Source organism: Lissotriton helveticus, chromosome 7 (genome assembly GCF_964261635.1).
Source record: "Lissotriton helveticus chromosome 7, aLisHel1.1, whole genome shotgun sequence".
NCBI lineage: Eukaryota > Metazoa > Chordata > Amphibia > Caudata > Salamandridae > Lissotriton > Lissotriton helveticus.
The window spans coordinates 1,063,359,223-1,063,647,580 of NC_136068.1; the positions used below are offsets into that span (position 1 = coordinate 1,063,359,223).

The 288,358-nt window shown below is 46.6% G+C and overlaps 1 protein-coding gene and 1 long non-coding RNA gene across 3 annotated transcripts; one reads left to right on the forward strand and one right to left on the reverse strand.

The window, feature by feature from the left end:
- Positions 1–1,940: 1,940 nt before the first annotated feature.
- TIMP2 (TIMP metallopeptidase inhibitor 2) lies at positions 1,941–219,743 on the reverse strand. 2 transcript variants are annotated; one of them, XM_078653956.1, is made up of 5 exons: positions 218,781–219,743; positions 92,702–92,802; positions 68,809–68,917; positions 53,316–53,440; positions 1,941–6,441 (listed from the first exon to the last, which is right to left on the reverse strand). In XM_078653956.1, the coding sequence occupies exons 1-5, from the start codon at positions 218,911–218,913 to the stop codon at positions 6,244–6,246; spliced, it is 666 nt and encodes a 221-aa protein (XP_078510082.1). In that variant the 5' UTR covers positions 218,914–219,743; the 3' UTR covers positions 1,941–6,243. The 2 variants fall into 2 exon arrangements, with proteins under 2 accessions (XP_078510082.1, XP_078510083.1); XM_078653957.1 differs by lacking the exon at positions 218,781–219,743 and adding an exon at positions 206,849–206,948.
- On the forward strand, positions 55,680–95,069 carry LOC144769772 (uncharacterized). Its single transcript, XR_013598752.1, has 3 exons — positions 55,680–55,844; positions 61,561–61,683; positions 94,983–95,069. It is a non-coding gene; the product is annotated as an uncharacterized LOC144769772 (long non-coding RNA).
- Positions 219,744–288,358: the final 68,615 nt, after the last annotated feature.

The following is a 288,358-nucleotide window of genomic DNA, read 5'->3' on the forward strand; positions in this document are numbered from 1 at the left end:
TTTATTGATATTTTATCAGCACATGACTACTATCTGACCATGATATTGAACTATATATTGTACCCAATATTATGTTGCGTCACCCTCCTGCTATCCTCACCCTTATTCCTGTAAAGCGCTCTGATATCTGTAAAGATCTTGTGCGCGCTATATAAAACTCTGAATAAATAAATAAATAAATAAATACGTGCTAAAACCACTGGAACAAGCCATTCAGAGCTTTCAATGGGCTCAATCATGACAAGGCTATGCAATTCATCAAGTTCCTTATGCAGGTCATTCTTGAAAGATAAAGGCATCTTGCGTACTTTGTGTTTGACAGGAATTGAACCCGATTTTTAAATTATTTTATGCTTAAACCCTTACAGTTTTCCAAGGTATTTGGTGAAAACTTTGGGAAATTTAGCAGTCCACTCACAAGAAACAGACACATTCAAACACGTTGGATTCAAATCCGACCTAGACCTCACTCTTTTTGTCTCTCCATATTGTCTCTTCCCCTATCCTCCCTTTCTCACCTCCCCTGCCCCCTCCACTACCTCTCTCTCTCCTTTCTCCCCTCTCCTAATTGTATTGCCTATTCTTTTTTTTTGGGGTGTGGGGGGGGATTTATTGTGTAATTGTTGAACTTTTTCTGTTACATTGTTGATTCTCATGTAAAGCGCTCTGATACCTCAGGGTCTAGCCAGCGCTATATAAAGCTCTTTAAATAAATAAAAGAATTATATCTAATTCACCTTGGTCATGCCATCCCAGTAAAGTTGAACCTTCCTTGGCCACAAAAACGATCCCTTGTGCAGTCTTACCCTCAAACTCATGAAGACCATCAAATTGACCTTCCACTTCAATCTTCTTAACACCATGGGCACACATTTTCACTTTGGATGGTTGAAGCTCTTGAGGCTTGAACATCGCAGAAAATTTCAGGACCGATTCATGTGAAAGGTGACCCCGAATCAGCCATGAGATACACATCGACATCATTAATCCGTACATTCCAAAATTGAGGTTTCCTGTGAACAAGATTTAACTCACCAACCATCAATCATCCTCACCCCTAAAACACTCACCCGAAACACATGTGCTACAGTCATCAGACACTATATTTAGAATCTACAGGGTGTTACAGGACTTGGTGGCGAGGTGGGAGAATGAGCATCGTCCAGTGCTGCACGGCGGATGCATGGTATTTGTGCGAGGGTGAGGCGGGTGGTGTGGAGGTTCTAAGATCTGCCTCATTAAATGAATAAGTTCTTCAGGTATATGCACCACATACATTCATATGCATACACAGACAACACAAATACTGTATGCAGTACCACTAAACAGCACACCATAGCCAAGATGCAACACCTGTTCGTACCTCAGCATGATTCCCATATCTGTGCTGCAAAAACTGAGTGGTATCGTGGGCTCACCCAGGTACACCCATAGAACACACTTTCTGACATAATGTTACGCAAAACGCTATTTGTGTTACCTAAAGACTACTTTCCAGTGCAAATAAAGTTTTGCACTTTGTGTCACCTTTTTTTAAAAGTTTCATAGGTGCGTAGTATTAATAAATCTGCCCCATTATCTTCTATCTCCCATGCGCTGTACTGTTATTATCCATATTTTTGTTACACATCTGTTATTGTTGTATGTCCTCTACATGTTCGTTTTGTCTTATAACTCTAACACACGGTTTTATTGTTATTACCTTTATCTTTCTTACACATCTACTATTGTTGCATCTCCCACACTTGCAAATATTGTCGTGTATCTCGCATACACTACTCTAGTTACACCAAAAGCTTTTTTTATTTTCAGATTCCGCACTGTTGCGGGTCCCTGATATGCACTCACAGGTGCGCGCGCGCACACACACACACACAAACACACACGTTCTCGCACATATGCATAAATGTAGCTTGAAATAACACTCACTATAGACATAATTTCCTTTTGGTGATAATACTGTTTATTTTCCACGAATGGACGTCACATAGATGGACTTTAAAGCTCCAAAGGCATGCACTCACTGCTCCGATGGCAATTATTCAATTACTTTCATGTGTTCCCAGCACAAGAAGGTTCAGACTTTAATTCCCAGCAAAAAAATCCACAAAGCTTTAAATTACTGCCAACGGAATGTTACAGATATATAGTTGTAATACTTATTAAGCGAAGATGTTTCTTAAAAAGAACTATTGTGTAAACTTTTTTAAACTGACTTGGCTGCACAGATGATGAACAATTGTGAGATCCTTAAAACATTAAACAATAATGACTCCTAAATCATCTGGAAGTAAAAAAAAAAGCGAACATTATTTGCAAACTTTCATTCAAAAGATATTCCTATTATTCCTATCTGGCAAGTTCATGTCAGACAACCGTATGGACGTCGGCCACCACTTCCCTTTGTTGGTGCAGATAGAGTAACTAATGGCATCTGTGAACGTGTGGTGCTCAGTTTTCGAGGGTAGTCGCAGGTGTAATGACACTAGTAATGTTTTTGGAGTTGTGCTGGTGGTATACTTGGATTTGTGTTGTTGGTGGATGTGGATGTTATGCCGAATACTTTTTATGTGTTTTTGTAAAGTACGTGTAGACAGAGTTGAATTAATAGCAGAGGTGGAATAAAGATGATGGTGTTCTTGAAGTTGTGGTTAATGTGTGCACTGGTAGTGTAGTTTGAATTTAGCGGGTGGTGTGCAAGGAATTGGGTGACAGATAATTTGGGAGCTAATGTGTAGGTTTGGATGGGATTGTGATGAGGGTATCCTTGGAGTTGTAAACTCGATTGATAGCGTGATTGGAGTTATGCACAATGTATGCATGGAGATTTGTTGAAAGTGCATGGCTTTCCATTGAAGGTATTCTTTGAGTTATGTCCCATTGAGTAGTGTTGCATAAAGTTGTGTCAGCTTTGTGTTTCGAGGTTTACTTTTCTAATCAAAGTTGTCAAATGAGAATATTGAATTGGTCATCACCATTTTATTAGCTGGTCACTAGTACCGTCGGGCTTTTTTTCACTAAAATGCCATTAGTAGCAAATGTGACTTCACACACCCTAATTAGCATCTTATTTGCTGCTGAAAAAGTAGAAGAAAGGGGTGGAGTGAATATAAAGGGCTTTTAGAGACTTTTTAATTTACTTTCCGTTCCTGCTGCTGCCTTTGCAACCCTTTAGTACACGGTTATCAGTGGCAGTGCCTGGGGAGTCCAGGGTAGCAGCAGCTACTAACACCGACTAACCCTACTTGATATCTCTTATGTATCAAATTATATATATATATATATATATATATATGTATATATATGTATATATATATATGTGTATGTGTGTGAGTGTGTGTGTGTGGGGGGGGGCAGCGTTGGATCTGGGAGGTGTGTAGGCAAAAGATGATGCCATCTCTATGCACTGCCTCTAGCCCAGTAGCCGGAGAACCCAACACTCAAGTTGTTCATTATGCTAACTACCAAGCTCTAGGGAGCACCTCAGGATTGGCCAGAACAGAGGGGTTTCCCTTCCCTGAAATTAGGAAATATACAAGAAAAACAGAGAAATGGCCTACTTTAGTATGCAGGTTAAAGCTTTTATTTTCAAAGAGAAGACAGGATTAACAGAGAAGGTGAACACTTCCAAGATCAGTATGAACAGCAAGTGCGCAGGGCTCAAAGGTATGTTGCTCTAGGAATGGGGTGTATTTTAAACACACTGTCTCAACAAATGTTTCATGGATTGAGATGCTTTATTGTCCTTCTAAATCTTAAAGTGTTTGCAACACCGTTCACTTTACAAACGGTGACAAAAACAACAGCAATGACCAAAAATAAAAAAAGAAGCAGGCACTGGCTGTTCGCTGAAGCAAGACCATATTGCCAGAATAAAACAAACAGAAGGGTAACTAGACGGTAGACATGAAGGGAATGGCAGAGACAATAGTATATTGATCTGGAATCTATATAGGGCCTCAATAGAAAACGACAGGTGAGACATGCAGTCAAATTCGAGACGTTTTTATGAAATACCCTGGAATAGTTCAATCTGGTCCTATGTGACATATTATTAGGAACAGTGGCACTAACCAACAGCATGACAATTTCCTCCAGTGTTTATCCAGGGCTGTGTTTGTAATCTTGAATGGGTGTGCTGATAGTGTGGGGTTAAATGTGTGATTTGTTTGATTGTCTTTTTTGTGTTTGTGGGTTTCGAAGTGCAATTGCTGAGGTTGTAGGAGTGTTTATGTGGCTACGTTCATGGTTTGCATGATTGTCTAGATACCTGTGTGTGATGTAAAGTGTATCATCTTTCTGATTGTCTACTTGTCAGTTTATGGTGTCGAGTGTCATTTATTTGATTGTCAACTTATTTGGCAAGAGGGCTGTATGAATGTGATTGTTCTGATGACTGTGTGTTTGAAAGGCTGGGTTGTGGGCTGTTTGATTGTCTCGGTTTGGTCGTATGATCTATCTTAGGATAAGTATGTGATCTTTCCTGTTGTCTGTGCATGTGGAGAAGAGCATGATTCTTCTAACTGTTCCGTCTGTTGGTGTTTTTGTGACTTGATCACACATTACCACAAACCGAACCCGAATCTTATCAGCAAGAAACCTTGAACTGTTTGGAAAGTCATACTGAATGTGCTGTGAAGCCGTAACAATGGTAGATTGTGCGCTATATAAATGTAAAATAATAAGATGAGTGTGTGGGCTGACAAATGGAGTGGATTGTGTGTTCAAGCAGCTGAATGTGTGATCCACCTGTTTGTATAACAGGCTGGTGTGGTCTCTTTCAAAGTGCTGCAGCTCTAATATCTCATGAATGAAGTCAATCTTTCACCACTACAGCCCTAATACTTCATACAGGAAGTCCCGCCTCCAGGATAATTATGGTTTCTGTTTATCATGGATAAAGAAACAAAGAGAGGATATGAGAAGGTTGAGTAAAGGGGCAGGGGATTACTGCAGAGAAACAATGGGGATACAGTTCCTCTTTACGTTGGAGAAATCTTGGAAGGTTGGGTCTACAATCTGAGGGCAGGATGCCATTGATTCCCTGGCAAGTAATCAAAAGGAATGGTTGTTACTTTTGTGCCCTAAGGAAAAGAATACTCCCAATCCATTTATGTAAGGGGTAGTGACACCGCCATGTCCGAAATTTGTGGGCTCATGTCCATGGAAACATAACACCCATCTCTGTGCTCAGTATTTGCACATGAAGTCAGATGAGATGAAGGGTCAATGCAGGTGTTTTACATTGCCCAAAGGATGTATCACACAGTCACTCTACAACGGTGCCTACGCCACAAGGAATGAAAACGTTGGGCCTGTCATTGATTGTAACAAGAGTCTCTTTGTAAGGGTTGTCAAAAGCAAGAATAACAACAAGCACAAACCAAAGGTTTAAAAAGGGGCTAAATACAAAAGCGCATGCGCTCTGCCCATTTCTAAAAAAGCGACACCAAGAGCCACTGGCTTCTACCTCAACGAAAGAGCACAGACACAGTTGAAGACTATGTAGCGTTTATGGCATTTCAGCAGGGAGGGAAAATGGGTAGGGTAATTCGGAATAGTGTTTTTTTAATCTCATTATTATCTATGTTTCGTTGTTCAAACGTAGTTCATTTATTTTGACTCTATAACTTTTTGAGCCTTACTTTGAAAGCAACACATAACACTGTCTGTACAAGTCATTATAAGATCCAGCTCAGAGGCCAAACCGCACAGACAGGGAAAAGCGAGAAAATTGACGCAGAAAGGGTGAGTTTGTAACCAATGCCAAGGCGGGATGGTGTGAAGTCAAGGAGGAGGTCTGAGGACACATGAAACTTGCGCTATTTGTGAGGACCCAGGTAGACCAGCTACGCAGAACTCAGTGAATACAAATTCCCTACAAGTCTCAGTGACTTTATATTCTAACACTCCAAAACAGTTTACATTATTCCCATAGGTAGCCCCCTACATTTTCAAATTTCATGTTGGTGGGCTGGTGACATAGGGTAAGGGAAACTAACCTTCAGCTGTGACATAAAGACATAGAAGGTCCCCATATACCTTCCCCATTAAAATAAAGATTTGGAAAAAACAGCTTTAATTTGTTTCAGCCACAACCCTTTTCACATGAGGGCAAGGTGCCGAGTGTTCGGTGCATCTGTCTGCGCGGAATGGGCCTCTCCAGGAAGTGATGTTGGAACAGGATCAGTCTAGTTTCACACAGGTTCCTCTAGGGGGCACTAAAGAGCAAGTTCCAGCCATTTATGGGTCTTCAATGTCAAGGAACTCCTGCTTGGGTGGAGCAGCGCCGCGGTACCACGCACATGAGCCATCGCTTCGCTTGATGCAGGCGTAGTGCTTGGCTTGAACCCCATTCTTGTTCTTCTCAATGACAACGTCGGTCCACAGGCACTCGTCCGGTGAGGAGACATAACAGGGAGTGGAAGTGCAACGGGAGATCTGCAGAGGCAAGAAGAAAGGAGGAAAGCCATTAACAAAAGAAGAGCCGAGGATGGGACAGCAGAAGGGGGTCCTAGTTATAATAAAATTAGGAGCGTAACAACATAGAGCCGAATCAAATACAATAGCTATGATCGCCTTTCACAAATGTAAGTTCTTATCCAAAATTTCACCATCACCAATAGGCTTTGGCGTAATCCTTGTGGCCGTAAAAGCGGCCTTACCTTCACTCAAATTAGCAACCGAACCAGACAAAGGACACATTTTCACCTACCCTGACAAAGCTGAATCATTCACAGGAAGTCAGCACAAACTGTACAAAGTCAACCACACACTATACAATCCTTTTTTTTTAATATATATAATATTTTTTATTTTCATTTTACCTGGTACAATACATTAAATCCGTAAATTCTTAAAGGAATCAATCATGGAATATCATTGTGATATAGCTTACAAATCGTAGAAAAACAAAATATACAGTTCTCAACTAGTCAGAATTAGCATGGGGATATAGGATAGGGATAGAAGACAGGAAATAGAGGGCAAAAGATGAGAAATAGGTACCTTAGGCTTTGGGGAAGAAATTCATACCTATACATAAACACGAAAATGACCTTTCAAGGCGTTTGTCTCCACAAAGCAAGTGGAGCCCAGACGCAGAGCCCCCATTCCCTCATCTTTTTCCCCCTGTTTTTATAGAGAGCGGCTTCGATGTTATGGATGCCTAGCAATCTAGTAAGCCACATTTGAAAAGTAGGTGCAGTGTTATCCTTCCATCCTGCTGCCACCAGGATCCGAAGGACTGCTAAGCATATAAATAAGAAAGCCTCCTTATCCCATTCTAACTCAGGATTGTTACCAATACCATATATCATAAGGGTAGGGGATAGGTTTACCTGGATATCTAGCAGCCCCAGAAACCGCTCAATCTCTGCACAGATTCCCCTCATTTTTTTACATTGCGCGAACATGTGGATTTGGTCGGCAGGTCCCTCCTGGCATCTTGGACACTTATCGTCCTCCCTTTTACCCCATTTAAAGAGCTTGGCCGGGGTAAAATATAGATCAAAGAGGACGTTATATTGTTGCGCCCTTAGGTTGGTAGAACGGAACACTTTATTTGCGAGCTGAAGAGCGTAATCTAGGTCAAAGTCGGGGTCCCTCAATTTCGTCATCCATGATGTTTCTACTTTATGCATATCGTCTAATATTGAGTCGGTTAGGGATTTGTATATAAATTTAATTTTAATCTGGGCTACGCCTCCGAGCATATGCTTGATTATTTTAATTCGCCCTCCTGGATAAATGCACAGCCTTGTCCCGTGTATTATTTGGTGGATCTGAAGTATGGGTGGGGGGATGCCAAATTTAGTTTGGATATCAGTAAAAGTGAGTAGTTCCCCCTGAGCCCTTATCCAGAATGCCCCCCATTCTTCTGATTCCTTGTTCTTTCCAAATAGCCCCCATCCTATCATTACGTAATTAAGGGAAGATTTTAGAATCCCATAGTGGTGTATAATAATTTATTTTAGGAATTAGTAATGTTTTCTGGATAGCTTTCCACATTTTCCATATGCCATCCATAATTTTGTATTTTGTTCTATTGTAATACCCTCTTTCTGTTTGGCGTAACAGTAGCCCTTGAGCATCTTCACCCACTAGTAGTTCGAAGATAGAGAGAGGATCGATTGGCTGAGTGTGGTTAGGAGAGATATCCAACAATATACTCATTTTATTCATAAGGCATGCCCATTGGTAGAATCTGATATTAGGTGCTGCCAAGCCGCACCTCTCTTGCGGAAGTGATAGATATGTAAGGGAACTTCTGATTTTGCCATAGGACCATAAAAAATTTGAGAATACCGCTTCTATACTTTTTATCCATCCCTCACCAGCCAGAAGCGGAATTGATCGGAAGAGGTAAAGAATTTTTGGTAACATAGTCATTTTTAGAACATTTACTTGCCCTATTAGGGAAAGATCAATAGTATCTATTCTTTTTAATTCCTGCGTAATGGAGGCAACCAATGGAGCAAAATTATCTTCAATTATGGTATTAACTGCCGGGGTTATCCTGATCCCTAGATAGACTGCCGAGTCGACCCATCCTAGTATCCTGTCTTACCATATTGTCGGTGCATATAACTTGAGTCTTGAGTCTTGTTTTCATTAAGACGGTATCTAGAGTAATTACCAAAATCCCTATCTGTGAGAGCTATTATAGCCGTGTCCGGATTTGGAGTTAACACAGCCAAATCATCGGCATATGCCAAGATTTTTGTTTCATAGCGCCTACATACTACTATACACACTATACAATCCATTAATGAACCAAAACGTGACGGTAACCACTAGCTCTGGTGTCTCGCTATAAAAGCATTTACTTTTCAGCATATAATAATAGTGAGATCTTAATTGCAAGTGGCACCATAAGAGGCGAATTGAGAGGCAACACAGGTCTTTCATGTATGCACACATACTTATACGTTGTTCAAGTTGTTTTCTGTGTGTGAGCGTAGTTTGTAGTGCTGCTTTCCAGTCTATGGCTGACCTGTGTGTAAAAGAAGTCTGCAGTGCTTCTTGCCAGGTTGTGGTTGGTCCGGAATTCCTTAAACACCATATAAATGGTATGGAAGCCTACGCTGCCCCGGATCTCAAAAACTCAAGAAATAGATCCAGGAAACCAACTGGGGAGGCCGGACTTTTATCATCTCTACAGCCAAGAAATCAGAATGCACTTCCTCTTTTCTTTAGAACAATCCCAGATCTTTTTCAGTTTAGGAAGAATCTCAAAACATTACTGTTGCCATAACGTATTACATCTCGATCTCTCCTTTTGGTCCACATCGCTTTGACACCTCTGGGCAATGTTTGCACTGAATAAATCCCTTTAACATAACATAACAATGATGGTGCCATGTTTTAGCCATTCTATGCAAGGTACACATACAACCACTGTGCACTGGGCATAAGATCATACAATTTATACCTCGTCAACAAAAGCAGTGAAGCGATGAAAAGTAGTCTGCCTCTTAAAATAATACAGTCATTGAAAATGAAAGCTTGAAACCCCTTTGACCCAGAGATGACTAGATTTACTATCCATATGTATCCCTAGTATAATAATGAAGAAACAATTTGGATTTAAGTGCTTACTTGTGAATTTGTTGACCCTCTAGTGAGGATGAGATCTGATAGCAGTACCCCTACACGTCGCTAGGTGGCATCGGTCGGCTCTGCATTTGTCGTCGGTGTTGTGCGAAATGGAAATTATGTTGCAGGACCCTCATAGATGCTGCCCGGGCACGCTGATGTCAGTTCTTACTATTTTCTGCGCTAGCCTAAGCGCAGATCCGGAGAGAGCTACCCCTTAGCCAATTTTTGTCTACCCTTTTTTTTACTTTTATCTACGTTTTTCTCAGAGTCTTGGATTCCTGGTGACATCGAGATGTCCCAACGTAGGACCGGATTCAAGCCCTGCGGATCCTGTCATCGGATGATGTCTGTGACAGATCCGCGCTTTGTGCGCCTCTGGTGCTTTGAGTGCGGCCATGACCTGAAGTCGTTCTCGGAGTGCCTGGCCATAAATCCGAAAGCTTTGCAGGAGCAGCCCCGAAAGCTGTTGGAGGCCCAGTGCTCGGCTCCACGTCTCTCCCATTCTTGATCGTAAGGAAGGGCAGGAGAACGGTTGCGAAGCCCGCAGTCCATATCCCATTCAAAATCTTCGAGACGTTCAGGTATTCACAAGAAGTCGAAGAAGCATAGGCGTTCTTTGACTTCACCCGGTCCGTCGGCCGATGCGACACGTGACACAGAGTGTCGTCACTCTAGACTTCCGTGTCCGGAGCCTCTTTCTGATATGCATCCACGCCTCCCCACTTTGCCGGGAGCCGGAACATCTCCTGCTCAATTGAAACAATGTTATTAGGCATTCAGGCCCCACGGAGTTGGTTGAGGCCATCAAACCTTCGATGCCGGCAGCACCAGCCTTGCCCCCGTGGATCTGTTATCGAATCCAGACTGACGTGGGTAGTACGCCCCCTACGTCGACCATGCTCCCAGCCGGCGTCGACTCCATCCTCATCCCTGACTTGAAAACAGACCGGACCGGCGTCGATCAACGTCGATTCCGACGCTGGAAGGGACTTTTGTCTCTGTGTTCATTACCGAAGTTGATTTTGTACCGGGAAGTGGTGAAGAGGACTGGGAAGGGCCGCTGGACCCTTTAACGGACCAGCTTGAAGACCTCATGGAGGAGGAGGAATCCTAAGCAATGGTGGTGAGAAGGGCAGCCAAGGTCCTTGACCTCAAGCTCCCTTCGGTGGCAATCAGGACCAACCTCCTGAGAGAGGTGCTTCAGCCTGCAGCTTCTACCTCTGCCTTTTACCAAAGCCCTCACTGAGGTCCTTCTGGGGACTTGATCCAAGCCTAACACAGGGGCTCCTGTGGACATTACAATTGCCCTACACCATCACCCCACTCCTAGTTACCTAGCGTTCCTTACGCAAGATCCTTCCGCTGAGAGCTCGGTTGTCTAAGCCTCATCTTCCAAAGGCGCATTCCCTTCTGCTCCTACCGATAGGGAACCCAAGAAGCTGGCCCATATTGGGCAGAGGATGCTTTCTTCTTCCAGCTTGGCATTGCGGTCAGTGAATACCGGTTGCCTTTTGGGCTGATACTCCCATACCATCGGGGATATGGTTGCGCAGGTACTGCCATAGTGCCCGAAGGAGGGCTGGGCCATTCTCTCCCAGGCAGTTGCAGATGGCAGCGAAATTCACCATTCATTGTGGACTGGACACCACCAACTCATTGGGCAGAAGGGTTGCCTCATCGGTAACATTATGGCTCTATGCCTGGTTGAGGACTTCTGGTTTTTCTGGGGATGTACAATCTATTCTGATGGACATGCCCTTTGATGGCACTCGCCTCTTCAGCGAGAAAGCAGACTCCGCGCTTGAGCACTTCAAGGAATCTCGGGCTACAGCCAGATCCTTGGGTCTCATGGCTCCAACCAGTCCCCCTCAGTCTGCCTTTTGTCCCTTTCATGGCCACGGAAGGGGCACCCAGCAACGTCCTGTCCAGCCCAGCAACCAAGTCATGCAAGCTGTCCACCCTCTGCCTGGAAACGGACGTGGCACCCAGCATCCTCAGGAGTGGGGGAACCAACGGTTGGGCCAGTCCACCCTTTACCTCTCTGCCACTGCCTCCAAACCCTCCTAGTCTGACGTTTCAGGGCCATCATTGACCAGTCGGAGGCAGAATTCGCCATCACCTCCTCCACTGTCAGTCCATCACTTCGGACAGGTGGGTTCTGCCGATGGTCCAAAGTGGTACTTCCTCCACTTCGAGATTACACCTCCCTCCATGCCACCCTCCTACATCCGTATGTCAGAGGATCATGTGGCGCTTCTCTGCGAGGAAGTTACGGCTATCTTGGCCAAGTGGGCCATGGAGAGGGTCCCTGTGCCAGAATTAGGACATGGTTGTTATTCCTGCTACTTTCTGGTGCCCAAAAAGGATAAAGGACTGCATCCTATTGTAGACCTCCAGACCCTCAACTTATTCCTTCGAAAGCAGAAGTTCAAAATGCTCACTTTGGCCCAGGTCCTTTCTGCCCTAGGCCCAGGAGACTGGAGGTTAGCGTTGGACTTGCAGGACGCTTATTTCCATATCCCCGTCCTGCCTGCCCACAGAAATTACTTACGGTGGGCCATGAGCACTTTCAGTTCACCATGCTCCTCTTTGGCCTTACCAGTGCAACTCAGGTGTTCAAGAAAGTGATGGCGGTTGTCGCAGATCATCCACGCAGATCAGTGTTACCAGTCTTCTCCTAAAATAGTATATGCCTGTAGATGATTGAACAAATTTGTGGCATGGGGCACAGCAAAAGGCTCTTGGTCCCCTGTCTGCCCTATTGTACATTCTTTCTTGGGCCCAGAAAGGTTCTGCTTTGGGAACCCTTAAGGGTTATCTTTCGGCTATCTCTGCCTTTCTCAGACTTCTAGATCAGCCTTCTTTGTTCAACTCTCCCATTCTCATTAGGATTCTTAAGGGTCTTACTCACTTGTTTCCTCTGTTTCCTTTCATAATGCCCAAATGGATTTTAAATTAGTTTTTGACTTTTCTTATGTGTGCTCCCTTCAAGCCTCTTCATAATTGCCCTCTCAGGCTTCTAGCCCTTAAGACTGCTTTCCTAATTGCCATCACCTCTTCTCTCAGAGTTAGCGAGCTCCTGGCCCTATCATCCAAGCCTCCATATTTGTCTGTCCATCTAGATAAAGTGATGCTTCAAGCAAAAGCTTTGTTCCCCCCTAAAGTGGCCACGTCCTTTCAGGTGGGATAATCCATTACCCTGCTCACCTTTCACCCGCACGCATCCCTCCAAGAAAGAGGAAAGACTCCACCGCCTGAACCCAAACCATTTGTTTTCTTGCTATCCTGATCGTACCAAAGACATCTGGTTGGACAATCAACTCTTCATTGACTATGTGGGTGCCAAGAAAGGTCGAGCAGTACAGAAAAGGACCATTTCATGATGGGTTGTCCTATGCATTAAATTGTGCTATGCACTGCCAAAGAAGGAACCTTTTGTGGGTTTGGAGCTTACTCTATTAGAGCAACAGTGGCATCCACTGCATTAGCACGCCGAGTCCCAATCCTGGATATCTGTCAGGCGGCAACATGAGCATCTCTGCATGTGTTTACCAGACACTACTTCCAGGACAGCCAAGTCCAGAGGGACAGGTACTTTGCCAGTTCGGTCCACCAGGATTTCCTTGTGTGATCCTATTTAGCAGATCCTGCTCCGGGGTTGGTATTGCTGGGATATCTATTCTAAGATAAGGAATCTACGACTAGAAGTCTCTATCAGATGAGTAAATGTATCTGGTAGAAACATATTCTAGTTGTAGATTCCTTACCGCCCCACCCATCCTTCCTGCTCTGCAAACAGATTTCTAGGGATAGGGACTCCCATAAAAGGCCATAGTTTTGACGCACCAGTTGTCAGAGTATTTCGTGGCTCTGCGCTTCTGGCATGGAAAGTCATGTTGAGAACCGCAACGTCATTTCCAGCGCGCATGGCGCCGATGATGGAGGCAGAGACGACCGACATCACCTAGCGAAGTGCAGGAGTACTGCCACTGATAAATCTCTGAATCCAGACTGACGCCTGGGGGAAATTTAACATAATGAATCTACACTAGACTATGTTTCGACCAGATACATCTTTACCAAAGGAAAGTAACTTACTCGCCAGGTGTTTAAGAGGGTGATTCCATGAAAATCAATGTCGAACCAACAGCGGTTCAAGATTAAATTATTGTGAAAAGAGGATGACCTCATTGAAGTCAATGGAGGCATTTTTTTCCAAAGGGTAAATTTGACTGAAAAGAGGGTGAAATCAAGCTAAGTTGACAGACACTGAATAAATAGGCTAAACCATGCAAAGACATAGTTGGTGAAGACTGAATATACTGCCTGGGTTTCTTTGGCAGAGAAAAGTTAAATAGGCTGCTCTGTCTTTTATAAAGTGTTGGCGGGACATAAAATACAAAATTAATATTAACGATGTGGAACATACTCAGGAAATGCAAATGCCAGCTATGCACCCAAAATATGAAGCATTCATTTTAAACTCTGCTGAAATTCACTTTGGTCTTGATGTGGGAGATCCTGTCCTTAGAGAACATTGCACTGACAAGTGCGGAACATCATTCTAACTACTTTTTAAAACAAAAATCTTTTTATTCACTTTTCCAGAACATTACAGGTCATGTGATACGTTCAATAAAAAATATAAGGCACGTGAAGAACAGTATCTCAATAAGAACCACTTAATACATGTAAACAATAACTGTAAAGAAAACAAAAGTAAAAATACAAAAAACTAAACAAAAGCACAGCATCAATAATAATGCATGCACACATTACGTGTAGAGGATCAACAGGAATGTGTCAAACTTCCCGGGGCGGAGACAAGAGGGGGACAGAATCATTCAAACACAATCACTTATGTATTGCAGGGGTGGCGATGTGTCTCTATTGCCCCTTAGGCGACCCGCTTTCAGTAGGAGACATAGGAGAGCGTGGGGGGGTTAGATCCACCAGTCTGCGAAACTCTTCCAATAACAAAGTTCCCGTTTAGAAATAGATCCCCCGCCCTCTCACAAACCCCCTCTAGCCTATCCCAAGAAGTCCATGGAGTTCCATATGTGTATGAATGGATGCAGCAGCCCCCATATCAGGAGGAGCTTAGCATATGGCCACCACCTGCGCAACATCCCTCTCCCATGCCTGGGTCACTTGTGTGAAGATGATGGGAGTACCTGCGGGAAGTCTACAGCTGCAAATAAGTAACTTTAGAAGCTAATCGATCACAGTGGAGCCAGATAGTAATTTCTTTTCCCAAATAGGTTTGTCGTCGGCGTCGCACCATTGTGCGGCATACTGCAATAGGCCTGCCAGGTATTATAGTTTAAGATCCGGGAAACCAAGGCTACCCTGGCAAAGATCGAATTTTAAGATCGCAAGGCAGACCCTGCTCCTCTTCCCCACCCACACTAGGGACACCAGCAACCCATCAAGCTGCAGGCGCAATCAAGATGGTAACATACAGAACGAGTTCTGCTCTGCGTAAAGGCAGCTGGGTAGGAGAACCATTATGTTCAAAGCAACTCTGCCCATAACTGACAGTGGCAATATGGTCCAGAACCTAACAGAGGCTATAAGACCATCTATCACACTTCCCCTATTTTCTTCATACTCTGGGAGGCAGTCGTGTGTCACCTGCATTCCCAGATTTCAGAAACTTTGGGTTTCCCAAAGCAATCCCACCGTAGGGAGATTGAGTACATCCCTCTCAGCTAGTGCCGCCAGGTGGAACACACCATCTTATGGCGAGTGGCACACAGCCCTGACACTTCTCCGAAACCACCCAATAGCCACAGGAGGAGAGGCACTGAGTGCGCCATTTGCATATATTAGTGTGCCATCGGCGTACATAGACCCGACATGCGTCATACCACCCACCCGCATGCCCCACTCTCGCAGTTCAGTTCTAAAATGTATCTCCAATTTCTCCATAGCTAGTGCAAATAGGAGCAGTGACAGAGGGCAGCCCTATTGTATACCCCTTTCAATGCAAAATTCATCTGGCACCTGCCATTCGGTGGGCCTACTTGCACTTGGTGCTGTGTATAGAAGTTGCACCCATGATAGGAATCCCTCACCCAAGCCCATCTGCCAGAGGACTTCCCAAAGGTACATCCAGGTACTAGGTGTCATACGCCTTCTACATATCTAAGGCTTCAGTGCTGCTCGCACATCTGTGTCTCGAGTTTCGTGTATTTCATGGGAGAGTCTTCACAGATTCATATGGGTACCTCTTCCTGGCATGAAACTACATTGATCATCCTGGACCAAATGTGTAATCACTCACCTTAACTACAGAGTTACTACTTTAGCAAATAGTTTAACATCTACATTGAGCATAGAGAGTGGCCTGTAAGATCCAGGGTCTACGGGGTATTTGCCTGGCTCTGGGAGCATAATTATAATGGCTTTCCTCATACGGAGAAAGCAGTCCAACCGACTATGGGCCCCATGTGTGGGGGTGTACCAAGAGAATTCCATGGTCGTGGGATGAAGATTCCTTCATATGTCGACTAGCTTTAATCTGAACATGGGTTCCCGCAGTCTCGCCACCATACTGGGGCTATGTACTCATCCTACCTTCTAGAACACAATTAAAATCACCTGCCCAAATGATAGGGAGTACGACATAGGGTGGAAGTTCAGACAACAGAGCCCCTAAGAACTCCTCATCATCAGTGTTAGGTGCATATACATTAGGATACATTATTTCTGCCCATCCAACATACCATGTAGAATCACATATTGTCCGGCCACATCAGCAACCTGACCGCGTAGCTGGAACAGGACCCTGGGGACTACCCTTGTAGACACCTCTCTGACATAGGAGGAGTATGTGGACAAATAGAGTTGTCCTTTCCATTTTTTATGCAATTACTGGGATCGCAATGTGCATTCCCACCCTAAGATAAGTGTGGGTCCTTTCACAAACGAATGAATTCCTCTCACATTCCATGTGAGCAGACGCACTGAATCATTCATCACATAGTCACACCCCTCACAAAACTTCGGCCACTGTCCACCTGACCCCTCCATCCCCACCTCCTCCCGAGCCCCCACAGCAAAAAGACACAGCAGACATTCCCATACTTCCCTCCCCAGGTTAACACCTCTAAAACCAACTAGTGTCTTCCCAATCATTATACCACATCCACCCACCATATTAACAATACCAATAGAACTTCAGTGTGTGTGAGTTCCCACTGTTGGGCGTCTAACTAGAATTAAAACAAAGAGGCAAAAAGCGGCTGGGAAGAACTCTGAGAAACCTTTTCTGCTGTTCTACTCCAGTGAGCCCAGTGAACCTCACACTCCACTCCACTCAGCCAAAAACACCACATTAAGAGGGTGAGGGAGCGAAAGAGAGGCGGGGGAAAGGATAGGCAGAAGAAAGATAAGCAGGGGTTAACCAAACAATCAAGTGTTCAGGTCCCTCTTCTGATGCAGCCCCAGGGCTCCGCGGTACCCCATTTAGGAGAAGCGTATTACTGACTTGGTGACCATAGGATCCTCAAGGGGCTGAGTCTCAGTTCCAATTCCACATGTCGAAAACCAGTGGGTGTACACAGTACCTGATCAGCCGATCACCCACTGTGTTAAGTCTCTGCATCTCTGCCAGGAAACTGCTGTGTGTCCTCCCCTGCTGGATCTCAGTAGTATCTCTGCCTATTATCAGATGTCATCCACCAAATTTGAATCAGTGCAAGAGGACGCAGTAGAGGTGACTGTCTCTACTAGTGCTCTGGCCCGGTCTTGCTTCTGCTGCTGTATCTCCAGATTCATGTCTGCTTCTCTTCCTAGATGTGATTGCTGGACCTCCCCTTCGCCTGACACCATCTCGGATTCATTGTTAATGTTTGTGCTGCATTTTTAATTGGAATTTTACCTTTTGCCTATTGCTGTATGTGCAATCTCCCACCAGCCCCGTTCCACCGCGGCTCTCGTGCCGTTTGATATGGAGGGCAGGGTAGGGCGCCATATTGCCTGAGGGCCGGATCCCGCCGTCAACAGAGTTAGCGCTCTAGCGGGGGCAGGGACTTCTAACATAAATAGTGATGGCTGCTCGGCCGCGCAGCGGACGCGCGCAGCGGACGCGACGTCTGCGCGCCGAAGGAGCGCCAAAGGAGGGCCCGTATGTGCCCGTCCGTGTCCCGGACGGGCCCAGGGCCAGATTCCCTGCCAGTCTGCATAGGAAGCATCAGACTACTAGATTAAGGTACTCTCATGAGGACCTTTTTGCATTGAATGTTCTCAGATGTGGAGAAGGACATTTCTGGGGGGTGGCTGATAACTTATCTCGGGTATTCTCCGCGTGTAATTTCCATTTTCATCCCACACTGAACGGCCCGGAACAAGTAAGCACTGACCCTATGCGGATTAGGGCGGGGTTAATCAATGCTAGGTCGTTGGTAAAACAAGCCGCCGACATTTTTGAAATTTTGGCGGAGGACCAATTTGATCTTTTTTTTATTACTGAGACCTGGCTTAATGATACGTGTGCACCGGTGGTAGAGTTAGCTATTCCGCTGGGTTTTAAGATCACGAGGGCGGACCGCCCGCTTGGCAGGGGTGGCGGAGTTGCTGTGATCTATAGGGACATATGGGCCTTCTCCTGTGAACCCCAGGACGAGCTGGTGGATGCGTAGATGCTCCACATTTCCCTTGTGCTGACCCCACACTTTACCTCAGGAGGTACCCTGGTGTATCGTCCTCCGGGTAATGTTGGAAATTTTATTGGGGCACTGGAGGAGGCTATAGTGCCGCGTGCCCTTAGATTTTCTAGGTTTCTCCTTTTGGGGGATTTTAATATTCATGTTGATGCTCTGGACTCCACTGAGTCTAACCGCCTAGGAGAAGCCTTGACCATGGCCAACCTCAAACAGTGGGCCGATGCTCCAACTCATGTGGGTGGCCACCTCTTAGATTTGGTTTGTTCCGATTTTGATCTTGTAATGACCTGTCCTGAGAGCGTGACATGGTCGGACCATGAGCTGATCAGGTTCTCCTGGTCCTTGGACAGAGCCAGGCGGGTGGAGGGTACCCCCCCACTTGCGCACTCCCAGAGGATCAACTTAGTCACCCTGTCGGAATCTCTATCCCAAAATCGTCCGATTTTGACCTCGGAGATTGGTGCGGCAGTTAGTACCTTTAACACATGGATGGAACAGGGGTCAGCGGCCTCCATTAACAATGGCTGTATTCGCAGGCTACGGTCTACCCCTTCCAAACCATGGTTTTCCCACACCCTACGGGAACTGAAACTTGGATGTAAGAAACTCGAACGGGTGTGGAGACAAGCCTACCTGCCCAAGGCAAAGAGTCATTTGCGCGCTGCCCAAAAGGACTTTTATGCTGCGATTAGATCAGCCAAGAGTAGCTATTATGCAGGGAGAATTGAAAAAGCAAACAACAATAGTAAAGACATTTTTTCTATTGTTCAGAGCTTTGTATCACCAGGTGCGGTGCAACCTATGCTGCCCTCATCGGATCACTGGTGTGAAGAGCTCTCCTCTTTCTTTACTGATAAAATTGCTAAGATTCAAGAGGACTTGCGAGTTGTCTGTGACGGATCCAAGTCCTCTTTAGCACTACCCCCTCTTTCTGGGCCTAAGCCAGCTGAGCAGTTTGCTGTCTTCTCCCCCTCCACTGAGTCTGACATCCTAGCAGTACTGGAGGCCCTGAAGTCGGGGTTCCCTTTTGACCCGTGCCCAGCGAGGGTCCTTGGGGGGGTGGCGGATACGGTATGTAAAGAGGTCACCCAGATTGTTAATCTCTCCTTCTCCTCTGCAACTGTCCCATCATGCTGGAAGCAAGCCAAACTTCTGCCGCTACTAAAAAAGACTGGATTGGATCCGGCCGCTCCATCCAGCTATCGGCCTATCTCACTGTTGCCAGCTTTGGCTAAAGTCTGTGAAAAGATTGCCTTCAGACAGTTAGACCGTTTTATTGAGTCATCTCAGGCTCAGCACCCGGCTCAATCAGGGTTCCGAGCTGCCTATAGCACCGAAACGGCGCTGGTTGAGATGTCGGAGGCGATTCGGGAGTGCCTAGATGGAGGTGGCAGAGCGGTTCTGATTTTACTAGACCTCTCTGCCACCTTCGATACGGTGCCCCATACCCTCCTCCTCACCAGATTGGCTGCCATTGGCATCCCTGGATTAGCTCTTGATTGGCTGACGTCATTCCTGGATGACAGGACGCAACAGGTCTGGATGCCACCCCATGCCTCCTTGCCTAAGAAACTTCCTACAGGTGTCCCACAGGGGTCTACTTTGAGCCCCCTACTTTTCAATGTGTATTTGACGCATTTGATTCATTTGGCCGAACAGTTGGGGCTAAAATAATGGCTTACGCCGACGACACCCAGCTCTTGTTCACCTGGCCAAAGGATAACTTGGACACGTCGACTGTTCGGCTTTGCCTTTCATCTGTCTTTCGCTGGCTAGCACTTGCCCAGCTCAAGTGCAACAAAGACAAATCCGAGGTTCTCTTTTATGGTTCCTTTCCGGATAATTTTAGAAACCTCCTATGGCCACCAGATCTGCCTTGCCCCAATTCCATGGGCGGCCCTGCTAAGAACCTGGGGGTCTGGTTTGGGAGTGATCTCAAGTTTGAGGACCACATCAAAAAACTCACGGGTGTGTGTTTTGCTACTCTCAAAGCCTTACGTAGGTTCTTTCCGAGAGAGGCCAAAGAGACTGTGTCGCGTGCTGTAATCCTTTCTAGGCTTGACTACGCGAATGCCCTGTTTAGCGGCTTACCTGCGTATTTGATCCAACGGCTTCAGGTTATTCAAAATGCGGCTGCGCGACTCCCGTTTAAACTGCCCAGGAGGTCTAGCGTCCGCCCTCACTTACACAGCCTCCATTGGCTTCCGGTGGCGCACCGGATTATGTTTAAAACGTTGGTGCTCTCTTTCCGAGCGATCCATCAGCTCGGACCTGTGTACTTGAGGAAACGGTTTCCCTGTATGTTCCGAAGCGTTGTCTCCGCTCGGCTAATCAGTGCCAAATGACCGTGCCTAGATTTAAGCTCTCCAGAGTTGGAGGCCAGTCCATTTCAGTCAGGGCTGCCAGGGCCTGGAACGCTCTTCCATTACATCTTAAGGCTGCCCAGACCACTGCCGCCTTTAAGAAAGGGCTGAAAACCCATCTGTTTAATATGAACCTGTAACTGCCCGCCCCCCCTCGTTATTTCTGCCACCTCTCTCTCCGCGCCAGGATACTTTTTAGTAACAGAGCGCGTTACAAAAGTCTTTATAACATAACATAACATAACATCCTGAGGGCGCCGCCAGGATTAGATTGCTTCCTCGGATCTCCAACCAGTCCCAAGTCTCTTACGGTGTCATAAAGAAATATGAGAAACCGTCCTGTAATTCCTTCAGCTTGGCAGGGTAAAGCAACATATATGTCAGTCCAATCGCTTTCAGTTTTTGCTTGACAATGCTAAAGGATTGTCTCTTCAGCTGTAAAGCTCTAGAATAATCAGGAAAGATGTGAATGGTGTGATTTTCAAACATGGGATATCCGTGTCTGCGGACCCCCTGCAGGATTGTGTCGCGATCACTGTAATTGAGAAACTTTGCTATAACAGTCCTGAGTAGGGCTCCCGGCTTCGGCGGCGGAGCCAACGACCTGTGCTCCCTTTCCACCAAAAAGAAACTCGTCAGGATTGAATTTGGGAGTGCTGACTTGATCCACTTCTCCAGGAAAGACTACCTGATTATTGTCCTCGGCACCCTCAGGAAATCCCACAAACCTTAGGTTGCATCTGCGGGACCGTCCTTCTGAATCTTCCACTCCTGCCTCCATTTTACTTGAGTGGACCTCGAGTGCGACCACCGTGGGCTTTGGTGTGGAGTCCTCCTTCTGCATCTATTTATTTATTTTATTTATTCAATTTATATAGCGCGTTATCACCAATAGGTCTCTAAGCGCTTGTACTTGGAAAGACCAAACATTACAGAAAGCAGGCAACCAGATTATATCAAACCCCACGCATCTCGGAAGAGTACCGTTTTTAACATTCGCCTGAAAGGAAGTAGATTAGGTTCCTTCCGAAGGGAGAGTGGTAATTTGTTCCAAGCTGCCGGTAGGGTAGTCGAGAAAGCACGTCCACCAAGGGTAGACATGCGGTAGCGAGGGCTAACCAGAAGAGTGTCCTCAGACGAGCGCAGAGTCCTCCTAGGAATGTACTGCACCAGTCTAGCTTTAATGTAACTAGGTGCATTGCCATAGACTGCCTTGTGCGCGATGCATAGGCCTTTGAATAAAATCCTCTGCCTAATGGGGAGCCAGTGTAGTTGGCACAGGAGAGGAGAGGCATGCGATCTCAGTGACCTGTTGCTCCATTTCCACATACATCTCTGCCACCATGCACAGATCTATCCTTAGCAGATTTAAATCTAGTGCCATTGCCTTGATCCTTGCTTGGACTGACAAGCCGCAAGCCAAAATAGCGGCCAGGATCTGGGAACCCGATGGCTAACTCGTGCCCTGCAGTCTTTTGTCATTGTCTGTCTGCGGGCCTCCACTGGCACTCGGGGCAGCGAATGGTGCATTTTTGTTTGTTGGATGCCCCTAGTTGGTCTATCTTTGTTTGAGGGAGTCCCAGCCGGTCGTTTTTGGCGCAGGCGCAACTTCTGTCTGCGCACAAGGCTCATTTGATTACACATCTGTGGAGCCCCTCATAGCTGTTGTAGGTTTCAGCTTACTTCCCAGCCTCCTCCAGCATAGCCAGATGCTTACATCAATCTAGCTTCAGTACGGTTGCAAAGAAGTTCAACACAGCAGGAGAGTTAACCTTCATTGGTAGTATCCAAGATTTGACCGCCGGAAACTAATATACTAGTTGCTTTCTGAAGCATTATGAGCGCCGATACATTATCCTATTGACAAACAGTGATATTGATATCCATCAGACATCTACTGCAAATATAAAATCCTGTAAACACGTTTTCAACATCTGTAGGCCTTTCAAAGCAAAAATAGGTATCTTTGAAACAAACAGTGCTCTCATACATGCGTGTTAAAGGATCCTAAATTATTGAAGGAATAAAAGAAAGTCAGGGGGTCTCAAACCCACAAACTGCAAGTGAGTGATGAAAGATGTAGTGCAGACCTATCAATCAAGGTTACATCTTGAAATGTAAGACTTTGCTCCATGAGTAGTAATGTAAAGAAGAATAAACACTTATTTTCTTTTTTATGACTTTATGAAGGATTCTATTTGCAGTCTGCTACTCGAAATCCTCAAAAACACTTGTGAAGATTGCATACCCAGTAAAGTACGTTTGGACGTACAGTGCCGCATTGAAATTGATTTTGGCTTGCATGTCTGACTACGTCAGTGCTTAACTGTAGTAATCGAATCTAGAAGTTTAGCTATTTAGATGCCATTGTACCAACAAAACGTATTATTTAACGTGGCATAAAGACGTGTGAAACCTAAGCAGATTTAAGGTGCTCAAAGGGCTGCAATTGCGGTTCCACGAGTGCAAACAAATGCAGATGTAGAAACACATTCACATAAATGACACAATTGGAAGCAAATAATAGAAAAAATAAGAAAAACAAATACCGAGACACAAACAATGAAACTTGAACCAGTGACCAACAGATTTAGAGAAACTCACAGGGATGCCTCGCGCTCTTCTAACTCAGCTAGAAGGTTCTGGCATTTACTGACTTCCACCTGCGCTGTCTCATCAATCTTTTTAGGGACTATTATTTTAAAAATGAGCAGAACATAATTGTATCGAAAAATAACGGCACAGCATTAATAGCATAGTTGAAGGGCAAGGCTATAAGACATTTAACAATTTACCTGTTTGGGTTGGATATGCAAGGATAATATTTAGAAAATATACTACAGTAAATGTTGGGGATCAAACCTGGGTCCTAATATGTGCAAACCAAGGGTCCTTCATTTAAACTATGTTGCTTAATTGAAAAGCCCTAAAGTCAAGGGTATGTTAAAGACAAGCACACCGTGGCTGGATTCACTTTGTTACTATATACAGAAGACCTTCTAGAACATGTTCCTGTCCTTTTGAATTTTTAGAGATAACATAATTCTGAGATGTTCAATTCTTTGTAAGTTTTGTTTTAAAGCTTCCGTCCTGAAAAATTGAAATACACATATCTACCAGTACTGGTAATGAGCATCAAAGGTTGAGGGGCCAGGGCTCAGCTCCTATGTTGCTGTCTCCTCTGCCAGCTAGTTCTAGTTGCAGGAATTTTAATTAGAAATAAATTAGAAAAATGTCCCACTGCACACACTTTACAGATTGATCAATAACTAGCAGCCCGTCCCGACGTTGTCCGGGTATGAAATAGAATGTGTGTAATGTGTGTATTTGGCAAGGGCAATTTATTTTAAAATCTCGCGGTAGACAACATTTTTAGTTTCATTAGAATAGGGACGGAGAAGGCCCAGCTGCAGCCCTAGTTGATGTTAGCAGGCGCGTGTAATTGGTGTAGTGATCCGCCGCCTGAGCCCGGCTACAGCCCTGGTTGATGTTAGCAGGTGCGTGTAATGTCGTTGAATGAGAGAGTTATCAGCCGCGGGTAAATCCGTTTAATGAGAGAGTTGAGTGACAGCGAGTAGGAGAGGCTGCAGTAATTGCCCCGGCTTACACGCTCATTTGCGTGTTCCCCCGCTTGAGGCCCAGATGCAGGCCTGTTTGATGTTAGCAGGCGCGTGTTCCCCCGCTTGAGGCCCAGCTGCAGCCCTGGTTGATGTTATCAGGCGCGTGTAATTAGTGTACTGATCCGCCGCCTGAGCCCGGCTAGAGCCCTGGTTGATGGTAGCAGGCGCGTGTAATTTCGTTGAATGAGAGAGTTCAGTAACAGCGCGCAGGAGAGGCTGCAGTAACGGTACTTACCAGGCCTCCAGGATAACGCGTTTGTCACGCCCCCAGCACACGGCCACAGCAGACGATCCTCTGATTAATGTATGACCCACATGGCATGAAGGGCAGAACGTTGCACACGCTCCCAGCGTTTCTCACGCCCCCAGCGTGCCCCTTGATGCGGTGCAATTGCGTTCACATGGCATGAAGGCCGGACACACGCCCCCAGCGTTTGTCAAGCCCCCAGCGTTTGTCACGCCTCCAGCACACGCCCACAGCCCACGATGTGATGGCCATACCACACGCCCCCAGCGTTAGTCACACCCACAGCACAACGCAGACACGCCCACAAGAGACAACTTTGCTGGCACGGTTCTTTTACCTTTTAAATGTATAGAGGAGTTGGCCTAACGGCTAAGGCGCTCGACCTCGGATCTGGGATTGAGTCTTGGTAACGACGCCAAACATCCTGTGATTCTGGGCAAATCACTTAATCTCCCCGTGCCTAACAAAAATGAATGTGTGTCCTCATGTAACGTAACTGGTGCTATGTAAAGCGCTCTGATACCTGATTCAGTTCGGGTCAAGTTCGCGCTATATAAAACTCTGCAAAAAAAATATATATATGGTGGCCATCTGCATAGTCTATGTCCTTCTGCTGCAACTGGCCTTTCCAAAGCTGTATTGGGTGTTCTGATTGGTGCTGTGGTTACTGAGATTACCCGCCTCAAAGGTTTGGGCTCTCTCTTTATAATATTAGTATGGATATGGTGGCCAGCTGTATAGCCTATATCCATCTGCTGCAACTGTCCTTTCCAATGCTGTATTGGGTGTTGTGATTGGTGCTGTGATTCCTGAGATTACCCGCCTCAAAGGTTTGGGCTCTCTCTTTATTATATTAGTATGGATATATATATATATATTCATACCCCTCGGTTTCTTTCCGCCAGAATTTGCAGTGCTCTGTCGCCGGTTCGTAAATCCCCGCGGCAGAACCACACCGCATTTAAATCCACAACCAATTCCCCCAGCTGGGAGAAAAACGGGACGAACTCGCGTTTGTCTTCAATTATGTGCTTTTTTATTTAATCCTCACAGCATGGAGTTTCTCAAGCAGGCAGGCACAAATCTACGCGTTTCGGGATACCATATCCCTTGTTCACGATCAATTTCGCTCCAGGCTCTCAGTCTCAATATAGTGAGTCACATTATTACATCAATTCCTGTTTGATGTTATCTTGGCCCTCGTCCTTCTGGATGATGTAGTTTTTTGCAATTTTTTTATACATTTTTTTATCCGTCTGCATAGCCTATGTCCTTCTGCTGCAACTGCCCTTTCCAATGCTGTATTGGGTGTTGTGATTGGTGCTGTGGTTACTGAGATTACCCGCCTCAAAGGTTTGGGCTCTCTCTTTATAATATTAGTACGGATATGGATATATATATATATATATATATATATATATATATATATATATATATATATATATATATATATATATATATATATATATATATATATATATTGATACCCCTCGGTTCCTTTCGCCAGAATTTGCAGCGCTCTCTCGCCGGTTCGTAAATCCCAGTGGCAGAACCACACCGCATTTAAATCCACAACCAATTCCCCCAGCTGGGAGAAAAACGGGACGAACTCGCGTTTGTCTTCACTTATGTGCTTTTTTATGTAATCCTCACAGCATGGAGTTTCTCAAGCAGGCAGGCAAAAATCTACGCGTTTCGGGATAGCATATCCCTTGTTCACGATCAATTTGGCTCCAGGCTCTCAGTCTCAATATAGTGAGTCATATTATTACATCCTTTCCTGTTTGATGTTATTTTGGCCCTCTGCCTTCTGGATGATGTAGTTTTTTGCTATTTTTTAATTATTTGTTTTATCCATCTGCATAGTCTATGTCCTTCTGCTGCAACTGCCCTTTCCAACGCTGTATTGGGTGTTGTGATTGGTGCTGTGGTTACTGAGATTACCTGCCTCAAAGGTTTGGGCTCTCTCTTTATAATATTAGTATGGACTGAACCTAAATTTAAGCAAAGAAAGGGGCATACTCTATTGCACCACTATGCTTCTCACATACTACTGCACAGTAAATGAGCAACTGGAGCTGAATGGGTGCACAACTAACCCAGATATTTGTTATTTTATTGCCCAATTCCAAGTGAAGGAAATTGTAACCTCTGTAAGAAATTAGGTACCAGCATTGAAGGAGAGATGTCAGCAGGGCAGGAACTGCTGCAAATTTCCCCTCTGTTTTCCATAATTTTGTCTTTTTTTCAATTTTGTTCAGGCACCGCAGTGACCAACACTTAAGCCACTCTAAAATCTAGTTCCTTGCTAAACGGTCTTTGTTATGTAATGTAAATAATTTGTAAAGCGTCAAATGCTACTCAGCATCTTGGAGCTAGTGTCAAGCATGAACTTTAAAGAAGAAGGTTGCAGAAGGAGCGATTAAGTGGTGATGGGGGAAAGACAGGTTTTCGGTTGTTTTCTGAATTTATAGGAGGTTTGGCTGTGCTCTGTGGTGGCCAAGCATTACATTCTACCATTTGCAAGTGGATAGGAGAAACTTCTTCCTTCCTGACTACCTGTTCCGCCACGCTAGACCATAGGGTACAAGTAGGTATATACCATTTGAAGATCTTTTGAAAGAAGAGAGGGCCTTCCTTGTGCTGGTGAGCCCAATACAGGGCTTTACACTTGATTTGGTCCCTGATTGGTAACCAATGCAGGTCGTTAATGGTTTGAGAGATTGGAGAGAATTTAGGGAGACTCATCAACACACTGGCTGCAATTTATTTTGTAGGCAAATTTCAAAGCCTACATTTAATAGTCTAGTTTTTCAATTACCAAAGCAATTATAACTGGTTTTTCTTAATTCTATTGGAAGAAAGGGAAGAATTTTTTTCAGGATTTTTAAAGTTAGACAATAGGAAGAGGTCACCTGCTTAATGCGGTCTGTAGATACTAACTTGGTGTCACAAATAAAGCCTAAGTTCTTTGCTTTTCAGGACCGACAGTGGGAGCAACCCCAGATTGGGGGGCCACCAGGTGGTATTCCGGAAAGAAGTGTCATTGTCAAAAAGGAATACTTCAGTCTTTTCATAATTCACTTTCAAACAATTCTTCTGCATCCAATCAGCAACGTTACCCATGCAGATATTGAATTACTTGGCTGCTTTTTCTAGTTTAGAAGAGACTGACACTACCATATGAGTGTCGTCAGCATAAGAGAATACTGAAAAGTCACATGATTGAATGAGTGTGATCAGAGGAGCAGCATATGCATTAAAAAGAGTGGGACTTAGCGAGGATCCCTGAGGGACCCTGCATTGAAGTGTAAAAGGGTCTGAAGTAAAGTCCTCAAGAGCGACCACCTATTCTCTGTTGGACAAAAAGGAGCATATCAGTTTTAGTGCCGGACCCTTGATGCCAATAATGTCAAGACGGTTTACCAAAAGAGACTGATCAAACATATTGAACGCGGTCGAAAGATCAAGCAGAATCCTGGCTGCCTTAACACCATTGTCTAAAATAGATCTAATTTCTTCAGCGGCAGCCACTAAGGCAGATCATGTACAGTGGTTGGATCTAAACCCATGTTGTGATGGATCAAGGAGGTTGGTGGTTTCAAGAAAGCTCATGATCTCTTGGTTCATGGCATTTTGTAGAACCTTGGCTGGTAGAGGAAGAGGAGAAATCGGCAAGTAATTCTTTACCTTGAGGGGACCAATTCGTTTTTTTTTAAGAAGTGGCAGTATAGATGCTTTTTTCCACATTGATAGAAAGCCACCAGAGATTAGTATCATATTCAAGAGCATAAATAGATGGACTGAGATTATCTTTGACACAGGATGAAGTACCTGCAGAGGGCAGAATTCCGAAGGGGCACCTGATTTGGAGTTTTCAATTAATATTGCTACCTTCTCTTCTGTAAGAGGGGTGAAGGTGGAGACGATTGGAGGGTCATGTTTAGTGCTGGAGGAGATGGTTTCCTCATACGTCTCCTTCATTACGGGAGTCTCCATATTATTAGGGTGAAGAGTGAATTGCATATAGCTAGCTCCAAATCGAGGTGGCATGGTGTGCAATATAAAAATGGACTGCAATGTTACCCGAGTTACTACCAGTGGTTGAGCTTAATTCAAGCTTTCCATCTATCACTTTTTATATTCTGTAGTATGTTGCCCTAAGTGAGATGGGTATGCCCAGACTTGGGTACCCTGCACACTGTGTCACTGGAACCAAGCTATACCTGGCTGATCAGCCAATATTAAGGGCGAACCCGATCCTAGGTTGCTTGTGTTCCAGTTCAGGGAGGACCTGGCTTGGCAGTTTGGGCAGGACTGTTCTCATTGGGGCAGGGTCATTTGCTTATAGCCGGTCCACACCGAGATGGCATGGTGTGCAAAATAACAATGGACCGGGATGTGGCCTGATTTATAACCAGTGGCTGAGATGAATTCATGCATTCTGTCCATCACTTTTTGTATACTTCAGTATATCACTCTAAGTGGGACGGATTTGACCAGATGTGGGTCCTGTGCACACTGTGTCACTGGAACTAAGCTATAACAGGATGCTGAGCCATAACAAGGGAGACACCAGTCCTGGGATACTTGTGCTCTGGTTCCGAGAGTACCTGGTTTGGCAGTTCCGGCTGGACTGTTACCATTGGAGCAGAGTCAGACGTATTTGCATACACCTGGGTCCAAACTCTGAGGTGGCATGGTGTGCAAAATAGCAATGGAGTGGGATGCAACCCCAAGTTATTACCAATGGCCAAGATGAACCCAAGCATTCTATCTGTCACTTTTCATATACATTAGTATGTTGCCCTAAGACGTGGGTCCCATGCACACTGTGTCAGTAGAACCAAGCTATACATGGCTGATGAGCCCATAACAAGGGTGAACTGGTCTTGGGTTGCTTGCATTGTGATTCAGGGAGGACCAGGCTAGGAAGTTCAGGCTGGACTGTTCCCTTTAGAGCAGGGTCAAGACTGATTTGTATATAGCTGGGTCCAAACGGAGATGGCATGGTGTGCAAAATAACGATGGACTGGGAAGCTGCCCGAGTTATTACCAGTGGCTAAGATTAATTCAAATATTCTATCCATCACTTTTTGTATACTTTAGTATAATGTCTGATTAAGACAGTAGCCTTTCACCACTATGATGGTAAGGCTTTGGGTGTCTCTCTCAGTCCAAAAAGACTGCAATCCGTGCGACCGGCCAATATCATGGTGCACACGGATGGTCTGTTTTCGCCCATGACAACAAAAATCAGTACCAAGAATACAGACATCCTTACAGTTAGGGCACTCAGGGCCTGGGTGCACATCCATCATCATGCAAGGAACTTTTCTGTCCCAATACACGCACACTATATTTTGAGAATAGAAGCTGATATGAGTTCCCTTGTTTCTGAAAAAGCTATCCTTTACTTGTATGGCTCTTTTAAAAAAAATGTTTTGCTTACAATTTTAATGGATTCCTAAAGGAATCCCAAGACTTACTTTGTCAAGGTACTGATGTCTTCAATTTGGGTACTCTCCTCTACTCCCTAAAGTTTTAGGTGCAGGAAACCGCTGTCTTTTTAAAGCCAATACTGCAGAGCAAGAGCTATGGTTTGCTGTGTATCACTGATTTGCATGTGAGATCAGTCTGAAATCTACATTGATGTGAATGTTCTTTCTCTATCTTATTTGTTACCTTAACAGGAAAATTAATCAACAGTCAGGCATACGAGTATTTCATGCATGTTTTTTATGTTTTGCCTGTCTGCCTACACATATACAGTCTTGAGTATCATAATAAAGTGAGAAAGGACCAGCACATGCATCTTCTCAGTCCTGACAAAGGCCTACTGACTCATAAATGGTAACTGAATAAACTGAAATGTTGACTGAATAAAGGATCAGAAGTTAATCAAGTCCCATACCCATTTGCCTTTTTTTAAAGTTTTGAGCTTGTCAAAATGGCACCAATAAATTAATTATTATTTTTTATAAAAAAATGTATTTTACCCCATTTCAAGTTAGATCTCTATACAAATAGAGCTTCCAATGTTTTGGTAAAAGCCCAACCCGACAGACTAATGTCATGATGGAAAATAGTCTCAATAATAAAGCATGCCACAAAATGTTAGTGGCGGATTTTATCTTAACCAAAAGAGATTCTGATATATTTTAAAAAAAGGAGAATTAGAATAATCTAAACTTACTTTACCTTGTGTAAGTTAAGAGTCTTGGTATTACACATAATACATTATAATCTTGAACTCTGCCATTTGCAATATATAACATTCACCCTTATATTCCTGTATTCTATAGGCCTTCACTGCAGCTGTAAGCACCTTTTGAATATTCCACATTTTAGATAAAATTACTATGGGAGGGAGACCCCTTTAGCTTGTATCTCCTTCACTTTGGACTTCCCACCCAGATCAGTTTACGGTACCAACCAATCTATTAGGATTTCGTACATTTGTAAAAGAAATTATCTTATTGGTCAAAAGTCCTCTGACTTTTTTTAGTTTTTTCCCGAATGAACTATACAATTTTACAAGCCCATTGATTATTCAAAAGTATCAGACCCTCTAATTTGTCCAGACTGGTCGACAGAGGGTATTAAAAAACTGGTCTCTTCGTCCAGTGGGTTGTCAACATTTCTCTCAATATTTATGAAAGCCACACCTCAGAGTGCCCAAGGTAACCATGGTCCAAGAGTGGGATCTGTGAGTAATACCACTACCACTATTCTGCTGCACTAAACCGACTGACCAGTTTAAAGAGTGGTTTTCTGACTGACCTTCATGTGGAGGAGACCTGCCTCTCCGAGGAAGGAGTTATTCATCAGCTTTCGAGAAAAGTCCCACCAGCAGCAAGGAACAGAGTCCAGCTGTCTAGGAAGATCTTTGGGAGTCAGCCATGAGATACTCAAGAGTAGAAGTACACCATAGCAACTGTTTAGAACAAGTAACATTGCCGCACAGCAACACGAGGAGCCCAGGGGAAGCTAACCCAAGACATTCCAAAGACATTGCCACCAGAATGGTTTACCTATATCACAGGAAAAACATACTTTCGAGGTTTATTCTTGTGTCAGTTCTGATGGAGTTACAAGCCCATAAATAATAAATAAAATAAAAAAACAGCAACAAAAAAAACAAGCCACCTGTTTTATCATCACAGTGTTTCAAGGTGTAGTGGCACCTAGACTAGCAAATATCCTTATGGCTAGGCCTTATGAACAAAGAAATGTTTCCTCATTTTAAAGGAGCTGCCCTCTCTTCACAGGAGAGGATTCTGTGAAAAGAACCCCTCCGAGCACATCCACGAAGGTAGCGCACAAGAGGAGACGTTTACAGTTTCCTGAGTATGATTTATTTAGTTCAGTGCTTGCAGCCACTTTTTCTGGTAATTCACAGGATACGCATGCCTCTAGACACTATAGAGGCGATCAACCTATGGTGAAGAAGAAGAGATCTTTCAAAGACTTACCTTTAACAGTATCATCGACAAAGTCTTCTACACCGTTTTGACAATGAGACCTTTGTTGACGAGACTATCAATGACGACCATCCCTCTGATGGCGACCATCTCATCAACGTCAACTATTCCGTGGACGACAACCCTTCATCAACAATGACTCTTTCATCGATAAGGACAACCATTCCGTTCTCGACAACTGTGATGCTGTTGACAGCAAAATCACCGCAGAAGATACCGTCGATGACTACTCTGTCAACAGTGAATTTAAGAGGAGAGGTTTTCTCACCGTTAAAGGTCATAAGTATTATTTCCAGTTCAAATCCTGCAATCAGACCAAGAAGAGAAGGCTAGTGATTATGCTACCATGACATCTTCCAGCGCAACACAATTGGTTGTAGGATTTGTCACAGATTTTGGAAAAGAGATGGAGGATGATGAGTTTGACAACAAATTTGATAATCAGCATGATTATAAGTCTCACACTACTCAAATTGATATAAGAGGGAAACCACCAAGATATTATGAGGAACCAGACATGGTTCAAGTGCCAATGACCATTTTATCAATGTTGCAACAGATGCTAGGTAATTTCAATCAGGATTCAATCAATCAGGATTTATAAAGTTCAGCTTATCACCCAATAGGTAGCCAGGCGCTTGCAGGTCTGGAAGCTTATTGAAACAGCCAGGTGTTAAAGGCCATTCGGAATTACAGAAGTGAGGTGATGGTTCGGAGTTGTTGGGGAGGCTGTTCCAGGTCTTTGTTGTGAGTGGGACAGGGAGCGTTCTCCACTTCGACTTCAATAGATATGGGAGTATGTGCAAGTGAGAGGGAGGCAGAATGCAGTCTTCTCGACTTTTGGTGGAAGTTCAGGCGGTAGTTAATGTAGGAGGGTCCTTTGTTGCGTAGAGCCTTGTGTGCGTGGGTTAGCAGCTTAAATTGGCATCTCTTCTGTACAGGGAGTAAGTGGAGTTCCCTCAGGTGGAGGGTGATGTGGATCCTTCGGGGAAGGCAGAGGATGAGTCTACCGTGTGGCGTACTGTATGGTCTAAAGTCTCTGTAGGAGGTGTGCAGCGATACCTACATTCAGGGCATTGATGTTGTCTATTCGGCTGTTGATGAGAGCTAGTTTGATTGTGCATTTCATGTGCAGCGGTAGCCACTTGAAGATCTCATGTAGCATGTGCAGAGTGAGGAAGCAGGTGGAGGAGACAGCATTGATCTGGGATTTGGTGGTGAGCGTGTTGTCAATGATGATTCCAAGGTGGCCACTAGGAGTTGTTCCATGTCTTACTGCTGTTGCCGAAGATCAGTACTTCCGTCTTGTCTGTGTTCAGCTGCAGGCAGTTGTACTTCATCCAGTCATGCATCTGTAGAAGTTGGTTCTGGTGGTGGGGTAGTCCGTGAGTGAGAGGATGAGCTGGGTATCGTCTGCATAGGAAATTATGTTGAGACCATGGGATCTGATGATATTGGCCACCTGGCTAATATATGCATTGGAGAGCGTAGGGCTGAGGGATGAGCCCTGGAGGACACCACACGTGATCACCTTGAGTTCAGAGGTGAAAGGTGGGAGGTGGATCCTCTGAGTTCTTCCGGTAAGGAAGGAGGCAATTCAGCTGAGCGCGTCCCCTTGGATGCCGATGTGGTGGAGTCTTTCAAACAGTGTGTGGGAAAATATGGTGTGAGGCTGCTGAGAGGTCGAGGATGATCAAAGCTGATGTTTCTCCGCCATCAAGGAGGCTTCGAATGTTTTAGGTGGCTGCGATATGGGGTTGTTTGGTGCTGTGATTGCTGCGGAAGCTGGATTGGGAGGCATTGAGTAGCTGGTTCTGCTCAAGGTGTGTCACGAGTTGCTTGTTGATGACCTTTTCCAGTACCTTCACTGGGAATGGGAGCAGGGAGATTGTCCGGTAGTGTTTGAGTTTGCTGGCATCAGCGTAGGGATTTTTGAGTAGTAGTCTGATTGGTGTGTTTCCAGGTGTCGAGAAATGTTGCGGTTGTGATAGAGGTGTTGAGAAGGGTGGTGAATTCCTGGCCGATCCTTTCTGATTTTCACTGTTGAAAATGTGGTGCGATCATGAGTCTGGTGGAGCTATGGAGTGGATGGATTTCATGGTGGACTTTATGTCCTGGGTGGAGAGGAGGTTCCAGGTTCTCAGTCTGTGATTCGTACAGTTGTGGTTGTGGCGCATCCATCGAGGAAGTCCATAGGTGTGGTTTGGGACTCAAAAAGTTTCTGTATATGGTTATGATCTTATCATGGAAGAAGTCAGCGAAGTTGTTGCCCATCTCCTGTGAGGGTGCGATGTTGTTTTCACTTGCAGCCGGGTTGGAGAATTCTTTAACGATGTTGCAAAGTTCCTTGGTGTTGTTGGCGCTCATTTCCACGCATGCAGCTAGAGCTGTCTTCTTTGCTGTCCTCAGAAGGTGGAGGTAAAAGTTGAGGGAGGTCTTGAAGGCTGCCCTGTCTGACGTGTCCTTGCTGGCATGCCATCTTCTCTCCAGCTGTTTGCTGTCTTGTTTCGATTTTCTGTGTTCTTGGGTGTGCCAGCTGGCCAGTGGAGGATTTTCTATGGCTGTTGCTATTGATGGATATGATACGCAAATGGTGATCCAGGCATTAAAGTTCTTCACTCCCTATTCGAGGTTGGTGTTGGTAATGGCAGTGGGGTCGGAGGTGTTCAGGCCATCTTTCCAGCTGGTCTATTAGATTTTGTTCCACCTCCGTGGGGGGCACTGGTCATCTTAAGGGTGGCAGGGTGGGGCCTGGATATGCTGATGTGGACGATGTAGTGATCAATCCATGAGGGTTCTGTGACATGGCTGTATTTGACACAGTTGCTGGAGGTGAAATTGGGATCCAGCGTGTGTTCTGCAGTGCGTGTAGGGTCATGAAATATTTTTGTCAATCCGAGGCTGCTCATACTGTTGAGGAGGTGTCTAGTGTTATTGTTGCTGGGGTCGTCGATGTGGGAATTTAGGTCGCAGAGGACTATGTAGTCCTTGGTGTCTAACGGGGGGGCACAATGAAGTCTGCCATGGTGTTGCAGATGCTGGAGCACAGGCCTGGAGGTCAGTATGTGATGGTGCCGCTGATGGTTGTCTAGTTGTCTGTGTGGAGCTTGTAGGCGAGATGTTCTATGTGGTTGGTGGTGGTGAACTGTATGGTCTCTTTGTGGGTGATGGCTGATCCTCCTCCGGCGTGGTCTTGGAGAGTGATATTATATCTGTTGGTGATCACTGTAGCAATGTAAGGGTTGGACGTGTGTTTGAGCCAGGTCTCAGTGAGGAAAACGATGTTGGGTGTGAGGGTGGCGATGAGGTCCCATAATTCGGTGGAATGCTTGCATAGTGAGCGTATGTTGAGAAGGGCACATGTGAGTTGGTGTTTATGTTCAGGTGGTGTCTGATGTGTGTTCTGGGTTGGGCTGGCTGGTGGGCTGGTGTGTGTGCTATGGCAGGTGAAGAGGCACTGGGTGCAGGTGAAAGGTCCTACCGTGGAGCGTGCGTTGGCACAGTGGCAGTGTTTATTGCGGTGTTTGGGCTCGAGGCAGGGTATAGAGCTCGGCGATGGTGTATCTTTAGGAGGCTGGAGGGGCAGGTGTTGTGGTGCTTGGCGCAATTCAGGCAAGGATGGGCTCAGACCGACTTGCCTTTGGTGTGCCAGTGACACATCCGCTGTGCGGATGCTCTGCAGGCGCCTGTATTAAGTAGGTCCTGGGGTAGATAGCGCTTCTGTTGCCGGGAAGAATGGCGAGTGAGAAAACTGGGGCGGAAAAGTCCCTGCAGGAAAACCCCGGCAGCGGTGGTGTCACTGGATCAGTCTGGAACATGCACGAACTGGAGGCGACAGGCATGTGGCAGGCTAGGTATCCAGGTGCATACATTCACTAAGTCATTGCCAACACAACCAATCTCAAATGAATGGGAGCTTACCTCTTCCTTCATTATTGTCGCAGCAATGGATGTTTTTTACACAGGTTTTCGCCAACTTGCAAAAGGTACTGTTCTAAGAAGACAAGGCTGGTTAAAGTCTACAGCCTTCCATACTGACATCCACTCTAAGATTCTGAATATGCCTTTTGATGACCTCACTTTTTTTGGCAAGCATGTAGATGAGGCTTTGCATGGTCTTAAAACGGTCTCAGGTGATGCAAAGGCATTAGAACATTTGCAGTATTGTAGATTTGAGATCTCTAATTAATTTTCGTGTCTCAAAAAGTTCACAAAAATTCAGGAGGATTCAATCAATAAGGAGGTCAGTCAGTTAATAAAAGCACACACAAAAAGACATTGTAATAGCACAAAGATAAAACCAGGATTATAAAACAAAACTTTCCTAATATGATTTACTGTAAAAACAAAACCTAAAAAATATACTGGCTGCCCAAACTTAATCGAGACAACAAAAACCTCAATTAAGGGCCTGCTATGTTAAACGGTAAAGCATTGAGGGCACGTTCATATTACCCTCTAAGACATTCTGTATACGATCAAGGGCACTCATTCAATTGGAACCAAAGGTAGTCTTACGGGAGACCTTCAGGAAGTAAGAGAGGTTCTTTCCAAGAATGAAAGAAAGAGCCTGACTCCCACCTTGTACCCCCTCTTCTATCTGGTTCTCAGAAGTTGGGGGGGGAGAATTTTCCTTTTTGCTTGTGCATGGAAGAATGTAGCATCAGACTAATGGGTGATACAAATTGTCCAATCAGGCCATATGTTGGAGTTTATCCAGAGACCCCCCCCAATTTGACAACCAAGAAAGGAAGGAACCTCATCATCATTTCAAAGAGCTTCAAATGGAAATTCTTTTGCTTCTCTTCAAAGGAGTCATAAAATTTGTCTCCAAATCACAAAGGAACCAAGAAATTGTATTTCAGATTCTTCCTAATCAAAAAGAAAACAGGTTAATGTAGACCAATACTGGATCTGAGACAGCTGAGCAAGTTACTAAAGAAACAATAATGTTGGATGATTACAAGAAGTCCTCATGATAAAGCAAGAATGACTGTTTTTGACCACATTGGACCTTCGGGATGCATACTTTTACATATACAGTAATCGAAAACAGTACCTTCGATTCTCAGAACCGGGGCAACAGTACCAGTTCAAGGCGCTTCCTTTTAGACTAAAATCAGCGCTGAAATTTGTCCCAAATGTCTTTCCCCAGTTCCATACCTGGAAGTCCGGCTAGTCAAAGCGCCATCCAGGAGAGGAGGAAGAGCTTCTACGAATGCCTGCATCAATTTCTTCAGGAGACCTGCATCAATTTCTTCAGGAGAATGGGTCTCACTTTGAACAGACATACATACAGTGTTCAAATCCCAGAAAAAGATAAAAATGTTGGCGCAATACTCAACACACAGTTGGGAAACAGTTTTTCCATCTGCAGAAAGAGTGAGAAAGTAGCAGACAGTGGCAAAGACTATTGCTGGAAAACAATCAATCAAAGTGAGACAACAGAAGTCCCAGCTGGGCCCGATGGCATCATTTATAGGCCTTACTCTATTTTGCAGGCTCCATATGAGTCCTGTGCAGGAGGAACCGGATTTACAACTCAACACCATACAACAAAGTTTACTAGCCTTCCTCCCAGGGCCCAGATTGTCTGGTCTACCAGTCCTAACCAGAAGCAAGAAAACAACATTCATATTCTACATAGCCAAGGAAGGAGTAACACGATCCAAACTCCTTTCAAAAGAGGCTGAGCTGCTGTGAAACTGGACTGTATCGCACAGGATAGAAGACATCTTTGTTAAACATCTGCCACACTGCCAGAACGATCAGGGGGATGCACTCAGTCAGCAAATAATGAATTGTAATGGGTGGGAACTAGCACAGAAGCAGGTAGATTATACTTTCACTCAGTTCGGGCAATGCACAATTGGTTGGTTTGCCACTCTGAACAAAAGGAAATGCCTGTGCTTCGCAAGCAGGTTCTGACATCCAGGGATGTAGGGCAATGCTATTTCAATCAGTTGGTCCAAGATATTTGCCTATGCCTTTTCTCCTTTTCCCTTAATTCCCAGGGTGTTAAAGAGGGCGAAGATAGATCACTGCTCTGGCGTGGCCTCACCAGTGTTGGTACAGTAAGCTACTGCAGTTATCAGCACGTAAGGCCATTCCTCTGAAGGTGCATCCCAGGATACTTTACAGACATCCTGGACAGATTCTCCACCATGATCCCAAGTCACTGAAATTGACAGCATGTTACCTGACAACCTAGAATTTGGCCATTTAGATTGTCTGCAGGCATATATTCGGGAACCAGCTCAAGCTCCAGTAACACATAAGACTTACAGTGCTAAACTGAAGCATTTCTGCATCTGGTGCAGAAATCATGGTCATCATACACTAAGTAAAATCTATTCAGATCCTTCCATATTTGTTAAATGTGGCCAAGAGTGGACTCAAATATTCTTCAGTCAGGATATTTACAAAAATATAGAGGTAAGTAGCCAAGGTGTTCAACAATAAGTACAATCAATATCAATATCGAGGAACAAAGAAGTCCTTCCTTGATTCGAGACACACTTCAATATGTCATGTTTGCCATGGCCGTACACGGCCTCAGATGTAAGGTTATACTTTCGCTCATTTAAAAGTTGAGCAGCTGGCTTGAAGGGTTACGAATATTATGCACAACTTATTAAGACCTTGACCAGAAGCGAATGGGATTTTGTACCGAGAGAAGATACCTGCCATGTGAAGGGATTATCCAGGTTAATTACGCCCTGAAGAAGCCTGTATTGTGGGTGAAACATGTTGGCTGTGCCAAACTGTGTACACTGACACAGAATAAATAAAGAAGCAAAAAAAAATTAAAAAGAGCACAAGGCCTCTCGTATCGTACTTCTTTGTTCCTCGATATTGATATTGATTGTACTCATTGTGAAAACCTTGTCTACTTGCCTCTCTATTTTGGTAAATAGATTGATTAATGAAAGGTCCAATGTTGGTGGCTGGCCTTTAGAGGTGGGCAAGAATCAAGGATTCTAAAAAGGGATTTAAAACTTGAATCTATATAACACATGTAGTGGTGCGGCATAGAGTTCCCTTGCTGCCATTGTCTATCCAGTTTTCATTCTTCAGTCAGGGTCCATATTACTGCGATCTTGAGATCTAGAAGGACTGATTCATGAGCGTCTACTCTGTTTTCCCAAAGTATTATTAAACAATTTAGGAAAGGGATCGTCAGAGCTTTTCCACCTCTCCTGCATCCTCCAGTTCCATGGGACCTTAATACAGTTCTCAGTCAGCTGATGTTGCCTCCTTATGAGCCTACACAGAAAGCAGGTTTAAAACTTGTTTCTTGGAAAACAGCACTTGTCTTAGTTCTAACATCTGCCAGGAGAGTGGGAGAAATTCAAGCATTTTCATCAGAGAGCATTTTTTCCAGTTGATGAAAGTCTGGGTAATTCTCATAACCAACCTTACATTCATTCCAAAGGTAACAACTGACTTTCCCTTTCTTGCCAAACCCATCTTCAACAGATGTACTTTATGCATACCAGCGTATATTTTAGGTTTAAACATTTGGAGTATATTTACCTAACTCTTGGCGTATAAGTAATCATCAGAGATCGAGATTTACAATCTCAGGATGCAAGAAAACGCCATATATCATATGTAGAATTATATGTGACATCTTTCCTACCAGATGGATTAGTGCCACCATAAGGTACATATGGCACTGTGTGTTGTCTAAGAGAATAAAAAATGGCGCTGTTAAATTAATAACAGCGTCCCCAACCGGCACTCCTGTGTGACGATGTCCCTTTTATTAATCTGTTCAATGAACTGTAAACAACTTTGTAGATTCAAACCTTTTGTATTTTAATTCTTCTTCATTGTTGCATCACAATGTTTTCATCAAAAGTAATATTTCACCAATGTTCCTTATCACTTTAAGTTTATTCACATCCATGCGTTGGTACATCTGAAATTCATATATGACTTGTGGATAGCAATTTCCTATGCATTTCGGGACTGGGCCCTTCATCAGGGGAAGTCTTTCAATCTGTAAAACACAAAATTTGACGTGTACTCCAAGGGGCTCCGTGCCTCCACTAGGTAACATACGGGTAAAATGTGCATAAATGACGGATTTAAAAGTTCATGGGCCGTTCAGTGTTTGAAGACGAGTTGACAACCGTGCTGTTAAGGATTATCAATTAATATGCGCGTGTTCGAAAAAATAACCGTTTGTGTATTGTTTGTGTACATTGCGCAAGGGGCAGAAGTGCTCTCGAGTGTTAACGTGAAACAATAAATAACTTGAGTGCAATCCAACTGGCATCGTCGTGTTAAGCTGTCATGCTGGTCCGTCCGAAATAAGCAATGTCCGAAAAAAGCAATGATGGTGCTTTCAGGTGTTGACGTAAATAATAAACGTCAAGTGTGTTAAAACAGCGTAGTCATGTTAACATCCTGTGCTGTTCTATCGAAACCAATGCGGGCACCAACCCATGTGAGTAGGAATAAAAACGTTGTGAAACACTCTCATTGAAGCTACACTAAACAAAAAAACGTGCACTCCCGGTAAATCCATTCTTACCGCATTCCAAAAAAAGTTGCTCATGTAGCCATCAGCCTTCGTGAATGGCAGTGGTGCGTGTTATTGTTTATGTTTATTTAATAAAAGAAATGCAGAGTTGTGAGCGGAAGTGAAAGTCCCAATAGAAATTAGAGGGACTAGTATTCATTCGTGTGTCGGCCATCTTACAATTGTTACTCGGGGAGGAAAACTACCAGTGAACTCCCGGTTGACATGGTGTTTCAAACGTATGTGTTTGTACTGAAGGGTGAAGACACTGGACATTTAAACGTAAACACGGTGGTGTGGCATTAAAAGGAAAGAAAAAAGCAGTATGGTGCATGGATGTACAAGTCTCTATGACAAACTGAAAAGGGTCATGATAGTGTGAATGATGGGGGCGGCCGTGGACTGTAGGTAATGTTACATACAAACAAAAGTACAATCAAGGTGGTTGGTTGCCCAACACTGATAAAGACAACTTAAGCAACTATAGCATAAAGAAATTGCATATAGACTAAAAATTACACCAACATAAACCTTGTATGTTACCCCTAAAATTGGTGAGTGAAACTGGTGCGGTTTAATCATGAAACTCATAGGTTAAAGTATGGTTACAAGAAACAACTGCATTCCAAACGTTCATTGAGGTCCTTTGGTGGCAAGAATCCAGTTTTTTTATCCAATACATTTTGCGCCGTAGTAGTTTTTTCTTGTTGTCAACACCCTATTTTATGGGAACAATCTCCAAGACCAAAAATCTCAACTGACTGACATTGTGTTTGTGGGTGGAGAAATGGGCTGCCATGGGTGCTCTCACTACGTGGTTTCTTATCGTGCTTTTGTTTTCTGTCAATCGCGTTTTTATTTTTTGCTCAGTTTTTCCTACATAGGGAAGCCCACATGGGCATTTCAGCAGGTACACTAGATGTTTTGTGTCGCAGGTGGCATTGGTGAGCAGTTTTATGATTGTGCCTTTGATGGGATGGCTTATGTTGGTGCCCCGGATGATATTGTTGCAGTGACCGCAATTTGAACATGGTATTGTGCCTTTGTATGTGACTCTTTTTGGATGAGGTGTGGCTTCTGGTAAATCTTTAATGTTCCTTGGGCGTTGATACGCAAACAGCGGTGTATAGTTGAAAATGCCATTAAAGTCAGGTTCGTTCTTGATCATTGTCCAATTCTTCAATACGATTTTTTTATCTGGTAGATTCTGGTTGAAATTTTTGATACGAAAACTGGTCTGTTGCTGGTAGCTTCTCTTTGTGAGTCATCAATAGATCTTTACGATTGAGAGCTTCTACTCTTGTAAATGCAGTTTCAAGAATTTGACTTGGATATTTTCTTTCTTTGAACCTTGTGAGCATTCTGTCCTGATTACCCATATATGAGATGGATTGCGTAGAAATTCTTTTCATCCTTAGTAACTGTGAGTATGGTAAGTGTCTTTTTAAGGACATAGGGTGGCAACTGTCAAAATGTAAGGTGTTGTTTCTGTCTGTGGTTTTGGTGTATACATCCGTTTCAATCAAGATTGCCTTGACAGGTAACCAAAACGTCACGAAATGCAATACTGTCCGTATTTACAGAGTGGGTGAATTGAATGTGGTCGTCTATGCTGTTAATGAAGTCAATAAATTCTTTTACTTCTTCGGGGGGACCCTTCCAGATGAGGAAGATATCGTCTATATAGCACCAGTACTTGAAGATCTTGTTGAGCCACCTGGGATTGGTTAAAATGTTGTCTAGTTCTAGGCGGTACATAAAAAGGTTTGCGGAGCTGGGAGCTGCGCAATTGCCCATAGACGTACCCGCCATTTGTAGGAAGAATTCATCGTTCCATTTTAAGTAGCTGTGGTACAGGGTGTATTGGAGCAGTTCAAGCAGAAAAACTTTAAAATCTTGTTTGATGTCGTGATTAATCAAAAATGACTCAATAGCCTCAATTCCTCTATTGTAGGGAATAGATGTATAAAGTGCACATACATCAATGGTGCACAGGTGATCTCCATGCCTGGATCCAGAGTCCTGAAAAAGGTGGCTGAGCAATATACTGCTCACCGAAACGTTCTCCAACATTGATATTTTGTATATATTGACAAGCGACCCTCCCTCTTCCCCAATTAGAGTGTTGTGTAGTTCCTATAAATCTGTATAGGATCTGCATGTTTAGACAACATAAACTGTGGGACTGGTGTTCAGACTGATTCCTGACTACCCCATCGGATATGTTTGCCTGTATACCTGCTATCTCACAGTGCCACTATGGACTCCTCTTACCAAGGAGAGAATAGTTTTTTCCAACTATCGAACATGACAACCCTGACCCCTCAGGGATCGTGGAAACAGAACAGAGCTTTTTGCTCAGTCAATCATGCTCATTTTGTCTCAGAGAGATACACAGAATAAACAATGGGGGACGTTTTCATAGAGTATTTATTGAACCAGCGTCATTCTAGTGTAAAATATGTTTGCAGCAACAACCATATGACAGAAACATGTATATTGGCACAAGCACCTACAGAGTAAATAGATTGTAGAATTCTACCATAGTGCTAAAACAATGAATATATGCAGGCATATAAAGACAGTAATAATGAGTAGTCCTACAATGAAAACCCTAACTAGATGCACCTAAATGTACCTCGCATGTACGTAGCTGTACAGCCAAGAATTACCCTAGGATAAAGCCAGCCCCATTACCTGATGTGAGAGAACAAAGGACCCTGTCTTGGTCTCAAGATGGACACCCTGCCAGCGATGTCAGACCACTGCACGCTGGAGCAAAGATATGGTGCTTATATACCCAAAAGGTACCCTCAGGGGTTCTATCTTGCTGTGTCATGCCGGCCAAGAATGACGATAGGGATGACCCTTATACATAGTTATTATGCAGAAGATGGTAATCCTACTGTGATTCTGAGAAACCTCATGCATAATAAATGAAGCTAATTTTCGGAGAAAACCAGGCAACATTTATGCAGCACCTAACAAGGTAAAAGGTCAGCACAAAAACCTGTTATGTAGTACAATGGTAGGGTAAAAGTAGGTAAAAGGTTAGGTGACTACCCAGGCCTATATTGGGCTATATTGCGAATCATAACAAGAGGCTCATTGTATTTTATTCTCACACTTATGCTTTGAAATCTGAGCCATGATGGACTCTAAAGGGAGTAGGAGAACTTAAGCTTCCACCTCATTGGCTGAAGTTTTGGTTCTTTCAAATGAGTTGGATGTGCTACTAAAGATACTATGTTTCAGGTTGATGGCCTTTTTGCATTGTATACTGTATGCTATATATTTTTTACACTTTTTACTTCTATATTACAGTGACAGGAATTCCCAGCCTGATGACAGGGAATGATTAAAGCATGTGAATATATAAAAGCTATCAATTTTGGAGAAGTGGAGTTACAGGTAAGTAACTAATTCCTTGCATAGCAGGTACACCATCAATATTACTGTGGTTGAATTTTGCCATTTAATAGAAACACTGTCACTAGCGACTGAAATCATATCAAAGCAATGTAAACCTTGATACTGTTACTTAGCATTGACAGGTAGCACTGTGGAACGCTGTCTACAGACTTCAGTGTTGGCTGTATTTATAGCGCTTAGACGCAATATTACTGTTTGGGCTCATATCGCTGACTCAGTCAGTCAGAATATCTTTATTCGACTTATTAAAAGCCATACAAAGAAGAGAAAAAGTTAAAAGAACATTTCATACAAAGTTTTCCTTCCTTTTTCTTCAAAAAAAACAATAATATAAATAGACAGTTTAAAAAAGTATTACAAACGGTTAAAATGATATTACATTCATAAAATGAGTAGAAGTAGTAAAACATTTACTTTAGGGCGAATTTGGGCAGACAGCTTTCACCCTTGAGGCGGCTACCAGAAAATTTGCTATGTAAAAAGTAATGTGGGGATTAGGCAATAATTGTAGAAAGAGCAGGGCCGGTCTCACTTGAGTGAAGCCAGCCTCTTTAAGAATAGGGAACAGATATTTTTTCCTTTGCTCTAAATACAACCCACAAAACATGACAAAATGCATTGTGTCTTGCACAGAGAACTGGTCGCAGCTACAGGGAGGGGCTAATTCCGGCTTCTGCCAACTTTTAAAAGAGCCTAAATAAAAATGTAACAAATTAAATCTAAACTTGGTTAAAAGAAACCTGTGAAAGGGGATTGTAACAAAACTGAGGTAAGGTGCAAGTGAAGATGAGCTAACAAGTAGGCAATGTTCCCTTACTGATGGTTTCGCCAATTCACGTTCCTCACGGCATGCTTCCTTCCTTTCCATAAAAGACTTTTTTACAAAATCGATGTCATGTGCCTTAATGTTCTCAGGGGAGGAAAAAAGCTCCGGACGTCCCAGATCTGAAAATGCCTTAGCCAGATAGGCCAACCATGGGATCTTGTTAAATTTGTCCAGAGACAGAACGTCAGACATAATTTAATGGTTTAAAGGAAGTTCTTCATTCATCCACATTTTCAACCAAAAGATCAGAGGGGCCATGCTCAACGTATCTTACAAAAAATGTAGTCCCACTTCTTTGTGGATTGAATAGGTTGGGGTCGACTGTGGTACAGAAAGCAGGGTTCTAATGAATCTATTCTCTGCTCTCTGGATTAATTCCAAATTGACATGCCCCCACAGAGCGGACCCATATAGAGCAATGGCCACAGATTTGCTCTTATAGATTTTTAACAGAGCTTCCATAGGCCTAGCCCCTAGCCTACCAGCAAAGCCAAGGAGTGCTGATGATGATCTAATTACAGCCAGCCTCTTTGCTCTTACCTGTGGGCCCCAGGTCCCTTTCTGGTCAAACAGTACACCTAAGTAGGGGAATGTAGATACCCTGGAAACGATATCCCCCCTGCAGGTAAATGTTTTATTTCTCTTCTTACTGCACTCTCGCCCCATCACCATTGTATGTGACTTAGTTACGTTTACCTTAAGATCCAATCGCTCCATAAATGAACCGAAGGCATCCAAAAGGTGCTGAAGGCCAACACCCGTGCGAGCGATCAGTACGGCGTCATCCGCATACAGAAGCGCCGGGATTTTGTCAGCTCCTGCATGCGGGACGTCGGCTTCCTGCTCCCCTAGGTGTGCGCCCAGGCCATTGATATAAATGGTGAAGAGCAAGGGGGCTAAATACAGCCTTGCCGTACCCCCTTTAAAGATTTTAAAAGGGGGGTACGTCTTCCACCATTCGTTACACGTACAGCTGCAAAGAGCTCCTGGTGCAGAGTGGCCATGAACGAGACCAAAGCCTCATCAATGCCCATCTCGAGCAAGATGACCCACAACTTTGACCTATTAACCAAGTCAAAAGCCGAGGAGAGATCCATGAATGCAAGAAACACGGACCCCTCCTTGGCCACGGTATATTTGGAGATAAGCAAGTACAAGTTAACGCACTGTTCAATGGTCCCTTTTCTTTCTCTAAAACCATATTGTATCTCGGACAACCCGCCACAGCTCTCAACATTTTCCCTCAATCTAGATAGGAGGACTCTACCTAAGATTTTTACAGATGAGTCCAAGAGGGATATAGGCCTATAACAGGCGGGATCATCCCGCTGGCCTTTATTTTTAAAAATAGGGACGATGGTAGATGTAGCCCATGAGGCAGGTGCTGGGTTGCCATTAACTGTGTTAAACACGTTTGCCAATACCTCTGCCCACAGTTTTGGTGAATACATGAAAAAGTCAGCAGGGACGCCGTCAGGACCGGGTGCCTTGTGCTTTGTAGTAGCCAGGATTGCTTTTTCCACTTCTTGGTGGTTGAAAAGAATAGGACGGGCGGCTGCAGTAACCAACGGGGCACCTTTAATTGCTTCGTCATTATCCCCATAAACATTTTTAAAATGAAACAACCATTTTTCATCGGGGATAACGCAGTCCATGGGTTCATTATTATCGTCTGAGAAGAAGGGCTGTTTAATAATCTCCCAAAATTTCCTACTGTCCTTCAGCACTGCCGCTGAGAGGAGATTTTCCCACGCTTCACGTTTGATGGTGTCCTTTCGTTTCTTTATGGCTAGCTTATAGATTTTCCTTAGTCTTGTAATCTCATCTTTTACCCTAGGAGTATTTTTAGAGCTGCCAGCAATGATCTGTGAGCATTAGAACATGCTGAGTCAAACCAGCGCTTGTTTCCTGGGGTTCCTTTTTTTGACTTAGCTAAAAGATAATTCAATTCAATTCAATTCAATTCAATTAATTTATATAGCGCGCTACATACCCAGAGGGTCTCAAGGCGCTTGAAGAAGGGTGGGGGATTACTTGTCGAATATCCAGGTTTTAAGTTGCTTTCTGAATGCTAGGTGGTTCTGAGTGAGGCGAAGGTGAGTGGGAAGTGAGTTCCAGGTTTTAGCCGCCAGGTAGGAGAAGGATCTTCCTCCCATGGTGGTTTTGTTGATGCGAGGTACAGCAGCAAGGGCTTGGTTGGGGGAGCGTAGCTGGCGGGAGGGGGTGTAGAAGGAAAGTCGTGTGTTGAGGCATTCGGGTCCAAGTTCGTAAAGTGCTTTGTGTGCGTGGGTTAGGAGGCGGAATGTTATCCTCTTATGGACGGGGAGCCAGTGGAGGTTTTTCAGGTGGCCAGAAATGTGGTCTTTACGCGGGATGTCTAGTATGAGTCTGGCTGATGCGTTCTGGATGCGTTGGAGTTTTTTCTGAAGTTTTGCGGTGGTACCGGCGTATAGGGTGTTTCCGTAGTCCAGGCGGCTTGTAACCAGTGCGTGGGTGACCGTTTTCTAGTTTCGGTGGGGATCCAGCGAAATGTTTTTTTGAGCATGCGAAGAATGTTGAAGCAAGATGATGAAACGGCGTTGACTTGTCTAGTCATTGAGAGTGAGGAGTCCAGGATGACGCCCAGGTTCCGTGCGTGGTCCGTCGGGATGGGTGCTTTTCCAAGGGCCTCTGGCCACCAAGAGTCGTCCCAGGCGGAGGGGGAGGTACCTAAGATAAGGACTTCTGTTTTGTCTGAATTCAAGTCAAGTCAAGTCAATTAATTTATATAGCGCGCTACATACCCTGAGGGTCTCAAGGCGCTTGAAGAAGGGTGGGGAATTACATGTCGAATATCCAGGTTTTAAGTTGCTTTCTGAATGTTAGGTGGTTCTGAGTGAGGCGAAGGTGAATGGGAAGTGAGTTCCAGGTGTTAGCCGCCAGGTAGGAGAAGGATCTTCCTCCCATGGTGGTTTTGTTGATGCGAGGTACAGCAGCAAGGGCTTGGTTGGAAGAGCGAAGCTGGCGGGAGGGGGTGTAGAAGGAAAGTCGTGTGTTGAGGCATTCGGGTCCAAGTTCGTAAAGTGCTTTGTGTGCGTGGGTTAGGAGGCGGAATGTTATCCTCTTATTGACGGGGAGCCAGTGGAGGTTTTTCAGGTGACCCGAAATGTGGTCTTTATGCGGGATGTCTAGTATGAGTCTGGCTGATGCGTTCTGGATGCGTTGGAGTTTTTTCTGAAGTTTTGCGGTGGTACCGGCGTATAGGGTGTTTCCGTAGTCCAGGCGGCTTGTAACCAGTGCGTGGGTGACCGTTTTCCTAGTTTCGGTGGGGATCCAGCGAAACGTTTTTTTGAGCATGCGAAGAATGTTGAAGCAAGATGATGAAACGGCGTTGACTTGTCTGGTCATCGAGAGTGAGGAGTCCAGGATGACGCCCAGGTTCCGTGCTTGGTTCGTCGGGATGGGTGCTTTTCCAAGGACACCTGGCCACATATTACCTCAAATGCCTCTACAATTTCTTGGCCCTGCGCACAAGGATTTTTACAGATCTCGACCCGGTCCTTAATCTTAAAAAAATTTCTGCATAAAATTTTTCCGGGATCACTTTAGCCCATTTCACTCGCCTATCTTGGTCAGTAGTCCTCAGGGGGTGAACGAGCTTTACTATTATTGGGGATGTTCCCATATGGGCTCCCCAAACCACTTCGAGTACTACCGGGTTATGATCACTAAGGTGTGTTTGTACTATACGATAGTCCATAACCCGGTTTAAAATACCTTGGGAAACAAAAATATAATCTATTATTGTACCTTGGTGGGCACCAATAAAAGTTGGCAGTTTAGGGCCGCCATCTGGTTCGTGCAAGTCGAAGTTAGCGAGAAATTCTTCTAACTCCTCCCCCTCAGTAGTATGTTCAAAGTGGGGTCCCTCTAGTCCTTCAGCCCCGTCATCACTACCTCCCCTACAGGCTAGGTTACATGGGTGGATATTAAAATCGCCCAATAAAATATACTCTAAGTCACACTTGATATTCTGGCTTACTGATTTTAAAATACTATCTAGATTGGTGACGTTACAACCTCTATGGACACTGTTCCCTGAGTTGTAAAAGTTTATATATATAGTCCTGCTAGTGTTGTTAATCACTCTTTCTACCATTAAGATATTATGGGAATCGGTGCTAATCTGCCTACAACTTCCCTTCAAGTCTAGGGAGAACAGGATTAAAAGGCCTCCCTTAGCTCTCCCCATACGGCTGGGAACAGCTGCTTTAGTAAAGCTAGTAAACCCATCCCACCAAAGGTTGGCGGATGTGTCCCAGGTTTCCTGGAGAGCGATAATATGGTGGCCTAAAACAAAACTTGACCATGCCTTATCCTGTCGTTTGGCATTTAGACCCGCTATGTTCCAGCTTATCATCTTGCAAGAATCTATAGATTTCTTAGGTTCTGGGTACCGCACCGATGCCCCTTCAGCTGCTCGTAACAATTGGGTCCCCTCATTAATTCCCACTTTCAAAAGGTTCTGCGAGTTATCACTGACAAGGCTCTGATTTGCACAGTGCTCGAGCAGATTTGGTTTGGGAAGATGTTCGTATTTTGATATAACTTGGCCTTCTTGCACTGTCTGATAGGTGGACTCACTGGGATCTAAGCCATTGATATATTGTCTGCTCTTGGCTGATGGCAAGTTCAAAGCATCTTTTACCAATTCAATGTCCTCCGTGTGTCAGTCGCAGTCATTTAAATTGGATAAAACTCCATACCTATTTCCCATTCCAAGTCCCCAGTCAAAAGGGGTAGCCACCTGGACCCATCCACTAGCTGTCGTATTCCACATGGGTCGTGGGGTATTTGGACGCATCAGGGGCTGTTCATTTCCTATCCGAGGTATAAACCCATTTCCCTGACCTCTGTGATCATATCCCGGGGTGCTTAGTCCCCATCCATTTATAATGGGCCCGTTTAACATTGGTGTTCTGGCTGTTGGCTCAATCGAATAGTTACATTTTCCTGCCCCAAGACTAATCATAGGGTGAAAACGGTCATTATTATATCTGGGTCTAGTGTCCCCTCCCCAGCTAGTGGCTTTTATATATCTCCTAGGTCTAGGGATATTGGGGAAGGTAGCGATCTGGGTCTCACTATAGAAAAATTTCAGGGTAAGGGGGATTTTAGAGCCACTTCGTCGTTGAGGGGGAAAGATGTTGGACAGGATGTTTGGGAGTACATCTGCGTTGGCAAAATTTAATATTACGCAGTCCTCCTTAACCTTTTTTGGCTTGTTCCCAATCCATGGTACCCTCCTTGTCATTACAATCTCCCCTGCTAGTTGGTCAAACCCTTGGTATGCCATACGCATATTATTAGTGAGCCAGTATAAAGCTTTATCCTTTAGACCCTGATTAGATTCTATTTTATCATGTGATAGAACAGGGACGTTTGCCAATACAAGTACTACTGGTGAGGCTTCCATAATGAATTGTGATGAGTCATCCCCTTGTTGTACTGGTGCTGACACGACAGATGGTACAGTGGGGGACTCTCTCACTACTTCCTGGCTAGGTGCAGATGGTGGTAGCTGCCCTAGCGGAATAGACTGTATTTGGCCTTCCGTAGGTCCCATGACCGCACCAGTGGCCTCCACATCTGTGGCCACCGGTTTTGTGACAAAAGTAACTAGGTTCTCCACCTCTTCAGCCAACTTGCTTTGTGACCCACCCAACTTTTTCACCTCAGCAGTTAATTTGTCTAATTTCCCAATCAATGGCTTAATGATAGTCCTGATTTTCATGTCTATCATATCTTGGATCCTATTGAATAGGTCGTCATCGATGATGTGTCTTGACTCAGCGTCAACATCAAACTCCACTTTTTTCCCTTCACGCCTAGGTGGTGTGGCCGGCTTTTTTCTTCCTTGATGTTTCCCCCCACATTTTGTCTGAGATTTTCTACAGGTTCTCATGGCCCGTACTACAGGTAGGGGGGGCGATAGAACTTCGTCGACCGTATCTATCTGTTGATCCGAGTCGGACACTACATTTGCTGACCGGTCCACTAGCGGATCTGAGTCTTCATCATCATTGCCAATGTCTTGAGAATTAGAATCTGGTATATATATAGAAGGATTTAGTAATGGTGTATCAGACATTAATGTATTTGAGGATGGACTTGCTGGGAGCAAAGTTGGTGATTGGCTCAAACCTAGGGATTGCCTTCTTTCATTGTTAATCTTACTGACCACTTGTACTAAATAAGAGTCTAAAGTGTTAAGTGGCTCTGTAACTGCAGGTACCAGTTTTTTAGGCATGTTTACAACCGGTTTGGGATGCTATCAAGAGTCTGAATGGTACTCAGGGAGTTAGCTCCGGAGATATTACACAATGCTAACAAGACGAGGGAATGTAGCAACCATGCAACAGTAAGCAGTTTCTTGCTCCATCCAAATCGTGAGCCAAATGCAACCGGTGTCTCGGGTTCAAAGATGTTCGTTAACGCTGTACAGCAATAATGCACGATGATTTGATACAACGGGTACAGTACCTTGTCTGGTCAAATGATGGAAATATCAGGGGGCTAGCCTTGCCTGGCCTTCTCGGTCCTCTGAGGGCCACAGAGGGCCCGCCCTTTGCCGGGCTTAGCCTGGGCGCTCCCGCGCGCGACTCACGGGGCGAGAGGCGTTCCTCTCTTTTCAGGCGCCTCCGGGCGCAGAGGTGGCGTCAGGGACGCGACTCAGCCGCCGGGGCACCTGGGAGGTGTAGTGTTTGACCCCCGGTGGCTGCAGGCAAAGTGGCGGTGCAAGCGCGATGGCCGTTCCCCTCACCGCGTCTCCCTCGCTTGTGGGGCAAGGCGAAGCAAGAAGAAACAGCAGCCGTTCCCCTCACGGCAGGTAGGGCAAAGATTCCAGCGTCCCATAGAGCGCTCGGCGCTCCTCTCTTTTCAGGCGCCTCCGGGCGCAGAGGTGGCGTCAGGGACGCGACTCAGCCGCCGGGGCACCTGGGAGGTGTAGTGTTTGACCCCCGGTGTCTGCAGGCAAAGTGGCGGTGCAAGCGCGATGGCCGTTCCCCTCACGGCGTCTCCCTCGCTTGTGGGGCAAGGCGAAGCAAGAAGAAACAGCAGCCGTTCCCCTCACGGCAGGTAGGGCAAAGATTCCAGCGTCCCATAGAGCGCTCGGCGCTCCTCTCTTTTCAGGCGCCTCCGGGCGCAGAGGTGGCGTCAGGGACGCGACTCATCCGCCGGGGCACCTGGGAGGTGTCGTGTTTGACCCCCGGTGGCTGCAGGCAAAGTGGCGGTGCAAGCGCGATGGCCGTTCCCCTCACGGCGTCTCCCTCGCTTGTGGGGCAAGGCGAAGCAAGAAGAAACAGCAGCCGTTCCCCTCACGGCAGGTAGGGCAAAGATTCCAGCGTCCCATAGAGCGCTCGGCGCTACTCTCTTTTCAGGCGCCTCCGGGCGCAGAGGTGGCGTCAGGGACGCGACTCAGCCGCCGGGGCACCTGGGAGGTGTAGTGTTTGACCCCCGGTGGCTGCAGGCAAAGTGGCGGTGCAAGCGCGATGGTCGTTCCCCTCACGGCGTCTCCCTCGCTTGTGGGGCAAGGCGAAGCAAGAAGAAACAGCAGCCGTTCCCCTCACGGCAGGTAGGGCAAAGATTCCAGCGTCCCATAGAGCGCTCGGCGCTACTCTCTTTTCAGGCGCCTCCGGGCGCAGAGGTGGCGTCAGGGACGCGACTCAGCCGCCGGGGCACCTGGGAGGTGTAGTGTTTGACCCCCGGTGGCTGCAGGCAAAGTGGCGGTGTAAGCGTGATGGCCGTTCCCCTCACGGCGTCTCCCTCGCTTGTGGGGCAAGGCGAAGCAAGAAGAAACAGCAGCCGTTCCCCTCACGGCAGGTAGGGCAAAGATTCCAGCGTCCCCTCACAAGCTGACTCACAAGGTGGCAAAGGCTTCTATTTTATGTCTACTAAAGTTATTTTCTTTTGTAAAGTCAAACGCTGACTAGACATCAATATTACTAGCTGGTTTTACTATGTAAAATTTATTCTGAGTATCTAGCTTACATCACTTGCTTGAGTAAAGTGGACTCCTGCACCTCGCTATGCTGAGAGTAAGGTGCTAAAGAGAAGTAATTGGTTATCCAATTTTGGGTCTAATAATTCTGGAGCCCCATAACACCAATGGTAAACAACTTCAGTTATCACGGTTGGAGCTCAATAACCCCTGATGTCTCTGGAACCCCAGGAGCCGGATTGTCACACTTCTATTGAAAGATTTTCAATCATTTAAATGTGGATTGTACAGATACTACCGTGGCTACTAATAAGTCCCTTTAATAATAAAACAAGCACTTATCAAAGTTAGCTGCTTTAGCGGGTTGTTAAACAAATCAGAGATTAAAATCAATAAGAAAGGTACAAATCTCAGGATAAATGTCACATTAAGAAAAGTGCATGCCCCCTACTGGACGAGATTTTTTATTGGCAATGACTAGCAGTGCATATGAGACCTAAGCTTGATGAGCTATTCCAAATCAGAAAGCACACTTCATTCCATCCTTGGAATTTGTGAGCACTTACCTTGCACTCACATCCCATCTGGTACCGCTGGTTCAAATTCTTCTTTTGAGTTGTGCTCAGAGAGTCCCAGGTATAGATGAAGTCACAGAGTGTGATGTGCATCTTCCCTTCACCTTCTGACTTTCCTGTGTGGCGAAAAGACCGAGATGGGACTCACATTATTAAAGAACACATTCTGCACATTTGTACATTTTCCTAGTGAAGGTCCAAAGCTTATTACACGTGAATGGCAGTGACTCAGTGTTCAATTGTTCAAATTCTTCATTGCTACATCTTAAATTCAGAGCACTTTTAAATTCAGAGCTCTGAATGGTGCTGCTGCCCTCGCCACCAAATGCCATTTTTGGCATCTTGACTCTCTAAAGGGCCTGAAACAGGGCCACCGACATTAGACATTATGTTATTCAGTTTGTTTTCTGCATAGTTATGGAAACCATACTTGGCCTATAATCCATGATCTGCTGTTTCAGATTTCAACATGAATATTGTTTCTAGCTCAAACGGAGCAAGAGTTACTAAATATGTGCCACAGTAGTGCAGTGGAAGACCAATTAAAATGGATTATTGGTTACCTTTTAGTTGATGATTGCTGCATTGAGGTTTTAAACTGGTACTAAAGAGGTGAAACATTTCTCTAGATGGTATTAGTGTGTGTTAAAATGACTAAATAGTCAATCGCCTCACAATTCCAGTGGCCCTGCCTTTGAGGTGCGTCTTCATCTTCAATGTGGGATGTATCTCAGGACAGCAGAGCAAGTGTGGAAAGTTTAAGATATCTCAGGATCCATAAACATTGTTGAAGGTGTGAAAGAGAGAAGATAATACACGTGTGAGATATCACACGGTCCCAGGGACCATGTTAAATAAGTGAGAAATTAAAGGCCATAGAAAATGTTCTAATAAGTCATTGCAAGGCCTCGCCTAAGGCTCCCCTTATGTTGTTGAATGTACTGTCTGTACCCTTTGCCACATTAATAGAATTCCCTTTACCTGACAATATCATGCCGTTATTAACTGCTGTTGTGTATTGTTATGTTATGTTAATTACATTTATACAGCGCACGTATACCCTTAGGTGTCTTGGCGCTTCCAGTGCTACATACTGCACTATGGACTACTTCTTCTAAAAAAGCTGGATCTTCAGGTGTTTTCTGAACTCAAAAAGAATGGTTCAGAGAGGGGCAGCATGACTTGTCAATGGTACTCATATGCAAGATTAGTGTAAAATCACATATGCGTGAAGTGGTGTCTCTAAAGGGTGGGGGTGGGGCAGTTGGGAACTGTGTCATTGTATATTTATCCATGTCCCTTTTGTCACTACCACCACAACTGCTGAATGTACCAGGATGCAACACGGAAAAATACATCTGCATGCATTAATTTGTCCAACCACCATTCATTGCAAAGCAGTGTAGTTTGCTCAAATATTTATATTGGGCTTTGTATGTATTTATCTATATCTAAATACACAATTTAGATATATATATATTCACTGAAAAAAACAAAGGTTAAAGTGACGTTACAGTTGGGTTAAAATTTCAGTGCCAACATAACGTTTTATACTCGAACAAATGCTGAAATTCATCAGTTATAGTTATCTCTGGTAACTAAAACTTTTGCCTCCAGCTTGCGGCCAGGACCTGCGACTAACCCCCTGTGGACAACTTTCCCCCTGCCGGGCCCCCTGCCGGAGAAGGAGAGGGTCACGTGGCCCCCTGCCCCAAGCTACTATTGCCCCAGATATCCCATCCCAGAACCTTTTGATTTAAAAAAAAGGGAGGGACAGCACACAGCCCTCCTCGCCAAGCCTGTAGTGGCTCCTGAACCCCATCCCACAAGGCCTTCTATTTAGGTCTTGCCTGGCGTTGCAGCGCAAAGCGCTGCTCGCTAGGCGAGATATTTTGTAGGAGAGTAGAGAAGGGGGCTTGAAGCCCCACCCCTCATTTTCATTGGCTGGCGTCACTATTTATGCTAAACGGTGGCCTGCCATTGGAAATGGGGGGTTTATGATGACGCCCAGATCCGCCCTGGGGCGTCTGCTATGCTGCTGTCGCAAAGCACTTTCTTATCTTTATGGGGCCATGTGTTTCTAATTAGAAACACATGGCCCCATAAAGACAAGAGATCGATGCTTGTTAACTTTTTATTCCCCTGGTACTTATGCAGAGCTGAGGTTCCCCGAGGCGCAGAGTTTCAGCCTTCCCGCCAGGTGCCCGCGGCCAATGCTTGTTTTTATTCCCCTGGTACTTGCGCAGAGCAGTTTCAGCCTTCCCGCCAGGTGCCCACCCTGCCCCTCCTCAGCTCTGGAAGCCTTCAAGTAACTTTTAAAACAAACAAAATCCTTATTTTTTTCAGTGCCGAGTTTCAGTCTTCCCGCCAGGTGCCCGCAGCCAATGCTTGTTTTTATTCCCCTGGTACTTGCGCAGAGCGGAGTTTCCCCGAGGCGACGAGTTTCAGCCTTCCCGCCAGGTGTCTGCGCTGCCCCACCTCAGCTCTGGAAGCCTTCAAGTAACTTTTAAAACAAACAAAGTAAGAGAGATTTTTTCAGCTGTGTCCAGTATGATGTTGGTGCTTATGCCCGGCTTTGTTTTTCCACGCGCTTAAAGGGATGTATATGCGGGGGGTTGAAGGGAGAGGGTCGCGAGCAAGAGTCTTGACTTGCTTACTAGGTTGCATTTCTGGTCATTCATGTTGTTTATCTTCCTAGTGTTTGGGGGCAGTTTCTAACGTGCTATTGGTTATTTTCATAAAAATGGATTTCCGGATGTTGTAAAGTTTTCTTAACTCCACCACTGAAATAGCCGTACCGGTGGGAACCTTACTATAACGTTTTAAATTGTATTTGTTATCCGGCGGGTGTCCCGTGGGATGCCTTGATCATCCTCCCGTCGAAGCAAAGACAGGGGAACCCTACTCACAACGAAACCAGGGTACTAATTATATATGGGGAAACAGTGGTTCCTGTGGATAATAGAAAATGACTTAAGCAATAAATATGCACAATCGCAATAAACATGTAAAGGCACTGGTAATGTCAGTGGGCAAGAAAACCTTCTACACAGTTTATTCAATGTAATATTTTATAAAACAGTGAATAGTATATACACTTCTTTAAGTCAAAAGTGCAAATGTTTGTGCATTGTGTCCCCAAGTGAAAATTGGAACCAAAAAGTGACTGTGCAAGGTGAATAATTTTGTAAATGGTTTCCATAAGTCGTAAGAAGCGACCATTCATATACACTTTTTCAACAGCATACGTATACAATGATACAAGCTGGGTAATGGTACGTTCTGTGAGCTTGTCGACGGCGTTTCGACCCTTCTATCAATGTGGGGTCTCCTCAGGACTAACGATGTAGGGACATCTAAAATAAATTGCAGAAACCATAAGACCCATGTGCCGGCACAGATGCGAGAAACCATAGCGAAGGACTTTAATTGAAGGTGGTTACCTCGATTGTAAAAAGAGCGCAGCCTTAGTGAACGTGATGTGCCAAGGTGAAAAGTGAAAATAAGGACTCACGTAAGGACCCGGCCGGGTTCTGCAGTGACGGGTTCAAAAAGGAAAGGCAAATGATCGCTACTTGTAATTGTATGCAGCTTACAGATTCAGGTAGATACAGTGTGAGGCGAAGCACTGGCTTAGTTTAAGCAATTACAGTATGTGGGTGGATAAAAGTTGCCTCAGGGTGAGGCAAGGCAGCCTCTTAACCGCATGCGCGCTAGCGGTTTTCCCGCTGCGCGCTGCGTTTTTTAAAAAGCCGCGTTACATGACGAGCTGAGCTCCTCATGAGCGTGCGAGCGGCACAACTCATGACGAGCTCAGCTCATCATGAGCTCGGAAGGGGTTAAGAATGTAAGTAGGCCGATGGGCTCTTCATATGATTAGCTACAGCCGTAGTGATACCCTTCCCCATGTGGAGCTGTGTGTAATGACCGTTTCCTTTGTGGTGCTCTGCACAATGACAGTGCACTTTGGATTGCTGCAAGATGAAAGAGTAGTGAGAATGAATCTCTGATGGATAGTGTGAGGAGGGGAGGGGGGATGGAAAAGGGGGGAGAAAATGGGGGAGGGAGGGGCGGGAAGGGGAGTGCGGACTACAGTGTTCTTTCAGAACTTACTTGGGAAAATGACGAGAGGACAGTTCTCGACAATTTACGCTGCAGCTGCTTGGATCTGCTGCAGCCTAGCCGCGCTAGTAGGCTCTGGGTGCGATGACACCAAGCGATGGCTGTGCGCTCCGTTTTATGTGAAAGTTCCCGCATTGCTGATCCGCGAGTCGGTAGGTAGCTGGGCAGAGTACCATCTCACCGTGCAATCCGGTGATGGGTATACCCCACCCCAGAACGTCTATGTCGGTATGGGCTACGGGTGGAGGCGTCATGCGAGAGATGCTGCACTCCAACAGCAGACTTCGTACTTTTGCCGTGGCTATGTCCGGGAATATACACATACTGGGTAGACATTTTCACGGAACTGAGTAGAATAGTTGAGGTGACGCTGGATCCAGACCCCGCGGTGGCACTCCTGGGATACTCCAAAAAGCTACGTAAGGCTGCGCATAGACTGGTGGGCATGGGCACGCTCATAGCTAAGCGGTTGGTGGCGCAGTGTTGGATGAGGGGGCCGACACCCACGGCGGTTAAGCGTTGGTCGCATGATGTGCTGTATTGTTGCACGCAGTCGGAAAACTACAATGAACTGCTTCCGCCACGTAGCCGCCCAAAACATTTTTGGGGTCTATTTATGGCACAGATGCACAGTGGCAGGAAGGAGGCAGAGCCTGCAAGGGAGGACCACCAAGGTGTGGCTGAAACGTGACATACTGTCTACTCGTTCTACAATACACATATTGTAGAAACTATTTGTAAACGTTACATCTGTCACAGAATGCCGTGTGGCTGAATCATGCTCACATTCTATGCAAGGTCATTCCTAAGCAAAACATGCATTTACCTTGATGTGGGAGTTGTGTTTTGCATAGCATTGTTACTACAGAACATAACAGAGTATACAACATGAGAAGTATATCTAGAACTGCATGAAGAATATACAGAGTAGCATTTGATATCTCTAATAAAATAAAATAGTGGTGTCAACATGGCTGGCCTAAGGGTGTTAACCGGCCCTTATTAGTAATTGCTGCATAGGCACTTTGAACACTAGTTTCGAAATGTGTCGCACAGAACTTTCACCCACATTCCAACTGCCAAAAACATATGCTGCCTGTATCAGTTGCACCTATGGGAGCCATCAAACACCAGACCTTCCAAAACGCCTGTTCAGGTCTTTTTTCAGTTTCCATAGTATGCGGGCACCGATCACTGGATCGCATGGTGAGACAGTACTCTACCCAGCTACCTGCCGACTCGCGGATCAGAAGGCGGGAACTTTCACATAAAACAGAGTGCACAGCCATCGCTCGGTGACATCGCACCCAGAGCCTACTAGCGCGGCTAGGCTAAAGCAGATCCTGGCAGCTGCAGCGTAAATGGTGGAGATCTGTCCGCTCGTCATTTTCCCAAGTAAGTTCTGAAAGCACACCATAATCCGCACTCCCCTTCCCGCCCCTTCCCTTTTCCTCCCTTTTCCACCCCCCTCCCCTCCTCACTTCATCCATCAGAATTTCATTCTCAGTGCTCTTTTATCTTGCAGCAATCCAAAGTGCACTATCATTGTGCAGATCACCACGAAGGAAACGGTCATTACACACAGCTCCACACGGGGAAGTGTATCGCTACGGCTGTAGCGAATCATATGAAGAGCCCATCGGCCTACTTACATCCTTAAGAGCCTGCCTTGCCCCACCCTGAGGTAACTTTTATCCACCCACATACTGTAATTGCTTAAACTAAGCCAGTGCTTCGCCTCACACTGTATCTACCGGAATCTGTAAGCTGCATACAATTACAAGTAGTGATCATTTGCCTGTCCTTTTTTAACTCATCACTGTAGAACCTGGCCAGGTCTTCAAGTGAGTCCTTAACTTCACTTTTCACCTTGGCACATCACGTTCACTAAGGCTGCGCTCTTTTTACAATCCAGGTAACCACCTTCAATTAAATTCCTTCGCTATAGTTTCCCGCATCTTTGCTGGTAAATGGGCCTTTTACTTTCTTTAATTTATGTTAGATGTCCCTACATCGTTAGTCCTGAGGAGACCCCACATTGATAGAAGGGTTGAAACGCCAGGACAAGCACACAGAACGGACCATTACCCAGCTTGTATTATTGTATACCTATGCTGTTGAAAAAATGTATATGAATGGTTGCTTCTTACAACTTATGGAAAACATTTACAAAATTATTCACCTTGTACAGTCACTTTTTGGTTCCAGTTTTCACTGGGGGACACAATGCACAAACATTTGCGCTTTTGACTTAGAGAAGTGTATATACTATTCACTGTTTTTTATAAAATATTACATTGAGCAAATTGTGTAGAAGTTTTTCTTACCCTCTGACATTACCAGGTCCTTTACATGTTTATTGTGATTGTGCATATTTATTTCTTAAGTCATTTTCTATTATCCATTTATCGTCCTCCCAACACCACAGAGGGGGCTGCTATTGGCTCGGCACCCCACGTGTGGGACGGCCATGTCTTTTATTGAGCAGCGGTGTGCTTGAGTTAGTCCTGCCGGGGGGTATGGTTACTGACGGCAGTTAGTTGCTGCTCTAGTTTTATTACCTTGATGCACCGCGTGTGGAGGTGGGCCCAACGTACCCTGGCAGATGGCTACTTTAACACTTTAAGGGGACTTTAACACCTCCCCTTGCTTCCAAAGACTGCACCTCTTGCTGGAGCCCGACAGCTGCAGCCCAACTTTCCAGTGCAGTACCATGTGCGGTGAGCCTGTGCCGTTATGGCCTACTGAAAGATGTTTTTATCCAATTTTACCTGTTAAGGGTTCACTGCTTTCTGCACTGTAGATTTAACCCGATATTACCAGGGACCCTTGGTTATGTTGTGGACTGCCACATTGTTTGTATTTTGATTGCTTCTCAGTCGTTATTCTAAGCTTCCCATACATTTCTTTTGTCCACAAACTGTACCCTCATATCGAAGCTGGCATTCATTTGGTCAGTAATTCTGGTCTTGGTGCTCACCCAGGCGCATTCCATGACTTGAACTAATCGACCGACATTAGCTTTCTAATTTAAGTCTTCGTAAGAAATCAGGCTGATCTGGTTACATTCTCCGCTTTCCTGCTGTTGCTTGTACCGGACGGGCATTGGATCTAGATCAAGAGAAGCCTTCATGACACCGGATCTAGCCCTTGTTGTGAGAAGTTCTTTACGACTGGGAAATGTCACTTCACCTCCGACTAAACAAGGATAGTTTGCACAGTGAAATGTGTGATATAACTGAATCATCAGATATCCAGGCAAGCATAAGGACTGACATCTTTGTCTAAGCTTCCAACTTTAAGTAAGCTGAGAAAGGAAAGTAACTTCAAAGTGGCACGCTTGAATTTTCTTAGAAAAGGACATGCTGCCATTTGAACTCGGTTCTTGGAACTGGCGGCACACTAAAAGTTGAAATAGTATATGATAATAGTTTGACATACTCTACTTAGGCCTTTCTTTTATTATATTTATGATTTAAGACGCATAAGGCAGTCTTATTTTTGCGCTATTTATGCACTAGAAACATATCTATATATGCACAAGAAACATCTATAAATGTAAGTGCCGACGGGCAGAGAGAAGGGGTCGCAAGAACTGGGCACCATTGACGCCATGGCCTAATAGCAGGTGGAGATAAAGGCACAGCTTCCCGACTATGCGACTGAGGGCTTGGGTATGAGTTAAAAAAAAACTTTAAACAGCGTACCGGGGCAAGCTAACTCCCTTTCCCCCGTGCTAGATTAGGTAATCTTGTATTTAGTGTGATGATGTATTTTACGTGGAGCTGGTCATTCTATCAGAGCAAGAACTTATATTAGTCGAAAGATGGGAACGAAGGCTATATTATGCTGTTATTTTAAATGTCAATCTTTCAGCGTTGTACGATATTTGAGCAGACCTATGCATTTATTGAATTGAAGCTGTATTGTGTATTGCATATTTTTTAGCTCAAATATGTATGTTATTTATTCTTTTAATCTCTGGATAACAAAAAAATTTTTTTTTCTGTAAACAGCTCGAGTTGTTACTGGGAAATGTGGGTGGCCAGCAGGGAACAGATGACTTATGCCATTTAATTGCCTCTAAAACAATTTTGTTTTTCTCATTTTCTAGTTGGAGCTTAGCAATAATGCTATTTCTGGGGGCCTGGAAAGTCTAGCGGAAATGTGTCCGAATCTTACATACCACAACCGGAGTGGCAACTAAATTAAAGACCTCAGCACAGTTGAACCGCTTGTGAGTATGGGACTTGGTAGTTTTTACTGCCTATCTACAGTTTGTGCATTTGTACTACAAATTGAGTGAAGTATACAGAACTGGACTTGGATAACTGGTTTACAAACCCTAGAGTTGCTTGGTCGTTAGACTAATTTGTTGGAAACTACTTTTACAATGCAGGGCTTTACACCACAAAACTGTTACAATGCATTCCCCAAAGTAACGCCCCCCTGGAGTTAGAATAGTAATTGCATTGAAATGGGGAATGCGTTGTAACAAATTGCTTTGTAAAGTCTGGGTTGTAAAGGTTATTGCGGAGTAAAAAATGCGGGGTCAAGCCATGCGGATAAAACATGCGGGGTAAAGTGTCCTATTCGAGTGTTAGCATTGAGATTGTGTTACATCTCAAAAGTATACTGAATTCACACTTGTACAATATTTATCTAATTGGTGCATTGTACACAAAAAGTAATCTTTTTTATTTGTTTCCCACTTCAGCAGTGTGTTAAATGTTTTAGTCAGGACTCATAAAGCAATCTAGACCTATTGGCTTAGCCAATTGTTCTTATAGAGAGAGGACACTGGTTCACTGTCTGTGGAATCATCACCGCCTATGTAACCATTGCATGTATTTGTGTAGACTTTCGATGTGGACTCAGAGAGTGCCTTTAAGCCCCGTGGCAGCATCCATTTTATTTGTGAAAAAGGACTCGATGGCAGGAAAGGGCTGTCTGCAGTGAAATTTACACGCTTATGGTTTAATCGCTGCATCAGGATCCCTAAGAGTTGAGATTGTCTATAAATGGTTATACAAGTGTGCTCTCGCTACTACAACAAAGTATCACAAACAGTGCAATGACTGAAAAATATATAAGGAAACAGAAGCAGAATCTTTGGTGTGTTCTTGATACAGCAAGAAGTTGATTTATTCTCTCCAGACTAAAGAGATGTAATGAAAAGCCGACACGTGTTTCGTCGTGTACAGTTGAGTCAACACGACTCTTCAGGGCTTGAGGAATGGTACGTTCGTGGTGTTTAGTAATGGATCTGGGCTAATATCCGTGTACTGGACGGTACTTGCCGTCTCTCTGTCCGTACAGAGAGACGGCAACCGGGAACCACAGGAGGAGGGATTCTGAAACGGAGCGCATCGCCTTTCTGAGAGACGTACTCGTCTCGAGCCAGTCAAGTAACAGACGGATCCCCTCCCGGCTTATCTCCTGACACACCAGGAGTCAGAGTGAAAAATACAAAGATTTCCGCCTTTCTTGAATACAGAATACCAAGCAATTAGTACCTTCCACGTGACTATCACAAAGGGACTTACCGTTTCTATTTAGTCACATTCAGACTCGTGTCTCTCTCCGGCAAGTACCGTCCAGTACACGGATATTAGCCCAGATCCATTACTAAACACCACGAACGTACCATTCCTCAAGCCCTGAAGAGTCGTGTTGACTCAACTGTACACGACGAAACACGTGTCGGCTTTTCATTACATCTCTTTAGTCTGGAGAGAATAAATCAACTTCTTGCTGTATCAAGAACACACCAAAGATTCTGCTTCTGTTTCCTTATATATTTTTCAGTCATTGCACTGTTTGTGATACTTTGTTGTAGTAGCGAGAGCACACTTGTATATACATTGTTTAGTCCCTTGACTTTTTAGACGGTTAAGGGTGTTTTTCCGCCTGCTCTTTACGCACTACATGTATGATTGTCAATCAACACCCTGTAACGTATATCCTAGGCAGTGCGCCAGAGTAATCTGAATTTCTAAAAACCCCACTGAAGTGTTTGTCTATAAATGGTTGACAGATGCTCTTTTGGGCTTTGGCTTAAGTTTATGAAAATACCAACAGGAAACCAAAACTTCACACTCTCAAAATGGAACGAATGAGTCATTCTTTTACAACTATAAAAACATGTTATTTATATAACACGTTTTCCAAATTGCTTTAGATAAAGTTTTCGTCTGTGATCATTATGTTATGACATTTGTAGAGCGCTTGGTTACTCCAAAATGGAACGTCCCCGCGCTAGAAGTCAACCGCCAAGTCTACAGAGGGAGAAGCTATTAGATTAACTTAAACAGCCAGGTTTTGAGTTTTTTTCCAAAGGTCGTTTCTGAACTATTGGGGCTGGACATAATTTTCTGCGACATAGCTGCACCGTGTATATGCTAGTAAATCCACTCACTAAATACCGTAAAGAAGAGCTTGTGGCATTTGAACCTATTTTTGTGTTTTAGAGATGGAGCCTTTAATATATCTTCCCTGGTATGAGGCTTATGCAGAACCACCTTCGCAGCCTGTCTCTTGCCCTGGAAGTCAAAGTCACCTTTTCTACATTGCTGTGTGTGAGATTATCCGACTGAAGGCTGTTAACTCTTCAATTATGTCTTGCAGGTTTTTCTATGGGCCAAGGTGTAATAGGCCAAACACCTTGATGTCTCTAGGGCTTTTTCAATGCATAGAACACATAGCCAAGCATCACAGACAACACTGCCACAGTTCCTAGGGGTCACCTTGCCTGCACCCTCCCCGCGTTCTCAGCACTACTTTCAATCTTAGACATCTTTTCAATTACTGTATGAGACTTTCACCTGGGTATTTAATTCTTGATCAAAATAGCCAGAAGTTAGTTTAAATTAACATGATAATTTTTAGTATGATTCATTTTGCTTTATCTGCCTCACGGATTATCAGTAGATCGTATCTTTCAAAGAGTGATGCGTAGTGCTGCACTGAACCTTGCCCATTTGATTATTTCTACACCGTCTGATGCTCGGACACAGGTACCAAATACCCAAAGAATTATTTACCGCTGTCATTGAGCCTGCTTCTTGGACTCAGAGTACTAGACCACTATTTTCTCTCCCCTTCAATAGACAGTCATATCTTAACAATGTTTAAACCTGGTGAACAGTAAAACATTTTAAAAAGCAAGAGAACAGTGAGCTCTCTTCTACAGGCTGCTAATTGTTAGAACCCGGACCTGTCTAAAATGACCTTGACAAGCTAAGGATCGGCACATGTCCATGGATGCAGTTAAAAGTGTGAGCTGTCTCAGAGCTTCATAGAGAAGGCTGCAGAAGAAACATATATCGGTGCAATGGAGAGTTCTGCAGGAAAGGGTTAGATGTGTGAACTGCCTGAGGGTCTGAGGTAATTTATGCATTTCAGACAGTCCAGCGGCTCTGGAAAATGGTGACAGTACGAAATATAGAAGAGCCAATGAGATGTGCTACAGATATGAGGTCTTAGTGCTTCAGGGAAGAGTTTACAGACATGAGATACCACTCTGCTACAGTAAACAAGGTACAGATAGAAGATGCAGTACGATTTCAGGAGATGAAGCACAAGGCATAAGGCAACATTTTAGAGGCTAGAGATATCTAAGGTTATCATGACTTGTGAATGTGAGATGTTTTCAGTGATTCAGAAGACCTGCTGTTAATAGAAGACATCTCAGTGTTTCAGGAAGTTTGCTGCATCTTCAAGATGTCTTACCAGGAAATGTACAGCAGTAGTGAGATATATCAGGGCTTCATGGAAATCTATTTGGTAAATCTCATCGCCTAAGGGGATGTATAGTAGATGGGAGAGTGGTCAGGCTTTTGGGAAATGTTCCCGACGTGTGTAGATATCTCCAGAACATGGCAAGTGTGTTACAAATGTGTGGCAAATAAGACCTTAGGGAAGATTTTACAGCTGTGACATTTCTTAGATGCTCGAGAATGTGTTATACGTTTGAAAAAGCTGCATGCTATTGACCGCTACTCTTGCTTGTTATTACTCAGTGTATCCATTTTCTATGTTACTTGCTAGAAAATAACCTCCCCACCCCAGCAGTGCTTAATTTGTAAAAGATGAAGTCCAGGTGTTCAAATGTTTGTGAGAGGCCACACCTACTTTTTGCCTGCTCCACCCACTTACTCCACTGGCTCCACCCACTTATTCCATTGGCTGCACCCACATCCTCAACTGGCACTGCTAAAAGTCAGATGTTATACCCAATCAGAATTGCAGCAAGGGAGCCTTCCTCATAATACGGTTTTGATAGGAGGTCCCAAACTTACACATTTGAAAAAGAAACTTCAATTTAATGACTTTTGGGAGTAAGAAATGGTGGCTTAAAGTATTATAGAAAGGTTTTGTTGCAGGAGAAATATTTTTGCTCCAGAGCAAAATAGAGTAGATTTTCAGCATGACCTCAAAGGGGTTGAACAATCATGAACGTATAATGCCCTATTTGCGAGCATAATGTAGCGGGTACTTTATTAAGGTTGTTGATTCAGCTCAAAACATATGATTCAGTCAATCTTGATGCACAAATGGGTGCAAGGCCTGATATTTATGTGTTTATCTCGTCTTCATTACTTGATTTTTCTCGCCAGATGTTGTAATTACTAGTCATTGGAATGACACTCATAATGGCACTGAATTGAATGAAATTATGAAAATGACACTCATAGGAATCTGAAACCTTGGCAGCTATGGAGCGGGTGCCAGTGTCACTGGGTGAAGGGTGCACAACAATGAGAGCAGAAGCACTTCACTACCTGGCAAATGAAACTCTCCATTGTGAGCCCTGCAGCAAGAGAAGAGCACTTCCATCTCCCTAGGCTGTTCCCTATTAACTCATACCCAGCCTCTGCTGCGAGGTAACCAAGCTGCTTCCTGCTCATTTCCTTTGATCCCACGCTGGCCAGTAGCGTGTGGAAAAAGTGATGAATCCAGAAAGAAATTTGAAATCCATATTATTTAATATACTTTTATTGGCTGAGGGGAGCAGCACTGTATATGAACAATATGTGGAATATGAGATGTGTTTTTGAACAATATGTGGAATATGGGATGTGTTTTTGTACAATATGTGGAATATGAGATTTTTTTTATCTCGAGTCACTTGTTATGCAGCGTTAAATCACTGAGGTAGTTGGGTTGGAACTTGGAAGTCTGTTACAGACTCATGGCTGTAACTGACTTCATATAGTATCGGTCCCCTCTCAAGCATTATGTTTCTGAAAGCATTACTACATCACACTGGCGTGTGGCACGCAGTGTGATTCACTTCTGTGCTTTTCATGTCCTTTTAGAGATGTCGGTCTGTAATTGTTCAAGTGAAGTTAAGTGGGACAACGTTTAGCTTATGTGATTATTCTAAGCTTTTTCTCTGATTTAATTAAGCAAAAAATGTTGGTTTTATAGTTATGAATTTGTATTCACACAGACCCCGCTTGTTCCTTGAATCGGGAGTTGGAAGGGCCATTATTGTATATGGATTTTTTTTACGTGACTGTGTTTTTGCATATTTTTTTATTTTATTTATGATTTTTGAATTTTGTTTTCTCTATCATTGATATTGCTAGGTATTAAGGGATCAGATACACGTGACTCTTTCTAACTCCTGCCTGGCCTGGTTCGGTATGTGGATTTTTACTTCACAAAGAAGTAATGATAGAGACTGTTTAATTTCAGGTGGAATGTCTTTTCCTTAATTGCACATTCTACATTTATAGCAATTATTTAAATCCTTAAAATTACCAGATAGAGACAAAGCCCTTCTATGAGACCAGAGGCTTAAACAAAATGCAAAATTCAGTTTGTTTTTCAAACAAAGACTAATTAATATGCTGAATAATTCAAATGTTGTTTTAGGATCAGGTTTCATCGGACTGATAAGATTTTCTGACCCTTGATTAGCGTTGGAAGGGCATGCAGAGCAGAGGATGACCGCACTGAGTGTGCTCTGAATCCAAACAAAAAATCTGAGCTCTGATTGACTGGTAAAAGAGATGAAAATGCTGAACATCGACAGCTATTGCGCGCCCCCAGGTCCCACAGCACTGCAGATTTAAAGTATCTGGTCACCACAGTACAGCCACACTCTGCTAAACTCTGCACAGAACGGGCCTCCAGTGCCTCGTGCCATCCAGCAAATCCAACACAGACCAAATGTGGCTGGCAGCGGGAAAACATCACTCAAGCTAAATGCACAATGAATGAAGTCAAAATAAACATCACCCGCAAACTAAGTGAGAGAGGCCATGCAGAACCAGATGGAATAGCCCGCCGCTCCACAGGTCCGTACCCCATGTGACATCATGAGCGAGTGACCACCACTGCCCCGCTGCATGCACAAACAACCACGAGGCTTGATGACGACGGTAGGATAGAAATAAATGTTCAACTGGCGCCTGCTGCCATATTGCAGTGCACACTGGGGAGAGATGAAACGCAACAAAAAACAGTATATTTTTATGAATAAACGTTAGGGGTTAGGTTAAAGGCCCTGTTCTTCCAGCCTCCTCCTAGCCCGGGGCATTGTAATTGCACACAGTGCCCGGCGTCGGAGATATGATTCCTCAGGGCAGGCCTCGGTTCACTTCATACCCAGTAAGTCTGTTTATTAGCAAGCAGCATTGGTTTCTATATTTACGGTTACTGGTGCTGCCTTTCTTAATAAGTCTGCTGCTGCCTGTCCTCGACGTCGGACTGAAATTCTGTTGATATGTGGGGTGTGTGTGTGCCGGGGCGTGGTGTTTTCAAAAAGATCTCGCACGCTGCCGCACAACCCCTACACAAGGCAGAACCAAATCTAGCCCAATCAGTATTCCCGCCCACCGTCAACACTGAACTAAGGGCGTTTGGCAAATTTGCATTTGGACATGGTTGGAATCATTTTATTATTGGCTCTCACTGGCGCAACATGCTTCACCGAGGATTCGGGATACAACACCACTGTTACTTTACAGTGAGTCAGTGAGGTAATTATATTTACTTTGGCACATTACTATTTGGAGTGCAGAGGTGAGGTATAGACCCGACCCTGATAAATAAGTGCTGGTGCTAAGCACCGGAAAGCACCGGCACAAACTAAGCACTGCCCCCAGTTTCTAGGGTCACTCCACATACGGTTGAGGAGGAGATGGTGGCAAAATAGAGTTTTAGATAGAGTTCTTCAGACGTATGATAACGTTTTTGAAAATTTATGAGTGGTATGAGGTGTCTTCGGAACATGAAAAATAAGTTATTAGTGTGAGACTGCATGACATAGGGCAGATGTTACAGCTTTGTTGTGTTGTCTACAATCGACACATTGAACGTTATTACTTACAGTAATCAGTTCCTACTTTACCTGCTATAAGATACTCCTTCTTCCCCCCAGTTTCCAGGATTATCCCACACATTGCTGAGGTGGTGGCAGTATAAATGAACTCGATATCCTTGTCTGGCCCTTTAAACATCTAGAATATAAAATGCAAACATGAAATCCATTGTTTGAATAGTTAACACCTCAGAGCACTGACAAGTCACATTGCGGCCACTGGTGAAGGAAGCCGAAACAGCTGGGTGGGGTGTACACTGCTAGTCATATTGCTCTGACAGATCACTTCTGGAGGGGAGGTGCACACTGCTAGGATCATATAACACTGCTGCAAAGAAGAGCATAACCCAGGGCTCAGTGACAGGGAACCCTGCACTGCTTTGTGGAACCTCACGCTGCTGGGGGATCTGACCCATGACAAGCAGGATGTTGTTAGCACAAAGCTGCTCTGTTTTTATGCTCATGTGCCAGCCTTCATGTGATGTGCATGATTAATGGTCAGAGGAGAGGACTAACTCCCCCATACCCTCCATCAAAACTACAAGAGAAACAAGCATTTGCAATGCAATAGGTCTCGCATTTGCAAGAGTTTAAGCTATTTACATTGTAAATGACAATGCCTTTTATTTTTCTGTTTTGATAATTAACACATAAATAAAAGGCATCGTCATTTACAACACCAATAGCTGAAACTCTCGTAAATGGGAGACCAATTTCCTTGTAAATAAGCGCTGCCATTGTCCCGGGCTGCTTGGAAAGTGAAAACGTCCATGGTGCGCTGAATGTTGCAGGAAAGCATGGCGTGCCTGCAGTAGGTGAAACTCATTAAAGAAAATAGTGCTTAAAAGACTAAATAAAACAGATCATGAAACAACAGAAGTAAAAGGGCCAGTCCTCATGGGAGGTTACAAATGAAGACAAGGCGGTACTAAGGTGGGGCTAACAAGCATATTAACAAATCAGAAGCCAGCATTTACAAAGGAAAATGCCCCAAGCCGATGAAAAATATGGGGGGAGAGTGTGCTGAGCTTCATGTGCATGCTCAAAGACAGCATGCCTCGTAGATGGAGTTGAGTCAAGCATGCTGCTTGACTCGACCTAAAAATGGTACCTCACTTGTGCGGGTAGGCCTAGTGCCTGCAACAGGAAACTGCCAAAAAAACAACATGGATACAGCTAATTTTTCAACTCAAAACGTACTAGTTTTTTTTTTGCAAAACTGGATTTTGGGCCCAAACTCAGCCAGCACCTAAGCAAATCTAGCAAACCTGTAAAAAAAAATTAAAACTAGAAACCTGGGGAAATCCAGGATGGGATGACTTGTGTGGCTCTCACCGGGTTGTTTTAACTAGAATCCCTCAATCTTTGACTAAAATAACATACATTTTCCTCACATTTTTGTGATGTAACATTCTGGAATCTGCAGGGAGACACAAATTTCCTTCCACCCAGCATTCCCCTAAGTCTTCTAATAAAAATGGTTCCTCCCTTGTGTGGGTAGGCTTAGTGCCAACCGCGACAGGAAACGGCCCAAAACATAACATGGATACATCACATTTTTCCACTCAAAACTGACCCGTTTTTTGAAAAGTGGGTAGCTGTAGATTTTGGGCCTTCACTCAGACGGCACCTAGGGAAACATAACAAACTTGGAAATTTGTGAAAACTAGACACCTTGGAAATCAAGAGTGAGTTGGCTTGTGTGGCTCTCACAGGTTGTTTCTCCCAGAATCCCTTGCAAAAGCGCTTCAATGCCTCGTTAGGGGTCCTAAGCGCTATATAAATGCATTTTAAATCACAATTACATTTTATCTTTCATAAATATGTATCACCCATAAATACAAGAACATCATCTTTTGAATACACCCTTTTACTTAACATTCAAATTGTGCCGAGTTTTATCATAATATTCAATTTTTAATGTTCATTGTGTCGTTTTTTTTCGAATACCCATGGGTAGTCCTAGGTTTTTCTATATTCACACTATATTTAAGACCATACTATACTGGAAATGCTGAACGGAAGTACTCATTCAGGGTATATCAGGATGTTGAATGCCATCCGTAGGAGGCTGCCCATGGACAAGCCCACAATCACTGGCCCCTGAAGCACTGCAAGGCCAAGGGGCCAAAAGTGGCATTTATAAGACAAAAGTGCAACATAACAGTACAACCTGATATTCAAAATCCCAAAACATTATTCATGCATCTTCCCCACAATAGATGACACCTCACCACAAAATAAAATTTAAAAAACGCACAAGATGAGGACTGTCCGAAAGATGCTGCAAGATGAGCTTGTTGAGAAGGAAAGAGTGGTAAAGTGTGCCAAAAGCTGCTAAAAGATCAAAAAGGTCGAGATGTGCACATTTTTAAAAAATTAAAACATTTTACTTTTTCTACTTTATTTTTTATTATAATGCTGCTGCTAATAGATGAATAACATCCTGCGAGAATCCTGGCGATGGTCCACAAGAGTGACAGAAAGTCTGAAAGCTACTAAATTCAAAGCTGCAATGTAATATAGGCCCAGAGCAGGATTTTCAATTGGACCTTCTAGGCCTGTGCCCAGGAACATTACACCTCTGAAGAAAGTTGCTTTCGACTTGCAACTTAATCTAACAGAAAATATCTAATTATCTGCAATAATATTTGTCTCATAGCCTTACTTACCTCTGTCACAAATTTGCTGCTTTGTGTGTTTTTTTTTAACTTTCCCAATGAGCGCTGTGCTGGGAACCGCAGAAGTGCTACTGGCAACAACGTAGGTGAGAAGTTAATAACACGATTGACTGCAGAATGTGCCTCCAGTGTTTAGTGATATTCACATGACGCAGTTATGTCGTTTTGATTGATGTGCTGTATTTTATTGCCCGCAAATCGTGGCTCTATTTGTAATGTGTCCCACAGCTCGAAAAGCTGAAATCTTTTATGCAGACCTCAGAACTGGCTGAAGTTTATATTCCAAAGGTCTAGCACGCTATGCGTTATATATCAGCTTCTGTCAATTCACAATGGTTCCCATATGGCTTTAAGTGGGATGAGAAAACCAGGGAGGCTATCAAAGGGGCGTGGCCTGTGTAAGTATGGGCGGGGCATAACGCGTAGCTAAAAATCAGTGCCTAGGCGGTGTGTTGCCTGACTGATATTTTGCTGCCTCTCTCTGTTCCTGATAGAATGCAACCTCTGACATACGCCTAACGTTATTGGGGAAATGCCGAAATGAAGTATGTTTGATTGACATACACGTAAAAGAAGCCAAGACTAATAGCTTTGCCGGTAAGCTGGGAGCCAGGCCCATGGAAGCCCTCTTAAAAATCTATAAGTGCAAGCCTGTTGCTATTGCACTATATGGATCCCCTTTGTGGGGGTATGTAAATCTTGACCCCATTCAAAGGGCAGAAAATAGATTCATAAGATCTCTTCTCTCTATCCCCCAGTCAACTCCGACTTATTCCATACATAAAGAGGTGGGTTTACCCTACCTGTCAGACTCATTGAGCTTAGCACCCTTAATCCTGTGGCTGAAAATGTGGTTGAATGAAGATCTTCCTTTGAACCACATAATATTGAAGGATGTCTTATTACTTGATAAACATAGTAGTATCCCATGGCTGGCCTACCTGATTAAATCATTCACTGACTTGGGCCGTCCAGAACTCTTTTTAAGCCCAGATAAAATTAGAGCTCTGGACATAGACCTTATAAAAAAGTCATTCAGGGATATGAAGGAAATGCGCCGAGAGGAAACTGAAATGCAGAAGCCAGCAGTTAGGGCTCATAACCTTCTGGTGAGCGTACCCTCCCTTGCACCTTATCTTATTTTTGTTACAGTCCCTTACCACAGGTTTTTACTAACTAAATTTAGGTTTAACCTGTTACATTTTTATTTAGGCTCTTTTACGTCTTGGCAGAAGCCAGACTTAGCCCCCCCATGCAGTTGTGACCAATTTTCTGTGCAGGACACAATGCATTTTATTATGTTTTGTAGCCTATATCATGAGCAGAGAAAAAAATATTTGCTCCCTATTCTGAAGGAAGCGGGCTTTACTCAGGTGCGTCCGGCGTTGCTTTATTTACAACTCCTGACAAATCCCCGTACAACTTTTTGTATTGCTAACTTCCTAGTGGCCGCTGCGAGGGTAAAAATGGGGGGACAAATCTCGCCTTAAAAAACTTTTTAAAGTTGCTATGTTTTTCTTTGATATGAATTGTAAAATGTATTTTCTATTTATTCTTGTATATAGTTTTTATAATATGTATTTAGATTGATGTTTTTAGTTCATCGAAGGGTCATTTATGTATATATCCCTTCTCAGTGTTTTATCGTTTTGTTTCTTTGTATGACTTGTAATAAGTCGAATAAAGATATTCTGACTGACTAAATAACTTTGTCAAGGGTTGTTAGTGGCATAAGTTAAACAACAATAGTTTTTTTTTTTATACATCTTCAGCTCCAAAATGATGAAACTGTGTGGGCGTGGCTTGGTAATCCAACATGGCGGACGTGTGCTGTGCCATTTCCGTCCACTCCAGCCCACCACACATCCGACGATAAGCCTGACATCCAGGAACGATTGAAGCCGAAATAAACGTTTCTGTGGCGCAGCACCGGCTACTCTATCACCGGTGCAATTTGGGAGCTGGGAGCTGCTGTGGCGCTGTGATTCTGCCGCTGCGGGGGAGAGGCCTGGCCGAGTGAGGAGGGCCCCGGGAACTACAAGCTGCGCCTCTGTCGGCGATCAAGGGCCGAGTGCGGAGTTCGGCTCGACCAGCTGGCACACCTGGCAGCGGAGAGCGGTCTGGTCCTGCGGCAAGAGGCCCGCCGACCGACCAGACTGTGGGGCGCTGCGCTGCGGCTCTGCGGTTCGGACGACGGGTCTGCAGGAGCGAGACGGGGTGATCCGTCGGCCAGACCGGGCCGCGGAGATAAGGCAGAGCTCTGCGGCAGGAGCGGCGGCTGGAACTGGGACCCTTTGGTGGCAGAGGTGCGGGAGGGCTGAGGTGGCCGGCGATAGTGGCGGCTGGCCTGCTCCTCACGGAGCCCTTCATCCTTGGCACTGTGGTGGGGACTGGCAGCACGGTCGGGCCACGCGGGGGGCTGTCAGGGAGCTGGTAGGCTGCCTCGCCCCCCCCCCCCAGCAACGCTTTGCACTCTCTGGCTTTGGCACGGCAGTGGCGGTTGCCCCCCCCCCCCGCTTGGTGCTGCAACAGGGATCGGCGGCACAGCCGGGTCACGTGGGGGGCTGCCGTGAGGGCAACTGGCTGCCCTTGCCCTCCTCATTGGGACACATCGGGTACTCTGCAGCGCCCGCACATGGTAGCGGTATCGCATATCACAGCGGGGGATCGGCGGTGCAGTCGGGCCGCATTGGGAGCTACCAGGAGTTTGTTTGGCTGCCCCCACCCCAGTGGAGATATTCTGAGCCCACTGGGTCTTCAGTGCGGCGGTCGGGGGAGGACCCTACGGCCCACGAGGCCACCTCATAGTGCGGTGTGAGCGGGGGGACCGGCGGCATTGTCGGGCAGCAAGGCGGGGTCCAGGATCAGTTCGTCTGCCTGCACCCTGCTGCCCGCTCCAGGAGTCGTTCTGGGCAGCTGCTACTATTGGCAGTCAACAGATCCGACCGCAGGAGTGAGGGATAGGCCGCTGGGGGTGCCCGCCACAGCTTGTGCGGGGGGTACTTGATAGTGTGGGTGAGTGGGCTTCTCCTGCGACACCATCGCCCCGGAGGCCAGTTGAACAGAGTCCACGGGTCCATGCGCCCAGGTGGGACTGGGTCCCTGAAGCGTTTGGAGAGCCAGAGTAGTGGGGCCCTGTGCTGGCTGGAGCACACTCGGCGGTTGGATCGGGCAGCAGGAGTTGACATCATTTGTGTGTGTGCCTCATTTGATCAGGGTTGGGCCAGTCCAGGAAGCTCAGGACACGATCATGACCAGAGACAAAGGAGGAGGCGGCTCGACCAAGCAGGGGCCCATTGACAAGTTTACCAGCCCAGGGGCGGCGGCTGGAGCCTCTGGGCCCAGCCGGGAGCTGTGCCGGACAATGCGGCCCTCATGTCGCCATCACCCAATCCAGGGACATGTTGAATGCAAAAATAGGGGCAGTTGTAGCGGACGTTATGCTGCTGCGGCAGGATCTGCGTAATGCAGTATCCCGTATTACTGAAGCTGAGGCCTGCATCTCGGGAGTGGAGGATGATGTCACGGAGCTGAAGCGAAAGGTGGCGGCGATGGAGACCGTCCAAAAGGGCCTCACGCTCAGAGCGGAAGATGCGGAAGGACGGGCCCTACGCAACAATCTCCGATTCGTTGGGTTTCCGGAAGGCTGTGAAGAGGGAAACATTGAACGCTTCCTCACGACCTGGCTGGAGGGCTGGCTCCCCTCTGAGGCTATGTCCAGATGCTTTGTAGTGGAGTGGTCCCATCGGGCACTTATGCAGAAGCCTCCGATGGGGGCTCGCCCGCGGCCGGTCATTGCCAAATTATTGAACTATCTGGATAGGTACACCATTTTGAAGCAGGCCCGAGCCAAAGAACCCTTGCTTTTCAATAATACTCGTATTCTGATATTCCCTGATTACACGCGGCAGGTCCAGCAGCAACGTCAGTCTTTCATGGCAGCCAAGGCCCGTCTGAGAGAGTTCAAGCTTCCATATGCCCTGCTTTTTCCGGCCCGCCTCCTATATTTTTGTTCCCCGGGTGATGGCTGGTAGAGTGGCGGTGGCGGAGATTCTGCCTCGGGGTCTCTCGAACTACTCCCCAGTGCTCATAGAACTGGATACGGGCAGGGGAAGGCAGCCGTTTCGGTGACGCCTGGCGGTGTGGCACCTACAGAACGCGGAATATACAGCCCATATGGGTGAATCTATTTCCCAGTATCTGACTACGAACGTGGGATCCGTTTCCAGTGCTGCCACCTTGTGGGAGGCGCTGAAGCCCACTCTGCGAGGGGTGGACTTTTCCTGGTGTACGGCGGCTCGCAGGCAGCGAAGGGAGGACCTGACTCGCGCTGAGGCGAACATAGAGATGCTTGAGCGACAGAACCGTGAGTCAGGGAGTGATCTGGGAGTGCTACAATTGCTTTTGGCCCAACAGGAGTGTGCAGCTCTGCTGATGGATGAGGCACGTCAAGTCTGGCTGGCAACGCGCAGCAGAGTGTACCAATGGGGGGGGACAAGTCTAGTAAGATGTTGCATCGCCTTTGCCAGGGCACCTTTCACTCTCAGGCCCTACCTGGAATTTTGGACCCGGCGGGAACCCAATTACGGATCCTCCTGCTATTGCGGAAAGCTTTGCTGCATATTACGTGGACCTCTATGCACCCTGGGAATGTGTCGGCTGCTACAGTCGAGAAGGTAATTACAGATCTGCCACCCAAGGCACTGATGGACGAGCTACGAGACCAGCTGGAGGCCCCCTTGTCAGACGAGGAACTGGGAGCGGTCTTGGGAGAACTTAACCCTGGAAAAGGGCCCTGACCTAATGGGTTTCAGAGTGAGTTTTATCAGTGGTATAACGTGCAATTGGCCCAACATTACCTGGCGGTGGTGGAGGAGGCTCGGGATAAGAGTGTGCTTCCCCCGGACTGGAGACACGCAGAGGTGGTGGTGTTTCATAAGCCCGGGCATCCCCCGGAACAACACGCCTCTTACCGCCCCATCTCCCTTTTAAATGTGGAGGCCAAAATCCTGGCGAAGGCGCTGGCCAACCTTCGTCTATTGCCCCATATCGCGTCACTTGTGCTCCCCGATCAGGCGGGGTTTATGCCTCAGCGGGCTACCCAGCACAACATCAGGAGAGCTCAGGTGGCGGTTGCAGCGATTCATCATACTGGGGAACAGGCGACACTACTCTTGGCGGACATGGACAAAGCGTTTGATTCCCTGAGCTGGGTCTACCTGTTCGCTCTGCTTCCTAGACTCAACCTAGGCCTGCGCTTCCTGTCCTACGTGAAACTCCTTTATACAGGTCTGATGGTGTCGGTGCGGATCGCGGGCGCCGCCACCTCCACCTTTTCTATTCAAAGGGGCACGCGGCAAGGATGCCCCCTGTCACCGTACCTGTTCGCCCTGGCCATGGAGCCCTTGGCAGCCTAGGTGCACATAGATGGCCATGTACGGGGATTTGAATGGGCCACAGGCCTTTCCGATAGGATTGCATTGTATGCAGACGATGTTCTCTTCTTTCTGACGGCAGTTGACAGGATGGGGCCACGACTTCTGCGTATCATGCAGATTTTCGGGGAAACGTCGGGTCTGTACAAGCATTTTTGCAAATCCACACTGTGGGTGCAGGGAGATCGGACGAGGGTGGGCTCGTGGGCGACCGCGGTCCAGTCGGCTGCAGGTGGATTTAAATATCTGCTCTCGGCTGTTGCCTGGGAATGTAACTTGACACCTATGTGGGAACAGTTTCGTGCAGACCTTAAGTCCTGGTCCCGCGTGCCCCTGACACTGTTTGGCAGATCGGCGATCTTCAAAAGGGTATCGCTCCCCTGACTTTGCAGAATCACCCGTATCCGATCCAGCCTAGATGGTTCCGACTGGTGAATTCTGTGTTGGGGCAGTTTCAGTGGGAAGGGGGGAAGGTGCGCGTGGCCTTACGTACATGCTTCTTATCCACCTATTGTGGAGGACTGGCATCCCTGGATCTCCCCACGTATTATCAGGCCTCGCACCTACTGTTTCTCAATGAGTGGTGGTATGGAGATAGGGGGACCCGGTGACCGCACTGGAACGCTGCCTTATGGGACATCACACACTACATACACTTTAGTACTCGGCGCAGCTGCGGAGCGCGCTGCCATCAGTTACATGGGTGGTGTTCATGGTTTGGAGGCAGGCGCTGCGGAATGTCCTGACCCGGGAGACCCCATGGTGGAGCAATGGCCGTCTGCCCCACTTGGCGGCCCTTCCGGGGTTTTTGGGATGGGACGCCATTGGTTTCTCCACCCTGGGTGATGATCTGAGGGGCACGGCACTAAAATCCTTTCGGGATCTCCAGGAGGTGTTCCATATGCCCCAGGCACAATTCCATTGCTACTTGCAGTTGCACCACGCGTTGTCCCCCAGCCTGCAGGTCCTGGAGTCCATACCCGAGTTTAGTCCAATTGAAGCTAAAGTCTTTATGGGGGATCTGCAAGAAAAAAAGATTTTGCTTATTTATCAGTCCCTAGTCACGCATTGCTCCCCTACACTTCACCAACTCCGAGGGGACTGGGAGGCAGATGTTGGCGGGCTGGAGGAGGAGGATTGGACGGAGGCCCTGGCAGCCCCACGGGGGCGGCCATAGTGATACGGCTCTGCCTAGTCCAAGTCAAATCCCTCCACAGGGTCTACTTTACTAGGACACGACTGGGGCGGGCAGGGATGATCTCCTCCCCGGAGTGTCTTCGCTGTGGTTGGGCTGAGGGTACGTTTATACATACGGTTTGGCAGTGCACATCGCTAGATCGCTTCTGGAGGGGTGTATTTGCCTGTCTCTCTGAGGTCCTGGGCTGGGAGCTTACCCGCATACCACAGCTGGCACTGCTGCATGTCATGGATGGAGTGGGTGGCAATGCCTATAAACGACATCTCATGCTCCTAGGCCTTATACTGGCAAAACGAGACATTGCTAAAACCTGGAAGGCGACAAGGGCTCCCTCGGTGGCTGCTTGGAAAAATGGCCTGGACTTTTGATTGGGTCTGGAGCAACTCATCTTTGTGGCCAGGGGGTGCCCGCGCAAACACTTTAAAATATGGAAACAATGGGCGGAGTACCGGGGCCTCTGGCTGGAACCTCCGGCGATGGTGGAGCCTTCGTTGCCAGATTAAGCCGTGGGACCAGTATAGGGGGAGGGGAGGGAGGGAGCAGGGGGGGTGGTGTGCCTTGATTAGGACCTTTTGATCTTCTTTTAATGCCATGGATGAGACAGTATGGACTTAGTGCGATCTTTGGGGGGAGGGAGTGGGAGGGAGGGAGTTTGGGGAGGGGTGCAATATCGTTGAATGCTCTTAGGTATTGTATTGCTGATCCTGGGGGAAAAAAGTGGTTTGCTGTTATGGTTATATTTGGATTGCTTTGGCAGATGACTCTGGTGTGCAGAGTTCTGCGCAACATATGCAAATTGACAAATAAAATATGTTTTCAAAATGATGAAACTGTGAAAAACTATAACAAGTCTTTTTAAAGTTGCATCCAAGGCCGATGTAGGGCGGTAATCTGGCGTCTTAAAATACTTTTTATTACACACTCCGAGGGTGAGGGGAAAAATATGGATATGCATCGATTGTGTCCAGGTACTCACATCTACCCCCAAATGTGGAAACCCAGAATAAAACATTGGCCTTCTGGTTCTCAGTGAAGAACCTAAACCCTTCGTCTAGCCGCCTCCATCACAGTCAACCCATTTTCAAAACCCTTCCTCTCAGCAAGTCAATACCTCTACGTGCCTCGTCCTCGACCCAGTCATCACTAATGAGGTATTCCACTTGACAGGAAACAAAACAGGAAACGCTTTTAGGCTCTAACCACCCTCCTGCCAGGGGCTATAAGTACATAGTCAACAGAAACATCCTGTTTTGTTTCCTGTCGGTGGACCTGACGGGGGACGCTTGGGTTGGGTTGGTGCTGGGCACTTACCTGCTTCATGTTGTTCTGGGGTTTCCTCCTTTGTTGGGCTCCGGGGGGTGCTCCTGGACCTACGTGGGAGCTGCTTGAGTCGGGTTGCTGGGCTTCCTGGACTCCTTCAGGTTCCTGGTTGCCGATTCTGCTGGGCTGTGCTGGTTACCTGGAATCCTGCGGTCGGGTGAGTTCTCCATTGTTGCGCGTCCTTTGCACTGTGGCTGTGGTCCGCCGGTCCGCCGCTGCAAATTGCTGGGACTTTTTGGCACTTTCAGCTGTGGCCCATGGCTCACTTTGTACATTTCAGATTACTGCCGGGACGGTTCACAGGAGAACTGCTGGTACTTTGTGCTGCACGCCTTTCTCACCCTGTCCCTGCCGGAGCTCTCCGTTTAGGCTGCTCGGAGACTTTCCTTTAAAAGGCACGTTACTTGTCGAGTGCCTGGGAAGGGGTCCGGCCGCTCCATGCTTTGTCCTTCTTCGGATGCACCCGGGTTGGGCTCCAGGTGCTCTGTTTGTGTGTGCCTGGCTTCCCGCTCGGATGCTGGCATTTTGGGGTGCCCGGATTGGGCTCCGGGTGCTCACCTGCTGGTTTTCTGTGCTGGGCACCTGGGTTGGGCTCCAGGTGCTTTGCGGCATTGGGGCAGTTCGATGTCGTGCCAGGGCTGCGTTTCTCCAAGTCTTTCAGCCTTCGGCAGCCATGGTGGGTGCAGTTTTGTGTCTTTGGCTGGCCATGCCCTCTTCCGCCTCACGTCCTGGTTATGCTCAGCTGTTAGATATGCCGGTTGATTCAGGGGCGTTTTTCCGGCTTGTTTTTTTTTGTTTAAATGGAGGGGTGGTTTCACTTCTGGTCTGTTCCTGCCTCTGTTGGTTGTGTGCGCTGGGCCTGTCTTTTGGTGTTCGTTATGGGGAAACATCATAAGAAGAGAAAGCATGTGTCTCCTGTTTCTTTTTCCTCTTCCCAGGCTGACAGTGGGGATTCTGCTCCTGCAGTGAAGCGGGCCACGTTGGATGATGGAAGGTCGAAGCACCTGATTTTGGAGACTTTGCCAGATGTGAACCTCTCCAAGAAGTCTGTTGGGGGTCGTTCTGCTGAGGGTGTTGGTCTCTATGCGGACATTTCTTCCTCGGATTCTTCTGATGCCTCTTCCTTGGCAGCTGTGGATCTAAAAGGCAAATATGTTTCCAAGGAGTTGTTGCCTGACCTTCTTTCTCATGTATGTGAGAACATGGGGTTTCCTGATGATGCTGTCGCCAGTACTTCCACAGATGCTGTTCTGCCACAGTTTCGGAAGCCTGTTACTACTTCTCTTCCTATCCATACCTTTGTGATGGATGTCCTCTTGAAAGAATGGAATGATCCGGAGCACATCATGTTGCCACGCTTTATGTCCAAACTGTATCCTTTGCAGGACATGGAGGAGTCGTTTCCTGAGTCGGTGCATGTTGATTCCATTGTCGCCAGTTTGGTGGGTCGTTCCTCTATGGTTGATGATAATATTCTGCATGATGGTGTGGATAAGAAAATTGACTCTGCGTTGAGGAAATCTTATGCTGGCTCTCACCTTGCTATCTGTTCTGGTGTCTATGGTGCTTATGTCGCTCAATCACTGTTGGCTGACTTTAAGACTTTGTTTTCCACGATGCAGGAGGGGGGCAGTTGTCCGGACTTGCTGGAATCCATGGAACGTCAGGCAGAATTCCTCTCGGACATTGCCTTTGATTCTGTGCGCGCTTCTGCCTTGTCCTGTGGTTCCTCTATTGCTGCTTGTCGCAACTTGTTGCTGAAGGGTTGGAATACGGACGCCGCGCAGAAATCCATGGCTTTCCGCTTGCCCTTTACTGGCCCTTGTCTTTTTGAGGACGCTCTTGAGGAAAATCTTCAAAGAGCGGAAGCATTCCTTTTCCTTCCATCGACAGCCTTCTTGTAGGGATTTTCTTTCTCTCATGTCAAGACCTTTCATAAGGGTTCCAGGTTTTCCCTTCCGTCGACAGCCTTCTTGTAGGGATTTTTCTTTCTCTCATGTCAAGACCTTTCATAAGCCTTCCAGGTTTCAGCAGTCCTCCCTTAATGGCCCAAAAGGTGCTGGTAGGGGTTTCCACCAGAAGTTCCAGAAGAAGCCCCCAGAGATGCTGGACAAGGGCTGCGGCGTTCCTGACTATGCTGCCCCAAGGTTGATCACACTGGTGTTGCACCAGAGGGTGGGAGGTTGCGGTTGTTCCTTCCTGCTTGGCGTCTGACGACCTCCGATCAGTGGGTGCTGGATGTCCCGTTCCGGGGGTATCGGATCAAGTTTCTGTCCCTTCCTCCACCCCTCGAGTGTGGTGCGGACTCAACGTCAGTCTTTGGTGGACGGTGTTCGCACTTTGCTCTTGAAGAAGGCGATTGTGCCCGCTCCCCGGTTGGAGTGGGGTCTGGGGACCTATTCGGTTGTCTTTCTTGTTCCGAAGGTCACGGGAGGTTTTCGGATTGTCATCAATCTCCGGAGCCTGAACTTGTTTGTCTGGAAGATCCCATTCAAGATGGAGACCTTGCAACGGGTGATACATCTGATTCAGTCCGGCTGGGTGTTTGCTACGCTGGATCTCCAGGACGCTTATATTAATGTGCCTGTGGCTCTGGAGGATCAGAAGTTCCTGCGCTTCTGCCTGGAGGGTCATCATTGGCAGTTCTGTGTCCTACCGTTTGGTCTCTGGTCCGCACCCCGCGTGTTCACAGTTAGTGGCTCCCTTGGTGGCCCATCTTCACCTCCTGGGTGTGTCAGTGTTTTCTTACTTGGACGATTGGCTGCTCCAGGCTCCTTCCCCCTCGGTCCTGTCTCAGCACTTGTCCTTGACCATCTGTAAGCTAGAGCAGCATAGGTTTCTCGTGAACTTTCCAAAATGCCAGATGCTTCCTGCAACTTGGAGGTCTTTCACAGGGGCCGTCTTCGATTCGATCCTGGTGAAGGTGTTCCTTCCGGATTCTCGCCTTCTGCAACTTCAGTTCCTGTTGCGGAGGTTGTTGTCCCAGGCTGCGGCTCCCCTCCTTCAGTGGCTCGAGGTTCCGGGTCATATGGCTGCAACTGTCTTCACTGTGCCCTGGGCCAGGGTTCATCTTCTGCCTCTGCTGTGGCATCTTCAAGGTTGGGTGCCTTTTCCGGTTCGGGGCTATATTGTCTCTGTGCCAGTGTCTCTGGAGTTTGTGTCCGCTCTCCAGTGGTGGCTGGATTCCTCCAATCTCTCCAAGGGGATGTGGATTCTGCCTCCATTGGTGTTGATGACGGATGCCAGTGTGTCCGGTTAGGGGGCGACTCTGGGTCAGTGGGCTGTTCAGGCTCATTGGCTCCGGTCGGAGTCCCACCAGTCCTCCAATTGGATGGAGCTGTCTGGGGTGGACCGTGCTCTTCGTTTCTTCCAGGGTCGTCTGCTGGGGTGCAATGTCCGGGTACGGTCTGACAACTCAGTTACTGTGGCTTACATCAACCACCAGGGCAGTACTCGCAGTCCTTTGTTAAATCTGGTGGCTTGTGCAATTGCGGGTTGGGCGGAGTGTCATCTTCTGGCCATCTCTGCTCAGCATATCAGGGGTGTGGACAATGTGGTGGCGGATGCCTTAAGTCGCAGGTTTCCGTCTTCTCTGACCCTGTGTCTCTCCCCCAGGATTTTCCAGATGCTCTGTTGGAGGTTCGGGACTCCCAAGCTGGACTTATTTGCCTCAAGGACCAAATGCACAGCTTCCCCTTTTTTGTTCCCGGACTCCGGAGTTTGGTGCCTTGGGGGGTGGGGGGGTTGTCTCTCTGGTGGCCCCCTTGTTTGCTGTACACCTTCCCCCTGATTCCAGCCTTCTTGCTGAAGGTCCAGCGGGTGGGTGCCCAGGTGGTGGCTGTCTTGCCTCACTGGCCTCGGAGGTCCTGTTTCTCGTTGTTGTTGAGCCTGGCGGTGGGTCCTCCTTGGAATCTTCCCCGCTAACCATCTCCCCTGAGGTCGCCCTCTCCCTCCCTTCTGGTCCCTCTCACCCTGACGGTCTGGAGGTTGAACGGATGTCTCTTGGGTCCGGGGTTTGCCTGACCACCTCATCACTGTGATGCAGGGCTCCCGTAGGAGTTCCACTTTGTCCTCCTACTCTAAACATTGGGCTTCTTTCTCCTCCTGGTGTTCGGGGCTTGGTCTGTCTCCTACCTCTTGCCCTTTCTCTTCTATCCTTCAGTTTTTTCTGGATGGGTTTCAGAAGAACTATGCCTTGTCTACTCTGAAGGGGCAGTGGGCTGCTGTTCAGGATTTCCGGGATCCGTCTTCGCTCCCGTCTTCGGATGGGTTGTTGGTTTCCCGGTTGTTCCGGATTTTCTCTCTGTTCTCTCCTTCTGCTCGTTCTGCTGTTCCTCCTTGGGATCTTTCTTTAGTCCTGGGTGCTCTGCAGTCCTCTCCCTTTGAGCCCTTGGAGTCGGTTGACCTTAAGATCCTCTCTTTTAAAGTGGCCTTTCTTGTTGCTGTTACTTCTGCTCGGCGGTTGGGTGAGCTCACTGCCTTGCGTTGTTCTCCTCCCTCTTTACGATTCTTGGATGATGCGGTGGTCCTTTCTTTGGATCCTGGGTTTTTTCTGAAGATTCATTCTCGTTTCATTCCTCTCAGGAGTTGATTCTTCCTTCTTTCTGTCCTTCTGCTTCCTCGCCTGCTGAGTTGATGCTTCACTCTCTGGATGTGAAGCGTGCGTTGTCTATTTATGTTACCCGTTCTGCAGGGTTTTGTTCTTCCGATTCTCTCTTTGTGACCTTTGGTCTGGCTGGTCGAGGTAAGGCTGCCTCCCGTCTTACTCTGGGTCGCTGGATCAAGGCTGTTATTTGTCTGGCATATCAGGCCTCTGGTTTGCCTTGCCCTTCTGGGGTTCAGGCCCGTTCCACTAGGGGTGCTTCTGCTTCCTGGGCTCCTTTTCATGGGGTTTCCCTTGATGAGATCTGTCGGGCTGGGACTTGGGTTTCTGATTCTACTTTTGTGAAGTACTATCGTCTGATTTGTGCTCTGTCTGACCGTACCAAATTTGGTTGTGGTGTGTTGCGTGCTGTGGGGGTTGTCCGCCCCCCCCACTCTGATTCTGTGTGTTTAATAACTGAGTTTTTTCACTTGCTGCACTCCACTTTTGTGTTCTGTGTATGTTCTCTGAGTGCTGTGCCAAAGGCTTGCCTGTGGGGTTGCTTTGGTATGCCTCATTAGTGATGACTGGGTCGAGGACGAGGGACGTAGAGGTAATGCTATGATTACTTACCGGTAATCCCCATTACTCTTAGTCCTACTCATCCTCGACCCAGTCATACTTCCCACCCACCCTCCCTGTTCAGGCCTTTGTTGCTTGGTATGTCAGGATGGGCTTTCTGTTGGCTATGTACTCATAGCCCCTGGCAGAAGAGTGGGTGGAGCCTAAAAGCGTTTCCTGTTTTTTTGTCCTCTAAAGCCTGGAATGCAATGCCCAAGAACCTCAGATACTTACATCAGGAAAGCTTGTTCCGGAAGCAATTGAAGACCTGGATCTTTAATTTGCCAGCTGATTATGCAATGGCCGCCATCTAGCCTCCCAATTGTATTGGACACTGTTTCTGTCAGCGCCAGGATGCTCCTTTCGGAGCGATAGTTGCGCTTTATGAATACACAATATAAATACAAATACAAGTAGAATACCTCATTAGTGATGACTGGGTCAAGGACGAGTAGGACTAAGAGTAATGGGGATTACTGGTAAGTAATCATAGCAATACTGTTTTCATCGGCCGTAAGGGCAACTGAAAACTGAAAGTGCAAAAAAGACGTGATGATGTGACACCGGAAGCCCTCCTTTGCCCTGTTCTAGCACGAGCGCGCATCTGAGACTGAGACACTGGTGCATGGCAGAAGCAAGATAATGCGCCGGTGATCCCTACGAATTTACACTATCTTTTACTTACCATTTACAAATCCCAGGATAATACATTCCTGTTAATTAGCTGCCAAACAGCGTGTGAGGGAACATAACCATGACAGATGCTGGTAGCAGCTGCTTCTCTCCTCGTTACTGGTTATCCAGCTAGGTGAACCCCTGGCTCTGTCTGCGCAGAGAGCACAGTGCCGCCTCAAGTTGTGAAGAGAAGGGCACGCCACTTTCTGCGGGATTTATCCCCACGTGTTGTCATGGGAAGGTTGTGTCCTTTGTGGGATACAAACAGGAGAGTCCCTCGTACAATAAACAAGCATTGGTCAATCAGACCCTCCAGCATTTCGCGATTTCGCGATTCACGAAAAAATCGCGAAATCGGCAGATTAGCGCAATAGCCGCGATATTTGCTGATTCGGCCGCTAAAAAGGGTCTCCCTGAAAAAAGGAAAAAATGAAGGCTTTTTATTGGTTGCAAGTGACACACACGTCACTAGGTGTCGCCGGGTAGCCATACAATAGCTGCTTCCTATGCATACCTCGGTGTAAAGCTGTGGTTCTCATTTTAGAGCTCTAGGAATGGGGCAGATTTTCACTCACTGTACCCAGAGCGGAAACTGAAAATATAAAAGTGCTAGTTTTCACTGTCTCGGAGTACTTGCTGCCTCTGAGAAGTGCCAGTATTATTCTTTTAAAAGTGCTGCATTCCGGTCGAGGTTCTAAGTCACGGTGGCCAGGCCTTGGCACTGCCCGGGCGAGGCCTCCCGTAGCTTGTAGGCAGCAGCAGTGAATGAAAAGGGGGGGCCCTTGGCCCCCCCGCCCACATGGCGGCGCGGCGACCGCCTCCCCCTTAGAGCCTCTCGATGGTGGGGCGGGCCCTCATGGGCGCGACCCGCCACCGATTGGCCGGCGACCTCCCTGACCCGGATACCAGGGTAGGATGTCCAGGTCAGGGGGGGCGTGCTGCTTGAGAGGCTGGGCGGGGGCGTTGCCATCCCCACCCGGCCCCTTGTGAATAAAGAGGCGGGGAGCGCCCGGGATACCCTCTTGTTCCCTGGACGCTCCCCCACAGCGTGTTGTGCCCCGCGCTCGGGGCTTCTTTGTTAACCCACCCACCATCCCTGGAACAAAAATGGTTGATGCTGTATTAGTCGTGTTAGGTGTAATTTTGAGGTGGTTGTTGCCATCCTGGCTATGCACATGGAAAATTGTCGGGTTATATATTATGCGGATGATGCTTTCTTTAGGAATTTTCCCCTTTTAGTGAACGGTAAAATATGTTATAATTTGCAATTGTGTTTAGGAAGTTTTTTCTCCTTTTAGTGTACTGTGCTGAAATATTTGATAATTTGCAATTGTGTTTAGGACCTTTTTTCCCTTTGTAGCCTTACAGTGATGCTTTGATGTGTTAATCAGAGTAGTTGTCCATTAGAATTTTTTCCCATAGGTCGTCGTATTTATTAGGTATGGGGCATGCGGTAAGGTCATGACCGGTGAGCAGCTATTTTAAGGTCTGAGGGGGCGGGCATCATCCAATGGAGGTTCCCGCCCAGGGGGAGGAGGCCATTGGCCCCTCCTAGAACTTCAGGGGCAAGGTAATTGGTGCTTCAAAGGGGCGCGGGTTGGAGGAGTCACGCTTTCCTTAGGCTGGTAGCCACCCCGCGCGCGCATACTTATGACGTCACCGGATGACGCAGAGTAAGGGCCCTACTTAAGTGAGTAAATGGAGTTCACGGCGTGGACCGGGTAATTACCAGGCCTGGCTGCGCATGCGCACATCTCTAGGTGAGGCGCAGCTAGTAGGACCTGACACCGGTTAGCGACCTTGCCATATGGCCAGAAATGTAGGATACAAAAATCAAGATGAGGATGTTAGATTCGGTTAGGAAACAACCTGTATTAGAGTTTTGTTAAGGTTACCCTCTCAAACTTGTTGACGATATTGTATCTAATGTCCTGCTGATTTTTGTATAAATTGTTGACCATGCAATTAAAAACCTTTTAATTTCATATCTTAATAAATACGGCCGGGGGACTAGCCCCCGCCTTCCAAAGATAACCAGGCCTCATGTTCATGTTTCTGGGGTTGGTGTGGTCGGATGGGGGGGGGCGGCAGCCAGTCGCTGACCATGTGGAACTGAGCCCTGTTGTTCCATGCCTTAGTGAAGGCTGTTGCACGCCATTTTAAAGCAACCCGTGCCATGTCACTGTTTATCCTCTATCATGTGCGTGAATATAACTTGACGAAGATTGTGCATGTTGTGCCACGTCACTGTCCTCATGTGTGATGTTTTTTTATTCTTTGACAAAGCTGTGCGCTCCGTTTCATCTCACTGTTTATTGTGTGCGATATGAATACATATATATCTTGTCAAAAGTATACACGCTGTTATAGTGCTATATAGAAAATATTATTATCACCCCAGGAAAGAAAAAAATAAAGTCTAAAAATTAAGTCCATTGTTCCTCTTGCAAGAATAGATTTCCTTAAAAACCGAGCACACTAAAACATTATCAATATGCTTTTCGACCCCCGAAGAAAAGTATTTCTGATGGTAAAAAATCTAGTGACTGAGCATTTTCATACACTTGAGTGCACGGTGCTTCCATCTCTAGGTGTTATTTAGCTATGGTGGAACTGAAGAAAAAGATCTAATATAATGAAAGCCAAGTAGGTATCAAGTGTATTCCAAGGGAATGAGAATTAGAGGATGTTCTTAGGGGCAGGTTGTTCTCAAATAGAGAGAGTCCTCGTTCCATAGGTACATGCAGGGTACAAGTTGGTTAATTTTCTATTCATGATATTCTGGTCCTACAGCACGTAGAATTGTATGGGTAAGCAGATAACATTGCTATGATCGCAGTATAATGGTGAGTTTGCTTAATGACTGCCTGAATAGTGAAACTTTTTCAAATTCCCTTTGTTCTCCGTATGTTTAATAGTAGAAATGGTAGTGTTTGGGGACACATAGGACTGTGGATTGAATCCACGGACCGCCAGGCATATAGACTACCACAAAAGAAGTTTCCTGAAGTTAAAAGTATTTCATTTGACACAGATTCACCCTTGTGTGACATTGATTGAGTAAAATCAATTTTTAAAACTCCGATTTGCCATCAAAGCCCTTGCTTTGCAGGAACCCAGGAACTGGGACAAGCAGTGTACTTTTAAAATGACTGTGATATCAGAATATGCAAATCAGCTACAACATCTGACCCCTATACTTTTCATGCACAAGATGTACTTTGTTTTAAGCTGTACAAGGTTTTAGACTAGGGAGTTTTAACAAATGTTTTATGAAGATTTTAATAACGGATTGATTTTATTGATAAACCCTTTTGCCTTTTCTACTTATGCAACCACAATATAATGGTGTGTAGTGTATGTTTGCATGTTTTATGGAACAATCTTCCGAAAATAAACAAATTGAATTGAGCAATCTTTTCAAACTGATCAAGTTACCCTTGAAAATTCAGGGGCATATTCTCAAGCCCCCATCGCCACCACAACGTCACTTTCAGTGACGTTGTTGTGACGCTAGGGGCTTAGGCCTATTCACAAGGCAGCGTTAAGCCACGTTAAGTGGCCCAACGTGACCTAACTCTGCCTTTAGAATAGGACCCCTTCACGCTGTATTTAGCCTGAAAGGGGCGTGCGGTGGGTGTTGCGGTGGGCGTTCCACCGCAACACCGATTAAGTTTGGCGCTACCTCCTATTCACGAGGGCAGCGTAAATAGGAGGTAGTGCTAATCTTAAGACCAGGAAAAATCTGGTCTTAAGGTAGCGAAATGAGGAGAAAAGCTTTATTTCTCCTCGTTTTTGCTTTTTCAATGTGTGCTGCCTTGTGTCGCACACATGGAAAATGCAAAATGCCAAGGTTTGTTTATGTACAGGAAAATGTCCCTTCCTGTACATAAACAAACCTTTTTTAAAAAAAAGCCATTTTGTAACTTACATGTGTGCTGCATGAAGCAACACACATGTAAGTTACAAACTGGCATTTAAGGTTTGCTTATGTGCAGGAAGAGACACCTTCCTATACATAAACAAACGCCGGAGAGGAAGGAGGAGGTTCACGCCAGGCCTTCTCTAGGATCCCAGCGTCGTGGAGGCGTGTTAGTAGTGTGTGGTGGCAGACTGTGTCGAAGGCGGGTGACGGGTCCAGGAGGATGAGGGCTGCTGTTTCTCCGTTGTCAGGTAGGGTCCTGATGTCATCGGTGGCGGCGATGAGGGCATTTTTGGTGCTGTGGTTGCTGTGGAACCCAGACTGGGAAGGGTCCAGGATGCTGTTCTCCTCGAGGTAGCTGGTCAGTTGTTTGTTGACTGTCTTCTCGAGGACCTTCACCGGGAACGGGAGCAGGGAGATGGGCCGGAAGTTCTTGAGGTCCTTGGGGTCCGCCTTGGGTTTTTTGAGTAAGGCGTTGATCTCGGCGTGCTTCCAGCTCTCCCGGAAGGTTGCTGTCTCGTAGGAGTTGTTGATGACTTTCCGGAGATGGGGTGTGATGGCTGTGCTGGCTTTCTTGAAGATGTGGTGTGGGCATGGGTCTGACTGAGATCCGGAATGGATGGTGTTCATGATCGTGATGGTGTCGTTGTCGTTGATGTTGGTCCAGGAGAGTATGCGGTTGGTGCTGGTGGTGGTCGTGGGGGCAGAGGTCTTAGTGTTTCTTGGGGCGGTCGTGGCGTTGAAGCTGCTGTGGATGTCTGCGATCTTGCGGGCAGTCTTTTGCTTTTCGAAGGAAACAAGGTGTCTACATTGTAAATAAACCAAATATACATAGCTTCATGTTGTTAAATAACTAAAAAAACGAAGATATCTGTGTTTGTTGTAGGAAAAATAGCCAAATAAAATGCCGCAAAATTGCCGCTAAATTTCCATATTTGTGCTGCTAAATTTTCATTTTTGTGCCGCTAAATTTGCTAATCCATGCCGCTATATCCTGGGGGGTCTGGTCAATGCAAGAAAATATGCTACAGCCAATACAACTGCAGGAAAATTAAGTGTGCCGTACAGGAACCAATGAAAAGCAAGGAAAGACTGAGGGTGGGATGTAAACCCTTTGCAGGCCATACTTCAAAAACAAGCCCAATCCCCCTTAAAAATATGCCAAAACTAGAACAAGCACAAATGACGGTGGAGATCGATAAGTGCAAAAAGCCTGATTAAAAAAATACAAACAACAGAGTGGGAGCCACGGTGGGGCAGGCAGCAGTAAAAAAGACAGCAGTAGCAAAACTGTGGCAGTAAGAATAGGTGGGAGGAATAATGCTATATTTGATTGTAAGCAGAGAGAGTTCTCAAGATAAACACACACAAACAGTAACAGAGCAGGAAACCAAGGAAATAATAGCCCCACAGGGAACAGATAAAGAGCCATATTGGAATGAGAAAGTACTATGTCCCTGCTCTGTGGGAGGAACAGAAGAGAGAAAGGAGGACCAAAGAGTAGGACCGACCACCAGCAAGAAGGGATTTTTAAAGGACTCTGGCATAAACAAATGAAAAGCAATGGCAAAAAGGGGATGGACTTGATGCCCATTAACTGATTACAGCAGGTCTTGTAGAGACAGCGCATGCACTGTCTAGCTCGACCTAAAAAAGAACGAATGGCTTGTGGGGAGAGCTGTAGAAATGTCTGTAAACCCACCCTTTTTGGATAAATCCTCTGGATATTCATCTCATGCACTACGATCAAGAAACCCAAGGGACCTGTTACTAGGCTCCATGAATCGGCCCATTATTTACCCACATCCAAGCTTTTATTATTGTATGGGTCCCTGTAAGGAAACAATTGAGTCCTAAAGCTCTGCTAGTCATTTCTGGAGGAAGTTCACACTGAGGTGAGTTCTGTAGCATAGAGACAGTATTGGTGGTGCTGAGTAGTATAGCACTCACAGGATTTTACGGAGGGAGTTACACTCATGGTGTCCTTTGGTACTTACAAGGACCCTTGCATTGGCAGTACACTGAGATACCCTATATGTTGGGGGTCCTATTGCACTGGAGACATATTGCTGTTTAACAGCTCCCTACTAGATGACACTGCAGTGCTTCAAGATGGAGCGCCCGTTGCTGACGTCCTTCATTCTGTCAGAGGCAATCCACACTGCTTGGGCAATGAAAGGGCAGTTCTGGATGAAGCTCACACAAGTGTAATCTTTGTGCGCTGTCCTTGCAAGCTGGAGGCATCTACCAAGCTTGGATTTATAGCATCAACTAGGCACTGCTGGGAGAAGCTCACCTTTCCAGCGTCCTAAGGCACAATTGACCTCATTATACATTAGACAGCTTCATATGAGAGGATACTATGTGGCCCAAAATAACATTTCCGGACAGAATCCCCGCACATTAATACAAGTTAATCCACACATAATGGAGAATAACTGTTCAGACCAGTTTTTTACAGGCAAAGTTCCACACAGAATCCACAATACCTTGGGGATTAGTGCTCCCATGTACCACAGGGAGTTACGTTTGGGAGAGGATGTGAGGACAGTGTCAGGTGACAGAGGAGCTAGTGGTCTGGCAGGGGGAAGCATTGCTGTTCTTTGGAAGGGGGTCAGCCGGGGGCTGAGGCTAAGCTGCTCTTGCATCCCAAAGCTTACATTGATTTTACTGTCTAGATTTTCTGGCAGATACAATTGGGTTCGGTGTTGTTGCACTTTGGTAGTCTTGTTTGCAGGAACACTGTGCTAGTTATAACTGGGAGGAGAGATATATATCGCCTAAGGATACGGCTCCAGAACAAACTTAGGACCTGCACTGTTGAATGATAAAGGGTATTCTATATGAGGAGAAAAATTCACACTACAGAGAGAGAGGTTCCCACAGCTGGGGAAATCTTAAACCTCTGGGGGACCTCACAAGTGGAAGTTCAAACCTCTGAAGGAAACTTTTGTTGCTAAAGTGACTGTTACAGACAGATCATATTATAGCACTGGATTGGCAATGCTGAGAGGAAGCAAGCGGAGACTGTTGAGGAGGCTCACAATTCCAGACAAGGCACTGACGCCGGAACCTCATACTACTGGAGGGAATTCACACTACAAGTAATACTGCTGAAGTCCTTCAGTTCTGCAAGGAAGACACTCGCTTAGCTGTTAGAGGGAAGTAACACTGCTGTGGAGATCACACGCTGTAGGAAGTAGCCAATATTGTTGACCAAAGCTCAAGCTACTAGCGTCCTATAGCACTGCCAGGGCATTGCCTAAGGAAGCTTATGCAGCTAGACGCCCGCATCAAGGACGGTGTTTCTGGAGGAAAGTCACTGGCTGAGATCTAGAGCTGAGAAGACAAGGCTAAAGAAAGCTCCAAGTGCTGGGCCCTGTAGCACTGCCACAGCCATCCTTTCATAAATATTCACTATTAGGTAAGCACACACACACTGGTGAAACAATCATGTGTATTTTGTTGCAGTTAAGACAGTCTCTCTACCTTGATCTGCTTGATCTCATATTGGAGCCTTTTGATCGGGTTGCCGTAGATGTCATTTCCAGACTCCACCTCTTTGCCCACGATGGCTTTTGCTCGGATCACTGCAAAAAAAGCCAAAAAGTAAGAGTCAAAACAATTTCGTATATGTTCCAGGAAGAGTTGTATTAGCCCAATCATATGAAAAAAATGTTGTGAGAAGTCACAGGTCTTATGCCTTGGGATGGATGCTATGCTTAACCACAACTCATTCTATATCTCAAAAATTCAGGGTCCTGAGACTGTTTACACTCTCAGCCACAACATAAGGTATGTTCTGTCATTTATCAGAATTCAAAACTATTGCATAATTTTTACTTAAATCATAAGACATATTAAAAAAATGCTCTCACAGCAGTATGTTAAAAATCATTTATGGGTGATTGAGTTATATAGCTCTCCAAGTGAATCACATACAAATAAAACAAAGACATATAACCAAGGGCTAAACACTTATAAACAAATCTAGGATGATATCCAATTTCTTTAGTTATACTTTGCTGAAAGGGAAATTAAACTGTTCTAGGGAATGTATTGTGTATTTTATATTTTCATACCAATGTCTTTAGAATATATATATATATATATAAATATAGGTCATGCGATCAAGGCCGTGGGACGGCCGAAACGCATCATGGCGGCTAGCTTTGGTGGCGAAATAAATAACTGAATTAGCACAAAACTGGGTCCTCGCTTGATTTTTCAGGAAGGAATCGTGCAACGAGGAACTGTAAAATATATATATATATATATATATATATATACACACAAACATATATATATATATATATGTGTGTGTGTGTATATATATATGTATATATATATTTGGTATACATTTTGCATTTGACTCATAAAATGTGTCAAAGATTGAATGAGGGAATGAATGGAGGTTGGAAGGTGATTTCATTTTTCATGTAATATATAGCTTGGGTGTTCATGTGACTTTGCTATTATAATCCTGCCCCATTGCTTAGGAGGTGTAGCTCTCTTTTTTACTGCATATGTATATGTGTATATGGCAGCCATTTTGGAATGGTAAGAAAAACCATTCCAAGATTGCTGCCAAGTGTGTAAATACGTGCACATACGTCATAATGCATATACACGTATGTGGGGCGCAACATGTGTTATGACACACCAGTGGGCAATTTGGCATTTTTACATTACTGCTGCAAAATGGCCGATGTGCATTTTAGAATGACAAAATAAAAAATACAAATTAAAGTGCTCACAAGTGCATCAATGAGAAGCCAATGGCCCAGCAGCACTGTACAGGTACATGGCCCTAAAAATGTAAAATAATAATATGAGGGGATCACTGAAGCGGAATGAGTGGAAGAATACCAGAAAGTAATGGACATGTTTGAGGGTGGGCACTACTCTTCAGATGTTCACGTCCGTGAAATGACGTGACCTTTTACCATTGCTGATTAACAAGCATGTGAGCTACTACTTAAAGCCAGCTAAACTACAATGGCTGAAAGGGGTTTTCCAAAAGCCCCTGTGAATGCACGTTTATTTACACTGTGTTTGTTGTGCGAATGTAGCCCTTGCTGGATGGCTCAAATTGTCTTAAAGTGTTAATTGATAAGAACAATTGTAAAAAGAATTAAAGCACATCAGTTAAGGTGCCTTCAAAAAGCACACACAGTATCTTTACCTTATCTGTTCCTGAATAGTTCAGCATTGCATGTCTTTGAATATTGATGCTCATTCACAATTAGTGAAGGTTGTTGTATAGTACTGTTATGTGCATTTTTTTAAAAATACCTTAAATTATGTGTTTCTCCACCCTTTTAAGTGTTGTAGTCATCACTCGGTGTACCCTGAACTCCTGTTGAAATCTTTGAATTAAATGAATGGCAGTGACCAACGAGAACTGTGGTACACAGGACTGCGTTGTGCAACCTTAGTATGCATGCTTTCCATGTTTGTATAATGTAGACCAATGGAATGCTGTTTTCCTGAATCAATATGGCTTCTTTTGTTGTCAATTCGCTTGGCACATGTTAAGTTAAATCCTGCAAATATGATGCTGTGCGGATACTATATGAATACACATGCGTTTTTATGAATGTACAGTCATTGGTCTAAACATAATATTATATGGCACAGTTGTATAATTACGTCAACATGTATTTCGTTGCTTCACATGTATATTTTTTTGATAAAATCTATAATTCTTTGAACATTTGTTAGAGCAGTTATGTATTTGATTAGGCTAAAGTTTGTGTTCTCTATTTAGTCAGTGTAGTGGAATTCGTACCAGCTTCTTCAAGGAATGCCTATTTAATTTTGACCGGATAGTAACAGAACTTGCATTGATAATGGACCTTGGAGTACTGCCCACTCAGTGGTTTTCAGATACTTCATGAACGCAAATGTATTATTCATATACACACCGTAGGTAAGTTTTGAACATGTAAACAGTGTTTTCTCTCAAATTGAGGTTCTATTTTTACCATTATTGATGACTATGTTAGCCAAGAAAATAATATATGTAAACCAAGATTAGAGCAATTTGATTCAAACAGTGTTGAGAAATTCGTGCTTTAAGGTGATTAATAAAGTAATCTAAGTTAGAATATTGCTTAAAAACGAACTTCAAAAAGTGTCCTTTAAACTGAGAAATCATTGTCCGAGGTTTGCTAAACTACATACAAGTACACATGGGTACATCCCAGGATGGTATCTGAATTCGTTGATCTGTAGTCAAATATTTCAAAGGTTTAGCTAAAAAAAGATTTCGAAGTCTACATGAAAAATGTAATATAACCTGAACTAAAAAGGCGCAGTTGCAAAGCTTAGTACTTCTTGATTTTTTAGAAAACTTCCCTAGAAAATAAAAGTAAAACAAATAAAACACAAAAAAGTGACCTCGTAAGCGTCTGTACATTTCTGGCACTGCGCCTAGTCAGTAGCATGCTGCGCACTGACTGCTTCTTAACCATCCTCATTGTTGCTGGAGGTCCCGGGGTAGGACTTTTTACAGCTCAGTGGGCAATGGATCCTGTGTCAAAAATATCACAAATGGACACATGCTAGTTTTTAAAATAGCAGATCTCTCAAACTCTTTTGACCTGGCTAACTAATGTTTCTTAATAGCCATCCCAGATGCCGAATCCTGAAGCCGGGCCTGGGAACCACTTTCAATGTGAGGATGCTGACCCAAAAAGGGCAGATGTTCCGAATATCTACGTTAGGTTAGTACTAGGGAGATAGCCTTGTCTTACCCCAGGTTATGTGGCATGGCATCAGTTATTAGTGAGGGACGACAATGAATTTGAAGGAAATAAATCATGTGCAGAGGGGCATTTAGAATTCAGACTAGCAAAGAATAATTAGGTGCAGACTGATGACAGTGACACGTCAATCACTGACATTTTGGGTGTCTCTACCACTGTCCCCCATGGGCAGGATAGTGATATCTAAGATGACGTTCCTTCTTACACTACTTTTTTTTCAGTATTTCTGGTAAAGTTACCCAGGGAGGTATTCGCAGATTTGCATAAGATTTGGATCTGAGACCGGGATCTGGTAGGAAACGAGTAGCACTACATACATTACAGAACCCCATTGACTTCAGAGGCTTAGGGGCCCCCAACCATGAAATAAATATACTATGCCGCAGCCCAACTCTCATGGATGGCTAGATGGGTGAGTTCGGGGCTAAACCCAGAAAGAGAAAGCATCTTTGGTGACATGCAGATTCCTTAAATACTACATTGGTTGTTGAATCCGGGAGAAAAAGAAGCATATGGCCTACAAGCTATGCTAAACTGTTGGCAAATGTCTGTGTACCCCAGCATCATGGACACCTATGTGCTCCAGAACTACTGCTCTGGTCTCCACCTCCTTTCTGCTCCTGACAATCAATCAATCAATCAAACAAACATTATTCGGTTTTCACATATGAAACCATAAAAGTATTCTAAAATACTGTACATGATAAAAGGATAAAATATTTATACAGACGTCACATTGAAGACAATACTACTCTAGAAGTTCTTACACAACGCATACAATCTGTTATAAAATGCATATATTATAAATCATCTAAGACAAAAAGACAGTGGAGGAGATGATTCAGGAAGCCTCCTCTAGACTATATACTGGCTAAAATAGTTTTAAAAAAATGTCCTAATAGCTACAAACATTTAATCAAGCCAAGCTCTAAGCTTCACTGCAGATTTAAACAAGCATTTACAATGCAACGGTCTCGCCTTCGCAAAAGTTAGAGCTATTCGCATTGTAAATGACAACATTTTTATTTATGTGATGGTTTTGAAAACAGATAAATAAATGTCAGTCATTTACAATGCCAATAGCTTAATTTCTTGCAAATGCCACACACAAACACACAGAGCCCCCCACACAAACACACAGACCCACACAAACAGAGCCCCCCAAACACACAGAGCCCCCCACACACACACAGAGCCCCCCACACACAGAGCCCCCCCACACAGAGCCCCCCCCACACAGGGCCCCACACACACACAGAGCCCCCCGCACACACAGAGCCCCCCACACACACACAGAGCCCCCACACACACACTGAGCCCCCCACACACACAGAGAGCCCCCCACACACACAGAGAGCCCCCCCACACACACAGAGAGCCCCCCCACACACACACACAGACACAGAGAGCCCCCCCCCCCCACACACACACACACAGAGCCACACACACAGGAAGGACATGCAGATTCCTTAAATACTACATTGGTTGTTGAATCCGGGAGAAAAAGAAGCATATGGCCTACAAGCTATGCTAAACTGTTGGCAAATGTCTGTGTACCCCAGCATCATGGACACCTATGTGCTCCAGAACTACTGCTCTGGTCTCCACCTCCTTTCTGCTCCTGACAATCAATCAATCAAACAAACATTATTCGGTTTTCACATATGAAACCATAAAAGTATTCTAAAATACTGTACATGATAAAAGGATAAAATATTTATACAGACGTCACATTGAAGACAATACTACTCTAGAAGTTCTTACACAACGCATACAATCTGTTATAAAATGCATATATTATAAATCATCTAAGACAAAAAGACAGTGGAGGAGATGATTCAGGAAGCCTCCTCTAGACTATATACTGGCTAAAATAGTTTAAAAAAAATGTCCTAATAGCTACAAACATTTAATCAAGCCAAGCTCTAAGCTTCACTGCAGATTTAAACAAGCATTTACAATGCAACGGTCTCGCCTTCGCAAAAGTTAGAGCTATTCGCATTGTAAATGACAACAGTTTTATTTATGTGATGGTTTTGAAAACAGATAAATAAATGTCAGTCATTTACAATGCCAATAGCTTAATTTCTTGCAAATGCCACACACAAACACACAGAGCCCCCCACACAAACACACAGACCCACACAAACAGAGCCCCCCAAACACACAGAGCCCCCCCCACACACACAGAGCCCCCCACACACAGAGCCCCCCCACACAGAGCCCCCCCACACAGGGCCCCACACACACACAGAGCCCCCCCGCACACACAGAGCCCCCCACACACACACAGAGCCCCCACACACACACTGAGCCCCCCCACACACACAGAGAGCCCCCCACACACACAGAGAGCCCCCCCACACACACAGAGAGCCCCCCCCCCCACACACACACACAGAGAGCCCCCCCCCCCCCCACACACACACACACACACACAGAGCCACACACACAGGAAGACACGCGGCTAAATAAAATTTAGCTCTCCTACGCTCAACACAGACCTACTTCATCCCCTAAAAAAATAAAAATAAATAAACGCTAGTAAGTGAGATCTGGGTATGGTGTGCAAGTCGCTGGCATAAATCCAGACAGAGCCGTCTCAGCTTTTCACCCGGACGTGGTCCGTTGATAAAATCCATACCTAATTCGTTTAAATGCAATATCAGTGAAAAGGTGTGCTGTGTGGTTTTGCCGGATGGCTTGACACAATTTAGTGATGGGTGAAGACGACGCGATCCTCTTAGGTGTCTCAAAGTTACACTTCTCCTGCTAAAAATCGGAACATACGAGTTCTTAATTTCCAACCAGCTTTGGGTGAGTCCACAGTAAGGAGTTTATCTGCTATTATCATTAAACAGTGGAAAGAAACACTTCATAGATGTTACATGAACCGTCAGAAATAAAAATGCCACTTCATGTGGTGAGCACACACACACACAGTTCCTGCTTCCTCATGGAAAAATAGTCCCCTTGAGACGGAGGCAGAAAGGAACTGGATGCGATAGTCACGAGATGAGGTCTAACTATAAATGTCTAGAGTTAGAATCCCAGCTCCTCCTACCCGACCAAAGTCTGATCTTGGGCAAATTGGTAAACATCCCCCATCTGTACTAAAGTAACGGATGCGCTTTTGGCAGAATGAGGTGTCCAGACCAAAGGAATCAGCCCCCTTAAACATTCAATAGTACTGACAGGGGGAGGAGACATAAGGTTGTGCCATTGTCTGAAATGCATATCATGGGAGCAGGGGGCCAGTCACCGATGCAGCCAATTCACACAGCCATCAGCCTGGCAGCATTCAAGCTTCGTGGAAGGAGGGGGCAGGGGGTATTGTGCAGACCCAGAACGCATTAAGCAGCAGAGACTAAAGCCCTTTGTGTTCCAGATGTGTGTGTATGTAGGTTGTGGCTTATGTTAGTGCACACCACAAATCCCCCATAGCGTGCATACTGCGCTACACTAGAAGCGTTTAACACCAAAATATACAAGAACTGCTTTTCAAGGAGCGGGTCTACCGAGGTGAGAGCCGGCACACTTTGGAGACCAGGCAAGATGGCACGGAAGAAGCGGGCAAGGGCAGCCTGCTGGGCATTGCTGTCGAGCCCAAAGCTCCTTGAGGTGCCGTATATGTTTAGGTAGGCGCAATAAATCTACCAGCCCCCCAATCTAAAGCTCCAACAACTCTAAATGATGAGAGGATACAGAAAGGGGCAGTTTGGCTTTTTTCACGAGATTTAATTTTCAAGTGGGGACAGCACAGTACATTTCTTGGGCCAAAAATGCCACAACAAAATACTGCAGAGACTAAACAAAATCCCCGACGAATGCACATGTGATGCTTAGAGGGAGGTCTTTTCGTGAGGGGAAGGGGCAGTAACAATCCCAAACTCCCAGCGGTCATGAAAGGCAAAAAAAAGGGGGCGACACTTAGGAATCTGTCGATAATGGACAGCCCCTCACAAACGCAGGAAAAGATTTACTCTGGAGATTAAGTAATCGAGCGTCCGTGAAGGGGACGCAGCCAACACAGGGCATCACTCAACAGTGAACACAGGGTGAGAAAAAAAACAAGAAGCACAGGCACACGGACAGCGGGAGGGGGAACAGGCACACGGACAGCGGGAGGGGGGACGGGCACATGGACAGCGGGAGTGGGGCGGGTTAACGGGCACACAGACAGCGGGAGGGGGGGCGGGGACGGGCACACGGACAGCAGGAGGGGGGGCGGGAACGGGCTCACGGACAGCGGGAGGGGGGCGGGAACGGGATAAAAAAAGTAGTAAAATATGTCGCTTACCTGCTAGCAACTCAAGGAAAGTGAAATCGCGCAGCCCACCCCTGCAAAGCACACGTTGGAAATGAAACAAACATGCCGAGACAAAAAACCAAAAAACGCCCACTGCCGCATGACGCACGAAAAGGGGCGGGATGAGTAAAAATCGCCAGAACGCCCACAAATCTGCTCCGGCAATGACGGACAGATCTCTCTTCCAATGGCTAGCCTCCATTTATGGAGCTAGCCAATGGAACAGAGAGGCGGGACAAAGCCCCAGACTGTTCTCAAAAGATTTCGCCTGCTCGAACGCTGCTGCACAGCGGATCGCCAGGCGAAACCTAAAAAGTTAAGAACAAAAAGAATAGAATCGTCATGCAATAATTGTAAGTGAATAAACGCTGGACGCACCTGCTTAAATTTCAACCTCCTTAGGACAGAAATAATAAAAGTTTTCCCGGGTGCTACATAATAATTACAGAATATTAACAAGCATTTACAATGCAATAGGTCTCGTAGTTGTTAGAGTTTGAGCCATTGGCATTGTAAGTGGCAATGCCTTTTATTTATGTGTTGGTTTTTTAAAACATAAATAAAAGGCATTGTTATTTACAATGCCAATAGGTTAAACTCTTGCAAATGCAAGACCTATTGCATTGCAAATGCTTGTTGTTTATTGGGTGAATCACGGGTCAGTAGAACACAACGCGTAAACAGTGGACAAGTGGACATTGATTCAGCAAAATTTAAGAGGTAGCCGACGTGACACCATGTGCTGTTTGACCCTCAGTGACATCACAGAAAATAGGGTAACTTTGAGCAATTTGGAATTACCGGAAGTGACTTTAATGAGGTTAAAAAATGAACAGTAAGTGGCAAATCTAAAAGGATACTAAAGTAGATGAATGAGCATATTGGTTACGGATCAGATACCAAGTAGGCTGCTGGCTTACAGTGATACCAGAGCAGGAACTTGAGTACACCAGACCAACAAAGGCGGTGCGCATGGGCAGGGCGCTCCGCTGCTGCACAGGCAGAACCAGGCTAGAAACAATCTCAAAACGCTTAAGATTGTTTAAAGCTCTGCACCGTAAATATCAAAACAAAAAAAAGCATGAATGATTTTCAGTGTCATAATAACACCAGAGGTTATCCTTTTTAACAAGATTAAAAAATATGTTTTTTTGCACATGATCAGCAAAAAAAAAAAAATTACTTATCACATTATTTAATTTTTGAAATATTTTAAATCAAACTTACTATTTTATTATGGCAAAAAAAGCACATGCGTTCAAGCTGAGAGCTTTAAGCCAAACTGCGCTCAGGTGACGTGTGTTGGTTTTAACGTTGAACACAAACAGGTTAGCTCCCTTTCAAGATGGCCTCTTTATTAACCTTCACATTCACCCTCACTCGTCCTTTAGTGAATCCAAGAACTAGACTCCCAGCCGCTTTTCTCGCGAGATTTGCCGCAGTGTGGCCTTGCAGCGTTGAAGATGGGGTACTCGGACGCGGAGGATGGGACAGACTGTTTGCAGAAGACATGGACCCCATCAAGCCTTGGGCTCCCATTGGTAAGGGTGTGTTCTGCCACAATCCTCCAAACTCAAAATCGTGGGGGTTGTGTGATTTTAGGAGTGGGTAGTAGATGTGGCTCCCGTTTGGATGAGGGGCAGTGCTGTACATCGGTGACATTCAGGAGCGGGCAAAGCTGATGGAGAACTTCATTGGCTAAATTGTTATGCCGACAGGGGTTGTGAGCGCACAGTTACAATTACAGCTAAAACAAGGGGCGGCAGGGAGCGAGCGAGCAGGTGGTGTTATCACACCGTGCGCGTACACATCTCATGTTATCCCACTTGAACGCCGCTGTACGCGCGCGAAAGTGAAACGGACAGGAGATGTGCGCGTGGCTGTACGCGCGAAAGTGAAACTCCATGCTGGATTGCCTGCGAAAGCGGGACAGGCGATGTGCACGTGGCTGTACTTGCGCGTTCACAGACCCCAATCGCTGTATCCCTTGAGAGGCATGACGCTGACAATAAGTCTCGCTGGCGACAGCGCTTTCGCGCTGAAACGCCAGACAAGACCTAAAAATGAAGCATATCCTGTGGAGACTCAACGTCGCAGTCACAGGATTCTAAAGTATGGCCTCTACTACTCCCCCTTGGTAGGGCCAACAGGAGGTGAAACAAGTCTAATCGGAACCTAGTCAATAAAAAATGTTCATAAGTGCTAAAGGCTTCCAGAAGATATGGCTCGATCATCTGTGTTGTTTTTAGAATTAAAAATTTACGGACACTGGGTTTCCTCTGTTCCAGCTCTTTCCTCTCCATTTTTCTTAGGGTGCAAAAGGACTCCCTGACCAACCCCAGATCGCTCTTAATCACCGAGGATTCTGGGTTTGTAAAAAGTTCCACTTATCCCAAACTTTCAAAACTACTTTGGTTGTATCTGAGCCAGGGAATATAATGGGCATAATCAAGGGACATACATTCCTTTAGATTAAATGATCCAAGTTGTACCCTCATTCAGCCAAATCTTTAGCTAAAATATTAAAGGGCGGAAGGTCAATAAATTACAAACATAGGGCACCCCCAGTTCTTTATGAGCCACTATATTCAACATTCCTCGAGGCACACCTAGTAATTGCTTCAAGAACGAATTATCAACTACTTGTAACTCATTCGTGGAAATATAACCCAATATTTTGCAGCCGTAAGTTGCTTTAGCAACACTCTTGGCCTGGTATATCTTTAAAAGTGCAGCAATCGGTGTCCTGCCTAATTTGGAAGCAGCGTTTAAAACAGCTGTCTTTGCACACACTATGTCTCCCCTTTTCCTCTTTTTTAATGGGCCCCAGTTCATTTGATCATCCATTAGGACCCCCAAGTACGAAAAATTGTCAGTTTGAGGAACTTGAGCAGATCCAACCATGAATTGAAAAGACTTTTTCGGGCGAAGACCGGCCTGCATCACATATTAATTAGAATCATTTATTGACAAGTCCAAATTTGCCATAAAGTAGGAAAAGGAGTCGAACAATGTTGTAACCCCCTTGAATTCCTAGATAAAAGTACTGCATCATCTGCATACAATAAAACAGGCAGGCCATGTCTGCCTATCTGCGGATAAACTACCATTGTCTTCGTTAAAACTTTGTCTAAATCATTAATATACAAATTAAACAGAAAGGGGGCTAAAATACACCCTTGGTGTACTCCTCTCCTTATTGCAACAATACGAGAGACCCTTAGATCTTGAGAGACTCCAACCTGCGCCTTTGTTGATTGGTGGAGGCCTTTCAAAAAGCGGTCAATGTTGCCATCCACCGTAATAGCCACCTTGGCCTGCCAAAGTTTAGCCCTATTTACACGATCAAATGCGGATGACAGGTCCATGAAAGCTAGGTAAATGCTTCCGGGGTGGGCCACTGCATATTTGTTCACGATCATAGATAGATTAAGGCACTGGGCCACAGTGGACCGTCAGGGTGAAACCCATATTGAACGATAAGATGGCATGTTCCACTGCCCAACTAAAAAGCCTTTCTATGAGTACTCGACCTACCATTTTTACCACCAAATCCAGCAGTGAGATTGGTCTATAGCAGTGGGTGCTATCTCTATTGCACTTTTTAAAGATAGGCACTATCGTAGAAATAGCCCATGATTCAGGGCAACCTGTCCCTACGGCAGCATTCATGACTGCCGTAAGGGCTGGTGCCCAAAAGGTTGGGTCTGATTTGTAAAGATCTGATGGAATACCATCAGGACCCGGGGCTTTGTTGCTCAACAGCCAAACAATGCCATCTTTAACCTCATTAAAGTTGAAAACCAATTTGGTGGTATCTACCTCCGACCTGAGAGGCAGTTTAAGTCAGGGGGACACTGGAACATAGCTTCAAAATGAAAGACCCACTCTTTTTCAGTAATGTGGGCACCCACCACACTTCTTTCCTCATTATTCAAGAAAGGGCTATTAATTATGCGTCAGAACCTGGAACTGTCCCTCAACGTACTAGCCTTGAGTAACTCTCTCCAGACTTCCTCCCTTAACACGGACTTCCATCTTGCCATTTCCCACTTATACTTCCTTCAGCAGATTCTGACTAAAGTCAAATCTCTTGGGCTCTTGTTCAGAGCTTCCCTCAGCTTCCTAGCAGCCTGGGAGCAATTTGAATAAAATCACCTGGGTTTCTGGGTAGCTATACGCCGATCTGGGGCAATTAAAAAGTCACTAATTTTGGTAGAAATGGTATAAAAGGTACTAATCTCCTCGCCCGGGGCTGTTAACGGATTAGTGCACAGGGCTAACTCTTTAGTACATGTAGCGACTACATACTCATAAAAAGCATCTGGGGATATATGGGCCCATTTGAGCCGTCTCCCACCATCTGTTAGTCTCACCACCCCACTCTGCCCGGCCCCTCCTCTATGTGACAGTAGAGTCCCACAAAGTTGTACGCACAAAGGTTTATGGTCAATGTATGCACTGGTGTGGATATTAAATCCTTTTAATAATTCAAGTAAAGGTGTCGATACCAATATGGAATCAATAAATTACCCCCCTCCTTGCCCTTTAAAAGATGGTACAGGGGCCTTACTGCAGGTGCCAATTAAGCACATGAGGGACGATAAATCATAATCATGTAAGAGACCATTCAGCGTGTCACCTTATAATGTGTGTTCAAAAAGAATTCCCCTCACATGTGGACAACCCAGATCTGCCAGACTAGAGGTCCAAGGGTCACCACACGGATGAATGTTAAAATCAGTGGCAATCATAAAATTATTAATGGCAGCGTTACGATGTTTCTTAAGAACGAGCCCAACAGGGAGATACTACACACACCGTTCGCACAGGACGGTGAATTATAAAAGTTGATAAAACCTAATTTATGGCACCCCTTACTCAATTACCAAGGATTGTAATCATGGATTCTCTGTTGACAGGACCTATATTTTGCACTCTATGGCCAAATTGGGAAACCACCCCAAACCAACCAAGAAAGCGAAGAACCTGGGGGTCATATTAGACAACAGACTCACTTTTGGAGAACAGATAAGTGGGGTTGTCCTAGCACTCTTCTTCCTTCTTAGAATCCTAAAAAAAATTAAGTCCTTTCTCCTGGGGGACAGTCGGAGGACAGTGGTCATGGCACTTATTATGTCGGGGTTAGACTACTGCAACAGTCTCTATTTGAACATTTAAAAAAAACACCTAAACAGACTTCAAATCGTGTAAAGCGCGGCAGCCAGATTGCTGAGAGGGACACCCAAGTTTGTCTCTGTTAAGAGAGAGTTAAAGCAATTACACTGGCTCCCAGTTAAACAACGGACCCAATTTAAGGCCCTCTGCATGGTTTTTAAAGCTCTTAAGGGAATTGACCTTGACCATCTAATACAGCGGTTCCAGTGGTATGTCCCCAGAAGGACCCTTCGCACTTTGGGATCAAAAAGAGTAGTTGTTCCCTCAGGTAAATAAGCGAACTGGGGTGGTCAGAGCTTCATTACATGTGCCGCCAAGGCCTGGAACGATCTCCCATTCCACCTTAGAAATGCCACTGAGCTCCTCACTTTTAGGAAGGGGCTGAAAACGTGGCTTTTCACCATGTAGTCACCTCACACCCCAGTAACCTGACAGGCAGTGCTCAGCACCAGGACACCCATGGGCAACCTTTGCGCTTAAGAAATTCAATTAACATAACATAACAAAACAAAGAGATGTAGATAGAAAGGACTCCTCTTGTTATTCCTGCAGGTGAGGGAGAAGCTATAACAGAAAAGCATTTATAACCCTCCAATGGTAAGCTGCTCTCTGAACACCATGTTTCCTGCAAGCAAATCACACTATACTGCTTTATATATAAAATCGACAAGGGGTCCACAAACTTGTTAATTAGACCTCCTATGTTCCATGATATAAGGTTGTCCCATGATTTTGCTGTGTGATTTCCTGCTGAGTAATGAGAGTCACAGAATCCTTAGAGATAGGCCCTCTAAGTCAATCACACATATCCACAATATCCAGGGGTGCAAAACGATTTGAAAGCTCCATAAGGGCTAAAACTGGAGGCTGCCTATTTTGTGCTGCCCAATGTGTATGATTGGAATTAAAATGTAAGTTTGTATACCTGGGAGATAAGTAAGCTGATTATGATGAAGTCTGCCAGTTCGTCCTGGCTCTGATATTACTGCAAAGAGGATTGCGCTAAAGAATCTTAGGTTTATAAAAGAAACCAAGGGGTAGAGCCTTAATAGACGACTGTGGAGCAAGGGGAACATTATTCGAAACTATAACTAGAATCCTTTCTGCAATATGAGGTCTATTGAAATTAATAATGACACAGTCAACCTTACAGAACTTGAGGGAGTCGCCTACCCAGTTGACCCTTCGCTCCATATTGATATTTTTCCCTACCCTTGTGCCTAGCGCAGTATTACAAGATAATCAATGTAAAACTTTGTTTTTCAGTTGAGAATAGTCCTCGTTAGCACCATTGGCTAGAGTTGGCACATTTCCCAGGATCAAAACATACGGCGTTGCCTCAGGTGGAAGATGAATAACGGGCAGATCCTGCATGAAGCCCTCCCCTGTCCCCAGTGGTGCCTCTATAGCTATATTACTCTCAAGAGTGGGTTGGTCACGTGTAGAGGGCCTTTCCACATGGCCCGCTTTCGAAACCTGGGTTTGAAACTGTGTGACACAGGGTCAGCTGTACAGGGCCCCTATGTATATTTGAATGGGATGGAGGATATTCCCTAATGTTTGTTAGAGTTGGTTACCGGGCAGGTCATTTAGCTACCACGGGACAATCGGATCCCTTGTTCCAGGGTAACGGATTCCCCCCTTGCGGGCATACAGCATTTAAGATCAAAGAGTCCCTATTCAATTAACAATAGACATTGGAACAGAGGACCCAGTTAAGAATCCATCATAGCCTTCAAGGAGACCTGGTAAGATTCTAAAATGGATGTCATATCCGCCTTTGTATTTTCGGCACCCTGGCTAACCGCCTAAGGATGGGGAGCACCTTTCGAAAGATGTGTCTAAGGCGTTCTCTGACCTCCTGTACTGGATGGCCCTGGTTGTCCAACTGGGTCGCAGGACCTCTGAATAGAATAAATTTCTCTTGGAATCAAAGGAAAATAAAAGCAGAACATGAAGAGTGGCTCTTTTTTAAAGAGGACTCGCCTCCATTAGAAGCTAGTCTTACCTCCGGGGGATTAACAGAGCACTTATGTACTATATATTTTGTAGTTGACCCCAGTCTAAGGACCAGAATGATGGAAGGCTTTAGGGGTATTTCCCTGGCTGAAAAATTGTTCAGGAGCAACAATTGAAAGGGAAGATAAGGGCTTAGGCCATAGGCCTGTATTTTATTGGAATTCACTAGGAGAGGAGGAGGATTTGCTCTCTGCTCTGTCCTAAAAGCTGGAGGCTGGATCACCTCACCAGTTTGCTATCTTCCATGAGAGAGTCAAGGGGCCCATCTGTGATCTAGAATTACAACACTTCTGGAAAGGGACGAGCAGGAGATATTCTCTAGCGAGGTAATTGGTTGTCTTCCTTGACCACATCTTGTGTGTGCTCAGGAGTGACAAGCTTTTTTTTAGGAATTAAGAGATGGGTCTTTTGTGCTCAGCCTCTACAAATTCCATCTTGGGTGGGTGACAAAATACATTTGAGACCCAGTAGACTGTGGGATGGTCATTGTGTTGATTCTGGAGTGTGGGTTATATGATTTAAGGTTCTGAGCCCAGGGGCCAAATCTAATGGAGGTTTAACTGCACAATGGTGTGCTGGTCGGGTTACGTGTCTGAGCCAGATTAGTTCAGAACTCTGAGCCAGAGCACTGGGAGTTTTTTGCTAAAGGAGGGAAATCCGTAGATTGGATAGGTGGTCCATTGCCGTGGTTCAAACTGGGTTAGCAGGGTTGCCTGTGCATGTGCATATATGGACTTTCCCAGATGGTTTCCTAATCTGCCGACTGAGTTTTTATAGTACTGAGTTTCTACAGTACTGAGTTTCTACAGTACTGGCTATCTCTGGACATTTAGATTTAAGGACATTGCTTATTTGGACAGAACGGCTCCACTGCATGTCTCTGGAGAGTTTGAGCCCCTGCCTCAAGTTCTAGTGAGATTCTGTTTTATTGAGTTTCCCCTTAAAACATAAAAATCATGAATGCGCACTAATGGTTCCTTGTGACATGCAATGGGATCCAGAGCTGGGCTTTGTGGTCAAAAGGGAATAGTAAGTGGCACCTCCTTTTTCCAAGCATGCCTCCCGTTAGCTCTCTGCGCTTTAGAAGACTGACACTGGTGGCCACACTACACTAGTGGTAGGAAATACTTTTTTACCTGTCACCTTATTTAGAGAGATGCCTACTGTCCTATTGTTTTAAATGTATCTGCCAGTCCCCTGCACCCCGGTCCTTTACTTTATCCATGTTGGACATGGATAACAAATTTGTAAGTAGTGTGCAGAGCACGTTGAGCAGAATGTGCTTGAAGACAGTATGCTGCATGTGACTCAGGGGCGTAACACAGGCCCCTGCAGCCCCCGCGGTGCGGGGGGCCCTCACCCTCCAGGGGGCCCCGTCAGCACCGCACTTCTGCTGGGGAGCTCTAGATTGAGTCCGGAGGCGGCCCCTTCACGTACCCTGTAGGGGGACCCCCTCAAGGTTCGTTACGCCACTGATGTGACTGTGGAAACCCAGGACACAGTTTTGATTTCAAGAGCCAAAGTGGTACATAAAATGGAAGTAGGAGAGAGCCCCAGAAAGCAAATGTGAATTGCAGGACTCATGCAAACCATTCCAGGGGTACTTTGTAGTGGATAGCAAAAGAATACAAAGTTCCCCGGGGAAACGAACAAAAGAGAGGTACGTGTGTGTATGGGAGTAGAGTAGAAGCAGGGAACAAGGTGATCCCTTGTTGGAACTAGAAGACCTCACACACCCAGAAACCTAGGTGTCATGCTTCATCATTGGTCTCCTGCTCCTCGTCAGACTGGCGCTGCAATGTCCGACGGGCGCCGTAGGCGCTCTTTGTTGGAGATCTTTTGTCCCAGCCAATGGTTGAGTGCGTGTAAGGGGTCTGGTGAAGGTGTAGTCGTGAGGGATTAGTGAAGTGGGGGTAGGTTTTCACACCCAGGCTGTTCGCGCTACAGGTAAGTGGTGCGATCGTCAGTGCATATCCGAGACTGCCATGGTTTGGTTGCGACTGCCCTTACGAGTCTTGTTGGTGATGTCCCGCCTCCGGCCTCGAGGACCTGACTCGAGCTACCCCATGCCCTCGCGGTTGCCTAAACCTGCATTGTAGTGGTTTGTGAATGGTTTGCCCCCCCCCCCCCCCCACCCCCCCTTGATTGCCATGGGTTGGACTGCGGGGACTGTACAAACAACTAGGTTTCCGATCAGAGATGGCTTCATTGTCTTACCTGGATAATGTTGACACGTTCTTCGTTGTGCAGAGCAAGGTTGCTCCTCTCTCCCACTGTTTGTCCACCTATTGGTCTCATGACGGGGGGCCCCATGCACGCCATCCAGATAGGGCTTCTCTGAGGCATGACTAACCTTGATACTGCCTTAGAGGTGGAGGGGGGAACAACAACGAGCCGTTCATGGCCAGTCAACCCAGAGGCATTTTCACCTCCAACCGCCTCAGTATTGGCCCATTGTACATCAAGGCCTCTTACTTGTTCCCTCCTACTAGCCATACCATATACTGACACCCAGTACACTCTCTGTGTGCCTGTGTATGTCTCTTTCTTACAGGTACCTTACCTTAACGAGCAGCCCCACGGGAACAGACTGCGAGGCCCACTAGTGATACTCCTAGGGTAAGCACTAGCCCAGTCGTTCTTTACATTGCGATAGCCTCCGCGTACATTTGAAAATATGTTTCTATTTATTGTTACACCACAATGTTTTGGTTTTGGTCAAACTACTTGTAGTTGCCCATTATGTGTATCCTTTGATACATCCTCGTTTGTTGTTCTGTGTATGTGTGTTCTATAGAGTACTGTGGTGACCTACTACTGTTGAGATAATGCCACTGTTAATGCACCCGTCTTACTTCTACACATCTCTTTTAGGCCTCCCCGCTAGAGCAGGACCACTTGGTCTGCTCCCTGATTGACCTATTGAGGTTGTATCTTTCTCCTTTATTTTATTGTGTTTATTTCCACTGTGTAGTACCTAGCACCCGAGGTCCTGAAGAATTGCCAGTTAGGCAAGAAACATGTCGACCTATTTAGAGGGATGAGTTAGCCCACTGTGCCCCTCACAGTCCCTATCTCCCCTCCCACCCTTTTAACTAAGGGAGTCAGCCACGTGAATAAAGACCCTTGTGGACTGACCCACCTTCTTTTAATTTCACTAATCCCTCACGACTACACCTTCACCAGACCCCTTACACGCACTCAACCATTGGCTGGGACAAAAGATCTCCAACAAAGAGCGCCTACGGCGCCCGTCGGACATTGCAGCGCCAGTCTGACGAGGAGCAGGAGACCAATGATGAAGCATGACACCTAGGTTTCTGGGTGTGTGAGGTCTTCTAGTTCCAACAAGGGAACACCTTGTTCCCTGCTTCTACTCTACTCCCATACACACACATACCTCTCTTTTGTTCGTTTCCCCGGGGGAACTTTGTATTCTTTTGCTATCTAGTTGTCTGGACAAGTACATTGGACCCCGTAAAACATTGTCCACAGGTGGTTCCCACTTTTGTATTGAAGTACTTTGTAGTGGACCAGACTTTTGGATATGAGAAAAGAATACCAGGTCCCTTTAAGGTGTGTGGAAACTCCCCTGGCCTTCCCTGATACATAGTACCCTAGAATCGGTATTCCAAACAGGCTGAGGGGTAGATAAGTAATGAAGCCTCTCCCTCTTTTGTTTTGGCTCTGTCTTGACAGATGATTCGCAACTCCACTCGACCATCCTGCCCAACAAAGTAAGAGGAAGACTGTGGCTAGGCCAGTCTGGGAGGAATTTGCAATAGTCAGGAACTGTCCGGATCTGGATCTAGAGTGGACTTGTGGAATATGAAGACTTTGTTTGCAAACTTTGTATAAGTGTGGGGCAGAAATTACCAGCCATAGTGACGATATTTCTGTACCAGAATCTGAGGCTCCACATCAGTAGCAAACAAGAAACTTGTTGTGCTCCAGGATTGGTATATTGTTCACCAACACCCCGTGCCAGATTCTGGACCAGATACCTGGAGAGTTTGACCTTCTGCCAGGAGAAACTGCATTGGGTCTGCCTTGAAGTAAGAAGCTGACCCGCTACTTAGGAGGGTCATTGAGGTGGCCTTACACACAGGGAGAAAGGGACTAGAAAAGGGCAGTGTCAGGAGCTGAGTTAGGACAAACTGAAGCTTCCTGCTGTGGATCAGAAGAAGGACCAGCATTGCTATGCCGTGGGGTGAGACCCTGAGACCCGAGTATCACCGCAGTTTGCTCCGAAGTGAGCGCCCATGACTATGGGACACCTAGGGAAATACCAAGCGTACCTCACAGGTTTCCTGCCAAACAAGCTATAGCGCCAGTGACCACTTAGCACTGGGAAAGTCCGACTGCTGTCAGCAGTCTCCCCTCAAGAACTGTAGTATCTGGAGGGGTATTGCACCAGGTCAGAAGATGTGCACACTGTCATCAACCTACAACTCCTCTTTGCAGCTGCGACCGAGGGTGGACAAGGAGATCCTCCTGTGACGATTTACCAGACCGCATCAGATCTAGTTAACCCCGAGTGCAGCCTCTTCAAGTTGGTCCCAGCCCTGCCCACATTCATCCAACCCTGGTTTCCTCACCAGTTGAGGTGATCATTAGGCCAAGTGAGGGCACATACTACTGGAAATGAAATTGGATCTAAATCACAGACAGTGATTGAGTGGATTCTGACCAGCATAGCCTCCTAAAATATAAAAAATATCACACTCGTTAATAAGCTTTGATCACTCAGGCCTGCTTACACCTGTCAGATAGGAACAGTAGCATCTTGCATGTTGGGGTTCTTCGGTAAGTTCTCTTTAGATACTTGTATTTACCTACAAGCTCCTTTTCAAGAGCAAGATTATAAATCAACTGTAATGCTGCAGCCAAAAAAAGAAGCAGCCTACTTCCATGATCTGTTGTGCTGGCAGATATGCATCCACTCACCGTCCAGATGTCTGCATTGTCAGCATTTCCAGGACACTTAATGCGACTGCCTTAGCTGCACTATGACGGAAATCATTGGCCTGGAGAGGTCAGTCGCCTGTTGGGAACGAGAGGTGGGTGACTCGATGCACATTTGACTCTTTTTTCCGCTGTGACTAACAACCCATTCTTTGGGGTGATATTTTTGGCTCATAGATTGAGGTCTGCCATTGGACGGCTTCTGCGTCCTGCAGGCATCTGGATGAACCACATCCAAGGAGCAGCTGCGTAGCACGTTTACAAGGGGCGCGCGAGCAGCCCTTGTGGTGTGTAATGCTGACTCGGGAAACACTGCGTGTCGCCACGTGCGCGCAGCAAGCAGGGCCTGCGGGCGAGATGGGGGCGCGAGGGGGGCGAAAGACAAACAGCCAGAGGAGGCTTCAGGTGAAGGTGGGGGCACAGAGTGAGTCAAGAGGATGGAGGTCGAGACAGGAAGCAGTCCTGGCGGAGCCTAGGAGCGGGAAAGAGACCTACACAGACAGAAAGAAAGAAAGACCGGGGAGGGAAAAGAAAGGCAGTCAGTTACAGGGAACCATAGCTCTGAAAGCGTCTTTTGTACGAGTAGCTGTAGTTGTTTACCATTTATTGGAGGAAGGATGCTGGCCCACGCATGAGGTGGAATTGGCAATAAAAATAGGGTATCCTTGCCAATCTCGTGCTTACCTTGCACCATCAAACTCCTCGTCCTGACTAAGAGTGGCGATGTCTTCTAAGCAACTGAGTCTTTCTTGCTTCGGCCCAGTGAGGGGTACAATGACCACGATTAACATAAGCGAAGAGGAGCTGTGCACTGCTTTCAGGCATGAACCCAGGTAAGGCATGAACCCAGGTCAGGCATGAACCCAGGTCATCATGAACGCTCACTATTATCAACCCGGGCCCCACCGCACCGTTTGATACTGATAACCATTGCCATTTGCAAGCTTTATTCCGGTCATCATAGACCATTAAAGCAAAGGGTAAAATACACACATCACTGAATTTGGACAGTAAAAACATCAATGAACATTTCCAAATATAACCAAGTACAAATGAGTTGATCAAATTTCATGGCAGTTGAAAAAAGATATTACAATTTCAAAAGGGTAAAAACAGTGATTTCATAAGTTAACAATGTTAAAACAGTAGGAGATAAAAAGGGGGACATTTATCAAGTGCTGGGAGAGTTTAAAAACTTGAGGCGCCTATGCCACATGGAGTTGAGAAAGCAGGACACAGCAAAAACAATCGGAGGATGAGTGTCAGTTCTCAAAACTCTAAAGGATGAGAGAGTAGAGCGAGGTGTATTGGGAGAGAGCCGAGGTAGAAAGAGTTGAGGTAAGAAAGAGAGAGGGTGTAGGTGCAAAAAGATGTAGACATAGGTAGAGAGAAACAGAGGTAAAGACAAAGGGTGAGGTAGAAGATGTGAGGTAAAGTAAGGAGAAAGACACGAGACAGACTAATCTGTGTGCATTTTAGTTGCCCCCAAATGCCTGAGAGCCAAGGAAGAAGAGGGCCCTGGGCAATTGTCAACTTTGCCCTTCAGTGGTCATTTCAATCCTTTGTAACATCTTCCCAGATATGCAATATCCATATCTAGGTTTCAATCATGTTTATTAGCTTTTAAGGGCATATAAGAGTTGTACAATTCTGTGTGTGCATATAAGCATTCAGATAAAGCTACTCAACATAATACTAACTACTCCAACGTCCTCTTTGCCACCCCATAATTTATCCCTACAGATCATTCTGCATTATACTGTGCTCTCCTCCGGGAGTCAGTCTTTCTATATGCTGAAATCAAACCCTTGTCCCTTGAGCGCCAATCTGTATGTCTTCCGTGACATGTAGAACTTTCAAATTTCTTGGCCAGTGAAGGTCCCTAAAGTTGCTGCCTGGTAATGCATTAGCACCCCCGGGGTTTCATCATTTTGTGATCCTTCTCCAGTGTGTTAATCAAGAACTTTTCCACTTCTACCAGATTTCACATTCGTGTCCACCAGTGTTCTGTGGGAGGTATTTTTTGCCTTACCCCACCTTGCTAGCATTTTCTGTTTTGCTCCAAGAAGCTTATGTGAGGTGAGCGTGCTTTTTTTTGAGTGGGGGAATAAATGTGTTCTAACAAAATCCCCTCTAGGCATTTTGCTACGAGGTTCCAACTGAACATGGGGACCATCATGTCAGATTGTTACTACCATCTTCGGGCATGACAGTAGCTAATGCATTATTTGTGCAGTTTCTCTACATTCCCTCCTGCATGATTCCGAATGTTTCACATTAATCACACATAGTCTTTCTAGCGTAAGGTGCCACGTGCATACTATCTTATAGAACATTCCACTGTCTCGAGCATGACAGGCAAAATGAGTACAACGTCCTTCACTGGTTTTCCTCTAATTCAATTCCTTGTTCCTTTTCCCAGACTAGTGTAATCTAGCCTATTTCATTTCTTTGTCTGCTATGATGGTCTTTTATATCTTGTATGGTAGCTTTATGTAGATCCTTAAAACACTTTTCCATGATCATTAGCACTTTAGTCGCTCCTTGTCTCACTACGGTGGGTTGAAGCACCCAGTGTTGGACTTGGGTATACCTGAACTGCTCTTTTTCTGATAGACCAACTTCTTATTTGAGTTCTTTAAACACTATCCATGTACCATTACCAAACATATCTCCTAACCTAAAATATCCTCACTCCTTTCAAACCTCCAAGACTTCTCTCTGTAGTCCTGACCTAATCCTGGTTATACCATAATGGTGTGAAGGCAGATAGATAAAGCAGCATCCCCATTCTCTCTCCCAACCTATCCGATGTCCTCAATAGTTTGCTGGTCACTGGTAATCTATATAGTTTTTGGTTATGCAAGGGACAACCCGGGTGAGGGGGAATCTGGAAGCAAGCGTATGGTCCATCATCCACCATCCTTTCTCGGTTCCCACTCTCAAGAATTAGGAACAAATCTCAGTTGTGTTGCCTGATAGTAGCATGAGACATCTGGAGTTCCCACACACCCCTTTCCTAGGGTGTAATGTGCCTTGTTTCTTTGTTATGTGGAGCATACCCTTTCCCCACATATATTCATCACATGCTCTTAGTAGCTGTGTTATCTCCTTCCTGTTGAATCACAATGGCAGAGCCTGACACACATATAATATTTTGGGGAGAGTAATCATTTTGATGTCTGTGATTTGGCCTACCCATGTATGTAAATCAGTTCCCAAGTGTAGTTTTGATTGTGTGGTATAGTACAGCAATATTTCTCCTTATGGTCTGCCCTCTGGTGATTCCTGTGTCTATGCCCAAGTATTGATTATGAAATGTGGACCATATATATGGTGTCATGTGCTGCATGTGGTCAGTCATTTCCTTGTCTAGAGACATTGTGATGTTGATGCTGAACCCTGCCACTCACTTGAAACATTCCAGTTCCCATAGGAGGTTCTCAGTAGAGGGCAAGGATTCGTGAGTGCCAATAATATACCACCTGCAAAAAGCATGACTTTACATGTATCACTTCCAAGCTTCTTGCCCTCAGTTGCTCGATTACAGCTAATTGGTTGGGCTGACCGTTCGAGGCACAGTGCTAAAAGGAGCAGGGACAATGGAAACTACTACTTGTGTTTAAAGTATGGTTTCAGTTACAAACTTTTTCACTCTAATCATTGTCTCTGGGGATCCATATCCTAGCAACATCCATTTCAAAACCACCTTTTGAAAAAAATATTTTTAACACTTCTGCCTTCATAAATGCCCAATTCACTCAATGAAAAGCTTTTTCCACGTCCAATGAGAGCAGCACCAGATGTTTGGGTTGTTTCTCTGCTACATCCACTAAATGTAGTATCCTACTTGTCTAATGAGCCCCATCTAAGTGGATCAGATCAGGCATGCTCTTTCCTTGTCGAGTAGCAACGATCTGTAAATAACTTGAGTCAGTATTTAGAAGGAAGCTTGATCTGGATGTCATACAATACCTTGGGTCCTCACCAGGTTTCAGCACTAGGGATACTTAGGTGGCCTGTCCGACACCTTTAACTTAGTGAAATAACTTCAATAGCAGTCCCAATGGTATAGGCATAAAGTCTTTCTAAAAGCTAGATATAAACCCATCTGGACCGTGAGCATTCCCCACTTTAAAGGCCTTAATAGCTGCTATCACTTCCTCTTTTAAAAAGGCAATCAAACAGTACGTTTTTATAGAGCGCAACCTGTCACCCTGGGGGGACTCCAGGCGCTAGGGTTCTGTGAGCCTCGGTTGAAGAGCCATGTCTTGCGCTTCTTCCTGAAATCTTCAAGCGATGGGGAGGTGCGTAGGTGGAGGGGAAGGTCACCCAAGAACTTGGCGGCGAGGCAAGAGAAGAAACAACCTCCGTAGCTGCTCCGATAGGTGTGGGGAATGTGAGCCAGGGTGAGGGAGGAGGAGCGGAGCTCCCTTGCTCACATTTACTTCAAGGCTATCCTGTTTACCCCCTCCTCCACCAAGACTCTTCCTAGCTCAATTTACTCCGAAAAAGTGTCCTTCCCTCTGCTCTAGTACTCCCTTACACATATACATTTTCATAGAGGTCTCCAGAGATTCTTCCCTTACCCTCCTCAGTATCAACGTATATTGCTATCAGCCCTCCAATTTCACATATGTAATCTCGAGTCTGTGCAGCCCTAGGTTTGTTTGCCAATAGTGTTCCAATCTTATTTCCTTCCACATAATATCTGAGGTTCAGTTTGTGCAGTGCATATTCTGATTTGCCTAACTACATTGTTCTAATTTGGGTTACTACGGTTATAATCTTTAACCATATTTACTTGGATTATGTACTTTTGTGTCACAAGCTTTGTTCTAGAGTGGCCAATTGTGCTGCTCTCATGCTCCTGCTATAAAGCTTCTCTTTTCCATTGCTTTCAATGCATTCAGTTGTATTGTTGTTCCTACGTCTTTGTTCCAATTATGTTGAAAGAAGTCTTTTATAGTACTTGTGACCTGGCCATCAGTATGCCTACCCCTCTCTTTTTAGAAGGTACTGAGGCTAAATATTGCAGAGGAAAGTATCTCGTTGTTGAGTCTCCCTTGATCTTTGCCCCCCAGATATGTTCATTGAATAAAACTAACACGTGTCCTGTTTGTCGTAGTCATATCTTCACTAAGTTGTTTAAACCTCTGACATTATAGGAAATAAACTAAAATCAACCATTTTATAACATCTGAGATGTCCCTGGTGTACCTAATCAATGGGTGAAAGTAATAGTTGCTCCTTGGAATCTGTCTGTATTCCCCTCTCCGTAATTTGTCATGAGATGGTCAGTTGTTTATAACCTTACCCTTCCAATTTGTACCTTTTCCTAGTTCACAAAATTCCTTCTAATAATTTCTTTCCCTCAATCTCTCCCAATTTAATAAACCAAGAATAGCATAGCGTCCCCATCTGGTGTTCCCTCCCTCCGTGCCTTACGTGTCCCTTAGTGTCCACCATGCCCTCTATAGCGTGAGTGCCTGATGTCCAAGGTAAATAGGCATTAACCCAGTTGCAACCCACTGCCACATACCAACACTGCAGCATAGGTGATTTTGCTATTGGCTTTTCAATTCTTATCGCCATATGCTTTAATATTACATGAAGGTCCACACATGTTCAGTGTTCTTTGTCAGACACCTTAGCACTCAACTAGGAGACCCAGCACTTGACATACTTCTCTGGAAAACTCATTAGTGTATTGCTTATTCCCTCTTGTGAAGAGAAGTTGAAATAGATGTTCCCACTTGTATCTAATGACTTTATTCCTCAGCAAGTCTGAGTCTGGCTTAAAGGATTTTCTTTTGTGACCGACGATTATAGAGAAGTCATGGTATATGTACAACGTACGAATTGTCTTCTTCCCTTGGTCCATTTGACATCAGGATTTCCTTATCTTCACAATAGTGCAGTTATGGCAATATGTCTTGGGGAAATTGTCTGGAGCCGGGCGGTAAGTCCACGTAATGCCCTCTATCATGTTTGAACAAGGCTGCCTCTGGTCTTACAATCACAGCTTTGAAGAGACACTTGCACAGAGGCTTTAATATCTTTCTCTTCCACGCCTTCAAGGAAGCCACTATGTTCTATACTATTTCTTCTTGAACGGTTTTAGAGATCTTTTTTTTGTTGCAGATACACGTTCGTTCTTCTAGGGTGAGCAGATGTGTTCTATAGTGTTTCATGACCAATACAGATTCATCCATCTTTGTTCCACTGCATAAACCCATTCAGCGAGTTCGGGTACATCCTTTTTAATATCTTCAAGTCCTCTTTCTAGGTCTGTATGTTTTCACTGATGCAATTTCTTGCTTCAGAATCATGACGTACAATTCCATGAAGGTGCCTGCTCTCCTAGACCAACATAAACGACAACGACACCATCAAGATCATGAACACCGTCCACTCCGGTTCTCCGTCAGACCCATGCCCGCACCACATCTTCAACAAAGACAGCACCGCCATCGCAGCTCATTTCCGGAAGGCCATCAACATTTCCTTCGAGACAGCAACCTTCCCGGAGAGCTGGAAGCATCAAGAAGACCGTCACCAAACAACTGACCCGCTACCTCGAGGAAAACTACATCCTGGACCCATCCCAGTCTGGGTTCCCCAGCAACCACAGCACCGAAACCGCCCTCATCGCCGCCACCGATGACATCAGGACCCTGCTAGACAAAGGAGAAACCGCGGCCGTCATCCTCTTGGACCTGTCAGCCGCCTTCGACATGGTCTGCCACCACACACTACACACATGCCTCCACGATGCCGGGATCCAAGAGAAGGTCCTGGACCACCTCCTTCCTCTCCAAAAGAACACAGAGTGTCTGTTTCCCCCCCTTCCGCTCCGAAGCCACCGAGAACATCTGCGGCGTTCCCCAGGGCTCAGCCCAACGCTGTTTAACATCTACATGGCACCACTCACCCACGTCGCCCGACTGCCTGACCTCAACATCATCTCCTATGCAATGACAACCAGCTGATCCTCTCCCTCATCCAGGACCCCCACCCCACCAAAACCAACCTCCACGAAAAAATGAAGGCCGTCGCTGAATGGATGAGGAACAGCCGGCTGAAGCTGAACTCAGACAATTTTTATTTTATTTTATTTTAAAGGTTTTATATAGCGCTGGCTAGACCCGGAGTATCAGAGCGCTTTACATGAGCATCAGATCATAGTTACAGGTTACATTGTTACAAAGGTTACACAGTTATTAGAGCAATGCAACATAGTTACTTGTAAGGTCAAGATAAACAATAAGCACAAATACGAAAGGGGAAAAGCAAGCAAGGGGAAAGATTCAGGGGAGGGGGGAAGGAGCTGGGGAAGTAGACTGGTAATGAAGGGGGGAAAGAGGAGGGGAGGGTGAAGGACATCGCATCACCTGGGACGACTCCTGGTGGCCGACTGCACTGGGAGCAGCTCCAACACCCACCGATCACACACACAACCTAGGGGTTATCCTCGACTCCACCCTCTCCATGACTAAGCAGGTCAACGCCGTCTCCTTTGCCTGTTTCAACACCCTCCGCATGCTCCGCAAGATCTACAAGTGGACCCCCACCGAAACGAGAAGAACGGTCACCCAGGCCCTCGTCAGCAGCAGACTGGACTACGGAAACGTCCTCTATGCAGGAGTCTCGGCCAAACTCCTGAAACGGCTGCATCGTCTATGAAGTACTGGGTAATCAAGGCTGCTGAGAGTGGGTGTAATTCGCAGGCAGCGGGCTCGCCACCCCATCAGGAATGAGTCCCAGCGTCAGTCCCACAGCCCATCCGCTCCAGTTTGGGTGATGTTTCATATCTCAAACCCCGAGGTTTCCTTGGCCTTCACCTGCCATAAGTTGGATAAGTCTTGTGCCGAATGATGCTCTCCATTGTTCACAGACATGGATCTTAGCATAAAGTGTAGAGGCGGACCAAAGACCCCCAACCCCCTGTTGCTTGGCACACAACCGCCAACTAGGTCTGCTTGTCTCCTCCAGCCTCACTGCTGGGTTACCTTGCATAACCTGCCTGTACATAGCTGCACCCTGTCTCCCCTAGGAGCTGTGCTGTACTCACCATTTTTGTATTTAAATATTACGGCGTTTCACTAACATCTTGTTCTTCCTGCGGTGTTAACATTGTTTTTAGGTCTGTCTGGACTGTGAGATGCCGTATCATGGAACTCGTACAATAGTGGCTTCCCACTTACCTCCTAGGTCACACCAAGTGATCTTCCACATTGTCGCCCCATCCAGCCACTTCTTCTCTGCCATGTGCAGTATTCTTCCACACTTCTCGGATGTGCACAGCAGAAGTTCCTCTTTGTGCTATAAGCTCCAGCCTCTGGGGTTAGCTTTCAATTTAAATCCCTGGTGTGACACTGCCCCTAGGATGCTCTTTACTGTCCTCTTACCCAGCTGTTGCATGGGTCCTTCAGCCCTCACTCTCCCCTCTCCCAAGCTGCTACCTGGTTCAAGCTTCGCTTTATCCTTCTGTCTCCGTGTACTCCTGTAGTCGCAGCAGATTTGGTGACATCAGCCACAACCTGCCACTCCTCCGCTGACACCAGTAACTTCTGTATCCTCCTAGGCTTCCGGGGTTGCCTCACAGCATGCAGAGGCCTTCTCACGCCCGCCAGAAGTTTGTGTTCTGCAGTAGCAACTGTCCTCCGCTGCCCCTGTGCACTGCACACTCCGAAAGCCTATTGCAGCGCCCAGGGCCAGTATCTTGCTTCTTGCCTCATCCCTTAAAGCAGGTGATCGGACCATACATCTACCACCATTTTGCTAGGATCTATCCTTAGAGGTATCTTCTCCTTTTGAGTGTCAAAAAATTCCAATCTGGTGTATATGATTTGGCTACCTCGCCGAGCAGCATCTGCTGCGACATCCAGACACATTCCCTCTAGATTCTCCACAGTGCATTCAGGAGTTTTCGGTGGAGTATAGCTTGTTGGCATCAGAGGGATCTAACTGCTAAAGTGTGGGGAGAGGGCCAGGCAGACACACCACCAAAGTTTTCACAGCTTAGTACCGCTGGTGAAGATGCGAGTGCTGCTGAGGCATGCCGGTGTCTCTACCCACATGTTCTTCATGCTTCAGGGCTTCTGTGCCCTAGATTGTGGCAATAGTCATCGCAGGAATACAATATGTGCATTTTGTGGGTGTCAATCTGTCCCTACCGTATAACTTTCACCCTTACAAGATGGGGCCATATGCATTTTTGATAGTCCCTTTTCTCTTTTTTACTGCGAAGCTCCCCACGTTGGAATGGCTGTCCCACTTCTGTGCATTGGGGGTTTCCGCTTCTCTTCTCCCATGGTCAGGCCTGATATGCGACCTCCAGCTCTCTGCAGTGAAGGGATGATCTGGACTTCCCCCAAACCTCTCATACAGCAGCACTGGGCTGGGAGCCATATTGCATGCAGCCAAGGAGCTGGGTGTCTGCTTCAGGTAGGTACCACGATTGAGAGGTCCATACTCTGCTGTCCCTACGGGGGGTTTCTGCAATTCACTGCCTCTGCCAAAGCATTTTCTGCTTTGCCTGAGTTGATCCCACTATCTGAAGGAGGTAGTACACCTCTTGGCAGTATTTTACATTGGGGGGCTGCATTTCCATCGCCATTCTCCCTTCTAGCATGCTGTTATCTTGAATGTGCGCTTGATCCCTGTGGCCCTCTTCACCAATACCCACAAAATCGGATATCATATATCTGTTGATGAGAGCAAGATCTAGCTGTAGCCACAAGGGTTCTGGACCACCATCAAATACTCGCTGGTGCAGGGCTGAGAATGTATTCACTACAACTGTGCATAAGAAAGAAATCCTCCTCTTTTACTTGATCATTTCCAGACCCTTCCTTTCTATTGGCCGGCATCCATGCAGTGCCCCTGCAAGGAATCTAGTGTTTCTGCTTGAATTTCAACTGTCTATTATTCCCCAAGTTGACACAGTCATTGAGAGCGTCTTCGACTATCTATGCCTACAGTGTGAAATCTTCTGCTTACTGACACTTACCGACTGAATAGACAGCGACATCAGATTGGCTTACTGCTGTGCGATCTATAACAAGTTCTCAACCAGTACTGTCTGTGGACTACAAAGGTCCCAAAACTATGTCCCAGAAACTATTTTCATTCTTGGTGCCCCAGCCATCATTAGCCCAGACTAGAAGTCCTTGAACTGGCTCTTGGTACGAGACACATCCCATGTCCACCTCTTTGGAATTGTTTGCAGGGCTCAGCATGGAACACCTCAGACCTATCTCCAAAAACTTCTAGAAACATCAGCCAACCAGGGAGGCTAAAGTCACTCCGCCCTATCTTAAAAAAGTATCATAATAAAAAACAAAAGGACACACTAGTCGCTGTATGCTCAATGGATCATCCTGACATTGTAATTGCAAACTACCTTATGCTGTTACGGATGAATCATTTTGATGTAATATGGACTACGAAATTGACTCTGAGAGAAGATAGAGTATTTTAGATGTCGACCTGTAGTGAATGCTTTAGTTACAAGATGAGATACTTTATGCAATCCAATGTTGATCTGTTCATATGGAGAATATTTTTGTAATCTAATGTGTGTATTCTTTAGCTTACATTTGCAAATGTGTATTTGTTGTATTTCTATAAGAATTAAGCCTTAGAAATAAAGTATATATATATATATATATATATATATATATATCACTTTCAAGGTTGCTCCTGCTGGCCATCCAAACGCTCGAAGAGGTGGCTCGTGTCCGGCGGAGCTGCCGGAATCAATATCACAGCAAAAACGGCGTACCAACGAGCACTCAGTAAACAATCACAGGAGTCAGGAATAGTGCACCAGAGCAAAAGGGTTTATTCCATCATAAACCTTGCGACGCGTTTCGCGCTTGGAAAGCGCTTGTTCACACAAAGTTAGTAACAATTCAATAATGCTTTATGGACAACAGCACTTCCGTGTTAGAGGACATCAAAAGCGGACTGACAGTGTCCGCCATCTTGTAGAGGTAAATAACGAACGTAGTATACATATACATTGTGATTGTTTGTATTGCTGGGTGTTTCATACAAAACATAAGATCTCAAATGTATCAACCATAGATAAGCCTTTGTGGGGTACCATGAAAGTTTCGGCATACAATTGTGTCACCTGTATCAAATGCATGCTGGTACATGAAGTTAATAAAATCCATGTCTCCCTGATTTTCATTCTGTATTTGTATCTACACAATGAATTAATATTGGTAGTGTGCTTGTTAGTGCACTTATCGCTAAAAAACACAACTCTGTCCCGCCCAGTAATGCGTTTCAGATATGCATAGCTAGTCCTCAGAGTTCAAGTGTCTGGTACTGTAAGAAATCCTGACAATTCATAATGCAGGGATGCAGGTATACATAATAAACATTAATGTCCATAAAATGAAATAAAAATAAAATAAAATGAGTAATGCGCTGGTTAGTGCGCTTAATTAACAAAGATGTATCATTGTAGGTGCTGCAGTCTGAGGTACTAATGGCCATAGTATATAGTATTGTTATAGCTTATCTATGAAAATATAATTATAGCTTGGAGCAAATGGGATACAAAAATGCTCAGCACAAGAAGAACTAATCATGGATGAAGATCAGGTAAACAAAACTATTGTGAATCTTACCTTTAAAGTGCTGAGTGATAAGGATAAAATAACTTTATGTTTAGGACTATCTTTTTGTCCCAGTACTCCTATGAACTACGCAGATAGCAAAATAGACATTTTTAAATTTTGCAGAAAACTCAAGCTAAAAAAATGGCATAAACTCAAACCCACTAAAAGTAAAGTATCCACGGCTAACACAAGGATTGTTGCCAGAGATTAACTAATTATTGGTGACATCGACACCATGATGGCATTGAATGCATTGGAGAATGACACTGAGGAAGCTACAGGCGTAATTGAAACCAGAATGATTTTAGATGCGATGGAAATCAGGCAAGATCTTACAGAGGGCACTGAATTCCGTAACAAATCCACTTTTGTCCCTAAGTTAAATCATGACAATATTGACACTTTTCAAGATGTGGTGGGTATTGAATTACTAGAATTCAGAAGTAAGAACTGGCCTGGGAAGATGAGAAAATTTAAACATAACCTCACGTTAACCCAGAAGAAAGCCATGTTAGATTTAGCCTCTGATGATAGCATCCTTGTCATACCAGCTGACAAGGGTGGTAACATCGTCATCCTAACTAGAGAACTATATGTCAAGGAAGCAAGGAAACAACTAAGCTGTGCCAAAACTTACAAAATGGCCTCACGAGTGGAATACAACCAGAGTATTGTGGGAATCTGGGATAGATTAAGTGAATGGAAAGATAGGGGGCTTCTGGAGTGGGAAGAATACTGCTTTCTAAAAAAAGATAACCCTATACTACCCATTCTCTATCTTCTACCGAAAATACATAAATGCCAAAAAGATCCCCCCGGTAGACCTATAATTTCATCTCGAGGAAGCGTACTAGAGAATGTTTCACGGTACGTCGATCATTTTTTGAGAGACTTTGTAGTGGAGCTGCCCTCATATGTGAGGGACACCAAGGACTTCCTTGGTAAATTGAAGAACATCAAATGGGACACAAATTATCTGTTAATCACAATGGATGTTAACTCCCTTTATACCTCGATTGAACATCAACAAGGGATAGAAGCATGTGCGAGGTTTTTGAAAAAGAGGAACATTGGCTATCTGTTGCACACCACTATGATCCTAGATATGATGCTATATTGTCTAACCAATAACTTTTTTCTATTCAATGATGAAATATTTATTCAATTGCATGGGACTGTGATGGGTACTTGTTTTGTCCCTAGTTTTGCTAATCTGTTCATGGGGGCCTGGGAGAATGATCTAGGCAGTGACATTAACATGACCGAAGAACTTAGCAAAACAATAATCTGGCTACGATATATAGACGACATTTTTGTCGTCTGGAATGGTACCAAAGAAGAGGCCCAGGCTTTTGTTGACAAACTGAATAACAACGCCAGGAATATCTCTCTTTCATGTAACATCAGTAATGAAGAAGTTGATTACCTAGATATCAAAGTACAGATTAGGGATAACTGTATACAAACTTCCCTTTACAGAAAGAATACCGCAGGGAACAGCCTGTTACACGGGCTGAGTAGTCACCCCGATAATTTGAAATGGAACATCCCCTATGGTGAGCTCTTGAGAGCCAAAAGAAATTGTAGCCTAGAATCTGACTATCTCAAAGAGGAACAAATCATGTCCAAACGTTTCAAAATAAGGGGATATCCCAATTGGGTTATACAAAGAGCAATGGACAAGGTTAAGCTTATCAAGCGAGAGAACCTATTAACCAATACTGTTTCCCCCATTGATAACGAAGAGAATGGTACTGAAACACGGATCATCATGAAATACAATGGTAATGCAGAAAGTATCCGCAAGATCATTGTAAAAAATTGGAACATTGTGAAAAACGATCTGGTGATAGGAGCTAGTCTACCTGACAGACCCAGTATCACATACAGACGAGGCCAGACCCTGAGAGACCTTCTAGTGCACAATGACATAAGTAATCTCAAAACTAAGAGGGGTGTTGATCTCTGTGGTTTCTATCCATGCGGCCACTGCAAGGCCTGTAACAATAGTCAGATGAAAAAAGAATATTGGTGTCCGAGCTCTTGTAAGACTATGCAGATTAACCAATTTCTGACATGCACGACTAGCTATGTGGTCTATGTTCTCGTCTGCCCATGCAATCTTCTTTACGTGGGCAGTACGAAACATATGGCCAAAAAGAGAATATTGGAACATTTGCGGGCCATCACAAAAAATGACAAGCAATACCCGGTGGCCCGGCATTTTGAAGCCTGCCATTTCTCTGATGCCACCAAACTATCCTACTTTATTGTAGAACAGGTAACCTTGGGACCTAGAGGTGGCAACAGAGAATTGAGATTAAGACAAAGGGAGTCCAAATATATCATCAATCTCTGTACCAGATCTCCTAAGGGCCATAATATGGACGAGGAGATGGTCAGACATCTGTATGTTGTCTGTTTTATGATTAATTAGATATCACTAGTGATATATGACAATTTGTCTCCTCTTATCCACACAGGATGAAGGTGAGGGCCCTTACCGCAGGCCTGTGATTTGAGGCTCCCTTCCCTTTCTCCATGAATCTTCATTCTTTTTCATCCATGTATGTAACTCCATTTTACACATTGTATAAGATCTTAGAAGTTTTTCACGACATGAATGGTGTAATTGTGACTAATGTATAATAACATTATGTCAATTAACTTGAATCACGGAAGGGTGATTGTAACGTGCTTTTATGCATATGGACTTTGGACATCTTTTCAACTGACTTTTTCCGCCTTCAATAAGCTGGGGAATAATTATATTTTCATAGATAAGCTATAACAATACTATATACTATGGCCATTAGTACCTCAGACTGCAGCACCTACAATGATACATCTTTGTTAATTAAGCGCACTAACCAGCGCATTACTCATTTTATTTTTATTTTATTTCATTTTATGGACATTAATGTTTATTATGTATATCTGCATCCCTGCATTATGAATTGTCAGGATTTCTTACAGTACCAGACACTTGAACTCTGAGGACTAGCTATGCATATCTGAAACGCATTACTGGGCGGGACAGAGTTGTGTTTTTTAGCGATAAGCGCACTAACAAGCGCACTACCAATATTAATTAATTGTGTAGATACAAATACAGAATGAAAATCAGGGAGACATGGATTTTATTAACTTCATGTACCAGCATGCATTTGATACAGGTGACACAATTGTATGCCGAAACTTTCATGGTACCCCACAAAGGCTTATCTATGGTTGATACATTCGAGATCTTATGTTTTGTATGAAACACCCAGCAATACAAACAATCACAATGTATATGTATACTACGTTCGTTATTTACCTCTACAAGATGGCGGACACTGTCAGTCCGCTTTTGATGTCCTCTAACACGGAAGTGCTGTTGTCCATAAAGCATTATTGAATTGTTACTAACTTTGTGTGAACAAGCGCGAAACGCGTCGCAAGGTTTATGATGGAATAAGGAATAAACCCTTTTGCTCTGGTGCACTATTCCTGACTCCTGTGATTTTTTACAGAGTGCTCGTTGTTACGCCGTTTTTGCTGTGATATACATATACATATATATATATATATATATATATATATATATATATATATATATAATATATATAAAATTCCACAATCCTGCTTCTCCTGGGATCCCTCAAGACACAGGTACGGACCACAACGTGTTGTTCAGGTTTCAAAGTGCTGTTTTATTGCATCCAATTCAGCATCATATTAAGATGACCAGTGCCCACTGACTTGATCACATTACGTGCTCAGGGCCAATCCGCATTAAATACAAGTGCAATAGGTGAAAAAAATCGTCGTGTTACAGATTACCCGCTTTTTTCCAAACCCGGCATAGAAATAGAAGAAACACTTCTACTCCTCACATATGAATAGAAGTATAATACATAGTATTAGAGGGACTTAAAATGTGCAAAGATTGCAGTAAATAAATAAATATATATGTGGAATAAAGTGCAAGTGCAAAAATCATATTTTACAATCCTAAATGTTCACCAGTTATAGTTACAGCATAACTGTTTTAAAAAAAATTAATCCGTCGGAGAAGCCTGTGCGATGTGTATCCTCCTTTAGGTATGACTATTTAACTTATATGCCCAATACATACCAATTCAAGTATATATACATTACGCATTATCTCATACAATGGGAATCTGGCATATTTAGGTCATTTTGCTGGATACTTGGTTAAGGTCTCCCTTAAATGATTGGTAAGTGCTAAAAAACATTCAATGGGGGAAACCCAATAACCTAAGCAACATCATGTCAAAAGAAAAACAAGCATTTGCAATGCAATAGGTCTCGGGTTAATTAAGTTTGAGCTATTGGCATTGCTAAATATTGCAACATCAACTGTAATATTCCATGCAGCACAAGAGCAGTGATGAATGTGTTTGCCCGTGCATGTGTGTGTGTGACACATTGTGCACGCATCCATGTGTGCGCGTTTGGATGTGTGTGTTGGCTTGAGAGCGTGTATGCCTCGTGTGTGCATGGATCCACGTGGCATATCTAAACAAACTTTTACGTGTTTCTGTGTGGCATTGAGTGTGCGTTTTTATGTAGCCAAATGGAACCATGTGCAATTGTGTGGGCTGCGTGAGTGCCTATATATGTGTGTATGCATCTGTGGGCTTATATTTGTGTTTTCGGCGCGTTATAGCCAAGACCTAAAAAAGCAGCAAAAGCACAAAAGAGGAAGGAGAATTAGAAAAAAACGTGAAACTGTGATAAAACGGAGAAAAAGAACCGGCAGGAGCGAGATAAAGAGGCAGGAAGTGTAGGGGGGTGGAAGAGAGAGGAAGGCTGCAGCCATGGGTTTTGGCGGTACAGGCACTTGGCATTGCCAGTGGCGGCACTTAGGAGAAAACCCTGGTAGCAGGTGGCTATAAGTTACGCATTAGGCATGGGTTCCAAATTTGAAACTTCTCAGTTTACAGACATCCTTCCAAGGTCGATGAAATTAATACCAATGAGATGGGTAACAACATGACGTCTTACTTACAGTCCTCTTAAAGTGCAGGTGTGTGCACAACACTTTATTAAAATAATCTGTCTTTAGAACCAAAGACACTAGAGAACCAACCCCAGCACAAGACCCGAAAGGTATACCAAGCGAACATTACAAGATTTTCAACCTATCACCCGCAAAAAACACGCATGTATCGCCATCAACCCACTTAGCTATCTTAGCAAACAACAAACCAGAAAAACACCAAAGCAGCTGCTCTGCATGTTTTCATTTTTTCAAATAAGAGGAAGCTGCGGAAATGACCAAGAGGTCAGAAGCCAACTGGCCATTTTAAAAGAGAAAAAAAAAATCGCATTTTAAACTGGCACGAAGAACACGGCAGCGCTCGGGGTTTTCGAGGCGCCAGCCGCCTGGAGGCAATACAATTCATGGTTTAGCGCTTATATAAAGCGCTGGAATCAATATATCGCCTCACGACATGTCCGAGGTAACGGGACGCGCCCTGAAGTGGACAGAACACACACACACACGCGCCCCCTCCCCCGAGGCCAGGAGGGGGCCGTGGTCAGCAGGTACCTGCGGTGTGGATGCGGGGGTCATTGCCTGCAGCTGGGAGGCAGCTTCGACCTCGCTCCATCCAGCCCGGGTGCCGCCTCCTCTGCTTCTCAGCCGCTGAACTTCATTTAACTCTGGCCTCTCAGCTCTGCGCATAACTTCCTGATTGCCAAAGCACCCGAAGAGGAACTCGACACACAGCAGAGCTGCTGCAGCAGCTCCCAGGGTGTCTTTGCCTGCTGCAGGCGAGAGCGCCTCGAAGCCCCAAGCGACGGCCTCTTGGCCACTGTATTACTTATGCTTACACATACGTAAGCAGGCATACAAACACATGTATGCATGGAACAACAGACAAGAATGCACTTGTCCATATAAATATATAGAGAGAGAGCTCATAAATGGAAACACGTACGTACACAACATCCAGAAACCGATCGATGCACACACATATACATAAATTTTGCACGTTTTTGTAACCTGCACCCATATCACTTTTTTTTCTCCTGTAATGCACCGATTGCTCTGGTTGCTCACTAGTGTCACTTTGCTCCATGTAACTTATGGTTTGTTTTTGTATTTTGTATTTTGTTCCTCCTGTATCAATATTGGTCCTTTTGTGAAGCGCTCTGACACCTTCGGGTAAAGTCCGCGCTATTTAAATTTGCATAAATAAAGAAAGAAAGAAAACGGAAATCTACGCACCCACCGGAAGTCAGGCAATGTCGCCTGTGACGGGGGCGGGGCCGCGTCCGGACCGGAAGAGGAGGCATGCGTATCGCGGCCCGGGGCTCCTGTGAGCAGTGGAGAACCCCGGGCCCGCCAGCAGGAGGTTAGGCGACTGTTGCGGGGCTCCCTTGACCAAGAGGGAGCCCCGTGAAAGGAGCTGGCAAGAGCTGCAGCGGCGGAGTCCCCCGAGATTGCCCCGGTAAGTTAGAAAGGGCTGGGCGGTGCGGTGTGCGGGGTGCGGGGGGGGCGAGGGGGGCAGCACTCGTGTGTCTGTGTGCGTGCACGTGTGTATGTGTGTGTGGGAGGCTGTATGTGCGTGCGTGCGTGCATGCATGGGCGCTTCTGTGTGTGTGTGTGTGAGAGAATGCAGCGAGCGTTCGCGTGCGCGTGCTCGTTTGAAATCGCCTCCAAGGCGATGCGCGCGGCCAGGAGTGTCTCCTGGAAAGGAGACACGGCAACAATAGGTTGTCGGCGGACACGCGCTTCCGCGCGTGCAGCCGAGACCTAATGAATCTAAAACATATCAGTAACATTAAATTACCAATTATTTTTCTAAAAAAACACCCTCATAAATATCCCCGGCTCCTGCCCCATTAAAAGACTGGTAAGATCAGAGGTAAAAATCGGATTTCTCCAGATAAAAACCCATGAAAAAACCCTGTCTAAAAACCGGACTAAAAACGATGGAATAAAAAATGGAGGGTTAAAAAGAAAGATAAAAGGAGAGATAAGATATATATACACAGTTCATGAATTACACACATGCTACATATATAAAAAATAGTAATACAGTTATAAAAAGTAGTGCAGTTCTTCCCCATTATTCAGACCGTTGGGCATCTTGGTATCGAGAGTTAAAATGTAGTTTGACTCCAGCTGTCTGAGTTTTTTTTCTCCCTGTTACCTCCTCTGATGGATCCAGGCACTGAGTCAATGACATAGTAATTCAGTTCTTGCAAGTCATTCTTATGTGCATGTTTGAAGTGTCTAGCCACCGGGTAACTGGGATCGGAGTTCACTATGGCTCTCAAGTGTTGCAGTATGCGATTAAAAGCCTGTCATTTGGTGCTGCGTACCTATCTCAGTTTGCACGGACATTGTAAAACGTAACAGCAAATTCAGTGCGACAAGTTAGCAGCTTAGTAATCTTCATAGGGTTGGGATCAAATGCTGTAGTTATCTCACTCATATTTTTACCAAATTTACAAGCTCTGCATGTATTACATTTAAAAAAGCCTGTTCTCTTAGATAACCAGTTTGAATTATCTTTCACTTCTGGACTTGTCTTAACAAGTGCATCCCTCATAGAGGATGCACGTCTAAAAGTAATCTTAGGTAACTCAGGCATCATTTGAGACATGGTAAGATCTGTTTTAATAATGGGCCAATTTTTGTAGATAATCTTTCTGAACTGTTTCTTCAGCTGACTATATGATGTTATAAGTCTTACTATGTTATCAAGTTTAGGAGACTCATTAATGTTGATGCTGACTACATCGGTGTGATTAGTGGTTTCCTCCCCAGTAGTTAGAGTGTTAGCTTTGTTCATGGCCAACTTTAGATCCTTTTCTTTATATCCTCGACTCATGAACCTCTGAAAAGCCTCAATTTGACAATTCTAAAGATCATCATATGAATTACAGATGTGTTTAATCCTCAAGAATTCCCCATAGGGGATACTTTTAATCAGGTGCTTGGGGTGTGAACTACTGGCGTGTCACACCGCATTGCCTGCAGTACTCGTTCTGTGTAATTTGGTGTGGATAGCATTGTCCTTTATATAAATATCCACATCTAAGAACTGTACTCTCTCCTTGCTTGCTTCTGCTGTGAAGCTTAAGTTGAGGTCATTGTTGTTAGTAGTCTTTACAAACTCATATGCTGTTTCTATAGTCCCCTCCCAGATGACACAAACGTCATCTATAAATCGCCACCACTGTTTCACATGTGTTTCAAACAGTTTCTTGTGGGAGGTTCTGAGGACGTGCTCTTCCCACCAGCCAACGTGTAAACACGCATAGCTGGGGGAAAAACACGCCCCCATCGCCACACCACATAGCTGTTGATACACCTCTTTGAGAAAGATGAAATAATTGTTCGTCAGACATATATTAATCATGTCAAGAAGCATTTCATTTTGTTGGTAATATTCACTAGAGCGTTTGGATAAATAGTATCTGATAGCAGCTACCTCATCTGTATGTCTTATACCAGTGTAGAGTGAACTTATATCCATGACCATCACGACATACTCTTGTTTCCATTCTACTGATTGTATTTTAGATAAAAAGTGACCAGTGTCATGAATATAAGAAGGTAACATCTCTACATCATCATGCAGGAAGAAATTGACATATTTAGACATAGGTTCTAATAAGCCCTTTTGTGCCGATATTATGGGCCTCCCTGGTACTGGAGTAGTATTTTTGTGCACTTTAGGGATGAAATAAAGTACAGGGGTAGTGGGGTAGTCATTCTTTAAAAACCCAAATTCATTTTTACTCAATAGACCCATTCTTTTCCACTGTGACAAATCATTAAACACAGATTCTTTAATACGTTTCAGATAGTTGAATACAGCTTTTCTATAGCATTCTGAGTCACTCAGATGTTTGTCATCTTCCTGCATGTAGAGCTCACAGGGCCACAGAACTATGTTTCCCCCCTTGTCCGATTTGTTAATCACAAGATTCTCATTGTTCCTCAATTTGCGCATCAGTGTGCAATATTGCTTTTCCTTGTATTTTCTTTGATTGTTCTTTTGCAATACTGCTCTGTTGAGTTGTTTGAGATCTTCTATGACACAGTAGCTAAATATGTCAATTGCATCTTTAGGCATCATAGGTATAAATGATGATGGTGGCTTGAAGGGGGTTGGGATGCTAAGATTACAACGCATTTCTAGCGCTGACAGATCTTCTTGTGTACAGTTTGTAGAGTCACTTTCATCTTGAGCTAAAGCATGCAGAGAGCGGAATACTGGAGTATCACAAACTTGAACAAGTTCATCCAGTGTAGTGGTAGGTTTAGGTATATTCACAGATGAATTCACTTTGTTGAGCTTGAAATGTTTCTGAAGTTTCAGTTTCCTGATAAATTTAAAAACATCCACCCGTGTTTGGGGGTATTTGAAGTCATTGCCCGGACAGAAGGATACACCCAATGATAGGAGCTCAAGTTCTGCAGTGGTTAATTCAACATTTGAGAGGTTGATCACCGTTCTGTCAGGGGTCTCAGGTTCACTTATTGGGGCGGCCACTTCTTGTCCCTGCCTCCTCTGCCTTTGGATTTTTCTTCTTTGTTTTCTCCTGATGTTGTTGCGTCGCCGTTTTCCCTCGTTGGTTTGTATGAGCGCAGAGTATGGCGGCGATCTTCTATGAGAAACCCCAATTCCTCAGATGGAGTATAGTCAGTGTGTAATTTGGCCAACTGATTATTTGAGCTGCTGTCATCTGATTCATAATTGCTGCTCAGGGAGCTGGTCTCTGAACTCGATGGATCTATGTTTTCTTGAGTTCAAACAGTATTGATTGTTACTCTTGGGACCAAAGCTTGCCCCTTTGCATTATCAAACTTTTTTGAGAAAGTGAATACTCTCCCCATTTCATAATCAGTTTTGTCCCTAGCGAATTTCCAGATCTTGCGTGTCTTAATGGTTTCTTCATGTTTTTTAAGTCTAGAATCAATATCGTCTTGGCCTTTTTTAACAAGTTCCTTTTGGTCATGAGCATCTCTTGCCTATCGATTTCAGCATATTTTATTAAAATTGATACCATGTTCATGGATGCTTCAAGGTTATTGTTGGCCTTCTCTTTGACCATTAATGGATTAGGTTTCTCGAATGATGGCGCTATTAGTACTCTGAGACCATGAGGTACACGACCTACCTTCTTATACTTTTCCAGGCTTTTTTCTCCCACCATTTCGTGAGTTCTGTTCGTTGCAATTTCTCTAAAGATTTTAACAAACTTTTGACATTGTGGTTAGTCCTTGATGTTGTTCCACTCCCACTTAGAACTGTGTTAGTTTCAGGAAGGTTTAGAAATAATGCATCCGCTACGGCTTCTCTCGCCCGAAGAGCGTCTGCTGATGTTGACATTTTATTTTATTTTACCGCTTCGGTTGCACTTAACGTATTTGCACTCTCGCGCCCACTAACAGGTAAAAGTTCCTTTTGGCGCGTTCCGGTCTTTACAACACTGTCTCAATCACCCGCTTGCTCTCGGTATACGAGGTAGAGCTATGCTCGCTTACCCGCTAGAAGCTCGTCAACCGCTCGTCGGCGTCCTCCGACTCCTTCCAAGTTGTCGACCGCTTCCTGTGGCTGCTTGCTTTTGCTCGTCTCCTCTGTTTCCTGCTGCGGGGGGCTGGCTTGGAAGAATACTCCGTTTCGGGTTTTCCAAGTAACGCACCAGCGTTGTCGACTGCAGTCCAGCTAGCCACGTAACGATGAGAGGGTCCGTAAAAGTGAAGACAGACGTACTTCACCGCAATGAATATGATATTCCACAATTCTGCTTCTCCCGGGATCCCCTAAGACACAGGGACGGGCCACAACGTGTTGTTCAGGTTTCAAAGTGCCGTTTTATTGCATCCAATTCAGCAGCATATTAAGATGACCAGTGCCCAGCATTACGCGTTTCGTCAGTGAAACGCTGACTTGATCACATGACGTGCTCAGGCCCAATCCGCATTAAATACAAGTGCAATAGGTGAAAAAAAAGTCGTTGTGCTACACATTGCCCGCTTTTTTTCCAAACACAGCATAGAAATAGAAGAAACACTTCTACTCCTCACATATGAATAGCAGTAAAATACATAGTATTAGAGGGACTTAAAATGTGCAAAGATTGCAGTACATAGATAAATATGTGGAGTGTATATATATATATATATATATGTATATATATATATATATATATATATATATATATATGTTCAAACAAGATGCCTGTGACATGAGAGGCACACTGCAGGGCTCTCCTCTCCGGGCTGAAATGTCACAGCGCGCTTCTGCACGTTGCAAGGAGTAATGTGCCCGACGCGTTTCTGGGGGACTCCACCCCCGTCATCAGGGGCTGCTTCCAGTCAAATCTCGATGTAATTCACGTGATTTATGGACATTTTCTATCAGGCAAATCCATAGGCAATCATGTGGCCTGTTGAGTTGGAATTATGGGATTTGTAGTCCGTGGTGAAGAATACACCTCGATAATCTTGGGTGAATGGTGCTTCAATTTGATGCCTTGAGTAGGCTTGCTTTTTGTGCTTTGGCGCGGTGTTATTAAAATGACGAGTCCTGCGCTCCTGTTACAGCCAAGAAGTTTGGATGCTTTGAACTTCATCCTACCGCTCCTCATTACAGAGCAGCAGGCGATGGTGCCCTCTCCGCGGCCAGGCTTTGACTGGAAGCAGCCCCTGATGACGGGGGTGGAGTCCCCCAGAAACGCGTTGGGCACATTACTCCTTGCAACGTGCAGAAGCGCGCTGTGACATTTCAGCCCGGAGAGGAGAGCCCTGCAGTGTGCCTCTCATGTCACAGGCATCTTGTTTGAACATTTCTACGCGGCAGCCTGGCCGCGGAGAGGGCACCATCGCCTGCTGCTCTGTAATGAGGAGCGGCAGGATGAAGCTCAAAGCATCCAAACTTCTTGGCTGTAACAGGAGCGCAGGACTCGTCATTTTAATAACAGCGCGCCAAAGCACAAAAAGCAAGCCTACTCAAGGCATCAAATTGAAGCACCATTCACCCAAGATTATCGAGGTGTATTCTTCACCACGGACTACAAATCCCATAATTCCAACTCAACAGGCCACATGCTTGCCTATGGATTTGCCTGATAGAAAATGTCCATAAATCACGTGAATTACATCGAGATTTGACTGGAAGCAGCCCCTGATGACGGGGGTGGAGTCCCCCAGAAACGCGTCGGGCACATTACTCCTTGCAACGTGCAGAAGCGCGCTGTGACATTTCAGCCCGGAGAGGAGAGCCCTGCAGTGTGCCTCTCATGTCACAGGCATCTTGTTTGAACATTTCTACGCGGCAGCCTGGCCGCGGAGAGGGCACCATCGCCTGCTGCTCTGTAATGAGGAGCGGCAGGATGAAGCTCAAAGCATCCAAACTTCTTGGCTGTAACAGGAGCGCAGGACTCGTCATTTTAATAACAGCGCGCCAAAGCACAAAAAGCAAGCCTACTCAAGGCATCAAATTGAAGCACCATTCACCCAAGATAAACGAGGCGTATTCTTCACCACGGACTACAAATCCCATAATTCCAACTCAACAGGCCACATGCTTGCCTATGGATTTGCCTGATAGAAAATGTCCATAAATCACGTGAATTACATCGAGATTTGACTGGAAGCAGCCCCTGATGACGGGGGTGGAGTCCCCCAGAAACGCGTCGGGCACATTACTCCTTGCAACGTGCAGAAGCGCGCTGTGACATTTCAGCCCGGAGAGGAGAGCCCTGCAGTGTGCCTCTCATGTCACAGGCATCTTGTTTGAACATTTCTGCGCGGCAGCCTGGCCGCGGAGAGGGCACCATCGCCTGCTGCTCTGTAATGAGGAGCGGCAGGATGAAGCTCAAAGCATTCAAACTTCTTGGCTGTAACAGGAGCGCAGGACTCGTCATTTTAATAACAGCGCGCCAAAGCACAAAAAGCAAGCCTACTCAAGGCATCAAATTGAAGCACCATTCACCCAAGATTATCGAGGTGTATTCTTCACCACGGACTACAAATCCCATAATTCCAACTACAGGCCACATGCTTGCCTATGGATTTGCCTGATAGAAAATGTCCATAAATCACGTGAATTACATCGAGATTTGACTGGAAGCAGCCCCTGATGACGGGGGTGGAGTCCCCCAGAAACGCGTCGGGCACATTACTCCTTGCAACGTGCAGAAGCGCGCTGTGACATTTCAGCCCGGAGAGGAGAGCCCTGCAGTGTGCCTCTCATGTCACAGGCATCTTGTTTGAACATTTCTACGCGGCAGCCTGGCCGCGGAGAGGGCACCATCGCCTGCTGCTCTGTAATGAGGAGCGGCAGGATGAAGCTCAAAGCATCCAAACTTCTTGGCTGTAACAGGAGCGCAGGACTCGTCATTTTAATAACAGCACGCCAATGCACAAAAAGCAAGCCTACTCAAGGCATCAAATTGAAGCACCATTCACCCAAGATTATCGAGGTGTATTCTTCACCACGGACTACAAATCCCATAATTCCAACTCAACAGGCCACATGCTTGCCTATGGATTTGCCTGATAGAAAATGTCCATAAATCACGTGAATTACATCGAGATTTGACTGGAAGCAGCCCCTGATGACGGGGGTGGAGTCCCCCAGAAACGCGTCGGGCACATTACTCCTTGCAACGTGCAGAAGCGCGCTGTGACATTTCAGCCCGGAGAGGAGAGCCCTGCAGTGTGCCTCTCATGTCACAGGCATCTTGTTTGAACATTTCTACGCGGCAGCCTGGCCGCGGAGAGGGCACCATCGCCTGCTGCTCTGTAATGAGGAGCGGCAGGATGAAGCTCAAAGCATCCAAACTTCTTGGCTGTAACAGGAGCGCAGGACTCGTCATTTTAATAACAGCACGCCAATGCACAAAAAGCAAGCCTACTCAAGGCATCAAATTGAAGCACCATTCACCCAAGATTATCGAGGTGTATTCTTCACCACGGACTACAAATCCCATAATTCCAACTCAACAGGCCACATGCTTGCCTATGGATTTGCCTGATAGAAAATGTCCATAAATCACGTGAATTACATCGAGATTTGACTGGAAGCAGCCCCTGATGACGGGGGTGGAGTCCCCCAGAAACGCGTCGGGCACATTACTCCTTGCAACGTGCAGAAGCACGCTGTGACATTTCAGCCCGGAGAGGAGAGCCCTGCAGTGTGCCTCTCATGTCACAGGCATCTTGTTTGAACATATATATATATATATATATATATATTACCTACTGGCGGTCGCCAGTAGGTTGTTATAGTTAGGACCTAGTTTCCATAGGAAATCCACAACATTCTATTTGGAATAACTTTGGCGCTGGTGGACGAATCTTCGCGAATTTCTCCAAGGAAATTGCCTGCTCCGCTACGCTCCTTTCCTGAAAGGGTGATTTGTCAAGCAGGGGCCGAGAAAAAAGGGGGTCCCAAAAGGTGTTTTACCCATGGAAAATTTTCCATGGGGACTTTTAGCCAGGGCTACAGCCCGAACGGCTGAACGGAATTACACCAAATTTGGCAGAGAGGTAGAGTTCGGCTCGCAGATTGTGCTTTTTGTTAAATGGTGTAAATCCGCTCAGTAGTTCCTGAGAAAATCAAAAGTAAAATCATAGCGATATCTAGAGACGAATTACAGCACGCGTACGGAAATTCGTACAATTACGAGCATGAGCTGCATGCTGATTGGATATCAACTGTCTGTCAACACTCCAAACCAGGAAGTGTTGGCAGCCATCTTGTGCCTCGGTAGCTCCGAGTCACAAGAAAACAGTAAAACAAAGTTGAAAAATAAGGAAAGGGGATAGGGTAGAAACATGTTGACCCTCTAGGGGTCTCACATGGATGTTGAGGCGCAATTTTTTTTTTTTAAATAAAAAACCGCGTTGTACACGTATTGTACTTGTACGCGGTGGAAAAGGAAAAAAACTAGAAGTTTGTTTTATTTCTAATTAGCTCCTGGGGGGGGGGGCAAATCCCGGGGGCAATTTCTTTCTATATTCTCGGGCTTGGTAGTGTCCAACAGGAAGAAAAGAATGGGAAAAAAAGTAATGTCGAGGACAGTGAAGCTCCTGCTGCCTGCGTTTTATCAGGTCAATAGACTGTTTCCCATAACACAAAAGTTTATTGCAATAATTGTATAGAATTTTAACTTGAGCAAAATCAGGATGAATTTGTTTGTGTGGACTGTTTGCTGAAAATGCTGGTGCAGCAGTTGATGTGCTTGGTGCAGTAGCAGGTGGGTTGTCCTTCAACCTCTGTGTTGCAGCTCGAGCAAAGTTGTTGGGGTGTAAGTTCTTTACATGTCGCTCCATATTTGCTGTGCTAAAGGAGTATTTTTTAGATGGATCACCCCTTGAAAGAGTTTGGAAAATTTTACAGGTTACTTTTGGAGCATTAACCTTTTTTTGCCCTTCTGGAATAGTAAAAAACTGCCAAATTAGATCTTCTTTCCTCTTCATTGGAGTTTCTTTAGGAATTAAATATTCTTCTGAAGAATGGCTGGAAGATGAGTCCATTGCTGTTAATATTGTAAACGTTGTTCTATTTGACAAGATTCTCAGAAGAGATGTTTCTTTTTAGAAAGTCAAAGTAGAATTTTTAAAATGGGACGGAAGTTTCAACAGTTGTAATAGGAAGTGTTATGAATCAATGAAATTTCTTCTTTTAAAGTCACATGGCTTTGCGTACGGTTACGCTGTTATTACGGTGTTCTTAGGATGCGAGTATGCATGACTTTTCACCGCGATTGGTGTAATTGCTTTTAAAAGTAATGTAGGATTATTGGAACTTAAAAAAAAATGTTTTCATAATTATCCTAGATAATGTGTTCTGTTAGTATGTTCAATAAATACATTAATATATGTTTTTAAACAATTAAAAACATTCGCGTCGTCGCGTACGGGGTGCCGTAAATGACGTCACACGGAAGCTTTGATGCGACGCGTAACGTGAAAGCGTATTCGGAGCGTGTGGTGAGAATGATTAGCAGTACAAACTATGGTGCGATCACTCTCTCACTGTCAAATCAGAGCACAGGGCGCGCTATGAGAATGGTTAGAAGTGGTCACACATTGGAAATTCGATTCAGCTGTGTGGCTTATCCACGGTGTCATAACGTTACTTTTTAGCCTGTTTAAGTTTGAGGTTTGCATATAATACTATGGTATAGGCAGATATGGATGTTTAGGCAGCGCTTATCTCCATTAAGCTTGGTTATTATCATTTACATATAGGTGTCTGAGGGAGGGAAAAGAAGTCTATGTGAATGGCGAGGATTGCACAATAGCACCACATCACTCCTTAATTTGTAGACACATACAATTATATGGCTCTTGTAATCAAGATGCGCCTAATTTGGTGTGAGTTTTGAAAAGCACTGCGACACCTGCTATCATACCATTGTTCAGTTTACTGGAAACGTGAGTTATTTAATTTGAAATAATGCAGATTGTTGTGCGATGTTAGCAGGCATCGCTTACATGATTACGGTAACTGAGCGTGTGGTTTGCTATAAAAAAGTTGTGTTTATTCCTCTGCATGGGAAGCTGGATGTTTCCATCTGGCTGTCGATTCTGACCTTGAAAGCAGAGTCAACCAAATGAGCCGTACAAGAGCGCTATTGTCTCAAAAAGAGGTCGCTCTTACATCTGCTAGAGAAACATTTGTCCTTCATGTAGTAAACACCCGCACAGAAGTGTATGATTTATTAAATACAGACGTGCCTTTGTATTTTGGTGAGTTAATTCAGAGTATGTTTAATGTGTCCTTGACTACGGGGTTCTTACTTTTTTAAAGTTAGAAGCAGTGGTCTTGTGAGTTCTTTTCAAACTATAATTGGTGTCTTTTCGGCATTTTTTCATTCGATGTTTTCCATCATCTTTGGTGGATTCCCCTTAATAGTCGTATTAGTTGCCTGTGTGCTTCTATTAATTTGTTTACTTAAATATGGATGCACATCCTCCAGCACACAACAATATTTCTTGGCTGTTGCTGCTCCGCAACCGAATGCTTAGTTATTATGGAGCACTGCCTCTGGCTACATTGAGTGCAGTTTATGGATTATTGCTTCGATTCTCCTTTTTCACATGCGTTCAACCTGTCTTCCATTGCCTGAGCTGCGATTTCGACTGGGCCCTGGATTTGTGTCTCTGCAGTACGGTGTCTCCCAACGCGGATTATGACCAGCTGATGAGCCCCTTAGTGGTTCATGACTTGCTCTGTTCTGGCGGCGGGATTATGGCCTTAGCAGCGATACATGGAATAATGGCACATTGGAATGTTTTTGCAGCGGCGCATGACTTCTTGGCAGGCAGTTACATTGAAGATGACCCCAGTTTTCCTCCGATGGTGATAGAGGCTCCGGTCGTGGAGGAACATGTATGTTCATTCTCACTATTGAACTGGATGGCTGAAATGTTTTCAGATGAGAACAATGACTTCCTCTTGGAGTCTGTTGCTACATACTGTTCTTATACGCTGTTGGATTAAGACTCTTTGATATTTCTACCTATTCTTTATTATTTAGTTACTGTTTTCTATCAAACAGCAAATAATTTTTTATGTAAATTTGAACTTGACTCAGCTTTTCAGGCTTGGACTCTGCGTTCCTAGTTCGCCCACGTTTATATCACGTGGTTCTATCTAGGGAGGGTGTTGTGGGCTGAGCCTTGCACTCACACCGTGTTAAGTTAGCATGGGTTCGTTAGAAGCTTAAACGCCATTTTTGCTTTCCTGCTCTGCTTTGCACACGACACGCAATTTTGATATTGTTTAGAGAAGGCTGAGTATTTTGTTTCACATGAGAATAATTTGTCATGCTACATTTCTAGACTGTCTCGCTATTTTAGTGTGTATAGTGAGAGCATGGAACATCAAGGTTATCTTGGATACTGTGTCTGTTATTTGGAATGATCCTCGCACGTTCGACCTATAACACATATGCAGGTGTGGCCACGTCTGATACTGGCACGTTTAATAATGCATTGTAGAGGCATAATTAGACACAGTTGGAGAACATTGGTATCCTGACAGTTTGTGCAGAACTCAATGCGATCCACTACTGCTGAGTACCAGAGGTATGGGACCGTCCATGTAATCCTATTAGTTGTAAACTAACCTGGTAGGTAGGGAGGGTGAAATGTAGGTATATTTTAAACCTGTTTCCCGTTAGCAATATAAGATGCTTTCTTACTTTGTATTTTATGGAATAGTAACAATGCTGACAACCTTGTTTCTGATAATATGTTTGGTTGTATTATCTAAGGTACTGTGCATGAGATTACGGCGTTAGAAATAAACATTTCAAACTTGCACGTGTCTTTATTTACTCCTTGTTTTGGACTGGTTTAAGATTATAACGAAAGAGTGCTCTTTTTATCTACCTTACTTGAGGTAATCTAAGTCGCATGTTCTGGGTAGACTAGTCATTGGTGTTTTTGCTATAGGATGAAGAACTAATGAGTCACTGATTGCTAGTCTGGTAGGGGGTTTGGGTACTAAGGTGGGTTTTGGTACACCGTAATTCACTGAGGTCCTAAGTCTTTATGCACAGTTCTGTGTAGGAGCAGAATTCCTACAGTAGTTACAACAAAAAGGCTCAATAAAGGGCCTTGAGTTTGAATCAGAATATGAAATTGAAGAATAATTGATAACCCCAGCCAAGAAAGGGAGCAAGTGTGCAAATTTACAATGTCTTCGGCTGGGGTACTTGTTACAATAAAAATGTTCGATAAAGGCCTGCACTTTGAATAGGTATATGAAATAGAAGAATAGTTGATAATCACAGCTAATGTATGCAGCAAGTAGTTGTGTGTATGTGTGGATGATGTGTTGATTGAGTGGAAGATGAAAAAGGTGAAAAATAAGAAAGGTTGGAGACACGCATACTACCCACTGTCTTGTCAGTGAAGAGAATCTTTGGATTTCCAGCTCATTACACAGATAGGGTGTTGAATTCCACAGTGGGAGCAAGAGAAACGAGTAGCACATCTAAGGAAGCAAGCTAGTGCATAAAGTACACATAGTGTGCGGTAGTAAGGACGGAAGAAAGGACAGAAGTGTGGAAATTATCCACTGCTATTGGTGGGTAGTAGTTACGAAGAAGGCTGAATAAAGGGCCTTGACTTTGAATTTAAATTAAAGAAGAATAATTGATAAGCCCAGCCAAGAAAGTCAGTAATTAGGTGTGTGTATTTGTGGATGATGTGTTGATTGAGCGGAAAATGAATAAGGTGAAAAATAAGAGAGGCTGCAGAGATGCAAACTTTCCATTTCTTTGTAAGGAAGTGGGTGTTTAGTTTTCCAGTGCATATATATTTATATATATTCACTGAAAAAAAACGTAGGTTTTAGGTATCTTATAGTTAGGAATTAGTATTTAAAAACCTTGCAAATTCACTGAAAAAACATAGGTTTTAGCCTCGTTATAGTTAGGAATTAGCATTTTAAAAACCTTAGAAATTCACTGAAAAAACCATAAGTTTCACACATGTTATAGTTAGGAATCAGCATTTAAAAAACCTATGAAATTCACTGAAAAAAACATAGGTTTCAGGCACGTTATAGTTAGGAATTAGCATAAAAAAACCTTAGAAATTCACTGAAAAAAACTTCGGTTTCACACATGATATAGTTAGCTGGGCATTTCACTCATACAAAACCTTTGAAATTCCCCCGTTATAGTAAGTTCAGCTAACTATAACTCGCGCGCCCGCAATGCACTGCTGATGACATCACATATTACATCACTCATGACATGGTCAGTGACATCACTCATGACAACCCCCGTCCAATGTGATCCCTGTGCTGGATGCGGAGGCCGCTGATAGGCTGGGGAGCTCCGAGGCGCTAGAGGGAAACTGAGACGAGGCGCTACAGAGGAGCGAGTGAGAAGGGGATTAAAACAGAATAACCGAGATAGGATGGGGTGCAGTGCGGAGGGAATGTGGAAACAAGAATAAATGTATTGAGTAGAATGGAGGGGAGGGAAGAGAAATGAGAACCTGGGGAAGGAAGTTCAGAGGGGTGACTGAGAAAGGTACAGGAGACAGGTAGAAGAGCTCAGAGGGGAGAGCAGAAAGAGGGACAGAGCCAGAAGAGGAAGACAGTGGGAGAGAGGTTGAGGAGAGGAGATAAGATGCTGTACAGGATTAATTAGACTGGCTGAAGGCCGGAGCACTGCAGGCGACTGTTTTAAAAGCAATAAAAAAAAGATGCAGGCGCACTTTCTAAAAGCAATAAAAATCAGCCTCTGTACTGCCGCGAGTAAAAGATCCAATACCGGTGGGCATGGCTAAAAGGAGACAGGGCGGCAACAATGAGGGATTGACATGCCTTCAGTGCAATCATTGCACTGCCTTTGGTATAATTTGTGGCGCCAAACGACGCGCACAAATCAAAGCTGAAGGCAGAGATGGGGCATGGCTTCGGAATCCGTATTGATTCCAAGAAGCCTCTGCATGGCAGGGCAGCGCATGCGCTGCTTTCGCCAGGCCAAGACATTAAAAGGAAATTAGCTAGGCTTGATTTAAGGGTCTCCACAGCAATGCTATACACTCCCTATCGATCCATAGGACAGTATATAGGATATTCGAGACTTCCAGCGTTCAAAGGACTTTAAAGTCCGAAAAGCGATACATATATTTTTGTACCACACCCCTCTTCTATGGAGAGGAGCAGTCATTAAGGGCTTGTCTCTCCTGTAGTAAAAACAGCGTTCTGAAAGTTTCTGAACGCAAACATGTTCTTCCAACTGCAAAGAAATAAACTGTGGCAGACTACGAACTCCTCTTCAGCGCTATCTCTAAAGTCCATGCATTCTATTGTCTAGTTATTTCAAGGATTTTGCTCACAAAAGAAGAGGTTAGCAGTTCGAAGGAAAGATACTTTTGAATCCAGCAAACCCAACTGAGGAATGTGCAGTGCAATCAGTTCCCAGGAAACAAAGGCCAGATGTATAAAGGGTTTTAGGCCTAGATGTATCAAGCCGTTTGCGAATCGCAAAGGCCGAAATGCGCAGAATTTTGGCCTTTGCGAATCGCAAACAGTCAATTTGCATGTTTTGGCATGCATCAAAAATTCGTAAATTGGGGGCGTGGCTAGCCAACAGCCAAGATGGCCGCATACTGAGCGAGCTCTGTGAGTAACGAGCCTCCCTCAAGCAATCCGTTCAATCATCCGCACGCCTGGCACTGCCTGAACGGTGTGACCTGAAGCGCCGACCGCTCCGGTGCACCCGGCTGTTTGCGGCAACTCTCTGCGAGCCTCCCTCGCGGAGATACGCCGTGTGCACCTGTGGGGCCTTCTCGGAGGTTGGAACCGGGGACTCGAGTACAGAGTGCCCCGGCGACGTACCGCCGCCGCGGAAAACGCTGTCTCCTGCACCCAAGTGGCACACCGAGTGAAGCGCCCATCCTACCTGCTGCGCTCAAACTCCCCCACACCAGGCGGCCACCGGCACTCACCGACGCGCTGCGCAGAGAGAGATGACACGGCTGGATCCGGGCGCTGGAGCGCGACACTGGCGCCGCAGCGGACGTCCATTCCTCGGCGTAAGGTGCTGACAGGGGCGAAAAGGGGGAAAAAAGACTGTTCACTCCAGGACTACACAGGGCATAACCCGATGTGAAGGAATACCCACTACCAGCCCCAAAAAGCCGGTGATCGCAAAAAGAGTGTGTGGGTCCCCAGCACCGGCGGGAAAGATCGTTTAAAACTGCCTGCCCACGAAGATCCCGGTGACAAAGGCCTGGCGGCCGGCTACGGTAAGCGCAGAACTATTGACGCCATTTCCCAGCTACGGTGGCCTCCTACGCGCTATTTACTACACTACGGGCTGTGAAAGGCTGCGACGGAGGACAGGGCGGAAAAGTGCCGAAACACAGACGGAGAGATCTCTCACTGGCTCCCCCCCCCTGCGCACCGGCCACAGGAGACGCAGCGCCACACGACCAGGGCGGAAGACCCGCGATTGACACGTACTGCCGACCACTGAAGCCGCCTACACCGGTTAATGAATGGCTCCTCACTGCTAGGTGGCCACAGAAGAAGTAACCCACGCAGAAGGTGGCAAGAAACGCTAAAGCCAACCTACACACCACACCAGCCGAGATGAGTGGCAGGGGTACCAGAGGCCATCAGACCTCAAAACTCGACAAATTCGCCTACCAAAAGGACCCACCGGACACGGCGAAGGGGGACCTGGCCCGGACGCCGCCGCACCCGGCGGGGGATGCAACTGCTGCGGACAGAGTCACCCTACATGACGTCATGGCGGCCCTGAAGATGATGCAGGCGTCAATGGGGTCGATCTCTACAGAGGTCTCACTGATTAGAGCTGATTTCGCCAAAATGTCGGACCGCGTAATAGAGGTCAAAAAAACGACTACCGACCTTGTGGGAGACACGTCGGATCTGCAGCGAAGAGTCCAGAGGCTGGAAGATGATAACCTCGTGCTCAGGGCGAAGCTGGACGACCAAGAAGGCCGCTCAAGACGCAATAATATCCGCCTGATTGGTGTTTCGGAATCTGTACGCGGGCCGGCCCTGGACCTCTACGTGGAGGACCTTATCTATAAACAGTTGCAACCCAAAGGTCTGTCGAACTATTTTTCAGTAGAACGTGCTCATCGCGTGCCTGGGGGTCAGCCGAAACCCGGGGCCGCACCTCGCCCCATACTGGCTCGCATCTTCAATTTTAGAGACCCCGACGCGATCTTACAAGCAGCTCGCACGAAACCACCGATCAAAATTGAGAATACAGAGATCCACATCTATCCAGACTACACGGCGGCTGTGGCCCAACAAAGACGTGGCTTTACAGAGGTAAGGAAAGAACTACGCGCCCGAGAACTTAAGTACTCGATGATATTTCCTGCGAAACTGCGTGTTGAGGCTGAAGATAAAGTATGGTTTTTTGATACGCCACGGGCAACCCAGGAATGGCTGGAGGGATGGAGACCGGCAAAGGGACCTAAGCACCGCGATAGACAGCGACATCGCGAGAACGGAAGCCCACGGATGCAGGACGAAGCGGAACGTGGACAAGATGATGAACTATAGACACTGCGATTTGGTTACGTCTCTTGAAACCGCTGCTTCGCAACAATTGCCCACTCCTCCCGACCGAAGATAAGACTTCCTAGACATGCGAGGGGGAGATGGGACAGCGTGACAGCAACTGCGGCTGGAGGTTGATGGTAAGACGCTGGTCGCATGCGGTTGACTCCATGCAGGTAGGACATCTAGTTAAGCAAGGCACTGCATAGTCGCTCCTAGAGGGGGGGCTCGACAACGGACACAGAAGTCTCACCCCCAGGAACAATGTTCAACAGTTGGGACTATAAGCACTCTGCTCAGTTGGGGAGGTGGAAGGTTCATTGTCCGCCGGGCAGGGAGGCAGGGTGGGGGGTCGGGGTTCACAACGTTTTGAGTTTCCTTTGTTTTAGTTTTAGTTTTTTGTTACTGCAAGGTTTAGCTTTTCCTGAGCACACACCATATCCACTAGAATTCCATGACACACACACGGACACACGTCCCAGACGGAGGCTACTGCACAAGAGCGAATGTCCATGGTTGGGTCGTCCTGGATCATATCAGGTCTTCCCGTCGTGGCGGGCCTTAGGAGGTCCTTTCACAATAGTCGACGACCAGGTCTCAGACCGGGTCATTGCCCAGTCGGAGCAGATATGCCCTTTTTATGGAGAGTATGGCTGATCCGGACACTTTGACAACGGACCCGCAATCGCAAACATTAGTGTCCCCCCCACTGACGGTTATCTCGTGGAACGTAAACGGACTGGGGAATAAAATTAAAAGGGGATTAGTTTTACATTATTTGAAGAGGAAGGCGCCCACTCTGGCCCTGCTGCAGGAAACGCACTTAGTAGGGACTGCCTGCAAAGCGCTTAACCGGTGGGGCTTCAAAATGGTCGCCCATGCAGAATTCTCCTCCGGCTCCCGCGGAGTGGGAATTCTCGTTCACAAAAGCTCCCCTTTCATCATTAAACACACTTGGACTGATGACAGGGGACGCTTCGCAGCAGTTAATGGTCAATGGGAGGGCAAACCCTACAATATCCTGTCAATATATATCCCCCCAGCACTACACCAGGACACTCTCCAGGACCTGGGGAAACTACTGCTCGAACTCCCTGAAGGGGAACTAATCATGGGGGGCGATTTCAATACAGTCTTGGACACTGCGATTGACCGACACCCGCCGCGAGAGCCCACTAGACCCCATTACCTATTTAAAGATTTTCTAGAGGCCCTGGGACTGGTGGACATGTAGAGACTGAAACATCCCTATGACCGCTAATACACCTTCCACTCGGGAGCACACAATAGTCTCTCCAGGATTGACTACATGCTGACTCAGACAGTCCCCCCGGAGAGGGTGTCTGTCATAGAGCACCTCCCCCGGGGGATCTTGGACCATTCCCCCATACAGTTTAGTTACACAGTGCAGGCCTCTAGACGGCAGAGAATATTCCCAATCTATCCGGGATATTTAAAAAATAGACCGATTCTGAAGGCCATTACGACCTCGTCCACTCACTACTTTGCCGAAAACACTGACTCGTGGAATCCCCTCCACCCTTTGGGAGGCATACAAATCGGTGATTAGAGGGCAGGCCATCTCCTCGATCACTAACCACAAGAGAGAACAGAGGGCATCCATAGGGTCCTTAGAAACAGCCTTACACACTGCTGAAAGGGCACACGCCTTAGACGCCACAGATGACACAACCCACACCCTTGAGCTGGCGAAGCACGAATACAGGGCGTACGCAGAAGCTATGACCAAAACGAGAATGACTGACACATTGCACAGAGTATACAAACTGGGGGATAAAACTGGGAGAATGCTCGCTTGGCTTGAACGGAAGGACAGGGCGAGTCGGTGGATTGCAACAATGGAACTCCCAGACGGCACGCACACGACCTCTCCCGCAAAGATAGTGGAAGTACTAGCTACCCACTATGAAACGGTATACGCCGCGCGCAGTAAGGTAACAGAGGAGGACGGCATGACATTCCTCCAGGACATTCCCATGACCACATTAGCTCCAGAGGACATACAGGCACTGGAGACGGACTTAACAGGGGAGGAATTGGGGAAGGCCCTAGCAGCACTGCACACCGGAAAGGCCCTAGGTCCAAACGGGCTACCAGTTGAACTTTATAAAACACTGTCTCAGCAGCTCACTCCACACATGCTTGCCATGTATAATGAATGTATGGTAAAGGGTACACTCACGCCGGACCAGAGACTAGCTACCATTATCTCGGTGCACAAACCGGGCAAACCTCCTGACCAACCGTCCTCCTACAGACCAATCTCCCTGATGAATGTTGATACAAAAGTCCTTGCGAAGATCCTAGGCCACCGCCTACAACCCCACCTCACGGATTTAGTTCACCCGGACCAATCCGGCTTCATGCCGGGAAGAAACACATCCCTTAACCTGAGGCGTATTCACGGGGTCATGCACCGTATACCTCTACTGCGGGAGGATGCAGCCGTTCTCTCTCTCGACGCGAAAATGGCATTTGACCTTGTAGAGTGGCCATTCCTCTTCGCTGTGTTAAGAAAACTGGGGTTTGGTCCAAGGTTCTGTGGATGGGTCAGACTCCTTTACACTGGCCCCCAAGCACAGGTGGTGGCAAACGGCCATACGTCGCGTATAATAACATTGGGGCGTGGAACAAGACAGGGATGCCCGCTCTCCCCACTCCTTTTTGCGCTACTTCTAGAGCCACTAGCGGTGAAAATCCGGCTGGACACTCAAATCAGGGGAATAGCCTGGGAGACGGGTTGGGAGGACCGCATTTCCTTGTATGCGGACGACGTCTTAATCTACCTGACATCCCCTTCCGCATCCCTGGCCGTCCTGCTGGACATACTCAACGCCTATGGTGAGGTGTCGGGCTACACCATTAATTGGAAAAAATCATTGCTATATGTCCTACGGGGTGACCCACCAGTACTACCCCCAGACTGTGCGATACAAACGGTCACCAGAGGGTTCAAGTACCTAGGAATCTACATAACACCTCAAGAATCGACTTTTATGGAAGAAAATCTGCAGACACCTCTACTGAGGCTGAAAGCGGATGTTTCCCATTGGCGATCTCTACCGCTGACACTACTGGGGAGGGCTGCGCTCTTTAAGATGTTGGCACTCCCCAGATTCCTATACATTCTACAGAACACGCCGTTCCCGGTCCCACTGCAGTACTTCAAATCTATAGATGCGGAGGTCTCTACGCTCCTGTGGGACGGAAAACCACCCCGCATCTCGCACTCCAAACTGTCCAGTTCTTGGTATGATGGGGGTATCGCCCTGCCAAACACGAAACTATACTACTGGGCAGCACAGTTGATGATAGTAAACCGGTGGCTACATGCCCCACAACAGGACCCAGCCTTTCGTCTTGACAGGGAGGTACTGCCCCCGGATCAAATAATGAAGGCGCTATATTCCAACAAAAGACGTCACACACTGACAGGCCCAACAGCCCACACGGTCAAAATTTGGCATGCAGCGCAGAGGGCACTTGGATGGGACGGTGTGCTTACACTAGCCACACCCCTTTGGGACACGCGCCGTCTCGGTACACTAGCGAACACTAAGGGCTTCCGCCAATGGGACCTTATTGGCATTTCTAAGATAGGTGATCTGTGGAACAGGGGGGCGGTTATCTCTTTCCCCGCCCTTCAAGAGCAATACGGAATGGCAGACACAGAGAAATATAGATATATGCAAATTACGCACGCACTACAGAGCGCCATCCCGACAGGTACGGCACTTGCAGAATCATCCCCCCTAGAAGACAGACTCCTTACGGACCAGATAGACAAGAAAGCAATATCGCTTACTTACCAGAAACTGATCAACAATCTCCCGGATCCTACAGTAGTGCTTCGTAGCAAATGGGCGGTAGAACTAGGAGACATCGAGGACGAAGACTGGTTACATGCCCTAGCATCAGCCAGGGAGGCCTCCATACTGTCACGGCTTAAGCTGATACAACTGAAAATAGTGCACAGAGTTTACTATTCCCGTACACTTCTACATAAACTGGGCCGTGCACAAGACCCAAATTGCATGCGCGGATGTGGCTCCCCTGGCACATTCCATCATATATTATGGGACTGTCCAAAGATAGAGAGATACTGGGACCACATACTATCAGAAATCTCCGAGGCAGCAGGGGTGGAACTGCAGAGGGAACCTAGATGTTGTTTGTTAAATATGTGGTCGCCAACTGATATGAACCGAGGATTGCAAACGTGGGCTACACTGGGTCTAGCACTGGCGAAACGCAATATCGCTCGAAAGTGGGGCTCTGGAGTGGTTCCATCACGTGCGCAATGGGAAAAGGACATGGACACAGCTATGGTTGCTGAAAGGGCTGTATATGTACATAGGGGTTGCCCCAAGAAATGGTCCAAGATCTGGGGAAAGTGGAACGAACACCGAGGACAGATATGTGAACCCCCACCGGAACTGTCGGATCCAGAAACTAGTCCATAAGGGGATGGAAGTAGAAGCAGCTTATTATGAATGTGTAGGATTTATGTTGTTCTAGAGGGGAGGGAGGGGACGTACTCCCGCACTGATGGGGTCTAAAACTGAGACATATATAAAGTAAGAACTGATGGGAGGGTAGGACCAGCCATGAATGTATGCTCAAATCTCGTATGGAAATCGCGAGGACCCAAACAATATACGTATATACGATGATAGTCATGATTGATGTACTAACAATGTATTGAGAAGTTCAGATACGATTGAATGTATAACTGATCAATTACTTCTAAATGTATTTGGTGATGTGTAATTTGATGAAAAGCTGAATAAAAGGTTTTAAAAAAAAAAAAAATCGTAAATTAAGGAATCTCAAAAATTTGCGATTCCTTATTTTGCCATAGCATTTAAGGAATCGCAATTTTGCGATTCCTTAAATGCTATGTATGTAGCATTTTTGATTTGCGATTTTTGGTTAAGAAATCGCAAATTACCACCAACCAACAGAGAGTTTTTTTGTTTTGAAGGTGGGGCTCAGTCCTTAAGATGCTTAGCTATTGTATGCCCGGCAGAATGCGTGAAATGGCATTGAATGAGAAAAAGGTAAATGCTCAGGAAAGCCACTCTGCCTTACCAAACAAACAGAATTGCAAAACTGTTCGAGCATAGATATTACAGTAGGAGATTTTCAATAACACCAATGCATTTGCTAGTTCAATGTAGCATGAAACTGGCTAAAGCAGTGTCAGAACCCTTCTTAACTGCCTGAGCAAGAAGTTGCCGTTTTACAGCGCACAGTATACCATTGTTATGGCGCTACGGCATCTTAGTAGTCCAAGAGAAGAATGAAAAACACGTCTGAGGTTCTAATATCAGATGGAATCTGATTTCATCCTTAGATTATCCTGCAAAGTTTTAGAGCATCATTTAGAAGAGCTCATTCTAGAAGTAAAGCTCTATAGCGTATGTTTTGATGGCACCGTGGTTTACCTCCTAAGGTAGCCCCACAGTATGAACACCAACTCTTTCCCACTCCACACCACTGACAATATCTTGTCTTCACTAATCACCAGACGTTGCAACAGCAATACACAGAGGTAAAAGTGTAATGCTCGCAGCTTCCAGTAATCATCCGAGATGTCTCAGAAAACGCTGGTGGTCACAATGTAACTGTTGGTTATTCCCCGGTATTGTGGACTGGCTGAAAGCGGTGGTATTACTGCTGAAGCCACTTTTACCATATTTGTCACAAGAGTTTATAACTAGAGCATTAGTGGTAGCGAATAGGTCTTGATAACTCTTAGCTCGGCTTATGCATATTTTCACGTACCCGCATGAAGCAATGGATTTCTGTTGCTTGGGACAGTTTTGCTTAGTAGAGATGCAGTAAAGTTGCATCAAACTACCATTTTCTTGCAAAATACTCAATCCGTGTAAACTAATATCAGCAGTATTGGGGTTTTACCACTGGAGGAGTTCTCACAGAGACTGGACAGGCTAAGGAAAAGCCATTCAGCTGCAAGTTGAGACTGCAAAAAAGGTACCTCGGGGTTTCACTCTTAATTTCAAGGGATACAGTACTCTCTCTTCTTAACCTTTGACGGGGATGGACATCAATGCACTTCGGGTTTTACAGTGATGCAAAACAAGCATCAAGGCAAGGGAAATGGAGATTTACACGGAGACAGCTCTCGAGCGGGCATAGGCATGTGTGCCAAGCCAGGCCCTGTTGTGCATCCTTCTGGCTGCAGTTTTTCTACCGGCTTTAGCCGGATCCACTGCGAGTACCCACCTACCCTCGGGCGGCAAAGTGTCTCTGTATGCTGTGGCTTTAGAGGGATCAGATTTGATTTTTTATTTCACTTTTGGAAAAAGTACTTTTGTGCCAAAAAAACAAAAATGAACATTATAACACCCCGAAGATATAAAATGTACAAGATAATCATTTAAACTATGGAACAGAAGGGTCTCTAGGATGAGAAGGGAAAGCGATGTGATTGTACATCGAGAGAATGGGCCTGGGCGTCTTTGGCATGCATGGAGAGGATGTAGTTTAGATGATATTACACGAAGCAAGTTTGGCTTGCTTAAACCACAACATGGTCTATTATAAGAAGGATAGCACTCGCACTTCACGACCACCCCTCCCATGACCACTTCGAGCTATCACTGCAGGTCGCCTTTCCCCGAACTGAGCGCCTGTTTGCAGGGAAGAGAAGAGTTTCCACCCAGAGCAGAGCGCATTGACTCCTGGGCATACTCCTTTCTCAGATCCTACCGATGCCTTCTCTTAAAACTAGACTCTGGATGTGACTCACGGGGGCTAGAGATCAATCCTTTATAAGACTGCCAGAGAATGCCCCACCATATTCATCATGTTTCTGTCAATGTCTTCCAGTGAAAGAGCACTGAGACCGCCCTATCTCTGGTTCTTCATGATCTCAAACAAGGAAGGATACTACTTTTCATAATCTTGCCGGGAGGAGGGACAGACAACTGGAAATGCCAAAAGCTTTCGGTGGGCCTTGCAATGCAATTACAAAGTTCACCAAAACTTCTGTTTTTGCACACTGGAGAGAACATAAGCGTGTGGTTGTGAGCACGTGTGATGGACACATCCTGCCCAATGAGAAAGGTTCTCCCAGCTTGCTGTCGCAATCTTTGCACTGTGTGTACATTGTCTTGAACATAAGGTGTATTTACATGGGAGGTCTGCAAGGCTTTCTATCAGAAACTGGTGATTCTGATGAGAAGTCATGTGGTATGAAGAATGATCTAGTGGGTTTGCAGTTGGCTTTGGGGCTCCACGTATAATATAAACACTTAGATACATGAGGGTGCTCTCCTTCAACAATCGCACAGATCCAACTTCAGACCTACTGTGTGAAGGATTCTCCAGCTTTAAATGCTTTAGCCTTAAGTGATCTACTTTGTTGCTGTGATGAAGTGTGCACTCAGGTGGGACTGTTCTGCACTCTATGCATAACCGATCGATAAGCGACATGGGGTTATCAGGGAGTCTCTGCGAGGTGCTAAGCAAGCAATATCAGCTTCTTCAATAGAGTATGCTCACTCATTCCCATTCTGGTGGTGCAAGGACAAGGGTCCGAAACACCGCTCCTCGTGCCCTGGTGCATCCATGTTTGAAATGAAAACGTAATCCACATGCACAGAAACAGAATTGCTATATTTCCTATCAAAAACTCATCCCTTTTCCTACTTCTACAGTACAAGCATTCGATGACTGGCTATATGGTTTTCAGCATTAAGGTGTGAAATATTCTCACCCATAAATGTTGGCCAACGATCATGTCTTCAGCTTCACTCTTGTTAATAAACAGTTTATTCTGTTTTCAACCCTCCTCCTTGGCCACGGGAAGCTCCTGTTTTGCATTTGGTGTTAAGGCTGTGGGGAACAGTTCATCCACATAAAAGAGAAGTCGTACTGGAAGACCGTAGCCTGAGCCACTCTGTAAATGCCACTGATGTGAAGACATAACAGAACTGGGGCCAAGAGGCAGCCCTGCTTCCCTCCGCTCCTTGATGCCAATGTTTGAGGTTGGTCGCCATTTCTGCCTATTCTGACCTGGGAATTAGTTCTGGAGAACAATCTTCAGATGATAGTCAAGAAAATTGTCCTCAGTCCATAGGTATTTTAGTTTGACTTATAGATTTTAAAGGTGCGAGGGTTGCAGGCACCTGGTGGTGGAAAACGTATGCACAATCTGCAACACTACAGCGTTCAGGGCTACGAACGACCGTCCTGGATGGAAACCACCTTGGTAACATAACAAAAGTTCCCACCTTTTGAATCTTGTACAGCAATAATCCTTGGAAACATCTATTCACTATAAAAAGCCCTGAGCATAAAGACCCGCCAGTGTAGCAGGGTAGACTCCTAGGGCCTCTCACTGCATAGTGGGATCGGGCACTATAGCTTCTAGGCCCTGCAACTCCAGTGATTCAAAACACTAGGCCTGGAGTGAGGCAGCCCTTGGTGTCCATTAACAGAGGGGAAAAGTTAAACTGGGCGTAGTTTTCTGGGGGCAGCATCCAGAGAAAGACTTCCCAGCTCTGGGAGCAACCTTCAGTTCAGTTAGAAAAGGGGTAAGTCATAGAATCCTTCAGCCTGGCAGGAAGATGCCTAGAACGCGTCCAACGTCATGCGGTCACAGCTTTAAATAATTTAGGATAATGCTGCGTCTGGGCTGGTGAGAATGTCAAGAGCCTAAGATAAAGTTTCAAAGACTGTCCTTGCTAGACACTCATCCAGCTTTCTTAGTGGCGTGGTAGATGCAATTCTCGTGGGAGCACGCTGTATGGCAAACCAGTCCTCAGACCACAGTGCCTGCAGGTTCCAAAATGTCCCTGGCAAGGCCTTCTATGAGATCATCCTTTGTCCCAGAGGATTTATCTCAGTGGGGCCCAACACTAGACTGTCAGAATAGTAGAAGCCCTGCCCCCCGGGTGTTGGTGCCACGTGCCTGATGTTCCACTGGAGGGCTATATTTGCCCATGCACACTTAATTAACGATCAGTGAAACCGAGCTAATAACAGATGGATTTTGCCAATGAGTCATAAGAGTTTCCAGGCACTGATCCTAATAGCTTTAAATGCATTGCTGAAAAAGGGAACTTTTCCTAAACTCCTTAAAGCTCATTTTTAGAAAATGCTTTTTAAATCACAATATTCTTTTTTTAACTGATTTGATATAAAGCTCCGTGCCTGCTGCATACAATAAAGCAAATGAATGTTGATAGTAGGTAGAAACAAAAATGTGAGTTTAATTCTAAGAGGTCAGATTGCAGATTGGTCAGCCCCACAGACAGCTTTTCTTGGAGCCCGAAACAAAATGATATTTTGCTGTTTAGGCACTCCTATACACTAGCAACAAGACCACTCTCGAGGCCATTTTTTTCAGTCTGGTTCCCTATGATGGCCATTTGTGGAGGTGCTGTAAGGCACCGGCCTGCGGTGGTTTTAATGTGCCCCCCCCCAGCCCTGAACATTCCGATTAGGCCTCAGTCAGTGTATGCTCTGGGCCCACAAGAGTGACAGACTGTGCACTGCAGATAATGCTGCTGGAGTTGATGGTGCACGTTTAAAAGTCACACTGCTGTTGGGCTCAATTGCTCCTTGTTACTCATGTTAGTAGGCAGCGCTTCGCAAAAAAACGCAAGGCGGTGGCACTGCAGTGAATGTGTGTTTATGAAGAGTGAAAACCATAAAGAGTAAGCACAAATATATATCAACCCCGACCCTCAACTGAGCTTCAAAGGGAGGATGCAGAAGAAAAAAAGAATTAAGAAAGCCAATAGGTCTGGCCATACACTTGTTTTTATTATGTTTGCAAATGTATACAATGCGCAAAAAAGGCAAACAGAAAATTAAAGGTGTAGCCCAACAGGTCATGCACACCAGATATGGCCTTAAGTGCACTTCATTTAGTGCACGTGTGAAGAGGGTAAATGCTGTCATCAAGAATGGAAGACAGGCCTCGTTTGACCCCTGCTGAATGTAGTGATGAACGATATCAAACGCAGAACGACACTTGAACACGCCAGTGGAGGAAGCAGGCAAGCGCAAACGTCTGTATGTATACATAACTGCGTTTTTATTATGAATTTTGGGGAAACGCGAGGCTGGCGAGACAAATAAGGCTGTCTCTAGGACAGGCTAAAAGCCTGGAAGGCAAAGCAAAGGGAAATTGATCTCCGTCCCTACACAATAATGTTTAGTGATGAGCAGGCCGACAAAAGAGTGTACATTTGTAATTCTTCGGAAATGATTCGAAACAGATTGTTGTCTCGACTCATAAGGTGCTGTTTTCTAGGGGTGGACACAGTGGTGTAAGGCAGCAGGCACCTATCCTAGAGGTAGAAAGACCGGAAGGAGAACGGAATATACATGTGGGGATCGCCTGTCCCCGAGGCCTTGGGGGTCAATTCACACGTGCGTTGCAGGCATCCAATAAAGAGACGCACACACTGAGAGTGCTGGTCCGGACAGGAAGTGCCGTGCCACTTCTGTCCTTTTATTTATATCTTTCTGGCCACGCCTGGCCAGAAAGTGATACATAGTGTGCTAGTGCTTCCGGGGCTCAGGAGAGACCCTCGGAGCACTAGAGCGCTACATCCCTCCCCAACTTGGATTTTGAAAACTTAACTTTTGCAAACAAAATGTCAGTGGTAGCTCAGCACCTGAAGTCAGCTAGCTTCTGGCTTGGCTTTGGATTAGGTCTAAGTTCATACCTCCATCTGCCTCGAGCTGGTGCTTGCTCCCCCTTCGGGCTGGGTGCAGAGGTGATCGCTTCGTCCTGGCCATTGGTGTTCATGAGCGTGCTCGCATCACTGGGTCTACCAGCTCCTGCCTCGGACTCATCCTCTGCTTGTTCTGCGTGATCAGGTGTGTGTTGTCGAGTAGCCGGTATCTGTTTGAACCAGGATACATTCCTAGTTACCTCTTCTCCGTCCCGGCGAGCTGTGACCGCGGTACCTCGAGTTTCCTTGACGACCCACGGTTCAGGCTCAAACGCCGTGTTGAATTTCCCTCCGGGCCTTCTGGTCCGGATTAGCACTGTCTCGCCAGGTGTTATGTTCCGGGATCGGGCATGCCTTTTGTGACTTGCTTTCTCATTCGTTCTTCTCCGCCTCTCTTGGGTGTGTCCGGGGGAGTATGGCGCTGGTGCCCAGTTGTCGGCCATAGGGAGTAGGTCTCTTCTTGGTCCGGCAAACATCAACGCCCATGGTGACTGTTGCGTGGTGCTGTGGGGTGTGCTTCTGTACTCCCGTAGAAACAGTTGGAGTGCTTCCTCTGGGTCCTTTCCTTCAGCAGTGGCGATTCGCAGGATTTTGTTAGTTGTCCTCATAAACCGCTCCACTTCACCGTTGGCTTGGGGCCACTGGGGCGTAATACGGTGGTGACGGATGCCTAGGTTGTGTAGGAACTCTCTGAACTCACTCCCCTGGAACGGGGGACCGTTGTCCGTTTTGATGACAAGAGGAACTCCAAACATGGCAAAGGACTTGCTCAACAGCGGGCGGACGTTGGCAAAGCTGGTGGAGGCGGCAAGATCTACAATCGGGTACTTCGTGTAATTGTCAATTAGCACGACAGTGACTCTCCCATCTGGGAAGCTCCCAAAGTCCAGACTGAGCCATGACCAAGGTGATGGAGCGTGTTCTTCCGTGATGATTGGTGCGGGATTGTCTGCAGAGCTGGTTATCTGGCATGCTCGGCATTGACGCACCACGGTGTCAACTGCTTCCTCAAGGTTTGGGAACCAGACTTTCTCTCGCATCCTGGCTTTCATTCGGCGGGTGCCTTGGTGTCCCTCGTGTGCTAGGATAGTCGCCCTGTCTTGTAGGGTCTTGGGGATGACCACTCGGTGACCTCTGAGGATAAGGCCATTGCTTGCTTGGCTGAGGTCGTGCCGCACTCTCCAGAATTGTGTCAGGCGTGTTCGGTCTGCTTCACTCCAGTCACTGACGCCCCTCAGAAAGTTTTCCCAGGACCCTGACTGGATGGCAGCTGTCACCCGCTGGATGACCGCGTCGTTCACATATTCAGGTAGGATGGCGTCGGCCGTGAGGGCCTGGGGACATGAGGCAGCCGACAACATGTTCACGAAGTCCTCCGTGGGGTTCTCAAGTTCTGCTTGTCGGCCCTCATCTTGGCCTGGATGCCTGGATAGAAAGTCTGCGGGATTCTTGGCCCCAGGGCGGTAGGCGAGGTCCATTTGGTACTGCTGCACTTGGATTGCCCAGCGTTCTATCCTCGGAGGTGGATGTGGGGCGGTGCCCTTGAACAGAGGTATTAGCGGTTGGTGGTCTGTTATCATGCGGAAAGGGTGTCCAGAGATGTATAGGTGAAAGTGAGTACACGCCCACTTCACTGCCAGAGCTTCCCTCTCGACCTGCGAGTATCTTGCCTCGGTCGAGGTGAGTGCTTTGCTTGCGAATGCCAATGGTGACCACGTGCCGGGTTCTGTTTCCTGAGATATTAAAGCTCCTAGACCAACTGGGCTGGCGTCAACCACTATCTCGGTGGGTTTGGATGTGTCGAAGTAAGCCATCGTTGTGCTATCTAGCAGCGCCGTTTTTATTTGGTCAAATGCTTTGGCTTCAACCTCAGTCCATCGCCATGCGTTTTCTTTCTTCGTTAGGTTTCTCAGCGGTTCCGCGATGGTGGCCAGGTTGGGGATGAACCTCGCACAATACTGGGCCATTCCCAGGAAGCTCCGCACCTCTGACGCTGTGGTTGGTGCAGGGGCATTTTTGATGGCCACTGACTTGCGTGGGTCAACAGCGACTCCTTCCGACCCGAACACATAGCCAAAAAACTCGATGGACTTCCTGAAGAATTGGCACTTGTCTTTGTGCAGGGTTACGCCATACTGTGCGAGTCTATGCAGTGTTGCCTTTAGCCTGTTGTGGTGTTCTTCGCTCGTTTTGGCATGGATCAATATGTCGTCGCTAACGTTCAGCACCCCTTGGAGCCCAGAGAGGATTTCTTTGATCGTGTTCTGGAAGATCTCAGCTGCAGAAGAGATTCCAAAGTTCAATCTTTTGTAGCGTCTCAATCCGAGGTGCGTCGAGAACGTTGTGATGTATCGGCTTTCTTCAGCTAGTCTCAGCTGGTGATATCCTGCATTGAGGTCCAGTTTGGAAAACCATTGGGCGCCATTTAAGTCGGTCAGAATGTCATCGACCGTAGGTGTGAGGTGTCGTTCACGGCGAATGGCTTTATTTGGGATCCTCATGTCAATGCAAATTCGGATTTTGCCCGGTTGTTTCGGTTTCTCGGCTATGACCATAGGGGATACCCATGGCGTTGGCCCAGACACTTTTTCGATCACCCCCTGTGACTCTAGCATGTTCAGCTCTTGCTCCACTGCGGCCCGCAAGTGGAATGGCACCCTGCGGTGTCGGAGCGCAATTGGTTGTACGGTGGGGTCTATGTGTAGCTTGATTGGTGGATGCTTGATCGTGCCAAGGCCTGTGAACAGCTTGGGGAACATGAGTAAGATGTCCTCTACCTGCAGTGCTCGTACTGCGTTCGCGAAGGCAATAAGGCCCAGGTCTTCCGCCGTGTTGCTTCCTACCAACAAGTCCGCCTCCTTGTCGATCACATGGAACGTCGTTGTGACTTCATGATCCTCTGCTCGGACTTGCACCATCATCTTACCCCGTAGCGGGAGCGGGTCGTGACTGCCATAGGTGAAGATCCTGGCCTTCGATGGAACAAGCGTTGGCTTGGGGTTGAGTGCTTTGTAATGCTGAATGCCCATCACATTCACCGTGGCTCCGGTGTCGATGACTCCGATGGCCGGTGATCCGTGGATCTGTATCTGGCATTTGGGTTGCGGTCGTCGGCTTTTCTTTAGTTCACTGACAAAAGACACGAAATAGCACTCATCTTCGTCATCTGTAGACGAGTCGTCGTACTGTGGCTGCTGTGGTTTGTGTGATCTCGTGGAGCGTGATGCCGTGGGTTCCTCTAGCGACAGTTGTTTGATCGCTCCGGCGGCTGATCGTCTTCCTGAAGTGCTCCGCCCTCGGGAGCCGCCTCTGCACACGCTGGCAAAGTGGTTGGGGATGCCGCATTTGGAGCATGTCTTCCCACGTGCTGGGCAGCCATCTTGGGCGTGTTCATCTCTGCCGCAGTAGCCGCATGGCGCTTGGCGTCTGGATTTCGTCGTCCCACGACCTCTGCTTCCTCGACTCGACATGCGCACTGCATCCACCCGTTCTGTCTTGATCGCCGTCCCTGTCTCATGGTGTGGATTGAGGGCCGCCTCCATCGCGGTGGCGCGGGCATCAGACAGTTCATGGGACCGCGCAAGGATCAATATTTCGTCGAGGGATATCCGCGGTTGTCTCAAGATTAATGTACGCAGGTGCTTGTTGCGACAGCCCTGGATGAGTTGAGCTGTGACTTCCTTCTTTTCGTCATCCTCGGTGCACGTGCTTATCAGGTCTCGCAGTCGTGCGTGAAACGCATCCATTGTTTCGCCTTCCCGTTGTTTAGCTTGACGGAACTTGAACCTCTCGTAGTGGGGATTCAGCTGGGGGTCGAAATGGGCGTTCAGTGCGTTGACGGCGGCATCAAAGTCGTTGGCGGCACCTGTGTTGGGGAGGTGTCTAAATAGTTTGTATAGCTCTGTGCCTCCAAAGTGCAGGAGCAGGGAGCGTTTTACTTCATTGTCTTTTTCTCGGGTGGCCGTGAAGTAATTGTTGAGCTGTCCCAGCCACACTGCCCATCGGGGTGCTGCTGTCCCTGGGTCAATTAGTTCACTGAAGGGCGGTAGCGCTTGTAACTGCGCATGTGCGGAAGGTGCTGGAGCCTGAGCCGCATGGGGCGCTGTTGCCTGTGACGCCCCTCCGGTGGCCCCTCCAGTGGCCCCTCCAGATGTCCCTCCTGTCGACATGCGTGCGGGGCAATGTGCTGTCTACTACTCTGGTGCTGGTGGAGTTTAATGGGACTTCTCTGCGTTTGTCTGGCTTGTTGGGTTGCCTTGTGCTTGTTATTTTGTGCTTGCCCGTGTGAGCAGTGCTCTGCTTTCCTGTTTGCGCGGGTGGCGCTGCGTTCGCTCCTCTGGCGCTGGCTCAGTTCAATATAACGGCCCTTTGTTGGCCTGGACCCTTGAGTTGCCTTGTGCTTGTTTTGTGCTTGCTGCCGGATGCGCGTCTCAGCGCTGCCCCAGTCTCCTAGGGCCTGTGCGCGGCGTCTCTCACCTCGCGTCTTCACGCGGTGGGGGCTTGACACCTGCTTCGGCCTCGTTCCTCTGCGCATGCGCGCACTTCCCCGACAGCCGGCTGGGCCTTCTCTCGGCGTTTCCTTGCTTCGCTGCGGCGCGTCGCTTGAACCGGTCCCTGACGCAGCTCCTCGCATCCGCTGCTTACCGGTAGGCGATTTTTCGTGTTTTCTTCGGCGTCTGGGTTTCTTGCATGGACCTCCGGTCGTTGGGCCGGCGGGCCTAGGCTGGTGCGTGGTCCGGCGTCTCCGGTGCCTTCGTCGGCTGGTGCGCTTGGGGGTTTATGTAGATCCCACCCTCGTCGCCAGTGTGGGGATCGCCTGTCCCCGAGGCCTTGGGGGTCAATTCACACGTGCGTTGCAGGCATGCAATAAAGAGACGCACACACTGAGAGTGCTGGTCCGGACAGGAAGTGCCGTGCCACTTCTGTCCTTTTATTTATATCTTTCTGGCCACGCCTGGCCAGAAAGTGATACATAGTGTGCTAGTGCTTCCGGGGCTCAGGAGAGACCCTCGGAGCACTAGAGCGCTACAATGTTGATAGTAGGTAGAAACAAAAATGTGAGTTTCATTCTAAGAGGTCAGATTGCAGATTGGTCAGCCCCACAGACAGCTTTTCTTGGAGCCCGAAACAAAATGATATTTTGCTGTTTAGGCACTCCTATACACTAGCAACAAGACCACTCTCGAGGCCATTTTTTTCAGTCTGGTTCCCTATGATGGCCATTTGTGGAGGTGCTGTAAGGCACCGGCCTGCGGTGGTTTTAATGTGCCCCCCCCCCAGCCCTGAACATTCCGATTAGGCCTCAGTCAGTGTATGCTCTGGGCCCACAAGAGTGACAGACTGTGCACTGCAGATAATGCTGCTGGAGTTGATGGTGCACGTTTAAAAGTCACACTGCTGTTGGGCTCAATTGCTCCTTGTTACTCGTGTTAGTAGTCAGCGCTTCGCAAAAAAACGCAAGGCGGTGGCACTGCAGTGAATGTGTGTTTATGAAGAGTGAAAACCATAAAGAGTAAGCACAAATATATATCAACCCCGACCCTCAACTGAGCTTCAAAGGGAGGATGCAGAAGAAAAAAAGAATTAAGAAAGCCAATAGGTCTGGCCATACACTTGTTTTTATTATGTTTGCAAATGTATACAATGCGCAAAAAAGGCAAACAGAAAATTAAAGGTGTAGCCCAACAGGTCATGCACACCAGATATGGCCTTAAGTGCACTTCATTTAGTGCACGTGTGAAGAGGGTAAATGCTGTCATCAAGAATGGAAGACAGGCCTCGTTTGACCCCTGCTGAATGTAGTGATGAACGATATCAAACGCAGAACGACACTTGAACACGCCAGTGGAGGAAGCAGGCAAGCGCAAACGTCTGTATGTATACATAACTGCGTTTTTATTATGAATTTTGGGGAAACGCGAGGCTGGCGAGACAAATAAGGCTGTCTCTAGGACAGGCTAAAAGCCTCGAAGGCAAAGCAAAGGGAAATTGATCTCCGTCCCTACACAATAATGTTTAGTGATGAGCAGGCCGACAAAAGAGTGTACATTTGTAATTCTTCGGAAATGATTCGAAACAGATTGTTGTCTCGACTCATAAGGTGCTGTTTTCTAGGGGTGGACACAGTGGTGTAAGGCAGCAGGCACCTATCCTAGAGGTAGAAAGACCGGAAGGAGAACGGAATATACACAGTAGAGAAGGGGGTAAGAAAAATAAGTCAAGCAAGAAAGTGGGCTAGAAGGACGGTGAGATAGCACGAACTAGCGAGAGATGTGGTACCAAGAACGACGGGCGACAACGACCTGCACGGGGTACCCAGACTCACCCACACGCGCGTGCACACCCACACAAAGAAGACCCCGAATGAGTCCCCCCAAAAATGTATCCGCCCTCCCTGGATATGCCCGGCACCGCAAAGGCGCGCGCGATCATGTGTCCCACACTCATGCCGCTCTCGCCAGATGTGGACTACTGGAATGCTGAACTCGCGATTTATTAGAACCACATCCTCGAGCTGAGGTGAGCGCTCCATGAAGTCACTTCCTGTGGCAGAAAGCAAGCCGTGCAACATGAGCCGCTCACCTCTGGGTCCTAGTCATTCGTTCAATCAGCACTTTGAGCACCTAGGACGCTCGGCTGCATTGAGAAGAAAAAACAGAGCCAAAGCCCACAGGCAAATGCAAATATTGATAATGTCAAAAAATGGAGAATCCGTCAGGATACTTGCAATGAGACCTGTAGAACCGGATACAGTAAAACAGAGGAGGCCTTTAGAACTCGGCACAGTACCACGGACGAGGCCTTCAGAACTGGACACAGCATCCAGATGGAACCTGGAGGACTGGACACAGCCATCCAGATGGAACCTGGAGGACTGGGCACAGCCATCCAGATGGAACATTGAGGACTTGACACAGCCATCCAGATGGAACCTGGAGGACTGGACACAGCCATCCAGATGGAACCTGGAGGACTGGACACAGACTGGACACAGCCATCCAGATGGAACCTGGAGGACTGGACACAGCCATCCAGATGGAACCTGGAGGACTGGACACAGCCATCCAGATGGAACCTGGAGGACTGGACACAGCCATCCAGATGCAACTTGGAGGACTGGACACAGCCATCCAGATGGAACCTGGAGGACTGGACACAGACTGGACACAGCCATCCAGATGGAACCTGGAAGACTGGACACAGCCATCCAGATGGAACCTTGAGGACTGGACACAGCCATCCAGATAGAACCTGGAGGACAGGACTCAGCCATCCAGATAGAACCTGGAGGACTGGACACAGCCATCCAGATGGAACCTGGACGACTGGACACAGCCATCCAGATGGAACCTTGAGGACTGGACATAGCCATCCAGATGGAACCTGGAGGACTGGACTCAGCCATCCAGATAGAACCTGGAGGACTGGACACAGCCATCCAGATGGAACCTGGAGGACTGGACACAGCCATTCAGATGGAACCATCTGGAGGACTGGACACAGCCATCCAGATGGAACCATCTGGAGGACTGGACACAGCCATCCAGATGGAACCTGGAGGACTGGACTCAGCCATCCAGATAGAACCTGGAGGACTGGACACAGCCATCCAGATGGAACCATCTGGAGGACTGGACACAGCCATCCAGATGGAACCTGGAGGACTGGACACAGCCATCCAGATGGAACCTGGGGGACTGGACACAGCCATCCAGATGGAACCTGGAGGACTGGACACAGCCATCCAGATGGAACCATCTGGAGGACTGGACACAGCCATCCAGATGGAACCTGGAGGACTGGACTCAGCCATCCAGATAGAACCTGGAGGACTGGACACAGCCATCCAGATGGAACCTGGAGGACTGGACTCAGCCATCCAGATGGAACCTGGAGGACTGGCCTCCGTAGTAGAAATAAGGCCTGTAGAACTAGACACAGTAACCTAGAGGAGGCCCGTAGAACTGCACACGCAGTACAGCTGATGCCTGCAGAAGTACACGCAGTAACCCAGACCAGGCCTGCAGAACTGCACACGCAGTACAGATGAGGCCTGTAGAACTGCACATGCAGTACAGCTGATGCCTGCAGAAGTACACACAGTAATCCAGAGGAGGCCTGTAGAACTTCGCACGCAGTACAGATAAGGCCTGTAGAACTGGACACAGTAACCCAGACCAGGCCTGCAGAACTGCGCACACAGTACAGATGAGGCCTGTAGAAGTACATGCTGTAACCCAGATAAGGCCTGTAGAACTTGACACTGTAACCCAGACCAGGCCTGTAGAACAGCACACGCAGTACAGATAAGGCCTTTAGAACTAGACACAGTAACCCAAACTAGGCCTGTAGAACTGCACACGCAGTACAGATGAGGCCTGTAGAACGGCACACGCAGTACAGATGAGGCCTGTAGAACTGCACACGCTGTACAGATGAGGCCTGTAGAACTGTACACGCAGTACAGATGAGGCCTGTAGAACTGTACACGCAGTACAGATAAGGCCTTTAGAACTAAACACAGTAACCCAGAAGAGGCCTGTAGAACTGTACACGCAGTACAGATAAGGCCTTTAGAACTAAACACAGTAACCCAGATGAGGCCTGTAGAACTGTACACGCAGTACAGATAAGGCCTTTAGAACTAAACACAGTAACCCAGATGAGGCCTGTAGAACTGCACACGTAGTACAGATGAGGCCTGTAGAACTGCACACGCAGTACAGATGAGACCTGCAGAACTGAGAACATCATTCCACGGACTGGATTTGCTCTCTCACCTGCATATCCCACCCTCCCACTGCTTATCTTTGTCCCCCCATTTTATCACACGGAATCTATTTTCAAGTCACCGTATTAATAACCCTGTGACACTTTCCTGTTTAACGACTGTTGTCTATGGACACGGCTCTTATTTCCCACCGCCCAGCTGAGTGTGCAGCCCCTCGCTCCATCTCCCGGCCCTCCCACCGCCCTGGAAACGCCGTGTCCCTTTAAAAGCCGGGGATGCTTGGCTCGGCCTCGCAGTGGAGATGCGGCGGTGAGGTGTTGTGGTCCAGCCTTTCCACTCACATGCTGCTGAATCACTCAACAAAAATGCATCAAACGGAGGATTTAGAGGGAACAGAGCAGCTTTGTGGAGCGGATCACAGAGCAAAGCACTTTCTGGGCCAAGAGCCGCGGACCGGAGCCAAACTGCATTAATAGGGGAGGGAGGGTTGTGGAACGATCTCAGAAAGGCGGGAAGGACAGTGGAGTAAAAGGGGTAGGTAGGGGAAGGGGAAGAGAAGAGAAACAGCCAAGGTAACGGTGCAAAGTGCAGAGGAAGGATGTGAAAACGGCAAAAGGAAGCGAGGGATTCAAAAAGACGAAGGACCGATGTCGATTTATGATGCGAGCCACAGCAGACGAACAAGCATGGACGTGTTAGAAAGGACAAGAGATAGCATGGGAGTGAGAGGGAGAGATGATAGGTAAAGGATAACTACGAGTGATAAATGCAAAAGGGCAACCAAAAGTGATGAAAAAGTCTCCAGTCCATCTTTTTCATCACTTGTGGAGAGAGAAGGGCACTAGGGAGATGGGACGTAGAAAAGATTGTAGTAGAGCGTGAGGAGGGTAGACTATAGAGATGTGCTGCCCTGCCTCTCACCACCAAGTAGATGGGGATTCTAGCACACATCAAGGGCCAGATGTAGGTAATTCTATTTTACCGACTCATAAATACCGAATTTTACCCATTCGGTATTTATGAATCGGTAAAATAGAAGGTGGGAGATGTAGGTAAAATCGGTATTTGAAATACCGATTCTGTAAAAATCGGTATTTACCGATTCTGTAATTACAGAATCGGCATTTCCCATTGATTCCTATGGGCTTTGAAGCCGATAGGAATCAATGGCAAATACCGATTCTGTAATTACAGAATCGGTAAATACCGAATCCTGCAAGGGTGCACGGGGTGTCACTTTGACACCCTCTAGCACCCCAAATACAGGCATGTGTGCCATGTGGCACACAGACATGCGTCTGTCTGTCACATGGCATAGGTGTGCATGCACACATGTGCATGCACACCTGGATTCGGTATTTTACCACCCAATTGGATTGGGTGGTAAAGTACCGAATCTGTAAAGCCCTTGGGACTCAGAAGAGTTCCACCTACATCTGGCAGTTACAGAATCGGTAAAAATACCGAATCTGTATTTTACCGATTCGGTAAATTTACCGATTCGGTAAATTTACCGAATCGGTAAAATTGGCCCCCTACATCACAAATACCCATTTACCGGTCGGTAACGGCCGAAATCGGCCGTTACCGGTCGGTAAATGGCCTCCTACATCTGGCCCCTAGTGCCTAATTTGTAAATAAATAAGCACCAGGGCCCTTGTGAGGAGACCATTGCAGCTTGCACCACCCATTGCCCCAACAGCACTGCCATTGGTAGCACCAACACAACTACTAACCATCACACTCACGCAAGGGTGAAAAATCAGCCTTTTCCAGGCCCCCCAAATCTATCAGAATTCCCTAGGCAGCAGGAATTAATCATTTATAATGTATAGTAAATTAATAAATAACTGTTGTCATGCTCGTCTCTGTATTAGAAAACAGTGCCACCTGGTGGAAGAATGTCATAAGAGCAGCGGAAACCAGCGGCTCAAATTAAGCACTGCACACATTACATCTGCGTCCCTCCTCCTTATGCCACTCAGTACTTTTGAGGTGAATCGCACCTTTTATGACACAAAACAAACAGGAGTTCTGCAATGCAAGCCCCGCCCACCATCAGCTGACGCCATACTGTTTATTTCCTCTCTACTCAGACAAGGATTTCGGGAGGTTTGAGTTCTCTGCAAGCTTATATATATAGCCAGTGTCTAACCCAGGGTGATGTGGAGTGCAAAAAACGATGGATTTAGGCCCAGATCCTTGTACTGGGGTGAATGTATGACATTGTTCTACATTCTGTCCATCAACTGTGTTTTTTGCAATTTTCACCCCGAGTGGGCTGGGTATGCTCAGACGTGAGTCCCAGGCTCTCCACACCACTGGAGTCAAGCTATCCAGGCTGATGAAGGCTGATAGCCAGAAACCGGTCCTTGGATGCTTGATTCCGGTCTGGGAAAGACATGGCTTGGTAGTTCGGACTGGACTGTTCCCATGAGGCACAGGGTCAGAGCTGATTTGCACATAGCCAGTGTCTAACCCAGGGTGATGTGGAGTGCAAAAAACGATGGATTTAGGCCCAGATCCTTGTACTGGGGTGAATGTATGACATTGTTCTACATTCTGTCCATCAACTGTGTTTTTTGCTATATATATACCCCAGCTTAGTTCTCTGGAATTCTTCCCTGCTGGGTTAGAGGGAACAAGAAAAACAAGGAGGGAGGGGCAGACTGGGGTAGTCCAGTGGCGTAGCGAGGTCAGGTGGTACCCAATGCGGAAAATTGCACAAAAAAACAGAACAAAAGGCCACAGGAAAATGCAAACATTGATAATGTAAAAAAATGGAGAATCCGTCAGGATACTTGCAATGAGACCTGCAGAACCGGATACAGTAAAACAGAGGAGGTCTTTAGAACTCGGCACAGTACCACGGACGAGGCCTTCAGAACTGGACACAGCCATCCAGATGGAACCTGGAGGACTTGACACAGTCATCCAGATGGAACCTTGAGGACTGGATACATCCATCTAGATGGAACATGGAGGACTTGACATAGCCATCCAGATGGAACCTGGAGGACTGGATACAGACTGGACACAGCCATCCAGATGGAACCTGGAGGACTGGACACAGCCATCCAGATGGAACCTGGAGGACTGGACACAACCATCCAGATGGCTATTCAGTGTTCTCACTTTCAGACTTTGGCCAGCCCTAAGAGTTTTTACAAAAATGAGACAACACTTTGCGCCACTCCACTCTACGCAACTCTACCCCCGTCTATGCCACTACATGTAAGTAAGTAAGTAAATCTTTATTTGCATAGTTAATTAAAACTGTTGCAATACAAACATATATATTTAATAAAACTGTCATATACATGCATACAACTTATTTCTTAAGAATACTTTAACAATCTTAAAACCATGTTTAATAATTTTGCTGGTTTTGGGCTTTAGCAGCATAACATTTTTTTCGGTTTCTTTTGTCTTCAGAAATAAAAATTAAAAATGTCAAAGCAGGGCCGTCTTAATGTTAGCTTGTAATTTCTGACGGGGTTCCTGATGTTTCTATTTCTGGCATTTTGCTTTCGCAGTCTCAAAAATGTTACTGCTCTGCAGTTCAGTTGCGGGTCGCTAGGTGCAAAGCATGCAATCAGGGCTTGCCTCCTTGTTCGAATTCCTCGTTGATTAAATAGTTGCTTCAACAAGTTCTTTCTTTCTTTGAGAAGTTCTTTACAGGAACATAGTAGATGCTGTAGATCTTCCTGAGCTGTTCCGCATAATCGGCACACCAGACCTGCTTTTTTCCGTAGCCATGGTGGAAGGTGCTGGATGCAAGGAAGCAGGCCGAATCTGTATATCATAAATGCAATTTTTAGATTTTTGTCATATCCCAGATTAAAGTAGGGTTGCATTCCTATCTTCGAGTATGTATTCAGAGCCATCCATCTGTGAGCTCTCTGTGAAAGTGCGGTCTTGTCCTCCACCCATGACAGTAGTTTCACCTGTCTTCCACACTGTTTTTTTAAAAATTACGGTGGTTGTCAATGTTTCCCAGAGTTGAGTTTAGCCCTAATGTAAATAGGCTGCTATGCAGATATTTCACAGCTGGTAATGTGGTGTGCGTTTCTAGCTCTTTCCACAGCTGATCGTTTATGCCACTACACGTCACTCTTCTCTATGCCACAAACTTATAGCCATGCTGAACAACAACCACACTGGTGTTCAACATGGCTTAAACACATTGGCAAAGCCAATAGCTCATGCGTAGGTTTTGCCAGTGCTTGTTTTTTTTTTTGCTGTCTTAGCTGGGACTCAGCTGGTGCAGTCCCCTTCTGGTCAGTGCTCGGCACTACTGACTATGTACAGTGCTCAGGGTAATGGAAAACCAAAGAGCACAATGCCCAGTACACTGGCAACTTAATTATTTAACACAACAGGATTGTCTATCATCACTGCACTGCAGTGGAAGCTAGTAATTTGAGCATGAGGAGGGTGGGGGGCACACATGCTCATGCACACTTACACCCATGTGCGCACACACACACACACACACAGGCACTCACAACACTCACTCACAAATACATAAAGATTCATACATACACACACACACAATCACCAAACAGTAAAAAACATGAAACTTACCTGCAGCGTCTCGGGAGGGAAGCCTCAGAGGGGGAAGTCCATGCTTCATCTCAGAGTGGGTTGGAGTCACTGAGTCTTGATGACCCCATCACACTCTATGACGAGGTGTCAGTGATTGACACTCAGCCATGGGCACTTCAGGTATTAAAATTGACATGCCAAAGTGCATGGCTATCAGTGACGCTCACCCGCCTCATGACTGGGAAGTCCTCCAAGCACTTTGCCAAGCTGATGCGTTCACGCCCACAGAAACTGTGACTTCTTCAGCCCAGCAAAATTCAGCTCAGTCAGCCAGGAGCCTGCACATTTAGTACATGTCTAGCGCCTGGCTGCCTCGCCTGAACATAAGGAGGGCTTGTCAGGTTGGACTTTGCTCAGCTTAACAGATACTCTTCATGTCTGCAAAAAAGTAGGGCGTGTCCTTAAGGACGGGGCGTGTCTGCCTCACTGTCTCTCTAAACTTCAGTCTAGTACCCGAAACACGGGTCAGATACGCAAATGTGAGACCATGGGCGTAGGAAGTGTGGGGGACGATGGGGACATATCCCCCCCAGAGTTCGGAGTGCGGGGGACACGGGGGACGAGTGTGGGGGGACGAGGGGACAAAGGAAATTCCCCTCTCCCTTCTGTGATTAACAGGGCCATTAGCGCGCGAAAGCGCTACCTAATGGCCCTGCACTTGCCCTGTGACTTGTGTCCAGTTACCTGTCATCAGGCTGCACGCTGATCACAGGGCTCAAAGGAATACAACACCCCTGCAACCCCCCCCCCCCCCTTCCCCCCGTCCCATCCCTCTCCGTCCTGTGGCCGAGCCGGGCTGCTGCTGCAGCTCGAGCTGCTGTTTCTGGCCTCTTATCTGACACACAAGTTTTTCACAGGTCATCAAAAGAGCATTTACATTACTTAAAGAGGTTTTGTTGTTTTGTTGACTGATTCCAGTATCCCATGTGTTCCCACTCTGCCTATTCTTCGCTATTTCATCCTTTTTATTTTATTTGTACTGCCACGGTGGGGAAATGCATGTAGTGAAAAAGCATCTCACAAGTAGGGACCACACATTCTCCCCCCCCCCCCCAAAAAAAAACACCGACCATTTGTTTCTGTTTATAGAGTCTGCAAGAGAACATTGTGTTAAGAATATATTGTTACTTAATTTTAATTTTTGTTGTCATTTAGTCATTAATGTTGGTTTCTCAGTGCTATGACATACTGCATGGTTGGAATCTTTTAAACCCGATAACAATTTTCCTATGAGAGCATTCATTTTTAAGCGTTGAAGGCAAGTTTAACTGCTTTACAAATGTACAAGCTTTTGTTGCACTTGAATACTGTGACTATTATTGCATAGCCTCAAAATCAGTGCTCTGCTGTCGAAGCACCTGTTCTTCCACATGCAAACTGCTGCCACATTTTTATGTTGGTGTTCAGCGCCTTATAGTCAATCCATGTTTTCGTAGTTTACCACAGTGGTGGCCATCTTGCAATTGATGCATGAACTCCTGTTCAGCTTTGCAGTTTTCTAGTGCAGGGGCTACAGCGTTTGGAGCTGGCAAGAGTGCCTGTAAAAAATTCCCAAATTCACAATTGCAAACTGAACAGTTTTTTTACTTTTTTTGCCACAGATGTAGCACCTTTGTAGCTGGAATTTAATTCATTCACCACCCCAAAGATCATTCTGTAGGCCCTACTTCTACTAGTACAACTTTTAACTAAAAGGCTTCAGTCTGTGGCCAGGCTTTAGACTGTGCATATTTAACCCACACGTCAATGCAATTCTGAGTTTTTCCAGGTGTCTTGGTATACATACTGCATTCTCACATTCTCACTCCTCATTCTCATCACTCACCCTGCACTTTCACGCTCACCCTGCACTCACAGCCATCACATTGGTCACCATCCACTCACACCAATCCACCTTCCTCCTACCCTGCACCCACATGAGCACACGACTCACCCTGCACGCACATGACACTCTACTCACTTGTCAACTTGTCATTTTCACCTTTCAGCCTACACTCACAGCCATCAGATGGAATTCACGCTGTTACCCCACACTCACACCGTTCTTCCTCCTCTTACCCTGCGCTCACACGAGCACACCGCTCACCTTGTACTGACAGCAACCACAATGCACTCGTCCCTTGCCATGAACTCACACTGTTCTTCCTCTACTTACCCTTTAGTCACATCAGCACACTGCTCACCCTGCACTCAGTGATCACACTGCATTCACACTACTCGCCATGCACTCACTCTTTTTACCCTGCACCCTGCACTTACACAAGCTCACCACTCACACTGCACTGATGTGCCACTTTACTCACCTGTCACTCTCACTGCTCACTTTGCAGTCTCACTCAAGCAAGCACATTTCTCACCATGCATTAATTTCTCTCACTCTGCACTTTCACCCGTACGCAAACTCATAAGTCACATATCTCACCCTCCAGTCACTCCTCTTACCCTACTCTCTCACTGTCACATCGCTCACTGTGCATTCACATAAGCACTCCTGTCACTTCCACAGCTCACATTTGAGTCACATCTTCACACACATGGGTACAACACTCACCCTGCACTCATATCACACAAACAAGCACAGCACTCACCCTGGAGTCACACCATTTACTCTTCACTTCCTCCTTTCACCTTGCACTCACACGGACAAACTTCTCAGCCTGCATTCATACAGACACCCTGTTCATCCTGCCTGCACACAGGAACAACAGTCTGTCGGAACTCATAGGAACAAGCCACTAACTCCTCTCACCAGTCACTCTCACAGAACACCCTTCATTCTTGCCATTCACCCTGCACCACACACAGTCACACCACCTTGCACTTGCTCTTCTCACACTGCATGCACTCCTCTCACTTGGCACTCACATGGGCCCTCCTCTCACGTTGCATTCATGCAGCTCACCCGACACTCACATTTGCACATTTTACACTCTCCACTCGCATCACTCATGCTGCATTCCCTCACACTATTCACCATCATCCAGCACTTACATCTACACACCTCTTACTGTGCACGTATAAAATGTGCTCAACTCTACAGAATCTACACATATTTCTACAAAGGCACCCATAAAAATACCTGTTATTTCCGTGGTACTAGAATCATACCTAATTCCATCTGCAACAACGGGACTAGTGCAAGAAGGGAGAGTGGACTGAGAATGTGGGATGGCGCGAGGAGGGAGACTAGAGCGGAGGCTTTGGGGTAGGGTGGTGGATTGAAGAACGTTTGTCAGATTCAGCCATTCCTGGCTTTCCATTCACCACAATGCTTCATCCTCAGACATGCAGTTTTCTTTTACTTTGCAAGTTGACTCTCAAAAACCCAATGTAATGTGTTCCTGGATGAAATCCATGGTTGCTGAAGAAGTCAAGCATATCATAAGGTCAGTTGGATGCTGTGATGCTACATGTTAGAATGTGTATTAGTTCATTTCCAATACTGTAACTGCTTGATCCACACATGAACCCAAATATAAGCCCCACAGACCTATTTTAAGGAAGTGCATTTTTCATTCACATTATAGTTGTAACAAACATTGACAAGGCAATGTAATATTATTTTGAAAAACATATAGAGAATCTGTTTTTATTAAGTTTCACTAAAAGGCAAGGCAGGTAAAGCAGCAGGGCAAGTTTTTCTGACACAATAATAGCAAATGTACGGTAAACATCGTTTACAACGATGTTTTCACAACGCGGTACCTTTACACCGCGGCTGTGACAACGCAAGTCGTTACCACGACTTGCGCTGGAGGGCGCTCAAGGTCTAAAAATAGTTAATTTACTATCCTAACACCTTCCCTAGGGTCCACGGGGACTGGTGTTAGAATAGTAAATTAAACTATTCGAAATCCGCGCCCCCCAACGCAAGTCGTGGTAACGACTTGCGTTGTCACGGCCGCGTTGTAAAGGTATGCGTTGTGACGGTACGCGTTGTACCGTCATATATCCAAATGTACTAATGGAGTTTGAGTGTCTGTGTGTGTGTGTGTGTGACAGTATGGAGGAGTGCAAGAGATATAGTGAAAATGTGTGTGTATGTTTGTTATGCGTGCAAGTGTGGTGCTGGTCTGGCATACTGGAGGTTAATCTTGCCTTATGGACAAGGGCACTAATAGAATATGGATGGGAGGTATTACCTATGGTAATCTGTAGGCCCTGACATGCTTCTATGAAGACACCATCATTGGCTGTGGGGTCTCAAACAGTCTAACTGAGAAAGCCGCTAACCCAGTCATATCCAGCGGCAGGGACACAGAACACACGTCACCACGCCTGGCTGAAGGCCCTGACATGGTGCATGTTATTCTTAGCATATGAGGTGGGTTCAGAGCAAAAAGTTGGAACTGATATTTGACGTAACTTTTGTCATAAAATTTCCTGTAATCATTTCATTGGGAGTGGCAATGGCAACATTCTAACCCTTGTATACTGGAGGGAATTTCTTGAGGTACACATGACTGTGGCTGCAGTATCCATGGTAAATTTCTGGCACTGTCATATTGAATGTACTCATTTATAAGGGGCTCACCCATGAAAAATGAGGACCATAGTATGGTGGAAGCTATTTCTGACTTAAGACATAAAAAAAATCAGATTTACTCCTAAGAAAAGACAGGCTTCCCTGGTGCACCATGAAAGGACTGGAATATTTCAGGAATGCCCCATAAAGGTCTGCTGCATTTTAGAAATTTGATCCCAATTTCTTTTTAATTCTCAGGTGAGAAGTCTACTCTCCCTTAAATCATCTACAAGAAATCTGTGAAATTGTTTTGCTTGTTGGAATTTGGGGGAAGTATAACATCCCAACACTTATATACATCTTTTTCCTCATATAATGGCTATGAGGGTAGCTCTGACCCCTTTTTTGGAAATGCTTGTCCTGTCCCATTGCTGGGAGCAGGACTGGCTTTAGGGCGGTGCCACTGGTGTAGCCGCACCTGGAGTTGATTTTGGAAGGGGGCGTTGCCAATAGGTCTCGCAGTAGGAAAGTTGGAGCTATTACAATTGCAAATAACAATGCCTTTTTTTTTTGTTTTCATTTTCAAAACATAAAGGGCTTTGTCATTTACAAAACCAATAGCTCCAACTTTCCTACTGCGAGACCTATTGGCAACGCCAGTTCACGTATCTGCATGTATAGCGCTGAAGAATATTCCTGAAGTGTTTGCAGTGAACAGCGCTTCGTTTAAGACCTCTTTAGTTCAAAGTTACGTATGTGGCAGTAGGGAACAGAGGGCTACGTTCTACAAGCTCCTGTCGAAAAGCGCCCACAAGACACAAACTACTTCAAGATAACAAATACAATAATTATGCGGTATTGCCATAGCTCCTATGCCCAGAGATTGCGGCTCCTAAGCACGGGACAGAAAGGGGTGATGAAAATACATGGCAAGGAGAGGGGTGAGAACACAGGGGTGGAGGGGGCCGCAAGAGCAACACAAGACACACATGCAGGGTGAGAGCAGCACAGGACACAGGGTGAGAGCAGCACAGGACACAGGGTGAGAGCAGCATAGGACACCGCATGGGGTGAGGACAGAACAAGACACACATGGGGTGAGGACAGCACAAGACACACACAGGGTGAGAGCAGCACAAGACACACACAGGGTGAGAGCAGCACAAGACACACACAGGGTGGGAGCAGCACAAGACACACACAGGGTGAGCGCAGCACAAGACACACACAGGGTGAGAGCAGCACAAGATACAGTGGGCAAGGGCAGCCGAAGACAAAGAGGGTAAGGGCAGCAGAAGACACACAGGGCAAGGGCAGCAGAAGACACACAGGGCAAGGGCAGCAGAAAGCACACAGGGCAAGGGCAGCAGAAGACACACAGGGAAGCAGTAGACACACGGGGAAAGGGTAGTAGAAGACACGAAGGGCAAGGGCAGCAAAAGACACACAGGGTTAGTGCAGTAGAAGACACAGAAGGGAACGTTTGCCACACAGTAGTTAATATTGGAGACAAGGAGGTAGCCCATTCAGGTGGAAACCCAATCTTAATAAATAATCAATGAGGAAACTGATCAACATACCCAGAATCACAGTGTGACCAAGCCGGTGGTATAATATAAAGCAAGCTTTGGGAGTAATTGGTCGTCACGTTTGTGAATAAACAGGAACTTAAATGTCAGTTTACTGCCTACATGATTAACCAGTATCTTAAAACAGACTATTTAAAGTCTGCCAACGAGATGGCATTTTAGACACGTGCAAGTTAGGGGGAGCACTGGGAGAGCCGCATATCTGCTGCTTTGGCCGATGGAGGTTCGTTGTCCGGATAGAGGTGACTGATTAGCCCGTGGGGCGGAGGCGGAAGACCGCCCGGGGGAAGCGGGGGCTGTAAGTTGGACAGCTGGGGTGGAGGTAGTGAAGGGTCCGGTTGCAGGGCAGATGGGGGGGGGAGGGGGCAGGCCGTAGCCATAGGGCACCCTTGCGGGCAAGGGGAGGGGAGGACCTGGACGTGGTTGGGAAGCAGCGGTGCACGGGAGCAACAGGGGGGAGTACTGGGGGGCTTGCAGGAAGGGACGTATGCATGAGTTGGATAGTCTTCATGCCTTTCATCGTTCTGAGGCCGGTTGGGTTGGTTACAGTTTCTGCGGTCGTTCGGGAAACATGGCGAGGGGGGTCAGGCGCTGTCTGGGAGGGGTGAAGGGGTGTATTGCAATGGAGGATGCGGGGAGGGCCGAGGGTGATGGGTGCAGGTGGTGCCGGATTGACCCGGAGTCAGCGTTAATTCGGAGCAGGCAGCAAGTTTTCTAAATAATTGAGATTGCAAAGTCATGGCAGCAAGCTGAGATGCGGAAAGACGTGATTAAAAAAAAAAACAAGAGAAAAGCAAACTCGATTTGAGGCACTTCATCGGCAATTACTGTTCAAAACAAATTGCGACGAGAGGAAGGCAAACACTGGAGTCGTGCAAATGAGAACAAACTGCAACGGGCAAAGGCAGAAATGTTTAAAATAAACAAGACGGAGGGAAGGCAGAGAAGGGGAGGGGGGAGGAGAAATGCGACACGGCGGGCAGAGGAGGGGGCCGAGTTAGAGAGAGGCAGAGACAAGTTAGACTGAACTGTCTGTTCAGAGAGTGGGTTGGTGGGTAGGTAAACAAGACGGAGGGAAGGCAGAGAAGGGGAGGGGGAGGAGAAATGCGACACGGTGTGAAGCAGCAGGGGCCTTTGAAGTGAAGCTAAGCTTCACTTCAAAGGTGTGGGAGGAGTGCTGCTACGGCCTGGGGGAAGCTGGCTGGGGAGGGGGAGGAGAAATGCAAGTTTATGGCCCAAAAGCGCGTGCCTGTGGCCACGTGAACTTCATGAAAACCGCAGCAAAAAGCTAGTGGTTTCATGAGGATTTCGAGCACTTGAATTCTCGATCCCTCAATGCGCTTGCGCGCATTGTAGGTCACGAGACCTAAAAATAATTTTGATTTAAAAGTACATGAACTTCTTTGTGCATCAGTCAGTTTTCAGGCAACCATAAATATGTCAAGATAACTCTGATGTTTAATGTTCCTACTAGTGAGAGTTTGAAATGTTGTCTAATGGCGTTTTGGCTCATCGTAAAGTAGCCCGGAGGGTTGATGTGCCTGCTGCAAAGAACGTGTACCATGCAGATCACAGAACTGAGTGACCTATGAGTAGCACTATAAAAAAGTATACATGATTTTTCCACATTTGGACTAATTACTTTGTGAATGAAATTAACAAAAATGCATACTTGCACACTGTAACTAAATGCCTGCCTTTCTCAATATTTCACTTCAAAGCTATCCGATTGTATCCGTTTAACGGGCGTACGGTCTCATGCAATGGGCGATTTCTATAGGGTCACTGGAATGCCCCCGAGGTTGTCCCTGTCCCCCCCAGATATTTTGTGTTTCCTACGCCCCTGTGTGAGACAACAACAGCCGTCTAGAACTGAACGAAAAAATTAGAACAGAATTTGCAATTAAGATCAATATTATTATTGTATTGTGTTTTTACTGCCAGTCTGAAAATGAGCACAGAACAGTACAAGTCCCCTCCCTACATCCCACCTCTCCGGGCTTGGGATGCATGATAGCTTTTCGGCGAATACCGCTCTGAGCGATGACAGAGGGGATTCTCACAAGACGGATTCCAGAGGTGGGTGAGCCACAGAGTGCTCGAGCCAGACTGGAGCCTGAAGCCGGGCTCTGGCTCAGCTTTAGGTCATGATGGAAAATTGAGCCCATAATGTGCTGGGCTTTCATGCTGCTTCTGCCTGCCAACCTCACTCTACCTGTGATGTGGACTTATGGGTAGAGCTGGCAACTTTGAAACTGGGCTCAACATCCTGTGATTCCGAGCAAACCATTATCGCCCCATGCCTAAAAAACATGAATGTGACTTGTGTAATGTAACTGGCGTTCCAGTAAAGCGCTCCAATACCTGCAGGTCGAGTTCGTGCTATATAAAAACTGCAGTTCGTGCTATATAAAAACTGCAGAAAAATGCACAAAGATGTAAAAACAAAGCCTTTACATAAAAGGAGAGACAAATAGACACCCATGTAGTGGGTGATTTGTACAAACTGAAACCAGAAAACCTGAATAAATCATTGCTTCCATTCTTTAATTGTGTGATCTGAGGCAAAAACTGTATTTCACCAAAACTACTTTTTCTTCATTATACCAAATGGAAGGACTTTCATATGCGAGTGTTCAGAGTACCAGCTGTACAAAAACCTATTGTGTTTGATTTAATAGACTATAATGCTACTTTAGAATAATCTAGGCAATGTACAGGGTTCACATGATAACTGTCTTGCCTCTTGGTTCACTAATGACCAGTGTAGAGGCGGGTGCAAGAATGGTTCTAAGCTCATCTTTAAAAAACTATCACTCTTAATAAGTACTTCTTAGTGCAGGGCTATAATGCTGTATTAACGTCAAAGCTTCCACATGTGATGTTAAATAAATACACTTTTTTGAATAGATTGCATCATATTTTGTGTGATGTTTGTAGTATGATTTACAAAGAAACATTTTCAAGGCTCAGCGTGTACATTGGCTTTTAGAGCCAAGCCAGACCCTTGGCTTGGCTCTGGCTCAGTACTCCCTGCTAATTTGTTGGCTTGCACACCTCTAAGGGACTATGACGTGTCATCACGAGTGTTATGTTTAGACATGCAAGCATGTTCATTGAGCAATTTTGTGATTTGACTCTAGGCCAGACTGGAGAATGCTTAATTTAGCATTGTTTAAGACTACAATAAACAAAAAACTATGCAGTGAAAGTTATCCCAGCTGCATGGAGCAATAAGGTAGGCTCCGAAGGCTTCCCGTGGGACTTCAGAAACCAGCCTCACATGAGCCTGGCTCTGTCCAAAAAGAGATACTGGCTTGTCAGAAAATCTAATTCCCTTAATGCTTGGTTATCCAGAAAAAACATATAACCATTCCAACTTAACCGCTTGCATGCTGATGACGAGCTCAGCTCGTCATCAGCGTTACCTGCCGTGTGCTGATGACGAGCTGAGCTCGTCATGTAACGCGGTAATTTTTAAAATGCCGCATACCGCGGGAAAAGCCGCCGCACGCATGCGGTTAATCATGTGCCAGTATGATAATTTATCACCACAATCTGAATTGCATATAGTCCTATTCTGTGGGCTTTATGAGAGCGAATGGAAGGCATACCTAAAGCCAATTCTAATGAAAATGGGACACAAGCAGTGCCGGGTAGCATTATTCTATCTAAAAACACTACGCGATCCCTTGGTTTGCTACTCTGTAGCAACATTCTTATGGGCCTGTATGAAGAACAGGAAGGGGTTGATATTTAGCCCATTAAACATTGTAAATTTTAATGAATTAATATACGAGAAATGAATTGTTTCTTTTATTATGTTTTTTCTTTTTTGTTTCAACGTCTGTTTTTATTTTACCCCCAAAAGGGGGCACGCAGGAGAAAAGGTGACAGTTACACAGCGATAAGCCTACAACCCCCAATGGGCCGGCCGCGTCCAAAAACATTTTTGCAATAATAAACTGTGTGTACGTGGTCTGTTTTTTTCTTTTTTAATGCATTCTCATCTTATTCTAGGATCATGAAGAAATCTTTTGGAATCTTAATGATAATATTTTTGTAACAATATTTTTATTAATGTATACATTATGTGTGCTTTTATGGTCATTTCTAATATGATCGAATAAAGATGATGATGACTCTAGGCCAGACTGGGGAATGTTTACTTTAGCATTGTTTAAGACTACAATAAACAAAAAAGTATGCAGTGAAAGTTATCCCAGCTGCATGGAGCAATAAGGTAGGCTCCGTAGGCTTCCCATGGGACTTCAGGAACCAGCCTCCCATGAGCCTGGCTCTGTCCAAATAGAGATACTGGCTTGTCAGAAAATCCCTTGAATTCTCCTTAAGCCCGAAACCTGCTTCATGTGCTGTTCCTGTCACCAAGCTCCCTTGCTGTCTTCATTATTAGGATTTTGCGGGATTGTAGACGTCTGTTGCCAGTAAAGCAAGTGACTTTAAGGTATGTTCAGCAGGGACTGCTGCATTCCGAGATTTTTAGGATAAAGACTACCTGTATAAATGATATCCATTTAGGATCATTCTAAGTAAATTCATGTTACATAAATATCACAATAACTATATCTGACATGAATCTGGCCCTCGTGGCCCTATGCTGGATGCCTCTGGTGTATAAATGTAATGAAGTCTTGTGGTTCCTCTACTGAAAAAGGATCGAAGGTCCTTAAGACTCTAAAATGCGATGGTGACTTTAGCAGAGTTGCGAGGAGGCCATATAGCAGGTATGACACTGCAGGCAGGCAATTTGGCTTTTCTCTGTGGTAACCCCTGATTTTTTATCTTTTGTTGGACCCTATATTTTTGCTGGTTTTATACCTCCGTGCTCTTTACTTTCACTATGCAGTAGTGAGTGCTTGTGCTCCTCCTTTAAACATGGCCAAATTGTCATATGCCTAATTTACATATTTAATTTACAAATACAACCTTAGTATATGGTACAAAATGCATCCAAGGCCTGCAAGTTAGATTTCACCAGTACACAGCAGCACCTATTGTGCCATCCATACAGTGACAGTGTAAAAGATGGCTTCTAGCCTACCACTGTAGCCTGACTGTGGCAGTTCAAAAACTGTGATTCAACCTGTCAAAATATACCTCTTTGACATGTCAAAACCTCTCTTTTAAATATTAATAAGTCTCCTCTGGGTTGGCCTTGTAGTCCACAAGGCAGGGTGTATGGTATTTATCATTAGGACATGTAGAAACAGCATTTAACATGTCCTTACAGTAACTTGCACTCAAATGCAAATTTTCATTGCGGCAAGGCTAGATGTCCTATGTAGAAACCCGGAGTACAGATTAAAGCCCAACTACAGTATTTCGGAAATGGGACTAGCTATAAAAATAAGCTAACACCTATTTTCAATAGGTAATACAAACTCAAATCAATGGTGAAGTCAGACTTTTAATAAATATTAAGGAAAAGTAACTTTTAGAAAGTAACCTTTGGCCTGCCGGACATTCCAGGAGGCTTAGTTAGCATTTGCTCTCCTACTTCTGCCACCCAGTGATTAGCATTTGAATAGGTGTGACGTGCTTCCCAGGAGCAAACAATAGGATGACCTGAATGGGCAGAAATAACCTTCCAGAATATGTACGGTGAGGCTGTGAGCATCTTGTTTGACATTACATTGTCAAATCCTGCATGTGTGTCTAGCCCTCCTCCCAGACATTATTATTATTATTAGATTTATAATGCGCACAGCTACCCTAGACAGAGTTTCCCGGCACAGGCGTGTCCACTACTGCAGACTGAGAAAACGGAAAGCTGGTCACTGAGAAAAAAGTCAGGTCTTAAGATCTCGCCGGAACTTAAGATAGAAAGATTCCTGTTTCATGGAACTGGGAAGAGAATTTCATAGTATAGGACCCAGAAATGAAAAGGAGCGGCCGCCCATTCTGGTTAGTCTACAACTAGGTGTTACAAAGTTACCTTGAGTGGCTGAGCGTAGGGACCGTATTATTATTAAATATGGCATCTCCAGGCTACCATTTCAGAACACTCCTGGACCTAAAGAAAAACAGAAGAGGACTGGACCTAATGTATGTGACCTGAGAGGAGCCCTAAAAGACTGGACCTGTTCCCTCTTGTCCCCAGGACAAAGAAATTGACTTCACGGCTGATCTGTTCAAGCTGCAGGGATACAACAAGCTACAAGAGGCCTTACTTGCAACTGCCCCAGCTGATCAGTGGCAACTGGACCTGGACTGGACTCTTCCTGACACCCTGTGAGTCTCTAGGTGTCTATCCAGAGGTCCGAGAGGGTTTAGAAGTCTACTTCCTCGTAGTTTGGGACAACAAGGACTATAGTTCGAAGGTAAAACTTTGACCAGGAAAACATCATTGGTGTATCCGACGTGCACTCCATTGCGTTCAGTGCCAAATTGAGCCAAGTTCCCGGTCTACCAGCAAAATTCATATCTCCGGTTCCCCTTATTTAAATGTTCATCATTTTGTTGTCATACTGTTTATTATATTTTACACTATTTTTCTAATTCAGTTTGGAATTTTTATGTTTTTGCATTTCGACTTAATTACTGTTTTGGCACTGCATAAATACTTTACATATTGTCCTAAAATAAGCGTGTCTGCTCTGTGCTAGAAATACCAGGGGTTTGAGCTTTAGTTAATTTAGTTTCTTTGGGGATTCACCCTGAAATGGATTGTGATTATTCCCTGAGGTGGGTAGTCATCCACCTCAAATAATAATACAATCTCTTACATACACTTTTAGCCAATCCGGACTTTTTTTCTATTGAAGAGCTCCTTGCATTTTGTGATTTTATAGTTTCACATTTTTCAGGTAGCTTTGGCATCAAGAAATCAATCATGCAAAGTTCTCATTGCTTTTAAGTCAGAACTGACTGAAAGTTTCACATGTGACACAGACTCCTCAATTATGAGCACCGATTGCACCTGTTAAAATCCATTACCGATGAGACTCAGAATTTAATGGCTGTGATTATTATAACCTTATTATTAGTTAGGCTCTTTACAATGGGGCATAGCAAACAGCGTTTTCTTCTTTTAGCACCAAAGTACACATCAATGTATTTCCTGTCATTTATCCCTGGCAGATAACAGAAGGTTTGATCTGCCAATATTCCTGAGGAATATAGTGGGAGTATGGACTTTATTTCACTTGGTAATTATTGGGTCTTGTAAATTTAAACCTACTCTTTATTGTTACCCCCAGACAAACCAGAGGTTTACACAGGGCTTGGAATCCAGTCACTATTGTAATCTAGGCCAGAATCCTTTAGCAGCTCTGCTTCAGAAGAAGCTGGGCCAATTGATATACAGGGTCACAAGGAGTCTACAATACCATCTGTCAAAGGCACAACTACTAAGTGGCTTCATGTCATGTGATGCCTGAGGCCATTAGACAGTGCTGTCGGAACCATCTTTTCTGGGATGTATAGATTAGTTTTTAGCATTGCAAGTATGGGCTAAAAAAATCTTTTTAGCAATGTACATTTAAGGTAAAATCCCTAATTAGCCAGTCTGTTGAATTATGTCTTATGTAAAACTTGGCATCTATGCATAGGACTTTCTGAGACTCTAATACATTAAATAGAGTCACAAGAATATAAGGAGTATTCCCATCAGGTCTGTCCATTTTTAATTTTTGCCTGCACAGCGCTTGTCCTGTGGGTGTGAAATCTATTATATTTAATATACATCAAAAGGGGCTTACATCCCGCCACCACTTTTCATTGGTTGGTGTGCTTGCCACTTACTTTTCCTCCGTTTCTATTGGTTGTGCATACTATTTCCTGTTGTTCCTCTCCTGTGTTTCTCTTATCATTGTCCCATGGCCCAAGTACTGTTTTCATCTGCCTTCATGGAACTCTTTTTTGTTTAGGTTTTGCCTGCACAACTTTGCGCTGTGCTTGTTTTTCAAGCTGGCATTTCTGTTAAAAGGCTTTATTGGTTAGTCAAAAGTTTTCGTTCGTCATCCAATCCAGTGTCTGTCATTTGTTTCTGTTTCACTTCACACTCTAACTTTCATTTTAACTTGCCAAATCACTGCGGTACCCCTGAGGTACTTACACAGCCCTTAGCTATTTATTCCTAGTCACGGTCTAGTCTTTTTATACGAGAGACGCCCTGCGTCCTTGGGATATTCCATAAGATGCCAGCTCATCACTTGCCTCCGCATTGACTGCGATTGCCAGCCTCTGAGAACTTGCTAAAGGGCCTGCATACCGTATGGTAAGGCAGTTAGATTTCAACTTAGTGGCGATCAGTGACATTATCATCGATGTATTATGACAAAGTGATGATTACCCATGAACACATAACCTATGAAGAAAAGATCCTGTTCCAGCTTTGTTCAATAACAGTTCCTGCGCAAATCATCCTTAAATCATTATGAATGATGTGTGCCATTTCTCTACATTTATTTACACGTATAACATGTTCCTCATTAGACGTGTTTGTCTCGTCCACACAGGACAATTGTTACATGCTTTAATACGGGTCCCTCGGGGCATTGATTAACTAGTTGCAGCAGGAATCACGTGCGCCGTCTGGACCTTTCCAGATAGCATAAACCACTAAGCGGATGCTCGCTGTCACAATGGAGCCCCATCTGCTTCCAGTTGCCAGGGGTTTCTGTTTAAGAATATTAATGTCAGTTACAGAAGCAATGCTTGTTAGCTCAGCTCTGTCCACTGGCTGCTCACAGTAAGGAAAATTACTCGTCCCATAATGGTCCCTCATTTTTACCTGCGCTGATTGCCGCTGCCAGCAGGCATATCACTCAAGATACACTGTATTACCTATGAAGGACTTTATTTACAGCAACCATCCTATCTCAAGGGTGCCTTCCTCTTCTCAGGAGAGCTCTGCTCTTCTCGCAGCATTACCATAATGAGGCATGACATTTTACTTCTCAGGCACCCTAAATTTTGTTTTTTCGCCATTGCCACAGACTGAATTCCCTTACAGTAAATTTCCCTTTAACCCCCTCTCTGTTCGAGTTCGGCAATACACTTCAGACCCATCTGCTCTCTGTAGGTCTCAATATTCAAACAAATACCCAATCTGATAATGTTTCAATATGCAGTGGCAGCTGTTAATTCCAAGGCACTCAGAGCCACCGAGCAGGAGTATGGCTAATGTTGCTGCATGGTTCCAGTATTTCTTCAGTGATTAGTCTGTTCCTCTGGTATAGTCTTGTTTGTTTTGACTGAGCGATGAGCTTGTAGGTCATTCCTCTATTTTGCTTCCATCCTTCCTGTGAAAACCAAGCACACAACTGCCATTTTGGAATAACGATGAATCCCCACATGCCGTGAGTTTATCGTTTTTTTAAATCAATTTTAATGTCTTGTGCCCTGCTTAGGAATGTCATGAAGTTAGATCTCTGAAAGGTGTCACGTTACCTGTCGCTAACGTTCAGAGAGAACTGCATCACATTTCAAAATATATATATCCTTGCAGGACTGCACCACAAGATCCAGCATGCTTTGCAAATGACGGCCCAATGGGGCACCCACCAGGGGGCGAAAATTATAAATGTAAGCAATTGTTTGTGGTCTATTTATTACATTTTGCAGTAGAGAATACAAAGTGTGCCACACAGTGATCAATAGATACATAATTGGCAGTTGTGGCAGTTGTGTTCAGAACTGCATTTACTACATCAACCACAGAAGAAGGAGACCGCTGTATAGCATCCTAACTGAGGAAGAAAGGTAAACGGAAAGAAGAAGAAAACAAGAGAAGGAAACAACAACTCAGCCGTTATAACTTCCACGTTGAGCATAGAGATCCAGCAGAAGCCTGAATCATGTGATCAGATATACACTATGGTTATTATGAAACAGAAGCGTGATGTAGTTACGTCACTTCCTCTGGAGCCGTGGGCAGCAGCTCAACATTATCTCCTTCAGTTTCACTCGCTGCTGCTCTGGTGTATAGGCATTGTTCCAGAGGAAGCCAAATATCTTTGGGGGGAGAAGGAATAGGCATAAGGTCCCAGTAGGCAGTTTTATGTTCCTACCAATAAGCTGCATCTTAAGCCAATCAGTCACAAGTGGCAATGCGAGTCTGTCCCACCTCATCGTAGCTCTACGTTTGACAAGTACAAGGAGAATCGCAGTCAACTTACGAATCTCTAGAGGCACTTCTTTAACATAGCCTAACAAAGCAACTTTGCTGGAACACTCAGGGGATGTCCATTAATGTCGCCAATTAATGAAAGCACTTGAGCTCAGTAGTTAGAAATTCCAGGGCAATCCCATGCAAGGTGTATAAAATCAGCAGTGAGGAAAGAACAGTGCATAATCTCGCATCAGTTCTCAAACCCACCTTACACAGTGGCATGGGAGAGTGGTACTGTCCATGGATATATTTAAAATGAATAAGGCGGAGACGGTAGTTGGGAGAGAGCAAACGCACCTGACCACAGCAGAAGTGTAATTGTTCTTCTGAAAGAGGAGGTGTAACATCAATATCCCATGTATTCTTGCTCCCCGGGGTGCGTATGGACGCCATAATCTGCATCCCTGTATAGAGTAATGAGTTTGCGAGATGATGAGGTGGTTGGGAACGATTCGAGGACAGGGAATATGGGTGGTGCCTCCGTGAAAGCAGCATATATAGTGCGGGTGGCAGCACGTATTTGAAAGTATGTCAGCTACGGTGAAATAAAGATACCGTCCAGATATATTGCGTTCATACATGTGAGGTGCAATTTGTGTATTCCGGTACATGTACCTGAGTCACGGGTGACAGGGTATGAAGGGTGGCCAATGAGTGGTACGGATGGCACAAAGAGGTGCTCAGCGTGGACCTGTCGACGAAGCTCGTTCAATGTCCATACTGTGCAAGCCACAGTGTCTATCTGTGCACATGGACACTTGGGGGGAAGTAATAGAGATGTCCCTAGTGGGCATGGGGCAGCATGATCAGATTCAGGGGCCGTGTGAGCCAAAAACGGAGCAGGGAAAATCCAGTGATGTGCAAATTGGGCTTGAGAACAAAAATACTACAAGTCCATATCAGGATCTCTCAACACACCTTGTTCGAAAGGAAGTGTGAGAATTTCCCAAGCTATACACGGCCACGTATATGCCCATGCAAGGGAGATGAGACTCGATCTAAGTAGTCGGCGAAAGAGGAGCGATAAGGGAAGTAGAAGATTGTTGAAGAGATAGAAAAAGATCAGGAGGATTATCATTTTCGCAATAGCCAAACGGCTAGTCAGTGACAATGGCAAGCACTTCCAGCATTCAACTCTCTCAGTCAACCTGTCTATCAATCGACCGTAATATTCCCAGAGATCGTCAACATCCCCGCTGAGCCACACCCCCAGGTATTTAACGTGCCGTCAGCTCAAGTAAGTGGGAACTCTAAAGTGAACGTATGTGTCACTTCTGTTAAAGGAAAGATGATCGATTTTGTCCAATTAATTTCAATTCCCAACAGGCCACCAAATCTAGTGAATTCCCTGTTGAGAGGGTTCAGATGAATATTTGGGTCTCTAACATACAAAGTGACATAGTCCGTGTTTTGCAAAACTAAGATTCTGTGTGGTGTAAACGCAAGACCACGTTGCCTGTGGTGCTGATGGTGACGAGCTGCAAGTGGCTCTATAGCAATAGTATAGGAGACAAGGGACAACCCTGATGGGTGCCCCTTGTCACCGCAAAGGAGTCAGAGACCTACCATTGACATGTAGTCGGGCGACAGGTTGAGAGTAGAGCAATCCAATCAATTTAAATAAAGTGGGGCTCAACCCAAGACGGGTCAATAGGGTGAACAGATATGGTCACTCGAGTGAATCGAACACCTTAGTAGTGTCAAGGAAGACTGCTGCATCGCACATACTTGGGTCAATTGTATGAAGTAGGGCAAAGAAGGTCCACAGGTTGTGGTATATAGAATGACCTGGTACAAACCCCACTTGGTCCGGTCTTATCATGCTAGGAAGCAGAGGGAGAAATCGTGAGGCTATTAGCTTGGCAAGGATTTAGTTTTCTGTCTTGATCATGGAAAGTGGACGTATGAATCACAACAGGGAGGGTCCTTGCCAGGTTTAAGGATTGTAACAAATAAAGCCTCGTGCAGGGTAGTGCCTAGACAAGGGCGATTCCTCATACATAGCAAGCAGGTGCTGAATTTAAAAAGGGGGCATATTCCTTATAAAAGCGACTGGTAAGCCATCTAGGCCATGCATCTAACCAGCGGGCATGGATCTGATTATCCTGAGAACTTCTTTAGCTTGAAAAGGCTCATCTAAAACCACTGTGACTATCCTCAAGCCAAAAGAGTTAAATGGAATCGAAGTAAGCAGAGAAGTCAAGGGGGGAGGGGCCACATCTGGTACGATATAGAGAGGAGAAGAAGTCTACCAGGGCTTGCATTACAGCCTCTGAACCCACACGCATAAGCGACCGATGGTCATAAATCTCAGTGATATAATCACCTGCCCAAGACTTATGGAGAAGATGAGTGAGTGATCTACCGGGTATGTCCCCTCCCCATAGCGCCGAGCCTGTGCCTGATCATGAGGCATGGGCCGCGGATATGCAGGTACCCTCCATGCAGTCTATGTGTCGAGAGCGCCAAGGATCAAACAACAAGTTAAAAATCATCCATGATGAGAGGCAGCTGTGCTGCTGCTGGGAGATGAGGATGAGGGCTTCTAGAGTCACCAGAGCGATCCAGCACCGGATTGAGCAACACATTAAAGTCATCACCCCATAGTATTGCACCGGCCAAGTGTCCCAGTGAGCATCCAAACCTCGGCGAAGAACAGGGGATCGTCAAAGTTGGGACCTTACACAGAAAGAAACTTAATAGGGTGGTCATGCAGAATACCTGAAAGACGAACAAACCTATCTTGCAGGTCACATATAACTTGACGCTTACGTCAAGGGATTTCCTTTCTAATAAGAATCACCACTCTGTGGCCGTAGTTAGAATAACAAGCAACAGCCGTTTCCCAACCCATCCAGATTGTAATCGTGAGAGCGTCCCCGCAGTGAGGTGCAATTCCTGTAAGAAGCAGATGTCCACAGACTGTCTCTGCAAATAAGCAAAAGTCTGATACACCTTACGACAGTCATTTAAGCTGCGTATGTTCCAGGTTAGTACTTTAATTGTACCAATAGTGATTTAACACGAGATGTGAATAGTGGGAAACAACTGCCTAAATATAGAGCCAGGAGTGAGAGTATGCATCAGTCGAGAGACATACAGATAAAGAATAATAGAGAAAACAGTCAATCTAAAGACCACACAAAACCCCAAGATTAAGTAACCCGCCCACCTCCCACTTTGGCCCCCTAAACAAGCCAAATGCGCCAACCCCACCCTAACCAACAAACCCAAGAACATTTGAGATAGAACCAATGTGGGAAACATCCCATAGAGGCTTCCTAGTAGCCCAGCTCACTGCCCAGCTGCAATGTGCTGGGTGGCCAGAGAGGACAAAGATAGAGGCACCGTTTCCTAACGCTTAAGGATGGAGTCCATTAGGCGAAATCCAGGGGGAAATATGATATTCCACTTCAAGACGCGCAGGACAGATCGCATGTGCATGAAATATGCAGTTTAGCATCGCAATTTGCAATCCCAATGAAGAGAGAGGATATCCATCAGTAGTCATGATCCAAGTGTAAGACATGGAGGATGACTCCTTGGGACCCCACAGGAAATAAGGAGATCTATGTATTAGTCAGTTTTGCTGAGCTGTGATCCTTCTAGTGTGTTGTGTCTCATGGGTGATCAATCCGCTTTCAGTGGGATGGTTTTGGCGTACCTGGCCACCTTCTCAGGATCTGTGAATGTGAGGGTTTTACCTGCATGTTCTATTCATTGTTTAGCAGGGTAAAGGAGCAAACATTTAGCATTTGTACGCTGCAATGCATGCTTATTCAGCAAAAAGTCTCTGCGCAGTTTGCACTGTGACCCTAAAATCAGGAGACAAGGAGACTTCGGTTCCTTTATAGTGAAGCGCCCTGTGTCCATGGTGAGGCGCAGTGCAGAGTCACGTTTACAGTAATTTAGCAGTCTTGCAATAATGGTGGGTGCTGGGGTGCCCGAAGCAGTCGAGGTCCGAGGGACCTATGAGCCCTTTTGACAGTAAGCATAGAAGATAAGTCTGAGCCAAAGAATCCACATAATCCTCAATCCTGCCCTTATCTGTGGATTCTGGCACACCGATAATGCGTAAATTGCTCCAGTGGGAACAAGCTTCCAAATCTTCATTTTTATTCCTTATTACCTCTAGTACCTTTTCCATGTAAAGAAGCTTTTCTCTGTGTATAGCACGATCATCTTCAACCTATTACGTGCGGTGATCGAGTTGATCAAGTCAATCATCATATTTATCGACCTTTTCTTTCAACCTATTGAATCTGTCCACAAGGAGGTCGATTTTGGTGTCTATTGTTGTTGAGCTCTGTTTCAGGTCTAGAAACATGGTACGTATATCAAGGTTTGCAGTCATGCTCTCCTCGCCTGATGGCACTCCTGGTTGTTCGCACATTGGAGTCTCCGTGGTCCGCGTCTGGCGTTGACTGTCAAATGTTAGTTTAGACTTCTTAATGTCACCTTTTACCATTTTACAGGTGAGTTGTTCAGGATATAGTAAATGTTAGCCCTCCAGCTGGCTCAGCTCAGTAATATCTAAGTGGAATGAAGATGAGTAGTCGCCTCGCAGGAGTGGTCATTTCAACACAGATAGGCAAGAGGCGTGGCACTATAATCTGTTGTGGGCGTTGGGGTCACTGTTCTGAGGCCAAGGCACGATGACCAGCGCAACAGTTCCAGATCGGGTACTAGGCCCCCGCCATTCCCAGGAGAACTGTGGGGAGCATGAGCATGGCTACAAAGAGTACTGAGTAAGAGCTTCACAAGAAGTCAACCACAGGTATCCACAGCAAGGGGGCCGTGTTTCGATGTTGATATGGCACTATTCCACAGTCATGAAGAGCATATGCAAACCCGCCCACCTAAACCCCGCCACATGCCAGTGTCAGGGGGCATGAGCAGGTCCACAAGGTGCCCTGCACAGGCTGGGCTAGGCCAGCACTAAGCATATCTACTTGGCCACGCAAACACCTGGTCATCAATCAATTAATATGGGAAATTGGAATCAGGAAAGCACACCAGTCCTGACGGATTCTGCTTTCTGTCGGCAGAGCCTCAACAGAGAGCGGCCATCTATCGGCCGGGCTCTCTAGGACCTCCTCACATTTCAATATATGAAACATATCTGCTTTTTTAATTCACACATGAAGCTTGCAGAGTATTTAACAAGCTAATTATGCTTTTTAACGACGTTGCATGTATTACTGCAAAACAGCGCCTGTGTTGAAATACACAACCTTGAAGTGTTAGCGTAAACAAAATTCTCTGCAAATATTGTTCAAAACAACAATGAAAGCATTGCTATAATCGCATCAATAACAATTACAATGGCTGTTTTTCTATATTTTCAACATGCACAGCTCTCCAGTTGGGTTTGAGTAATCTACAAAAATGCACACACATCACGTTCTACAGAAGGCTAGACAAATAGACCAGTTTCTCCCACAAGATGATAGATGACTCCAGCGAATGATATTGATGGCCTACAAAACTATGCACCATCCATGTACAATGAGTCAATGCCTTACTGTCCTCATGAAACAGATCTCCTGAAATACAGTCTGGGTTCTCGCAAACATTTTCCCAAGGGCCATAAAGTGTGGTCTGTGATGTAACCAAAGGCCTCATTGATGCCAGTAGGGTGGCATTTGTGTAGGGATGGGTGGTTGACAGTAAGGCGGGTGTTAGTATTTGCAGCTTGTATTAATATAACAGTTTGCTTGATGTGCATGACTGTCTTCATGTTTTAATTTGCAATCAATCAATTGCTGTGAGAGCATATTGTGGAAAGGGGTTTATTGCTTGCAGATATATACTTTTCTATGCTGAATAAGACCATCGACCATGGGGTCCAGATACAGCTTTAATGGGATAGTTTAATTCCTCTCAACTATAAAAGGTTTATATTTTAATTATCCATGTTCTTTCGCCCCTAAACAATTCTGCAGGGTATATTTCAAAACTACTCTTACCCCTGTTCTCAGTTTGCCCCATTTCCAGTGGTGTAATGCAGAATTAGTCCTTTTTCCTCCTGCTTACTCAGCATTTAATACTCAACTTTAAATCCCTTGGAAAGAGGGGCAGCGCCTAGAGTACCTAAAAGTCAAAACGTATGCCTCCGTTGTGAAATCTAGTGGAAAATATTTGAATGGTGTTGTATCTAAATGTGTACATTGCCAAATAAACTACTTTTTTAGGTTTTGCCTGCACGGCGCTTACACTCTGCTTGTTTCGTTTTTCCTCCGCCCTTTAACTATTCTCCCCATAGCTACACCCATTTCAAGCGTACTTGTCTGGGGGATGCTTTTTTATCTTTTTCCTCTGCCCACTTGATACTATCCCGAGTAACAGCAAAATATATTGCCTTTCTCAATAAACAAGTTGTAACACTTTCACTGATTTTCAGTAACGTATATTGCACAACAATATATATTATATTTACAACAAAGCAGAGCTTAATTTTAATCACATAGGCGACACGTACTGCATTTACCAATGCTTGTTCGCACCTGCTGTGGTACCCAGGACACATTTGTTTCCTGTCTGTGGAATACCTCATGAGTGACGACTGGGTCGAGGACGAGGGACGTAGAGGTAATGCCTTACTGTAGTTTCCAGAGTCCGGAACTTAATTGTCATCATCACATTTTAACCCAGAGCAAGAGAAGAAAGGGGAAAATGAAAGAGGAAGAAACATTTAGGAAAATGGCAACAGAGGGGAAAAGCTGGGATGAAAAAGTTTCTGCAGGAGTGAGATAAAAATTCAGGTAGAGTTCGGTGGTGGAAAGAAGAAGCATGAGGTAGAATCAAAACTAGGTAACCTAGAATTTGGCAGCACTGGTGGCAAGCTTCTAAGAAAAGGGTTGATCACATCCTCTACCGTTTTTCCATATCACATATTAAACACTATCTCTGCCCATCACTTTCATAGCTGCCATGTGATCCCGTACCGCATGCGACACTTAGTAACTTCCAGCTTTTTTAACCCTGTCACTTAACATGCTGGAATTGTTAGATCCTACAGTGTTAAAAGCAAAATTATAAGCCTCAGCATGCAAAGTGCTGTTGGCTAAACCGCCATTACTGAATCACAGTGCCACACATGACATGCGGCCACTTGGCAGGTATGCACTCTGACACATAATGTATATATTTTCACATATCATACATGCATTTTGCCCAGAGTTGATCACCAAGAAGACGTTAATTTTGAGCCTTTCTGTCAACAGGAGCTACTAAAAAGGACACGAATAAAGATGAACCTACACCAGGACCAGCCTTCGCCACATGCTCATGCGAACTACGTATGCCCAGCCAGTCCCTGCACTTCCCAACTTTCCTACCTTCAGAAGGAAACTCAGACGATGCAATCCGACTTCAGAAGGAGGATAAAGAGCACCAGACCCAACTCTGGGGTACAGGATCACTGGACCCATACTCAGCTAGGCACTCCCTGCGCTCCCAAGCCTCCAAAGACTTTCAGTTTTTGGACTCTCAGGGAATCACTGCCCTTCCATCCCCAACAAAGGTTTGTTAAAGACATGGGAAACTTCCTGATTGGTCCTTATTAGGCTCGGAGAGCCAAAAGCAAAACCCACCTCAGACCCCAGGCAAGTCACCGCCATGTTATCATTAAGTAGGAGTCAAGAGGGAAAAAGGGACACCATCCACCCAAATTGTAACAGTTCATTGCACTGCCCCATTTATTTAGTGCAAATGCCATTATCATGTACCAGTTGCCTTTCTACCACTGCACAAATATTTGGCACATTGTCAAACAACACAGTCACACACTTCACATCTGGCCATCAAATCCAACAACCTAAGACACAATCAACTCATCACCACTCATCCCCCTTGCACTCATCCGAAAATACAACTCATGCTTATTAACATACATTCTCCAGAAAGGCAGGATGCATACTTCCCAAATGCTACTATTACACACTCGCTAGACATGCTCCTCATTTCTGAAACATGGCCGAACAACAGCTAGTAGCCCATGCTGACATATTTGTACTAAATGCTACAGCATACTACATCCTAACCGTGCACACAAGACCATCCAAAAAATCATCTGGCCCCGCACATTCCTCGTCTCAGTGATGTAGTTGGCAACTTTCAACCTATTGCGCAAGCTCCCCAGAACCAGCAAAAAGTAATTGAGGAAGTCACACACCTTATCATAACATTATGAATTAGCCCCTCAAACGACATCTTCCTTGGGGATTTCAACCTCCTTACAGACCTCTCTTGAAAGTACATGAATAAAGCACTCCTCAACATCCTAGACACTGTTAACGTCAATCAACACATCACTGGACCAAACAAATCCAAAAGTAAAACTCTTGTCCGTGCTTTACCCAACATTAAAGCCATTCAATGCTATTGGCTCTATTGCTGCACTGATGTGACCACTCATCCAAGTCCTCATCCTCCAAACATTCGCTGAAAACCAAAGACGGACTAAATTGCCAAAAAACAACATTACTTCTTCAATGATCATAACCTCTTAATCTAGACCGTCGTACCCTGGCATCCTTGACCAACCCCACAACTGATATTGACTCCCTCAGGAACCTGATCAACACCACTCTGATGGCCAATGCTGACAATCTTACACACCTGAAAGTGCACTCATTATAACCAACATCCTCCATTCCCTGACACACTCCGAAATTCACTGACAGAGAAAAATCACCCACAGACATGAAAACAAGCAGTGCAAGACCCAAATCTATGACATCACAGTTACAGCCACATTTAGCCAACCCCTCCCGAAATCCATTCAATAGACAAGTGCATTGTCATCGATCAGTTCTTTGTTGGCAACATAAACAATATCGAACAGCACTAAGAAACCACAAAGCAAACAACGGGCATCCTTCGCATCACTATTTGCAACTTCTCAAAACAGACTTTCTTTAAAATGTTCACCCACTTATACTTGTTGTTGTTCTTGCTTTCGTCAAAGAGGCCACTTTCAAACATAGTCTCTTTCCATTCACCACTGTGAAAAGTCTCACCCAAGAAGCACTTACAGCACTGCTCAAAATAATTCATGTCTCTAATTTAAAAGGGATATTTATGGCCATAATTAAAGAATGATAACCCCTTCTGTTGCTGAAAAGGCCATTCTTGAACCCGACTGACTAACCAACTATCAGTCAATCACACATTTATCATTACCTGAAAACCATCAATATAGAAATTACTATCCAATTACAAAATCAAATAAACATTAGCTCTCTCCTACACAATCACCAGTTGGTGTTCAGAACATGCTGCAGCACTGAGACAGCAACCATCCAATTTGTAGATGAAATCCTTCTAATGATAAAATAGAGTGATCCTTTTCTTCTGAACTTACTTGACCTCTTAGCAGCCTTCAACACCGTTGATTGTTAGACTCCACTGAACATGCAGTTTACTCTCTTGGGGTTGTCAACTCTGTTCTCCAGTGATTCTTCTCTTTCATCTCAAACTGACATCAGCACATCCAGATAAGGTCATGCTGGTACGAGTGATAACCTGTGGTTGCAGTAATCCAAGGATTCATCCTCTCACCATTGGTCTTCTGTCTCGAGGTGGAGCTCCTCAGACACAAAGATATCCAACTGTACTTAAGTTAAAAGCCTACTCAAGCACAGACATGGTTCAAAGTTTTAGACATCACTCGCACCATAGAAGCTTATACAAGATCCTGAAGAAAGCAACTACACTCTCTAGGTCAAAGGTTGAAACATGTCGATCTAATTCAGAACGATTCGATATAATGGTTCCTGACGTACATCTTGTTTCCTTTGTTGTTTTTCATTCTAGCACAAGGCAGCCAGAATAAAGTAATGTGGTAATCCCTGTAGTTAGTTTTAACTCACTTCACTATTAGCACTGCACCCCTCACAACACCTTGCTAGCTCACATTGGGTCTTCGTGATAACCCCTATGAAAACTAAAACATCCCTGAGCTCCTCCCTCGCAGCGAGGGGGTAGTAGCCCGCACCATGACCAGGCTTCATGGTGCGAGAGGATTCCTGATGATGAAGCTTGCCACCTCTGGTGGGTAAGGGAAACAGTCCTTTAATGGGACGCCTCTGTCTTAGTCAGTCCCTTTGCCTTTTCTCTCACTCGCTTTTGACAGACCTCAGGGCCGTTGTGTGTTTGACCTTGTAGCACTAAACATACACAAGCCACTATTCTCCACTGCGCTAACGAGGATTCAATTAAGTGGCTCTCTGATTATAGACACATACCTCTACAGTGCATTAACTTCATTTAAGCTGAGTCTTATTTTATATGTAGTTACCTGGAGGTGAAAGATCAAAAAAAAGTAATAGAATATATTTGTTTTAGCCAAGCCTTTGAACTCGCCTCCAAGCTCACTCACTCACTCTGCCACCACTGCGCCCAGCCTCGTAGGTCCCATACTGTGTTTTAATGCACTTCGCCCACTGGGCTAGGAGCAGTGTTGTGAGACTGACACTTAAGCCTGCTTCAACTAGTATTCATTAGTATGCACACACACGTGCGCATAAACATCACAGACACCAAAGGCCACGCTGCCTCACACGAACGGCAGACACGCCCCGTGCCGGCCCCTGAGATGGCTAGACGCCCTCCCAGCTACACACTGACATCTCACACGGGCAGGTGTGCACAGAGCCCGACAACACACTTTCACCCATGCACGTATATAAACACAACAAGCATTTACAATGCAATAGGTCTCCCAGCATTAAAGTTTGAGCTATTGGCATTGTATATTACAATGTGTTACATTAATTTGTTATCAAACTCTGAATTGTTGTATAAAGATGATTTGCAAACTGTCAAATGTTGCTGTATAGTAAGCAACGTTGTGAATAATATTGTTTGCTAGTCATCCTTGGGTACCAGAGTACTTCACTTGAGGCAGCTCACTACTCTGCACTCACTACTCTGCACTCACTACTCAGCACTCACTACTCTGCATTCACTACTCTGCACTCACTACTCTGCACTCACTACTCTGCACTCACTACTCTGCACTCACTACTTTGCACTCACTACTCTGCACTCACTACTCTGCACTCACTACTCTGCACTCACTACTTTGCTCTCACTATTCACTACTTTGCTCTCACTACTCACTACTTTGCACTCACTACTCACTACTCTGCACTCACTACTCACTACTCTGCACTCACTACTCACTACGCTGCACTCACTACTCACTACTTTGCACTCACTACTCACTACTCTGCACTCACTACTCTGCACTCACTACTCTGCACTCACTACTCTGCACTCACTACTCACTACTTTGCACTCACTACTCACTACTTTGCACTCACTACTCTGCACTCACTACTCACTACTCTGCACTCACTACTTACTACTCTGCACTCACTACTCTGCACTCACTACTCACTACTTTGCACTCACTACTTTGCACTCACTACTCACTACTCTGCACTCACTACTTTGCACTCACTACTCACTACTCTGCACTCACTACTCACTACTTTGCACTCACTACTCTGCACTCACTACTCACTACTCTGCACTCACTACTCTGCACTCACTACTCACTACTCTGCACTCACTACACACTACTTTGCACTCACTACTTTGCACTCACTACTCACTACTCTGCACTCACAACGTTGCACTCACTACTCACTACTTTGCACCCACTACTCACTACTCTGCACCCACTACTCACTACTCTGCACTCACTACTCACTACTCTGCACTCACTACTCACTACTCTGCACTCACTACTTTGCACTCACTACTCACTACTTTGCACTCACTACTCTGCACTCACTACTCTGCACTCACTACTCTGCACTCACTACTCTGCACTCACTACTCACTACTTTGCACTCACTACTCACTACTTTGCACTCACTACTCACTACTCTGCACTCACTACTCACTACTCTGCACTCACTGCTCACTACTCTGCACTCACTACTCACTACTCTGCACTCACTACTTTGCACTCACTACTCTGCACTCACTACTTTGCACTCACTACTCACTACTTTGCACTCACTACTCTGCACTCACTACTCACTACCCTGCACTCACTACTTTGCACTCACTACTCACTACTCTGCACTCACTACTATGCACTCACTACTCACTACTCTGCACTCACTACTCACTACTCTGCACTCACTACTCACTACTCTGCACTCACTACTCTGCACTCACTACTCACTACTTTGCACTCACTACTCACTACTTTGCACTCACTACTTTGCACTCACTACTCACTACTCTGCACTCACTACTTTGCACTCACTACTCACTACTTTGCACTCACTACTCTGCACTCACTACTCACTACTCTGCACTCACTACTCTGCACTCACTACTCACTACTCTGCACTGACTACTCTGCACTCACTACTCACTACTCTGCACTCACTACTCACTACTCTGCACTCACTACTCACTACTTTGCACTCACTACTCACTACTCTGCACTCACTACTCACTACTCTGCACTCACTAATCACTACTCTGCACTCACTACTCACTACTTTGCACTCACTACTTTGCACTCACTACTCACTACTCTGCACTCACTACTCTGCACTCACTACTCTGCACTCACTACTCACTACTCTGCACTCACTACTCACTACTCTGCACTCACTACTCACTACTCTGCACTCACTACTCTGCACTCACTACTCACTACTCTGCACTCACTACACACTACTCTGCACTCACTACTCTGCACTCACTACTCACTACTCTGCACTCACTACTCACTACTCTGCACTCACTACTCTGCACCCACTACTCCTCCCTCCTCCCAGTCTCGGGGGCGGTTTCTATGTTACAGTAGTGGCCTAACAGCCAGAGCTGTCGACGTTGGAACTGGGGAGCCAGTTCGAGTCTCTGCGTCGACTCAGCATCCTGTGTTTCTGGGCCAATCACGTAATCTCCCCGTGCCTAAAAACATGAATGTGTCCTTGTGTGATATTTAATGATGATGCTCATTTAAAGCGCTCCAGTACCTACGGGTCGAGTTAAAGCTATATAGAACGGCACAAAAAAAGAATACTGTGCTCTAAATCAGTCCACCAAACTGCAGCGTGCAATATGGTTTAAAGATAACATACTCCCCCCACCCATAGCAATAGTGTTTTCACTGGAGTCACCTTAATCTATCAATCAAACTCCAATCTCTGCCCCATTTAAAGTAGTGAAGAATCCATACATCCGTTAATCTTATTTATGAGTGGAATACAGAATTGGGATGGTATTGAAGGCCAATGTTTTGGAAAAAGTTCTTAATATGCCCATGTCAGCTTGAAAAAGAAAGCGTTCACGTAACCTAAAAAAGAAAAGGTGACCCCACCGGAAACCACCGGATCAAATTAAGCATTGCAGCCGCAGTGCCGATATTTTGTACAAATCAGCCAGTAAATGGGTATTTGGATTTCAAAAAGAGGTCTGTGAGGAGACACGGGATTTCAACATGGCAGACAGCTGGGGCCGTATTCCGCCGATAGAGAACATTGCAGCCCTCGCCGAGCCGGACTTGATAGGACTGCCCTTCCCCTAAGAGCTCCCATCCGGCAGACGTCACGAGAAGGAATATGAGAGCGGAGCAGCGTGGGATCACAGACCGGCAGAGACGGGCAGCGGGCAACGAGAGGAGAAACCGGCGGAATCCAAGGACTGCACAGAAGAGAACAGGACCGGACAACTTAGTTGTAGGAGGTAGGAGGGGGAGGGGGTCTCGTGTGTGTGTGTGTGTGTGTGTGTGTATGCTCGTGTGTGTATGTATGTGTGGTGCGGCGGGGGGGGCCTCGGTGCACTCGTGTGTGTGTATGCATGGGAGAGTGTGTGTCTGTATCTATGTATGTATGTATGTATGTGCGTGCGTGCATGGGCGCTCGTGTGTGTGTCTGTGTGAATGCGCATGCATGTGGGAGCTTCCCAGGAGACAGCAGCTGGCCACAGCGCTCGTTCGCGTGCGCGTGGCCCGCTCAAATCGCCTCCTCGGAGAGAAAATGTGCGCGGTCAGGTGCTGTATCCTGGGAAGCAGAGTCAGCGACAAAAGATCTCCTGGCGGACACAGCGCTTACGCGCTGTTAAACGCCAGGAGACCTAAAAACCAACAACCGTCACCTCACCTCCATAGTAATCGAGACACAAAGACCCACACACTGTCACCCCTTACCCAGCGCATCCAAACACAGAAACCCAGGTGCTGCCGTTCCCGCATATATCTAAACACAGAGAAAAAACCCAGATACGACCATCTCCAAAGAACATGTGCACGTAACCCAACCCTCCCACTGTAAACCCACGTTACTATGTTTACGAGGTCCAACTCTCACACTGTGGCCTCCACATGTACACGTGCAAAGGATACAGTGCACCAAAATTGTCAAAAACTGCCACCCTCACAGGTATCTGTGCACGCAAACAGGCTCTCCCAGGATAGCAGAACACATCATCAATGAACATTTAGAAAAGTGTTAACAGAAACCCAGGCAGACCTACCGTACCCACAAGGATCCCTGGGCGAATCCCGGTGGTTCACAGTTACGCACCATCACCACCAGCTGTGTACATCGAATCCCCGTCTCCCGCGTTGTCAGTCCCCACAAGTATCCGTTTACAGAATACATGTCACGTACACAGTGACCCTGACAGATACCAGGCCCTACTAATACACAGATACCGTCAACCAGGGGCGGCTGGTGACATTTGAAAGTGGTGAGGCGTAAACTAATTTGCATATTGAACCACAGCGAGCGAGCATGCCCGTTTAGTAACGCGCTTAAAAATAGGTTAAAAAAAATTATTTGTATTTATTTATTCTATTCACGGACATAGCACAGACATGAGCATTGTCATTAAGCCTCAGTCTCTTTATCCTTCATGAGCAGTGTGTTACCCTGGTCAATGTCATAAGACAAACCTAGTACCTGTGATGGGTATATGGAACCAAGTCAGAAAATCATCCACAAGGTGTCTGTGGGCCTCTGCTTTTTGTTTATGACTAGACAGAGCTGGGACTTTGTATGGAGAGGAGAGAAGAAAAACAGCTGATAAAGAAAAGTGTATAGGTAAAGTGGAGACAGAGCTGATAAGGGCTGAAGAATAGACAGACAAGAGCTATGGTGGAGGGGAGAGGGAGAAGGGCAGGGTTAGAAGGGGCCAGGAACGGACAGAATGCTGAATAGGGACAAAGCAAATTAGAAATAGTGGGAGGGAGGTGACAGAAGGGAGGTGACAGACCTGGGAGCACAAAGGAAAGAGACCTGTCACAGAGGAGTGAGGATGTAGACAGTAGATACATGATAAAGTAGAGCTGCATTGGTGGCAGCTGTGGCCACTAGGTCCCTTCCTGTCGGTAAATTAATGATAAATGGGCACTTCAGCAGACAATGCCCATGTGTCATCTGCAGACACTGAGAAGCATGGCACTTGTATCGCCAAACATGGCATGCATTGAGAAAATAGCACGAACTCGACCCGAAGGTATTGGAGCGCTTTACATGAGCACCAGTTACATTACACAAGGACACATTCTTTTTTGATAGGCACAGGGAGATTAAGTGATGTGCTCAGAATCACAGGATAGCGAGCTGAAGCCGGGACTCCACGTCCAAAGTCTGCAGGTCTGGCCGTTACGCCACATCCTCAACACTGTGGGACAAGGAGTACCAGCACTGCTATATTTCCATTTCAATCCCCGCTTTCTCCCATGCAAGCTCATTTTGTAATGCGCTGATAGTGACTGAAGAGGGCAGCGTCTGATGCTGCTTGGAAGGCAGAAGCGAACCCCCCTCCCCCACCCCACACACACAGTGTGACATATGTACTTAATGTATGTTACGGTAGCGGATGGCGCGAAGCATATTATGGCTCGCTGCGAGCTCCGTTGGGTTCTGAGAATGTGTGGGAGTGAGGCGTGGGCTGGCGAGTCACCTCCACGGAGGCGGCGGAGGTGGCGCAGGGGCACGATGAACCTCATTAAAAAAATAATCCCTGCTACTTGATGAGGGTCTTTTACTTCACACTTACAAGCGTGGTTAAAACTATGGCATCTGAGCCGAGGTCGGCAGCAGGTCACATGACGAGGCCGAACCTCGACCATTCGTTTTCCCAGCTCGCTGCACGAAACCTTTTCATTTATAATGATTAAATCCACATAGGCTAGATAGATAGATAGATAGATAGATAGATAGACCCATCATATCTAAAACATCAATAGTACGCTGTGTTGTATTTACACACGACGGAAGCTTTGTGGCCAATAGTCGCCAGTGCAACACCAGAAATGCATTTTTACCGCACGATCAAAAAAGCTTGCTCATTGCAGTTTTATAGTTTTAGGTAGTAACGTAGGCCATTGTTTTTGGTTTTTGCTGAGAAATTAAAAATTAGGTTACTCCGATCAGATCGTGTGTTGTTACTTGAATAACAACATTGCAAGGAAAACGGGAAACATTGCCTTACCTGTACTGTACGGTGACGGTGAGGCGGGAGTCACACACGGTCTGCTGCCTGCACACGAGGCGAGCTCCAGGCTAGAGCTTAATTTAAAGAGTCGAAGTCACAACGTCACAGTGGCGGGTGTCCCGAAGTCACACAGTGATTGGCCTGCACGTGGACCACTGGACCAGCCAATCCTGCCGCTGCATGCAGCGCCAGGATTGGCTAGGGGGGCACCATGAATGCTCGCCCAGTCGCCCTTTTCAACCCCGGGGGCTGCGGCCCGCCCCCTGGTCCTCTCTCTAAGGGGAATTTCAGCAGGGAAACTATCTGCGCATGCTCGGGCTAGTTTCTTCCCAAAAATTCACTTGCGCAGTACTGCTGCAGCTGAATGGACTGTCACTCAAGCTGCAGCAGGCCCAGCTGCGCACTCCGGAAAAGTCGGGTGTCTCCCGGATTCCCGGCCGGCGGGTAGCGCGATCATTCAATATTTTTATTTTTGTGACGACACGGTGGGTCCATGGGGCTTAGTGGGGCTACGCCCCTATGCCCCAATGGATGCACCGCGCCTGCCATCAACTCTGCGGCTGCCTGTAAGGCCCTAACGGAACACATGCAGCGCAAAGACAGAGAGAGGATGTGGTCTGACGGCCAGGATTGCCGACTTTCGTGCTGGAAACCAGGGTTCGAGCCTCAGGGTCGCGTCCACATGCTGTGATTCTGGGCAAATCACTTAATCTCCCCGTGACTGAATCTGTGCTCATGTAAAGCGCTCCAATACCTTCGGGTCGAGTTCGCGCTATATAAATATGCAAAAAAAAAACCACAAAAAACAGAAATTGTGGCTACCACGGGTTTGGTAGGCCCTAATGCAAGGAACGCAATGAGACCTCAACACCTCTCAGAGAAATGCAGCCATAACCGGGGTGCAATGACCACCTACTTCTCTGGGTCCAGGAGCCACTGCACCTAGTGAACTATTGATAACTACACACACCTCTGCATGGAGTCTCATTTGTACATAATCACCCCAGGAGTGACAGTGTCATTTCTCACTCCTAGAAACACCGCTAAGCAGCCATACTAACTCATACATACCACATATGCACGCATACAGGATACAAGACACAACTGTCAACAGGTCTCCCTGACATGCTGCGAGACGTCTGAACCAGATATCAAGCGTCATACTCAGTGCGTGTGCCAATCCTCGAAGCAGTCTCCCTCACTTGGGCACTCTTTGGTTGCCAGCCTCAGTCATTAGGTTTGACTTGCTGCTTGGAACACAGCTTCAGTCGTCGGGCTCCAGCGCCACACTCTTGAAGATAGCATTTATGAGGAGGGGACGGGGAAGGGGAGAAGAGAGAGGGAAAGGAGAGACTGACTTTGTCTCGTAGAAGCTTCTCATTCACTGAATATGAGTTACTAGTTCCTCCTCACACATGGAATGGTTTTCCTTAAGAGCACAAGTATAATGAAGAAATAACCAACAGTAACCACTGAAAAAAAAACATTAACCTTCGGTTCCGCAACTGCGGGTCAATACCTCATCAAGGGTAGTAAGTGCTATATAAATGCAATTACCTTACAATATATAACCCCCTTGCCCACTAATGCCAATAAAATAACACTCAATGGCTGGGCTGTCGTAGTTCATACAGGAGACCTAATAATTCCTGTATACTGCTTGACAAACTTACGCTCGCATAAGACAAGACTGCCACGGGTCATGTCCTTCACCCAGTATCGTTCAAGTCCACAGCAATAAACCACCCGTCACCAACTGAACAGGCATGAAATACCTGAAGAGATCTGCCTTAAGCTGTTGACCAACGGAGGACTTAAATTTAGTCCACCAGCTACATGCCATGACCATGTCTTGACATATCGAAATGACAATGATATATAGAATTACATTAACAAAGTCTATCCCAAAAGATCTCCCCTCCATCTCTCCCTTCAAACTATACCTGCTCAGGGCCATAAACTTTAAACAAAATATGAAGTAACCAGCAAAGTGGACTATGCTTATAAGAAATAAAGGGACCTGAAGAGCTGCTCAAAGTTGCCTGCTTAGGGAAAATCATAAAGTGCGTGCCTCTCCCTCACACTTCATCATCTATCAGACAGGGTTGTATGACAGAGGCACTCATGGCTAAACAATGCGTGCCTCTACTATGCAGCCCCAACAATAAATGTGTCTAAGCAGCACATTCCTTTACCATGCATGCCTTTACTACGCAATTTCGTGGTAAAGGGATGTGTGGTAAAGATTACACCTCAACCCCCCACGTCCTGAGCCCTAAAAACTACCCACCCCCAAGCCCTAAACACTACCCGACCCCCTCACTGAGCCCTAAACACTACCCAACGCCCCCTGAGCCCTAAACACTACCCGTTGCCCTGAGCCCTAAACACTACCCCAAGCCCTAAACACTATACCGACCCCCCATGCCCTAAACTTGGATAAGGCATATGCATGGTTAGGGCTTGCGTGGTTAAGGCATGAGTGGGTGAGCTTGCGGGCAATGGCCGTGCCTCTGTCCGCGTTGTTAAGGCAGATTCCCATTAAACAGTTAAGTGCTGCGTCCCATAGCACAATAGCCACACCTCGGTGGTCGGTACACATGACATGGAAACACTTCCCACATATAATCAAAACAAAGGCAACTTATTTCCAACCATACACAACACGGTGTAGCATGCTACCCACATAGGCAAGCCTTTCAGCACTCCACATAGTGGTAGTAAGCGCTACATTAATATTAGAATAAAACACAATACAATGGAAATTCTGTGCCAATGAGAAATTCCCATTGGACTTCATGAGCTGGGTACATTTTCATCATGTGAACAAAACATCTGGTAAAATAAGAGACATTTTCTCCGAAATAGAGAAAGGCACAAATCTGGTGTTATTCTCCCTCAATAGGCGAGTCTGAGTCAGCGGAGCAGCTTATTTATTAACACGCCTTACCATTTATCGTGACTTTAATATTATCGCAGCGACAGTGGAGTAACGCAAAATGATGCCTATCCGCAGAAGTTAATGAGGGCACCATCGAATTTGGACTGAATGGGGGCGCCTCAAGGGTGGGGGCGTCCTGTGCCGCGGTGTATCACGTTACGCCCTTGCGTAAGAACAGTAATTCTGTCAGAGAATGGATCTTAGGCGGACAGACCTCAGCTGACAATGCGTCAGCAGTTTCTGAGGCCAGGGATGGATGGCGGTGGGGTGGCTGTAAGTGGATGCTGTACTCCCAGGCGCAGCGCTAGGAAGTGAAGTCATAGGAATAACAGCACATTCGGGCGCCCTCTCTAGCACGGAGAGAATGCTGGTCGGTGGCGGAGGAGGGGATGTGTAGAGTGGAAAGGAAAGAAAGGCTGGACTGAGAGCGCAAGAGGGAAGGGGTGAGACAAAAAGAGCAGTCTGTCTTTCTCCATGTAACTCTTGCTCTGTTTCGAGGAACCTGTTTGTCCCCATGCACTTCCTGCCCATCTCCATGTATCACGTTCTCCCCCACGTGCGCTGTATGTCTACGTGTACCTGCCTATTTGTCTTCCTGTTCCTCTCTGTCCCTGTGTGTCCTTGTCTCACACCTTCCTTGTCCTTTCCAAGGTCTTTCTTATTCCATTTTTGTCTCCCACTCCCTGTTCCTTAGCCCATTCCCTGGTGTGTCTGTCCATCCCGCTCATCTTACTTATCTCATTCTGCCTTTGTTCCCCTCTTCCTTTATTTGCCTCCTCCAATCTTGCTCCCTCTGCGTCCCTGTGCCTCCATCTCCTTCCAACTCGTTCTTCCTTAGTCTCCCTGACCCTCTGTCTGAATGTCTCCCTATCCATCTGTCTCATCCCATTTGTGTTTGTCGAATGTGTGCTTCTTCTTCAATAGGGCGCTCTGAGTACACAGAAGTGCTGCATCCCTCCGAGCGAGGGAGTTGCAGATACCCTGGAGGGCCAGCCTAGCACACCGGGTCACTTTACAACCAAGTATCGCCAACCTGATGCTCCATGAGTTTGATCCATCACGGATCTGAAGCTCCATGAGTCGTATCATTCACGGGTCTGATGCTCCATGAGTCTGATCATTCACGGGTCTGATGCTCCATGAGTCTGATCATTCACGGGTCTGATGCTCCATGAGTCTGATCATTCACTGGTCTGATGCTCCATGAGTCTGATCATTCACGAGTCTGATGCTCCATGAGTCTGATCATTCACAGGTCTGATCATTCATAGGTCTGATGCTCCATGAGTCTGATCATTCACGGGTCTGATGCTCCATGAGTCTGATCATTCACAGGTCTGATGCTCCATGAGTCTGATCATTCACGGGTCTGATGCTCCATGAGTCTGATCATTCACAGGTCTGATGCTCCATGAGTCTGATCATTCACGGGTCTGATGCTCCATGAGTGTGATCATTCACGGGTCTGATGCTCCATGAGCCTGATCATTCACAGGTCTGATGCTCCATGAGTCTGATCATTCACGGGCCTGATGCTCCATGAGTCTGAACATTCACGGGTCTGATGCTCCATGAGTCTGATCATTCACGGGTCTGATGCTCCATGAGTCTGATCATTCACGAGTCTGATGCTCCATGAGTCTGATCATTCACAGGTCTGATGCTCCATGAGTCTGATCATTCATAGGTCTGATGCTCCATCAGTCTGATCATTCACGAGTCTGATGCTCCATGAGTCTGATCATTCACAGATCTGATGCTCCATGAGTCTGATCATTCACAGGTCTGATGCTCCATGAGTCTGATCATTCACAGGTCTGATGCTCCATGAGTCTGATCATTCACGGGTCTGATGCTCCATGAGTCTGATCATTCACAGGTCTGATGCTCCATGAGTCTGATCATTCACGGGTCTGATGCTCCATGAGTGTGATCATTCACGGGTCTGATGCTCCATGAGCCTGATCATTCACAGGTCTGATGCTCCATGAGTCTGATCATTCACGGGCCTGATGCTCCATGAGTCTGAACATTCACGGGTCTGATGCTCCATGAGTCTGATCATTCACGGGTCTGATGCTCCATGAGTCTGATCATTCACGAGTCTGATGCTCCATGAGTCTGATCATTCACAGGTCTGATGCTCCATGAGTCTGATCATTCATAGGTCTGATGCTCCATGAGTCTGATCATTCATAGGTCTGATGCTCCATGAGTCTGATCATTCACGAGTCTGATGCTCCATGAGTCTGATCATTCACAGGTCTGATGCTCCATGAGTCTGATCATTCATAGGTCTGATGCTCCATGAGTCTGATCATTCATAGGTCTGATGCTCCATCAGTCTGATCATTCACGGGTCTGATGCTCCATGAGTCTGATCATTCACGGGTCTGATGCTCCATGAGTCTGATCATTCACGGGTCTGATGCTCCATGAGTCTGATCATTCACGGGTCTGATGCTCCATGAGTCTGATCATTCATAGGTCTGATGCTCCATGAGTCTGATCATTCATAAGTCTGATTCTCCATGAGTCTGATCATTCATAGTTCTGATGCTCCAGGAGTCTGATCATTCATAGTTCTGATGCTCCATGAGTCTGATCATTCATAGTTCTGATGCTCCATGAAACTGATCATTCACGGGTCTGATGCTCCATGAGTCTGATCATTCACGGGTCTGATGCTCCATGAGTCTGATCATTCATAGGTCTAATGCTCCATGAGTCTGATCATTCATAGGTCTGATGCTCCATGAGTCTGATCATTCATAGGTTTGATGCTCCATGAGTCTGATCATTTACGGGTCTGATGCTCCATGAGTCTGATCATTCATGGGTCTGATGCTCCATGAGTCTGTTCATTCATGGGTCTGATGCTCCATGAGTCTGATGATTCATAGGTCTGATGCTCCATGAGTCTGATCAATCATAGGTCTGATGCTCCATGAGTCTGATCATTCATAGGTCTGATGCTCCATGAGTTTGATCCATCACGGATCTGAAGCTCCATGAGTCGTATCATTCACGGGTCTGATGCTCCATGAGTCTGATCATTCACGGGTCTGATGCTCCATGAGTCTGATCATTCACGGGTCTGATGCTCCATGAGTCTGATCATTCACGGGTCTGATGCTCCATGAGTCTGATCATTCACGAGTCTGATGCTCCATGAGTCTGATCATTCACAGGTCTGATGGTCCATGAGTCTGATCATTCATAGGTCTGATGCTCCATGAGTCTGATCATGCACGGGTCTGATGCTCCATGAGTCTGATCATTCACAGGTCTGATGCTCCATGAGTCTGATCATTCACAGGTCTGATGCTCCATGAGTCTGATCATTCACGGGTCTGATGCTCCATGAGTCTGATCATTCACAGGTCTGATGCTCCATGAGTATGATCATTCACGGGTCTGATGCTCCATGAGTCTGATCATTCACAGGTCTGATGCTCCATGAGTCTGATCATTCACGGGCCTGATGCTCCATGAGTCTGAACATTCACGGGTCTGATGCTCCATGAGTCTGATCATTCACAGGTCTGATGCTCCATGAGTCTGATCATTCACAGGTCTGATGCTCCATGAGTCTGATCATTCATAGGTCTGATGCTCCATGAGTCTGATCATTCATAGGTCTGATGCGCCATGAGTCTGATCATTCACGGGTCTGATGCTCCATCAGTGTGATCATTCATGGGTCTGATGCTCCATGAGTCTGATCATTCACGGGTCTGATTCTCCATGAGTCTGATCATTCATAGGTCTGATGCTCCATGAGTCTGATCATTCATGGGTCTGATGCTCCATGAGTCTGATCATTCATAGTTCTGATGCTCCATGAGTCTGATCATTCATAGTTCTGATGCTCCATGAGTCTGATCATTCATAGTTCTGAAGCTCCATGAGTCGTATCATTCACGGGTCTGATTCTCCATGAGTCTGATCATTCATAGGTCTGATGCTCCATGAGTCTGATCATTCATGGGTCTGATGCTCCATGAGTCTGATCATTCATAGTTCTGATGCTCCATGAGTCTGATCATTCATAGTTCTGATGCTCCATGAGTCTGATCATTCATAGTTCTGATGCTCCATGAGACTGATCATTCACGGGTCTGATGCTCCATGAGTCTGATCATTCACGGGTCTGATGCTCCATGAGTCTGATCATTCATAGGTCTAATGCTCCATGAGTCTGATCATTCATAGGTCTGATGCTCCATGAGTCTGATCATTCATAGGTTTGATGCTCCATGAGTCTGATCATTTACGGGTCTGATGCTCCATGAGTCTGGTCATTCATGGGTCTGATGCTCCATGAGTCTGTTCATTCATGGGTCTGATGCTCCATGAGTCTGATCATTCATAGGTCTGATGCTCCATGAGTCTGATCAATCATAGGTCTGATGCTCCATGAGTCTGATCATTCATAGGTCTGATGCTCCATGAGTTTGATCCATCACGGATCTGAAGCTCCATGAGTCGTATCATTCACGGGTCTGATGCTCCATGAGTCTGATCATTCACGGGTCTGATGCTCCATGAGTCTGATCATTCACGGGTCTGATGCTCCATGAGTCTGATCATTCACGGGTCTGATGCTCCATGAGTCTGATCATTCACGAGTCTGATGCTCCATGAGTCTGATCATTCACAGGTCTGATGCTCCATGAGTCTGATCATTCATAGGTGTGATGCTCCATGAGTCTGATCATTCACGGGTCTGATGCTCCATGAGTCTGATCATTCACAGGTCTGATGCTCCATGAGTCTGATCATTCACAGGTCTGATGCTCCATGAGTCTGATCATTCACGGGTTTGATGCTCCATGAGTCTGATCATTCACAGGTCTGATGCTCCATGAGTGTGATCATTCACGGGTCTGATGCTCCATGAGTCTGATCATTCACAGGTCTGATGCTCCATGAGTCTGATCATTCACGGGCCTGATGCTCCATGAGTCTGAACATTCACGGGTCTGATGCTCCATGAGTCTGATCATTCACAGGTCTGATGCTCCATGAGTCTGATCATTCACAGGTCTGATGCTCAATGAGTCTGATCATTCATAGGTCTGATGCTCCATGAGTCTGATCATTCATAGGTCTGATGCGCCATGAGTCTGATCATTCACGGGTCTGATGCTCCATCAGTGTGATCATTCATGGGTCTGATGCTCCATGAGTCTGATCATTCACGGGTCTGATGCTCCATGAGTCTGATCATTCATAGGTCTGATGCTCCATGAGTCTGATCATTCATGGGTCTGATGCTCCATGAGTCTGATCATTCATGGGTCTGATGCTCCATGAGTCTGATCATTCATAGGTCTGATGCTCCATTAGTCTGATCATTCACGGGTCTGATGCTCCATGAGTCTGATCATTCATGGGTCTGATACTCCATGAGTCTGATCATTCATAGGTCTGATGCTCCATGAGTCTGATCATTCATAGGTCTGATGCTCCGTGAGTCTGATCATTCATAGGTTTGATGCTCCATGAGTCTGATCAATCACGGATCTGAAGCTCCATGAGTCGTATCATTCATAGGTCTGATGCTCCATGAGTCTGATCATTCATAGGTCTGATGCTCCATGAGTCTGATCATTCATAGGTCTGATGCTCCATGAGTCTGATCATTCATAGGTTTGATGCTCCATGAGTCTGATCATTTACGGGTCTGATGCTCCATGAGTCTGGTCATTCATGGGTCTGATGCTCCATGAGTCTGTTCATTCATGGGTCTGATGCTCCATGAGTCTGATCATTCATAGGTCTGATGCTCCATGAGTCTGATCAATCATAGGTCTGATGCTCCATGAGTCTGATCATTCATAGGTCTGATGCTCCATGAGTTTGATCCATCACGGATCTGAAGCTCCATGAGTCGTATCATTCACGGGTCTGATGCTCCATGAGTCTGATCATTCACGGGTCTGATGCTCCATGAGTCTGATCATTCACGGGTCTGATGCTCCATGAGTCTGATCATTCACGGGTCTGATGCTCCATGAGTCTGATCATTCACGAGTCTGATGCTCCATGAGTCTGATCATTCACAGGTCTGATGCTCCATGAGTCTGATCATTCATAGGTGTGATGCTCCATGAGTCTGATCATTCACGGGTCTGATGCTCCATGAGTCTGATCATTCACAGGTCTGATGCTCCATGAGTCTGATCATTCACAGGTCTGATGCTCCATGAGTCTGATCATTCACGGGTTTGATGCTCCATGAGTCTGATCATTCACAGGTCTGATGCTCCATGAGTGTGATCATTCACGGGTCTGATGCTCCATGAGTCTGATCATTCACAGGTCTGATGCTCCATGAGTCTGATCATTCACGGGCCTGATGCTCCATGAGTCTGAACATTCACGGGTCTGATGCTCCATGAGTCTGATCATTCACAGGTCTGATGCTCCATGAGTCTGATCATTCACAGGTCTGATGCTCAATGAGTCTGATCATTCATAGGTCTGATGCTCCATGAGTCTGATCATTCATAGGTCTGATGCGCCATGAGTCTGATCATTCACGGGTCTGATGCTCCATCAGTGTGATCATTCATGGGTCTGATGCTCCATGAGTCTGATCATTCACGGGTCTGATGCTCCATGAGTCTGATCATTCATAGGTCTGATGCTCCATGAGTCTGATCATTCATGGGTCTGATGCTCCATGAGTCTGATCATTCATGGGTCTGATGCTCCATGAGTCTGATCATTCATAGGTCTGATGCTCCATTAGTCTGATCATTCACGGGTCTGATGCTCCATGAGTCTGATCATTCATGGGTCTGATACTCCATGAGTCTGATCATTCATAGGTCTGATGCTCCATGAGTCTGATCATTCATAGGTCTGATGCTCCGTGAGTCTGATCATTCATAGGTTTGATGCTCCATGAGTCTGATCAATCACGGATCTGAAGCTCCATGAGTCGTATCATTCATAGGTCTGATGCTCCATGAGTCTGATCATTCATAGGTCTGATGCTCCATGAGTCTGATCATTCATAGGTCTAATGCTCCATGAGTCTGACGCTCCATTGGTCTGATCCATTATGGGTCTGATCTTCCTTCAGCCTAATCCTCTAGGAATCCAGACTTTCATGGATTCAATCCTCCATGAGCTTCAGCCTCTCTGGGCAATATCACACAGGGTTTTGGGGGTTCCTGGCAAGAAATAGTTTGGGGGCACCAGTTTGGAACGATTTTGAAAATGAATTACCTGTTGGTTTATTTGTATTTAAGCCCTATGTTACCTAACTATATTGAATTATACATTAAAGGTTAAGATACACAAATACACAGAAGTGAGCTAGAGAGAAAGCTCACTTTCCCAGCAGGCCCCTTGGAGGGTGGGGGCCCTGGACAATTGCCCCCTTTGCCCTTGCCTTAAAACTTCTATATGTGCGGGTCTGATCCTCCAGGCGCCTGGCCCTCCAGAAGTCTGATCTTCAACCAGTGCGATCCTCCACAAGTCCGATCCCCCACGAGTCTGATCCTCCATGAGTCCGATACTGCCACGGGTCTGATCCTTGATGAGTGCAATGCTCTGTCAGTCTGATACTTAATAAGTTGTTTCTTTCATGAGCCTCATCCTCCTTGGGCTCTGATCCACCGTGGATGCTATCCTCCACAAGCTTCAGCCTCTGTGAGTCTGAGCCTCCATGTGTCTGGACCTCCAGGAGTCTGACCCTTCTTCAATCTGACACTTCATGCACCTGGCCCTCATTGTATCTGATCCTCCATGAGAGTGACCTCAAGTAATTGTGAACCTCAATTAATCACGTCCTTCATATGTCAGAGTGCCCATGAAGTTGATCCTTCTGCATTCAATATGGCCAACTTAACTAAGTCCAACCTTCAATTAATCCAACGCTCAGTATGGTGGGTTGGAACTCTTTGCTGGGTCTTGTTTTTTACCTTGTGGGACGATTTGGTTTTCTTGGTACTAGCAATGTCGTTATTGTAGCAGGAATGGTACCAATTGCAATAATATCACAAATGACCTTCTTTTCAGGACTAGTGGCCCTTCACTGTGAGAAGATTAATAATCAATCCTGTGTCAAGACTAGGACCCATTTTCATAATAAAACTAATGATGCTCCTTGTGGCATAAGTAGTGCTCATTGTTAAAACGCTAACAACATTATGGCAAGAGAGCTGCTAGTTATAATAAACTATACACCATGACTGTAGAAAAAGCATAGCCCTTTGTGAACATAAGACTCATCGTGCCAGAGCCGCAGCCCTTCTCAAGATAAGACTAACAACTGTCATTGCAGAAAGACTGCTGCCAAGCACCATGACAAGGGCCAAAGACCATCCTTATGACAAAACTCATGACAGTTATTTGGGCAGAAATTATGTCTAAAACCATGATTGGCTTAATATGCATCATTGCGGCAGAAAAAGCACTCATCCTCAGGAAGGGCATAAATGCACTGATCGTACTTGGTTTGGAGCCCATGGTCATAATAAGACTAACCTTCTTCATGACAGGAGCGGTTCCCATGCGCTTCATAAGGCGGCTAACAGCTGCTGCCATGATACTTATGACCACTGGGAAGATAGTACTAAACCCCTCAATGTGACAGATCTGGTGAACTTCTCCATGATAAGATTATTGTCTCCAACTGTGTCAGGACTGGTGACCATCCCCATACTAGGAAATATGGTGCCCCTTTGGCAGTGCAAGTTTCCTTCTTGATGGTGTGACTAATGACCCTAATCATGGACCAGCTGATGCCCACTATCATATTGATGAAGATTGTCATTGTGGGAGGATCACTCATTATCATACTCATAAGACCAACATGCCATACTGTCAAAGAAACAGTGACCTTTGTGATGTTAGAACTGACAGACTTATTGAGACAGGCATAATAGCCAATATTACATGGAGTTGGACTGACCACACCGACCAAAGAAAATGCCTTTAACACCAGACTATAGGACTGTGGACTGTTTCACTGAATGAAAAGCATACCGTTCACCCCCACTACCCCATGAAGAGATCCCTGTCAACTCTAAAATGACGCAACCCCTGCCCGCTTCCCAATCAAGTGTTCTCCCACTCATATTACCACTGAAGGGTTCCCATCAGCTCCCTTCCTACCTTCTTAACGAGGCGATCCATACCCCATTTTAAATGAACTAGTCCCTCACCCACCTTGAAACCGAAGCAACCCCGGATCACCTTTCAATTATACCATTCCCAAACCTCCTTCCCAATGAAGAGCCACTGCCCACCTTTCCATTAAACTAGTCTATCAACGACTTTTCCACTGAAGTCACGCACGCTCACCTTCCCTTGAAGCGACTTCTGCCACTTTTCAAATAAACTTGTCTCTGTCCACCTTCCCAATGAAATGACTCTTCCATCCGTACCGATGCAACGACTCAAGCTTACCCTTCATATAAACATGTCTCTCATACTTCCTCCCCATAAAGCGACACCTGCCTTCCTTTCAGATAAACCTGTCCCCGTCCACCTTCCCTATAAAGTGATTCTCGCCCACAGTCACAATAAAGCAATCCCTACTCAGCCTTCAGATAAACCTTTCCCCACCCACCTTCCCAGCAAAGGGAACCCCGTTTGATTTCAAATAAACTTGGCCCCATCCACCTTTCAAATAAAATGGTGCCCTTCCACCTTCCCAGTGATGTCACCCACGCCCACTGTCACAATGAAGTGACCCCTGGCTAGCTTTCAAATAAACCTTCCCATCCACCTGCCCAACGAAGTGACTCTCGCCTACCATCACAAAGGAACAAACTCTGCTCATCTTTAAAAAAAATAGTTCCTGGCCCATCATCCCCATGAAGTGCTCCCTCCACCCATCTTTCCAAATAAGCGAGCACTCACACAAGTTTCCAATTAAATGATTTCTAGAACAATTTCTCAATACAGGGGTCCATGCAACGTTTTCCAAATTGAGGGTCACCCCATGAAGCCTTCCAATGAACTGTTCTTGGGCTGGCCTTCAAATAAAGAAGGCATCCACTGTCAAATGTACTAAGGAACGTCATCAAGACAAACCTTCCTAATAAAGTGGCTCTCTGCCTAACATTCAAACAAGCATCCCCTTGCACATGTTTATCAGTCACCAACCAATCATCCCAATGAAGCCAAAGGGCCCCTCTTCAGAAGGAAATGGTCTACACTCTTCTCCCACCAATCATTCCAAGTAAGCTAAATTACCATTCTGCATAATGTAGTAGTCTCCATTTTCCACCCATCGATCCTCCCAACGAAGCCAAACTGCCCATCTTCACAAGGAAACGCTCTACACTCTACACCCACTGATCATTACAAGTAAGCTAACTTCTCATTCTGAATAATGAAGTCGTCTCCATTCGTCACCCATCAGCATCCCAATTAAGCCAAACCACCCACCTTCACAAGGAATTGGCCTATACTCTTTGCTCACTGATCATTCCAAGAAAGGTAAATGACCATTCTTCATAATAGAGTGGTCTCCACTCTCCACATGCCTTTTCAGTGAAACATCCTACAACCCACTTCCCAAACACAGCTTTTCTGCCCACCTAACAACTAACAGACTTCTGTCTACATTCCTGTTGAATAGACCGCCACCCACCTTATTGAGGAAAACGTATCCTGCCCACCTTCATAATGAATCTATCAGCCTGATTCATGTAGGTAAATTGCACTCGCAAAGGGCCAGATTCTGAGAATCTGGCCCTTTGCGAGTGCGATTTTTGCATTTGGTATTCATGATACCAAATGCAAAAATCGCTATGTAAGAATTCGCATATTTGCGTGGAATGGCATTTAAGGAATCTCTAATAGAGATTCCTCAAATGCTATTCATGACACAAAACAAAATAGCGATTTTGGACTTTTGGGGCCGCTATTTACCGACAGGTCAGACCTGTCGGTAAATAGCAAAAACTCAGAAAAATGCTTTTAAAAGCATTTTTCAAAGTTGCATGTAGCACACACACATGTCCTTTGGACATGTGTGTGCGCAACACCTGTCCAAAAGTGCATTTTAGGGGTGCTACAGGGCGTCCTTTGGACACCCCTGGCACCCTTAAAATCGCTATCTTAGTTGCGAGTAGCAATTTGCTACTCGCTAATCCCCATTCATTCCTATGGGCCTCTTGGCCCATAGGAATGAATGGGGAGTATTTGCGAGTAGCAAATTGCTACTCGCAAATAAAGAACATGTAGGAATCGCTATTTAAGTAGCAATTCCTACATGAATGCCGTTTTGCGTGTCCTCAATAGCGAATCGCTATGATTCGCTATTAGGGACACGCAAAACGGCATGTACATGAATCAGGCTGTATATCCTGCCCGCATCATGGATGAAAAGGTCTCTTGTCCACATTCCCAGGGAACTACATTTCAAGCACACCATGCATAGCTTCCCAAAGCAGTGGCTCCCCGTTACCTTCCCAAGAGAACAGTCCCTCCTCTACCTCGAAATAAAGAGGCGCCTTGTACACTTGACCAATGAGGGGATTCCCGTCCAAATTTCCAATCGAGCGGTCCGCCTTCCTTTTGAAGCAGTCTCCTACCCATCGGTAAAATGCAACAGTCCACCAACCAACCTTTCCACTTAAACCCTCATTTGGTCACTTGCCCAATAATCTGCTGCCCGCCCACTGAAATTAAGTCCCCTGCCTTCCCAGTGATGCCAACTTACACCTCGCACCCCATCCTACATGCACAGCTTCATCTGTCTTTCCAATGGAACAGTCCATCTCCTGAAAGGAGCCCGCGCACCATCTATTCAGCTGTTTTAAAATCATCGCTTCTTCTCTTGTAGCCCTCTAGGTCATGGTCTCCTACGCTCCCATTCCTGCCTATCTCTAGCCCCACAGTCCCTTCGGACGGTCTCCTTGACATATCACTCCTGGAAGAGATCGCAAGCGGCACTGGGGGCACTTACCTACATCTGCGTTGCAAAAGGCTTGCTGGGGGTGAATCGGGGAGCAGCTGCAGGCTTCAGAGAGGTGATCCGCAGGCCAGAGCACAAGCAGGACAGCCAAGAAGGCAAAGACGTCCCTCAGAGTAGCTGCCATCGTCTTTGGAGCTCTTGGGTTCAGAAAGGACAAGGCGAGTTCACCAACGCTTGCGATGAAGAATTGAACTGATCAAAGTAGTTCACTTGAGGACTGAGCCCAGGCCACCAGCACAGGTCACAAGAGGGACCGGAAGAATGAAGCCACCACCGTCGGCCAGTGCAGGACTAGAGCCACCAACGCTGCCTACAAACGCCTTATTAAAACCAGACTGTATCCTGAGCCAAAACTTCAGTGCGAAGGAGGGTGGAAGACGCTCCTCTGAGGACAGCACTCTCCTCAAATACAAACGCCCTCCCGCTGTATCAGAACCACAATCAAAAATAGAGAGAAAAGCAACAACCCCTCCAAGAATCCGGAAAGGGCTATATGTGGAGACGTGGGATGAAAACTGCTCGGGGATCGCCCGAGAAAGACTGGGTCTGACCAATCAGGCCGCGGATGGAGAGACAGGGCAGCAAGAGTGGGATGACAGCCAAGTCATTCAGTGCTGGATCGGCGCTGGGCTCGGGTCACACTGTCCGTGTCACCTGAATGCTGCCTCTTTTGTCGCGCCTGCTGCCTGCTCGCCGCTGCCTGCTCGCTGCTGCCTGCCTGCCCGCCCGCCTGCTGCCTTCTATGGACGTGTTTTCCTCCTCCTCTGGAGCCTGGCTGGCTTTTCTCTAACGGTCACAGGGGATGGTCCGCCCCTCCTCTTGTGGCAAAAAGCCAAGTACACTGTGTAGCTTGTGTGCAGCCACAAGCCGTCCCTTCTCTGCCCACTCCCTGCTTCTATCAGTCTCTCCCTCCCCAAATCTCTCCCCTTCAGTGTTTTCTGTTCCTCCCTCCTTGAGTGTCTCTCCTCCTCTTCCTCCCTCACAAGTCCCTCGCCCCTCCCTCTGTCTCCCCCTGCTGCTCAGCCCCCTTCAGCTTCTCCTCTGTTTCCCAGACTGTGCGCCGGTCTCTCTCTTCCCCTCCCCTCTGTCTCAGCCCTTTTCGGCCTCTCTCATCTTGTGTCTCTCTTTTTTCCGGGGTCTTCTTCCTCCTTGTCTGTCTCACCGCCTCCACCCCGCAGTCCGTCTCACGTTTTGTCTAATCAATTACTCTTTCTCCTCTCCGTCTCTCCCTCTTCCTCCATCCCACTGTCTTCCACTAATTTGCCCTCACTCAGTCTTTCTTCCCCATCACTCTTTTTTTTCTATGTACTCTAATTTCGTTCCCTCCTTCAGCCTCTTTCTTCCCCATCCCACGTCTACCCCTTTCCCCGTCTCTCTTCTCTCGACTTTTTCTTCCGGATTCTCCCCCCTTCCTGTGTATCTCTGTCTGCATTCCGCAGTCTCTCGCTAACCATTTGCTTTCAAGCTCTCAATTACCTTTCCCTCCTATCGCAGTCTGCCCTTTTCCACAAGTCTTTCTACTCTGTGTTCACACTCTGCCTCCTCAGTTTCCTCAGTCTCTGTTTCACTGCCAGACTTTCTTTTGCGACCTTCTCTCCCTCCCTCTTTCCTTTCAGTCTACACACTATTTACCTCACCCTCATTTCTCTTTCGTCATGTGCTCTCTTGTCTCTCCCTTCGTATCTTTCCTATTCCTCGGCCTTGAACCTCTCTCCATTCTGCCTCACTTCCACTGCCTCTTTCTTAGTCACTCTCCGTTTCCCCCTTCGAATTCTGGAGTTTTGCACGTCTTTCTCCTAGTCGCCTCTCCGTAACCTCTATTTCATCATGGTCTTGGACTGCCGGCCACCTCCCCCCTTGAACACCGACTGAATTACCCAATTCAACCAGTCAACACATGGGGGTCTTTGGAAGTCAAGGGGGGGGTACGGGGCCCCCCCCCCTGGCCGTATTTATTAAAATATAAAAACAAATCAAAATTTTTAATAAAATAAACATTTCTGACAATTATTAAAATGCACACTTTTCAGAATATTAGATTGACATCCGTTTCGACATGGTATGATGGGCTAACCTTAACAAATAGCTAATACAGCGTGTCTCCTAACGTAATCTAGTCATCCTGAAAATTAAACTGCATTCTAATAATTCCATTACTTTTTAATAACTTTTTATTAACTTTAATAAAGGCCTACGGCAAGGTCGCCAACCGGTGTCAGATCCTTTTACAGCTGCGCTCTCGCGTTGAAGATGCGCATGCGCAACCCAGGGCACGTTACACCCACGTGCGCTCCCCGAACTCCATTTAACCATAACAGGAGGGCCCAGACACTCGCGCACCTTAGTGACGTCATAGTGTTGTGAGGGGTGGCTACCAGCCTGAGGAAAGCGTAGACTCCCTCCCCCGCACCCTTTAAATTAATGGAGACCATCTCCTGCCCCTGAAGTTCTGAGAGAGACCAAATGGCCCCTCCCGCGGGCGGCCCCTTTCGTGAATGGGTCCGCCCCCCCCGTAAGGACCTTAAAATGCTGCTCACCGATTAATGACCTTACCGCCAGACACACATAATAAATACGACAATGCTATTCTAAAAGGAAAAAAGGCCTAAGGATAAAATTGTTAACACACAGCAAAGCATAAACATCTACATATATAGTTACTCCTGTAAGCGGGAAAAAGGGGCCTAAGGAAGGAACTGGTTAAAATCACGGCACTGCACCCACGTTCAACTTCTGTACTTCCTTCCAGTAAACAGGAAATTCAAGGCCTACTGGATCAAGTCCCCCTTATATCTATGTCCCGGCACATTGACAAAACCTGATACTCACCATTTGCCAAGCCCCAAGGTCTGCTAATAAGGGATGGAGGGTGGGGAAAATTAAACGGCCCCACGGTGGGGCGAGGAGCGAGCCTGGGGAGCGCGGGCACAAAGAGGCCGCTTCCCGCGCTCCCCAGGCTCTTAACCCCTTCGCTGCCGCGACCCCGCCCCCTCGCCCCGGAAGCACACCAGTACTTCCGGGGCGAGGGGGGCGGGGAACGCGGCCCCGAAGGGGACGGGTTATGGGAGGGACCGGGCCCCGCCATGCTTGCGTGGGGGCCTATTGGCCCCCCCTTGTATCATGGTCTTGGACTGCCGGCCACCTCCCCCCTTGAACACCGACTGAATTACCCAATTCAACCAGTCAACACATGGGGGTCTTTGGAAGTCAAGGGGGGGGTACGGGGCCCCCCCCCCTGGCCGTATTTATTAAAATATAAAAACAAATCAAAATTTTTAATAAAATAAACATTTCTGACAATTATTAAAATGCACACTTTTCAGAATATTAGATTGACATCCGTTTCGACATGGTATGATGGGCTAACCTTAACAAATAGCTAATACAGCGTGTCTCCTAACGTAATCTAGTCATCCTGAAAATTAAACTGCATTCTAATAATTCCATTACTTTTTAATAACTTTTTATTAACTTTAATAAAGGCCTACGGCAAGGTCGCCAACCGGTGTCAGATCCTTTTACAGCTGCGCTCTCGCGTTGAAGATGCGCATGCGCAACCCAGGGCACGTTACACCCACGTGCGCTCCCCGAACTCCATTTAACCATAACAGGAGGGCCCAGACACTCGCGCACCTTAGTGACGTCATAGTGTTGTGAGGGGTGGCTACCAGCCTGAGGAAAGCGTAGACTCCCTCCCCCGCACCCTTTAAATTAATGGAGACCATCTCCTGCCCCTGAAGTTCTGAGAGAGACCAAATGGCCCCTCCCGCGGGCGGCCCCTTTCGTGAATGGGTCCGCCCCCCCCGTAAGGACCTTAAAATGCTGCTCACCGATTAATGACCTTACCGCCACAGGCCAGATAGTTAACCGACTATCTGGCCCCCCCCCAGAACTCCCCCTTCTAGAAAGGTCATACTCCACCTGCAAAATTTTCCACCCAAGCCAGGATGTTTCTTATAAAAAGGGCATTCCCTTCCTCTGTTAAGTGCACCCCATCCCGCAAGTAGAAGTGTTCCCCCCAAATGCAACCGTGAGGGATGGTCTGTAAGACCGGAGTCCTAAATAACCTGTCCAGCTTGTTGTTGACCCTCTTTAACGAGCTGTTCAACGCGCTGACTGAGTTTCCCCCCCTCCATTGCATCCTTGGTATCAGTTGTGACCATACCACAACACTACCTGGTAACCGCTTTGCTAGCCAACCCGCTGCAGGTATAATTTCTTCCAGGAGGACCCTTCTGCCCAGACCTGCCAGATCATTCCCCCCTAAGTGAAGTATTACCGCCGAGGGTGGTGTAGTATGTCGCGCTAGTAAGTCCGACATATAGTCCCTGAACTGATTGAGGCGGAGCCCCCCCCTGCCATGGAAGGAGACCCTGCACCCCTTACTTTCCAACCCTTGTTTGCCTGAACCTGCAAGAAAAAGTTTGTTAGCACGTTTGACATATGAATGCCCCACTACCCAAATGACTACGGTCTTCTGTCTGTCCTCCTGGTCCTTCCATGCTGTAGTAAAGTTGCCTTGATGCTCCATGGGTAGTTTCCGTCCTGCGTCACAGGCCCGTGAAACTGTAAATAACCAGAAAACAGCAGGTATTAGCAATACTCCCCATGGCGGCAGCTCTCACAACATGTGCAACCGCACGTAGCGTTTATAGGCGCTTGAGGACCATCTCCCAATTCTTTGCACACTCTTTGTGGTCAAACCCCTAGCTGTTGCTTCTGTGGCTGCCCCTATCCGGAAGGAGTGTGTCCCAAACTCTTTGTGATTATAACCCGCTTTTGCCATGCTCATGGATAGTACCCTCTGGAACTGAAACCTGGTAAGAGGAGTCCCATCCCCATGCATCAGTAGTGACCCCACACACTCCTGTGCCCGCTGTCTTATTAGTTCCTCCACATGTGTCACCGGGCAGCAGGGATTGTTCCTTGCACGATGTAACGCCAAACTTTGGCCCCTAGCGACCTGATCAGTTTTAGATTTCCTGATGCTGATCCACATAGTGTCGCCCCTTATGTTGATATCCTGCAGCTGAAGGCCGCCTATCTTATCACCTTTGTTGGCCGCCACGAGTTCTCCTACCCTGAATGCCCCATAGAAGGCTAAAGAGAAAGCCGCTTTAAATAGGCCCACCTCAGATGTAGAGCTACATGTGTCCGGCAGCGCGAGGAGCACAGCTGACAGACGTTCAAAACCTATGGGTTTCCTGGAATCTACGGAAGGGGGCTGGATGCGCCGCCATCCTTTTAATGCCCTGTGGGCCTGGAAGCTGTGTGTAGGGTCCCTGCCCCCCCGTGCCCGTGCGAAAAAGGAGATAGCGGCCTTGTGCCTGTTGGCTGTTGCCACCGTGCGCCCTTCCCTGTGTAGGCTGCCTAAATACTCATTGAAGCTAGCCTCCATAGTCCAGCTACTCTCCCAGCCCTGCCCCAGAAAGTGACAGTAAGACCTGAACGCCCCTTCGTATGCCGTCCTGGTCTTGGGTGCTAGGCTGGCTGCCACGAGGTCATGTAGTTGGGGGCACCAATTTGCCAAAGAATCGCCGGGAAGTGGGCTGGCGCTGTCTCTGCCTCCGGCAAGTGGTCCCTGAACACCTGCATCTTAAAGCGAGAAAGGGCATCAGCTGCATTGTTTAACACCCCTGGGACATGTTTTGCTCTGAAAAGTACATTCCTTGTCATGCAACACAGTACAATCTCCTTTATCAAGCGTAAAATGAGTGGACACCTTGCAGCTTGTTGGTTGATGCATTCAACCACCGACATATTGTCTGACCAGAATATTACTGATCTGTTGGCCAGTTCCTCGGGCCAGACTTTCAGTGCCACCCAGATTGGGAAGAGCTCGAGGAAACCAATGTTCACCGTCAACCCGCTCTCCTCCCACCAGGCGGGCCACTTCTGCGCCACCCATTTCCTGCCCAGGATGGCACCAAACCCAACACTGCCCGCCGCATCGGTCCATAAACCCATGTCCTCTGAAGACACCGTGGGCGCACCCCACAGCACTCTTCCATTGAAATCCGCCAGGAATGCCATCCATATCCGCATGTCATGGCGCACCTCAGCAGACAGCCGTGTCCGGTGATGTTTTTCCCGAAGACCCCTCATGGCCTGTGCAATTGAGCGTGAAAATGGGCGAGCCATAGGAATCACTCTCAACGCAAAATTCAACTGTCCCACTGTCTGCTGCAACAGCCCTAAATTCACCTTCTTCGCTTGTAAGCACAGTCCTAGAGTCTGTTTGAATTTTAGGATCTTTTCTGCTGGTAATCTAAAACACCCCTCAACAGAATCCAGTTCGATGCCTAAAAATTCCAGGCATGTCACTGGTCCAACTGTCTTCCCCTGCGCCAACGGGACCCCGAAAGAGCGCATGAGCACGCAAAATTCCTGCAATGCTGACGCACACTCCCGTGAACCCGCCGGGCCCAGAAAAAGAAAGTCATCCAGGTAGTGCATCACCCACTGGTGACCCGTATGTTGTCTTAATGCCCATTCCAAAAAGGAGCTAAACTGTTCAAAATAAGCACATGATATTGAGCAACCCATGGGCATACACATATCCATGTAGTACTTCCCCTTAAAAGAGAAACCCAGCAGGTGCTGGTCCTCTGGGTGAACCGGGAGTAGTCTAAAGGCTGACTCAATGTCTGACTTAGCCATCAGTGTACCCGCGCCCAAACTCCTCAGCATGCCCGCAGCCTGATCAAAGGACGCATACTTCACAGAGCAAATTGTATCATCAATAGCATCATTCAATGATGTCCCCCTTGGTGCGGACAAGTTGTGGATGAGCCTAAATTCCCCTCGTTCTTTCTTAGGCACAACCCCCAGAGGAGAGCACACAAAATTCTGCGTGGGAATAACGTGAAATGGTCCCGCTACCCTCCCCAAACGCACTTCTTTCGCTATTTTTGTTGCCACCACTGTTGGATTGGCAAGGACTGATAGCTGATTCTTACACTGTGGTCTCCCGACATACCCCCCAGCAGGAATTCGAAAACCATGTGTAAAACCCTCTTGCAATAATCTAGCCGATGTGCGATTCGGGTACCTGTTCAACCAGGGGATCAATGCTGACAAGTGAATGGGTGAATGTGCAATTAGAGGGTGGATCTTACTATTCAGGTTTCCTCCTACCCCTGTGTCCTGCACCACTATTTTTATTTCGGCATGTTGTTTCGGGGTGGGACGGGTGACCACATACGCTGCATGCGTGCCTGAACTTACAGGTACCTGGTGCCCTGTTGCATGTCCGCTTATTGAAGTCCCAACATACCCCCTTAGCCCCTCCATTTGCTCTCTGCTTTTGGGCAGTCTCCCCTCCCGGCGCTGATCGAAAGGGCTGTTGAAACGGCTGCTGCTGTCTTGGGAAATAACCTCTACCAGCATTTGTGCTTGTGCTCGCCCCCTGACCCTTCTCGAATTGATTGTGCCATGAGATAGAATCCACCTTGTCCCATGATAAAGTTTTATCAAATTCTTTGGACTTTCTGAAAGCGACATCATATTCCTTCCATACATCCCCTGCATGATTCTCATGGAACATTGTTATCCTACTTTGATAGCAGTTCATGGCTGGCTGCATTCCTTTAAACCGTTCGCCCATCACTGCGCCGAACACTGCAAAAGCCCTCAGCCAGTTGATGAGGTTTTCTTCTACCCTAAACTTGTACAACTTCGCTCTCCATTCACTGGGCAACAACATTTCCTTCTGTGATTTTGCATATTCCCATTCCCTGTTATCTATCAGCAATGAAAACATGTTCACATACTTGTCAGCCCATATCAATTCCTTTACACTCTGTGACACATGCTGTGCTAAGCACTCACCCCTAGAGGGCAATGTTCCTTCGCCCAGCAAAGGAAGGGCAATCTCCTTACCATTCCCATTGTCGTTGGGTAAAGTTGCCTCCGCGGTCTTGGCACTGCCTCCATCATTCGCTGGACCTGTTTGGGGAGAAACCGATGCAGGCGGCGTTGCTCCCCTACCACTAGCCAACAATATCTGAGTCACCAACGCTTGTTGCTCATTTGTCAGGGCAGCATTGACCGGCAACGCACCCCCCCCTAACCAAGGGAGAATAGCCGCCACCTGAGCTGCTAGGTCTATTGGCACCGGCCCTGGCGGCGGAATGGGAGTAGGGCCCGCACCTAGGGGCACCGGAGCCTGTGGTGGCGCGACGGGTGGCACTGGCGCCGCCGCCGGTATTACTGGCCCATTTGGGACTGCCACTGGCAACTGGGGCACCGGGGCTGGAACGGGCACCGGGACCTGAGGTGGCGGGAGTGGGGCAGCAGGGGGTACCTGTGGTGGCAGAATTGGCGCAGCAGGAGGTAGAATTGGCGCAACACTCTGTGGCTGCCCCCCCACCCTCTTATTCCTTGCCCGCCTGGGTGGCGTCACAAAGACGCCCCTTGGTTTGGGCGGTACAATCGTTCGCTTGGGTCTTCCAGACGGACCGGCCTGGGCATCTACTTTGGCCCCCAGGTCCGCTAAAGCCTTACCCATTTTATCAACCTTCCCCAGTCTCTTATCCATCGCAGACATTCTGCGCATCATTTTTTGTAACATTACACCCACATTCGGATTAGCCCGCCCCCTTCTTTGAGACATATTTATGAGCACACCGTGCTCCGTACCTGACCCAGTTGAAGGTGCCCGAGCTGGATCACACGGACCTAGGTCCTAGGCTTGTCCCCCTGAAATTAGAAAGTGCGTTATATCCTATTCAAGCAGGCAAGACAAGCAATCAGATCACCCTTCTCAGCGGTACAACCTAAGGTAAACCTGTTAGAAAACTTTAGCAACGCACTTTCCTTATCTCCCGCTGCTGTACCTAGAGACACTTAGCAATGAGAAACAGTAAAAATACCCACTACATAGGGAGTCCCCCTTTTCTGTAAAATGCAGCTCTACCAATTATTCGAGCACCTAAAACCCAACCTAAAACAGTCGGGGCACCTTTAGTGTGTTAAGTCCGTTAAATTCTAAAACAAGTCAAATCTAGTACTTTGTTGCCATTCTTTTCCAGAAAAACAGTGTATGAGGCAATCAATCACAACGTAAACGGGCAGGACACCTTTAGAGTGCCAATTCAGTTAAAATATAAATCAGTGAAAAGAGGCATAAATCACAGCATAAACAGACATTCAATGTTTTTTAACATAAATGGAAACGCTATTAATCCGGAAAAACGTCTCCCTTTAGCCAGACGCTCTCTGGTCTCCCGTCCACCCTGTGCCCCAGCTGTCCCTGCTTCGCCTCGCGTTAGACCCACACAGCGCCGGTCATAAGAAACCCCACAATCACCCAGTGCTTCAAAAGTGATCCACACGACACCAAGCAGGTTAGCAATCGAGCGCGTTAACCCCTACTCCACACGACACCAGGCAGGTTAAAAATCGAGCGCGTTAACCCCCAATTTACACAGCGCTTCCTTCACAATTCAAGCGGCAGACCGCACACTGGCTCACACGTCCCCGCTACCTGATGCGCCCTCCTTGCTGGATGGGCCGATCCTAGTTGACTGGCCGCCCGCCCGCCCCGACAAATACCTTGTGCTCCGGTGTACTCGAGCGCCGCAACTGACGGTCAGACGGTCTGATGATCTCCCGAGTCCGCTCTCCTTGCGCCGCTCTCCTGGTTACCGCTCTCCCTGCGCCGGCTCCGCTCTGCGCTGTCCTTCGATCCCCGAGCTCGCCGAGAGCAGTCCTCTACCAATCCGCAGCTAGGGCTCCACCGCGCGTCAGGGGCAGCAACGACGCAGTCCTCCACGGCAATCCGTTCTCCGCAGCTAGGGCTCCACAGCGCGTCGAGGTCAGCTACACCGCTACAACCACACCTGAAATAAACAAAGAAGAAAATTAAACGGCCCCACGGTGGGGCGAGGAGCGAGCCTGGGGAGCGCGGGCACAAAGAGGCCGCTTCCCGCGCTCCCCAGGCTCTTAACCCCTTCGCTGCCGCGACCCCGCCCCCTCGCCCCGGAAGCACACCAGTACTTCCGGGGCGAGGGGGGCGGGGAACGCGGCCCCGAAGGGGACGGGTTATGGGAGGGACCGGGCCCCGCCATGCTTGCGTGGGGGCCTATTGGCCCCCCCTTGTATTTTTAGGGCTCGCCTGCTGATGCGCTTCAGCGCATAGCTGGCGAAGCTCTATAGGGGCTTATCCAGTGTTTAACCACCACTGGCGATTCCACTGGCGATTCCTTCAAGTGCATGTGCTTTTTAGGTCATTGCGCTTGCGCAAGCCCTAAAAAGCGTGTGCACAATGCCACCAGCCGCCTGCCTGCCTGCCTCGCATTACCACATCAAAGGCAGCCCTCCGAGGGCATTTCTCACCCCCTAATTAATCACGGCCGGCCGGCAGGCACATCAAAGGCTGCTGCTGCCGTGACTTGCATTTCTCCTCCCTCCTCCCCTATCACTGCCCAGGCCGGCGTACTTTCTCTTTACAAGGGCGCCCATTCCTGAATCACTTGAAATCTCTCCACATTATTTGCATTTTGTTAATTAAAAAAATTAACTACAACACAGCGTTGCACATTTTTCTCGACTTCGGAAGGATGAGTCCCAATCTCATTTGTACAAAGTGTTGTAATGGGATTATTGGAGAGTTAGAGAAACGTGCTCACAATACTTTTACGCGATGCTTCATTCGGCATTATGCTCAGTAGTGGATCGGATACTTTAATTTATCATGTAGGTCTCCGCTGCCAAAGAAATTCCACATGCCCGACGGCGTCTCTATCAGCCACACATGAGGCAAGGTTAATGTTGATATTTTACCGGACATAAGACTGTATCAACATGTACATGTTGCTGCGCTATGTTTACTGCGCTTTTCAAATAATTTGCTGCGTTTTAACAGAGTGCATCCAAAATATAAGCTGTATGTCTCACTGCTTGTTAAAGTTTTCAATTCTTCTCTACCTTTCCAGAAATTTTCGTTAAGTTGTCTTAAGTGCCATCAATTGGTCACCATCACCGCCCAGGCCGGCCGTACTTTCTCTTTACACGGGCGCCCATTCCTGAATCACTTGAAATCTCTCCACATTATTTGCATTTTGTTAATTAAAAAAATTAACTACAACACAGCGTTGCACATTTTTCTCGACTTCGGAAGGATGAGTCCCAATCTCATTTGTGCAAAGTGTTGTAATGGGATTATTGGAGAGTTAGAGAAACGTGCTCACAAGTTACATTTTTATGCAAATCATCTGAGTAAATAAACAATAGCATGGTGCCGTTTGCGTCCTTGACTTGATCTGGTTTTTATTTTTATTTTGCTATTATTCTCACAAAGGCTAAGAAGGTCTGCCTACTTTAGTATTAAGTGCTATACGTCGCATAAGCAACAGCTAACCATTCACTCACCCACGCAACGCCACTCACCCACGCAACGCCACTCACCCACGCAACGCCACTCACCCACGCAACGCCACTCACCCACGCAACGCCACTCACCCACGCAACGCCACTCACACACGCAACGCCACACACACACGCAACGCCACACACACACGCAACGCCACACACACACGCAACGCCACACACACACGCAACGCCACACACACACGCAACGCCACACACACATGCAACGCCACTCACACATGCAACGCCACTCACACATGCAACGCCACTCACACATGCAACGCCACTCACACATGCAACGCCACTCACACACGCAACGCCACTCAACCACGCAACGCCACTCACCCACGCAACGCCACTCACCCACGCAACGCCACTCACCCACGCAACGCCACTCAGCCACGCAACGCCACTCACACACGCAACGCCACTCACACACGCAACGCCACTCACACACGCAACGCCACTCACACACGCAACGCCACACACACACGCAACGCCACACACACACGCAACGCCACACACACATGCAACGCCACACACACACGCAACGCCACACACACACGCAACGCCACTCACACACGCAACGCCACTCACACACGCAACGCCACTCACACACGCAACGCCACTCAACCACGCAACGCCACTCACCCACGCAACGCCACTCACCCACGCAACGCCACTCACCCACGCAACGCCACTCACCCACGCAACGCCACTCAGCCACGCAACGCCACTCAGCCACGCAGCGCCACTCAGCCACGCCACGCAACGCCACTCACACACGCAACGCCACTCACACACGCAACGCCACTCACACACGCAACGCCACTCACACACGCAACGCCACTCACACACGCAACGCCACTCACACATGCAACGCCACTCACACACGCAACGCCACTCACACACGCAACGCCACTCACACACGCAACGCCACTCACACACGCAACGCCACTCACACACGCAACGCCACTCACACACGCAACGCCACTCACACACGCAACGCCACTCACACACGCAATGCCACACACACACGCAACGCCACACACACACGCAACGCCACACACACACGCAACGCCACACACACACGCAACGCCACACACACATGCAACGCCACTCACACATGCAACGCCACTCACACATGCAACGCCACTCACACACGCAACGCCATTCACACACGCAACGCCACTCACACACGCAACGCCACTCACACACGCAACGCCACACACACACGCAACGCCACACACACACGCAACGCCACACACACACGCAACGCCACACACACACGCAACGCCACTCACACACGCAACGCCACTCACACACGCAACGCCACTCACCCACGCAACGCCACTCACCCACGCAACGCCACTCACCCACGCAACGCCACTCACCCACGCAACGCCACTCACCCACGCAACGCCACTCACCCACGCAACGCCACTCACCCACGCAACGCCACTCAGCCACGCAACGCCGCTCATCCACGCAACGCCGCTCACCCACGCAACGCCGCTCACCCACGCAACGCCACTCACCCACGCAACGCCACTCACCCACGCAACGCCACTCATCCACGCAACGCCACTCATCCACGCAACGCCACTCATCCATTTGCAAAACGAAAAATGTCAAACTCTTCTATTGCGAGACCTATTGCATTTTCAATGCTTGTTTTCTTTCTCTCTATTTCATCTCTCTTCTTTATTTTCCTCTTTCTCTTCCTGCCTACTCACCACTGACTCTTTTACATCCCTGCCTCTGTATATTCTATTTTACTGCTTCAACTGTTTATCTCTTTTTGTCTTTCTCAATGTTTCACCTTCCACTTTCTCCCGTCCCTCTAGGTGCGGTAGTTATCCTCTATTTCGGGTTTCCATACATTCTCTCTTCCTCATTAGGACGATGGGCACCAGTCCTGTCAAATTAAGGTGCATTCTTACTACCCTGTCGATAGGCAGCAGCCCTGTCACAATAACATGCACTAGGACTATCACGACCATAGGCTCCAGTCTTTTCTTAATATGATGCACTGTTCCTCCTGTCACGACGATTTACTCCAGCCTCGTGAGGATAAAGTGCAGCAATCACAAGCTGACAGTAAGCGGTCCTCATGGCAACAATCATAGCCACCCACCCTTTCATCGCAGGACACGCTATTCCTATCACGACAATAGGCGACATATAAATGTCATGGGAATCTGCATTATTCGTAAAATTACTCTGAGCACCAGCCCTGCTACAAAACTGCTCTTTAGTCTTTTCGTAATTGTTGGAACATGAATGGGCCCTGCTTGTTAAACAGACGCATACCCCTGCCCGAGTGCCTGACAGAACTACATGTGAAACTGGCGTCCTAACATTTGCTTTGGCTCTTTTGTCACACTAATCTAGGGTGATGCGAGGTCCAGAAACTGGTCAATGTGGGCACTGGCCAGAGACGGTTTAAAGCGGTACAAAGGGGGTGGTGATGGACGGAGCATCTGAACCAATCAAACACTCCACCCAGTCAACAGATCTGGGTTTAATCCATGTTCAATGAAAACACATTTAGAATTTGGAGCAGTGTGCCTGAGCACGGTCAGTGACCTGGCCAAAGAGGGCTTCAAGGAACTGAAACTGGATCCTAAATTCAAAGCTGTTCCGAACACAGGCTCCAAAATAACACTTGGCCCATGGCCCCCGAAATTCTTAAGATGTCCGTGTACTGGACTACTGTCCAAGGCCTGGATGTATTACTGCCAGAACCTGTTCAAGGGCAATTCGGCTAATAGGTACTACTGGTGTCCGGCTGTGGTAGTTGTGGTCATTTGCTTCTAGTGTCCTGGGACCCGTCCAACTATGACTCTGCAATTGGGGCCAAGTGCAACTCTTTCCACATTGTAGTGACACAGTCCTACCACTACAATGGTCATTTGTATCCATATGGTGGGCAACAGGCGTAACTTGGTATCAGAACCCCTTTCTGAGGACCAAAGAGCAAGTAGGATCTACTTTGCCCACCAGTGAGGGTTGAGGCCTTTTACTCCTGATGTCTTGGGGCTCGACCTACTATGGGTCTAGAGTAACTGGGCAAAGTAACATTTTGCCCAGCACTTGACTCTCATTGGTAGCACCGGTCAAGCAGTCAAAGGCTCTTCAAGGGCGATAGGTGCCAGGCATACACAGGCTCATAACTCAACACATGAATAGTAGCAACAAGAAGATGAATTTCGAATCAAATACTAGCTTTTATGAAAAAAGGAGTATTTAATTCAAACACAGCGCATACAGAACGCTTCTGCACGACTCATCCTGGACATCCCCCGCCACAGCCACATCTCTACCCATCTGAAAGACTTGCACTGGCTCCCCGTCACCAAGAGGATCACGTTCAGACTCCTCACCCACGCACACAACGCTCTCCACGACATGGGCCCGAAATACCTCAACAGCCGCCTCACATTCTACACACCCACCCGCCAGCTCCGATCCGCCAGCCTCGCCCTCGCCTCAGTCCCACGAATCCGCAAATCCACCGCCGGAGGAAGATCCTTCTCCTACCTGGCGGCCAAGACATGGAACTCCCTCCCCACCCACCTTCGGATGACCCAGGACCATCTCTCCTTCAGAAAGCAACTCAAGACCTGGCTGTTCGAGCAGTAGCGATTCCCCCCCCTCCAAGCGCCTTGAGACCCTAGCGGGTGGGTAGCGCGCTCTACAAATTTGCTGATTGATTAAACACAGAAAGCATGCACAGCACAGTAAATAATTCACACAGCTCTCTTGAGGTCAAAGTGATAGCACTATCCAAGAAATGATCACTGAGTCTGCACACACACGCAAGTATCACACAACATCTGGTGCTATATGCACTCCATGCAGACCAAGGGTGAAGTACACAGTCATAGAACTTTAAACAATTGGGCCAGTAGGACCCCCTCCAGTGACACTCGTAAAAAGGCCTGTTCACATTAGTGATTCTGCTGAACACAAAATGATTAAGCTGCCACCAAAGTGATCATGTCACTTGACTCCAGGTAAGGGCAGTAGCGCTCTACCTTCATGAAGGAAGCACTTGGTTCACCTCTCCCAGTCTAAGCAGATCAAATTATCATGAGCCAGGCTTAGGCCATGGCACACACGCATGATACCATGTTCGACCATGACCAAAAATCAGTATAAGGGATTCAGATATCCATGCAGCTGGGTATTCATTAAATGGGTGCATTTCCATCACCATGCAGGGGACCTTTTCACCCCAACATCTGGTGAGAGTCATTAGTCTAATAATGATGTCCTGATTAGTATTATCATTACAGTGGGGATCAGAGATGTCACGAGAAGGGGTAGTATGTTTGTCTGATGATAGATACAAGTCCTGCAATGATAATCCTCATTTGGCCTACTATGACTGGTGACACCAATCTTCTGACAATTAGCATAAAGGCTGCACACAGGAGTTGATGAGTCACCTACAGTGTGGGTGGAAGCCTCCCACTAGGTACTTGTTAGTGCTTTTGGAAATGCAGCTCTCAGCTGCTGTCTAAGAGCTGAGAGAAAATGAGTTCCAGATTGCCACATGAATCATCAAATGTATACCTATTGCCAATGGACCTGAAAACCTGGCACTAGCCTATCATACATATGCTCAATGAAAACATAACCAAAACATGTTGTTTTTCTGGTCAGAAAACGTCCTCAAACAACTTTCAACTTCAAAAGTTTGACATGGCTGCAGAATCATGCAGCCAGGGTCTACCACAGCTCCACAACTGTCAGCAATTCCACGTCCATCTCCATAGAACCAATCTTGGCCGCAAATGCAGTAGCACTTCATCATATACAACTCTCCATGATCAGTAATGTCTCTCAATATATACTTGTGCAGTGGCACTGATGTTTGTATTGGACCAGAATCTCCAGGCTAATTTTACACTTGGAGCCTGATTACAAGTTGGGCGGTTAATTCCGTCCTGTGTGTAAACCCCTGTTTATGGAAGCGATGGAATTACTACTTTGTTTCTATTTAACGCATCCCATAATTATTGGATGTGTTAAATAACCCAACATTTTCTGTATTTTGGCAGATCAAGTCTGCTGAAATTTAACAGGGGAAAACATACAATATTTACCGTATCATGCGGATTTTGGTGTGTTAAACATAAAAATCTGCATGTTATTCCCCACAACCTCATAATAGTTGTTATCTATCGCACCCGATAAATAACTTGCCCCATAGTATCGTTATTTATCAGGGGTATTAAATACCACCTCAGCTTGTAATCAGGCCCTTAGACTCTGGCAAGGGTGCTGTTTGATCTCCTGTTGTTCCTTCCAGTCGGCTCCTTCACTATGCTCTCTGAACCTACTCCACTTGGTAAGAGTTAATAGTTTGTGTTGAAAACATACTTTACATTCTTTATTCAAATGTTTACTACAACCCTCAATGTACTCACTTCCAAAAAATGTCTCCAGGCCTATTCCTTTCAAATTTATTCTAAATGCAGTGGCCCTGTAGACACATTTAAATTAAGGGTCAGCTGAATCTCAGATTCAAGGGTTCCATCCACTACTTTGGATCCTAAAAGCTTGGTAGTAGAAGGGATGTCATACTTACATACTGTGATTTAGTCAAAGAGAACATCCAGTTTCACAACCCACCTGCACCTGAATCTGCGTACACTCCATCTTCATTTCGTGGAGATTGAGCGGCGATAGTTGAATAACTTTGATCTTCCTTCCAGATTTGTGATGTCATCTTGGCAGCAAGGCATCCCTCATCAAAAATTCTATAAATGCTGCCATTAGGAAAAATGTGTGACTTGGTGTTCTTCATTTCCTGTGGATCCACTTTGCGACTCCTTGTTAGAGGTGTTGTTGTTTGTGCTGTCGTTAGCCCATCACGGAATTGCCATGGCACCGTTAAAGCTGATCTTTCTGCCTTCTCAATTTTTTCGTGATTACCTGATTAGCCCTCACCTGTTGTGATAGATTTCCTTAAGGGTTTGCAACATTTATTCCCTCCCATCCCTTTCATCTCACTTCAATTTGGTCCTGACATTTCTTATGGGTTTCCCATTCGATCCCCCACACAACTTTCCTCTGAGACTTCTGACTCTTAGGATGCTCTTCTTAGTGGCCATTCACCAGCCATGCGGGACAGTAAACTTCAAGCTCCTTCAATGAATCCCCCATATGGCGGCCCTGGGCAGGGAGCGTAGGTAGGGGGCCCCGGAAGAGCGGGACCGGGCGGGGTGGAGCCCCTGGGGGGGGGGGGGGGGGGGGGGGTCAGGGTGTTTGGAAGTGGAACAGAGCCGGAGGCCGCCAAATCCTTGCCAGGGGCCGCCACGCAAATATGTATCCATCCTCAGAGGATTATTATATTAAGGATATATATTGGCGTGGCAGCCCCTGGGGTTTGGTGGCCCTGTGCAGGTGCACAGCTTGCACATGCCTAAGGCCGTACCTGCCCATACACTAGCTCCTACCCAGACAAACTGGTTCTTCGGACTTGCACCTCCTTCCTACCGAAAGTGGTGTCTCCATTTCATGCCAGCCAAAACATCACGTTGACAGCATTTTTCGTTCCACCCCATCCTTCCAAGGAAGAGTAGAGGCTTCACCAGTTGGAAGAGCTCTGTATTTTTACATTAATCATACCAATGATCACCAGGTGGATGATCAGTTCTTTATCAGTCTCCCAAGGGCAAAAAATGCTGGGTTGTGCAGAAGAGTACCATCTCTTGATGGATTGTACTTTGCATCAAGATCTGCTATGCACTAGCTAGGAAGCAGCCACCTGAGGGCTTCGGGCTATTTCACCAGGGTCAAAGCTGCCACTACTGTGTTGGCACACAAAGGACCTGTCTTGGACATCTGCCAAACTCCTACGTGGGCATCACTCCACATGTTTGCTAAGGACTACTGCTTGGACAGTCAGGTAAGTCGAGACTGGCATTTTTCCTGTTCGATCCTCCAGGTTTCCTTGTTTAAGCCAGTTTGCCTGCACACTTCTAGAGAGGTATTTCTTGGGTATCTGCAGTTAGAAGTCTCTGTCAGAAGAACAAGTTACTTACCATCGGTAATACTTTTTCTGGTAGAGACTCTATCTAACTGCAGATTCCTCACTGACTTTCCCATCCTTTCCGATCTGCGAAATGGCTCATCACACTGAAGCTCCTGTTAGATTTTCCACACTGGTCATATATCATTTAGTCATGTCTTTTTGTTTTTGGTGCCGAAATTGTCATGAAAGAACCGGATGTTAGTGTGCTGGGGTGGCACTTAGATAGGCACCGCGTATGCTACGTCCGAAGCAGACTAAGCTGATGTGGAGCCGTTCTACACCACCTACCAGTGTGCACTGGTACAGCTTACGATTTTCCAATCCAGTCTGATGCCTTGAGAATTTTCTAAGGTGAGGAATCTGCAGTTTTATAGTGTTTCTAACTGAAAAAGTATTACTGAAGGTAAGTAACTTGTCTTACTAGGCCTTGTTGCTTTCTTTTTTAAATTTCAGCCTTCAAAGCAATATACGTAGGAATGATTGCGAGTAGGGTAATAGCCGAAGATGGTGATGGACACTATCAGAAGAGCTCCATATTCGAAAATAGAATGTCCTCTTTGATGTGCTGAGAGACAAAGTTTCATTAAATATTTCTTTAAATAAAACACTTCTAGAGCTGCTGACATTCATTTCATTTGGGGGACTGTGAAGATTTATTAACTAATGATACAAGCAGAGCAGAGTACAGAGCTGATTGTGAGCCTCAAATCCATTAGCACTGAAAGACAAACAGATGAAAGGAAAGTAATGCCTTTGTTTTATTAGGGTCGAGCCTGCGAGAGCATGCGCTAGTGCATGCGTCTTGCTTGTGAGACACTGTTGTTAATAACAAGGATTGGCAAAGCCAATAGGCTTCGCCTTTGGGACCTTTTAAGTGTTTAGCCATGCAACAGTTGTTGTTGCACCAAGAATATTGTGCTGCATAACTAAATACTTAGATGGTCCCAAAAGCGAGACCTATTGGCTATGCCAATGCTTGTTATTATGGTCATTCAGTTGTACATAATGCTTTCTTGGTCATATATAAGGTAACAAAAATAATTCAGACACTTCTTTATTATAACTTTTCAGCATGCTGCAGACTTCTGTACAGCACAGCTTAAACACATAGGCAAAGTCAATATCGCTAGCTAAACACTTATAAAGTCCCAAAGGCAAAACCTATTGGCTATGCCAACGCTTGTTTAGAGATTACCATAGGGCCACAAACTTCCATATACCACTGAGTACCACTTTCCCTTTCCTGGTGTGCATCATATTCTCACTGAACGTATTTTGGGACTTTTAAGCTAACATTTTCCCACTGCCCTATGACTAAATATTGTTATTGTATTATGTTTTAGGTGATAGAGATATGAACTTCAGAGGATTGCAAAGGGTGCTTTATGTGAAGCACCACCACCCATTGTTACATAAAAGATAATTCTACAGATATTGAACAGATGTAGTCTGTAGGAGTTTCCAACTCATTGAGATAGTACAAGAACATGGTATCCCATTATTAAGTTTTCTGTCTTAAATTTTCCCTAGTATTCTTTATTGGCCATAATGTAAAAATTCATCTATCTTCCATGTGCTATAGAAATAAGCACATATGTGCACTTTAAACCAGTTTTAAATGCATTCTTTTGTCCATGCCTTAGTTATAAAAGAAAACATACATGCTAAAAACGTCTCCACATGCCTACCTTGTAAAACCAATAACCTAATCCCACCGCTAGCCAAAACCTCCTAGTCTCGCCCCATCCCCACCCTATACTTGCCACAGATTAGTGCACTTCTTTTTTCTCAGTTCAAACTCTGACCGATGTGTTTTACGTAGATCAATCGATGCAGTCATCTTTGACTTAGTCTGAGGTCGTAGGCAGTGTATTGGTAGAACTTTGGTTGCGTAGCTCTCCGTGACTTGTGAGTTTCGGTAGTGTTTATTCAGATTGTTAATAATGCCCCTTGAAGGGGGTGTAAACCACCATGACTTCCCGTCGACAATTCTTTCATTGTGTTTGAAAGGTCAATCTGTCCATGTACTTTAGTTTTACTTGGTCCTACGCAATCTCTAACGTCCAGGTGACACCCAGACATTTGCATTATGATTTTCCAAAGCACATTTTTTAACTCGTGCCGGATTGTGGTATACCTTGCTCCTTGCATCAACATTAAAAAAAAGAACACTGACTGAATTGTTTCCCGATATTCCACACTGAAAACAAACATCATAAGGACTTGAATAATCTCTCAATGTTACCTACAAATGTAATGAAAGCACATTCTGCGCACAATTTGAGTGAAGCCCTGTGTCCAAGTAGACTTCTAGTTAAATAGCACCATCTATTGGACGTTCCGCCACATAGTTCTTATACAATCCAAATTAGTTTGAATGCATTATTCTAAAGCAGCACAAGCGTGCGCCTCGCGTGGCGGGAGGGGGCCTGCGCGATTCCCTTGCGGGAGCGTGCAGCAATGCGCGATGATTGCGAACATATGGTTCCACCATATGGCGCTGCGTGCTCCCGCAAGGGAATCGCCAGATGTGCACGCGTTGCCATTGCAAGCAATGCAACAGTGCAAGTTTTTGCCCCCTAGCTGTGCCGATGGCTAAAGGTCTCTCTCCTACGCTACGCATGCGCGCTGCGTAGGCGACACCTAAAAAGGGCTTGGAGCTTGCCTGTTGCATACCCATTTGTTGCATTGCGTGGCTCTCTTCTTTAGAGCCTCGTAATTCGTCAAGGCAGGCCTCACATCATTTCTGTTCCTCTAAATGGAGCAGGCACTAAGCACCAATTCATTCAAATTAGTCAGTGCGTGTCTGCTGCTCCCAATGTGATTGGGGTTCTATTTTGTTCTGTTTAACTTTTAGTGCCTTGCAAACAGAAGGCGTGTTACTGGCAAAAGCGTGCCAGCAATCCAAATAAAATTGAAAAGATTTATTTTATATAGTTAACTTTCTTTTACTTTGCAGAGTCTTCTTTGCTCACTTTGTACTCATGTGTTCTTTTGTTTTTGCTTGTGGGTGCTGTTCTCAAAAGATGAGGATTATCTTTTGCAAAGCAACATTGTTTCTTTCTTTTGTGAAGTACTGAAATTATGCTTTAACACCTAAGCGTGCAGTACACCCCAATCCACCCCACTACAATCAGCCCCAATCCCATCCATGCCAATCTAACCCACCTCACCCCACATCAGTCCACCCCAGACCAAGCCAGTCCACTCCAAACCAAACCACTCACCCCAATCCAATTACACTCCAATCCTCCACACTCCAATCCTCCCTACCCACCCCACTCCAATCTGCCCTTCTCCAATCCAAAACGATCTGCCCCACTCTAGCCCAAAACAATCTGCCCTACTGCAGTCCACCCCCTCCAGACCAGTCCAATCCATACCTCGACTCCACTTTAAGTCACCCCATTCCAAACCACCCTACTCCACCCCACCCAACCCCACCCCACTCCATTCCACCCAAATTCAATCCATCTCACCCCATTTCAATCCACCCCACTCCATTCCACCACTTCCAGTCCACCCACTCCAATCAACCCTACTCCACTCAATCCAACCCACTCTACCCCAATCCACCCAATGAAATCCACCCCACTACCTCAATCCATTCCAACCCACTTTCCCCCACTCCACTCCACTCTATGGCCCTCCACTTTACAACACTCTCTGCCACTGAACCACTGAATTCTACTCCCCTTTACTCAACTGTATGACACTGTACCCCCCCTACTCCAGCCTCCAACACTCTACTCAAATAAATCCATTCTACAGCACTCAACTCCCCCAGTCCACTCTAGGACACACCACACCACTAGCTTTTAACCATGCTGATCAGTAGCCACACTGGTGTACAAAATAGAAAAATCGCTTTGCCAAAGCCAATATCTCTTGTATAGTCGAGTCCTATTGGCTTTGCCAATGCTTGTTTTTAATGCATTCACTGCAAGCTTTAAGTAATGTTAGCGGTGCACTGAACATTTTTTTTACTGTACAGTGATTTTCCACTTAGCTCTCCATAGCATGTAAAAAGAAATGACTGGTTGTTATATTTTCTATGATCATTGCAACAGGAAAGCATTTGATCTAAGGCAAAGCTGAATGCCTTAAAGGTATCAATGCGTTGTAAACAGAAACACTTTCATAATTACAGCAGCAACCAGAAAGGCAGGAAAATCTTTAAAGTCGTTTTTGAGCTTATAAAGGGAAAGACACAGTCATATGAATAGGCACAGTTAAAACCTGAAAAAAACCTTATCCACATCTCAACCGAGCTTGGCTTATGTAGATTGAATGGCCTTTTTATTATGTCCTTATATGTACTGATCTAGAATTTTAATAAGCAATCGACTGTTTCCACAAGTGTTTAATCATCTAAGCAGTTTTGTTGCAGTAGTATTCACATTCTATATAAATATTATGTATTTTAAACTTAAGAATGCTTACACCTACATTATTCATAAATGATTTACATGCACAGTAATAATATTATGGTAGAGGCAGTTAGATTATTGCATGAGACAGTGTGATAATATCCACTATGTAATAACATTATTACCTGTGTGGGACTGACCTCCTATCTCACAGAGGATCAGGGAGTGGAGGCCCTATTAGAGAATGCATTTCTTACTTGCAAGCATTTTTTAGATTCTGTACTCATTTGTTAAGGTCTTATTTTCAGATACTGAAAACATATTGACATTTTATTGGTGAGACCAAGAGAGTGAGAGCACACTCACGTTTTTTCACTCACACTGCTTGCCATTCCTTAAGCAGCAGTAGGAGATTGAGTTACACACACATAAATATGATGGGTATGCTGCTGCAGGTGAATCCTATTGCTAATATCACAGCCATAGTGAGCAAACTCCAGGCAGTAATTAGTTTTTTTGGGAAACGTTATTTATGCTTAAATGAGGCATACATTATAGGGAATCACTCCCAATATAGCACAGTTGGCAGCTATGTGGTAGGCACCGTACATTATTACCGCATACAACAAAAAGCAAATTGTTTCCACACACATAACACAATTGGACATAATTGGCCTGCAATGTTGAGGGGTCAGAGTACCGTGTTGATTCTTATTGTGTGCGGCAAGGATCGTGACAGGGCCTCGTGAGATCAGGTGTGTTTATTGAGTCAGTGGCATGCTGACTGAGGTACGTCGTAAATGGGTTCCAGATATTTTGGGGGCAGTTCTGCAGTGGCATAGGGTCCCACAATGTGGTCAGCAGTACCTGGCAGTGTGAAACATGCTTACGGGGCCCGGAGCAAGGGTAGGACTCGTGCTAGTTGCCTGCCACCCAGCTCATCAGAGCAACAACGTGCTCTGAACTCCCCCGTAAGGCCATAGACTTCCATACTGGGGGTCTACAGCAGCCCAGTATAAGTCTACTAGGGTTTCAATCTATTGTGTCTGGCTACCAACATACCTACCATACCTAGGGAACAAGACCTTTAGCAGTGCACCACTCACTTAGGTCCCGATGAAGTGCCACACGACTCGTTAGGAACGACTAGGGCACGAAACATGTTGACCCATTACACTGCGATAGCCCTCTAAGAACATTGCATCCACTCAGGACTTTCACACATTTTTTAATTAAGCTGGAACAACCTGATCCATTAAAACATTTCTGAAGAGGATTGCTCCAGACTTATTTTAAAACTCCCTTCCCGTGCACTACACTGTCCTTGCCCTCTTACCCGCACGCACCCCACTGCTTCTTCATAAGATCTCCGCCAACGAGCCCCATTTCCGGGAGCCCGTCGGGCATTGCAGCACTGGCCCAACAAGGAGCAGAGTCCAATGATTAAGCATGACAGCCCTCGGGGTGTGTTAAGGCATCACGAAGAAAGACCTGCCCTTTCCCTTGTCCCCTTGTTAGGAACTGCACACCCCTTTGTACCAAAGTGTGAAACTTCGGCCAGCCACGCTTTCACCGTGGGCGCTGGCCTACTGCCCCAGTGTATCGCCACCCTGCGCCTGGTCAACCGCAGTAACATCGCGACAAGGCGTCGGTATGCGTCTGGGGCCTAACTAAAATATCCAAGTAGAATATCTGGGGGTCTGGTAGAAAGGAGTCTCCCTTGACGGCACTGACAGTGTCAGACACGGTCCTCCAGTAGTCCGCCACCCTTTGGCAAATCCAGGCCAAATGTACAAAAGTAGCCACTTGTGCAGAGCAGCATAAACACCTTGCCTCATCAGCCAGTTCTATCCTATGTAAGTGCGTGAGAGTACGATATATTCTATGTAGATATTTAAAGTGTATCAGCCGCAGTCTGTAGTTAGGAGACAAATGTTCTGTTTGACTGTAGCAGTAAAGCCATTGTTCTGCAGATATTTCCAGGTCTAGTTCCCAGGCCCTGCGGGCCCCAGAGGTGTCTAGCAGGGAAGCAGTCAGCGTTAGGGAGTAGAGTTGGGTAATGAGTTTGCGCGGCACTGTGGTTGTGTGAATATATTCTAATCCCTTGGAGACTAGGATGGGATTGGGAAACGCTCTGTACCCCCTGAGTTGATAATATAACAATGCATCTAGTAGTGTGACCTTGCGCTCTGCATTACTGGTGAATGGAGGGAGATACAGGCCTTCTGGGTATAAATCTGCAAATGTTTTAACGCCCAGTGCACTAGCATGTCTAACCGTGTCTTTATCTCGCAGTGGCGGGAAGATGGGATTTTCTTCCAGTGTAGCGGATGGCGCATTCAACATAGCAGTGCCGATTTGTGCGAATGCCTTCCCACGCCCAACACACACTTTCCACCATGTTTATTTCGGCCTTGGTTGCTTTGTACGGCTAGAACAGAGCAGTCTTTAGTGGCCATGGTGACGTTTGGTCACACTCCACCGCCAGATGTGGTTCAAACGGTTTAGGGTGCAGCCAGAAGTATAAAAAGCTCACTGAGCACAGAGGCCTTACACCTTTAGGTCCAGTGCACCTAGTCCACCGGTTCATCTAGTCCGCCACGTGCCAGAGGCAGGGTAGGGATTTCGTATGATATTCTTGTTGACGGCCTGCTGCAGGGGCGCACTAGAACCAAATTTGGGGGGGGGGGGGCTAACACTTCAAAGCTGGAGGCGGAGCCAAATTCAGAGTCAGACTAAAAATTGCTGTTGGGTCATCCTGTCATTGTAGTGGTATAATGCATAAGGGTTATTCTTTTGCTGATACATCACAGCTCAATTCAAAGCCCGCTGGGCTCTAACATTAATGTATTCATAATAGTATTTAACAAGTTTTGCAGGAAGTTTAGGACTTTCCTTCAAGGAATTCTAGTAAAACAAATATTAAATGTTGTATTTTGGTACACATTTACCTACTCTCACATGACATTTATTTTTATAATTACAGTTTTGCCAACAATTAGTGACATATGATGCATGGTAAAACACCTGAGGTGATTTGTATTGGCTTCAACTATTAGCCGTTCAAAATACTTTTAGAAGATATTTGGGTTCCTCCATCGCCCCACCTTCCAGAGTGGTTCCAAAAAAATGTGGCAAATAGTGCAGTTTAAGCACACTTCTATAGTTACTGTTCTACTGAATGATTGAAAATAATATGTTAATTAATCCAAGATTTTTTGCTGAGTCAACCTCGAGTGGGCGATGGGTCCAACTCCACCACCACCACCAATTTGAAGACCATATATATTCATTGAAGGTTCCTTAAAGATGAAGCCCTCTGTGTTGTCACAATTGAGTTTTGATTATGGAAAAAAAACCTTGGAACTCAACAAGAGCTCATAGTTATTCTGGTTTGAAATACGACGTCCAAGCAGTTAGCACAGTCTGCAGATGTTAACAGAAAAAAAATGTTTTAGCTTAAACGTTCAAAAGTTACTAAAAACGTAGCAACATTTTACCATGCAGTGAAAGGACCTTTGCAAATGGTGACTGGTCACCTTTCTGTTGATTATTTCGTTATCTGAGTTTTAAACTGGTATTAATGAGATGCAACCAATGTTTAGACAGTGTTAAAACGTGTCAAGATTACAAATTAACCAAATTAATATAGTAATGCTATAACAAAATGTGCAGCATTATGCCACATAATTTACTCAACCTTGCTGCATAATTTGGCTCTCCTCTGCTGCATAATTTCAGGGGCCCTGCATATATCACATCAGAATTATTACCAAGCAACATACACAATTCTTAAATTATTATTAAAGCTAACAGAGTCTTACTTTGATACTCAGTTGTTGTTTCACATTCACTGTGCTCCAGATGAAGTCTTCTTTTTGTCTATAATATCCGAGTGTGCATTGCGAACTCCTCAAGACTACTAGACTTTCTGTAACACTCACTGTACTGTGTTCATTTTAAACCCCACTGTCATTTTAGTTTGGTGACATTATAAAACAAAATGAAATTGCCTGAGCAAAAAAGTTAAGAGTTGTCAGTGATTTTTTTTTTAAAGGCTAACAGCAGATTTAGTTGCTATTCACTTACCAGCCTCGTCCCCATTTGCATCTGAAAATGTGGCAACCTTATGTCTATCATATGCCCACTTTAAAATCATCTCTCCCCTACATTTTATACAAAAGTGTTGTGATGCGGGTGTATTTCTTTTTGTTTTAGGATACTCTGTTCATTCCTGGACGGGGAGGATTGACTTTATTTACACCTTTAAACCCTTTAACTCTGCCAGTCTCGCCGCTGTTGTCATGCAGATACAACCATTAACCACTTTGGCGCTCATGACGAGCTGAGCTCGTCATGAGTCGTGCCGCTCGCACGCTGATGACGAGCTCAGCTCGTCATGTAACGCAGCTTTTGGAAAAAAGCCGCGTAGCGCAAAAATAGCCGCCGCATGCATGCGGTTAAGGAATGAAAGGGCCATGCAGGGGATTCTAGTAAAAGAAAGAAATAGTTAAATAGGATAAACAAGAGTAAAGCTGTGACAGCCAGGGCTTTAGGACGTATCGAGTAATACCCGCGATGAACCTTGACTACTGCCTGGCAGCCTCAGCCCAGCCCACGGAACCTGACGGGGAGGGGGGGCTGAAGCCCTTTCAGCCCAATGGCTGTTGCGCGCCTGGCCTGCCCATACTAGTGTAATCATGTTGGAGTGCAGTTGCTTAAAGAACTGTACTGTGAGGGGAAGTGGGACATTAACAAATATAAAAATGTCGGTAGTACCATGGTAGTTTGTTCCATATCGGGATTTGCGCCTCGAGCCAATCCACAGCGCGATTGTAATTCACCTTTACAATTCCTCTGGGTCTCTACTCAGCCATATGCCCAGACATCTAGTCGATTCAGATGCCCATTTTAGTGGATACTCTGTCTGGTATGAGCGCACAGCTTCAGTTAGCGGGAAAAGTATTGATTTACTCTGTTAACCTGGATGCCCGAGTAACACCCAAAATGGATCACTTCCTGCGTCATAGGTTATAGGTTTTTGCATGGCTCACGAACATACAGGGCAATATCATCAGCTTACATAGACACCACTAGTCTTTGGGTAGTGAAGCTGATATCCCGCTCCGCATGGTGTTGGCACAACCTAGCCGCCAGTGGCTCCATTGCCACCGCAAACAGAGCCGGGGAGAGGGGGAAGTCCTGCCTTGTTCCTTGTGTGATTTCGATGGGGTCTGAAATAGGGCCATTTAGTTTAATGCGCAATGTGGGAAGAGTGTACAGTATCTGGATTTTTAAAATAAAGTTTGGGCTGAAACGAAGGCATCTGAGAAGGGTGTAGATGAACTACCATTCAAGGGAGTCGAACACCTTTGTGGCTTCAAGAAGAGGCGCTACTGCTGGTAGGAAGGGGTGAATGTGGTGCATAATGCAGAATATAGTGCAGAGATTGTGCGACGTGGCCCTCGCATGTATGAACCTGGACTGATCAGGTCGCACAATTAAAGGCATGAGAGGCAATAGATGGTTCGCCAGAACTTTCGCGTATATCATGTTATCTATATTTATTAATGACCGGGGGTGGTAGGGATCACAGAGCTCGGGGGATTTGTCTGCTTTAAGTATAGTTATGATGAATTCCTTTGCAGAGAGTTGGGGGAGGTGGCCTATCGACTATGAGTCATGGTCCCTCTCAATAAGATGCAGAATAAGTACAGTGGCGTATTCCTTTAAAAGGCAGACCTTATCACCTGGGAATCTGGCAGTAATTTGTGCGATTTCTTCCGGTGTGATTGGGGCATCAAGGTATTCCCTCTGTCCAGGATCCAGCCAGAGAAGTTCAATAGAGTCAAAGTAACTTTGCAATGACTCCTGGTCGCACATCGTCCCAGCAGAATAAAGATGGGCAAAAAAGGAAGACATCCCTGTATTCAATTTCGCAGGGGATGTGACCAGTTGACCATTATCGTCTAACAGTTCGGACACATATGTTGGTGCTTGTGGCCTACATAGCAGTCTTGCCAATGTTCGGCTGGGACGGTCCCCTTCACCATATCGTCGCACCTGCGTTTCCCACCCCAGGGAATGCACCACCCTACCCGCCTCAATTTGATATTCAGAAAGTTTATCTCTAATGTCGCCAGTGTGGCCAATGTAGGGTCACAGTTGTATGCCTGCTTTAGAATCTGAATTTCCACTTCCAGCCTCCCCATCGATCACTTTTAGCACACCAGATCGCTTTGCGATGCAAGTACCCCTAATTACGACCTTGAACGCCTCCCATAGTGAGGAGGGTGAGCTTACTGCGACCTGTAGTCCTCCAACGCTTGTACCAGACATTCCCAAGCTCGTGCCACCTCCAGTTCCCTCTCATCCGCTGTGCGCGTTGCCTGTCTAAGCCGGAACATACTTTCAGTCTTGGCCCATTTACTCAATTCCACCGCCCACCGCCTACTAGAAGGGCCCTCAGTCGACTTCCAGCGCCATGTCAGTTCTCTCTGAGCCAGTATTAACCCCAGGTCAATAAACTTGTTGGTAACCTTCGTCTTCCTCGTGTGGGGAAACCATAGCAGTAGGTAGGCGGCTTTATCAAAGGTCACCTGTCTCTCTGTTACTTCGTTCAGGAGCTCACCCACGTCTATCCAGTATGATCCCAGTTTCGGGCAGTCCCAGAACATATGGTCCAGTTCCGCCCCCAGAAGAAGACACCTAGGGCAAGCCGCCTCCGCCACTCCGAAATGCCTCCGCACCCTACCCGGAGTAAGATAGGCCCTGTGGACCACAAAAAAATGCACCTGCTGAAAGCGCGCATTTCTGCAGCCTTTCCCTGCTCTCTGCAGGAGATGGCCCCACGTTGCATCCGGAATGGGCTTCCCTATACTTTCCTCCCACTTCTGCTTCAGACCAGGAAGGGTCGACAGACCTTCACGGAGCATGCGTGATTGGAGACACGTAATCGCTTTGACCGTCCCCGCAGCCATCACTACATATTGGCAAGCCAGTGTGGTCGCCGGTTCTCCCTGCCCTTCGCCCCAGTGCCTCCTAATCGCTGCCGTAACAGCCATGTGCAAAAGGAAATTCCCTGCTGGCACCCCAAACTGGTCCTGCACCGCCTGAAAAGGCAGTAGTTCCCCCTCAGCGTACAAGTCGCCTGTCACCTGGAGTCCTAACTCTTCCCATTCCGAGAGGGGGGTCCAATCCCCTCCATGCGGTAGTGCTGTTAGCATGCCCAGGGGTATCTCCGGGGCATACGGGTGTACCACCCCCGCTCGTTTCCGGCTTCTGTTCCAACATAACCGCAACGTTTTTTGAATCCCTTCGGTTCTGAGCTCCTTCTTGATCGCTAGAAAAGAAGCCCTAGCCCTCTGGATTTCCTGGGTATAATCCGGGAAGATGGTCACCGAACTGTTCTCCACTTTGAACGGGCCCAGCGTCCGCGCATTCTGGATCAGCAGATCCCTGTCCTTGTAGTGGAGTAGGCGGGCCACCACCGGCCTAGGAGGGCCCCCCAGCGACGGCGGCCTGGCCGGGACTCTGTGCGCCCTTTCCAGCGTGAAAAAGGGGGAGAGGCCCTCTGGAGCCACCTGTGTCTTTAGCCAGTTCTCCAGATATGTGATCATGTCCGCCCCTTCAATTTTTTCCGGCAGGCCGACCACACGCACATTATTGCGCCTGTTCCTACTTTCTGCATCCTCTGCCCTTTTCTCAAGAGCTGACAGTCGTTGCAGTGCTCCTTCCAACTTCCGCTCCACAGTCACTACCGCCGGCTTCAGTTCCTGCACCGTCGATTCAGTGTCTTTCACCCTGTCCACCAGCTTTGAGTGATCCGCCTTCAGGAGGCCCAACCCCGTCGCAACCTGTGCTATGTCATTATGGAGGGAGTCTTTGGTTGCAGTAATGGCGGCCAGAATCTGGTCTAGGCGCTTGCCCAGTCTTATTTCCACTTCTGAGCCCCCCATCGCCTCTTCACCCGTCGAGGCGACAGTCTGCGGCGCCTCACTTCCCGCTGAAGTTCCAGGCTTCATCGCGCCGGCCTCGCCCCACACCGGTTCGTTGAGCAGCGCCTTTTGGGAGTGACTCTCCGCTTCAGATGCCTGCAGGGCTCCGCTATATTCCGGTCGTGCCCGCCGGCCGTTGCGCAGTTGGACCCTCCACAGTCACCTCCACTGTATTCAGAACAATACAAGCAACCTCCGCTGTTGCCCTATAGTCCTAGGCCCCCCTGAGAGCAAGGTAGACGCATGGGCACCAAACCGGGCATCAGTATCCTGCACGCACCCGGCTCTTGGCCCGCCAGTCTGCCCCAGGTCCCCAAGCACTTGCACCGGCTGGTCCCCAAATTCTCCGCTCTCCACCCCAGCCGAGAATCGGGGCTCCAGAGAGAGGCCCCCTCCGCCTCAGCCAGTCCAGGACCCGCACCTCGAATCCCTCCGTTAGCCCCCACCACCACCAGCTGGCGGCTCTTCGCCCAGGATCTCCCCGACCAGGCTGGGCACCCCACCAATGTCACCTCACCTTCCGTGGCCCCGCGGCCCTCTCCACGATCCAGTAGTCCCGGAATTCCTTGGGCAGCACCGCCCGCGGCCAGGGCCTCTCCGTTCTCCACACTACAGTTCACCAGCTACATGCGCCGTCCCATTACTCGGTCCTGCAACAACCGCCCATGCACTCCGTGCGGTGAAGGAAGGTCGGGGCACCGCTTGCGCTCAGATGCGGGCGTCGGTCAGCCTGTGAACGAGCTAGCGTTCCCCACATGCCACTGCGTCCGTCCTATGCCCTGGGCGGCGCGGTGGTGTCCCGCCGGGACTTCTCCCTCCGAGCCTCACTCCAGGTCAACAGCTATCAGAAGAGCTCTCGTCCGGGCCGTCCCGTATGGCGGCCCACCTTCCGGCCGGTTGGCCTTTTCAGCCACGCGGGTGGGCACCGCGCGGGTTCGCAGTGTTCCTCTGGGGCTCTCCGTCTCAGCCAGCGCGAGTGGGCTCCGCCAGGCGAGCTCAACCGTCCAGGGGCCGCCCCGTCCAACCCGGGTGATCGCCGGGCGAGCCGCGGCCGCACCAGGGGCACCCCCCTCACTCGGTGGCCCTCCTCAGCCCAGCCGGGTAGTATACGGGATCGCAAGGGGGGTCGCTGCAGGTCAACGCGGCCCTCCGGTCCCCGGTGACGTGTCGTGCCCACCTACGGGCTACAGTGGTCAGGCACGGTCAGCTCTTCGCCACAGTAGCGGCCGGTGCAGGTGAGCTCTGGCCGGTCCGCAAGAATTGCCACCACCAACCAGGGCCTGCTCCGAGCCTCCGCTGGGCCCTGATCCTCACCGATGGGTCAGCGCCGCTCCCCAAGTGCCAGCCCAGCGTCCGCCATCTTCTTGCTCAGGTCCGATCTCGCAAGCCACCAGGCGGCATCGGCCGTCCCCCACAGCAGCCTCCTGTAAAGCGCAGATCTCTGCACTGGGCAGCTGCCAAACCTCTCCGGTCTCGTCTCCGCTCAGCGGGTCGCAGGTCCCAAGATCAGGTCCGCTCCCTGCAGGGTTACCAGGAAGGGATCGCCGCCATTTCAGGAGCTCCGACTCGGACTGCCCCAGCTCCGGTGCAGCAAGGAGATCTCCGGCGTCCGATCTCCTCCGGCCAGGGTGCCGGGTTCCAGCCGTGCCGCCGGTGTTCCGACACTGATCCCACGGTCCCAGGCCAACTGTGACCCCGATTCTCAGGATTAATTAGGGGATCGGGCGCGGAGCTATCGGCTCACGCCGCCTGCTCCATCGGCGCCCAAGCCACGCCCCTGAATTGGACAGAGTTATGTTGTTTCTGCTGATTTGTTTCGTGTAGGACAGAGCAGCCTTGGGGTCCGTGAAAAACTGTGGTTTTCCACTTAGTGCGATAGGCAGCTTGGCCTGGTAGAGTTGTGCATAAGGATCTCCAACTGTTGAAGTATGCGCTTCCCCAGTAGAAATTACCACCTTGCAGCCTGCACTGCGAGAGTGATATCCAGGAAAACGGAGAGAGCGTTCCCATGATGCCTGACCTTTCCCATTTATCTAGATTTCCACAGGATCGCATTGTGATCGCAATAATTTAATAAGCGAGCAATTATTGGGCATGCAGGGGCACCAGGAGGTGGTCTAGGCCCCAATGAACGATGCGACCTCTCCACTATGAATACTGCTGACAGTTCTCTTCCAAAGAGCTCATGAAGCAGAGATTCCAAGTAATCCTCCATCCTAGAGATCGCCACGGATTTGTGAAGTCCAATGATGGGAAGATTATTTCTACTAGAGCGGGATTCACGGTCTTTGTTTTTGGCGTGCATGAGCTCCAGCACTTTGTCCATTTTTAGCAGACGTTGTTGATCCTCAGTGAGAGTGTCCTCTGCTTCAGACACCCTGGTCTCAAATTGTGTTATTTGGACATCATGGGGCATAAGCACAAGCCCCTATCGCCACCACAACATCACCTATAGTGACATTGTGGTGGCGATAGTGCTGCACCTTATGTACAAGGCAGCGTTAAGCCGCTTAACGTGGCTTAACACTGCTTTGTCATAAGACCCCCTTTCGCGCTATGGTTAGTGTGAAAGGGGTGGGCAGTAGGTGTTCCAACGCAACTCCTATTCATTTTGACGCTGCCCCCAATGTACAAGGGTGGGGTACATAGGAGGCAGCGCCAAAATTAAGACCAGATAAAAACTGGTCTTAAGATGGCAAAACGGAGAGAAATGCATTATTTCTCCTCGTTTTTGCTTTTTCCTTGTCTGCTGCCTTGTGCAGCACACATGGAAAAAGCAAAATGCCATTGTTTGTTTATGTACAGGAAGGTGTTTCTTCCTGTACACAAAGAAACTTTTAAAAAAAAATGCAATTTCGTCACTTTCATGTGTGCTGCAAGAATGGCATTTCTAGGATTGTTTATGTACAGGAAGGGACACCTTCCTACAGATAAACAATCCTACCCTGCCCGCAAACACCCTTGCAATCTGGTGCAAGGGTGCCTTCGTTGGCGCTAAGTTGCTAAACTTAGTGCCATTGCAGGGGGAAACACAATGCTGCACCACATTCTTGTAAATATGGTGGAGCCTTGAGTTTCAGAAGTGGAGAGAGACGTTAAGCCAGGAAGGCTAACGCCTCTCTTTCCACTTCCTTGTACATATCCCCCCATGTGTGTCAACCAGCTGTTTTACCTGCTCCAGCCGAGCCATGAGGTGGTCTAGCTATGAGTCTATAGTTTTCAAGGATTTGACCTCCAGCAAGAGACATTGGATATCCTCGTCGTGCACACCAGTGTCTTCAGGCTGTTTAGATTGTTCTTCGGCATCTTGCATCAGTTCTCCATGACATCCTGCCCGCCTGCTTTCAAATTATATTTTGGATTGATTTGCATCTGTTTTCTCCATTGAACCAGGGAGTAGAATGTGGCGCCCTTGTGGACTTCAGGAGGTAAGCAATCAGCTATATTTCAACCTAGTGCGGGTTTCCGAGTGTTCCAGTGGCTCACCCGCCTCCCTTCACTCTCTCCTTGCAGGATAACAGCTGTGCTATTAGCAGCGTGTAATGTGGTTTGTTCTAGTGGCAGTGTTAGACTCAAGGGCGGGTATCCTAGAGCTGTGCCACTCCGCCACCTGCACCACAGCCTGATGTTTGTCCTAGGTGCGCCAGCGCTGCCAACAGGACCGTAATGTCTATTTCACGGGCTGCAGCGCCAATCCAGGCAGAGGGGAGTACCGTCCAGTGTCGACTTCAACCCAGGGTCTGCTCTGATGCCCTCAGGACCTCCTTCGGTGCTTACAGTCACCAGTGCTCCGGTGTTACTCGGGCATGGTGCTGTGCAAGAGGCCAACAGCCGATGATGTATGGGGGGGCAGGAATTGCACTTAGAGGAAACCTTCTGTGGCCCTGGTCTTCCCCCTGGCTGACTGGTCTCACCTCCACACTGTCCTACCTCAGCAGCAGCCGTCTCTGTCCGGCGGTCACAACAGCGGGCGCCTCCCAGTTGATCTTGCCCTGTGCTATTCTACGCAGATCACGCTCTGTGTGCCTTGCGCTACTTTCTCTTCGTCAGTCGTGCTGGGTCACTGCACACCACACACCTACGTGCGGTCACTGGTCTTCCAGTGATACTGCATCCTCGCTCCATTCTAGGCTCATAGTATCATCATTGTGACCCTTTTCCACTCCTCCAACCTAATATACATTTCCCATAAACAAACACACAACACAATTTTCGGTTTGGGTAAAGTTGCTACAGGTTTATTACATACACCGTGTTGTAATCTAACTTACTGTTATTTCCCCGTTCCCCCCCTTCTCTCTGTCTCCCACTTGGTATGGTCCGCTCTCCCTCCGGGAGCGCGAGTTAGAATGTTGACGGAGATATTATGCCGCCAAGCCGGGAGCACCTGTTTGTATATGTCTGAATAAAAAGTACTTTCTTGGAACCCATTTTTGAGTAGTGATTCCTTACTACACACCGTTATGTAATTGGTGGGTTATCTTACGGGTGATCCAAGGGCAGGCAACCAACTGGGCCGCCTGCCCACCTGATGAGCCAGGCAGCACTGGGGCGAACCCCGCCTGTGCTGCCCTTACTAGTGATCCTCTTCCCGGATCACGTGACCATTGGTACCTTCTTACTCACGCCCCTTTCAGGGCGGAGCGTCGCATAGCAAACCCCCCCAGTTTTTCAGGCCCACAACCGCCCAAAGGACTAGCCGGGAGCCGACACGGTTTCAAGGACCCTTCCATGAGCCTCCTCAGATTTGGCTTTGGCACCCCTATGGTACCACGCAGAGGTACCCTTGGTACCAGCCTGCTTCCAGATCGCCCTGTAACTCCGCCTGCAATGAAAAAAGGAAAACATTACAATATTCTCTGCCCCCCTCCTGCCACCACCACGCCGGGTAAGCGGTAGGGAGGGATACGGGGTGTGCGGCGATCAAAAGAGGTCGCCAAAATGGTGGGGGAATATATACCCTTTCCCAAGTACTGGGCGCCCAGGAAGTGACGCCCATCGTGCGCCGCAACCAGGCTGGAGGGGGGGACTCCAACTAGAGTCCCTGCCCCTGAAGGGGGCAGGGGTTGTGGGGTGCCCAGGCGACACTAGACTGCTGACCTCTCTAGTGGCCCCCAGTGGGTGCCTCGGCCAGCAGCATAGTATCGTCATTGGCATCCTTTTCCACCCCTCCAACATAATATACATTTCCCATAAATAAACACACAACACAATTTTCGGTTTGGGTAAAGTTGCTGCAGGTTTGTTACATACACCGTTATGTAATATATGGTTTATCTTACGGGCGATCCAAGCGCAGGCAACCAACTGGGCCGACTGCCCGCCTGCCCGCCTGATGAGCTAGGCAGCACTGGGGCGAACCCCGCCTGTGCTGTCCTTACTAATGATCCTCTTCCCGGATCACGTGACCGTTGGTACCTTCTTAATCAAGCCCCGTACAGGGCGGAGCGTCGCATAGCAAACCCCCCGGTTGTTCAGGCCCACAACCGCCCAAAGGACTAGCGGGGCGCCGACACGGTTTCAAGGACCCTCCCATGAGGCTCCTCGGATTTGGCTCTGGCACCCCCTATGGTGCCATGCAGAGATGCCCTTGGCACCGGCCTGCTTCCAGATCACCCTGTTACTCCGCCACAGCTCTGGAGGTGGCCACCGTTGGGTCCAGAGGCCCCCACCATAGGTATGGTCATACCTGCACCCTCTCGTCTCTAGCATCTCACTTAAGTCTAAGAGAAAAAGGTCCATACCTACTGGCGATAAGTGAACCCCATCAGCCTCAAAGTACCATTTCACCTTCTCTTGAATCATCTCTTATCTGATGAATCCCAGACCTCTCTAGTCAGTAAACTTGCGCATTGCCCCGTTAACTCGCTTCCGGGAATGCTTGACTGCCTCCCCAGATTTTGCCCCTTGCCACATTTTACGTGGAATCATCTCTGACCAGTAAACCTCGCATTGACCCATGCACTTGCTGATTTTACCTAAATCACTTTTCATGGCCTGCAAGAGTAACCTTCTACCCATGGCAATGAGGTCATTGCCCCCCAGGTGTATCACTAAAATTTGAGGGGGAGCCCCCTGTGCCGCAAGTCTCTGCTCCTGAGGCTGCTCTATCTCATTCCATGGAAACCCATCCACTCAAACTGTGTCTGTGGGAATCCACGCATCCAGTTCCGGTGCGCCGCCCACTGAGCCACCCTGTAGATGCATGAATGCCCGATCACCCATAACTGGGGCCCTAGTAAAGCAAGAGACACAATTTACACACTCTACTCTTTTAATGATTGTCCATAACACGCATAATAAAAACATGAAGTACTCTGCAATTCACTGCACACTAATAATACACAAAGTACATCATGGGCAGACGTAGCTTTTGTAGAATTCTGACTCCCACCGCCCAACCTTCTTTACGCCCCCAGGCTCCATTCCTGCCTTGAAAGCAGCTGTGGCCGCCCCTATCTGGAATGAGTGGCTAGAGTATTTCTTATCGGGCTGTGACAGGCCTGCCCTAGCTAAGCTCGCCCTCATTAGCCGTTTCATCTGGTACCTAGTAAGGGGGCCCTGGTCAGCAAGTATCAGTAGGTAACCGGGGGCATTGGGCCGGCAAGCAAGGTACTCCCTGACCTTGGTGACCGGGCAATATCTAAGATCCCCCAACGGCCCGAGCACCACATCAAACCCCCATCCTGCCTGATCTGTTTTGGACTTCCTAAGGTGGATGGAGAGGGTGTCTGCGAGGGCAACATCTTGGATGCTTAAGGCTTCCCCTGAACTGTCAGACTTTGATCTCACCACCAGTTCATTAATGCAAAAGGCGCCAAAGAACGCCAAGCAGAAGGCTGCGCAAAGAGTGTCGCCTCAATCTTCGAATTGGTGACCCCGTCTAACACGTCCAGCATCCCCTTGAGAATGTCAAAAGCGATGGGAGTCCTGCTGTCTGGGGCCCTGGGCTCGTCTCTGGCCCAACCTTTGAGGGCCGCCCAGATGATAAATGATTTAGTAGGGTGAGCCCCCCCCATCAGCCTGGCATCGTGGCTCACCACTGCCAGGTGGCCACACATCCAGCAGTGGCTCCTCCCCTGTTCCTTAGCCCATTCCACGAATGCCTGCACTCTGCCCTCAATTGGTAGAGAAGAAAGTCCCAGGGATTGTGACACTGTCATGACGGTGGCCAGGTGTGTCCGATAACGCTTTCTAGTACCTGGTGCCAGCAAACATTCCCCCATTGCCCTCAGTCGTTGGTCCACTGCAAGATCCTCCAGAGGTGTGCTGGGACAGGGGTCATCTCTGCTCTTGCCCGCGGCCAGGCCTCCCGGAAGCGGAGCCACTGAAAAAGAGAAAGAGCATCAGACGCCACATTCTTGACCCCCCTCAATATGCCTTGCCCTGAATTCAATGTTACAGCGCAGGCAAGCCCTGACCAACTCTCTGAGCAGGCAGAGGACCAGCGGGTATTTGGCAGTCTGCCCATTGATGGCTTGCACTGCCGCCATGTTATCAGACCAGAATAGGACCTTTCTGTCTGAGAGAGTCTTGGGCCATAGATGTAGCGCAATGACAATCGGGAACAATTCAAAGACCGTGATGTTCCTCGTGATGTTTTGCCTGCATCAGGCATTGGGCCACTCCTGGGCACACCACTTGGCAACCAAAATCGCCCCAAAGCCTTCTCTACCGGATGCCTCCGCCCCATGCATTAGCAGAGTAAATATGTCGATGAACTCTCTCCTCCAAATCCCCTCTTTGGCGGCCAAAGGAACTTCCCACCCTGGAGAGCATCGTCCAGAAAGCCTTGGTGCCAACGTGACCAGAGGCTTGGGCACCACGACTGCAAAGGGCAACTCTGCAGACCACGTGATAGTATTGGCAGCTTGTGGTGCGATGGGCGGGATCACCACTGGGGGTGGTACCGTGGGGGTGGGGGCATGTACAGGCGACGGAGTGGCCACCACCACCAATTGCTTTCCTCTTAACTCTGGGGGGTTGCCCATAGACGATCCCCCTCCTGAGGAAGAGATGCACTAGCCATGCCGACACCACCTCCCCAAACTTGAGTGATCGACCGGACCCCTAGCAAACCCCCAGCAGGGGCTATTGTGGCACATACCCCCCCACTGGGCGAGCTGGCCCCAGCTAGGCCTGCTCTGACCTCCACCATGGAGCTCCTTAAAGAGTCTGTGAGCTTACCCAAGTCCTCAGTTGTCGCATAGCCCACTGGGAGCGAGCTGCTGGCGGTGGGGGTTACTGGTCCAGGTGCCGGGTGTGCAGGCAAAGGTGCAGCGGTAATATGAGGGGTGGTCACGGCCCAAGTCTTGGGTGGCAGAGGTTCTGCCGGAAAGTCTTTGACCGTGGGCCTGCAAGTCCCCTTGGACCTAATGGGGCCTGCCTCTATACTGAGTTCGTGCTCTGTGGGCGGGACCTCACTGGCAAATCTAGGGTCCTCCGGATTATTGGCCTTCAAAAGTTCTGTGGCCCAAGCCAATCCCTTGGTCTTGGCCAAGTCGAGGAAGGCTGTGATCCTCGCATCATGGGAGGTGCCTGGCTGGGTCTCATCGACTTAGGACCTCTGCGAGTATAGAGGAGGGGATCCCTGACTATCCATCCTGTCTCCTGCGATTGGTGCTCAATCTGGAAGAAAAGTAAAACTTCTAGCCATTTAGCCTTGGAGAAGATGTCAGGCTAACCCTGCTTCCGACCAGGTGCGCCCTGGTTCAACCCCCCCTTAGCTCAGTACTTACTTACGCCCTGGGGGCTATCAAACGTATCGCTGGTGATGATCGGATGGGTGCTTCGATGGACTCTGTGTGTGGAGATGAAGGAAGAGGTTAAGAACTTCCCCCAAACCTCCCTATGTACCCAGCCCTCTAGGCCCAACCCCCCAATGATGCGGGCACTACCTGTGGCCCTGTTCTGCCACCCATCGGGACGGAACATGCCATGCCCTACACCCTGCTAGGTAGGCCTCACTTACACTGTGCCTGCTCAACCTGGACCCACCCCCTGCACCCGTACCTGCTGCGGGCGTGTGTCCCCAGGGAAATCCGATGCTATCTGCGCTTTGCTTCTGATCCTGCCATGCTTGTGGAGACAAAAACCAAGAATAAGCCACTCACTGGCACAGTACTGTCCTCAAACTGTGACTGCTGGACAGTGTCCACTCCCTTACACAAGGGGTGGGGGTTGCCAAACCCTACGGCCATCTGTAGTAGGTTCCCTCCGAGTGGAGTGACCGTCCTGACCTGGTCAGAACCGGTCGCTCCACTCGCAGCTCGTCCCTCCCTGTCTGGTATCGATCGTGGTATCCCCTGCATCCTGTTGCTGCCTGGTATCGTTGTATCGCCGTGCATTGCTTTGATTAGTGCCAGCCATTTGTGCCATTGATATCGCTGCATCTCCTGCATTGCTTTGATAAGTGCCAGCCATTTGCGTCACTGTTTGTTTCTGTGCCCACGACCTCCTTTGTGCCTGTGTCTTCCCTTATTGAGCCTGATCTCGCCCAGCATTGTTTAGCCATTTTTGTTGTGCCCTTAGCCCGTCCCTGCCGCTGCTCCCCCGTGGCCCCACCCCCGCTCCCTCCAGCTTCGACCGAGCCTCCCCACTCACCAACCCGCTCCCGCCTCCCAGCTGCTCCTCCCTCCCACAAACAAACTCTAAACTGGTCCCGCGAGTCAAGGAGCTGTGACCGTCCTGACCTGGTCAGAACCGGTCGCTCCACTCGCAGCTCGTCCCTCCCTGCCTGGTATCGATCGTGGTATCCCCTGCATCCTGTTGCTGCCTGTTATCGTTGTATCGCCGTGCATTGCTTTGATTAGTGCCAGCCATTTGTGACATTGATATCGCTGCATCTCCTGCATTGCTTTGATTAGTGCCAGCCATTTGCGCCACTGTTTGTTTCTGTGCCCGCGACCTCCTTTGTGCCTGTGCCTTCCCTTATTGAGCCTGATCTCGCCCAGCATTGTTTAGCCATTTTTGTTGTGCCCTTAGCCCGTCCCTGCCGCTGCTCCCCCGCGGCCCCACCCCCGCTCCCTCCAGCTTCGACCGAGCCTCCACACTCGCCACCCCGCTCCCGCCTCCCAGCCGCTCCTCCCTCGCTCCGCCCCATCCACTCTCCACTTATGGCAGAGACACATACGCGCAGCGTTCACGCGCAGCGGAGGCGCCCCATGCGCGCCAAAGGTAAGCCCGTCTACGCCCGTCCGCGCCTGGACCGCGCCTAGGGCCAGACCCCCTGGCCCCCGCAAATGCCATCCCTGCCGTCGAACCTACAACGCCTCAACCCTCACTGCACTCAACACCGGCCACCTCCAAGACTGCCACCAAGCCGCCCCAGGACGTACCCATGGACCCTTCACCTGCCAATCTTGCAAGTTCTCCTGCATCAAGACCCTCACTACACCCACAAACGCCAAACAGAGTTCCGACAATAACCACCTGAAGTGCATCCTGCTCAACACCGGCTCGGTCCACAGACACGCCATTGAACTATTGAACTTACTCGACACCACATAGCCGGACGTCGCCTTTCTTACGGAAACCTGGATGAACGCCTCTTCAGCGCCCGACATTGCCATAGCCATCCCGGACGGTTACAAGATCATCCGAAGAGACCGCATCAACCAAACAGGAGGAGGCATCGCCATCGTCCACAAGAACACCATTCGCATCTCAACCAGCTCCGAAGACACCCTCATAGCCACCGAACACCTCCACTTCCAGATACACACCGACCCCAAGACCACACTCAGAGGCACCCTCATTTACAGACCCCCAGGACCCCGCACACAATTCAGCGAAGACATCGCTGACTTTATCAGCCCACACGCCCTCCCCTCCGACGACTACATTCTCCTAGGGGACCTCCACTTCCACCTAGAGAATAACAACGACAACAACACCACCACCCTGCTGGACAACCTCGCCAATCTCGGACTCAAACAACTGGTGAGTACCCCCACCCACTACGCCGGACACACGCTCGACCCAATCTTCTCCTCCAGCAAGCACATCTCCTTCAATCACGCCATGGGACTCCACTGGACAGACCACAGCTGCGTCCACTTCAGCTTCAGAAAGACCACGACCCACCACCACCCGCAACAAGTTCCCCGCAGAAACTGGAACAAAGTTACCACCGACCAGCTCACCACATCTCCGAACCAAAACCCTCCCGCCATATCAACGGACCCAAATCAAGCAGCCATCAATCTCGCACAGTGGATCACCCACTGCGCTGATGAATTAGCACCCTTGAAAAACCATCACAACAAGCCAGGGAACAAAAAAGCCTCCTGGTTCAACGACGACCTCAAGAACTCCAAAAAGAACTGCAGTGCCCTCGAGAAAGCCTGGCGAAGAAACCCAACCACAGACAACATGACTGCCCTCAAGGACGCCACCCGCAAACACCACCTGCTGATCCGCTCCACCAAGAAATCACTATTCAAGGATCGACTAGACAACAACGCCCACAACAGCAAGGAACTCTTTAGCATTGTCAAAGAGCTCACCAATCCCAGCGCCGGCACCAATGACATCACTCCCTCTCAAAACCTCTGCGACTCTCTAGCCTCGTTCTTCCACAGCAAGATCGCGGACATACATAACAGCTTCGGCGACCAGTCCACTCACCTCACCACCGAACTGAAGCCTCCCTCCACCACCCTTCGCGCCTGGACCCCAATTAGCACCGAAGACACCATCCGCTTGATGAACTCCATCCACTCCGGATCGCCAACCGACCCATGCCCCCACCACATCTTCAACAAGGCCGACTCCATCATCGCACCCCAACTCCGGGACATCATCAACTGCTCCCTCAACACCGCTACCTTCCCGGAAAGCTGGAAACACGCCAAACTCAGTGCCCTCCTGAAGAAACCTACTGCAGACCCCACCGAACTTAAAAACTACCGCCCCATCTCGCTCCTCCCATTCCCCGCCAAAGTCATAGAGAAGACCGTCAACAGTCAGCTCGCCGCCTTCCTCGAGTCTAACGGCTCCCTCGATCCCTCACAGTCCGGCTTCCGAGCCAACCACAGCACCGAGACCGCCCTCATCGCAGCCACAGACGACATCCGGACACTACCCGACAACGGGGAAACAGCTGCCCTCATTCTTCTGGACCTCTCCGCAGCGTTTGACACGGTCTGCCACCGCACCCTTGTACAACGCCTCAGCAACGTCGGGTTACAAGAGAAAGCATTGGATTGGATCATCTCGTTCCTCGCCGGAAGAACCCAAAGAGTCCGCCTCTCCCCTTTCAGATCAGAGGCCACCGAAGTCATCTGCGGCGTACCACAAGGATCATCGCTCAGCCCCACCCTCTTCAACGTCTACATGAGTCCCCTCGCATCCATCGCACGCCAGCACAACCTCAACATCATCTCATACGCTGACGACACACAGCTGATCCTCTCCCTCACCAAAGACCCAAACACCGCCAAAACCAACCTACACGAAGGAATGAAAGACGTAGCCAAGTGGATGAAGAACAGCCGCCTAAAACGGAATTCAGACAAGACGGAAGTCCTCATCCTAGGATCATCCACCTCGGCATGGGACGACTCATGGTGGCCACTGGCCCTAGGAAGTGCACCCAAACCAACAGACCATGCTCGCAACCTGGGATTCATTATAGACTCCTCCCTCTCGATGACCAGACAAGTCAACGCCGTCTCATCGTCATGTTTTAACATCCTACGCATGCTCCGAAAAATCTTCAGATGGATCCCAACCGAAACAAGGAAAACGGTCACCCAAGCACTTGTCACAAGCCGACTGGACTACGGAAACACCCTCTACGCCGGAACCACAGCCAAATTGCAGAAAAGACTTCAACGTATTCAGAACGCCTCCGCTCGACTCATCCTAGACATACCCCGCCACAATCACATATCCGGCCACCTGAGAGACCTTCACTGGCTCCCCGTCAACAAGAGAATCACGTTCCGTCTCCTCACTCACGCACACAAGGCCCTCCACGACCTAGGACCCAGATACCTCAACACTCGCCTGACCTTTTACACCCCCACCCGCCACCTACGATCGTCCAACCAAACCCTCGCCGTGATTCCACGCATCCGAAGAACCACCATGGGAGGAATATCTTTCTCCTACTTAGCGGCCAAAACCTGGAACTCCCTCCCCACCCACCTCCGTCTTACACAGAACCACCTCTCCTTCAGAAAACAACTCAAAACTTGGCTGTTTGATAAGTAGCGAACCCCTCTCCCTCAAGCGCCTTGAGACCCTCTGGGTGAGTAGTGAGCTATACAAATTCCTGACTTGACTTGACTTGGCCTCCCAGGAGGCCACCTAAACCTCTGAGCCCCCGATCCTTGTTACCTTAAACCAGTCTCCAACTGTGCGGGCCTGCACTTATCCCCTAGAGCCTAGCGAAGTGCTTCAGGGAGGGCGATTGGAGCAGCTAAAAAACAAAAGAAAGTGCGGGGTGAGGCAAGGCACCTACCGGCATGGGGGGGAATTGTGCCTAGCAGTCAGGCTTAATTTAGGAGGCACTGTGTAAAGTATTCGTGCAACACTATTGACTGCAGAACTCAAAGAAAACATCACAAAAGGAATCCACAGGGTCTAGACAATTGGTAGATACTTATGTAGAAACTGTGACCAAAGTAACCACTTCAACAATGAGTAATATGTCATTAAATTACACGTATCCATGCATGCCAAGTAGAAACATGCTGCTGTTAAAGCCTGCACGATAATACCACCGGAGCCCTTGTGAGGCAAAGTTCCCTTTGCGTGTAACAAAGGTTCAAGTGAACCCCTCCTACGAGGAGGTATGCGACTGCTTTGGCTTGGTTATTTCATCATGCTGTCCGCGATTGCAGGGGTTACCAAGGCCAGGGCCCCTGGGCAAGCACCGCGTGGTGCCGGGGGAGATCGTGCCTGAACAAACCCGCCCCATGGGGCACAGCCTGTCCCGCAATGACGCGCCAATCAACCACGCTCACCAAGATCCAACTCACCTCGCTGGATGCAAACCTCAGCGGTGAAGCCCCAAATGGCCTGCCCCACGCACAAGTGACCAGTGAATGCCCGCCACAGGATCCATAACAAGCACCGCATGGCTGGTGCAGAACCACAGGCCAGCTGCGACACACGCCCTGCATGTTGCCTCCACACAGGCAAGGGATCTAATATCGCGACCTGCGTGAACCCATTGGGCTCCACTACCACGACCCAGTTGACCAGCAAGGTGGAGAGGGAGGGTGGTACCCCGCACAAGCCAGCACGGCCACCATACAAGGGGAGCACGCAAGGTGACGCACTCGGCCCCCCACATGCACATCGCACCCCCCCCACCAGCACCGTGGCAAGATCCCCCCTTCCATACATTCAGCAGGGCCTATCTAGCTGATCTAGTTGAATAAGAAGCCAGTAAATCTCCAAAATCTTCTGGAAGGCAAGACCCGACCGGCCTAAATACAACCCAAGGCCCGCTCTTGACCTACTCCCTGCCCAGAGACAACCGCCGTGGGGTCCAAGAAAAATTTTGCATGCACAAGCTGTACGACCCCCTCTAAGCCGGAAACCCGACGAGCCCAAGCAACCCACATGAAGCGCTTCCCGCGCGAGGCCTCCCCAATGGGTGACATATGAAATAATTACTTTGCTGTGGGCATCTATCGGAAGCCGAGCCCCATCACAGTGCTACCCACCGCTGGAACGCAGAGAGCACTCTAATGTAGGAAAATGAGGGATTAAAAACACGGCGAGGTGTACGGCTCCCTCTTTGTGGGAAGACCCGCCCCGCTAGACCACAGCGTGTGGACCCCACAACTGCTCCGGTCCCCACGGCTAAGGGGCCCCTCAATGGCTGGGCAGACAAAAGCCTTATATCCCCCTCAAACGGCACCCTGAATTTGGGAAGCGATAATGCCCAACACGCCCGCAAGCCAGACTCAGAGCCTCGGGAACCAGTTGCACGGAGCCTAGAAGAAGCGGCTGTGTGCTGCGATGCGGCGCATCGGCCCATAACGAAATGCCCAACCGAGCCACCAAGCAGCCCGCAAGCAGCCCTAGGTCCTGGCTGTAAAGGTTGCCGGGATGACGGTGACACAGTCTGCACGATGCAGAGGACTCCACTATGGGGGGGAGGGGGTGCACAGGCCGACTCACCTCTCTTCCTCCTACACTGCAACAGCTCAAGGCTCAGCTATTCGGGACGCGACGGGACGACGACTGGAGACGGCGTGTGTGGCGATCAAAAGAGGTCGTCAAAATGGTGGGGGAGGGATATATACCCTCCCCCAAGTCCTGGGCGCCCAGTAAGTGACGCCCATCGTGTGCCGCAACCAGGCTGGAGGGGGGGACTCCAACCAGAGTCCTTGCCCCTAAAGGGGGTGGGGGGTGTGGGGTGCCCAGGCGACACTAGCGTGCTGACCTCTCTACTGGCCCCCTGTGGGTGCCTCGACCAGCAGCAGTTTATTCACTCACTCACCTGGCCCTCCAGTGTCCACTCTCACGAAGGGAGTGCACCTGCACCATTGTCAATGCACAGGAGGGCGTCGGCTGGTCCCATCATTCCGGCCAGTTGAAGTGGGTCTTACCCCATATATCAAGTTCTCTGCGAAGCAGCCCCAGTGTGCGTTGCTTTGCTTCCAGTCGCAGCAGCGGCCCTCACACCCCGGCACAGCAGAGGTGCCGATGCCGCCACAACCAGCCAGGCCCGCTATGCCACCCGAGGCTTTATAGCTAGCGGCCAGTCTGTTCCAGGTTCTGTGTGTGCCCCAGGGTGCAGGTATCTCGCCTCTCCCACGGGGATAGTCAGGAGCAATGTTCCCTCTATTTTTTCTCCTCTGTGTGCAGCAGTGGAGGGTCTCTGTGCGCTGCAACCATGGCTATGTGCGCCAGGAACCGAACCTCGCGTGTCTGTGGCGCCAAATGCCACTCGTTTTTGGTGCCCTCCTGCTCTCTGTCCCACTCGATTTTGGTGCCCTCCTGCCCTCTGTCCCACTCGTTTTTGGTGCCCTTCTGCCCTCTGCCCCACTCGTTTTTGGTGCCCTTCTGCCCTCTGTCCCACTCGTTTTTGGTGCCCTTCTGCCCCACTCGTTTTTTGTGCCCTTCTGCCCTCTGTCCCACTTGTTGTTGTGCCTTTATACCCTTTGTCCCACTCGTTGTTGTGCCTTTAAGGCCTCTGTCCCACTCGTTGTTGTGCCTTTATGCCCTTTGTCCCACTCGTTTTTGGTGCCCTTCTGCCCTCTGTCCCATCGTTTTTGGTGCCGTTCTGCCCTCAGCCCCACTCGTTTTTGGTGCCCTTCTGCCCTCTGCCCCACTCGTTTTTGGTGCCCTTCTGCCCTCTGCCCCACTCATTTTTTGTGCCCTTCTGCCCTCTGTCCCACTCGTTGTTGTGCCTTTATGCCCTCTGTCCCACTCGTTGTTATGCCTTTATGCCCTCTGTCCCACTCGTTTTTGGTGCCCTTCTGCCCCACTCGTTTTTGGTGCCCTTCTGCCCCACTCGTTTTTGGTGCCCTTCTGCCCTCTGTCCCATCGTTTTTGGTGCCCTTCTGCCCTATCGTTTTTGGTGCCGTTCTGCCCTCTGTCCCATCGTTTTTGGTGCCCTTCTGCCATCTGCCCCACTCGTTTTTGGCGCCTTTCTGCCCTCTGTCCCACTCGTTGTTGTGCCTTTATGCCCTCTGTCCCACTCATTTTTGGTGCCCTTCTGCCCTCTGTCCCATCGTTTTTGGTGCCCTTCTGCCCTCTGCCCCACTCGTTTTTTGTGCCCTTCTGCCCTCTGTCCCATCGTTGTTGGTGCCCTTCTGCCTTCTGCCCCACTCGTTTTTGGTGCTCTTCTGCCCTCTGCCCCACTTGTTTTTTTTCTTTTTTTTGTTGTTGTTTTTTTATTCCTCATTTATTGCCATGGTTCCAAACTACTGACAACTTAGACAGGAGAGAGAAGAAAAAGGGTGCCGCCGTGCTGCCTCAGTCAAGACTGGTAGGGAGGACGAATTGTGGGTGCCCGATCCCAACAACAACGACTGCCTCCCCCTTAGTTTGACCCCTATTGTCCAGTTGACAGATGTTGAGCAATCTCTGGTTGCCTCGATTGCTAACAACAGACCATGTACCGAGCGGAAGAGGGAGAGCGGCAGGGTGAAGTAGCAGGGAGGGTGTTCCATGGCAACATAATCATTGGAACTGGGAAAAAACAAACAAAAAAAAAAAAAAAAACTGTTCTTTCAATGAGACCAGTCTAGTAGGTGCCAAAAGGCTCTCTTATCTCGTTTCCCTGCCCTGGCAAGATCTAATTTTGAGATCCGCAGTGTACCAATCATGAAATGTAGGGGCAGAAGACTCTTTCCATCGTTTGCATATTTCTCTGCGGGCCAACAGGATGGAATAGAACAGGAGATTCTTCGTAGTGCTGCGAGTCAGGTCCATTATTCCAAAAATTACAAGACGCAGATCTATCACTACTGTACATCCCATAGCAGTCGAGAGCTTGTTGCTTATTGAATCCCAGAAAGAAGTTAACTGAGGGCATTCAAAAACATATGTGTATCCGGGGCTTCTAAGAGACCACAACGTGCACAAGCCACTGGGGCCCCTGGTGAGAATTTAGAAATCCTTTGTGGAGAGTAGTGAGCCCTATATAGAGTGAACAGATTGTTCCTACGAAGCCAAGCTGGCTTAACTAAGTCCCACAATATCTTGAAGGACATAGACCAGAGATCGTTTGCATTAGGATCCGAGGTCAAGGAGCCCCACAATTTATTTGGGAGATAAAGTTCCCCATCTATTTCATCCATTATTAGTGTATACCATAGAGAGACCTCTTTTTTTACAGGTGGTTGATCTACTAGAAGAGATTCAAGATAGCTACCTCTCCCTATTGGAAACTTATTAAAGCGTGAAGCTTGTGTTGTTGATGCTTGAGCCCAACTAGATATTTGTCGATATTTAAATCTTGAAAGGTTGGGCCCAGTTTTACAAGCTAAATCTTCCCAGGGGAGCAGAGTCCCTTCCACAAAGAGATCTCCCCAAACTACTATCCCAGCTTCTCTGAGTGGGACTGCCAAGGTATCCCCCACCCAACCTGGGGCCCCCGGAATATCCCAAATTGGTGCTCTACTAGAGTAATACCCCAGTTGTGTTGAAGATCTTATCTTAGCCCAAGTTTTTGCCAAGCCCTGTAGCACCTTCAATTTCACTTTTTTAAACAATTTGGGGTCGCCAAACTTAAACAAGAATCCTGACTGGCCGATTCCTTCGCCCTTCAACAGTGCTTCAAACATACTCCCAATGCCCTCTCCTGTAGGTGTTTTTAGGAGCATACGCGCATGGGATAGCTGGAATGCCCACACGTAGATCTGCAAGTCTGGACCGGCCAAGCCCCCCTTCTCCCTACGGCGTCTAATCTTTTTCCAAGCTATCCTTGGATTTGTATTTTTCCAGATAAATGAGGTTATCTCACCCTGTAACTTGGCTAACAAGGAGGAGTCAAAACAAAGGGGGATTGTATTAAATAAAAAAGAAACCTTCGGTAGGATGGACATTTTCACCAGATTTACTCTGCCCAGTAAGGAAAGGGGAAGATGCATCCAAGCTCCCATTAATTTTCGACATTCTTTCGCTACTAAAGAAAAGTTGGAAGACGCAATCAGATTGATATCTTTAAGGATGTTCAGTCCTAGGTAACGCAAGCTGGTACTAAGTTGTTCATTGAGGCCTCTGGCCTCATCATTCCATACCATTATTTCTGTCTTTGAAGCATTTACTTCGTATCCGGAAACTTCTCCAAATTCCTCTGCCAACCTAATAGCTGCCGGGAACGCAGAGCTGATCTCAGATGTTAAGATCATGACATCGTCCGCATACAGCGCAACCTTCTTCTCCCAATCTCTATATATAAAAGGCTTGATGTTGTTATCCTCTCGTAGTTTTTGAGCAAAAGGCTCAATATACATGTCGAAAAGCAGGGGAGATAGAGGGCAACCTTGTCGAGTTCCTCTAGTAACAGCGAAAGGTTCGGACAAACCCCCATTAACAAGTACACATGCAGTTGGACTGTGATATAGCAATTTCACAGCTCTACGAAAACCCTCACCCACACCGAACTTAGCCAAGGCCCTCGACAGATACAACCAGTTGACCCTGTCGAAGGCCTTGGTGGCGTCCAACGTTAGAATGGCCAACGGGGAAGCGTCTGAGGTCGCCATATCAATGGCGCCTATTAAATCGTAGGTTAACTCAAAAAGTTGGCGACCCTTGACAAAACCCTTCTGGTTAGAATGTAAGATTTTAGGAACAACCAGGCCCAACCTCTTTGGCAATAGAGATGCGAAGATTTTGTAATCGGCATTTAATATTGATATGGGGCGGTAGGAACCACAGTTGGAAGCAGGTTTATTCAGTTTTAATATAAGTGTAATAGATGCACTATTGCAAGAGGATGGTGGAAGGGCCCCCTCCCGTAATATCTGATTACATAAGATTGTAAGGAAGGGAGATAATTCCTCTAACAAACTCTTATATATTTCCGCTGGCAAGCCATCTGGCCCTACAGCTTTGCCCCCTTTACTGTCCCGTATGGCCATCTCTACCTCCTCCTTGGTAACCTCTGTTTCCAGAAGAACACTTTGTTCTTGAGATAGTCTTGGAAGGGAGATACCATCTAGCCACCTCTCTATGTCTTCAGGGTTGATGTTCTTATCTTCCTGATAGATCTTTTGAAAAAAATCTTTGAAGGAGGTTCTGATATCTATGTCTGAGGAGACGATTCCTTGACTAGTTGTTACGGAGTCGATAATGTTACGTGCCCGATCGGATTTTGACTTCAAGGCCAGTAACTTCCCGGCCCCTTTTCCATAATCGAAGTGAGCCAATTTGCTTGCTTCCCATTTTTGTAAGATACGCTGATTTAACACGGAAGCCAGATCTTCTTTAAGGGTAAGCAGTTTAGATTGTAGTGTTAAAAGGTTGGAGTTAGAAACTGGGTGGCTGGCGTCGATTTCGGTTTGAATTGCAAGAAGTTCAGTTTCAATAGAAGCTACTTCCTGTGCATACTGTCTCCTCCTATATACAACCTTACTCTTAATTAAGCCTAGAAGACAGCACTTAAACGCATCCCATACTATGCTAGGTTCTGTAGAACCAATGTTTATTTGCATAAACTCAAGTGCTTCAGTTCTAAAAGAAAGCACATCTTCCGTTGAAGAAAGAAGAGAGCGGTCAAACGACCAAGATCTAGGGGATGGTCTAATTACTCCTTTGAGTTCCAGAAAAACAGAGGAGTGGTCTGACAGGTGGGAAGGTAGATAGTGAATGTCTTTGACTGAATCAACCAAGTCGCGACTTATTAAGATATAGTCGATTCTGGATTGGTGGTGATATTTGTGATTACGAAAAGAAAAACCAGATTGTTTGCCTGCTCTTGCCAGCCAGATATCGACATAGCCATATTGATTCATACAACTGAGCAGAAACGCTCTGGATTTGGACGGTATCCGCTGTCTGCTGCTCGGGGACTTGTCTAAAACGGGGTCTAGTACAATATTAAAGTCTCCAGCTATACTAATGGGCTCAGAAAAATGTAAAAGATGTGAAAATAGGAGCTCCAGAGCTACAGGGTCGTCCTGGTTGGGACCGTAGAAACCAACAAAGGTCAGGTGTATACCACCAACATCTACTGTGGTAATCGCCCATCTACCACCAGGATCTACCTTCTGGGTTATAATTCTTGAGCAGATAGATTTTTTAAATAGAATAGAGACACCCCTTGTATCTAGTGATTGCGAGGTTGATACCGATATGTCGATCCACCTATTCTTTTTTATAAGGTCGAGTATCTCAGCCTCAATTAGATGTGTCTCCTGGAGAATAATGACCTGCGCATCCATGTCCCGGAGATATTGTATAATCCTATTAGCCCTTGGTTTGGTGCGCAGGCCATTAACATTCCAGGAGAGAATCTTGAGATTACTCATATTTTCTCCCATGAAACTGACTAGGGGAAGAGACCCACTTTGACCTCCTAAAACAACTAACCAAAAAGAAGCAGCTACAATGCCTATATGAAAGAAAACCTATAAGGAACCAATCTAAAAATGAGGATTTTTTTTTTTCTATTTGCAACCCAAGCCCCTACACCCCCGTGTCCCAACCATCCTATCCCCCTCCCCTGAGGAACCCTTGTACTATCTAACTGGAACAGATCCGGTTGGTGGTACCCCCCTACCCTACCCCACTCGTTTGTGGTGCCCTTCTGCCCTCTGCCCCACTCGTTTTTGGTGTCCTTCTGCCCTCTGTCCCACTCGTTGTTGTGCCTTTATGCCCTCTGTCCCACTCATTTTTGGTGCCCTTCTGCCCTCTGTCCCATCGTTTTTGGTGCCTTTCTGCCCTCAGCCCCACTCATTTTTGGTGCCTTTCTGCCCTCTGCCCCACTCATTTTTGGTGCCCTTCTGCCCTCTCCCCCACTCGTTTTTGGTGCCCTTCTGCCCTCTGTCCCATCGTTTTTGGTGCCCTTCTGCCCTCTGCCCCACTCGTTTTTGGTGTCCTTCTGCCCTCTGTCCCACTCGTTGTTGTGCCTTTATGCCCTCTGTCCCACTCATTTTTGGTGCCCTTCTACCCTCTGTCCCATCGTTTTTGGTGCCTTTCTGCCCTCAGACCCACTCATTTTTGGTGCCCTTCTGCCCTCTGCCCCACTCATTTTTGGTGCCCTTCTGCCCTCTGCCCCACTCGTTTTTGGTGCCCTCTGTCCCATCGTTTTTGGTGCCCTTCTGCCTTCTGCCCCACTCGTTTTTGGTGCACTTCTGCCCTCTGTCCCACTTCTGCCCTCTGTCCCACTCGTTGTTGTGCCTTTATGCCCTCTGTCCCACTCGTTGGTGTGCCTTTATGCCCTTTGTCCCACTTGTTGTTGTGCCTTTATGCCCTCTGTCCCACTCATTGTTGTGACTTTATGCCCTCTGTCCCACTCGTTTTTGGTGCCCTTCTGCCCTCTATCCCATCGTTTTTGGTGCCCTTCTGCCCTCTGCCCCACTCGTTTTTGGTGCCCTTCTGCCCTCTGCCCCACTCGTTTTTGGTGCCCTTCTGCCCTCTGCCACACACATTTTTTGTGCCCTTCTGACTCTGTCCCATCATTTTTGGTGCCCTTCTGCCCTCTGCCCCACTCGTTTTTGGTGCCCTTCTGCCCTCTGTCCCATCATTTTTGGTGCCCTTCTGCCCTCTGCCCCACTCGTTTTTGGTGCCCTTCTGCCCCACTCGTTTTTTGTGCCCTTCTGCCCTCTGTACCATCGTTTTTGGTGCCCTTCTGCCCTCTGCCCCACCCGTTTTTGGTGCCCTTCTGCCCCACTCGTTTTTGGTGCCCTTCTGCCCTCTGCCCCACTCATTTTTGGTGCCCTTCTGCCCTCTGCCCCACTCGTTTTTGGTGCCCTCTGTCCCATCGTTTTTGGTGCCCTTCTGCCTTCTGCCCCACTCGTTTTTGGTGCACTTCTGCCCTCTGTCCCACTTCTGCCCTCTGTCCCACTCGTTGTTGTGCCTTTATGCCCTCTGTCCCACTCGTTGGTGTGCCTTTATGCCCTTTGTCTCACTTGTTGTTGTGCCTTTATGCCCTCTGTCCCACTCGTTGTAGTTACTTTATGCCCTCTGTCCCACTCGTTTTTGGTGCCCTTCTGCCCTCTATCCCATCGTTTTTGGTGCCCTTCTGCCCTCTGCCCCACTCGTTTTTGGTGCCCTTCTGCCCTCTGCCCCACTCGTTTTTGGTGCCCTTCTGCCCTCTGCCCCACACGTTTTTTGTGCCCTTCTGACTCTGTCCCATCATTTTTGCTGCCCTCTGCCCCACTCGTTTTTGGTGCCCTTCTGCCCCATCATTTTTGGTGCCCTTCTGCCCTCTGCCCCGCTCGTTTTTGGTGCCCTTCTGCCCTCTGCCCCACTTGTTTTTGGTGCCCTTCTGCCCTCTGTCCCACTCGTTTTTGGTGCCCTTCTGCCCCACTCGTTTTTTGTGCCCTTCTGCCCTCTGTCCCATCGTTTTTGGTGCCCTTCTGCCCTCTGCCCCACCCGTTTTTGGTGCCCTTCTGCCCTCTGCCCCACTCGTTTTTGGTGCCCTTCTGCCCTCTGTCCCATCGTTTTTGGTGCCCTTCTGCCCTCTGTCCCACTCGTTTTTGGTGCCCTTCTGCCCCACTCGTTTTTTGTGCCCTTCTGCCCTCTGTCCCATCGTTTTTGGTGTCCTTCTGCCCTCTGCCCCACCCGTTTTTGGTGCCCTTCTGCCCTCTGCCCCACTCGTTTTTGGTGCCCTTCTGCCCTCTGTCCCATCGTTTTTGGTGCCCTTCTGCCGTCTGTTCCGCTTGTTCTCCAGCCGCTGTAGCCTCTAGTATAAGTATTGCTGATAATCAGAGCCCATTCACGGGCTCCGATTAACAGCAATACTTAAACAAGATGCCACAGTCTGCCTCGCTTTACTAACAAAAGCGTAGGTAGTTTCCAAACACAGCGTGTACTTTAGCACACGTTGTGTTTGGAAAGTTTCTACGCTTTTGTTAGTAAAGCGAGGCAGACTGTGGCATTTTGTTTAAGTATTGCTGTTAATCGGAACCCGTGAAGGGGCTCTGATTAACAGCAATACTTAAACAAAAGGCCACAGTCTGCCACGCCCCAACACAGCAGTCAGCGCCACAATCGCCACCAGCCCACCCCCCCACCTCCTTACCTGAACTCCTCGCCCCCGCTCCGCCGCCACACGGAAAAGTGCCTCATGATCGCGCCGCTCGCTTTTTAAAAGCGGCGGGCGGCGCGACTCTCTAGGGACGTCCTGTGTGCGCGCTTGTTGTATGGTGATTTCTCTATCCTCTCTCTTCCCCTGCTCTCTAGCCTGTCTTTGTGGAATGTTGTACATGTCATAATATGTTGGATGGGTGAACAGATTCAGTTGGTGACTGAAGGCTGAGCTGCCAGGAGGACAGCTCCTGGTGGGGCGTACTTACATAGTTACTTACTGGCCTACTTTCCATCCTGGCTTCAACATCATACCTTTGTAACCTTGTACTTCAATAAATACTTCCTTGGAACCTACCACCTCTGGACCTTCATATCTTTGTAACATTGGTGACGAAGATGGGATTCAAAACCTGCGTGGATTCTATTTCAAAAGACTTCCTTCTACAGCAAATTATATATTTTTAAAAGACTGCAACTGCTTCAAAGAACCCAAGCTTGTACCTACTCAGCAATATCTGTTGGCATCCCCAGCCTCACCAGTGACAAAGACACCGTCAGCCTCAACTCGGACATGCCAATTTTCTACACAAGCTTGGTGAGTTCTATTAGATATTCTCCTCTGCCTTGACTTCACTACGTTTTTCATTTAATTACTGCTGGGTGTTATGATCTCCTTCTCATCAAGTGCCTTTCTATTCAACGTCCTGTCTCTTCAGTCATACTTTTCATAGAGTTACAGTCGGCCTGATCACCCTTCTGCATTCTCTGTGTAGTATATATCAGAGTCAGTGACTTTCCACAATTTAAACATTTTGTTTTCTCCAACTGTTTGAGTCAAGTGGCACTTTAATAAGTATATTTATGAGAGCAGAGCTTTATTTTTCAAGCGCAGTCATCACCTATGTGTAATATTATTTTTTTTTGGAGATGTATCTAAATTGTGGCTTTATTTTCCTTCAACGACCTTCCGAATAAATTTTTATTAAGAGCAGAGTTTCTACCCTGTTATTCAAGAACAGTTTTCACTTAAGAGTTATTCATTTTGAACTGTGGCTGCATTTCCTCATCTCCCTCTTGGAAAGCATTGACACTGTTTTACCCTATTCGACATCATTCTGACTATTGGGTTTAAGGAAAAAATTCTAGTCATGAGTCGGATGTATAAATACTTTCATACGTTATTTGTATTTCATTTGCTTGCCTGGCTAACTCAGCTGTTTAACCGTCATCATTTCATTCAAATGCGGCTCGAGCGTGCAGCCAGCGCGTTCATCAAGCGCGTGCAGCCTCTCAGTAGCCGGACGTTTCCCTGTCATGTCTTCGTATGTAATGACGCTTACTCAACGTCAATATTGCTGCGCAGTAGCTCTGGGTGCATTTCCGTGCCTTCAACCACCCGGCGTGGCGTCACCAGTACGTGCCACCATATTGGAGCATCGCTTTCTCTGGACGTCTTTCATTCAGTCCTGCTTTTGCCAACCACGTTTGTTTACTATGTGGGACAATAAAGTTATTTCAACGTAGTTTTCACGCTGCATCAAGACGTTCTAGTACCCATTTATTTCAGCTTCTAAAGAGTGGAAGTTTCGCTTTCTTCTACAACATGAATTTTCTTACAATTCTTCGTTATTCCAGATCTTCATATTTTGTCACAGGTAATTTCATATTACTCTCAAGTTTATCACTATCACGCATGTCTTCCTGTTATCGGTGACGAGCACACCATTCATTTATTACGATTACGGCAATCTCAGTATTTTACAGCGTGTTAGTCCTGCTGCAAGTCCTGGATTATTGTTAGCCTGCTGTTTCTGCCTTTTATTGCAATGACAACGGTGACAACTTTATTTATTTTAGTTCTTTATTTTCCTACATTTGACAGCGGTGACTACTTTACTTATTTTAGTTATTGTTTTATTATTGCTTATAATAATAATAATTGTTGATGATGTACATTACATGTATGCCTTTTACAATTTTAATGCAATGTGATTTTAGATTGCAGCAGGTATTATTATTAATATTATTATTATCTGAGTACAATTTCATTTATAATACAGCGGTGATTACTTCCTTTTAGGATTATCCACAGGAGTACTATGTGTTCTAGGGATAAATGGTACCAGTTCTTATGTTATGCTAGCTAAATTTTAATGACACATTCTTAGTGCAATTTTCTTTTGACGATGCATGATGCAGTTATGATTGATAGTGTTTATTTAAGTAATTTATATTTATACATGCTTTATGAGTGGACATTATTTGTCTACAGTTACCGGTTTAAAATGATACAAATGATATTTAAGTAATTCAAATGTATGCATGCTTTATGAGTGGACATTTTTTGTTTACGGTTACCGGTTTAAAATGATATTTTCTGACGTCATTCTTTGAAATCAGTACTGTTTTCTGATAGATATTCTAGAGCTCTATTGATATTATTCTCTTCCTTTTGCGCAAAAGTTTTATTATTCCTGTACATTTCCTGTGCGTAGACGTACGTCACATGTTATTCAGTTGTCATTCTATTAGTGATACATAAGTGTTAATGCTTTACATGTATTGTTGCTTTTGGGTCAATGGTTTCCAATAGTGTTCCTTAGTGCACGGAACCCTGTATTTAAATTTGATGCCAGATTACTGGCAAATTTAAATTCATGATTTTGTATTGCTTGGTTGTACTCCTGTTCAATGTATATATCCCCACCTCTTTTCTCACTTTATAATGGAGTTTTCGCTTGAATTCTCTTGTTGGGAGTACTTCTCTTGCTTTTCTCTTCTTAGTGTTTTTGTTCGTTGGTTACTCTCCACTCCGGTCCGGCCAACTGGTGTGTGTCGATGTGTCCGAGAACTTTTCACTAACTTTCCATTATTTCCTATTTTTCTCTATTTCTTGTTAGTGTTTTACTCGTTCTTTTACCATTAAAGGGAGAAGATGTGTGCTCTTTTATATTCAAGCTTCATCTCTTCTATCTTATTCTAGCTTGGTACTTCTTTCCTTTAACCATTCTCTTCTTCTGACTTAGTATTGCGTATGTTCTTGGTGTTTGTGCCTCTTTCTTCATTTTCTTGATTGTAGGAGTTCTTTATTCTCACTTGGTGTTCGTGCCTTGACTTATTTCAACTTTCCTTATGGCAGTAGTTCTTTTTCTGTTTATTACGTTTAGCTTGTTTTACTCATTTCTTGACTCTTCTTCTGTTTTTGTTTCAAGTGTAAAGAAGGGGGATATGTTGTATGGTGATTTCTCTATCCTCTCTCTTCCCCTGCTCTCTAGCCTGTCTTTGTGGAATGTTATACATGTCATAGAGTGTTGGATGGTGAACAGATTCAGTTGGTGACTGAAGGCTGAGCTGCCAGGAGGACAGCTCCTGGTGGGGCGTACTTACAGAGTTACTTACTGGCCTACTGTCCATCCTGGCTTCAACATCATACCTTTGTAACCTTGTACTTCAATAAATACTTCCTTGGAACCTACCCCCTCTGGACCTTCATATCTTTGTAACAGCGCTCCACGCTAGGTGGTGCGCGCTGACGTCAGGGGAGGTGCGCGCGCGCGGCCTAGAGGGAACACTGGTCAGGAGCAAAGTTGTTTGCCCCGATTATGGCAGATTGATTGCTCTCTTCGGCAGAGCCCACTCAAGGAGCGGCCATCTTGCAGCCTGCGAGACCTCACTCCAAGTCCAGGCAGTAACTTAAATCAAACTACACAGAAAAAGTAGTTCAGAAGCTGAGCGTTGGTATTGGAAGGAAAACCTCGCCCAGAAGGTGTGAGAAAGAGCAATTAGAGGTGAATGAAGTAATAAAGCTTGTGAAATCCTGGACACATCAAAAAACACCTCTAGGATGGGCCGTACCCATTGCAGAGGTGTAGGGTGGGGGGATTGGGGAGGGGTTTATTATTTTATATTAGTTTAGTTCTATGGCCTTTTTTCTTCTTCCTTTCTTCTTTACAAGAGACGGGTTGATCATCCTGGGTCGTTTTTCCTATTTGTCGGGTGTCTGCTTGGCTTTTAATATCCTGTATCATGGGTGGGCGGGCTTTGTAGAATACTGTTTGTCGGATTGCCGTTCATTTTTCCCTTTGCAGTACATATCGTTGTCACAATGCATCCGGCTGTAAAATTGTTTCCTACGCATCGTATCCACGCTCACCTATTAATGTATCGTTTTGGGAGTATGGCACCTGATTTATGTATATTCTCTTGTTTTTCTGCAATAAAAACCTTAAAAAAAAAAAACACCTCTAAATAATAGAATGCAAAATGCTATATGCATGGATAAGAAAAAGAAAATCTTGTACGAAAGATCCCGATGCTAAGAACCTGGTTATTCAGAATACATTGACAGGGTTGTAAGTTATCACAGGAGACATACAAATAGCAGAAAGAAAGTATATAGGGAAACTTGAAAGATGCAAGTTATAGAATATGTGGTACATATATGCAGGTCAAAAATAAGAATCATGTGAGAGGTTGCTGTTCTTAGGTGTATTAGAATGTCCGCATAGAGTTCACAGAGCAGGCTAATAATGATCACAGTGTATTTGAAGAACATTCAGATGTACAGTTTGTGAGCTCCCCAGAGGACTGCCAACTTAAAGTGGTTGAGTAGCTTGTGCTTCCGCCCATTTGGCGTTTATGGATCTATTGAGGCCTTTGATTGCGTCTGTAGATCTAAGTTGTAGTCCATTTTAGAGAGCATGGGTGTTGATGCAGGATTGGTCTCTTTTTTAAGACTCTTACATTATGACCTTATAGTATCTGTAAGATTCGGCAATGCTGGTGAATGCATCCAAACTTTTAAAGTTGAACGAGAGGTGGACCAGGGGTGCGTCCTCACCCCAATCCCTTTTCTACTCTATGTCAATGATCTGAAAAGAACACTAGTATCTGCTGGTGCAGATGTTCCTTATGTAGAGCAGAAGGCCGGGCCTGCGTTATTATACTCGAACGACGCTGTCCCTTCTTGCCAGAAGGGCCAACGGTCTCAAAACTTTAATTTCTAGTTTTGAATAATTTATGATTGATCTGGAATTGGAAACTCATTTTACTAAAACATACACAATGATATGCTGCCCTAGAAATACAAAACTCGCACCCTAAGTATAGGTGGCAAAAAACTGGTTCCAGTGAACTCATTTTCTTACCTTGGCCTGGAGTTCGATGACGTGTGCACCTGGTCATCCTGCATTAAAAGCAGGATAATCCGCTATACTCGAGCAGTAGGCACTACCTTTTCCCTCACCACATCCATTGGCAAAAAAACGATTGCCCTGATTTTAGAGATATACAACTAGAAATGCCTCACAATTCTAACATACGGGAACGTTTTTTTTTGGTATGTAGAGATGTGGGGACAATGCAGGAAGAGAAGAACAGATTTTGCCATCGGCTACTAGGAGTTCCCCCTTTGACATCGCATTTTTCTCTACACCTGGAGCTAAGTATGAAGTACATGCAAAATATTAATAATGCTGCCCCCTTGGCCCTGTGATGTTCAATTTGAGCAAACAAGGAAGCTGAGCTTAAGCTGGCAGTCATTAGAAACTGCTTATCTTGCACCCGTCGCCTGACTATTCCATGGTTAAAAGACATCAAAGACTCCTTTTCAGCTCTGGGTTGCGTACATTTGTTCGAGCACCCGAGCCCATTATGAAAAAAGATAAATACTGGGTCCAGGATAGCTTTACTATGCATAGACAGGCCGCTAGGGAGTAAATCGAAGAGGCTAAACCACCGGTTAGAGATTATTGTATAATGCAGATGGTGGCTGCAACTGCTCCCTATTTACTCTTTGTGGCAAATGTGTATGAGAGAACATTATTGGCTAGTTCCAGGTTAGGTTCCATACGATGGCTGCTATGTTTGCCATTAGGACAATAATCTACCACGGACATCAGTACCTGCCAATGTGAGGAGCAATCAATTCAATCTTTATTGCATTTTTTTCTTTTGTGGTTATTATTTGCCGTTCAGAAGGAGGTTTTTACTACAGTTGTTGCATAGGTATACATTTTCTAAATGTAAAGCCGCCCTACTCTTTTTACAGCAACTTAATGATTATGACACATGCTACCTAATTGCTTGTTTTCTGAAGAGCATTTTAATAGAGAAGAGGACAATGCTGTTCTAAATATAGTGTTTGTATATATAATTGCACTTTGAGCTGTTGGTCTTCTGCTATGATGATGAACTTTGATTTATGTATTTAAGTTGTTGTGCTATCAAATTCATTAAGGAGGTCAATGCTAATATAAATATATTGGTAGTGAGTCAATTTGTATTGTATGCTGATAGTTACTTATTAAGCTGCTGAATTAAGATCCATGCAGTTTTAGTGAATGTTATTGTAGATATTTTAATCTTTTTGTCTTTTTATTGTATATTTTTATCTGTGTATCTTTTATGATCTGCTTTTGGTGATCGAATATAGATTATTATTATTATTGATTGAACAGGCTGGGTTCCTTAAAGGCAGAGGGTATTTTGATCAAAACAGCTATTCATCAACTAAGGGCCAGATGTAAGTAGCGAAATACCGGTCGGTAATGGCCGAAAATCGGTGGATTTCCCGTTACCAACCGGCATTTAGCCCTTCCTAATGTAGGAGGCTGTAAATAAGGATTCCGTAAAATACAGATTCCTTATTTTAAGGACTCAGTAAAACACCGCTTCCTTATTTTAAGGAATCGGTAAATTACCGAATCCTTAAAACCTATGTAGGTAGCACGTAAGTGAGTGCATTTTTGCTTTAAGGATTCGTTATTTACCACCAACTACAAGTTGGTGGTAAATACCGAATACCTTTAAAAAAGCAATTATTGTGCGCCACATGTGCACACATGCACGATTTAGGGGTGCAACAGGGTGTCAATGTGACACCCTGCCACCCTTGAATATACTCCCGCTATTATCGATTCGGTAATACCGAATCGGTAATAGTGAATGGCTTCCCATTCAGTCCTATGGGCCTCCAGGCCCATAGGACTGAATGGGAAGGTATTCCTTATTACCGAATCGGTATTACCGATTCGGCAACAACGAATATTACAGAATCGGTAAATTTTACCGATTTTTTACCTACATCATATTTACCGATTCCTAAATACCGAATCGGTAAAATTCGGTATTTAAGAATCGGTAAATTGAGGTTACCTACATCAGGCCCTAAGTTGATTATGAGAAAGCCTTTAACAGTATAAACTGTGACAGCCTCTGTTGTATAATGAGAGCCTATTGCATAATGCAGCAGATACTTCTCCTCAACAAGAACTTCTATCATAATCTTACCTGAAAGGTGGGAGATAGTATAGCTTTGAAGTCAAGAACAGTGTGAGACAGGTATGCATGATGAAGAACAGTGTGAGACAGGTATGCATGATGTCAGCATTGCTCTTTAACCTGGTTATCGACTGCGTGATGTGACGCATGACTGAAGACCAAGCCAAAGGTATGAGATCGGCCTTATTCTCTACTCTGGAGGACTGTGACTGTGTGGATGACCTAGCCTTGTCCTCTCACACACACCAGCATATGCAGGAAAAGATGTCCCGCCTCCACATCTCTGCACAGCATGTAGGCCTGAGGATCAACAAAAAAATCAGAAAATCAGAAGTCATGTCACTCAACATCCTAAACCCTTTACCAATCAAGGCGGCTGGAGATGACCGAGCCATGACTGAAGAGTTCACCTAACTAGGCAGTACTATAAGACATCATGGAGGGGCAGGCAGTGACATCAAGATCTAATTGAACAAGGCCAGGAATGCATTCATGATACTCAACAGTGTGTGGGGGTACTCTCAGTACAGCAGCAACACCAAGCTGAGGCTCTACCAGAGTTGCATTCTGTCCATACCCTTGTATGGATCAAAATGCTGGTGGGTGACAAAAAGCGTGATCGCCAAACTAGCAGCCTTCCACACCAGTATCCTAAGAAGAATCTTGTCTATTTATATATTTTCTGGCCATGAACAATCTCCATCCAGGAGCTGCTCAATAGATGCAAACAAGAGTCCATCACAAGAACAGCTGCCCCTCGGACACCAGAAGGCAAACGGATGAAAGAACACCTGGAGGTGAACTGTGGAAACAGAAATGAAGACCTCAAACCAAAGCTGGAGCACTATAGAGAAACGTACCCAAGACAGACAGAAGATGAGGTCCTTCATTTCTGCCCTACATGTGAGTTGGCATAACAGGCAGTAAGCAAGTAAGTCTGTGAGTAGAATATTAGTCCTTTATCGTGCTGGTAAGTTCAAACAAAACCTTCATAAGATAAACAAGCATTGGCAAAGCAAAATGGTCTTGACTAGGAGAGAGCTATTGTTTTTTGTTAATGCTTTTTAGCCGTATTTCAGAGCAGTGTAGCTGCTGTGCAGCGTGGCTGAAAGTTGAAAAGAAAATGCTATGACAAACAAGTCACAGTGCTTTTTTTACATTCAGCCATGAAAACATTGACAACACCAAAAGCCTCCTCGTGGGTGTGACCTATTGGCTTTGTCAATGCTTTTTTTTTTACTATATACTTCGAACCATGAATATAAAAAGGGAGCACTTTTCACCCTACTCCCAAGCTGCCTTCGAGATCCCTGACTGATGGTAAACAATGACAGAATTACCTTATAATCCCTCTGCCTGGTCTTTAAAGCCCAATGCTGTCTAAGGCTCAATTTGTCTTTTTCCCAACTGATACCAGCCACTTTGACTCTAAGATCTTCGTCTGCTAATCTTCTGATCATTTCAAAGCATCATAAGACCAGAGCTATGAGGGTGGGGGAGCAATTTTTCTCTGTCTCTCCTAAACTGTGTAATTCCCTGCTAGTCTATCTTCTTTCACTGATATTATGCCTTCCTATGGAGCATTAAAACGTGGTTATTTGCCCAGCCCACTGTCTGGTCTTCACTATCCATTTTATTTTATTTTTATTTAAAAAAATAAAATAAAAATTATTTGGCATAAAAAAAAAACATAATACTGAATAAAGTAAATCTTTAAAATTTAGTTACTTAAAACCATAACAATTTTACAATAAAACAGTTATGAAGAAGATAACAGAAACACCAGCGTTAGCCATAACAAGGATAAGGTTATACAGTGCATGAGAATATATACGGTCTGTGTTTGAGTGTCTAAAAAATCCAGTGACTTGCCCAATCTCCTTTAGACAGTGAGTAAACAAATGAAGTGCAATGTAAGAGTGTTGATACCCACAAGAGGTGCTGGGGTTGGGGGATATAAATGAGCAGGGCTAGGCCTGTGCGAGAGACATGTTGGGCATTTTAGAGCGATGACAGGGATGGCAAGAGGAACCGCTTTCTTTTTGGTGTGTTATGCTTTGCCAGAGGGACTCTTACCACCCCATTTCCTGCTTCTGGATCACACCATGAAAGAGTCTGTCATCTGTTTTTGAGCAAAAGGGACAGGGTGGGGTTAAAGTAGGTCTTCAAGCTTCTTGACATACTTGGTGCAACTCAATAGGGTTCTTGTGTCAGTGTGGGAGAAGCACAGTGATGATGCCTCCAGGTATGAGTGGATTTCCTTCTTTCGATTAATTGGTTTAAAGAGGGATCTCTTGGGGGAGTCAAGTGTGGGCCAGCAGCACAGAAGATGGAACCATGATTCTTTCTTCTAATTGCACAATCGGGAAAGGAAGGGTCCTTTCCCGATGGGGCCATTGGTTGAAGTCGGCCATTGGTAGACCTAGCAAGCGCCTGAATAAGATGTCTCTGCGGACCCATCTGTTTATACTTCGGTGAATTCTGCTGGCGCTCTATTAGGAGTGTCGTTTTTAAAACTATTTTTCATTTTGCTTTTATCCCTCACCTTGTTTAGCTGCTAATTTGGGCACTGCACTAAGCACTAAGCATTTTCAGACTGCACTCGTGTGCTCCGACCCCGGTCCACCGCAGCTAACGCTGTTTGAGTGGAGGGCGGACACACACTGCGCGACCCCCCCCACCCTCCCGACACGTCAGACGCTGACGGCAGGTAGGCGGGAGTGTAGTTAAAAACATCTATGAGCCGGACGCGCGAAGCGGGTGCACCTAAGGCAAGCCCGTCTGCACCCGTCTGCGCTCAGACCGGGCTCAGGGCCAGTCTCCCTGGCTCTTTTGCCCCAGGTAGGATATGTTACTCTAGAGATACTCTAATGAATCTTGACCCTCTGAGAGGGGAGGCGAACTGCCCTAGATCTTTGCCTAATACCCACCTAAAGGTCAAGCAATTCCTTGCACAAACTGCTTGTCATCTCTCCCACTGATTATGTCTCTCCCCAGTAAATTGCCACCTATCTCGACTAGAAGCAATCACAGGCAAAATGACTGAGTGCTAAGCAAACTGCCATTAGATAACGCAACAGGGATGGTGCCTGGCTTACTGATAAATGATGGCTTAAACTGTGGTCTGCTTAATCTAAGATGGCTCCCTAAGCACTCCACAAAGATATAGCTACTGATAGAGATACAAAACTTAGATGCTCTGTTTATGACAGAGACATGGACCATGGCAGGGCTGGAGTTAGAGTTGGAACAGGCCTGCCGAGCGTGAAATAAGGCTTTTCACAAACCAAGATCCAGGGGTCGGGAGGTGGGATTGGAATTATTTTTAAAGAAGCATTGAATGTCTCCCTGCTAGATATAGATGAAATCACCTACATGGAAATACTGGGCTTCTCCGTTTAGGATCAGACAGGACACTCTCTCACTGGTATGATCTGTTAGAGGCCACCGGGGGTAATCAATGCACAACAACAGCAAGAACTGATCGACGCAATCAATAACATGGCCCTTACCCACACCAGACATTTAGTCCTGGGAGACTTTAATCTGTGGGCTAATGGAAGAATGGATGCAGCATTCAACAACCTCATTCAGTCCTGTGCAAACCTGAGCCTGATACAATGGGTGATAGAACCAACACACATAGAAGGCCACATCCTAGACATGATATTTGCTGAGGAAGGTCTTATCAAACTCTGCCAGTAGTGTGGTCGGACCACTATCTGGCCAATTTTAGCGTGTCAATTATAAGCAAGACGAGGTCCTCGAATAGGCAAGAAAGGACCTTCTGTGGTAGGGACTGGAAAGGACTACTAAGAAAAGCAAAAACTGGCCCTCTATTTCAGATAGGGACCCTGTTAACCCCTGAGAAACAGGTAACAGAGAATTATATAGCCCTCTGCGAGCTCTTAACTAGAAAGATCGACCAGCTTGCTCCGTTAAAAGATATTAGGAAAAGAGGCAGTCCCTCAGCTCCATGGTACACAGAGAACTTAAGGAATCTTAAGTTGGCCTGCAACATGGCAGAAAGACCGTGGAGGAAGAACTACGTGGAAAAGGATAAAGTTAGCTGGAGGCTTACTCTAATAAAATACAAAAGAGAAATAGCCACTGCTAAAGCAGAATATTTTGCTTCCACTATCCTTAAATCATCCAACAAATCTAGGGACATCTTCAGGATAGTAAGAGACATGACCCACCCTGACTGTACTAACAGTAAAATCAAACCCACCCAGGAGTTGTGCGATGGGCTGGCTCTCTTCTTCCAAGAAAAAATTAACAAGATCGTGGAAGGCCTGAAAGATGTGCCCCGATCCGGTCCTTCAGACCAGGAAAAGGGGGAAATATTTGAGAACAACTTTAACGGGGATAGCGACTCTAACTCGGCTGTCCCTAAGGTCATCATGGATGTATTCACGATACCTTCGGAAGAGGAGGTTGCCTGAGTGGCCCTAAGAATCTCCTCAGGGTCACCCATGGATCCTATCCCCCACAAGATAATGAAAGAACTCGGATTAGAGATCTTTCCTATCCTACTTCAGTTGTGCTGCCAATCCCTCAATAATGGAATAATGGTGCCCCCCAGCTGAAAGCAGGCTATTATTACGCCGCTCCTGAAAAAACCCATACTGGACCCAGGCTACCATAAGAACTATAGGCCAATGTCCCTCTTACCTTACCCGGTTAAGATCTTGGAATGTTTGGTTAGTAGGGCGTTTTCCCTCTTTCTGGAGACAAACAACAAATTGGAAGAGGAGCAATTTGGGTTCAGACCTGGTCACAGAACGGAGACTGCCTTGGTGACCGTTTTAGATAACCTTCGAATGCGGACGGACAGGGGTCAATCGACAACCTTAATATTGCTAGACCTGTCCGTCGCATTCGAAACAGTCAACCACAATATACTTCTCTCGAGGCTGGAAACCCAAGGAGTGACAGGTGTGGCATTGAGATGGATGTGCTCCTACCTATCTGATAGATGGCAAGCAGTAGCGCTTCCTCTGTATCAATCGGAGTTTGTATAAAATGAACACGGGGTACCTCAGGGGTCCTCAATCAGCCCTATTCTGTTCAATGCATATATGAGACCATTGCTGGAGATTATAAAAACGCACAACATCAGAGTAGTCAACTATGCCAATGACACCCAGCTTATAGTGTCCCTGGACGGCGACCAGGCGGATTCCCTGGAAAGCTTTCACGCCTGTATGCTTGAAATGGTGAAATGATTGAAGGACAACTCGCTTCAATTCAACAGAGAGAAAACAGAGATTTTACACTGTAAGGTGGGGGGATCCATCGAGTATTGCCAACTGATTTTTGGCCAATAACCACAGATTGACACCAGTGAGCACAGTACACAATCTGGGGGTCAGTTTCAATGAAAAGCTGAATCTGGAGTCCCATGTAAACAAACTGGTGAGAGGCTGTTATACTCTCATCCGAGGACTTCGGAAAGTGCTACTATTGCTGCCAGTCCAAGCAAGAATCACGGTAGTCAGGAGGATTATACTGAGCCGCCTGGATTATTGTAATGCCCTTCTCTTAGAGTCCCCGGGATATCTGATTGCCAGACTGCAGAGTATCCAGGCGGCAGCAGCAAAGCTTGCTCTGACTCTAGGACGCCTCTCTTCGATGACACAAGCATTGGCAGAGCTGCACAGGCTCCCGGTAACTCAAAGGATTCTGTTTAAATCCTTATGTATAGTGTTCAAAGCACTTCATGGACAGGGCCCCAAACTGCTCCAAGATAGATTCCAATGGTATGAACCTATACGCAACTGTCGCTCATCCTCTGCTAGTCTTGCCAAGATTCCCAGGATAAAGAGAGCAACCCTGGGGTGAAGAGCTTTCAGCGTGGCAGCTGCCCGCCTCTGGAACCGTCTTCCTCTGGAAATCAGGAGCACACAGAACTTAATGCTGTTCCATAAGAGAGTCAAGACCTGGCTCTTCTCCAAAGTTTGATCCCTGACTTAGTCACATGATTCTCCACATTAGCTCCCTTCCTTTCATATCAGCTGCTTTCCCTCCCCAGCTCCCTCCTTATGTCTCAGCGCCAGGATGCCCGCAGGGTTGCAGTGCACTCTACAAATGCTCAAAATAAAGTAATAAAATAAATATACCTCCTGAGAGGTATAGTTGTGACGTCCTCGGTAGATAGGAATCATTCCGGGGGTAGAGGATGGTCGAAGACTTTAGGGAGCTGGTGTCCAACAGAAGTGAGATCAATTTCAGCTGCCTGTTGATGACCCTTTTCCATGCTGTGTGAGGGATAACGTCTGAGTTTATCGTGGTTCCTTTGATTTGTAAAGAGGCTGTAGCCATTTGGACAGGTCGGTGCCAGGGATTCCCAGGGTTCTCAAATGTCTCTTTTAGGCATGCTTTAAGTGTGTTTACCTGTGCTTTTAGGACCCTCATATAACATTTCAGGGTGTCAGCTTCGCAAGTGAGGGATTGTAAGCCCAATTCCAGCTGTAGTCTGGCCCTTCGTATGTATCTGGGGAGTTAAAATACCTGCTTATGGGAAGGCCTGTTGCCAGTAGTGTAGCGCTGGGAGAGGAGAGGCTTTTATGACCTTTAGTAGGGGTACTGCCGAGGCACTGTTTAAGTTCTTTTTGAGACTGGTCAGGCTGTGTATAATGACTGCAGCTTTCTTTTTCATGACGGCAAGATGGGCCGTTGGTCTGGGGGTCTTGTTAAACCATACCCCCAGATCATTGTATTTTGTAGTTGTTTTAATGGTTACAGCTTCCATAGTACACTATGTTAGAAGCTTCTTTTTAGGTATCGCCTAGCGACGCAGCGCATGCGCTGCACACCTTGGTGAGATCTATTGTTGTCGACATGGTGTGCGAAGGGGGACAGGACATGTGCACACGTAGGGAAGACAGCAGTTGTGCATGCGTACGGTGGTGGTACTGGAGCACAGCAGATGTGCACGCGTAGAGCTCGCAGTACGTTAACACGCCTCCTCCTTGCTCATGCGTACAGTGGCGTTAGCACAACTCAAAGGACAGGAAATGTGCACGCGTCCTGTGATACGTTTGTTAAGAGACATGCACGCAGCAGGCGCACGGCGTGATCACATGTTCTGCTTCCTTGCTCGTTGGCTCCCTGCTGCCCTCAACCAAGACTTGTACAGGCTTCTCTCACATCAGGTAAACATCTACAGACCTGCCGCCTTCAGTGAGTGACGTCACAGACTGGCGTGCTGGCGACACAGGGGTATCCGGAGGCCAGGGGGAAGGAGGGCATGGTATTGTTTCACTTATGTTGCAGATGCTTGTTTTGGAAAGAATAAATCATCCACATCTCCCTCCTCTGCCCCACCCGCCCCACTCGTAAACATCTTGAGGAAACACGTTAACCCCAACTTCAGAAATCGGCAGTCGAAAGTGTGCGTTTCATAAAGCTGAAAATATTGCTTTCTAAATATTTTTCCTAATTCCAGGAAAATGAGGAGGATTGGCTGGGCCCAATTACGTACACTGCTTTGAAACATTTCCTGAACAGAGAAAAATTCTTAATCATAACTCTGTTGCACCTTTTACAAGCTCTTGAAGAGGATGATTTGCTTGTCTCAGACTCGAAGATGCAGATTTTTAAACATCAATCAGAAGGTGGCACGTGAAGTGCCTCAGAATTGTCAACTTCCAACTCATCCAAACAGCCTAATTTCAGCCCTTTCACAAAGAAACCACTGCACCTGGATTGTCAATTGATTCTTATATACCCACATCTCGATTACTGTTTCTTTAAAGCAGGTACACCTCAGAAGACACAGCTTACAAAAACAAACAATATGTCACATAAGAGAGGTCTGTTTAGTGT

Excerpts from the sequence above, each read along its gene's own strand:
- TIMP2 (XM_078653956.1), bottom strand. The coding sequence starts at position 218,913 with ATGGCAGCTACTCTGAGGGACGTCTTTGCCTTCTTGGCTGTCCTGCTT. Across the intron at positions 53,441-68,808 it reads GAAGGAGTATCTTATAGCAG|GAAAGTCAGAAGGTGAAGGG; the intron begins GTAAAGTAGGAA and ends TTCGCCACACAG. Across the intron at positions 6,442-53,315 it reads AGATGGGATGTGAGTGCAAG|ATCTCCCGTTGCACTTCCAC; the intron begins GTAAGTGCTCAC and ends TTGCCTCTGCAG.